At 45.6% G+C, this 252,987-nt stretch overlaps 1 protein-coding gene, 1 long non-coding RNA gene, 1 other non-coding gene and 2 pseudogenes across 4 annotated transcripts; 3 read left to right on the top strand and 2 right to left on the bottom strand.

Moving 5' to 3' along the window:
• Window positions 1-18,513: 18,513 nt before the first annotated feature.
• On the bottom strand, window positions 18,514-218,320 carry PRMT8 (protein arginine methyltransferase 8). Of its 2 annotated transcripts, XM_049772056.1 has the most exons (11): window positions 218,315-218,320; window positions 116,107-116,332; window positions 81,712-81,897; window positions 66,387-66,542; window positions 64,548-64,611; window positions 49,783-49,925; window positions 49,079-49,166; window positions 36,259-36,374; window positions 31,021-31,171; window positions 21,644-21,765; window positions 18,514-19,421 (listed from the first exon to the last, which is right to left on the bottom strand). In XM_049772056.1, exons 2-11 carry the CDS (start codon window positions 116,179-116,181, stop codon window positions 19,338-19,340), a joined length of 1,185 nt encoding a protein of 394 aa, XP_049628013.1. In that variant the 5' UTR covers window positions 116,182-116,332; window positions 218,315-218,320; the 3' UTR covers window positions 18,514-19,337. The 2 variants fall into 2 exon arrangements, with proteins under 2 accessions (XP_049628013.1, XP_049628012.1); XM_049772055.1 differs by lacking the exon at window positions 218,315-218,320 and having other exon boundaries at window positions 116,107-116,659.
• On the top strand, window positions 93,055-93,188 carry LOC126007983 (small nucleolar RNA SNORA51). Its single transcript, XR_007495440.1, has one exon. It is a non-coding gene; the product is annotated as a small nucleolar RNA SNORA51 (small nucleolar RNA).
• LOC126006680 (uncharacterized) lies at window positions 116,754-130,719 on the top strand. Its single transcript, XR_007494871.1, has 4 exons — window positions 116,754-116,800; window positions 117,937-118,027; window positions 118,947-119,093; window positions 130,588-130,719. It is a non-coding gene; the product is annotated as an uncharacterized LOC126006680 (long non-coding RNA).
• On the bottom strand, window positions 170,322-177,292 carry LOC126006942 (hsc70-interacting protein-like; annotated as a pseudogene).
• On the top strand, window positions 202,297-249,774 carry LOC126006940 (hsc70-interacting protein-like; annotated as a pseudogene).
• The last annotated feature ends 3,213 nt before the right edge of the window (window positions 249,775-252,987 follow it).

Raw genomic sequence — 252,987 nt, 5'->3', positions numbered from 1 at the left:
TCAATTTAGAGTGCCTCAGGAAGGGGCCCTTGGCAGGAGGAGGGCAGCTCTGAAGAGGGACCACACACTGCAAACTGCCAATGAAGTGCTGTTACACCTGCTGCTTTGCAGACAGCAGGCGTCAGCTTCCTACCTGGCAGTGAAGAGTCAGTGCTGGGTCTGGAATGCAAAGGGAGGCTCAGAAGGACTTGGTAATTCAGCTGCAAATTTACTCCCCAACCCCTTCTGGGGTTCACTTCCTTTCTGATGACTTCTCCAGACAACCATGCCAATGAGAGGCCATGAGCAAGATCTGACACCTCAGGGTAAGGTCACTGCGGGACACAGCATAAAGGGGGCTCAGCTCCAGTTTACTCTCCCAGATTCTAGGCATCAGCCCAGTCCACTTGTGTCAACGCCTAAGTACAGTAGATAGGGAGCTTTGCCTTGTACACAGACAACTCAGGGCATTCCTTGGCACCACACACAGTTCCCTGAACCCTACCAGGAGTGAAACCTGAACACTGAGCCAGGAGTTAGCCCTAGATACAGCCAGGTTTGATATGACCACAAAAAAACATAAAGCAAAAGGGGCCAGAGTGATAGCACAGCAGTGAGGCGTTTGGCTTGCGTGCAGTCAACCTGGGATAGACCTGGGTTTGATTCCCGGCATCCCTTATGGTCCCCCAAGCCTGCCAGGAGCGATATCTGAGATCAGAGCTAGGAGTAACCTCTGAACGTCACCAGGTATGACCCAAAACAAACAAGCAAAAACAAAAACAAAACACACACCAACCCAGTTCACCTCCCCATCCCTTGTGCTTCCAGATACCTCGCCATGGTCATAATACATGAAGGCCCCTCATCTGAGACCTCCAGAGGTACATTGCTGCAAAAATTTCCCAGCCCACAGAGACAGTGAAAAGCCAAGCAGCAGTGCTTTGAGAAGTGGGAGGACACTATTTATTTCACAGTTGGACCCAAGAGAGCACATGATCCAAAGACCAGGCCCTGAACAATAGTGAGAGCTCTGTTTTATAGAATATCTGAGGTGGGGGGAGAGGATGAGGCATTTTCAGGCAATTGGAAGAGGAAGTACCAAATTCCCAAGCATGTTGTCTTGCAAAGCAAAGTCTGGACCACCTCAAGGATAAGAGCACGTTGGGAGACATTCCCATGTTACCAAGTGTTGTGTATGTAAATATTTTAGGGGATTATTATGTTACTGACCCTAACCTGATTGGTGATTGTGTCCTACCCTAGGGTGTGACCTGGCATTCTGCCCCCACCCTAGGGTAGTACCTGATTCTGCTTCCACCATTGGTTGGTATCTGATCCCACCATTGGGTGGTACCTGATTCTGGGGGATAAAAACAAGGGTCTGTGGAAGGTGAGGGGTTTTTTGCTGGAACTGAGGCTGAGTCTTTGGACTTCAGTCTTGTCCACCGAATAAAGCTAATATTTCCACAAGCCTGACTGTCTGCGAGCTGTTTACCTGCTGTTTCACCTCAGAACCGTCGGCTATTCAGGGTGGCAGACGTGTGCTCCGAGCTGAAGGGGAAAGGCCTCATCCTCCATCCCTCCATCAGTCAACCTCTTCAGGGGCTGACTTGCAACACCAAGCTCACAAAGAGAGAACAGAACCATCTATCTTATGGACATCCCAAATGTGTCCACGGTTCTGTCCTATCACCCATCTCTGCTATGTATCTATGTCCTATTTACCCATCTCTGCCCTATCTCTGGGAAGTTCCTGTTCTCTGGGGTTATCCTGCCAAAAGTGAAATGTGGGGAGGCCTCTATTTGCCTTGTCACTGTGTCCTATTGCCTCAATGGGCCAACGTAGCAGAGTCAGAAGAACTCAACTCCAGGCCAGCCATCAGCCCACCTCCTTAGTTCCATTTCCGCTCAGTCATTAAAATGATTTTTCCAGAGATGGTCCCATCTCTGCTGTGTTGTTACTAACAAAAGGCAGCTAACAAAAGTGTTGTTACTAACAAAAGTGTCTGGAGGAGGTTGATGGCCTGGCTTACCTGCCTTATCCTCCCCTGATAAGAATGAGGCTTCTGCCATATGTGAGGAAATGAGGAAACTTTTCCTCCCAAATATTCATTTCGCTCCTCTGCAAAAAACCGAGTTAAAACAAAAACCCAAAAACAAAACTAAAATAAATTAACTCATGTGTTGATTGAAAAGTCAGGGTTAAGAAAGATAGCACAAAGATGAAGACACTGGTGTCTCATGCTGGGACACTGATTTAATCCTTGGCACCACATGCATAGATGTGAAACCCCGAAAATCTCCAGGCACAGCCTTAGAAGCCCCCAGTACCACCATATGGTCTGAATACTCCCCTATACCACAGTGCCCAAGCCACACCATAGTCTTGGTGGCTGACATTGACCCTTTGGCCTGGCCAGCTGAGGGTTGTCGGGAGTAATCTGGGTTCCCTGAATGTTGCTGAAAAATTGTCAGGGGAAGAGATTCCTATTGGGGGGTGGGTGGGGCCATACCCAGCTCTGATCAGGGCTTTCTTTCTTTTTTTTTGGCTCTGTGCAGTGCTCTGAGGACCAGATCTAATGCCAAGGATGGAACCTGTGTAGATTATGTGCAGGGCAAACACCTTCTCTGCTATCCACTCTGGGCCCCAAGGAGTAGCATATTCTTATTTTATTTTATTTTGGTTTGGGGGCCACATCCAGTGGTATTCATGGGTTACTTCCTGACTCTGCATTCAGAAATCACTCCTGGTAGGTTCAGAGGACCATGTGGGATTCAGAGGATTGAACTCAGATGTAAGGCAGATGCCTCCCCAGATGTGCTATCACTTTGGTCCCTGGGTAGGATATTCTTGGCAAGTCCCAGCCCAAGGTCATAACAGATGAGAATCCAATGCACCCAGATTCTTCAAGCCATATGTCCCCAACAGCTCCACCTTCACTGTCCCCCACTCTGTTGTAAAAAAGGGTGCTGAGGATATGTGTGGCATCATTTCCAGGCCAAGGACTCTCCCTAGAACACTTATTGGTGGTTCTGTAGCTCAAAACCTGGCCTGGTGAAAAGCTTCCCCTGAGATCAGGGGGGAAATGACATTCACGAAAATTGGTCCATGCACGGGAAGGGTGGGTATGTGATGCACAGGGGACCCGGGGACCCAGCAAGAAGGGCCAGCTTGGGGCTGTAGAAGCTCCAAGCCTGGTGTGTGTCCCTGTTCCCCTGCCACAGCCATGGTTCTCCTTGAATCACTTGCCACCCTCTGAGGAAGCTAGAAAGACAGGATGGGAAAACAGAGGCAGTCAGCAGCACACAGGACTGGTCAAGACTGCAGACAGGAGGGAAAGGCTGTATCTCAGTCCCAGGAAAAGGGGGGGTCCCTGCTTACACCTCAGCAGAGCTCTCCTGGGGCTTTGGCCAGAAATGTGCTTCCCTTTCAGATGTGCTGCCTGTTAAATAACCTGGTGGGGAAGGATAACCCCCAGGTCTCCCCACCAATGGTGAATTGGACCCAGACAACGTCAAGGTTCTCTTTGGGGTCCTTTCCAAGTGCAAAGAGAGGACCCAGTGTCTTTTCTCTTGGATCACCTCTAAGCAAAGCCTCAAACTCAGGGGTTGTTGGAGCAGGAACTGTGGGAGTTTTCGTCTTCTTTGGGGGGCATCCGATATCTTGACACAAAATCCTCAGTTTTGAGGACAAGTGAGAGTGATCTGTATATACCTCCTGGGTGGGGTGCACCTGGGGGACCCCACTTCCAACCTGATACTCTCCCCAACAGTGGGAGAAAGGTCTCAATCCTCGCCAAAAAGCAGAGGGAATTGAAGTAGGAGAGGGGATCTCTGACATGGGTTGCGGGGGTCATGGATCCCATAATGGTCTGCAAGGTTGTGTCTCTGGCTTTAGCCATTTGGATCTCAGCTGAGCTGAGAGCAAAGGGTCTGAGCAGAGAAATTCATGAATACCAACTCCCCATGTGATATCCCCTACCCAGAGCCACAGAAAGATGCTTCCAGAATAAGGTTCTGTGAAAAGCCGGGTTTTTTCCTCCCTTAGAAATGGCTTTCTGGGGCCTAAGGAACAATCTGGAAAGGCCTGGGTCCCTGCTAGCCAAGCTACTGTGACAATTTCCTCTGGGCAAGGAATGAAGGGGTGACAGCTGAAAGGGTGTGCAAATAGTACACAAGCAGATGCACTTGCTGTCCTCAAAGGTACTTACTGGGTATGAGGGTCTCTAAGCCAGTCTCCATGCCAGCAAGCCTGAGAACTTCCAGCCCCATCCTCTGCTCGGGCTCCTCCAGCTTTACCTCTCCTATTTCTGTGCTGACTTTTATAGAAAAGGCAATGGATTAAATTTTGACCAGTTTCTCAGGAAAAGGGCTTATGGGTTGGAGCTGGTTTGTTTGTGAGTCAGTGGAAGCTGGCAAGCCTGTCCTGACACTTTCCATTAAAGTCTTGGGGGTGAAACTCTCCTCCTCCACCCAGGCAGCCTCCCCTAAAGATTTTCTTCAGCCCACCTGTTTCTGCCTATGAACTTGTTGTTGATCCAACTTTTCTACCCTCCTCATATTTTTTTTCAGTCCCCATTTTTTTGTTTATAGACCATAATGCATAATGAGGGTTACTCCTGGTTTGGTACTCAGGAATCACTCCAGATAGGGTTCAAGGGGACCATATGGGATGCTGGAGATCGAACTCAGAGCAGCCACATGCAAGGCAAGTGTCCTACACACTGTATTATCTCTCTGATCCTCTTGGCATCTTTCTCTTTTTCTTTTTTCTATAAATGTGTATTGAGTGCTCCTGGGCATTTTTAGTGCTAGCCCCATTCTCTTCCCTAAGCTTCTCTTCCTAAGTTTCTGCTTTTTTTTTTCCCCCATCATTTTTAGGGGGTGAAAGAGTGAGGAGAAGCTCTATGAGGCAATGCGCAAAGCTTACTCCTGGCTTTGTGCTAAGGAATCATTCCTGGTGGTGCTCAGAGGGCCATATATAATGCTAGGGATCAAACTGGGGTCAACCTTGTACAAGGCAAATGCCTTAACCCCTGTCCCATTTCTCTGGCACCCTCGTCTGCTTTTGCAAGTTTCTGTTTAAAATCCCCTCTTGAGAGGTGAGAGTTGCTAGCAGTGCTTTTTTGTTTGGTCGGTTTTGTTTTTGATTGTGGGGCCATACCTGAAAACACTCAAGGGATACTCCTGACTCTGTACTTAGAAATTACTCCTGGCAGGCTGGGGGGACCATATGGGATGCTGGGAAATCGAACCTGGGTCAGCCATCTGCAAGGCAAATGCCCTCCCACTGTGCTATCATTTTGCCCTATAATAGCACTTTCATGGTCTGGACTGTTCTAGTCGAGTCATCAAATCCAGCTCTCTTACATTTCATTGCTCTTTTCCTAATGTTGATTTTATTTATTCATTTTCTTGGGGGGGGGCACACACAGGAAGGTGCTCCGGGGCCGCTCCTCGCTTAGGGATAACTCTGCAATGACAGGAAGAATGGAAGCCTAGGCTCTAGCGTAGGAAACCTGCAGGCCAGCCCTTAGCTCTCTCTGCCACCCTATTTTCCCAGTGCCCAAAATGGTGCCTGCTGTGCCAGAGTGGAGGCAGGATAAGGGACAGCTCCCACAGGGGTTTCATTCAAAACAGAGCAGGAGCCGTCATGCTGAAGGTGAGGTTGCACAGACACTTGATCTAGGGTCCCACTTGTGTCCAGAGAACTAGTGGCACTTGTATCCATGCTCTGCCCTCAACAGATTTAGGTGTGTTCCCTCTCTTTTCCTGTGCTCCCTTGGGTGAGCATGGGGTGTAGTAGAAGCCTATGGGTGTGGTGGGCTCCATCTGGGCCCCGAGTCCAGAGAAGAAGCCAATTCTCTGTCCTAATGCCTCCAACTCAAGACATTCCAAGGCCAGGTAACCAGCATGTGGCTGCAACTAACAGCTGGTGACACCCCAGAAAATGTGGCTGATGAGAATCTCTCTGGTAAGGGAGCTTGGTTGAAGTCATGATTGAAATTCTCAGCCACATATACACACCCCAGTTGTTCCTCAGAATAGATCCGGGACCACTAAATTCTGGCCATCAAGAGAATAGGGGCTCTGAGTATAAACACTTGATAATAGTGGCCCCTCCCAGTCCCATGAGAAAATACAGAAGATAAAGCACTTGCTTTTCAATCATCAGAGGTTGATCCCTGGCACTGCATATGGTTGGTTCTCTGAGCCCTGTCAAGAGTGAGTCCCGGGCTCCCTGTGTGTGACACCAGGCGGGGAAAATCCGCGAAAGTACACCGGCCCAGTGGGGCTCAGCTGTGAAAGACTGTGAGTGTGACCTGTCTATGTCTGTCTACTGTCCTCTTGCGTGAAACTCTTGCGAGTGGGGCAAAAAGAGCCTCCAGAAACCTCGCTCGCCCAGACGCCATTTTCAGGGAGGGACTTCAGAGCATAAAAACTGGCTAACCTTTGCAAAAGCTGGCTCCCTGTGTGTGACACCAGGCGGGGAAAATCCGCGAAAGTACACCGGCCCAGTGGGGCTCAGCTGTGAAAGACTGTGAGTGTGACCTGTCTATGTCTGTCTACTGTCCTCTTGCATGAAACTCTTGCGAGTGGGGCAAAAAGAGGCTCAGAGGAGCACAGCCGCTCCGCTTCGCTACGCGGCAGTGCACTCTTTCTAAGGAAAGAACTCCATTGCAACAAGAAGGAAAAATCACACTAAGAACGGCGCTATATCACAGAAGCAAACATTTCTCTCTGGACTGTCTTCTCTGTTGCATGCTCGGGCCTAAGATTTGACCCAGTGTGAGGCTTCATCCACGGAGGACTCCCCTCCCTTAGAGGCAAGTCAGCCCATCCAGAAAGGGAGGAGCCAGAGGAGTGTGCTGCCTACATCATATAGACAATGAATACCACCACAACACGTAGAAAAACCCACAATACAAGTGTGACAATGGGGAAACAACGCAGGCCAGCATCAGACATAGAGAATGAAGATGACAATTCTGAGGACCAGATAATGACTGAACAACTAATCAACCTCTCAGATAAAGACTTTAGACTAGCAATATGGAAGGTGCTCAACAGACTCCAAGAAACCATGGATCGAGTTGAACAGAACACTAATAAGAACCAAGAAAATATGAAGGCAGAAATGACAAAACTCCAAACTGAAATAACATGTCAACTAACAGGACTGAAAAAGTCAGTAAACGAAGTGAATGACAAAATGGATAAGCTCTGGGACAGGGTATCAGAAGCTGAGAATAGACTTGGTGCTGTGGAAGATGAGATACATAACAATTCCATACAGCAGGAGAGATTGGACAAAAAACTTAAAGCAAATGAGCAGACAATGGAAAAATTAGTCAAAGAATGGGAACAGACGAAAATAGAAGTCTATGATAAGATCAACAGAAACAACTTAAGAATCATTGGAGTCCCAGAGACCCAGGAAGAAAATTTCCAGGAAGAATCAATGGTCAAGAACATCATTAAAGAGAAACTTCCAGAGCTAAAGAATATATGTGATCAAATCCTGCATGCCCGAAGAGTACCAACCAAAAGAGACCCCAGAAAAACCACCCCAAGACACATCCTAGTCACAATGACAAATCCCACAGATAGAGACAGAATTCTGAAAACAGCAAGATCAAAAGGGGAAATCATGTTCAAGCAAGCTTCCCTGAGATTTACAGCAGACCTGTCACCAGAAACGCTCAATGCCAGAAAGCAGTGGTGGGATATTGTGACAAGACTGAATGAAATGAATGCTTCACCCAGAATACTATACCCAGCAAAACTCACTTTCCGGTTTGATGGAAGAATACATGGTTTCACAGACAAAAAACAGCTCAGAAACTTCACAGACACAAAACCAGTCTTAAGAGAAAAACTGAAAGACCTAATCTAAGACAAGACTACCCAAAAGACACACCAAATTTTGAAATAAAGATGGCGTTAAATCCCAGGACAATTCTTTCTCTCAACGTCAATGGACTAAATGCACCAGTTAAGAGACACAGAGTGGCTAAATGGATCAAAAAAACTCAATCCAACCTTCTGCTGCCTACAAGAAACGCACCTGAATAGTCAGAACAAACATAGACTCAAAATAAAAGGCTGGAGAAAAGTTATCCAAGCAAACAACACCCATAAAAAAGCTGGAGTGGCCATACTAATATCAGATAATGCAAACTTTATACTGAGGAAGGTTGTAAGGGACAAAGACGGAAATTTTATATTAATCAAGGGGTACGTAGAGCAGGAAGAATTCACTCTCCTAAACATATATGCACCGAATGAGGGGCCAGCAAAATATTTAATACAACTGTTGACAAATCTGAAAAATAATATCAACAACAACACAATAATTGTGGGGGACCTTAACACGGCTTTGTCAACACTGGGCAGGTCAACCAGACTGAAACCCAACAAGAATATACTAGACCTGAGGAGAGAAATGGAAGAAAGAGGCCTAGTGGATATATATAGGACACTCCATCCCCAGAAACCTGGATACACATTCTTCTCCAATGTACATGGGACATTCTCCAGGATAGACTACATGCTGGCACATAAAACATACCTCCATAAGATCAAGAGGATAGAAATTTTGCAGACTACCTTCGCTGACCACAAGGCTCTGAAATTATTTGTGAACTCCAAAGGGACTCAGAAGAAACACTTTAACACCTGGAAGTTAAACAGCCTCATGCTCAATAACCAGTGGGTCCGAGATGAAATCAAGGAGGAAATAAAAAGGTTCCTGGAAACAAATGACAATAAAGACACAAACTCTCAGAACTTATGGGACACAGCAAAAGCAGTACTGAGAGGAAAATTTATAGCTTTGCAAGCACACATCAGGAAGGAAGAAGGAGCTTACCTGAGTAGCTTAATGACACAGCTAATAGAACTAGAAAATGCTCAACAAAAGGACCCAAGAATAGGAAGACAGAAGGAAATAACAAAGCTGAGAGCAGAAATCAACGAAGTGGAAACTCAAAAAACAATCCGAAAGATCAACGAAAGCAGAAGTTGGTTCTTTGAAAAAATAAACAAGATTGATAGACCACTGGCAAACCTAACAAAGAAAGAGAGAGAGAGAAACTTGATAACTCGTATCAGGAATGAAAAAGGAGAGATCACTACTGATATGACAGAGATTCAAAGGGTAATCAGAAACTACTTTGAAAAACTCTACGCCACTAAAAATGAGAACCTGGAAGAAATGGATAAATTCTTGGACTCTTATAATCTTCCACAGTTGAAGGAAGAGGATGTAGCATATCTAAACACCCCCATCACCATTGATGAAATTAAAACAGTAATCAAATGTCTGCCGAAAAACAAAAGCCCAGGTCCAGATGGATTCACTAATGAATTCTATCAAACTTTCCAAGAGGAACTACTGCCAATCTTGGCAAGACTCTTTCATGAAATTGAACAAACAGAAACACTTCCAAATAGCTTTTATGAAGCCAACATCACCTTGATACCTAAACCAGACAGAGACGCTACCAAAAAAGAAAATTACAGACCAATATCACTGATGAATGCAGATGCAAAGATCCTCAACAAAATCCTGGCAAATAGGATTCAATGCCTCGTTAAGAAGATCATCCACTACGATCAAGTAGGTTTCATCCCAGGAATGCAAGGCTGGTTTAACATCCGTAAATCTATCAACATAATACACAACATCAATAACAAGAAAAATAAAAACCACATGATCATATCAATAGATGCAGAGAAAGCATTTGATAAGGTCCAACACCCATTCTTGATCAAAACTCTCAGCAAGATGGGAATGGAGGGAACCTTTCTCAATATAGTGAAGGCCATCTACCACAAGCCAGTGGCAAATATTATCCTCAATGGAGAAAAACTGAAAGCCTTCCCTCTAAATTCTGGCACAAGACAAGGCTGTCCTCTCTCACCACTCCTATTCAACATAGCACTGGAAGTACTTGCTATAGCGATTAGGCAAGAAAAGGATATCAAGGGAATCCAGATAGGAAAGGAAGAAGTCAAGCTCTCACTGTTTGCAGATGACATGATACTCTACTTAGAAAACCCTAAAGACTCTATCAAAAAGCTTCTAGAAACAATAGACTCATATAGCAAGGTGGCAGGCTACAAAATTAACACACAAAAATCAATGGCCTTTCTATATACCAATAGTAATAAGGATGAAATGGACATTAAGAAAACAACCCCATTCACAATAGTACCACACAAACTCAAATATCTTGGAATCAACTTGACTAAATATGTGAAGGACCTATACAAAGAAAACTATAAAACTCTGCTCCAAGAAATAAGAGAGGACACACGGAAATGGAAACACATACCCTGCTCATGGATTGGCAGGATTAACATCATCAAAATGTCAATACTCCCCAAGGCATTATACAGATTTAATGCCATCCCTCTAAAGATACCCATGACATTCTTCAAAGAAGTGGATCAGACACTTTTGAAATTCATTTGGAACAATAAACACCCTCGAATAGCTAAAGCAATCATTGGGAAAAAGAATATGGGAGGAATTACTTTTCCCAACTTTAAACTGTACTACAAAGCAACAGTTATCAAAACAGCATGGTATTGGAATAAGGATAGGTCCTCAGATCAGTGGAATAGGCTTGAATACTCAGAAAATGTTCCCCAGAGATACAACCATCTAATTTTTGATAAAGGAGCAGGAAATCCTAAATGGAGCAGGGAAAGCCTCTTCAACAAGTGGTGTTGGCACAATTGGATAGCCACTTGCAAAAAATTAAACTTAGACCCCCAGCTAACATCATGTACAAAGGTAAAATCCAAATGGATTAAAGACCTCGATATCAGCCCCAAAACCATAAGATATATAGAACAGCACATAGGCAAAACACCACAGGACATTACAGGCATCTTCAAGGAGGAAACTGCACTCTCCAAGCAAGTGAAAGCAGAGATTAACAGATGGGAATATATTAAGCTGAGAAGCTTCTGCACCTCAAAGGAAATAGTGCCCAGGATACAAGAGCCACCCACTGAGTGGGAGAAACTATTCACCCAATACCCATCAGATAAGGGGCTAATCTCCAAAATATACAAGGCACTGACAGAACTTTACAAGAAAAAAACATCTAACCCCATCAAAAAATGGGGAGAAGAAATGAACAGACACTTTGACAAAGAAGAAATACGCATGGCCAAAAGACACATGAAAAAATGTTCCACATCACTAATCATCAGGGAGATGCAAATCAAAACAATGATGAGATACCACCTCACACCCCAGAGAATGGCACACATCACAAAGAATGAGAATAAACAGTGTTGGCGGGGATGTGGAGAGAAAGGAACTCTTATCCACTGCTGGTGGGAATGCTGTCTAGTTCAACCTTTATGGAAAGCGATATGGAGATTCCTCCAAAAACTGGAAATCGAGCTCCCATACGATCCAGCTATACCACTCCTAGGAATATACCCTAGGAACACAAAAATACAATACAAAAACCCCTTCCTTACACCTATATTCATTGCAGCTCTATTCACCATAGCAAGACTCTGGAAACAACCAAGATGCCCTTCAACAGACGAATGGCTAAAGAAACTGTGGTACATATACACAATGGAATATTATGCAGCTGTCAGGAGAGATGAAGTCATGAAATTTTCCTATACATGGATGTACATGGAATCTATTATGCTGAGTGAAATAAGTCAGAGAGAGAGAGAAAAACGCAGAATGGTCTCACTCATCTATGGGTTTTAAGAAAAATGAAAGACACCCTTGTAATAATAATTTTCAGACACAAAAGAGAAAAGAGCTGGAAGTTCCAGCTCACCTCAGGAAGCTCACCACAAAGAGTGATGAGTTTAGTTAGAGAAATAACTACATTTTGAACTGTCCTAATATTGAGAATGTATGAGGGAAATGTAGAGCCTGTTTAGGGTACAGGCGGGGGTTGGGTGGGGAGGAGGGAGATTTGGGACTTGGGTGATGGGAATGTTGCACTGGTGATGGGTGGTGTTCCTTTTATGACTGAAACCCAAACACAATCATGTATGTAATCAAGGTGTTTAAATAAAAAAAATTATGCATTAAAAAAAAAAAGAGTGAGTCCCTTCATAAATGACCTAATCAAATCAGATGAGTGACACTCCCTGGGAAAAGCAGCCGATACAAAAATTCCAAGGTCAAGTTCACACTCAGAAGGATGGATACTCTTCTCCAGGGGACACAGGGCACCAGGCTCAACCTTCAAGATCACCACAAAGGACCAGTGAAATAGTCCAATGAATAAGGAGCACTTGCCTTGCATGCAGCTCACCCAGGTTTAATCTCATATGGTCTTACAGAGCACAGTCAGGAGAGTGCAGAGCCAGGTATCACTTCTAAGCACTGCCAAGTGTGGCCCCGCCCCCCCCCAAAAAAAAACAAGATCACAATGAAGTTCTGGAGACTAGAAATACTCTGAAAGAGCTAGAGAACACAGGTGGAGCCAGGTGACCTCCATGACAGGCTCTTAGATCTAACTGATATTGGGAGGTGCTTTAAAGGGCTCATGCCTAAGCCTCTAGCCCACTTCTGCCCCTGTATGCCTTTGACCCTGGTGCTACCCCAATTTCTGATGCTGAGGCTGTGTTTTGGGGGCTCAGCCAGTGACTGTGGCTCAGTCAAAATGCTCATTGTCGTACTGGACCTTTGAAGACTTGAAAGGACTGTGTTGCTGGCTCTGACCCTCTGGGGATGCTTCCCAAAACAGAGATGGAGTACAGGTCAGAATTTTCTGAAAGCAGCTAGCTATTACAGCTGAAAATGGCCTTGTCCTTGGAGATTTCCAAATGCCAATTTGTATTTTTTTTTATTTTATTTATTTCATTGTATTTATTTCATTTTATCGTAGTCTGTTCTTTTTGGAGGCTCCCAAATTGGGAAGAACTGGTCCAAAGCCTTAGAATAAAGGATTGCTGCTAGGTTTGGGGCCCTCCTTGGGTTCCAATCTTCATGCCACCTGGCAGCTTTGTCCGTGACCGACCTCACCTTTGGAGGAGCAGACAGCAAGGGCCCAAGGCCATAATGCTTGGCTAGTCTGGGGGTGAAAACCTTGGCCACTGTCTGTTGGCTGTAAAGATCCTTTGACTTGTGCTGTAGGCAGTGACTGAGGCCTCCTGGTCTGAGATCAGGCTCTGAACAGGGCTGGTCTGAAATATGCATGGCTCTAGAGAACATCAGGTGGAGTGATGCAGTCAGATGGACAGGACAGAGGATGGTCTCACTCATATATGGGACTTGAAGATAGACAGCAAAGGAATGGTAAAGGTTGCATGGCAACACGATGGGAAAATTGGCCCACACTATTGAACTGGAGGTGTGTGTGTGTGTGTGTGTGTGTGTGTGTGTGTGTGTGTGTGTGTGTGAGAAAAGGAGGGGTATTGGGGTCCTTACAGAGGAAGGAGGAAACACTGGTGACAGGTGTGGTGTTAGAATTATGAGCAGGAGAAACCATCATTAACAGTTTTGGCAATCAAATTGTATCAATCAATTTGTTACATGTCTGAAAAAAATAAAAGAGCACTGGGTCTCTTGGGGGGTTCCCAGATGAAAGAGGAATTGGGGTGCCCTTCCTGTGTATGGCACAGGCTTGGAGATGAAAGGAGAGAGAACAGTCTCACAGCTCCCTGAGCATCACCTGAGCCACCAGAAGGTGGACCAGGGCCAGTTTCCAGGAAGGGCCTGTTAGTGCAGGAGTGGTTGGTCAGCAAATTAGATGAACCCCACTTCTCAGCGTTGGTGTGAGAGAGAGCAGCTCCTTGCCTGGAAACACAGACTGAGCCTTAGAAGGTGGCATCACAGTGCAGGACTGGTGTTGGCTGGTTCTGCTCTGTGAGAACCTAGCTCAGAGCTGGGGAGTCCCAGCCAGCCCACAGGTATCCAGCAAAGTGTACATCGGTTGAGCTTTTAATTTTTGGTTTTTGGGCCACATCCAGCAATGCTTAGGGCTTACTCCTGCTTCTGCACTCGGGACATATGGGATGCCGGGATCAAACCAGGGTCATACAAGGCATGCAACCTTACCTATGTCCAGTCCTGATTGAACTTCTGATCACTGAGCACCTCTGACCACTCAGTTCACTAACTGCCATCTGGGACAGAGTCAGGCAGCCAGGGACCTCCGGACACAGAGCTGGGCACATGTACTGTGGTCCAGCAGCAAGTCCGGTAGCTTAGCCTGCCCCAAGACTATAGGCCAGGGGCCTGGGCTCAGCACAGGAACCTCTGCCAAGGTTCTCTGACTAACTGGGTGCTCCTGTGTGAGATTGCAGCAGACAAAGGGTGTGAGGGCCAAGATATAGTGCAGCAGGGTTGGGGAGGGGTGGTGCTTGCTTTGCACACAGCCAAAATGGGTCCAATTTCTGGCACCATATATGGTCCCCCGAGCTCCTCTAGGAGTGAACCCTGAATGCAGAGCTAGGAGTGAGCCCTGAGCATAGCTGGATGACACCCCTAACCCACATAAATAAACATAAACAAATAAACACTATGTTTAAACAAACAAACAACAACAAACAGCAACACTGTGTTTCAGAGAAGCCAAGACAGATTGGTCTTTGGGGAGGCGACTCCCCTAGCCAGCCTGAATGAGGGAGAATTACAGAGAGAGGACAGAACCCCGAGTTGTGATAGCTGGTGCTGAAACTCTCAGGAAAGGCCACACTGCTGGAGTCAGAACTGGATGCACGGCAGGGCCCTTCTCAGGCAGGAGGCAGCCACAGCCTGGGAAGGCTTCGATCCATCCTGTTCCGTAGTTAGGGTGGACAACGGGGCCACAGCAGGGTGTCAGGCATGCCTCCAGGAGAAAAGAGGACTGTGGAGATGAGGTATGGAAGACCTGGCAAAGGGGGCCACATTTTGGAAAGTACAGCAGGTGCTATCATCTCTCTAGGGACACAGATAGAAATGAAGGGACAAGAGGGGGGAATCCCAGGCACAGTCCAGGTGGTTAGCCATTTCACCTGCATTCCACTGTGTTTAGTGGGTGCAGGGACAGGAAGAGGCAGATCCGTGCCCTGAAGCTGGTGCTAGCAGCAAGGGTCCAACATACCCATGCCTATCACTGCTCACAGAGCCTGCACACTACCCCATGACTAAACCAATCCAAAAAAGATTGCCAAAAAGGTCTGAAAGATGGGACTGGGAAGAAGTTAGAGAGGAGGGGATGTTTCCCTAGAGATAAGGAAAAAGTCACGAAAACAAGCTTTTTTATAATCTCCAAAACAAACCAGATCTCACAGGCTAAATCCTCTCCACAGGCCAGGTATGCTGAGACCTCTCCATGCTGGATGACCCCAACGAGGCTCCTTGGCCACTGAGGTGGGGGAAGCTGACTGTTGTCCCTGCAGAGGTCCTACTGGCATTGGCCCCGCTGTCCTCCCCACTGACTGGCTTTTTTCCATAGTTCTGGGATAGACAGGGATGGTGAGCAAGAGCCCAAGCCCAGGAATCGGGGCTTATGGAGTAACCCCATCTTCTCATAGGCCTGGAGAGGCCCGAGATACTGTTGGGAAAACACTCTGGGGAAAGCTGAGCTGCCAACAGGCCCCACATGCCCTGGACCCCCAAAGATCTGGAATACTGCGGCTTCTGTAATGGAGGATGGTTTACGCATCACCTCTGGATGGAAGCCCCCAAGAACAAGATGGGCTTGTTGTCCAAGGAGAGGCAGAATCTGGGGCCTCCCACTTCCAATATTCTCCCTTATCCCTTTCTTTTCTGACAGCCATAGAAGGTTTGGGGTCTCTTCTTGGTTCAGCCTCTCTCTCTCTCTCTCTCCCTCCCTCTCTCCCTCTCTCTCTTTTCTCTCCTTTCTCTCCCTTTTCTTTGTTTTCTCTCTCAATTCTCTTTCCTTTTTTCCTCTCTCTCCTCTCTCTTTATCTCCTTTCTCTTTCTTTCTCCACCCCATGAGTAGGATAAAATATACACAAGGACTAGAGAGGTAGTACACAGGTAGGGCCTCTTTCTGGGTGGTGATACTTCCAGGAAGAATATTCCAGAACCCCTAGGAATGGAAGAGGCAGGGGTGGTCAAAACACAGATCTGGGCCAGGAGGCAAATTCCCACCCCAGACCCCAAAGACTGCTTCCAGAAAGTGTTGGATGGGGGGGATGCAGCCCTGCCCTGGTAGGAGAGGAGGAGAAAATGAGGCACCTCAATACCCTTCATCTCAGAGCAGGGGGGCTGGCAAGCAGTTCACCGTCCTAATTACTGTTGGAGACAGTGTTCTGTCAGAGATCAATTTTTCTGTCTTCTGTCTTTTATGCAGCCTTTCACCTAAGGCTGCCTACCTGCAGACTTTGCTGTAAGCTTTTGAGCTAACAGGAAAGGTATTTCACAGCTGAAGGAGATTTTTCTTTGAAGCCAAAGAGAAAAGTGAACACCCCAATACCAGTTCCAGATTTAGACCACTCCCTTTAGCTTCTTTCCGGAGTTAATAGCTACGCTTCAAAAACCTGCCCCTTCACAGACTGATGTTAGCTCCAGATAAGCGGGCTGCAGATCCCACTTTGGAGACATAAGGTCTCCCTCCCCTCTGAATATTTTACTGCCTTTGTTCTATAACCTTCGTGCCAAAAAGTATGATTGACATGTCCTTTTAACCTGCCCATTTCTCCTCCTCTATATAAGAGATGCTGGACCAATAAATTTTGCCTCTGATCGGATATTTCGCCTGAGGTCTTCATTACTAACCTCTCTCAGATTTTTTACAGGTGTGGTTGTTCTTTTAACCCAGCCAAATAAAGGTGCGGACGTCCAAGAGCCTCCCAGCCGTTTCCCCGCTGGCCGGGCCCCTCCGGGGGGCTTTAGGACCCCGCAAATTACTATAATTTTTTTTTGTTTTGGGGCCACACCTGGCGATACTCAAGGCTTACTCCTGGCTCTGCACTCAGGAATTACTCTTGCTGGACTCGGGGACCATATGGGATGCTGGGAGTGGTACCTGGGCCAGCTGCGTGCAAGGCAAAAAAACAGCAGTACTATTGCTCTGGCTTGCATTTTTCTCCGAGCCCAACTGTGCTCGGAGCCTACTCCTGGCTCTGCTCTCAAGGATCACTCCTGATAGTGCTTGAGATCATATTGGATGTGAGGTGCAGCATTCTGGGGTGGGGGGGGTGCTCGCTCCAGCCCATGGGATACACTTACTGCTGGGATTCAGGTCTACAGCCCACACAGAGAGTAGGGGAGTTGGCCCCCCTGGGCTTCCAGAGCATCCTGAATCAGGCAGCACGACCCCCAGGTATTCCCACTCTCTAGCTCATGCCTCTGACATCTCCTCATGATGGATGGAACTTTCTGGACCTCTCGGAATTCTGGGGCTATTGGGGCTTCTGTCTGCTTCTGCTTTTCCAAGAAGGGACTAGACTTAGCATTCAAGTGAGGGAGATTGGGGGGAGGGGGCTGGAGATTCCCTACCCTAGTGAGGAAGGGAGTGATGTTGGGAGAGGCAAATCTTTCTGCCTCTTCAGCCTCCTTCAGGATGGCCTGAAGCGGGTGGATTTGGATGGGTATGACTGATGCCGCAACTCACAGCTCCTTACATCTACTTGTCCTTTTCCACTACCTGGAAGAAAGAACTGTCCAGAGGCCAGAAGAGAGAGAGCACAGCAGTAGGGTGTTTGCCTTGCACGCAGCCAATGCAGAACAGACCCAGGTTTGATCCCTGGCATCCCATATGGTCTCCCCAAGCCTTCCAGGAGTGATTTCTGAGCACAGAGCCACGAGAGCCCTGAAAGCATCCTGGTGTGATCCCAAAACAAACAAAAACCAAAACATACTCCAACCCAGTTCACCTCCCCATTCTTGTGCCAGGAGCAATTCCTGAGCACAAAGCCAGGAGTAATCCTTGAGCGCTGCTGGACCCTGCCCCAAAGGAAAAAGAAACAAACAAACAAACAAATAAATAAATAAATAAATAAATAAAACAAGAATCTGCCGGCCCCGGGGAGATAGCACAGCGGTGTTTGCCTTGCAAGCAGCCGATCCAGGACCAAAGGTGGTTGGTTCGAATCCCGGTGTCCCATATGGTCCCCTGTGCCTGCCAGGAGCTATTTCTGAGCAGACAGCCAGAAGTAACCCCTGAGCACCGCCGGGTGTGGCCCCAAAACCAAAAAAACCAAAACAAGACAAAACAAGAATCTGCCCAGTTTCTGCCTGAGGCCTGGCACCACCTACTCAGACACCCCCAAATACCTTCTCCAGCCCCCCTACCACCGACAGAATGCCCGACCAAATTCCCCCATATCCAACCTTTGCCAACCTCCACATACCCACTGACACACCTGTGTACTCAGATCCTTCCCCTGGACCCCCTGCCAGTTCCAGGAACCGCCACCCCCAAATTCTTCCATCGTGGAAATGCTTCAGATCAAATCAACCTTCTTCTCTGTGGTCTCCTTTTTCCGGGAGAAAATCTGGCCTCCACATGGCCCAGTCCCCACAACTCTCCCATCCCCAGTTTCAGAAACAGCTCCCTGAAAATACAGGCAGCCCAGGGCTTGGCTCTCGTGTGCATTTATTGAGCACCCACGGGAGTTGCGTGGCACTATGCTCAGGGTTCAAGCCCCGGTCTTGTCGAAAGGAGCCCCGGGGCCACGCTACTGGGAAGAGGGGGGGGACATCTCATAGCTGTGTTAACATCTGGTAGAGGGTATGGGAAGGAGGGTTCGAACTAAACACAAAACGAATTCCTACTGGAAAGCAACAAAATCTCCTCCGAGGGTAAGAAGAGAGTCTACACACATGTCCGCACGCAACCCAGGAACGAACACGGACATGTGGCCCCCCCGGGGCCGTCTAAACATGCATGCACAGGCACCGCAGGCATGCGAGCGCCTCAACCGCACGGACAATCTGGCTTATGCTTATCCACAACACTATGCCTCCAGGTTCTATGAAGCAGTCTGTCCTAGGAGCCTGCAGCATGCAACACTTGGAAGATCCGGAGGTTGACAGTTAAGGGAAGGATGGGACGATGGAATACACGTGGACTTGGCCCTCTGCGAGGTGAGGAGGGCCTACATGATGCTCCCCCCCGACCCCCAATCCACCCCCAGCTGCAGCTGGAGCACTGGAGGTGGTGCTGCATCAGCAACCTTCATGAAGGACTCTCAGAGCAGAGCTGGGGGCTGCCGGATTGTGGGAGAGGAGGGTTGGTGCTCTCTGTCCAGTGGCAGGGCCCCCACAGGGAGCCCCGGGTATCCAGCAATCTTCCAGGGCAGAGTTCAGAGTCCTGAAAATGGTGATTCTCAAGGCCGCATGGCAGGTGGAGGGCAGAGTGGTCTGTGACCCCGCACACGCCATCTGCGGCATCCCACATGTGCTAACGCATCTTGTAGTCATTAGATACAGACGTTTCGCACAGCTGTCCCTTAAAATCCAAGTCTACTGTGAAGTCGAGGTCTCTCTGCAAAGCAAGAAGTGGGGGTAGGGGTGGGGAGGCGTTGTTAGTGTTCGAAAGGCAGAGGGTCTGGTCCCCTCCCTTCAGGGTGAGGGAAAAGCCCTCAAGACCCATTCTGGGGCTTCACAAACCTTCCCAACAGATGTTTTTTTTTTTTTTTATCTGCAATCTTAAGTTCTTTCTTTAGGCCAGATGGTTCATAGGTTGTCCAGGCACCTGTTAAGGCACATGTCTGGCCCAGATTCCATTCTTGGCACTGCATAGGGTTTCCTGGAATTTTCCTGGGAGTGATCCCTGAACACAGAGCCAAGAATAATCCCTGAACACAGCCAGTCATGCTCCCCCAAAGAAAAGACAAACTAAAGATGGAAACTCTCCTGGGAGAAAAACCCAGATGGGTGGTTTTGTCTCTGAGGGGAGGGGGCAACCCTTCAAGGCCACACAGGCTGCCTCATGTCTACAAAGAAAGAAGTAAGGGGTCCCCAGCCACCAGGCAGTGAAGACGTGAGAATCAGATATTTCAGGCAGGACGTCCCCCCCCCCCCCCACACACACAAAATGCCTTTCCCTAGCTCAGCTCCTGCAAAGAAGGAAAGCCCATGAAATATACTAAATTCTTTCCAGGGCACCCAGAGAAGACCCAGTGGAAGCCTCACATTTTGGGGTCTAAATGTTAAAGGTTGGGGGTGGTACGCAGTGAATCCAGTCCCAGCCCTCTGCAGGGCTTTGAATGTGTGGATATAATCCTTAGGCTCTTGGGGAGGGGGTCTCTGAAGTTTCTGGGCACTCTGTAGAGGTGCTGGGTTTTTTTTGTTTGTTTGTTTTTGGGTCACACCCAGTGGTGCTCAGGGGTTACTCCTAGCTCTATGCTCAGAAATCGCTCCTGGTAGGCTCAGGGGACCATATGGGATGCCAGACATCGAACCACCATTCATTCTGGATCAGCCACACTGCTGTACTATCACCCTAAAGCTGTATTATCTCTCTGGCCCAAGGGGCCCTGCTTTTCTTTCTTTCTTTTTTTTAATTATCTTTATTTAAACACTGTGATTACAAATATAATTGTAGTTGTATGATTACAGTCATGTAAAGAACACCCCCCTTCACCAGTGCAGGATTCCCACCACCAATTTCCCAGATCTACCTACTCCCCACCCCACCCACACCTGTACTCGAGACAGGCTTTCTTTTTCCCTCATTCATTCACATTGTTATGATAGTTTTCAATGTAGTTATTTCTCTAACTGCACTTATCATTCTATGTGGTGAGCTTCATGTCATTAGCTGCACCTACATGAGAAGATGGGGGGAAGTAAGGGTTGGGACTGAGGCAATAAAATATTGGAAATGAGCTTTGTAGGGCAGTATCAAGGTCACAATACAAGATGGATATTATGGATATATAAAATATATGCATACAATACTATCAATATGAAAACAAGGAGAAAAAATTTCCAGTGACTGTCCCAACATAAACCAGTGCTAGAACAGCCTGCCCTCCTCCCAGAGCACATTCCCATTAGTGTAGGGAGAGGTAGGGGGAAAGCCTGTTGACCCCTACAGAGCCCACCTAGACCGGCATCCAGAGAAGGCCTGAAGTCCAGGGGGGGAAAACCCTATATCTGGCAAGAGCTGGTCTCCAGAGTCAAGGAGAAAACTGGAAGCCAGATGTCTGCCCACCCTCCTCTCCATGCACCTCCCCCCTGGAGTATGGAGGGAGGGGGGAAGCCTGAGGACCACTAAGAGTCCACCTGAACCCACTTCTGGCCATCTGAGCTGGCACCCAGGGAAGGCCTGGAGTCAGGGGAAAGAGACAAGGACGGCTGGGGGCCTGCCAAGCCTCCCAGCACTCCCCAGGCTAGGGAGAAAGTCTCTGGTATGGGGCCTCCCCAGACCCTATACCTGGCAAGATCTGGTCTCCAGAATCAAAGAGGAAACTGGAAGCCAGATGTCTGGGCGCCCTGTTTTTCATTCCCCTTCTGCACATGCCCAGCAATCTTCCTCTCCTCCTTCCCAAGCGTTTGGTTTGTTGTTGTCGTTGTTGTTGTTTGGTGTTTATTTGGATGCTACACCTAACAGTATTCGGGGCTTACTCCTGACTGCACTCCAGGAATCACTCCTGGTGGTGCTTGAGGGACACTTTGGGATATCTGTTAATCAAACTCAGGTTGGCTGCAGGCAAGACAAATGCCCTCCCTGGTGTCCTATGACTTGGGCCCCAAACTTACCACATTTTTGGCATTTGGCTTCATGGAGATAGTCCCGTAGATTTCTTCCCCCCTCCGCACGGTGAGGTAATCTTCCAAGTAGAATACGGTCTGTTTCCAATGAGTGTAGGGTGCATCGGGGGCTGGGGAGACAGAGGAGCAGGAGAGGGTGAGAGAGAGAGAGAGAGAGAGAGAGAGAGAGAGAGAGAGAGAGAGAGAGAGAGAGAGAGAGAGAGAGAGAGAGAGAGAGAGGTCTCAGCATGGGTGAGGCTGGGATCCGGTAAATTTTCTCTAGGACTTGAACAGAATTGGGCACCACCTCTTCCAGACTACTTGGTGGGTCAGTGGCCTGGTCCTTGTGTGGGGTGCCAACCTGTACCCACCCACCCACAAAACCACCTATCAACCCAGAACCACCATCATCACCCCATCCACACACTCAGTCTTACATTCACCTTTTCCTGTCTTCAGGATTGCCACTCCCTCTCAGGTGTCAGGCAGGAAATAAGCCACCATGGAAAGTTCACAGTGAGGCCTACCTTGCCTCTCCCTATCAAGAGCCCCAACACAAAAGCACCTCAGAACCTTCAGAACTGTCCTGTGTGTGTCTCCTGTCCTCAGAGGAGTGAAGCCTGGTGTGCAGCAGACATTTGTAGAGTAGGCCACAATGTTTCCCCTCATGGAACAGCATTCAGACACACCACCACGTCCCTCAAGGATGCACATTCCACAAACAGCTTCTCTATCTGCTCTGAGAGAGTTGTCGGGGCCTTCCCAAGCACAATGGGGAAAATGAGGGGAGCGTATTTTATCCCATAGCCACTAGAGAATGTTACCCCCTTCATTTACCATCTAATCCCACACACCCCATCCTGGCCCATAATACAGTCTCTGGCCTCATGCAGAATCCAGCTTTCAAAACATGAGCCTTAGTAGTGGCTGAGGATATTCTGGAATATTCTTCCCTTCCGGTCTCTTATTCAGGATCCATCTCTGGTCCTCCTGTAAAGATCCTTTCAGGACCCTGAGTGAAAGTCCCTGTGGGCAAGGTAGATAGGGTGGGATACTTCCTGTCAAGGTGGAATAGTCTCTGTCTCATCAATTCTTTCTTTTCTGTGCACCCTACAAGGTGCCAGATGGGAGGATGGACCCTATCCAGCTTGTTTCCCATTGTATACTTGGGGTTCTCCCTGTATTGGTAGGCCTGGATAAATGACCTCAGCTCTAAGAGATCTTGCTTTTGTCCCACAGCTTAGATGGACCTGTGTGTAGGAGGTCATGCTAAGTAGAATTAATTGGGGTGAAAGGATAAACCCCACTCACATGTGGCCTACAGAGCAGAAAAGCAATGGAACAGACGGTAGCACATGACAGCTAGCTAGCTAGTGTAGTGGATGTTGACTACAGAACTGGGGTTACCAAGTTGGGAGAAGAGAGAAAGGAACCCACTAGAATTGACCTAAGGCTAGAGATAATAAGATCTTGAGCACTCTAGTGGTGGTGGAGAGACAATATGATTTATTATACACCACAGCATGAATAGAAACGCTCTTATAATGATGTTGCCTCAACTATAAATGATTATCATTATTGTATGTTTGTTTTTGGGTCACAACTGTCAGTGCTCAGGGGTTACTCCTGGCTCTATGCTCAGAAATTGCTCCTGGCAGGCTCAGGGGACCATATGGGATGCCAGAATTCGAACCATCAACCTTCTGCATGAAAGGCAAACGCCTTACCTCCATGCTATCTCTCCGGTCCCAACTATAAATTATTTTTAATATATTTTATATATTTTTGAGGGTGGTGAGTCACACCCAACAGGGTCAGGCTCTGTAGTCAGAGATCACTCCTGAAGGGCTCAAGTGTAGTGCCAGGGCTTGAACCGAGTCAGGCACAGGATAACTCTGTATTATCTCTCCAGCCCTTCAACTATAATTTTTCTACAACCCGTAAAGGAGACATGTTTTGACGTTTCTATCTCTACCTTGGTATTCAATGATGTTAGGGGGGGGTTGAAACCTATGTGGCTGTGGGTGAGGCATTATCGAGGAATTTGCTCTTAACCATCTTCAATTGCTCCATCATAATGTATGACTTAACCAATCTTTATTTTGCTGCTTAGGGCCAGAGCTAAGAAAGAGAAGACTTGGGGAGAATCAAAGTGACTTGAGGTGCATTCATGATTTCTTTCCAAGCTATCTTATGGAAAGATTGACACAAGGTCTTCGAGGCAACAGACTATAGTGACTGAGAATTACAGGAAGCAAATTTCTGAAGCCTCCAGGAAGATGGGGAACTGTCCCAAAGACTCACCACGAAGGAAGCTTTTTCAGGCAGAATCAGCCCAGGCAGCCTCCAAGATATTTGAACCCCCAACTCCATTTTTTATGCTAGAGAAGGCTCTCTCATTGCCCTTTCCAAGAAGTTGGCTTGATCAAATGTCAGTGCTTTGGACTGAGGTTTGAGTAAACTTCCGTGAATGCCTTGGAGAAATCAATATAACCTCAAAGCCAGAAAGAGCAAGAACAGTTGGAGCTGGTGAAAGGGGCAGAAGGAGGCTCATGTATGGGTGACCTGTGCCTCTTGGATCCTGGATTCAGAGACATGCAGTCATCCTGACCTGGGCATTCTGCTGTCTGTAGGCCAAGTTTACCTGCAAGTAGCAGTGCCTGGGCCAACTGTGTCTAAAGAAACTACTGAAAGACACTTGCTCATGGGTGCATGTGACCAGAAGCCTGTTCTTTCCCACTTCCACCTGCAGCATTTCAGATAAGTGTCACCCATTCGTAAAGAACTTCTGGTCAGGAGAAGCAGCTTCTTCCATTCCCTAATCAGGCACCTAATGCAGTCTCAATGACTTCTCCATCTTGGACATGCTGCCTTCCATCTCCAATGGTTGTGCCACTCCCCAAACACATCAGCCTTGAGATCGGAGAAAAGTAATCTTCTACACATTGATATCAAGAACAAAATTTTAAGTGCATCACACACACACACACACACACACACACACACACACACACACACACACACGTATCTCATTGTCGTGATGGATATGTCAATGATTAGGTTGAATCCAAGTTCTTCACTGGATTCAGAGAAGTGAAGTGTTTGAATTCAGTTCCCAAAGATTTGAATTAGTAAATTCTGGGGGTGAAGGAGAGGGAACTGCAGAGTTGATTGGCCAAGGGCATAAACAGTCTGAGACCAGCCTTGGGAAGTCTCAAAATGGATCCAGTCTGTGGAAAGGATATTGCAATAGGCAACAACACACCACCTTTCTTCATGCTCATTTTTCCAGTGGCCCAATAGGCCGGGAATTCCTGAAATTTCATACTTTTTAATCACTATAAATTTCTAATTATATTCATAATAAAACCTATCAATTTTGATTGGTTTTGATTTTGGGTTATTTGGGGGCTTCATCTGGCTGTGATCAGGGTTCACTCCTGGCGCTGCCCCAGGGATCACTCCTGGCAATGCTCAAGGCACATATGTGATACCAAGGGTTGAATTTGGTATTGAATCCAGTCACATACAAGATAAGCCTAAGTGTCTTACTTACTATATGTACTCTCCAGTCTGCTTACCAGCTTAAAATAAAATTAAGACACTTTTTTGACCCAAGAAAATAGTTCTGAGCCGCAGGAGAGGGACTACCAGGCAGTTTCACATACCAGGAGTGCAAGGTCATAAAAACAAGTCACTAAGATCAACTTAATGTGGAACTTACTGATGCCTCTGAACCAGGACTCAGAGCCAGACCATTTTCTATTCACTCCAGAGCAGTGGTCCTCAAACTATGGCCTTCGGGCCACATATTGTATTTGTATCTGTTTTGTTTCTTCAAAGCAAAATAAGATATATGCAGTGTGCATAAGAATTCGCTCATAAGTTTTGTTTTTACTATAGTCAGACCCTCCAATGGTCTGAGGGACAGTGAACTGGCCCCCTGTTTAAAAAGTTTGAGGACCCCTGCCCCAGAGCCTTTCCAGTCAGTCAGTATCCAACAGTTTTCCGGGGGCCATTCCCAGTTCCAGACCCACCCACCATGGCTACATTGGGGTGCAGGGCTGTGAGGAGTTGAGGGGCAGCAGAGATTAAAACTTGAAGCCCTGAGACTCCACACCCACTAGCCACATCTTCAGGCTCCCTCTGCATCAAAAAGATGCCAGGGCTATGAACAGGGCTCACTTCCAAGCTGTACAATACACTATATACTTGACATAGGGTCCCCCCAGAGTCAGCTACGGCTGCATGGAAATGGGGAATCCAGCTGGAGGTCACAGAGAGGGGTCTGCAGACAGCAAGCTGCACTCTGTGGGCTGTTCAAAATTAGATGAGACCAAGCAAGGCCTGGAAAAGTTTTTGGGAAAATAACAAGGAATCATAACATAAAAATTCTTCACAGGGTTTCTCCTAGAAGCAACAGAGAGAGGTGGACTATAATCCAAGAAATCACAAGGTATCCAAACCACCCTGGCTATGACCCCAACCCCCAAAAAAGCATAGCTTTGATTTTACACTACAGTTATGTAAGGTGCCACTGTGGAGGGAGACTCGGTGAAGCACTCTAGATAAATATATTATTGTTGTTGATTTATTTGGAGGCCACACCTGGCTGTGCTCAGGGCTTACTCCTGGTACTGGGCATAGGGATCATTTCTGTAGGGACTTGGGGGACCCTATGGAGTGCCAGGGGTCAATCTGTGGCATGGCCGGGGCCTACAAGAAGAAGCAAGGGAATTGCCCCCTTCCATAGTAAATTTTAGGGGGATATGATGTCACAATGGATGTGGTTACTTGCGTTAATTAAACCTGCTATCTACTCATAATGCATTCCCAGCTAACAATATATATAAATCCATAATATTTCACTAGCAAGGAATCGCTTGACATTCTAATAATAACTTGACCCTGATGCCGTGTTGCTATTAATGTTCCATTTAAAAGCAGTCAGCCACACATTACCGAGGTGGGTGGAGAGCTTTTAGGACGTCACTGCGTTGCTGAATCAATCATTGTAGAGTGACCATGCATGAGGTAATGGTGATAGAAGGGCATGAATTGAGCAGTTGGGACACAGGACAGGGCCTGTCCCGGGTTGGATTCCTAACATGATAAGGTCCCTCCAGGAGGTTCAGTGTTGGAAACTTCTAGCACTATGGGAATCTGCAGGGGTCCAACTTCAAGATGGCATTCTCAGCCCCTTGGATTGAACCAATGGCCAAGAATCTCTGGTAGGGCATTGAGGTTTCCTTTTATCTCAAATAAAATCAGCAAGAGATAAAGGTTAATGGGTGGTTTTCTTTACATGACTGAAACCCAAACACAATCATGTATGTAATTAAGGTGTTTAAATAAATTTAAAAAAATAGAAAAAAAAGTTGTAGATAGTTGAACTTCAGTCGTACAATATTCCAACACCCAGTGTTCATCTCTTACCACCAATGTCCCCAGTTATCCTCCTGTTCCCCCTTCCCCACTCCTGTGTTCATGAGATACTTTCCCTCCCCTCCTCCTTTTTTCCTTTTAGGCATCATAGTTTAAAATATTGTTTCTAAAGGGGTATCAGGCATATCATTTTACTTCCTTTCAATGCCTAATTCTAAGTCCAGAGTGATTATTTCCAACTACCATTGTCACACAGGGGTCACTTCTCTGTCCTAACTTCATTTCCTCCCAATTAATTCTATTGTCTTTGGTTATTATTCTCTTCCTGTGGTTTTGCTTTTTTGGATATTCTGCAAATAGGCATAGTCATTTTATGTTTACTTGAGCATTGCTTGGTAGCCCCTAGTAAAAATGTTACTGAAGCCTGGGAAATAGCCTGGAGCACATGCCTCTCATGTGGGGCCCCAGGAATCACAAGGTCTCCAAACTACCCTGGCGGTGAACCCCAAAAAAGCAGAACTTTGATTTTGTACTACAGTTATGCAAGGTGCCACCATGGAGAGTCTCAGTGAAGCACTCTAGATATATATATATATATATATATATATAATATATATATATATATATATATATATATATATATATATATATATTAGTATTGTTGTTTTATTTGGGGGCCACACCTGGCTGTGTTCAGGGCTTACTCCTGGCTCTGGGCTCAGGTATCATTTCTGGAGGGACTTGGGGAACTCTATGGGGTGCCAGGGTCAGTCTGGGGAGGGGTGACAAGAATAGAGATGGAGCCATCACCATGAAGCATGATCCAGTCCTAGCTCAGGGCTCAGGCCGCCCAGAAGTGCTGCAGGGCATCTGAAGGAAGTGAATCAGCCTTCTCTGTGGAGGGAGTCAAGCTAGGGGACAGGAAGTGGACCCCACTGTTCATCCCTGCTGTCTCTGCACTGGGCTCTCTGCTGACCTCTTAGGGAGAAGAAACCTTAGCTGACCCCTGGGGCAGGAAAGGGGGAAGCCAGGACCTGTCTGCAGAGGCTGCTGGCCTTCGAGTTCTCTTGAGGAACCCTACAAGCTTATGTTCTTCTTATCCTTCAAACTACTCTCTGGCTCTCCTGGCTGCTACAGCCCTCTGAGAGGAACCCTCTCCTGCTGTCCCTCCAGAGGCCACAGCATCAGTAAGACCCAGATCGGGGCTCTCTGACTTTTCCCAAAATGAGAGCAGGAGCTGCTGCCAGATTAATGGCGACCAGTAGGCCGTGATCTGGCCTTTGTGGGAGATCAGGTTACTGGCTCCGTTCATAAGTCAAGAGAATCAGAAGGTGTAGAATGGGACCCACAAGTACACGGAGCTAAAAACCCAACACACAGACCTTCTTTCTAATGCCATTCCCCATACATGACCAATGCATCACCATTTCCTAGCAAGCAGCACTTCAGAGAGATCAGTCAGCCACTTCCTTGAGCTCAGCACAGCTAGGAGGGCCAGGGATGCAGAGATGCTTGGGCCCCGATCCCACCTGGGGGTTCCCCTGAGAAGCAAAGATAACTGACTAGGGGTTTCCACACTTAACACTGAAATCCCATGTGGTTGTTTCCAAAAGAGGGTGTCGGTGAAGTGGGGAGGGATCTGTCAAAGACAGAGCTCACGGTCCTAAAGAAAACGTAGTAGTAGATGGTGACAGAGTTTGAAGCAACCTGGTTTTTGGTTTTGAAAGGTGTGATTTTTGTGCTTGAACTACAGTTATGTAAGATGCCACCAAGGGGTGTGTGTGTGTGTGTGTGTGTGTGTGTGTGTGTGTGTGTGTTAGAGAGGATGTGAAAGAGTGCACCGAGCTCTAGATACTATTTTTGTGGCTTCCTGGAAGCCTCCAATTATTTTCAAGTACAAAGCAAAAGGAAAGGTGTGCATAGCTCCATGTATGCTCTGCTCTGACCACTGCAGAAGGGGAAGTGGATCAGAGTAGTACAGGGTTCATGAGGCCAAGCCGGGGCCATTTGGGGGACATACCTGTCCTCCATAGTATTCCTCTTGGTGGCGTAAAATGGCCCCAGGAGAGACAAAAGCCTGCGGGTTGGGGAGTCCTGGGAAGACAGCTCTGCTTGACCCAAGAAGGAAAGAGGGGTTGTGACCAGAAGTAGGCTGGAAATTACCGTGAGGATGGGGGAACGGCATAACTGTTCCCCTACTCCCCAACTCCAGTCTGAACCCTGCACACCTCAGAATGCAGCTGTCTTTGGGGGAAACCACCATCTTTAAGTGATGAAGTGAAAAGTGGGTCCTCTGGAGAGTGGGTGTCCTGCTAGAAGGAAGAGGCCAGTGGGGCTGGACATGGGACATGGTGAAGGCACAGGCCTTGTGGGCATTTAGATCCCCAACCCCACATGGCCTCGCTCCAAAAAGGAAACCCTGTGGGGTAATCTGGGTAGCCCCTGCACTGCAGAATCTGAACAGCACTGCATGTTCCAGCCCCCACATCGAACCATAGGCAGAGACAGTAAAAATCCCTAAGAAGGGGACCGGAGAGATAGCATGGAGGTAAGGCATTTGCCTTCCATGCAGAAGAATGGTGGTTTGAATATCGGCATCCCATATGGTCCCTCGAGCCTACCAGGAGCAATTTCTGAGTGTAGAGCCAAGAGTAACCCCTGAGCACTGCTGGGTGTGATCCCCCCCAAAAAATTCCTAAGAGGGGTGACTATTCCTCCTGAGCACTGTTTAGGAGATCTAACCCCCAACATTTAGAGGAAGAGGATATAAGACAAGAGGTTGCACTGGGCACTAAGGAAGAGGTCACATGAGGGCACAGTGGGATAAGAGGGTTGAGAGAGGCCAGGGCAGAGGGCCCATGGCAGCCCAGGAGAGTGAGCAGTGGATTCCTGGGGGAAGCTCATTGAGGAGTGACCAGTGGGAGCATGGGAGGTGATAATTGCCTCTGATAGATGCCAGGACTCTAGGGGTGACTGTCCCTCATATGCCCGGGGTAGGGGGGGGAAACCTGAGCTGACAGAGGTGGGCATAGGCTGAGGGAATAGCAACAGTTCAGAGACTCTGGATCCCTTTTGCAGTTCAGCAAACCCCCAAGATCCACTCGCAATGGGGCCATGTGTGAGGGACAGTGAGGAGACAGGGTGTGAGGTGTTGTAGCCAGGACAAAGGAGGGAGTGTTAAGAATTGAGGCTGGTTGATAGAAAAATAACACACTGTCAGGTGTTTGCCTTGCACACAGCCTACTTGGGATGGACCCACATCTGATCCTTCGCATCCCAAATGGTCTCCTGAGCCAGTCAGGAGTGATTTCTGAGTGCAGAGCCGGATGTGGCCCCAAAACTAAAATAAAAAATAAAATAAAAGACTGAGGCTGGAGAAGTAAACAGAGACTCAGGTTCTGGATCTCCTACCACTAAAGTAAGGGGGGGGGATTGGGATGAAGGAAAGATTGGGCAAAATGAACAAAGAAAGGAGTGGCAGTCCGAGCGATAGTCCAGTGGATAAGAAACTTAATTAACTTGTACACTGCAACCCAGGTTCCATTCCTGGCACCTCATTTGGTCCCCTGAGTTCTTCCAGGAGTAATCACTAAGTGCAGAGCTAGGAGGAAGCCCTAAGCATTGCCAAGTGTGGCCCCTAAAAGAAAAAGAAAGGGGGCTCAGGCATTGTGGGGTTTTGCGAGAAATACCAGAGAGAGAGAGAGAGATAGACAGCGAGAGAGAGCGAGCGCACCTTTCTGCCCCCCCCCCCCATACACATTGTTGGCATGGGCGAACCAACATCTGCAGGGCTTTCCAGGGCCCTGTCCCTCTCTTCAGTCACGTGCTTGCTTAAAATTGTGAAGTTTGGGGGGCCTGGGGTTCTCTCCCAAGGTGGAAGGAGGCTCGAATCATAAACAAGTCTCTTCACTTCACCCCCTCCCCATGTCCATCTGTGTCCCTTCCTGCCACACTCCAGTTTGGTGCAGGTGTGAGGGCATCCTCCTCCCCGCTCAGCTCACCTGTAGAAAAACCCATTTTCTTGTGGCACTTGGTAAATTCGATATTGAAGTAGGTGACCAGGGCATGCACGTAGTCATTGCGCTGGATCTGCAGGCAGAAGGCAGACGTAAAGGACAGCTCCTCTGTCTTCACTGTGTAGATATCCACCTCCTGCAGCCAGAAAATAGGGTGAACTGAGCATCTCTGGAACCTCATACACTCCCCTCGCCTCCTTCCTGACTCCCAGCCCTTCTGAGCAAAGCAAGCTCTGGAGCCCCAGAGGAATGAGCGTGAGAGCTACACAGGAGACAACCCCCTCACCCAGACCACATCTTTCCAAGGGTAGCACAGTGCAACCAAGTGCATTCAGGCAGCCTGTGCCATGGACCCTGATATGTAGCATTTGGGGGGCTGGGGCACTGGAGGGGTCCACCCAGATTCTTGCTTGATTGAGTCCCTTCAGAGAGGTATGAGAGACCTGGCTTGTGTCTGGGTGGTCAGGGGCCCCAGCAAAAAGAAAAGCATACAAGATGAAACCTCAAAACACCAAGAGGCTACAAGTGGCTTCTAGGAGGAGAAGCCAAGCTTAGGACCAAACTGCAAGCCCGGATGGTGGCGGTGGTGGTGGTGGTGGCAGGGTGGGATCGAGTATTTGTAACACTCCTAAATGGTTCTCTGTTTCACAGCAAGAACAGAAAGAGGGGACAGTGGGTAAAACCTTCACCTACCTACCTTCGATCTCTGCCACCCTCATCTGGTTCCCAGAGCCCTGCCAGGAGTGATTGATTCTTGAGCACAGAACCAGGAGTAAGCCCTGAGCACTGCCAGGTATGGGCCCCAAGCAAACATAAACACCAATAAATAGATGCAAATAATAAGCTCAAATTTGGGGGGGTATTAGGCTGGACAATGGCCAAGAAGGAATGACACCCATTGGTGTCCTAGAGCTTCCCTTGGGAAGGGCTAGAGCAGCAGGCAATGCAGATGTGGGAAATGGTACTGTCGTCTGCCTGGGAGGACTCAGATAGGGTACAGGGTGAGGGGGGCTGGGTGCTGGACTTTCTGAGAAATCTAGAGGCATCCGGACAGACATTGGAAAAATATGTCCCTCTTGGGGGCAGGCAGCAGGCACCTCATTGCGGAAGATTCTGGAAGGGCCAGATCATCATCTGCATGCCCAGGATGGGGCCTGGGGAGTGCTCCTGAGACACAGAAGGAGAAATGTGGGGACCAAAGTTGCAATAGAAAGAACAGCGATATGGGGCCTGAATGATAGCACAATGGTAGGGTGTTTGTCTTGCATGGGGCCAACCTGGGACAGATCCAGGTTCAATCCCTGGCATCCCATATGGTCCCCAGAGCCTGCTAGGGCCAATTTGTGAGCACAGAGCCAGGAGTAACCTCTAAGTGCTGCCAGGTGTGGACCCAAATAAATGTTTAAAAATAAAGAAAATAAAGCTAGTGAAATGGTGCAAAGGTTAAGCACTTGGTTCAAGTCCTGGCACTGCATCTGGTCCCCTGAGTGTCTGAGTCTCATGGGTGGCTCCTGGGTTCAGAATCACACGTGGCTCCTAAATAATCTTGGGTGTGCCCCCCACAAAATGAGAGAGCAACAATAGAGGTGCTGGGTCCTTCGAGAAAGAAGTTAGACACAGTTCTGGCTAAGTGACAGAAACAGAGGGCCCCTGTTGGCTCAAGGACTGCCCTCGGCAGACCCCAAGTCTCCAGAAGGCAGAACCAGTTACCCTGATTCTCTAAAGCCCAGACCCTTTCCCTGGAGGGTTCTTTCTGCAGCAGCAGTGGTACCCCATGAACCCTGGTAAAGCCCAGGTCTGGCATCGGGTGACCCCCATAAGTCGAGGGGTGTCCTGAGAATCGGGTCCTTCTCCAGAGGCAACACCCATCCCCCCTGTCAGTGTTCTTCCACTGCTAGGTAATGTCATGGAGGGCTGTGTCAGAGCATCTGTCTGGTCCAAATAGAGCCTGAATTATAATAAAGTGTCGCCCTCCACGTTAATAGCAATGGAAATAGCAATTAAGTCTGTGAAGGAGGGCAAATGTTTTCCCAACACGCTCGGCAAGGCGGCGTGAACGAACGTGGTTGCTTAGCACATTAGCGAGAGCAGCCTGCTGACTCCTGACGGCAGAGAAAACCAGCCCAGATGCCTCGTTCTGTTCTCAGGGACACAGGGAGAGAGAGAGAGAAAGGTCACAACACTTGCTGGCTGGGAGCCGGGGAGGGTAGGCTGGCACGCAAAACAATTCTGGCACTGCTCTCTGGTTCATCCTGGATTTAGTCTGGAAGCGCTGGCCCTAGCTACATTTGGGGTTAATCAAAAGGGAGACACTTGAATTTCCTGGCAAGGAGGGGACAGAAGAAGGAGAGAGACTGGGTGAAGCCTTGGGCTGGGGGGAGACAGGCTAGGAAGGGACATTCAGAAGAGCCGGAGCTAAACCAGCAGGTCAGGGACAAAAAAGAAAAACTGAAGGTGTGCAACACACACACACACACACACAAACACACACACACACACACACACACACACACACACACACACACCTCCTTCTGGCAGAAATTTTACTTCTAGCTGAAGTCATTCCCTGCCCAACTTCCTGGTTAGTTTGCACTGCCCTGTGTGGTTTATTTCGCCCCACAGACCTCATAGTCCCTTCTGCCTCCAAAAATGGTTTGCACTGTCTGGGAGCTTATTGGAGAGGAGCATGCTCCAGGCTCTGGTTCCAGGTATGTCGCATGGGGAAAGGCTTTGGGATGGATGGGGGGGGGGGGGAGGCAGAGTGGATTACACAGACACATTGGTTTACTATCATCCATAATCACATATGGACTCATTTGAAAGCAGTGTCAGGGGCAAGGGAGATGGATTCATGGCTTCGGGTGCTGGCCTGACCAGCGCATGAGGTCACAAGTTCAAACCCTGCTGACTCTCAAATGGATCAAAATGATCCCGAATCCTGACAGCACCCACCATCTGGGATCTCTCCTGAGGAAGAAAAGCTAATAAACTGAAAAAGCAGCAACAGCAGCAGTAGCAGCAGAGAGAATGAGTCCAAGACTTGGATCCAAATCAATTGTCTCTGGCAATAGGTGACCCCTGAACCCAGGTCTAAGGGTCTCAGTGGGGTTTTCTGGCTCTGAGGCCAAGGTGATGCCATCCCTTGGGTGTCTTAAGGAAGCCAGAGACCCCTCCGTGAGAACACCCATCTTCACCCACTGGCCCCGGACCTTCGACCTCTACGTCTGTAGGTTTCAATCAGAGCTGTGTGCATTGGTTAATGGATGTTTACATAATGAATTCAGATTATTTTTTTGCTTTTACTTAAAAAAATTTAACTCTAAACCTATGAAACTTTTCAAAAATTAAAAAAAAAGTCAAGTATCAGTTTTGTGTGATTTAATATAACTAGATTAGCAGGTTTTAAGGCAAAGACCTGGCCAAAGGGCTGGAAAGATCTTACGTGAACAAAGATTCTCTGTGATTGGAGAAAGCAATCAGGGCAAGGCACTTGGACGGTTACTCCCAATGTTGGCTATTTGAACATTTAATAAAAGTGAAGGGACAGTCGGGAAGGGGACCCCTTGCTGGTAGATTTTACGGGAGCTACAAAAAGTCATCACATGTATGCAGAGACTGAAAGTCCTAAAACAAAACAAAATCAGAACATCTGGAGAGGCCATAAAGGGCTTTAAACATCAAGAAATGTTTGGAGGGAGAAAATGGATTCTGAAAATTACCTGCAGCCAGATCTGGAGCGATAGGACAGTGGGTAAGGCACTTGCCTTGTATGCAGGAGACCTGGGTTTAATCCTTGGCTCTCCATATGGTCTGAGCCCTGCCGGGAGTAATTCCTCAGTGCAGAGTCAGGAATAAGCCCTGAGCACTGGCAGGTGTGACACCCTCCCCCTCCAAATAGTCACCTTTTACCAGCTCAGGACAGAAACTGGATCCCTCCAACCCAAGGAGAGAACATTGGAATTAAAAGTCCTGTTCCTAGACATTTCCCTAGCAACCATCTCAGTTCAAGCTGATACATTTTGGAGAGAAAAAAAAAACAACCAAACAACCAAGACCACTTTGAAATCAGTTTCCAAAATAGCTCTGCACACTTCATCCTGGAATCGAACAATGACCCATTTGGCATTTGTGTTTCTTTTACTTCATAAAGATATTTTTCTGGGGCCGGGCTGTGGCGCTGGAGGTAAGGTGCCTGCCTTGCCTGCGCTAACCTAGGACGGACCGCGGTTCGATCCCCCGGTGTCCCATATGGTCCCCCAAGCCAGGAGCAACTTCTGAGCGCATAGCCAGGAGTAACCCCTGAGCGTCACAGGGTGTGGCCCAAAAACCAAAAAAAAAAAAAAAAAAAAAAGATATTTTTCTTCTCTCCTAATTCTTAAATAAAAATTATTTGCTCTATAGTCTCCTCCAGAAATTCTTTTGTTTGTTTGCTTGCTTGGAAGAGAGCACATCCAGCAAGTCTCAGGAGCTATGACTCCTACCTCTGTGCTCTGATGTTGATCCTGGTGGTGTTTAGGGGATTATGCCATACTAGGAACCAACCCAGGCCAAATGCTGCAAAGGGTGTGTTCCTACCCATTGTGCTCTCTCCCTGGAACCCTGGAAATTATTTTCTGCAACATTGGGCCAAAAGCCTGAACACAGACTTGAGGTTCTGCCAGTTGCAGGGACTGGAGCTTCTCATACACAGAGTTTGATGTCTCAGCTCCAGCATCTTACTCGAATTCAGATGTCCTGGCTCTTAACCCAGCCACAAGAAGAATGCATGAAGACTGGCCATGGTGCTTCACAGGATGGGAGAAAGACCCAGATAAAGGGTCTCAGAGTAACCCCCAGGAAATGCTAAGTTTGGGGAAGACAGACATGACCACTGCACACTGGGACGGGAGGTAATGGAGTGGTAAGGAGACCTGTACCCCCGAAAAAAGGCAGGCGTGACCTCCCTTCACCTGAGCACACTCTTTTCTTCAGCCTCCCCAATTCCCTCCCTTCTCCCCACTCTTTCCAAGCCTTTTGCATTCACTTGCTTCCCTCCTTCTCTGTGCCTCCCTTGCTGTTCCAGGAGCATCCCCACTTGCTTCTGGCTGCCCAGCTGGGGTGCCAGAGATTCTGGTCAAGGTGACCTCATCAGGCCGGACATTGTAAGGGACGATGCCACCTTATTTCTTACAGGCTTTCACTTCAGGGTGACACAGCGGGGTGCCTGGTGGGGGCTGTGCAGACCTTGATCAGGCAGGCGTTGGTCACCACCTGCTTCGGATCCACGATGTCCACCAGCGGCTCCTTCATGGCCACATCCCGGATGCAGGTCATGTCAAAGCCATAGACATTTTCCCACCCTGTGCAAATGAAATGAAATGTCAGAGCTGGAGCAGGAACCTCAGATGCCTCCCACCTTCCTGAATACCAGAGTACTCAGAACTAGAGCACTCAGCATGAGAGTACTGAGCATGAGAGTACTAGGTATAAAAATAGAGTACTAGAGCACTGAGTGCTGGAGTACTAGATACAATATCACTGAGTTAAAATATTGAGTACTAGAATACTTGGTGCTAAAGCATTGGGCACTAGAACGTTATCAAAGTACCAGGTACTAGTGTATAGAGTACTAAATCACTGAATACTAGAGTGCACAGTACTAGGTATCTGAGTAGGTAGGAGGCACCTTGTATTCCTTCTTCCTTAGCCCCCCAAATCAAAATAGGAGAAGGGTTATGTGTCTACATGAAAAGTTCCTGCAAATGCTCCATCATGTTAGCTAGCAAATACAGGAGTCCAGTGTTATGTTGATTTGGTCATTCTCAGCAGTGCTCAGAGCTTTCTTCTGGCTCTGTGCTCAGGGTTCACTCCTGATAGTGTTTAGGGGACCCAAGGGACTGCTGGAATGGAATTGGATTGACCACATGCAAGCAAATGTCTTCATTCCTGTCCCATCACAACTATCCGCTTTTTGGGAGGGAGGAGAGCTGGCATTCCAAGACCCCGAGTCTCCCCCAGGTCACATGGCAGGAATGTAGCAAGGCCAAGACTGAAACTCATGTGGCCCAATTCATGGTAAGACTCCTCTCCCTGCAGAATCATCTTCATTTCACCCTTGGAGGTTCAACCAGTCACCACCCTGAAAAGGCCCATCTCTCTCTTCTCTCTCCTCCTCTTCTCTCTCTTCCTTGGGGAGGGTCCTTGCTAAAGCCAGTCACCATCCTAAAAAGGTGTCTTTTTCTCTCTTCTCTCTCTCTGTCTCTCTCTTCTCTTTCTCTCCTCCCCAACCGCTGATCCTTCCATGCAGTGACACAGGCACAAAGTGGCTATTAGCCATGCCTTGTTCACATTTCCCCTCAGTGCTCTGACTCTCAGATTTCTAAAACACAAAACAACAGACTGGAATGATCCTTCCTATGGGAAACAGTTCAGAAGTGGGCCCCGGATCATTCATGGCTGGGCTTCAAGAGGCTTCGAGTCTCTGACCTAAGTCCAGCTTGGTGAACAAATGAAGGGGAGACAGAAGGAAGCAGATCACTGGCAAGGAAGGCCACCACTGCACCGTTGCTGACCGTGCCCCTAGCCAACCTCCCCATTCCTTTATCTAAGGGGCTCAAGGCTTCCTGTGTGATGCTCAGGAAGTCCCTACAGCCCCCCAACAGTAATTTTTGGCAAACTAATCCTGGAGATTCAATATAAGAGCCCAAGAACACGATGGTGCTCTGGCTTTATAGTTTTGGAGAAACCTGGGCACCCATGGGAGGAGTGCACTGGACCCAGGAAGCACTGCTGGGGGCTCCAGGAATGCACATGGTGATGTTTGGAGACCATGTGATGCTGGAAGTCAATGTCACACACCAAGATCCCAGGGAAGCTTGGTCACACAGCACTTCTCCCTTCATCCTCAGTGATCCAGTTGTGACAAGGACCAAGAATGCAGAGGGGCCTGAGGGGTCTTTAGTTCCTAGGCAAGCAGATGCTCCAAAGGCCTGATACTTTCTTTCATTCAGATAAATCCTACAATGCATTGGGGATATTTTTTCATCTCTTTAAAATCTTAAATTGAGGAGTTGGGTGACAGTCATGATGCCCAGGGGTAACCTGGCTCTGCACTCAGGAATTACTCCTAGTGGTGCTTGAGAGACCAAAGGTGATGCCGGGGATCAAACCTAGGGCTTCTGTGTGCAAGGCATACACCCGACCCACTCTACTATTGCTTTCGCTCCAGTGACAATTTTCTTTTTCAGAGTTAAAAAGTTGGTGATATATGGGGCCAGAGCCATGGCGCAGTGGTAGGGCATTTGCCTTGTGCATCTGACCTAGGACGGACTGCGAGTCAATCCGCCTGTGTCCCATATGGTCCCCCAAGCTAGGAGCGATTTCTGAGCACATAGCCAGGAGTAACCCCTGAGCGTCACTGGGTGTGGCCCCAAAACAAACAAACAAAAAAGTTGTTGATATTTGAGTTTCCATCATGCAATGTTCCAACTCCCAACCTTTCATCCGTGCTCATTGCCTGCCACCAATTTTCCCAGTTATCTTCCCATCATCTCACCTCCATCCCCAATACCAGCTTGCCCCTATAGCAGATAAATTCTCTCTCTCTCTCTCTCTCTCTCTCTCTCTCTCTCTCTCTCTCTCTCTCTCTCTCTCTCTCTCTACTTCCCTTTTAGGCACTGTGGTTTGCTATACTGTTACTGAAGGTAACATGCCTATTACTTTACTTCCTTAAATATGCTTTTCTTCAACATCATCAAACCAATGGTGCCTTGGGAAGTTCTCCCACCCTAAGGTGCTGAGTGGGGTGTAGTGGGAGGTGCAGGAAAACTTTGCCCTTTGCTCTTTTGACTTCTATTCCCTTCTGAGCCATCAAGACCTTCCCCGGGGATAGGGAGGGATGGAGCAGTGATATCGCCTAGAGGGTGAGAAGTGAGAACTCCAAGGTAAAGATGCCAGGAAATCACCTGAGGCTGCTGCTGACTCGCAGATGAAGCCACCTTAGGAGGAAGAAGCTGTCAGACTGCCAGGTTCAGTCAGAAATCCTTCCCCAGCGTCTCTTCTAGAACTAGACACTACTCTTGGATTATCTCCCAAGCTAGACCATATTTCTTTCCACTCTGAAAACATGACTTTGAAGAGTCCTTTGCACATCATTGATCACTGCAGGCTCTTCAGGAGAGCAAGATTTGGAAAGATGCCAAGCGCTGAGAACTGGTGAGTGAATAGAGACATGGTGGCTTATATGCACATCATGGAATATGTTCAATTACAAGAAAGATGAGATGACAGGAGTCATTGGGATGTGGAGGGCACTGGAGGGGATGGTGCTGAGACATCGATCAGAGAGAGGAAGCAGACACAGAATGATCTCTCGCATGTATAGGGCATTAAGAAACATAGGACGGGCTTAACAAATGGCCAAAGGCAACAGATCTGACCTAAGTCAGCCAAGGTGGTAGGATATTGGGGCGTAGTGGAAGGGGACCTTGGGGCACTGATGGAGAAATACTGACACCAGAGGTGGATGGGTTGTGGTGTTGGAACATAATTTAAAAATCTATTAGTGGGCTGGAGTGATAGCACAGCAGTAGGGCATTTGCCTTGTACACAGCTGACCCAGGACAGGCCTGGGACGGACTGCGAGTCGATCCGCCTGTGTCCCATATGGTCCCCTGAACCAGAAGCAATTTCTGGGCACAGAGTCAGGAGTAACCTGAGCGTCACCAGGTGTGGCCCAAAAAAACAAAAAATAAAGAAGTCTATTAGTAACGGACATGTAAATCATGGTGTCCACATCGAGATGACAACCAAAATACATTTAAAGTTAAAACTTTCCTCTACAAGTCTGCAGCAACCCCCTGTTTCTTCTCGCTAATGAACCAGCCTTAAGTAAAGATTCACTGGAAGGGCTGAACAAGTACTGGAGAGTCTAGGCAGGTGGTGACTCTGGCCTGGGATGTGGAGTTGAAAATATTACCTTCAGGCCAGTGACAGAACAGCGAGTAGGGCACTTGCCTTGCACGAGGTCAACCTGGGTTTAATCCCTGGCACCCCATATGGTCCTCCAAGTTTGCCAGGAGTGATACCCTCAGCACAAAGCCAAGAGTCAGGCCTGAGCACCATTGGGTATGGTCCATATTTGTTGTAGGACTGGAGAAACAGTGCAGCAAGTACTGCTGACTCAAGTTCCATCTCCAGCACCACATCTGATCTTCCGGAGCACTACCATGAATGATCCCTGAGCACAGAACCAAGAGTAAGGCTGAATGTAGCACAGAAATAAACAAACAACGAAAACAAAACTCAAAAAATGTCAAAACTTAGCCAGAATTGAACCTTTTAAAAATGTGACTTTATTCATGAAATTTTCCTATACATGGATGTACATGGAATCTATTATGCGGAGTGAAATAAGTCAGAGGGAGAGAGATAGACTCAGAATAGTTTCCCTCATCTATGTGTTTTAAGAAAAATAAAAGAAGGGGCCGGGCGGTGGCGCTGGAGGTAAGGTGCCTGCCTTACCTGCGCTAGCCTAGGAGACGGACCGCGGTTCGATCCCCCGGCGTCCCATATGGTCCCCCAAGCCAGGAGCGACTTCTGAGCGCATAGCCAGGAGTAACCCCTGAGCGTTACCGGGTGTGGCCCAAAAACCAAAAAAAAAAAAAAGAAAGAAAAATAAAAGAAATTTTAACAATAATTCCCAGAGACAAAAGAGAGGAGGGCTGGAAGTTCCAGCTCACTACATGAAGCTCACCACAAAGAGTGATGAATGCAGTTAGAGAAATAACTACACTGAGAACTATCATAACAATGTGAATAAATGAGGGAAGTAGAAAGCCTGTCTCAAGTACAGGAGAGGGTGGGATGGAGAGGAGGGAGATTTGGGTCATTGGTGATGGGAATGTGGCATTGGTGAAGGGGAGTGTTCTTTGCATGACTGAGACCCAACTACAATCATATTTGTAATCAAGCTGTTTAAATAAAGATATGAAAAAAATTGACTTTGTTTTTTAAATAGAGACAGTAGGCCTGGAAGACCGACACACTGGGTTAAAGAATATGCCAGGCAAGCCTATGATCCCTATGATCAAGAGGTTCATCTCCCTGGGGTCCCACATGTGCTGCGTGTAATCATGGCAGCTCTCCTGCTTCATCCTGGCAGCTTTGCCACCTACGGTCCTCAGCACTGAAAGCTATTTTCTGTCACATTATAGTTGGGTATGTTTTTTTTTTTGTTTGTTTGTTTATGTTTTTTTTTTTTTTGGTTTTTGGGCCACACCCGGTAATGCTCAGGGGTTACTCCTGGCTATGTGCTCAGAAGTTGCTCCTGGCTTGGGGGACCATATGGGACACCAGGGGATCGAACCGCAGTCCGTCCAAGACTAGCGCAGGCAAGGCAGGCACCTTACCTTTAGCGCCACCACCCGGCCCAGTTGGGTATGTTTTAGTGCTACAGAAAGGGGTAAGTTCTCACAACTGGGAAAAAACAAAGGAGTACCACAACTGGAACAAACACATAAGCAAGCTCCAGAGCTAAAGAAGTGAAAACTTCCGTGAGCCCCAAAGGCAAGTCTGAGGGAGCATGGTAGCCTAATGTGCAATCAAAAATAAATTTGACTTCGTTTTTTAAATAGAGACAGTAGGCCTGGAAGACCGACATACTGGGTTAAAGAATATGCCAGGCAAGCCTATGATCCCTATGATCAAGAGGTTCAGCTCCCTGGAGTCCCACATGTGCTGCGTGTAATCATGGCAGCTCTCCTGCTCCATCCTGGCACCTTTGCCACCTTCAGTCCACAGCTAACTCTGGGAGCACTAACACTAACTTTATGTCTGAGTACCACAGCTACATGCGAGCACTGACACTAACTATATGGGAGCACCATAGCTATAGGGGAGATCGTAACTAGCCATAGGGGAGCACCACAGTTATGTGGGAGCACAGCTAACTTGGGAAGCACCACAGCTAATTATGTGGGGGTACCACAGTTATGTATGCATGAAACCCTCAGTCATCAACAGCAGACACGACAAAGGGATTTGAGGGAGCAAATAAAATAAAAAAATATTTTAAAATAAATATTTGTATTGAAGAAGGTGATAACATTTATATAGAGTTATTGTGATTTTTTTGTAATTAAAATTTGTTCCCAAATAGTTAACCCTTGTGCTTTCAGGTGATGGCAAAAACACTAATTCATGTATTATTTCCCCAGAAGAACAATGCAACCATCAATTATTTAGGAGACAGGTCATCCAGGGTATTTAATTCATTTACTGTTTTATCTTTCTGATAATCATTAATTTCCACTAGCTCTGCTACCCCCAATGGAATGAGAACACACACACAAAGGCACATTAATATCTTGTCATAATTCTATTTTGTTTGTTGAATGAGTGGATGCTAAGGGCATTGGCCACTGGGAGATACTGTTGCCAATTTTCTGGATTTTAAAAATTGCCATCTGGGCCAGAGAGATAGTACAGGGATTAAGGCCCTTGTTTTTCCACATGACCAATCCGAGATCCCAGCACCACATATGGTCCCCCAAGCACTGTCAGGAGTGATTCGTGAGCACAGAGCCAGGAATAAAGTCAAGTGCCACCAGGTGTGGGCCAAAAACTAAAACCAAAGCCAACAGACAAATAAAAATTAACAGCTGAGAAACCTAGGGACTTTGTTTATGAAATAAAGCAAACATTTGAAAAGGACTGAACTGGAGTGTAATGAATGCAATTTAAGTACCAGCAAAGTCCAGTCCATTGGGACAGATTTGATGGGTTCTCTTGTAATCTGGTGGAAGAAAAGGCATGTTCTTTGCTGCGAATGAATTTTATTCCTCTTTCTTTACTGGTCTTTTGCAGGCAATGTAAAATAAAAATATTTTCTTACAAATCCAAGGATCCCATAAAATTCCAAACAGGATATACACCAAGCCAAACATTTCTGGAGCCCCATCTGAATCAAATGGAGGAATAGAAAAAATTAAAGTTGTGAGAAAAAAAATTATCAATAGCAGCTGGAGAAGAAAAGAACATGCAGTCCCTAGCAGCCCCTTAGAGAACATGGTTTTCCTTTTCCTGGCTGAGTGTCCAACAGCTTTCTTCCCACTCTGGCCCCAGCTTTTTGACTTTCCCCACAAAAACTAATAGAACCATCCCAAAAAGTGTCCAGAGAGAGAGACAAAGCATTTTGCACCTGCTGGGCTCTCGGGAACAAAGGCAACTCCTTGTCCAGAACAGGCTAGAGCCAGTGATTAGTGCTTTTGCTGTTGAAGAAAAATGAACCTGAGCCTTTCCCGGCAAAGGTCCTGCCCATCTGTACTCTGGCACTGGGCACTTAAGGCTACGTGACCTCTACCTACTATTCTGCTCATGGGCCAGGAAACTGGCACTCATCTCTTCAGCTCTCAGCAGGCTGCCAATCCATATATCAGATGAGATGCAGGCAGTGGGCTTGAACTAAAGAGAAAGCCAACTGGGTGTCATTGCAAGCGTGAGATTCTCTGCATCAACTCTGGAGGAGAAATCCTCTTCAGTGATTGCTCCTAGCTTGGAATTAAACTATAACCCTGTACATGCCTCTGTGGGTGAGCTTCCACGCTTTTATGCATTTCTATACTTAATTTCCCTCCCAAACAAGTATACAGCACTTGTTTATATGAGTCCTGGGCATTGTTTCTCTTTTTGTGTGTTCTTTGGGGGAGAACAAAGGTATTTGGTGGGGGGGTCACCACCACTACTTCTGGCTCTGTGCTTGGATGTCACTCCAGGCAGTGCTCGGGGGACCCTATACAGCAGGGGTCTCAAACTCACGGCCCGAGGGCCGCAAATGGCCCTTCGTACAACATTTTGTGGCCCTGCCCTAGAGGAATCTTTTTTTGTTTTGTTTTAGTTGTTTGGGTCACACCCCCCAATGTTCAAGGCTTACTACTGACTTTGCATTCAAGGATCACCCCGACTTTGCCTCCTGTGGCCCCCAGGTAAATTGAGTTTGAGACCCCTGCTATACGGGGTCTAGCTAGGGCCTGGCATGGGGTCAGCTTGATGCAAGTACCTTATCCCAGGCACTATCTCTCTAATGCTCTTTTTCATGTATTATTGTGTAGTCAGTGAACAAAAGGAGAGTTTCTTAATTTCCTTCACTCTGGTGTTTTAGGGTGGCAGGTATTTGAGAAAGGCAAGGAGGGGAGAGAGGAGAAAAGCAAGCACCTTGGGGGGGGAGGTAAAGGGGGAAAGTGAGAGAAAGGAAGACAAGAAGCTGTTTCCTTGAACAATTAATTCACTTTCTACAAGGGGCTGGCACTTCTCTCCTGCCTCACTGGAGAATTTTTCTCTTCAAGCTCACTGAGATTTGCTTACAATCGTTCCCTAGCAACCGACAACCTTTCTGCTTTACTTTTGATTCAGAACTCTCTGCTTATTTCGAGCAAATTTCTAAATGGGTTTGCTTGTTTGACTAAAACCTGAAACACCAATTAAAAAAAAAAAAGCACATCGAAATGGAAAGCTTAACAGTATTTGAAAGACATTTCAAATGTGTTTGGTTTGGGTTTTTCTTTTTTTCCCACAACATCCAAAAGCAAAAATTCCATGAGAAGAAAAACAGGGCTGCTTTTTTTTTTTCCTCCAGTTCCATTATGTTGTCTTTATCCAAGAGGCTATAAAAATGGTAGCAAGTTTGCTTCAAACTCAACTTAACAGTCTCCTGCTCTGGGTGACCTCCCGACAGGGTGGCAAGAGCTGGCTTTGTGTCGTGGGCATTGGCCTGCGGTTTCCAAAGATAAGTCAGGAGGGAGTTAAACCAAGGTGGAGGAAGTTCCCTCGAGAGAGCTGCATGCGGGGTCTGCACTCAATAAATATTTAAGTGTGGCAGAACTACCAAGGGGGGGGAAGCCAGCTTCCTGACACTGTTTAATAGAGTTCCACAGCCAGAACTACAAAAAGCAGTATTAGCAGGCACTCTAGGGCAAAACATGTCCTATTTATACATGCATTTGATCAATGTTCACTGTGGAATTGTTTTTGCAACCTACCATGAGGACACATCTGCCCCAGATTCTGAACTGCTGGAGGCTCCAGGTTTGGCAGGCAGGCCCGCTCCTCAGAGCCAAGAACAAAAAGGGGCTTAGTGGGGCTTTCAGAGATGAATTCAATCTGGGGCCTTGGAGCACCCAGAACTGTCATGTCCTCTGCTAGGCAGTAATTCCCTTCCTTCCCGGGAGCAGCGGGGTTCTCAGAAAACCATGACAGGAAGAAAGGATAGGGTTGAAGGAATCTGGTTTGGCTGCAAGCTCAGGGATTGCCACCGAGAGTAAGTTCTTGGGGGTGATTTCCAGGCACAATCACCCGACTTTTAAGTGAGATCCTATACCCTCTTACTAGGGGACACTCATCTATTTTCTCTCTCTTTCCTTTCCAAATTGTCCTATTCTAGACTAGGGTGTTGTTGCACTGTAGGTGAGGGTTCTCCCAGCCTTATACTATGAGACAGGATATCCCTCCTACTCCATCTCAGGGTACATAACCACATTCCCATACTCCCACCAATGGGGACCATTGAACCACACCTGTGACCCTAGCCAGCTGTTCTTTGGGAGTAAGGGAGAAAAGTCAAAGTAGGAGAAAGCATGTATAGACATGGGGGAAGATGCAAACCCCACCCAGACAATTCCAGGTTGGGACTGATCATCCCAACTGGAATTAAGTAGATCACCCCACTGCTGCCCTACACACACACACACACACACACACATCAATGTTGTCATGGGCTGCTATGGATAGAAATAGCATCTTCTCAGGGAATACTATGCTTTTTAGGGGGAGGTTGTTTTTTGTTTTGTTTTGTTTGTTTTGTTTTTGGTTTGGGGGCATCACCCATCGGCGCTCAGGGGTTACTCTTGGTTCTTCACTCAGAAGCCGCTCCTGGCAGATTTGGGGGGACCATATGGGATGCCAGGGATTGAACCTGGATCTGTTTCAGGGTTGACCAAGTGCAAGGCAAACACCTTTCAGAGTTATCTCTCCTGCCCCGCAACCTGCTATCTTATTGTTATCACTTACTCCTGGAAAGGCAAAAATATGACATAATCATCCACTGAGACCCAGAGGGAGATCTCACTCCTCTGTGCAGGGACATCAGAGCCCAGGGTCTGGTGACTTCCAAGAGGGGACCCTCTACCTGCAGGACCAATCCCCCTTTCCTGACAATTAGTAGGGTCAGACTCTGTAGCCGATGGGCAGAAGCAGTATGCAGAGCCTCCAACAGAAGCCCCTGGAGGCATCTCACAACCTGACTCTGAAGTGCAGGCTTCCATGTGGCCACTCAAAAAGGATGTGAACTCAGAGACACAAGCACACACGTTAGAAAGGCTTAATACAGGGGCTGGAGCCATAGCACAGCAGTAGGGCATTTGCCTTGCACGTGACCAACCCAGGACAGACCCGGGTTCGATCCCCAGCATCCCATATTGTCCCCTAAGCCTGCCAGGAGCGATTTCTGAGCACAGAGCCAGGAGTAACCCCTGAGTGCGGCCGGGTGTGCCCCCCCCCCCAAAAAAAAAAAAAAAAAAAAGAAAAAAAAAAAGCTTAATACTGACATCCCAGTAGGAACACATCAAATTAGATGCGAAATTATCGTAGCAGCCACCTGAGCTCAGCTAACCAAAGCAACAACAGAGACTCAATTAGCAACAAAAAGCTCTGCAAACCCTTCAGACAATGACAAAATGAACCTATGGTCAATGTCACAGGAAAATGACTTTGTTCACAAATTTTCTCTTAATGAAGCCTTTTTTCCCATAGTTTCATTGCCATTTAGTTGCAACAAAAAATAGTAAGTAAATTATACATACTTGCTAAAGGCCAGGCTTGGGGAGGGGTGAGAAACTGGGGACAAGGGTAAAGGGAATGTGCCACTGTGGGTAGGCTTGGTATCAGAATACTGAATGCCACTAAAAAACTGTACCATAAGCAATGGTACATCGTGTTTAAGATAAAGAAATTTATTGAAGAAACATACATGGAACCTCAAGTCCACATTTGTATCCTTATCTACACAATTAGATACTCACACAGGCACACAACAGGCACAAGAACATACATACATATACACACAAGCACAGCCACATACAAACACATACAAGAACACACAAGTACAACTAAGTGTGTATACACACAGCATGGATATATACAAACACATAAGGACCCACAATCGATAGAGCAGATATAGTAATGGATCAACTGTGGTGGTGGCACTGAGCGCCCGTGGATGGAAGTGGAGGCGGTGTCCAGGCTCCTGATTCATGCGATTGGTTGTTTGGTCTTTTGGGGGAGAAAACACTGCAAGGCCCCAGGAATTGCTAGCAGCTGGTATAGATAAGTAAGACGTCCTTGAGGCCACAAGGGCAGGTTTCACATCTGTGCCTGAGCAGACTATTGGGTCAAGAGCAGCCCTCCAACATTCGAGAGAAGCAGGAGAACAAAGGAAAAGCCACAGGGAAGAAGCGTCTTGGGTCCTGGCAGCTTGATAGACATGCCAAAGACCACAGTGCTCCTGCAGAGAGACCACAGTGCTCCTGCCATAGAGATCTCAGTGCTCCTTCATAGAGACCACAGTGGTCCTGCCATAGAGACCACAGTGTTCTGTCAGGAAAACACAGTAGACAAGAAGGTCATTAGGAAAACTGAGGGACAGAACCGAATGACCACAATCTACTGCCTAAACTTTAAAATAAAACAACTTGGGCCAGAGAAACAGTACAGCCTGTTGATGTTTGCTTGCCTTGCAGGTGGCAGACCCAGGTTCCTCACCCCATTTGGTCCCTGAGCCCCACTAGGAGTGATCCCTGAATGCAGTGCAGTGTGCCCACCCCCCAAATAAAATAAAGTAAAACAACTGCAATACCAAAGACATCTGGGGCTCACTATTAATCTTTCACAGGGACTCCCTAAGAACCCCTCAGAAAGCTATTCACGGTATCACAGAGTGTGTGTGTGTAGAGTACACTCATCTGTAAAGTAAGCCCCCGCTACCCCAACCATCATGACAAGGAAGGCTGGACATCCATGGGAAGCATCCCAGCTCTGTCAGGAGAGTCTGGGCTGTCTCTCTGGGAAGTTCCGGCCTGTGACTGACGCCGGTGCTTTCATTCCATCAACGTGTCTTGTTCTGGCCGAGGAGACACGGTGGTTCCTGACCTGACAGGAATGCACTGGGTAAGATCTCAGGGGGTCAGGCTAGTGTCCCTGAGCAAAGCTGCCTTTTTCAGTGAAGTAGAACAAAACAGCTCTTTGATGACTAGAGAACACGCAAGAGAGATTGTGTGTGGAGAGGCAGAGAGAGGTCCCTAAGAGGACAAGATTTCAGCTATCAAGCATTATAAATAGAAACTTGATTTGATTCTCTCTCTCCTCTCTCTCACCACACACACACACACACACACACACACACACACACACACACACACGTCTTTCTCCCGCATTTACTTCATGTACATAAAAGTTAAAGTATTGGGACCAGATTATGTTCCTTGCATGTGGCCAACCTGGGTTCAAGGTATGTAATATGGTCTTTCAAACCCACCAGGAATGAGTCCTGAGCACAGGGTCAGTGATAACCCCTGAGCACCACTCAGTGTGACTCAAAGCAAATGATCAATCAAACAAACAAAAAGAATCAATGTATGTATGACACATTAAGCAGTCAGAAGTTTTCAACCTGACAGGCCTTAGGAGAAATCCCACCTTTCTTATCTCTGTCATGGAAGTTTCAACAGGCTTCCAGCCATCCTGACCAGTTGTTCTCCACAAAAACTTGCCTCTGCCCTTCTCTTCATTTGTCACTCACTTTGTCTCCTACCAGGATATACCAAGATACACTTTTCTCCTCTTAGGAGACCTCTGGCCTTTGGGCTAGAGGGAAGCATGTAGAGAAAAGAATCTAGAAAAAAGTACTTCTTCAGAGGCCTGTTCACAAGTCCCAGGACTCTTCTCAGACCCACCTGCACACATGCAATGAAAAAAAAAAAATAAAACCCAGAGGAACATGGAAAAGAAAACTTACAGTGGATTTTGAAGTCCTTGTATTGTCGGTCTTCTATTGCGACCACGTACAAAGCGGCCCGGTCTGGAAACATAAGCCCTCCAGGTTTCTGTTGATGAATTGTGGGGAAATGGGTCTCGTAATCTATTCACCTGACAAAGACATCACATTTTGAACTGCACATTGAGTCACCAGACAGCCATCCCCTTGCCAGCATTTCATTCAGCAGTCTGTCTCCTTAGCCAGGGCTAGGGGTTATAGGGTGGCAATGTTCCCTTTTTCTTTGGGATCAAAGAGAATTTAAAGGACCCAGGGAAAGACAGGAGAACACCCATGAGTGGGCAAAAGGAAAGTTCAAGGTAGGTAGGGAATGGAAGACGGGATGACCTTTTAGCTTGGAGGAGCCAAGGTCAAAGTCAGAAGCAGTCATGCAAGTGCTGGGTCCTGAGTGAGCAGAATAGACTTTTGGCAACAGAGAGCTTGCTTCACTTACTAAGTAGAAGGCCAAGGTGAGACATACAAAAGATCAGGCCAAGAGAACCTGTTGAGGATTCATGGCCCATTCATTCTGTTCCCAGAAACTCTGGTTGAAAGAAGGATGGCCCGGAAGGAGTGACCTTCTAGAAGCTCATGGCCCTCTCTCATGTCTTCTATTCATCCCAGCTCTGAGGGTTTGGGCAGATCTGCTGCTACAGCAGCAAGGTAACAGCATGCAGGACACTTACCAGCCACTTGTCCCTGGCAAAGATGACTGTGTTGAGCATTGACTCATAGAACAGACAGTAACCCATCCACTCGCTGATGATGATGTCTACCTTCTCCACGGGCAACTCCACCTCCTCCACTTTACCCTTAAATATGGTGATGACTGAAAAAGAAGAACCCCCAGGCCATACTTTGCAGGGACACTGGCCAGAAACCAGGCGTCTGCAGTTCTACAGCTCAGGCATGTTCTGGATCTATTCTTCCTAAGGCGTGACACTTCATCTTTCTGTTCTGTTGTCTTGGGGAACCACATCTGGTGGCAGTCAGAGATCATTTCTGGCTCTATACTCAGATCAGAGACCCCTGTTGAAGCTCAGGGTGTTGAGGAGAAGAGTGGCTTTGTTCCTTCTCATTAAACCCCTCCAAAGATCTTTCCACTCCCTTATGGAAGGATAAATCTTTTCGTTGTGTTTTTTGATCCTTTAACATAGACAATCTTGTCATTGTAGAATCCCATTGGGCATTTGTCACTGTGAAGGTCAAAACTCTGTTGCCGCTGTTCAATAGACAAGGGGTATCAGGAAGTTGTTTCCATCTGATTTTTCCATCCAAAGGACACACACATTTGAGGGCTGAAACTCCTTTTGTACCCTGCTCTAAAAGTATAACACTAGGACTGCACTTTTTTGGAGGGGAAAGAAACCAAGACCTATTCTGAGGAGTTTCAAAAGGGAAGCTGGAGAGATAGGACAGGGAGGCACAAGAGAGTACAAGGCTTGGAACTTGCCTTGATTGCAGTTGACTTGGCCACGCTTCAATTCTCATGGCTGCATATGGCTCCTTGATCCCTGCTAGGAGAGGTCCCTCAGCATAGATCCAAAAATAAGCCCTGAGAACTGCTAGCTGTGCCCCCCAATCAAACAAACCTTCTCAAAAATAAATTTCCCATGATACTGAACTTGAGTTTCATGAAAATTTATCAGGACTGAAGACCCCTGAATGGCAAAGGGACAAAAGTTCACCTGTGCTATCGCATGTCTTCATGGTGGGTCACCCACAATGAGGTGCCCACTCACCATCTAGGAAATGGGATGATTTCTCATCTCACAGTTGATATTTAACCAGGCTGCAAACTCTCTACCTCTTTGTGAAGGAGATAGACTTTTTATGGTTGTCTCTTGGCTCTGAAATACCCACAGCTGACTATCCATTGTCAAATTGTTGTCCATTGGTGCTGATAACCCACACATGAGTATGTGGCCTTCCTGGGAACTGCTCATAAGCCCTTATCTTAAGAATCAAGAGCAGGGTCAAAGAAATAATATGGAAGTATGGTTCTTGTCTTGCATGCAGTCAGCCCCAGTTCAATCCCTGTACTACATGTAGTTCCCCTACTGCCATAAGGGGTCGCTCTAGAGCACAAAGCCAGGAATAGCACCTGATCACTGCTGAGTGTGACCCCAAAACAAAACACAGATTAAAAAATAAAAACAAACCAGCAAAATCAGCAAGGGCTGGCCTTCTGCAAAGGGCTTGGCAGGGGACGGAGGAAGCAAAGTCAAACTTCTACTTCTCTGTTGCTGCTAGGGACTCAAAGGCAGCAACTCCAAGTTAGAGCCCAGGAGGTAGCAAGGTCATCATAAATCACCAAAGCAAAAGTTTTTGAAAGTATGAAGAGGGGCCACAGTGATAGTACAGTGGTTAGGGCACTGGTCTTGGCACATGGTAAACCTGGGTTCAATCCCCCAAAACTGCATATTGTTCTCTAAGCCCACGAGGAGTGATCTTGAATGCAGTCAGGAGTGAGCCCTGAGCACTGCTGGATGTAGGGTGTAAAAATCAAAGCCACAGAGAATGCTCTACATCACCAATCATCAAGGAGATGCAAATAAAAACAACAATGAAGTACCATCTTATGCCACAGAGACTGGCACACATCACAAAGAACAAGATCAATAAGTGCTGGCGGGGACGTGGGAGAAAGGAACACTCATTCATTGCTTGTGGGAATGCTGTCTAGTCCAGACTTTATGGAAAACAATATGGAGATTCCTCAAAAAACTGGAAATTGAGCTAGCATATGATCCAGCTATACCACTCCTAGGGATATACCCTAAGAACACAAAAACACAATACAAAAATACCATCTGCACACCTATATTCATTGCAGCACATGTACAATAGCCAGAATCTAATAACCCAGATGCCTGACAACAGGTGAGTGGCTAAAGAAACTGTGATACATTAACACAGTGGAATACTATGCAGCATCAGAATAAAATGAAGTCATGAAATTTTCCTATACATGGATGGACTGAGAAACTATTATGCTGAGTGAAATAAGTCGGAAGGAGAGAGATAGACACACAATAGTCTCACTCATCTATGGGTTTTAAGAAATATAAAAGACCTTATTGTAATAATACCCAGAGACGATAGAGATGTGGGCTGAAAGGACGATATGAAGCTTACCACAAAGGCTGGAGAGCGCAGTTAGAGAAATAACTACACTAACAGCTATCATGACAATGGTAATGAGTGAGAAAAGTAGAATGCTTGTCTCGAATACAGGCAGGAGTGGGGGAGGAGGAAAATGGGAGGGGGCATTGGTGGTGGGAATGCTGCACTGGCAAAGGGGGGGTGTTCTTTTTTTATGTCCAAAATCCAACTACAAACATGTCTGTAATCATAGTGCTTACATAGAGACATTAATAATTAAATAAAGACAAAAAGACCACCCAACTTCTATCTCCTGCCAAACTAGAATCCCATCCATCTATTTCTCTTCTGCCTGTCACCTCAGCACAGAGGAGTAAATCCAGGCTTGGTTTTACTTTCTTCAACATTTAGCAACTCTTTGAATGGCCACTTCTCCTGGCAGAATTTTTGAAGATTCTTTCTGGAGCTCTCTGCCTGTATCTTGATATCTTGGCGGAGGGGAGAGGGAGATAAGGGGCTGGGGCTTGGGAGCTGGGGCTGGGGCTCTGGGAAGGGGCAATTGAATCACAGATGTGAGGGTTCAGAGCTGCTATGGGCTGCAGAACTCCACTTTAATTTATTCCAGACCCCGCATCGCTAAAACCGACAAGTCACTGTAGGGCACCGGCGCTGCGCTTTGGTTTCCCCAAGAAATGAGGGAGAGGTTTGCTCCACGCTGGTGACTAGGACCCACTGGCTCATAGAATTTTAGGATGATTAATCACTGCAGCTAGGACACTCCTGGGAGCCTCCACTCTACAGTGGAAGACTGTGTCCCCCAGGCAACTTCCAGTATGCAAATGAGGGAATCAGATTTTTGTTGTTGTTTTTGAGCAGCTAATTTTTTTTTCTTTCCTTTTTTGGCTCCAGTGGTGACAGGCAGAAATCAAGTCACTTTTGATTCATGGTCAGCTGCTTCTTGGCTGGGCGTCCTCTCCCCCCACTCCATATGTATATTATATAAATATATACTATATTAAACTGTAGTGTACTATAGTATACAATATATAATTATATAATACATGATAGAAAAGTATTAAGATATGCAACAAATTAATAAATATAAATTTAATGATATATAAATATAAAAAATATATAAAATGTTCCACAAAGCCAACGAACATAATCTCATCTGGGACCTGCCTGGTATCCAATTAGAACCAGCAGGGGACACCGCAATGTTGGAGGCTCAGTAATCTTTAGTCTCCACTGGGGTGTGACCCAGATAATACCAACACTGGAGACCCTTCCCCCCATTTCTTGCTCCTTGCTGTTTTGCTAGGGAAGATCCTGATCCCTCCTGAAATACAGGAGATAGGTACCTGAGCTGGAGATTGGGGATGCCTCCAATCTTGGTGAACCTCCCAAAAGACACCCCTATGGGCCTTGAGACTGGGAGTCATGCACTAAGCTTGCTTTCATTGCCTGGACTGGGACGCAGGCACTGGCTTCATTTCCATGGTCCCGCCCTACGTGGCAGGTTAGCCAATCGCAGGCTCCTATGCGCCTAGGGACACGCCCCTTAGTGGGTATGCCCCGGCCCCAGCCTGCCCCTCTGCCTGTTCCTTGTCTGTTTTCGCCTTCATGTTCCTGGCTCCAGCAGAGCCCTTGACTCCAAGCAGACATTCAAACATGGTGCTGAATGGATGGATGGACGCATGAATAAGCAATTTAGAATGAGAGGGTATCGGGTTAAGAAACAAAGGATCATCAAGCCTCAGTCCTTAATTAGGAGAGGTGGAAAAAAATGACTAGCGTTTGAAGAGCTGCCAGCTGAATAATGTCAAGTCTATTATCTCAGAATCCCCTGGGGGGTGGGGCAGGAAGATTGTACAGCATGTAGGGTATTTGCCTTGTATTACAGCTAACTGGGGCTAGCTCCATAGGGTTCCCAAATTCTGCCAGGAGGGATCCCGGAGAGCAGAGCCAAAAGTAAGCCCTGAGCATCACAGGATGTGCCTATTCTACACCCCCCAAAAAAGAATCCTTCTCCAGGAACCATGTACAGTTGGGCTTACTGTGTGTGCACTTGACCTAAATGAGAGAATCGGAGTCTAGAAAATCCAAAAAGTGGGGGTCAACCACCCCAAGGAGCCTGGCATAATTCCTCAACTTCCCCGCAGCTGCAGAGGCTACAGCATGGGACTTGCCTGCCCCATGACATGCTTGATTGCTGTGGACGTCAAGTCAAGCCTGTGGGTGAGTGTGTGGGTTGTGAGGGATTTGTAAGCAGAAATCAGAGAAAGTTAAGGAGGTACACTGAGGTCGTCAGATTAGTGGCACGCAGGAGTGGCGTACTTGTCATGGATGGTGGTGGCAGGGACAATCAACCTCCTTTTGTTTTGGTGAGTTGGGGGGGTCTCTAAAATGATGCTAAGAAGGCCCGAGGGAAAAGTTTCTCATAATTCCAGCCAACAGGGCTGACTATTTATTGCAGGCTGCATTCTCAAACTCCCAGAGCCAGGAACTAACCCCCCTGAGTGTGCTCAGGGACTTGGTGGTGCTTAGGAGGATAGTAAGATGCCAGGAACTGAACCGTGGTTAGTTGCATGCAAGAGAAGCATCTTAATCTTAACCCCTATTCTCTGGCCCCTCCACCACCCTTAATGTCAGCCTCTCCTAGGCAAGCGGCTTACCAAGAGCTAGAAGGGACCCCAGTGCCTTCTCTAAGGGTTCAGTGATAGATAAACCTCTCTGACAAGATTTCAGTTCTTACAGGACAGTATCAGTTTCCTCATTAATACCTTGTAGGACTTTTGAGATGGTCTACAAAACAGAAGAGGATGGGGAGTCCTGGGTGCTATTTGTAACCTGGACACAGGAAACTTCAATATGTGACACCTATGGCTCTCTTGGCAAATTCCCTCCTCACCCACAAACAGAGGCTGTGTGTCCCTATTCTGTCCCTTGCTCACAGCCCACGGGACTTTGTTCCAGCTGACACCAGTTCTGAGGGCCTGACCAGTTCCCCTAGAGTTCTAAGATCTTGCTAGCTTTGGGAGGGCAGGGGCTTCAGTTGGCCTTATCTCCTCTTCTAGTCCCGCCTGGAAGAATACCAGGACAATCCACCATTCTAAACATATTTAAATAATAATGAGATCCTAAGGATCTCTTCACCACTCCAGATTATCATAGGTCACCCCACTTCACATAGTATGGCTGATGCCTGGTAATATGTACATTGGCTGTGGGCTTGGTTGAGTGGGGAGGGACTTAGAAAGGAGTGACAGTGGGAATGCTGGGAGGGTATCAAAGGAGGCAAAGCCTTCTCCCCAAGGTTCAGAATCTTAATCCTCCTTTCCCATTTACTCACTGTCTACTGCCAAAGCTTGCCAAAGACAAGTAGCAAGAATAAACCAAGGGCGAATGGGTAGGAGTGGTCCCACACGTTCAATATTTTCTTCCTGCTCCCACACATTGGCCTTGGTGCATCTTTCAGATTCCTCTTCAAAGGTCTCTTCCCAAAAGAGTTTCCCCAGGAAATCCAGGTTGAAAGCCTGGATTGAGAGCAGCAAGGGTGGACCTGACCTTCAGTGATGCCAGGATGGCAGAGAGGCAAGGGAGAAGCATAGACCTGCTGGTTCTAGTACCGCACTTATGACTCGTTGGGGCAAGGATCTGTCCTCCCCCAGGCCTACACACATATCTTCACCTCTGTGCCACTTAGCTTTCCCATGGGTGGCTCTAAACACTGAAGGTTTATGTTCACACTTTAAGTGAAGGGAGGTATTCTACTTATGGGCTGAAACCAAACTACAAACATTCTTGTAATCATGGTGCTTGAATAAAGATTTTAAAAGCCCCCCCTTCCAAAAGTGAGACTGTCAGTTTCTGGGAGTCAGGACCACAGCATTTGGTCTAGGCCTCCAGCCTGACTCCATCTGGAAGGGTTGCCGGGAGCCTGGTTCCTATATTATTAACGGCGGCTTCATGAGCAGTTAGGAACCTAAGTGGCAATTACCAGGAGCCACAAGTCCAGGTTTATTCAGAGGCAATTATATCTGATTAATCCCATTTCTTCTTTTGACAGGGTTATTAGTCAAGTTAATAAATGAAATCATAACAACACTAACATGCATTGGCTGTGGACTGCCCAGTGAATGCTATTGTGCTTTATTTATTAATTTTTTTTTTTTTTTTACACAGACTCATGCTAGAAGCTACTTAGCACCTGCCTCTCTCTGCCGCTAGCACTGACAGATTTCTAGAGTGCAAAAACTCCCAGCAGGGCCAACTTCATGCTGTCCACAAACTTACTAGAAGCTGAAGCCAACATTCTGGCAAGCCTTTGGAAGGAAGCTTGCTCCAGCGCGTCACAGTTTACAGACGCTAACTACCCTTCCCATTCCAGAAAGGAGGAAACAGGGGAAGACAGTTTGACAAGACCTTGCCCCAACAGAAAGCGGGATCACTTGGTTGGATGGATTAACATACTCCCAGGCCCTGAACCAGAGTGAAGGTCAATCGATCTCCAAGAGATTCCACACTTGACCCAAGAGACAGGCCTCAAGTAGGTCAGAGACATATAAGAAGGGATGTCGGAAGTCTTCTCAGCTCATAGAAGAAGGTCCTCTGAGGTTTGAAGAAACTAGACAATGTGATTCTGAGTATGGATTCTAGACAGGCCCTGAGCACACACTGTCAGGATATGGCCAGGGAGAGACAAACTTACGTTTAGCTTCTATATGACACAAATTCTTCACATACTCCACCCCTCATTACCCCTGTCAACTGGAGCCAGGTGGAAAGCTACTCAAAGCCTTCCCCACCAATTCCCTGAAATCTTCTTTTGTTGGTATGACTCTCCAAGGGCCAGAGGCATAGGGCCCCAGAGAAGGTAGCTCCAACTACAGAGCAAAGCAACTGGTGCTTGAACCCCTAGGGAGTGGGAGATGCTGCCACTAGCAATGGGAGTTGCCTCCTTCCAAGTGGCCCCAAAAGAAGGAAAGAGAATGTTAGTAAAAACTGCCAATGAAGGGGGAAATGACAAAATCTAGCTCACAGGACTCTCTCTAAACAACACCTGCTTCATTTATGGAGGGTTGGGAATATGTGGCCAAGAAAAGCCAAGCTTAATGGAGCAGAGAGATAGTCCAGCATTTACTTTGCATGTGGTCAACCTCAACTCAAATTTCTGGAGCCTTCCCCCATATGATCCCCTGAGCACAGAGTCAGAAGGAAGACCTGAGCACTGCCCCAAAATATCAAGTGCAAACTATGAAGTCCAAAAGGACTCAAAATAACACTTTTTGAGTATTCAGGATACACCACTGGCCCCACCCACCAGCGGACACACTACAGACATTGCTGCTTCTTCCCACAACTCTGTCAACCATGTCTGTGAGGAAGAAAAAAAGTGATCCATTTCCTTATACCCTGTAGTTTAACTGGGGCAAAGGAGGTTTGTGTCAGTGTTCAGGGCTGATTTTCTGGCTCTGTGCTCTTGAACCACTCCTGGTGGGTTCAAGGAACCACAGCAGTGCCAGGGATGGAAACAGAGTCGAAAGATATGCATGGCAAACTGCTTAAAACCCTTGGGCTATCTCTATAGCCAACCCCCTATAGGTTTTAGTTTGAGATTTTGGTTTTTGCTTGCAACCCAATTTACTTCATCTTCTGTGCTCAGGGATCACTCCTAGAGGAGTTTTGGGAGACCAAAGGGGGTATTAGTGCATGGACACTGGGTCAGCTCAGTGGCTTACCCAATGTCCTATCTCTTCAGTCCCAACCCTCTGTCCATTTTTGTTTGTTTGATTTCTGAAATTCTAACAATTAGGTGTCCATCTCTGAGCTTCTGTGTCAACTTCATAAAACTCCTTTGTGTGCATGAGTGTGTGTGTAGAGAGAGAGAGGAGAGAGGAAGGAAGGAAGGAAGGAAGGAAGGAAGGAAGGAAGGAAGGAAGGAAGGAGGGAAGGAAGGAAGGAAGGAAAGGAAGGAAGAAAAGGTAGGAGGAAGGAAGGAAGGAAGATGGAAGGAAGAAAAGGAAATAAGGAAGAAAAGGAAGGAAGGAGAAAGAAGGAAGGAAGGAAGAAGGAAGGAAGGAAGGAAAGGAAGGAAGGAAGGAAAGAAAGAAAGGAAGAAAAGGGAGGAAGAAAAGGAAGGAAGGAAGGAAGAAGGAAGGAAGGAAGGAAAGGAAGGAGGAAAGGAAAGGAAGGAATGAAGGAAAGAAGGAAGAAGGAAGAAGGAAGAAAGGAAGGAAGGAAGGAAGAAAGGAAAGGAAGAAAGAAAGAAGGAAGGAAGGAAAGAAAGGAAAGGAAGGAAGGAAGAAAGAAAGAAAGAAAGAAAGAAAGAAAGAAAGAAAGAAAGTAAAGAAAAGAAAGAAAGAAAGAAAGAAAGAATAAGAAAGAAAGAAAGGAAAGAAAGAAAGAAAGAAAGAAAGAAAGAAAGAAAGCAAAAGAAAGAAAGAAAGAAAGAAAGAAGAAAGAAGAAAGAAAGAAAGAAAGAAAGAAAGAAAGAAAGAAAGAAAGAAAGAAAGAAAGAAAGAGAATGAAAGAAAGAAAGAAAGATAAAGAAAGAAAGAAAGAAAGAAGAGACTGCAGATCAACCCATCTGAATCATGCAATATTTGTTCTCTGTCCCTGAGCCACATCCCTGGGCCCACTGACCTTCTCTTGAGCAAAGCAGCAGTTTGTTCCTTCCCTCAGCAAAAAATGAGGCAATCATTGTGGTCCGTGCTGCACACGTGAGAAGGCCACATGTGTGGGGACACGGACCCAAGGCAGGAAGCACCTTGAAGTACTGTTCCTGCAGGCGAAGAAATGCCTTCTAAGGAGCCGGACGGAGGGGGAGAGATTGATTGATTCTAGGGGCAGGTATTTTATGTCCTGTGTGGTTATTTATGGCTCCACACCCACACGCCTGAGCCCTACACAATTGGCTGGTGCAGCGTTTTCAAAAGCATTTCCATGGAAGCCGGTATGTGCAGTCAAGTTGTCCTTTCAGGAGTACACATGACAAGGCTCAGCAAGCAGGTGGCAGCCTCGCCAGCCCCACCCATCTGTGGGCACCCCTTCAGCTTTCCTCAAAGCTTCCCAGAACCCCATGCTTCTTGCCTCCTCAGCTGTGGATCTCCTCCTCTCGGCTTGGACCTACAATGGTGACACACTGCCCAGGCAAGGGCAGGCCAGGGAGGCCACAACTGCCTGGCATAGGGATGGGGGTGTGGGTTAAAGCTTGAGCGGGGGTGAGATGAGACACTCCCCTTAGTGAAGGGTGGCCTGACAAGGGAAGGTCAAGTCCCTCCTTGGCTCAGGGGGGTTGGAGACTGAAGGGGATCAGGTGTGAGCCCCCCCCCTCACAGAAGGAGAGACACACATGCATGGGGAGATGGTTTAGCTACGAGGGGACTAATCCAATAAACACGAAGAATCATGGGCTCAGAGAACTAGGACGGGGAAGGGGGAGGCATTTGCCTTGCACCCAGGTTCGATCCCTGGAATAGCCTAGGGCAGGGGTCTTCAAACTATGGCCCATGGGCAACATATTGTATTTGTTCCTGTTTTGTTTCTTCACTTCAAAATAAGATAGATGCAGTGTGCAGAGAAATTTGTTCATAGTTTTTGTTTTTACTATAGTCTGGCCCACCAACGATCTGAGGACCACTGGCCTAGGGTATCTCCAAATCCCACCAGGAGGGATCCTGGCGCACAGAGGTAGGAATCAGTCATGAGTAAACAGAACCAGGTGTGCCCACAAAAATAGAATGCGGTGGGGCCAGAGCGATAGTACAGCGGTACAAAGTTTGCTTTGCATGCAGCAGACCCAGAAGACTCAAATTAGATCCCCAGCATCTCATAGTCTCCTGCACCAGCCAAGAGTGATTTCTGAGCACAGAGCCAGGAGTAACTCCTGAGTGCTGCCAGGTGTGGCCCCAAGACAAAAACAAATAAAAAAAAAAGGAGAGAAAGTGAAAATAGAATGAATAAAACAGGAGACCCTCTGTGTTTCTTTTACTGTAAGAAAAAAGAATTGGAAGCCACAAGATTAGAAGGGAAGGCACTATATAAACTCACATGTGACAATATACACAGAGATTTACAAGCTTCAGCTGCATGGCAAGCATGTGTGTGGATATGGGTGTTCAGATGCATACGCACATGTGTGTGCTAGTCCTTCCACTGAGCCCACCACAGTGTCCACACATCAATGAGGTCAGTACTACTGACTGCCACCTGCCCTTGCCTACTATGCACCCAGGCTGCAGGTGGAGAAACGTTAGTTCAACCATTTTTAGAACAAAAGTATGAAGACTCCAGAAGTCAGGAACTTAAGTGGCAGAATATAAGAATGTCACACACAACCTCCACCCTGCCTCAACAAGGCTAGTGAAGGCCATGCACCCTAACAACAACAACACCAAGCATCCAGAGGGTGGGGGGAAAAATCCAACCAGGGTGTCCTGCAGGCTAAGCATGCATTCTAGCTCCTGAAGCTGTTTCTCTGGACCCTTCTTTAAAGGTGACTAAAACATAAAGAAAGCAGAGGTGGTAAGGTGGGGTGAGAGTCAGAAGCAGAGCAAGGGCAGGGAGAACTCTGCAGTGCAAAGCAGAAGGGCAAACTCTGCCTCGTCCGCTTTCAGAACCAAACTGCCCTGCCTCTGATATTCAGGGCTCCTCTACTGCTTGAACCCCACTTCTGCTCTGGACTCTTTAAGTCACTGTTGGGAGGAAGCACATGGTTCCAGACCCCAAGATTCAGTTGCCAGAAAGACAGAAGACGATGAGGGATCAGAATGGAGCCCAGGGTGCCTAGACAGAGGCAGGGGTGTGTTCCAACTTCTTTGGGGGTGCCCCTTTCTGCCCAGGGTTGAGACGCAGTAACCCTGAGAACACACAGAATTCCATATCTGTTTGCACACCCCCTTAACTCCTGAGCAAATGTATTGTTCATGTTTAGAAACAAGAGCTAAGAAAGACTCAAGGTTCTGGGCCTCCTGCTCCTGACCTCAGTTTCCCCACTTGCTAAATTGGGGAACCTTGTGCCCAAGTTCAGCATTAGGAGGAGAGGCACTAGATGAAAAAGTGGTGGGCATGAAGTTGTGTTACTCTTTTTGTTTTGTTTTGGGGTCACATTCTGGCTCTGCATTCAGAAATCACTCCTGGCAGACTCAGGGAACCATATGCTGGGGATCGAACCCCGGCTGGCTGCGTGCAAGACAAATGCACACTACCCATTGTGCTGTCACTCTGGCCCCAGCTGTGTCACTCTTAAAGAAGAGTATTAGTTCCTTTTATTTTGCCATCATCAGTTTTAAGACTAGAGAAGTTCTGTCTCTGTCCTTTCTGGTTGTGTCAGTGACACAGGTGATGTCAGATAAACCCCAGAGGGAGACATCGAGAAAGGTTGTGAACTGAGCTCACGAGAGGCCACATCGGAGCCATGCGGGGAGGATCTTGCCACTGGCTGTGTAGAGGGCACCCCCACTACTTCCGGGATACGAACTCCTCCCCTTCCTCAGGGTCTAGTCCTTTGACCCGTGACTGAGAGACCCCCAGGACCCGCCCTGCATGGTCCCCAGACCCCTGCAGACCCTGCTCAAAACTGCACAAGGGGCTGAGCTTGGTCTCAGAAAACTCACACCATGGGGAAATCTGAACTCAGGACATGTCTGTGTCCACCCAGCTATAGCTACAGCAGTCACCGCCCTCCCTCTGGGCCCCCAGCCCTGTGGTACCAGTACCCCACTCCTCCTACGAGACATTTTGATTTCTGCATACCTCCTTTAACACTCTGGCTGCATGTCGTTCCCTGCCACGGCTCTGCCAGATAAGGGCTTGTTGTTGAGAAAATTAAGGCAATGAATCTGGGCCTTTCCAGACCTTTCCTCCCTTCTCATACTAAAGTGGTTCCACTGTTCCTCCCACACTGAGGAAAAGAGTGACCTTCCCCCTGAAATCGCCTGCATACATACCCTCAACAACAAAACTTACTCCAGCTCTCTCTCTCTCTCTCTCTCTCTCTCTCTCTCTCTGTGTTTCCTCTCTCCATCCATGCATCTCTCTATCTGTCTCCAGGTATCTCTTTCTATACATACATACAAACATACATACATCTGTCTGTCTGTCTCTCTCTCGCTGTCTATTTGTCTCTTTTTTACTGTGTCTGTCTGTTTCTTTCTCTCCCTCCCTCCCTCCTTCCCTCCATGGTACTACTGACTTAAACACATGGTTATGTATCTCCTTACAACAGCAATATCACACACACACACACACACACACACACACACACAAATACAAACACACACAGAAACACACACCCCTTCCTCGTCATCCCATCTAGCCTTCTGTTCCTATCACAGCAAGGAATGAAAGTTATTTTCAGTCTTCACTCCCAGGACTCTTTCATCTGCTCAAGCCATGCTTTCTGTGCGACTCTTATACAGAGAAACACAAGCCTGTCTGTGACCACTGCTGGGTACTTGTCCTCCTTGATCTCCAAGCATGCCTATAGGGATCCACTTCCACTCTGCCTGTCTCCCTGATACTCTCCCTGCCTGCCTGCCTCCGGCCATGTGTCTCTCTGCAAGCCCCTTCTCTATCTATCTTCCAGGAAAGAATGCCCAAGAGCCATAGTCTTGACCACTGTGTCCCTCCATCAATATATCACCCCTACAGGACCTCAAAGATATTTCTTTGCTTAACACTCTCAGCTATACATCCTGGGCCCCGACACTCCCCGACTCATCACTAGATTTATTCAAACTGTCTTTCTGGATGACCGATGCCTACTCAACACATGCAAAGGAGCATTTGCTTGCTTTCTCCCTCCATCATCCCCCAGATGTCTTCACCTCCAGTCTGCCACCATCCAAGTCATCCAAGGCAGAAAATTCAAGCAGAGTCTCTTTGGCTCATTGCCCAAGGGACTGTCCTTTGCCTAACTTGCCAAGTACAAACCCAAGTGGTCGATTTTCTCCCTTTCAGGGCATCCAGACTGACCCTGGCTATTGCATCTCTCCCAGCATCATCAAATGAACTCCTTTTTTTTAAATCCAACTTTAAAATTAAGAGTTTCACAGGAAAGAAAACCTGAAAAGCTACCTGCAACAACAAGGAGAAGCACAAACCATGTAACTGGGACATATGCATATAAATATGCAAAATAAAATGCAAACAATGTTTTAGATCCTTACTCAGGGGAGAGCTCTTATGAGATCTTATCGGGAAATAACTTGGAGAAAACAGATAACCAAATAAAGCCAGTTCGTTTGTAAAAATGGATGATGGATATGTCCAAGGTATAATTGTCATATAACATTGTGTTCGCTTTATGTGTACAACCTAGTGATTTGATATGCTGAACTACTATGAAATGAGCCCTACAATAAGTCTCATTAATATCTGTCACCTTAGAGCATTGCAAAATTTAAAATAACTTAAGGGGCTCCTACTTCCAAGCTTGATGACTGCAGCTAGTCCAATCCATTCTCCCTTGACGACATCTTGATTCAACCCACCCCAGGAGCTCCATCATCCACATAATTAAATAAAATCCAGTCTCACTTTTCTAGTTTACAAATTCTGACAAGCTCTGTGGCCTGGCTCAGCCTGGAACCAGGGAACTAGATCTCAACTTGAACATGGCTGAAGATACAAGAAACTCTTCTGAACAAGCACACCTGCGGTTGTGAGTGTATTCAAGTTAGTTCTTGGGGGGGGGGCAGGGGAAGGGATGAGGAATGGGACAGTTCTTGAGGCCAGAGTGAGAAGTGAAAGGGAAGGACAGAAAGCTCTGGAAGTTCAGCTGGAAGAAAGGCCCAGGCCTAAAGGGCCATTTACTGATCCACACAGCTCCAGAAGCAACAAGGACAATGAGAAACGCGGACCAGGTTACATAGAGATAAAGCTTGAATCTATGCCACTGGACAGGAGTTGGGGGAAAGGAGAAAATAAGGAGATGGAAGGGAGAGAGAGTGGAGAGAGAGAGCGAGAGAGAGAGAGAAGAGTGAGTGAGTGAGTGAGAGAGAGAGAGAGAGAGAGAGAGAGAGAGAGAGAGAGAGAGAGAAAGAGAGAGAGAGAGAGAACTCACTACTGTTTGGTAAAAATCCAAAAATGGCCTAAGACGGGAACCAAGAGGACTGGAAGCTAAGGAGGTTACCCTAGACTGGAGATCTCAGAGGCCAAGTTGGAACAAATATGCCCTTAGCTGGCATGGCAGAGTGAGATTCTTTGCCTCAACCGAGCTGCACCTCACTAAGGCCCAGTGCCTGCTGTTGATCCTCACCAATGTCAGTCTCTGCCACCCCAATAAGCTGGGGTGGGTCCCTCAAGCCCACCACCCAAGGACAGAAAGTGGGTTATGCCTTACTGTTATCCAGGTGGTTGGCCTTAATGATCTTCTCTGAGTAGTCGGAGATACTGGAGCATTCAATCTAGAAGGACAAGGAACCAAGGAGCCAGGTGTCAAAACCATAAGGAAGAAATTCCAACCTGACCAATGGGACCAATGGGGATGCAGAAGGGCGACAGCAAGAAACGCAGCCATGGCGGAATGCTGCCTGCATGAAACATGGTCACTAGGGAGAATCAGGGTGCCGCTGGCTAGATTTAAAATACAGAATAGAAAGAAATTAAAAGCCACAATTGGGGCTGCATTTGTCCCTCCCCACACCCCCATGATCCCTACCTAGTGGGAGAGGGGTTCAGTGAAGTGAGGTATCCTAGAGCCCAACTGGCTGGGTACAGCTGTTTGGATAAGGGCTATTTGAGGCCACAGAGCTGAGGGCAGGTATGAAACCCCATGACACTCCATGGCAAGATGTCAGCACAGCTGGAAGGCACTAAGTGGGAGTCCCCCACCCCACTTGGAAGCTAGTGATGAGTAACAGCCCTGCATGTCAGGGCCCAGCTGGACTGAGACCCAAGGAGAAAAGGCTGGAGGGGTGACCAGATGGTCTCAAGGCAGCTCTGGCTGGCTCAGGGAGATGAACAGGAGTGGACACTTGACCTTTGTCCTGAAGTGTGGGTTGGGGGAGAAACCCCATCCCATCCATGTAGGTCTAAGTTAAAGATCTCTTCCTAGTTCAGGTCAAATTTTTGCCATTGGAGCTTCTAGAAGGCTCCATACCTGTGCCCCCTTCTAGGGGGGAGGGCAAGGGTGTTTATGGGGTAGCCAAGGGGGCATTAGAGGCACTAGTACAAGTGCCACATAAGGCTGGAGTCCCTCCAGAAAGACTTCAGAATGACCAGTTAATGCCCCTAAAACATAGCTTGCCACTATACCCCAAAACTGCTCCTCTCCTTTGGGGATGTCCATTCCAGACCAAGTCGAAGCCAGGCTGGCATTTAGTCAGAGTTCCCCTCTTTCTTTCCATCAGAGTTCACTTCCCCTTTTCCTTCCCAGACCACCTGCAGGTCAAGCCTTAGTCACTACTCAATACACTTCTGTCTCAGTTTCTCCCCAGCCTCAAACACTAATCAGTACCAGAAAGTGGTATGGAAAGAATCTGGGCTAGACTGGGGGGTGGGGTAGAGGAGACTCTAGAATTTGGATAGGCTGCCCCAGCTATTTTCATATCTGTCAGCCTATCCCCTAAAGAAAAAAGAAAAAGAGAGAGATTTCTCTCCTAGGACTCCCATTCCAGCCACATTTGTAAACAATGACCATTTATCACACTCCAGGCTCTGGGGGAGCACTTTACACAGGTATGGAGTTCACTCACTCCTCAGTCATCATTACCACTTCACCCTGAGGGACCAGAAACTAGAACTGGGCCCATTTTACAGATGAGTAAACAAAACACAAGGCACAAACTCTGCAGTCACACAGCCTTGGAGGGGGGGGCGAGAACAGGAAGTCTACCTAGAGATCACATATGACCACTCCATCCCTCTAGATGCCAGCAGGACTTTCGCACTTACATAACGATGCCACCAGAGTGGCTTGTGGAATGTGAAAACCTTCAAAGGTCAGAGTCACCCAGATAAGGGTCTTAGAGACATGCCCACATGCCAAGGAATGAGAGGAGTAACTCTGCTCCTGAGAACCTCAAGGGATTTTTTTTTTCTCTGCTTCTCTGGGGTGTCCTAGAACATCCTCAGCAAAGAGAAGAAACAGGTTCAACCTTCTAGGAAGGGTCAGAGCGGGGCCTAGGGCAGGGTTCAATTCTGCTGAGATTCTTGTGAGGGTAAGAAGGGGCTGGCTCACCCCAAACACCTTCTTGGCTCCTGCTTTGGCAGCAAACATGGAAAGGATTCCGGTGCCACTCCCCACGTCCAGTACCACTTTGTCCTTGAACACGTGCTTGTTGTGGTACATGGAGTTCCGGTAAGTGAGGGTCCGCACCTCGTCCTTCAACATCTCCTGTTTGGAAGGAAAGCAGAGAATCAGTGTTGAGGTGTCCAGGGCCTCGAGATCCTTCATAAAGCTTCAAGATGACGCATGAACATAACACAAAATGCTGGAGGTCAGCTGAAGCAAGGACCATCTATCTACACAGAGATATGCAAGTCCAAACCTAACACTGTTCCTGAAAGACTGTGTCCTATTTGAAAAGATGAGCCAGCCCAGAACTAGGAAAGCCTTGAATCTCAAAAGATAGAGTGCAGCATGAAAGTTAATTAGACCCAAGTCAGATCTTCCCTCCATGGTGAAAGGAATATTATTAAACAGCTGAATGGTGTGTGTGTGTGTGTGTATGTGCGTGTGTGTGTGTGTGTGTGTGTGTGTGTGTGTGCGCTCTTGTGTGCACACCCTCTTTTCTGTTTTGCTTGATTTTAAGATTAGAAAACATGTCCCAGAGATTGGAGAGATAGTACCATAGATAGGATGCTTCCTTTGCATGTGATCACCCAGGTTCTATCCCCAGCATCTATGGTCCCTGCCAGAAATGATCCCATAGCAACAGAGCCAGGGGTGAGTCCTGAGCACAGTTGATTGTGACCCAAAAAATAACAACAAACAATGTTTTGTGTTAAGAGAAAAAATAGATTATACTCCTGGCTATGGTTTCAGCCCAAAAAGATGTTTGCTATATGTGCGTGGCAGTGAGGTAGGGATTTTTGGTTTCTGAAGGCAAAGCAAAGAGTTGTGAATAAAAATATCAACAGTAGGAGGGTGATTTTAGAATAACTGAAACATAATTGTTAAAAGTAAACATGTGTACAACTAAGAGCACAGGTTTTGAATGTATGGTCAAGTAGAAGCAGTTTGATTGATGGAGGGATGGGGAAATGGTTCATAGAGCTAGAGTGCGAGTTCTTGCCAAGTTGTGGATGCCAAAGTCCCTGGTTCTATCCCCAGCAGTGCCAGGAGTGAACAGCACTAAATGTGAACCAAAATGCAAATATAAAATGAATGAAACATAATTAATGTTATGATAATTAATATGTTAATTAAATATAAAATTAGTGAATGGGGGAGATAGTTCAAAGCATATGTTTTGCAAGCCTGATATCTGGAGATCTAGGTTTGACTCCCCCCAGGAGACCATACGATCTCCTGAAGGCCAGAGAAGCACAGCATCCTCAGCCCTTACATTGAACTAGTCAGATGACCAACTACTAACAAAGTAACCTCCAAGTTCCCTAAGTTATGATTAGGAAGCTTCCCCTTAGAAAAAAATACACACAACCAAGTTTTGGAAATGGACAGGTAGTACAGCAGATAAGACCCTTGCCTTGCACAAAGCAGATCCAGGTTCAATTCCTGTCACCCCATATGGTTCTCTGAGTGAGCCCTGAGCATAGAACCAGGAGTAAGCCCTGAGCACTGTTGAGTATGATCCCCCAAACAAGAAATGAACAGCAACAAACAGTTTTGGAAAATTCTTGTGTCACCACCATCATAACCGAGAAGTAGAACATCCCTATTACCCCAGAAAATCTTCCATTGCCCATTTGGCAGTGAACCCTCGCTTCAGAGAATCAATGATTACATTTCTTATCACAAGCACTTCTTTCTGTCTGTTCAAGAATGGTATGTAAATTGAATCATATAGCATGCAAACTTTTCTGTCTGGTTCCTTTGGCTTCTTTTGCTCAGCATAAGGGTTTGGAGATTCATTCACTGCATTCCAAGTACTGGTTCTGAAAATTCCTTGTCCTCTTGCTCTGCTTTCTTTTGGATGGCTTTCTTATGATCATGCCAGTGGCTTTATCCCTTTTTGGACATTTCGAGTTTTATGAACAAAGTCATGACAAACATTTCATTTATAAAATGTCTTTTTTGGAAATATATTCTTTTTTCATTTCTCTAGGGTAAATACCTAGGTTTTCTGGACTTGAAAGTGTGTTTAATTTCAACAGACATTGCCAGGTTGTTTTCCAGAATCCATGTCATTTTGTGATCCTATCAATAATGTCTAAGAGTTTAAATAGGTTCACATGACAGCAACTTAATGTATTTTTTTTCATTCTAGTCAGGTGGATATGAGCTGGCATGTTACTGTCATTTTAGCTGCATTTCTCTGATGGCAATTGAGTAGATCATTTTTATTATGTGCTTATTAGCTGTTCCTTTTTAACTTCTTCTGGGGAGGGTTTGTTCTGTTTTTTCTTTTTTCTTTTTATTTTAATAGGACCACACCAATAAAAGACCAGAACCTCGCCTAAAGAGGAGGCATATCATATTAGGAATTGAAGCCAGTGCTTCATACGTGCATAACATGTATTCTACCATGCGACTCACCTCCCAGGTACCCCCCTTTTTTGTCTTGAAACATTAGTCTTTTTTTACCTATTGAATTATAAGAATGAATACCTTCTATAAACAGGGCTAAAGAGATAGTAGAGGGGCTCTGTCTCACCTTGCTGATGGCTAACCCTAGTTTGACTTCCAGCATTGCAAATGGTTCTTGAGTACAGCTGAGTATTGTGCAAATCCTAAATTTGGGACATAATTCCTTCACTAGGTATACATATTCTAAATATCTTCTTTCGGGGCCAGAACAATAGCACAGTGGCAGGGCATTTGCCTTGCACTTGAGTGACTTGGGACAGATCTGGGTTTGATCCCTGGCATCCCATATGGTCCCCTGAGCCTGCCAGGAGTGATTTCTGAGTGCAGAGCTAGAAATAACCCCTTAGCAACACCAGGTGTGGCCCCAAAATTAAGAAAAAAATAAATATCTTCTTTCAATCTGTGATGAATTTTTGTCTTTTCATTTTTTATAAAGTTTTTATAAAAAGCTTTTATAAAGTTTTTCCCTTATTTGAAAATAAATTGGAATTTTAACATCATACCTATGCTTTGTGTATCCTGCCTGAGGTCACAACAACAAGCATTTTTTTGGCCAGAAGTTTTTAGTTGTGGCTTTTAACTTTCAGTCTATGATTCATATCTGATTATATTTTGTATATGGTTTAAGTTGCAGGGTATTTAGAGCTTACTCCTGACTGAACCCAGGAATGATTAGTGGCAGGTTCTGGTGACTATATGAGGTGTGAAGAATTGAACTCAGGTTGACTACATACAAGTGACCAATCCATTGTGCTATCTCTCCAGCACCCAGGAGTTCATATTTTCATATAAATGTAAGGTTCACACACCATTTTGAAGAACAGACTAGCATTTCTTCCATTGAATCACCTTGCTATCTTTATCCAAAGTCAATTAAATGAGCATGGGTGGGCTCTTTGCTTTGTCAAATTACAGGAAGGAAGGAAGGAAGGAAGGAAGGAAGGAAGGAAGGAAGGAAGGAAGGAAGGAAGGAAGGAAGGAAGGAAGGAAGGAGGGAGGGAGGGAGGGAGGGAGGGAGGGAGGGAGGGAGGGAGGGAGGGAGGGAGGAGGAAGGAAAGGAAGGAAGAAAGGAAGGAGGAAAAGTAGGAAGGAAGAAGGAGAGGAAGGAAGGGAGGGAGGGAGGGAGGAATCCTCTAACTTTATTCTTCTCTTACAAGTAAATTTTGTTTTTTCCTGGACCCTTTGCATTTCCATATACATTCTAGAACTAGCTCATTAAATTCATACAGAATAGCTCCTGGGAATTGAGTGGAATCTATATCTTGACTGGGGAAGATCTGATAGTTTAACAATGCTGAGTCCCTTTTTCCAAACCTGTAATTATATTTTTGTTTAGAGACAATAAACATAGATCTAATATAGCTCAGAATTCTCATCATTGATGCGATGGCACCCTTGTTTCTCTGAACCGTGAAGTGTTTTCTAGCATACTATTTTCCTTCCTATGTTTAACATAATCATTCAAGTTTATATCCTACTACTTTTAAAAACATCATTCCACCTGGTTTCAACTTGATACTATGCTGGGTTTTCAGTGCCAAGGATGTGAGAGAGCCCCCACACACATACTTGATTTTGGTCTTCTAATTTTTTTTGGTTGTTTTTGGGCCACACCCGGTAGTGCTCAGGGGTTACTCCTGGCTGTCTGCTCAGAAATAGCTCCTGGCAGGCACGGGGGGGGGAGGGGGGGGCATATGGGACACCGGAATTCGAACCAACCACCTTTGGTCCTGGATTGGCTGCTTGCAAAGCAAATGCCGCTGTGCTATCTCTCCGGGCCTGATTTTGGTCTTCTTAATTCCTCTATTCAATTTTTATCTTTTCTTAGCTTTGGGGGCCACACCAGACAGTACTCAGGAACAACTCCTAGCTAAGATCTTAAATAGCTGATGTTATTCACCAGTAAAATCATGTAGGCCCAGGGAAGACATTTTTATTATTAATTCCATTTACAACTAAAATTAATGGAGAGCTATTTTAATTTCCTATGCATTCTTATATCAGCTCTGACAGGTATTTTTTCCTGAGGAATTCATTCAACTTAATTGTCAAGTTTATGAGTATGATATTGCCATAAAATTTTCTATTCATCTACTAAATGAAGAAGTGATCTATTAAAATATCATAGCCTTCCTCCATAAGTTTTCTTTGATTCTTGTGTTTTCTCTGATTCCTTTGTGATCAGCACAGCTGGGATTTATCTTTCTATTAATCTTTTCAAAATACCATTTTTCTCTTCCTTCAATGCTTTGTTTATACTTTTTTTAATTCCTACTCTTTATTATTTCCTGACATCAAACTCACATGTTTTGTTTGTTCTTCTCACTCTAACCTTATAAGTTAGGTTCTTCTGCCATTGTGCTTACACACTTCTTTTTGTCAAATATGTATACATAAATCATAAATCAAAATCCTTCTAAGATTCCTTTAACTACATGCCCCCAATTTTGATTGATATGTTGCTTTAATTCAAGCGGAGTTCATAGACACTGTGGCTTAAGCCAACCAAACATTTATTTCTCACAGTCTGAAAATAAGAGACTAAGAGTAAGCAGATCCACCCTTTGGTGGAAGCCCTCCTCCTGGTTTGAGGTTGGCTTTCTGCCTTCTTGTATGTTCAAATGCCAGGGGGCAGAGAAAGGAAGAGAGCCCTCTTCAAAGACCACTAATCCCACTTGATTTTATTACCTCCCAGGGAACATACATCCCGACATATTAAATATTGAATCCTACTATCTCTCCTGGAGGGGTTACAGGTAGCTACATAACATTTGTATTTTCACTATCATTCAGTGTGAGGTATTTTCTCATTTTTCTTGTGATTTCCTCCCTGGCTCTGTACTGAGTGCTGCTTCATTCGCTAACACTGAAAGATTTTTCTAGGCAATTTATTGGTTTGAGTTTCTAACTTAATCTCGTTCTATAAAAAAAAAAATATCCTTTGAAATGATGTCAATCTTTGAAATGTATTTGGATCTGTTTAGGGCTCAGCATGTGATCTCTCCTAGCGATTGTTTTATGTATATATGTTTCTTTCAAAGAATGTGTGCTTTGTGTTGGAGGGCGCAATGTTCTATAAATAAATGCCAATTAGATCCCTTTGTTTGATGGCATTGTTAAGGTTTTTCACATCCTTTTGGGAATATTGCTGCATTTGTTTTATCAATGGTCAAGACTGGAGTGTCTTTTCAAAACAGATCTGTACGGGGGCTGGAGAGACAGTACAAGGGGATAAGGTGCTTGCATTGCCAGAAGCCAACACAGGTCAATCCCAACACTTTGTATGGTCTTCCAAACACAGGCAGGAATAAATTCTGAGTGCAGAACCATGAGTGAACATTGCTGGGTGAGACTCCCAAGCTAAAAATAGAGCAAGACTAAAACCAAGCCCCTATCTTTGGGGGGAGTTGCTTATTTCTCTCTCTAGTTCTATAAACCAAGTTCACACCTTTGAATTGCTCATCATACTATTAGTTTTGCTACTTGTCACCTTGGCCAAGCTGAGCTGTATGCCCTATAACTATCTGTCAGCTGCATTTCCAATCAGGGTGAGTCACAAGAGACAGACTCATCCAGGATTTGGAAAACATCCAGGGAGCAGGAACCATTTTGATGGCTCACTTATAACCAACTCATTGCTTCACCTCATTCCATATGACAGCAGCTGGGCCTGCAGCTATTCTAACTAACCCGTCAGTTATTCTGACTTCTGAGTCAGATGTGTCCTGGTGAAACATGAACCTTTGTCTTCACCCCCAAAGCAGCTCACTACCAAGATCAAAACCAACAGGGCAGACAAGCTTCACAGCCTGTCGTCGTAGGGTTCAATGGATACCCGCAGGGTCTAGCTACACCAGATCTTAACTTATTGTACATCTTCCTTCTTTTCCTAACCACCTGCCCAGTGGACATTAACCTTGACATCGGACAAAGAACACCAGCCTTTCACATGTTAAAATGTCATATTATAATAAATATTTATATTCTACAGTGTAAATTGTGTGTTTGTGTGTGCATTCTGGATCTGGTTCCATGTTTGATACCTGACAAATGCAGAATCTGGTATGGAAAGTATCTCCTGAAGGTCAACATCTATAGATGTGCTCTCTAAATTAGTTATAATTTTCTGTACTGAACTCTTACATCTGGTGAGATGTCAAGGCATTAACAACCCTCTTATTGTAGAGTATGTCACACTGGTAGTTTACAGTCTGAACCAATGAAACAACAGCACTAGGCAACTGTCATAAAGAATCAATCAAAGATAGGCTATGGTTGGTCAGGTAGATGCTACCTGAGAACATCTGAGTCAAAATCAGTAGAACGTCTTGGTTGCATGGCTAGGTTGCTATCAACCTATTATGTATGATCCAGGGGATTGAAATTCCCAGCATGAGGTCCATATCTACAACTTAAAATTTTTTGTGACTTTTTTGAAGGAAACTTTGTTTCCTGTAGGTACAGGGCCAAAATGTTGAGGGGGTGTGTGTTGGGGGCGAAGAGGATGCCAGGGAGAACTAACCACAAAGTCTAATCCTGCAAAATCTTGAATGGTGCCATTCTCACAGGACGTTTTTTGTTAAAACTACCACATCAGTTTAACTTAGAAATACAATCCGAATTTCCAATGTTAAAGTTGGGAAGAAATGGGATCCTGAAATTTGGAACAGAAGTACATCAGCAAAGTCTAATGACACTACAAGCTCTGAATTATATAGAATCTCTACCTTCTACTACTACCTGGAAGGGGAGGGGGGGTTTCTTTTCCTGAAAATTCTCCAGGAAGATAGTTCAAAGATCTGGAATACATGCACACATGCAATGCATTGTGTGGAGACCTGAGGTCTGTTCCCAACACCATATGGCTTCCTGAACACTGCTAGGGGTAGCCCTGGAGGGACCTAAGTTTTAGGCCATGCAACCAAGTTATCTAAGTATCAAATGGAGTGGCTCCTTGGGACCTTGGAGCATTGGTCAACCTACCCACCCAGGAAATCTGACTGTCATCCTTTGAAATGTTTGCATATACCACACTACTTATTCTTCTTGGGGACTATCCATATACAAGACCTAAAACTAGATTCAATTCCAAAGGTCCTCCATGATGATGAGGTACAAAATATGATCAGGTTTTGTTGCACACCAAAAGAATTGCATGGTCTTTCTTTTATTTTTTGTTTTTGTTTTTGGACCACACCTAGTATGCTCAGGGGTTACTCCTGGCTATGCACTCAGAAATCGCTCCTGGCTTGGGGACTATATGGGATGCTGGGGATCGAACCCAGGTTCATCCTGGGTCAATCACATGCAAGGCAAATGTCCTACTGCTGTGCTATCGCTCTGGCCCCCTGCATGATCTTTCTAAAGCATGCAGATTGATACCTGAGCATAGGTAAGAAAATATATTATATATATGAATATATTACATATATAGAGAGAGAGTTCAAGACTCTGGTCTCCAAACGAAAGGTTTATGAAGTTGGACCATATCAAACTGATTGACAGTCAGAGATGCTGACTTTACTGTTTCTGATGCTGTGGTCTGAATTCCTGAAGTTGTCAACAAGGTTGATTGACTTGAAACAGGAACCCAAATGAAGCCAACATTAAATGTGGTTGAGATGTAAAAGAAAAAAATTAAAGAAGAAAGGATGCAAAATCTTAGAACACATGGAATCTTTTCATCCATCTGTCACATGAAACTCATTCACCAAGGCCAGAGAAAGTTATGATTCGTTACAGATATTTTAAAAGTCTCTGATAAATTCAACAGCTGGGATGTCTAGTGATCTGATTCTTTTGAATCAGGTTTTGCTCTTGACCAAAGGCCACACTGTCCCTTTTTGTCACATATCTTGTAATTGTAACTTTGTCGATTTAATGTTACGTTTCATCCATGTCATCTAAGAAACGCGAATTGCTGAAATTAGGGGGCTTGTGTGGCTTTTATTGTTTAAGAGATATGCCCTCTAGGTAGCTAATCTGATGGGCCCACCCACTCAGGCCAATTGGGATTTGAGAAGTTTAAGGATGAGGTTATAGCTTTGCTCTTTCTATCAGACCCTGAAATCGAACCACGGGGTGGGCTGAAAGAGTTCAACCTCAAATTCCTGTTCTTCCATGGGGTTCCTGTCTTTGATCAGCCCAGATAATGAATAAGGCAAAGGTTTCTTGATACTGAGTTCAATTCAGCTCTAAATATTTCAAAAGTAAGTTCAAACCTCTCCTTGCAGGAGACCTCTGGGACTGAACACTTATGAAACCACAGACTAGCAAAAGGGCAAGGCCTTGGACACTGGCACTGCAAGATGATCTCTCCAGAGCCAGGTTCAAGATCTGGGGCTGACTGACACTGTCCAGAGGGAATAGATGCAGAACAATGGAGCTCACCTATTCTGAAATCACGATCCTTGCATTCAAATCACAGCTCCAACAGCACACCACTTTGCTCTTCTGCATCTGTTTTCTCATTCAGAAAACAGGTGCTAGTGGAGCCTCCACTGTAGGAGTGCTGCAAAGATTAAATAAATAGAGCAAAGTTTCTGATTTGACTCCTTATGACAAGCATGGCCCTTTTCTTTTTGTTTTCCTGACTGTTTGCTTTCCTCTTTTTGGTGTTCAGGGGGCGAACTCAACTGTTCTCAGATCTCACTCCTGGATTGTGCTTAAGAATCCTGCCTACAGAGGTTTAAGAGACTCTACATGTGGGCCAGTGACATACAGGCATGTACCAGACTTGTTGGACTATCACTCGGAAACTAAGTGAGACCCTTCTCATCCATAGGAGAAAAGCTGTGATTGGACAAGGAATGGAGGCAGAATATAGTTCTCAAGTTACAAAATTGGTATGGTAGGTTAGAGTATAGTACAGTGAGTAGGGAGTTTGCCTTGCACTCAGCCAACCCAGGTTTCATTTCCTCATAAACCATAAAATCTCCTGAATCCTGCCACAAGTGATCTCTAAGCATAGAGGCAGGAGTAAGCCCTAAGTACCATCAGGTGTAGCCCAAAATAAAACAAAACAAAACAGAAACAAACTTGTTGTGGTATTGCTAGGTTTTGCTCCACTTTTCCCCCTCTTTAGGGCTTCTAACCATAAGAGTTGGGCAGGTTCAAGTCAATGGCAGAAAAAATACTGTGAAGTTTCTGGGGCAAAAATCTTAGTGCAGCAGGTAGGGTGCTTGCCTTGAAGCAGACAACCTTGGTTGAATTATCAGGTTCTCATATGGTCCCCCGAGCCTGGCAGAAATAATTTCTAAGTGCAGAATTAGGAGTAACTCATGAACATTGACAGGCATGGCCCAAAAAAAAAAAAAAAAAACAAAACAAAAAATGAACAAACAAACAAACAAAAGGAATCAAAGTTCTTTCTGTATTGTGTTCCACAACTTCCTTGATGCATTTACCTGTAGTTGGGCACTTGGGTTGTTTTCATGCTGTGGCTATTGTACTAAGTAGTACAACAGTATACTACAGTAGTACTATGCAGCAATGAAAATAAGTGCACATATGCCCTTTCCAATAAATGTTTCTTTGTTTGGGAGCTAAATGCCACAAAGTGGTATTGCTGGATCTGATGGGAGTTCTATTCTTATTTTTTTGAAAACTCTCCATATTGCTTTCCATAGAAGTTGGAATATATACAGTTCTAACTAAGACAGAGGAAAACCATGAATTTCACAGTAACCTGGATAGTCCTAGAGGATATTATGCTGAGTGACGTGCAAAAAAAAAGCGAAGATACAGAATGATCACATTCATATGTGGGACTTAAAGATACACAGGAGAGTCAGTGACAAAGATCCAAAGGCAATATAATGAATGTTGAGCAGGGTGTTAGGTAACAAGGAGGCAAGGGAGACGGCTACTCTGGTGATAGGTACAGTGTCAGAATAATGTTTATGAAAACCCATTATTTGTAGCACTATAAACCAAAGGAAAAAATGGAAATTCTAGCTTTCTGGGACTTAGTCTACCCAAAGAAAGGTCTCCTCTTCTTTCTCCAAAGGGCTTTTATTTTTCCTAGAGAAAATGTTCCAAAGATGGCTCTATCCAGAAGAAACTAAATGCCACTATTTGATGAAAGCAAACCCCAGTGCCTGGCAGAGGCAGCCGTGGCATCCCAGCTTCCTTGATCATTAAAAACATGGTGGTACACTGACTCAGTATTAGGATAAAAGGCCCCAACAACAAACACACATCCTTACAACAAACCACAGCCAAGAAGGTCTCAGGAAGAGAGCTGGCCAGTAGTTCAGTAGATAGCCAGAGGGTCTTCAAGGCTCAGAGCCAACTGTCATGTCATCAGGAATTTAGAACTGATGACCAGCAGGCCACCAGCTGGACCCAACTGAGAACAAAGGCCTTAAGAAACATGCAGATGTTCGTTGGCAGCCATTCAAAATGCCATCCTCCCTTAGATGTCCAGGGCCAGAGGGGACAAAGTTGCTTCCCTGTGTGGCCGCCCTTTAGAAACAGCAGTCTCTACACCAAGCCCCTCAGGCAAGCAGAAAGACAGAGATGTCCCATCACCTCCTCCTGCACCCCTATCCTGCCAGCACCTGCTTTTGTGTCTACAAATAAATGGCATCTCCCCTGTGCAATGTCCCCTGCCACATTTCTTTCCTAAATGCTGAGTGATCGCTATTAATCATCAAGCTGGCAGAGCCTGTGCTTGGGATCATCTTGTAAGTGTTGAAAGGGGACTGCCAAGCGGCCAGCTCGGCACCGGATGGTGAGATGTGGGGCTTGTCCAGACAGAGCTGGCAAAGGTAGAGTCAAGATTTGTCTGGCACAGAAGGCAGCTCCCATGGCCTAAGAGTGAGGCATGAGCAGACATGCTGTGAAGAGCCTTGCTGCAGCCTGCGTCTTTCAAGGGCTGATGATGAAGACTGATTCAAACATGAAGGGAAGCCTCAGGGGTTGCAGAGAGCTCAGTTGGCCACTCCTCTGCTTTAGGGTCCCTGCATGCCAGCATCCAGAATGGCAAAGCAATCTGTAGTCACAGCAGTGGCAGAAGGGAATTCTGTAAGGCATTCACAAGTAATACTGAATGAAAAGATTGCTAGGATTGTTCTAGAACAAGTGAGAGAGGGAGAAATATTGCCCATCACCTGCAGATCTTTTAGTCCAAATGGATGCTCTAAGTCAACTCAGCAGTTCTAGTGATTCACATGCAAGCTTGACTTTTCCATCAATGCGCCAAGCAGAAGGAGTTCGGTGGACTATAATTTCACAACCCTTGGTGTCTGTGCCCTTCAGAATGCCTGGTCATGCTGCCCACCAGACACTACCTAAAGCTGAGATTAGCAGATCAATAAGTCAGGCCATGTCAGACCCCAAGCAGTGAGCCAAGAGTAAGCCTGAATATCACTGGTGTGCCTCCAAGGCAAAAATAAATAGTGAATTAGACAGACAGTATTCAGGGATCAATCCTTTTATGCAGTTGGCCAATTTGATGCTTGACACTACATAGCATCTCCCTCAGCCCTGCCAGAAGTAAGCCCTGAGCACAAAGCCAGGAGTAATCCCTGAGCACCATCAGTTGTGGCCCCCAAACCAGACAAACATGTAAATAAATGAATATTTAGTGGCACAGGAGAACATGTCCTAGGTCTGATGTGTAGACCAAGAGCTTGACAATTCACAGGGCAGCTCAATCAGTCAGAGGTGCTTTATGGGTAGTGAGATCTAAGGAGGAAAGCAGAGGAGAAAGACATCCATCAGGCAAGTTGGTTATTTTCCATTGAACTGGTGCAGAACAACTTATGGTGGTGGCCATTGTGGAAGGAGCACCTGGCACTGGGAAGAAACTGAGGGCTTTGAACTTGGGAGACATTGGAGTTCTCTGTGCAAATCACATCCCCAAGTGCAGGCTGGCTGGTTCCCACGGGGGTGGGTTTCACAGAGTTCCCTGGAAAGATCTACCATCTCAAAGTCCCTAGAACTGCCTGTTTTTCCAGGAGTTCTCCCTGAATCAGGTGCCCAGGACATGAGATAGACACAAGATGTGGGCAGGGGAAGGACAAAATACTTTCACCAGCTATGGAGAATGTCCTTCTCCTTCCTGACTCTTGCTGGCCTATAATGGACTGGACCCCACTTGGTGTCCCTGCACATCCTCCACATATACCCCTTGCCCCTGAGTGAGAGCTGACATAGGAAGAACCATAGTTCACCCCTCTGGAGGGAGGATTTTGGTAGTTGGAACAGATCTCCAAAACCACACAGGATCTCCACCTCCATCAAGATACCATGTGTATATTTTTTGTTAGAACACCATAATTTTCTAAGTTGTTCATGTAATACAGTTGCTTCTGCTGATAATGTTCAAACACCAATCCCATCACCAGTGTGACCTTCCCTTTCAACAGCATCTCCAATTTCCCGCACCCCACCCTAACCTATCTCCAAGCACAAGCACAAACAAATTTACTTCATTTTGTTTGTTACAACACAAAAGCAAATGGAATGATCAATACTTGGGTCAATTGGAAATCACTGTTATGTCTCTCCACGGGATTACTAAAGTCAGTGTCTAAGGATTTAAAGGGCTGTGCTTGGTGCTAGTGGAGCCTTCTGTGTTACTGTGTAGGCTCATTGTGTTTGGTAGTTTTCTGTGGAACTTTCACATCATATTTCCCATGATACTACTGGGTTGATGCTACTGTAAAATTTTGAAGTGGGGCCGGAGAGATAGCATGGAGGTAAGGCGCTTGCCTTTCATGCAGGAGGTCATCGGTTCGAATCCCGGCGCCCCATATGGTCCCCTGTGCCTGCCAGGAGCAATTTCTGAGCCTGGAGCCAGGAATAACCCCTGAGCACTGCCAGGTGTGACCCAAAAACCAAAAAAAAAAATTTTTTTGAAGTGTAGTGCAGCTTCTTGCAACCAAGGGGTCCAGGATCTATAGATCTGAAACAAATATGGTGGTTTGGCGGTTTGATAAGGTTAAGCTGGGGAACTGGGCTGTTTCTTTTGGAGGGTGGAGGGTGTGGTGCTAGGCTGCAGTGCTTTCATGAATAAAGGGGAATATGTCCCCACCCATTCTGAGAAGACCCCAGAGGTGCTGGCCTAGACAAGACCACTTGGAAAGAGTCAGGAGCCATCATTTTCTTTTGGAGCTTGGTAGAAGAGCTGGGCCATTTTTCCTGCCTGGAAGATGGCAGATATGAGAGGAGGCTTCTGAGTTTTCCTACCACCTACATATTTTGCAGGGGCACAGGGAGAAGCACATATGTGGTGCTTAGGAGCACAGTGGGGCCCCTGCCAACAATTCTCACTCAACAGAACCAGAGATTCAATACTTAGGCCTGAGAAGGCAGCACTGCTCAGGCCCTTGCAGGGCTGGGGATGATCAAGATTACTCCAGGAGCCCCAAGATCACACTCAGCAGTATTCAGGGATCTCCAGGATTGACCCAGTATTATGTTGATTGTGGAAAGCCAAACAGGGCCAGTGGAACAGGGCTTGGCTCCATGCAAAGTCTGTGCCTTAATTTCTATACTATCTAAATTATTAGGGGGATAAAGGCGTATTGGGTCATACCTGACTGTACTCAGAGCTTATTCCTGGCTCTGTACTCTACAATCACTCATAGCTAGGCTCAGGGGACCAAATGTGGTGCCAGGATTGAACCCAGACTCAGATCAATGCAAAGCAAGCACTTTAACCCTAAACTATCTCTCTGGCCCTTCAACTCTCTTTACTTGGAGAGTGGTTCTTTGGGACCTAATTCCTCTATTTGGCTCCATATGGCACTAATGAAGGACTCAATTGGCAAGGTCAAAGTGTCCAGAAACAAAAAACAATTTAGAATGAAGCCCGCAAGTCCAAAGGTCCAGGTTTCATTACTGGCTCTGCCATTAATCTTGTGACCATGATACAAAGGAACTCACAAAGATGAAGGAGGGGGGAAGACCTGCTCCTTCAGTTTTTCATACCCACCTGTACAATGAGGTCCAGCCATAGGTACCATAGTACCCATAGGGTACTCTTCTTCAAGGACTAAGTGAGCAATACCCTACAAGCCTGGAAGCTCAGCCAGTGCTTGAAGGCAGGGAGGCGGGTGGCGGGGGGAGGCTGAGGACTGCTATTATGAAGCAACGCTCTGAAGAGGGCTACTTTAGGAGGGTTTGGGAAAGCTTTGGACAACTTGGAAGGGAACATTCTGAGAGAGCTCCCTTTCCATATTCGACCCTTTCATTCTGAAATGTCTTCCTGCTGTAAGGAGATAATAGGAATCTTTTCTTCAGAAGACTCTTATGAGGATCAAATGCAATGATACAGACCATGTGCTCAGAACCAGGCCTGGCACCTAGCCAATTCTCTCTTAATGCAGTCCTTTCCTCGCATGCTGAAGGGAATGCTGGGCATGAGAAGGGGGTCGGTAAAAGCACTAGGATGCCCCCACCCCACTCCCATATAAGATCTCTCTTTCTTACATCATTTTTCCTCTGAAAGCTGCAGACAAGCATCTGGATGATCTCCTAGGAGCTAAGAGCCCACCTTACCCTGGATGTGCTCATGGGGCCACAAGGAACCCAGATGCCTCCGGTTGTCTGGAGTTTAAGGGCTTAGGAACACAAAGACGTAGTTGTACTGTTTTACCCTTCATGGCACCTTAGTCTCTGTACCCATTTCCCTGAAGCCCCTACTTCATGCATAACCCTCAAACCTCCCAGGGTCAAGCCCACCCTCCTTGGGATGGAGATAAAGCAGATTCCCCCAATCACATGACTCTCCACTTTCTAAAAATGACGTGGAGTCCATGTCCACCAGCATGAGTGGAGTTACCTCGTGAATCCCAAAGTGAGCATAGGAGTCAAAGTAGTAATCTCGCGAGGTCATCTCCTCCGGGTTCAGCAGCTTTGACAGCTTCCCCCGACCGGGGCAGCTGGGTTGGGTAGATACGTGGTGGGTGCATTGCACCGGCTTGGCAGGAACCACAGACTGAGGGGGCTGTGAGGGGGGGCTGTTGACCTGCAGGAAGACAAAGGATGGCATACAGTGGTGCTGCTTCCCCTGTCCTGCCCTCCATCCCCCGCTTCCCATCTCCATTGGGCCGCAGCAGCTGCTCCAAAGTGGTACATGGATCTGGGAAGTCAGCTAAAGGTTGGGATTTCAGGGACATTCTGCTTGCTACCAAGGAGGCAAACCAATGTGGGTTTTAGCCAGTTCCATCTCTCACTTCTGGGGCAGCTAAACCCATGCAGGCCTTTGCCCACATCCTCTCCCACACATACATACATCTGTCAGATAGTTACACCCCTTTCTTTAGCAGCAAAAGTTAAATCCCCAGTCCCAAGAGCCTACACATGAGAAGATGGAGCCCCACATACTCTGCTGAGACTTGCACCCTGTTGCATATAAACCCTTTGGATGGGCTTGGATGGTGGTGGATGGTGTTGGAGGGATGAGAGGCCTTTCTCCTCCAGCCCAGGACCACGTGTATGCAACCCCCTTCATCTGGCCGGGCTGCAGCTTCAGGATAGCTGCAGGAAGAAAACTCACAGGCAGGCTTCAGGGTATATCAGCTTTATTCATGCCCTAGCCATCACATGTGCGGCCTATAAACCTATTACGCCGGATCCCTATTCAGCCCTGCATTGTACTTGGTCCCTCAGCCATCTCCTCTCCATCCATCTTCCTTGCTCAATCTCTCCCCAAACTCCTCCTCCAAATCTCCTCATCTCTCCTCCTAGCCTTCTGGCCACAAACCTTTTGTAACCCCTCAAAGACCCAGCCCAGAAATGGGCAGGTCTTTCTTGCAGGTAAGGTAACAGGAAGAATGGGGGTGGGGCAACAGCACTCCACTTTGGTCACATCCAAGTCCTTCAACCTTAGCACCCATCACTACCCTTTCCAGCCTCAGTTTTTCCATCTCTAAGATGATAATCGCACATCTCTACCTCCCCGGAGCCCCTCCTTGGGGATTAGACTAGTTAGGGTATCTCAAGTGCTGAAAACACAGTGAGTGAGGGGGGCCCTGAGGCCTGAAGGTGCTCTGAGCTAGTACAAGGCTGGGGTAGAGGCAGGGGACATCTCTTCCCTCATAGGCAGAACCACCTGGAGGTTCTGAGCTCATGCTCCCTACTGATCTTTGGGGCATCACCATCAGCTGGATCTCAGTGGAAGTTTACTCTCTGAAATCCACCGCACAGCTACTTTCTGCATGGGCTCTGCCTAGAATTCTTCCTGGGGTCATCCTATCCCAACATCTAGCCTGACTCTGGTTCCCTCTGCAGTTCTTCCATGCACAGATGGAGCGAGGGAGGCAGACTGGTCCAACAGGCCAAGGAAGCAAGCCTGGAAAGTCGGGCCTTCAAATCCTCCAGGATCCCATGCAGGTTGCAGAGTGATTTCAACGTGGATATTAAGGGGCCAGAGAGATAGTACAGTGGGTAGGGTGCTTGCCTTGCACACAACCAACACAGGTTTCATTTCGAGCATCCCAGGCGGTCACCTAAGCATCGCCAGGAATGATTCTTGAATACAGAGCCAGGAATAAACCCTGAGCATCGTTAGGTGCCAAAAATAAGGCTGGAGCTAGAACCTAGAGGCCATATACACAGCTCTGAAAACCAGCCTAGCTCCTCGGTGGCTGACAGAGAGGTGACTTGGGGAAGGCATGTGCCATTACTCATGCTGTGACCTAAATAAGACAGACCAGAAAGAACTACAGGGTGCATGCAGTAGTGTGCATGCCCAACCTATGCACCCCTCCAGCACTGCATGTCCTGCCCCCGGATCCTCAGCATTGCAGCCAATAGGGCACTTGCCTTGCACATGGCCAACATGTATATTCAATCTCCAGCATCCTATGGAGTGATCATCAGGAGTGATCCCTAAATGCAGAGCCATGAGTGGCCCCTGAGCCTGGCCAGAAGTAGCCAGAAAACAGCTCTGCTGAGATGTTTAAATCCATTCATCGAGTTTAGAACACTGCCTGGCAGACTAGGTGGCTGTCATTGTAATAATGATGATTATGCAAGCATAAATTTCTATCTGATCTCTGCCTCAGTATTCTCAGCTGTGAACTGGGTCAGTTGGGACGTTTCCAGCCATGGAAACCGGGAGCTCCATAGACTGAGCAAGACTAAAAAAGCCTCAAGAATATTTCTCAAGAGGGAGATTTGGGACATTGGTGATGGGAATGTTGCACTGATGAAGGTGGGTGTTCTTTATATGACTGAAACCCAACTACAATCATATTTGTAATCAAGGTGTTTAAATAAAGATATTTAAAAAAAATGTTTCTCAGTTCCAAGGACTGATAGACACCAAAAAAGTTCCTCTCCATCGGGCAGAGGGCCTGCACAGCAGCCTTGGGGCCTTGGGGTCCAGACTGTGGGTAGGAGACCCAGCTGGGGTGGAGGCAGATACACAATATTCCTGGTGTATCTAGGCTACAGCCTCTGGGAAAATAAGCTGGCTGGTGAGTAGAGCAGCCTTGGACTCCAGGTTGCAGAGATCTCCCGGCTGGCTGGCAGAGGCATTCGGGTGGCCTCATTAGAATGCAGCAGGTGTGCCCATCCTCAGCTTGGGATGTTGGTCACGGTCTCCGGGAAGCTAAAAATAGACTGTGTCAATTGTACACTCCCATGCCAGCTAGAGTCACCTCTAGCGCCAGAGCGGCTCTGTGCTCTGGATTGACTGGGATCTGGACTTGATTTCAATACTCAGCTGGTCTGTACACCAGGCATGCGTCTCCTGCACCCCTAGGCTGCCATGCAACCCTGCTTCCAAGGTCTCCTGTCCCTCTGTGTCCCGATACTCTGAGACTCGTTTCCCCAAGCTTACAAAAGTGTCTCTGGGTACCATGTACTGCATTCACCAGACGAGGAGATGATAGCATGAAGGGGGAAAGGGGGAGTTCAGCTCAATAACCTCAGGCCCTGGGGACAAAGACGCAACTGAGGCCCAGTACCAGGCCCCCAAGGCTCTCTAGCCCAGACCAGACCAGACCAGCTGTCCACAAAGGAGCTTTGCCCTCTGCCCATCAGTCACTCTGGTGCCTGTCTCTGGAGTGGAAGTGGGGTGGAGACTAGCACCCACAATGTCTGATCACTCAGCTTTTGAGGATGTTGGTTTGTGTTGGAGCAACGGGGACCCTTTACATCTCCTTCTGAGCATATGTGAGTTGTCTAGGAATCCAGAATTCTGTGCAAACCAGTGCAGATGGCTGGTCACAATGAAAGGGCCTGGGAGGGCCTGAAAACATTCCTTTGATTAATCTGCTTGGTCTTGGAAAGACTGAAGAACCACGGGGAATAGAGTGATTTGAGATAGGGGATGGTAATCATGGGTTCATCTATCAAACCCAAAGCCTTGAGACCACTGTTGGCCACTCTGACTAATCTTAGGCTCTGCAGAGGTCATCTTTGAATTTGAACCAACCTGGTATCTACAAGCCCCTCTTGCTTTTTTATAAAATTATATATTGATTGACTGATTAGTTGATTGGTTTTTGAGCCACACCTAGCAGTGCTCAGGGGTTACTCCTGGCTCTGTACTCAGAAGATGCCCCAGCAGGCTGGGGGATCATATGGGATGCCGGGAATCAAACTGGGTCCCTCCTGAGTCGGCCAAATGCAAGACAAAAGTCCTACCACTATGCTATCTTTCTGGCCCCCCACTTGCTTAACAAGCTCAACTCAGTGATAACCAGTAGACTTAAGCTACTGACAGGAGCCAGGCATTGAGTGCAGGAATGGGGGCAAAGAGGGCTCAGACAGAAGCCCCATCCTGTAGGGAAAAGAGGCCCAGAGGAAGACAAGTAGGTGGGGGCCTCCCCCAGATAGTGGGTTCTGGTCATTAGAAGGAAGATGAGAGGCACCTAAGGAAATGCCTGTCTCAAGTCTAATAGGCAGGAACAGGAGACATGGAGCCTCCCAGGAAATAGGGCAGCCAGCAATGGAGGGAGAAGGGAAAGAGGCTTTGGGACGGTGGGGGGGGGGGAGATTGGGAGGCGGGAAGTGGGAGGTAGGTGTCAGGAAGCCGAGAAACCTGGCTTCAACACCAGGCATTCGAGCTCAAGCCCATTGGGTTATAAATGGCTTTTCCTGGCACCAACCCAGGCAGTAAAAATGATTTTTCCCCAAGAACAAGAGGCTTCGCTGAAGGCGCCACATCCTGCTCCGGCCTCCAAATGTCAAAAGAGCTTTTGCCAACTGAGACTTTTTTTCCTCTGCAGCAGTCTGGCCAGTGAAGGGATGCGAAGGGGAATTGGGATAGGCAGGGTGGTAATAGCAGTGGGTGCAAAGGAGGGTGAGGAACTCATTCCCTGCAGCTTAGTTCTTCCTTTGCGCTCAGACCCTCCTCACCCCCTTTCAGTCACCACATTTACCTACAAGAGCAAATTCCCTTGGTAGCCTGTGTGGTGGACACCCCTTGGCTTCTGAGCCAGCTCTTCCAGAACCTTCTAGGAGGGACCAGAACTATTTCCAGATGCCATGGAAGATGAGAAACACGCTCAACTGGATATTGGGGACTCTCCTTGCTCAAGTCTCCTTGCCCCATAGTCTCAGTTGGGGCAAGAACCTTCTCCCCATGATTGGACCAAGGAGAGAGAGAGAGAGAATAAGTGGGAAGCAGACAACTTAAGTTTAATCCCATGAACCACATGTTCTCCAAGCCCATCTGAGCACAGAGCCTAAGAGAATAAGCCTTGAGAATGGCCAGGTATGATCCAAAAGCAAAATATTAAAACAAATTAAATTAGCCTGATATAGCCTTGGTTCCAACAGCCTCAAAAGTCTCTCACCCCCCCACATTTCCTATCATCCAGACTGACTTAGGTCTTTGTTCTCTCCTGCTCGACAGCCTGGACATGGGGAGAAAGCTTTAGAAGTTGCTGGTCCTATAAGGTAGAGTTGGCTTCCTGTCCATGATGCACCAAAACTCCAGTCTTGCTCCTTTGCTAATAGTCACTCTCATGCCCCTCATGAAGGTGAGCTTCGTAGGAGTTGGGTTTGTCCTTGTCTTCAGTTAGGGAGCCCCACCTGGTGATTCTTCAGGGACCATGGAGTTCCAGGGAAAAATCTGGGTTGCCCCATGTAAAGTCTGTCCTGTTCTGAAGTAAACTGGACTCTGGAACCTATGATTGTGTCAGTCATTGTTGCCCTCTGGCATTGACCTGTTTGGACTTTGGTTCCACCCCCAGGCTGAGATGGATCTCAGGGCCTCACACATACAAGACCCCTATTGATCCCTCAGCTGATCATGTCCCTGCATCAAACACCCTACAGGTTTCTTGGACTCAAGCCCCCACTTTCCTGGATTCCCCTTTCTAACAGTCACCCCTTTCTTTCTCACTTCAGATCATGGCAGAGGTCTATGTACTGGGAGGCCTTCCAGGTCCTGTGGATAAGTCACCCACACTTGCAGGTATAGACACATGAGGGACCTCAGGAAGTGATTCCCAAAGACCAGCAGCCTGGGCATGGCTTGGGAACTTGTGAAAAAAAAAAAAAAAAAAACACAACCTAGAGCCAGAGTAACCAAGTAGGTCACTTGCCTTGATCATGGCCAGCCCAGATTCAATTCGCATCATCTCATAAGGTTCCCCTGAGTTCCACCAGGAGTGACAGAATAAGACCTGAGCACTGAACACTGATGGATGTGGCCCAAAAAGAAAAAATAAACAAACAAGACCATAGAAAAGGAGGGAGGGAGGAAAGAGAGAAAGACAAAGAAAGAAAGAAAGAAAGAAAGAAAGAAAGAAAGAAAGAAAGAAAGAAAGAAAGAAAGAAAGAAAGAAAGAAAGAAAGAAAGAAAGAAAGAAAGAAAGAAAGAAAGAAAGAAAGAAAGAAAGAAAGAAAGAAAGAAAGAAAGAAAAAGAGAAAGAAAGAAAGAAAGGAAGGAAGGAAGGAAGGAAGGAAGGAAGGAAGGAAGGAAGGAAGGAAGGAAGGAAGGAAGGAAGGAAGGAGGGAAGGAAGGAAGAAAAAGGAAGGAAGAAAGGAAGGAAGGAGAGAAGGAAGAAGGAACAAAAAGGAAGGAGGGAAGGAGGGAAGGAAGGAAGGAGGGAAGGAAGGAAAGAAGGAAGGAGGGAAGGAAGGAAGGAGGGAAGGAAGGAAAGAAGGAAGGAGGGAAGGAAGGAAGGAAGGAAGGAAGGAAGGAAGGAAGGAAGGAAGGAAGGAAGGAAGGAAGGAAGGAAGGAAGGAAGGAAGGAAGGAAGGAAGGAAGGAAGGAAGGAAGGAAGGAAGGAAGGAAAAATTGAGAAAAGTGCATCCTCGTGCCTAACCAGTCTAGCTGAGCCAGTCTCTCTGGACTTGATCCTGAAAATCTGTTCCAATACAAGGATTGGGTAGTCCAAGATATTGTGGGGCCCTGTTGTAGTAAATATTTAGTATAGAGTCCTGGCGGTGCATGGATGGATGGATGGATGATGAGGCCTTTCTCAGCCCTGCAGCCTGTGGCCCATAGCCTCTGGTGGGTCTGTAGGTATCAAGAAAACAAGGAAATTATACACAGCAGTCATAAAGTTTTAGGAGACATCCAGCTTTATTATAAGGCCTGAATCGCCATGTGCATAAAGCATGGCATAAAGCATGTGCATAAAACATGGCTTCTAAGCTAAACAGCCTCTCTGCACCCAACTTGTGTCTCTTCTCTCACTGCTCAGGCCTCTTTCTCACCACTTAGGCAACCCCTTTGTTACCAACCACAGAGCCCTCCCAGATGTGGGAGGGTCTCACTGTCCAGATAAGATAGGCAGGAAGTTGGGGGAAGGGTAACAGGGCCAAGAAGTAGTCTTTAGGGTCTAATCTCCAGGGGTCTGGGGTTTTCTATTCCTGCAAGTGCCACTATGAGCGATTTCAAAATAGAGAAATTTGAGAAGCCCTGGGCTGGAAGTGCACTTTCCATGCCACAGTCCATGAAAGAGAACCTCCTGAGATTGTGATTCTGATGTAAAGACCACAGGGCTGGTGGGGCAGAGAGGACATTTTCCCATAACTTTCTGGAAAGGTCCTTGGCCTGGCACCATAAAGGCAGAGAGGCAGAAGGAGAGGGACATGCAGAATGATTACTCTTATATAAAGAGTCTAAAGAAACTGAATAAAGGAGCCACATCTGGCCAAAGGCAGCAGACACTGCCAACTGGCTTACAGAACAGAGCTTACCGTGGTGGGAAGAAAGACTGGGGGGGAACAGGGAAAGGGTCCTGAAGGAAAGACACTTTGGTAGAAGCTGGGGTATGGGCATGTTGATGACCACAAAGTGAGGGTGATCTGGACCAGAGCAATAGCAAAGCGTTAGGGTATTTGCCTTGTATGCAGACAACCTGGGATAGACCCAGGTTTAATATCCAGCATCCCATATGGTCCCCCAAGCCTGCCAGGAGCAATTTCTGAGTGCAGAGCCAGGAGTAACCCCTGAGCACTGCGGGGTGTGGCCCAAAAACCAAAAAAAATGAAAGAAAAAAGTGAGGGTGATCAGTAACATTAATCAGAGCACCTAAGACTACAAGCAACATTTTAATAAAATTCACTAAAAATTTCTGACACCAACTTATTTATTTTTTAGGTAAAGAGAATAAATGTGACTTTTCCACCTAGCAAAGATAAATAAATAATAAATAATAAATAAATATAAGTATTTGGATACTCTCAAGATTCCGTGCCCCCCTACCCCACCTTTCTAGGAGAAAAGCCTGTCATCCCAACATATGAGTGGGCAGTGCACAGGGAATGTGCTGATACATGTCTAGCCTGCAGTCTGGAAAGAGATGGTCTTGCTGCAATTCAGTAGTATCTCCTTAAATTCCTCAGCACCCCCCCCATAGGTGCCTGAACCTGCCAGAGTCTCTGCCCCTCCACCCACCATGTATCAATGATGACACTGAATCTCTAGATGACACACAGGAAGAGGTGAGCAAAAAGCCAATAAGAAAACAATTACGATAATATCTAAGAGGTGACAGAGTTGATTTGAAAGTAAAGACTGTGGTCATGAGTTTCTCTCTAAGAGTGTGTGAGAGGGAAGAGAGAAGAGAGAAGAGAGAGGAGAGATAAAGAAAGAGAGAGAGAGAGAGAGAGAGAGAGAGAGAGAGAGAGAGAGAGATCCAATGAGGAGGGCTGTCACTCATAAGAAAACTGAATTTACTTCAAGGCACCTCAAATCTGTGGTGGAGAATTGGGGCAACTGATGCTGCTAAAATGATGGCACCTTAGTTCCCTAACATACTTCTCTAGAAAGGAAGATCTGGGGGGAAACCCATCTTCTTGGAGAGGGGAGATGCTCTGCTCTAGCACAGTTCCTCTAACTCAATCTCCCTCATCATAGCCACACCCTCAGGACCTGCTGATAATATGGTCCCCAGCAATGCAGGAGCAACCTTCCCCAAGCCTCTCCAGCCTCTGGTACTGATCTCTGAGACCACACTGGCATTCACTGCCATGTGAAGACACCATCAGATACCTGATGCAGCCTGGGGCTACTGGGGTAGAGGTGGCTAATGGGGCTACCCACAAACACCTCAGCTCTACTCAGGGTCAAAAGGGTTGGCACTGGGGTTGGATCATGGCCACTTCGAAGCTGGTCCCTCCTTGTCCTCCCTTCCTGGGATGCCCAGATGGCTCAGTGTGTGGAGCAGCTCCCTCTTCCTGAGCATGGCGTCTCTTAGGGCTCTTCTGCTGCACCCCAACTGACGTCCTTCTGTGCCGGGACTGCCCGCTATGGGGCGGAGTGCGACAGGCACCCACACACATTCCCTCTACCTCCTGCCGCAGTAACTATTGGGTCTGTTGAGCCTGACCTATTTTTTTTTAAATAAACTAGGACTGTTTTCCATCTCTTAATCACTCCCCCCACACCCCGCCCCAATCCACCACATATTAAATTCTCTTCATTATAGCCTTGGATATTTGGGTTGCAAGAAATGCCGGGTTAATTGGATGCCGGCCTCCTGCCTCTTTCTTTCCTCTTTGATGGGCTGAGCCAGCAAACTTACCCTGGGGCTCCCTCCTCTTCTTCCCTTTGCCCTCAATGAAACTGTAGTGTCCTCTAGGAAGGGGGTCACTTGCCCTATGGAAGCTGATGGATGGCACATCATGCCCACTTTCATACCCTGCACAACCCTCAACCAACTAGGTTTGAGTCAGAACAACCCTGGTAAAGTAGATCAAGGTTCTCCTCTAGCCCACTCAGGGGAAAAAAGGGGGTGTCAGGGAAGAATTAGGGAACCTACTGAGAGTCAGGGGAGGTAGCTCCTAACTTAGTCCTCTTCCCCTTTTAAGGCCACCATCTCCCTCTGGGTGCAGGGACAAGCCTTCTGCACCCACTCTGCCTCCAAGGGTCTGCTGGGGTGTCTGGAAGCTCCCTTGTGTGAGATATTGGAAAGAAACTATAAGTCATGTTCCAGGAGACCAAGGCATCATGACTTGGTCCCAGATGTTATTGTCAAATTTCCTCTGGGCTAATAGGCTGGCACCGAACACAGTGGCCTGGGCTCTTCTTGGTGCTCTGTGCAACTGTCCCTGACTCTCACTCACATTAGTGTCCACTCTGGGCTCTGTCCTGCCCCTGTCAGAGCATTGTGCCATTATGCTCATAAGGAACATGGCCACCAAGTCAGTGAGTAGTTTCTGCCACCCTCTGCCACCTTCCTTCCTTCTTTCCTTCCTTCCTTCCTTCCTTCCTTCCTTCCTTCCTTCCTTCCTTCCTCCCTCCCTTCCTCCCTCCTTCGGCCTTTCTTTAGACAAGCCATGGAAGCTGCTGCTCTCAGCGGCTAGTTGTGTTGACACAAGGATGACTGGCAAACACTCTCACATTATTGGAATTTCAACAACCTAGGAGTAAACTCTCCAGGCCAGTAAGCAGATCTTAGGGGTCACTGACTTGCCACACTCCACAGGGACACATTGATCACAGCGTCCAGGTACTTGAGCTGGGTCAAGGGTGTGTTTCATAAGCACATCAGCAAAGCACCTGCCCCCTGTGTGATTGGAGAGGGAGGAGAGGGGGTAGCAAGCTGAAACTGAACGAGGAAGCAGCAGGCTCCTGGTAATAATCCACACATAAGCCTTGGAGGGCTCAATGGCCCTTCAGGTGTCTTTGCCAAGAAGAGGCTCATCTCTGGGCATTTGGAAGAGAAGGAATTATCTGGGGACTATAGAATGTATTTGTTGAGTAGCTATCATTCCAACCAGATAGACTACAAGTAGCTTCAAGTGCAGGTTTGAGTATATTTGTGAGACTTTTATTTTTTCCCCCTCAAGAAGCTCATCACATTTGAGCAGTGCAAAACTAGATGGAGAATCAGCAGAATGGTTCAGAACCCAGGTCCAAGCCTTCCTAGCATCTCAGACCTCATCCATCACCACCAAGCAACTCTGGAGGAAAGTGAACTACAACACTAACAGGAAAGTCACAAATGGTGGGACCAGAGAAATGGCACAGGTTGTAAAGATACTTGCTTGGTACATGCAATATTCCATGCATATCCCACACTGATATAATATTCCACACCTGATGCAATATTCCGCACTGCAGAGGGTTCTCAGACAGAAGGCATTTCCCATTCCCCTGTCCGCCCAGGGAGACAAACAGGAGGGTAAGAAGAGGCAAGAAGGTAGGATACAAAATCCTTTTCCCACCTGCCAGCTGCTCCAAAACGCTAGAGCTCACTAGCCAGCTGCAAAAGAACCCCATCCTTCAGCTTAACTGCTATTTATTCAGATCTAAACAAAGCCCCCTAAATCAAAGGTCATAGTTGGAAAAGTAAAAAGAAAATTTTTCTATACATGGATGTGTATGGAATCTATTATGCTGAGTGAAATAAGTCAGAGGGAGAGAGATAAACACAGAATGGTCTCCCTCGTTTATGGGTTTTGAGAAAAATGAAAAACATTTGTGTAATGATTTTCAGAGACAAAATAGAGGAAGAATGGAGGGTCCAGCTCCCGACATGAAGCTCACCACAGAGATTGTTGGGTGCAGTCACAGAAATAATTACACTGAGAACTATCATAACAAAATGTGACTGAATGAGGGAAGTAGAAAGCCTGTCTAGAGTACAGTAGGCAGGTGTGGGGTGGGAAGGAAGGACACTTGGGATATTGGTCATGGGAATGTTGCACTGGTGAAGGATTTTATATATATATTTAAAAAATCAAAAAAAAAAGAAAAACAAGATAAGGCCTCCCAATTCTTATCACAAGCTGTGTTCTTTATACACTACTGTATAAAATGAGAAGGTACAGTAAATGCACCCCATATACGCCTCAACCCAGGTTTTTTGACTGGTCTGTATTGTGAATTGGGGGACAAAAAAAAAAAAAGAAAAGTAGGCAGGGAAACATATACCAAAGAGAAATATTATGAAAGCCTCTAAATACTTAACACCCGACTAGCACCAGGAGAAACTTCTGAGCACAGAGCCAGAAGTGAATCCTCAGAACCACTGGTGTGGGCTAAGTCCCACTCACACATAATGAAAATGGAAGAATATGTGCAATTTCGTACATCAATGTACCCAAAGCACTGTACCTTGAATGTACCTTGTTCATTTCTTTTCTTCTTCTTTTTTCTTTTTTTTGGTTTTTGTTTTTGGGTCAGACCCGGCAGCATTCAGGGGTTACTTTTGGCTCTATGCTCAGAAATCAATCCTGGCAGGCTCGGGGGACCATATGGGATGCTGGGATTTGAACCACCGTCCTTCTGCATACAAAGCAAATGCCTTAGCTCCATGTTATCTCTCCGACCCCTACTTTGTCATTTCTATAAAAATTCTCATAGAGTGCTGGAGCGATTGCATAACAGTAGGGCATTTGCTTTATATGCGGCTGACCCAGGTTCGATTCCTGACATCCCAGTTGGTCCACCGAGCTTGCCAGGGGCAATTTTTGAGTGCAGCGTGAGGAGTAGCCCCTGAGCGCTGCCAGATGTGACCCAAAAAAACAAAAAAGAAAAAAAACTCCTATGGAATGTTATAGACATGAAATAATACTTCCAAAATGTATGTGGTGGGAAAAAAGCCCTCAAATAGCCAACCCAATTCTGAGAGAATGAAGATGGGTTCTTTTTGTTCCTTGACTTTTTTGTATTATAAAACTCTAGTATTGAGTGTAGTATTGAGATAAAGGCAGACTTGCAGATCAATGGGATAGGATGAAGGCCTGGAGATAAATCCTCAGATATATGATGAGTTAATCTATAACAAAAGAGCTAGGTGAGTAAAGAGGAATAAATGGTATTGGAAAAACATATCTTCCTATGAAAAAAATTGTGGTACATACTTGCAGTAGAATACCACATACACTAGAAAAAAACATGAAGCAAGCTGTTTGCAGCAACTTGGATAAAATTATAGAAAATCATGCTGAGAAAAATAAACCAGAGGCAGAAGGACATATACAGGATAATATCACTTATCTGAGGTGCATAGAAAAACAAATTAAGGATATAGAAAACACCAATCAATAACAAACCTCACTGGTGAAGGGTTTGTTTGATGATTGAATATAATGATTGAAACCCAACTATTTTGTAACTATGATGTTTAAATGCAGAAAGTAGTTTAAAAAATAACAAACCACAGATACAAAGATACAGACCTGAGTCTAAGGGAGGTGGGAGACTGCCAGGAAGTAAGTAGGTGGTGTTAAGGGAAGTAATAGTATGCATTAATACCATAACTAGTTTAACAAATAATGGCAATGGGTGGGAAGGAAAGAATGTCAATATTGTTTGTTTATTTATGGGCAAACCCAAATAGTGTCGTAGGGTCACTCCTATCCACTCATGAATTACTCCTGGTTATGCATAGTATACTATATGGGATCCAGAGAGTAAAGCTGGGTACTATTGCTCTGGCTCTGAAAAGAAGCATTGACTAGAATGGACATAGGCATTGAAAGGGAAGATCTTTCTAATGGCAGAAGATCCTTCCAGTGGCAGGAAAAGGAGTGTTTCAAGTCTATCATTTAAACTATAATTAAATTATATGAATAGTTTAAATGAATGAAATGAAAATGAATGAATGAATGAAAAATGAATTTGCTCTCCCCATTTCACATCGTACATGAAAGTTAATTCAAGATGGATTAAGGATCTTGTTATGACACCTGAATTCATGAAATACATCATGGAAAACAAAGGTAGAACTCTTCATATTGACTTTAGATCATTTTTAATGATTCCATGCTATTGCCTATGAATACAGAAGCAAAATAAAAGTCAACTGAGACTACATCAAACTTAAAATGTTTCTGCATCATGAAAGAAATAATGGCTAGAATAAAGAAACTCCCACTGAGAGAGGAGGAAAGACATTCACTCACTACACATCTGACTAATGGCTAATATCCAAGATTTATAAAGCCCTCACAAAATTTAGCAGCTATAAAACAAACAACCCAATTAAAAAAAGTGAAGAGGAGCTGAACAAACACTTCCTCAAAGGAGACAAATGGCCAAGAGGTATATGAAAAAAAAAGTGTTCTTCATCACTTATTATTGTGGAAATGCAAGTAGAAGGAACAAGATATCACTTCACACCAGTGAGACTGGCACACATCAAAAAGATTGAAATGAATGTTGGTGGCAGAGTTGCAGGGGGAGGGAAGGGTCCCTCGTTCACTACTGGTGTTTGGCTAGGTCAGTCTTTATGGAAAACTGCATGGAGACAGCTCAAAAATTAAAAATAGAGCTTCCGGAAAAATCCAGTTAGTTCACTCCTTGCCACCTACTCCAAGAGCACAAAGACATGAATTCAAAAAGATATATTTGCACACTTATGTTTACTGCAGCACTCTTCATACTCACCAAGACCTGGGAACAATCCAAGCACATGGCAACAGATGATAGATAAAGAGACTGAGATATAGCTACCCTGGCAACACTGCTCAGCTGTGAGAGAAGATGTAATTTGGATGGATGGTACATAGGGAATCCTACTGAGAAGACTGAGTCAAAGAGTTTTAAAAAAGATAAATATCAGATCATCTCTTTCCTATGTCAAGTCTAAAGAAACATAGCATGAGATTAAACAATGGCCAAGACTAACAGACATTGGAAAGTTGGGTCTAGGGAACTCAGACGATCAAGTGCGAGATGAGAGGCTACATAGAGATTTGGTGAGAGGTGCTGGCACTCTAGTGGTAGGTACGATGTAGCAACACTAGATAACTGAAACATTCCTATGAACACTATTATGAATCACAGAGCCTAAATAAGAAAGTGAACAAAGGAAATGTGGGAGATAGCTCAAAGGGCTGAAGCACATGCCAGGCATGTTCTAGGCCCCCTGGTTGTCTGCCTAAGAACATCACCCCAGTTCTGTTAGACCCTAGTATCACATAACTGGGAGTGGCTCTGGGGACCCTCCAGCGCTACTAGAGAAATTTCCTCCATAAAAGGAAATAAAAGGATAAAAATAGCACATTATGTTATAGCTAATGAAAGGAACGCTAAAGCTGGCATATTACTACCAGCCTAATTCATTTCCAGAATGGATATTATCAGAGAGAGAAAAACCTTCCACAACGATCAAAGGATCGCTTTATCAGAAGGAGATAATGATTTCAAATGTTAATTTATGTCACGAAAGTGAAAACTGACAGGACCAATCTTTAGCAAAATGCAAATCCAAATAGAACACATCCAAATAGAACCCCCGTTGGGATGGCTAATTAAAATATTCCGTGATCAAGGCTGGAGAGATAGTACAGAAGGTGAGCAAGGCCCTTGCTTCACAAGTTTCTGATCATGATTCAATCCATAGCACCCCATAGCCCCACCCCCCACCCACACACCAAGACCTGCCAGAAGTGATCCCTAAGCACAAAGCCAGAAATAAGTTCTGAGCACAGTGGAGTGTGGCCCCCAAAGCAAATTAAATACATAAAATAAAATAGAATGCTAAGTGTTTGGCCAGGATAAAGCAGAATTGAAGCCATGAGCCCCTTGGTGGGAATGTCAAATGGTGGAAAACAATGGGAACCCTCCAAACATGGAAAATGAAATTGTCTTGATATCAGAGTAATACCACAACAGGTAGGGAGCTTGCCTTGCACACAGCTGATCGGAGTTCAGTCCCTGATACCTATATATTTTTCTGAGCCTCAGCAGGCATGATCCCTGAGCACAGAGCCAGGAGTAAGTCCTGAGTACAGCAGGGCATGGCCCAAAAACAAAACAGAAAAAAATGAGATTGTCATTGATTTTTTTTTTTGCTTTTGTTTGTTTTAGAACAACTGGCTCTGCTAAGGTCCTATTCCTAGTTCTATGTTCAGTGGTCATCTTGATAGTGCTCTGGAGATCAGAGGTGGTAAGTAGGGGTTAAACCAGGTTCTACTGTATACAAAGCAAGTGTCTTATCTGCTGTATGATTTCTCTGAGTAAAATTGGCATTTGAATCAGCAATTTTACCTTGGGTACATACTGACAAGAACTAGAAATAAGGACTGTGGGTTGGTTGTCTTGTTTGGTTTGGTTTGGGAACTATACCCAAGTGGTATTTTAGGACAACTCTTGATTCTGTGTTCAGGGAATCAATCCCATGATGTTGAGGGACCATATGTGGTCCTGGAGATGGAACTGGGGTCAGTCACATGCAAGACAAGTGTTTTAACGGCCTTACTATATAGCTTTTGCCCAAAGAGATGTGTATCCCCATGGTCAAAGCAGCATAAGATGCAGAAGCTGAGACATAGAAGCTACCTACCATGTCCTTGAAAAATAAATAAATAAAGCTAAAACAGAGAAATGATCAATACCATGAAATGATCTTTCACCTTCTTCTCCAGAGGAGGCGAATTCAGACTCAAGCTGTGACAGGGATTAGCCTTGAGGATACTCAGCTCATTACAAAAGCACAAACACTGTAGGATTGCAAGGGCCTAATATAAGTTACTTGGAGTCGTCCAAATTTGAGGGACAAAAAGGTAAGTGGCCTTGAAAGGGTGGAGAGTTTCCATTGTGATAGATGAAAGAGTCCCGGTGGTGGAGGCTGATGGTAATGTTGGCGGAATCTTATAAATGCATTTGAAACCACTCAGCTGTACAGTAAACAGAGCGGAGATGGCAACTTTCACAATAGGTGTATTGGGCCACAATGGGTTGAGGGGGTGGCATGGAAGGGAGTAGGGCGGATGTTGGGGATACTTATAGAAAGAACTGCAAGGAGCAAAAAGAAAAAGACAAGACTGATCTGGAAAACCCAAGACACACAATCCTTGAATGGAGGCCTGTGAAATCTAGCTGCTGTTTTTCCCTTCTCTCTTGTCACGACTCACACATATTCCTGTCTCAAAAGACTCAGAGACAGTTAACACAGCACACAAAGGCCTTTCCTTGTCCCCTAAAATATCTTAGTATCAATTCACTCAGTGGGTTCCTTCATCCTGAAAGGAAAAGGGAACTAGTATTCATCATAATGAAAGACCAGCTGTCAAAAGCCTGGGACTGGGAGAGAAACTTCTCTCAAATTCAATTTTAAGTTGATTCTCTCCATTCAAAGACATGTGCAGGGAGAGCAATGGGAAGCCTACTCCATTCCTACCTTAGGGGTCCCTCCACCTTCTCCCTACTTGTTAGAAACCCCAGCCCCTCTGATCCCCTGGCTCTCATCTCCATTACCCTGGACTTTACTTTGTGGCCTGGGTCCTTCTGAAGCAGTTCCTACCTAACCAGGATCTGAATGACCCCTATAGCCCCTATCTTTGTCCCAATGTCCCTTTGATAGAGTAAGCCTTCCAAGCCCTTACTGCCCTCATCTCCTTGGCCCTTACTTGATGGCTTAAGGTCTAGATGCTGCCATTTCCCCTCAGAAATGAAATGTCTCCCTTGGGAGCAGTTATCACTCTGTGTTCCTGAATTTCTGCTTCCCAGGCAAATGGTCAATGAAGACGTGCTAAAGGCAGGGATGGAGAAGCCAACAGAGAGAGTAATAGTTAGAAACTAGAATGTTTCTAGAAAATACTTCTAGAAACTAGAAGGGAATACTTAAACACAAATACAAACATCACAGGAACTGATAAGTCACATCCTGGATTGGGAAATACCTGATTACCTTATAGGGAGCTTTTGCCATTTACCTGATATAATATGTACTAAGAGCCTATAGTTTCAAAGGTCAACTACCCAATGGTGGAAATCCCCTCAACATCCTATAAAAGGAGCCTGGGAGGGCACTTGCTGTGTGACCCCAGCATGCTGGAATCTCAATAAATTTCCTTGCTTTTGCTTTACTGTTCATCTTCTTGTCTTTGTGGGATGGACCCTGGGTTTGGAGCTAACAGAATGGAAGGCTCCATTAATAAGGGGTTGGCACGATAGGAGAGCATGCTGCCAAGAAGAGAGGTAAAAAGCACAGATGGATTCAGTCCTGAGTCCACCTCTCTGGCCCATATGGCAGTTTGATACCAAACAGAACTAAGTGAATATTGCAGGTTCCACTTCAAGCTATCACTGTGTTGGTATTCCCTCAATGCAAATGCCTTGCCCTGCTCTCTCTCTATGGAAACTAGGTAATCCAGAGCACAGTGAAGTTGTGTTTTCTTTGTGAACTGATAGTCCTTAGGGATAGAGGTCAAAGTCATGGGCAAGCCCAGCCCTGCCTACCCTTCAGGCTTTGTCCACCAGGGAGCCAACCCCACTACCCTGCACACCCTTCTGTGATTCTGTGCACCATCACAACCCACCTTTTGTGCTGCCTGAGACACGTTCCTCCCTTTCTGCCTCTCCTATCTGTCCAGGTGCCCCTAGACAGCCCCAGGCTCAGATTGGATCCTTGAAAACCCTTCCCTTCTTGGCTCAGTTAAACCCCTTTGGGAAGAAATACATCAGAGCACAGCATTCTGCTAGGTGAAGGGTCTTCTCTGATCTGAGTCATTCCTTCAGATCTTTTTCATCAGAGAGGTCCTCGAAGTTTTAGGAAGTTGCACAGAAGTCCTTGACATCCCTGTCATAGTTTCTGCCCATCCAGCATTGTGGAGATCCCTCTCTAATTCTCAGAGGAGAAAAGGGGTTTTTACCAAGGCCTGACTGAGATCAAGTCTGTGATTCTGAGAAGCTGAGATGTGTGAGGAAACAGAAGGAAAAGAAAGCTCACAGCATTCTGGGGCACACACCAGCCTCTTTTTTTTTCTGCACTGCACATTCTGAAACAATGGCTGTATTTTAAACGAGGGTGGCGTGCCTGGGTGGTCATCAGACCAGAGAGACAGAACAGGGGTTTAACATAAAGCTAACTCTGGTTCAATAAAAGCACCACATCAGTTTTCTCAAGCTCTGCCAAGAGCAAGCCCTGAGTTCAGCCAGCTCTGACTCCCCCAAACCCAAACTAAGTGAACTATTTAATTTAAATAATAAAAGGGGTTTTCCCTTCTCTCTCACTGCTTTCTCCTCTCCATGCATCTCTGAATCCCACCTACAGTCTCCACAATAATCCTGGCTCCACATCTCTCAAAACTGAAGCTTCCTCCAAAGCAATGACCATTTGTACTCTTAGTGACATCCTCAGGCTCATTAGAATGCAGGGAGCAGGGGGAGCTCTCAGAAAAGGCACCACAGATGAGATGGATGGATGAGTAGATGGGTGGATGAATGGACTAACAGATGGGATAGGATGGATGGGTGAAAAGAAAGGTGAATAAACGATGGATGAATGGACAGATGGTTGGAAGGAAGAATAGATGAAGGAGCAGATAAATGTGTGGAAGAATGGGTGGAAGGGTAAATGAATGGACAGAGATAAAATGGATGGATGGATAGACAAACAGATAGATTAAAGGATGAATGAAAATGTGGGTAGATGGATGACAGATAGATGGATAGGCAGATGAATGGAAGGATGGATGGGATGGACAAATTATTGACAGCCAAATGGATGAATGGATGTAAGAACAAATGAACAAATGGATGATGGGTGGCTGAGTGGACAGATGAGAGAATGAATGTATAGGTAGATGATGGATAGATGTGTGGACAGAAGGACAGAAGGATGATGGATATCTAAGTGGATAGATGGAAGAATTAATGGATTTATGGATGATGGATAGAAGGATTAATGGTTGTATAATGAATAGATGAAAAGATGGATGGAAAGATGGAAAAATGGATGGAAAAATGAATGGATGGATGGCTGGAAAGATGGATGGATGAGTAGATGAACAAATAGATGGATCTCTGAGATCAGTCCATATAAACACAGGGTTTCCAAGCACTCAGAACCAAAGGCTCCTTCAAAGTCCCACTCCATCTCCGCACCCTCTTCCAGATGACTGGAGTCCATGGGTCACCTCAGTGTCCTTTGGATATCACTTGGACAAACCCTCTAGACATTTGGCTGGTCTGGGTCCACCCTAAAGAGACGAGTATCTAGCAATCCTAATAAAGACATACCAGCTTATAAAAATCAATGGAGCATCCTCAGGGTCTGACACATTACCACTCTCCTGGCAATTGTCCTTCACTTGATCTTTCTGGAGGAGGATTCCAACAGCACAGTTCTGTAATTCCCACTACATAGATAAAAAAATAAATAAACACAAGGCCCCAACAGAATAACAGGTTCTGGGGCACAGATCTAGAGACAAGAATAGAAGGAGCATAATCTGGAAGAAGCTCCTCCCTCTCTGTCTAGACAGAGCTGCTCTGAGAGTCTCTAGGTTATCAACAGCCACCAAGGACAGACCCTGCTGCTCTCGAGCCCCTTTGTCCCGCTTTCTGTGCCTCACATCCTCCCAGTGGGACACAAATATCTGGCCCTCTCCTGGCCAATCTACTGAAACCCATTTCTGAACACCCGGTGAGGTATAACATGATCTTGAAGCTGAGAGTTTATAGTTAGGCAGATGGTGGTGGCTCAAGGGGAAACGGGGCTGGAGATAGGGGAGGACACCCACAGGTTCCTCAGTAAGGAGCTAAGCACACCTCTGAGGGCAAGTTCCAGCACACATACAGAGGCTGTCATTTTTGTGCTCAGCTCTGCCGCCATCACTCTGTACCCCTGGTCAGACCATACCTTGACTTTCAGCTCCATCTGCCCACAGAGCAAGAACCACACCCCATATTTGGGAGCTCAGGGATCCACCATCATGCTGAAAGGCGGAGTGGATGTGACCTGGACTAGAGGAAGACTGAGCATAGGTGAAGACACCCACCAGGGTTAGCCAGGGATGGTGAAGGACAGACAGACAGCTTCTCCGAGAGGTAGACAAAGCCCTGTGCTTTGTTTTCCAACCGGAAGTCACCTCCTGTGGTTTGTGTAGTCCTGGGGATCAGAGATTGAACCCAGAGTCTCACTTACATGGAGCATGGGCTCCACCACCTCCCTGGCCCTGGGAAGCTCTGGCTTTTCAAGTGTAAGCCCTTAGAGAGTTCAGTGAATGAATCTGTGGGTGTATTTGATTCACACCTCAGGTTTTAATGCCCCGGGGAACTGAAAACCCAGGCAAAGGTAATTTGAAACACAAATTCCTACACTTGAACTTTGCAGAATGTTCCTAAAACATTCTCAGAAAACAAGGATGTTCTATTTGGTGGCTATGAGCTGATATGTCCTGATTAGGTGCTAACCTCTCTGGGGGTGACCTCAGAACATCCGAATGGAACCCTTGTGCCTGGAAACACCCTCTGTAACCAGAGGGAACCCGCAGAGCTTTTCCTCACTCATAACATGGGACTCTTACTTGGACTCCACTCACAAGACTTTCTAAGAGAGAAATAAAATATTCTGGTACTTAGAGTGCAGCCACTGTTCAAGAAACAGCATCAAGCATTTCTGCTGCTAAGAATTTTCTCATGGGAAATAGCTTGGTGCAGAGGGCATATACTGAGCATGTTCCAGGATGCAAGTTCTAATCCTGGCACCACACAGTCCCCTAAACACTAGTAGGTGGCCCTGGAGACAACGTAAAATCATAGTAAGTCTTTATCCTAAGATCTTTTTTTCTTTTTTTGGTTTTTGGTTTTTGGTTTTTGGGCCACACCTGGTGACTTTCAAGAGTTACTCCTGGCTCTGCACTCAGAAATCACTCCTGGCAGATTTGGGGGATCATATTGGATGCCGGGGAATGAACCTGAATCCATATCCGCCCAGGTCACTACATGTAAGGCAAATGTCCTACCACTGTGCTATCACTCCGGCCCTTGGCCTTAGATTCTTGATTAAATGCCAGCCCAGTTACTCAAGTATCAAATGGTTCTGGGAGCTCCTGAGCACCACATGAGGGGGTCCTCCCCCCAAAAAATAAACCAATGACTGTGAATACTGATATCCCTGGTATTGGAACAGAGAGGGTCCATAATAATTTCCTGGGGATAAGGGGAAGAAAAGCTACTGGAATGCAGTGATGAAAAGAGTTGGGAGGAAGGTTCCCTTCAGGGAAGACAGTCAAGGATAGTTTTATGAGGAAGGAGCTAAAAGAATCCCTCCTATAGCACAGTGGTAGGGCATTTGCCTTGAAAGCGCCAACCCAGTACCAATGGTGGTTCGAACCCCAGCATCTCATATGGTCCTCCATTCCTGCCAGGAGCGATTTCTGAGCAGAGAGCCAGGAGTAACCCCCGAGCGCAGTCGAGCATGGCCCAAAAACAAAAAATAAGAATCTCTCCTGTGGCCTCACTCTCCTCCCCTCTGATCAGCTAATGCTCCTGTTGATGTTTCCACTGCTGACACTCACTCAGGTAGAAACCTGGAGAAGCCAGAAAGGTGGCCTATTGCTAAAGGTTGTACACAATGATGCACATCAGGGCAGAAGGAGGTGTAGGGAAGGCCAGGGAAGTACAAAGGGGGCCTCCCCATATCTGCAGGTGTGCAGGCCCTTCTGGGAACAGGATGCGTGACTCTGTGTATACTGGGGATCTCTGGAAAGTGCCCCTATGGGTTGGCTGGTAAAGGTTCCAGAAAGGGAGGAAGCAGCTGTTCTCCAAACTGTATCTTGTAGCCTAAAAGGCCAGTGTTACCCCAATACTAATTGGGCCAAGGTGAACGAGGCTTTCTACTTCCAGAGTCAAGCTTGGCACCAGGTCCACCAAACACCAACCTCAGGAGACAAGCAGCAAATTAACTTCCTGCAGGAACAAGAGTCTATGACATGCGGAAAGACCGGAAGGAATCAGCAGAGAAGCCCCATAGCCCAGAGCCTGGCTTGGGCCCCAAATCGAATTCTTTGACCTTGACAATGACCTTGACAGAGCAGAGTCCCTTCCACTACCACCTCCTGATTTCATGCTGCCTGTTTCAAAATACAGTCCTAAATTCTTAGATCCTCAACACCCTGCCTTCTTTGTCTGGATTTGGGGTCCTGGAAATGGAACCCAAGATGTGCCAAGTCTTTTAGGCTTCTTGGAGAAAATCACACCTGATACCATTGTAATTCTTCATTATCTATAATTGGATAGAGGCAGCACTGCAAAGGCGGACGCTATGAGAACTAGACCTGCAGGGGCTGGTGCAGAATGAAAATCAATATTTTTCTGGGGCCAGCAGAGAATACAACAAGTTGGGGCACAAAACTAAGCATGCACCTGGCCTGGGCTCAATTCCTAGAACTACCTGGTGTGGCCCAGGAGGGCCCTAGCAGGGTTTGAGGAGCCCTGGATATTCCCAGCACCACAGGGCCCAAGCAGCATCCTTGCATTATTAACATAATGGCCCAGTGGGCTGGGAATTGCTGATGAGGACCCCAGAGCTCCTAAACCTTGCTTGGGAAGCTATAAAAAAAAAATCATTGCTGTTTTCTGGAAACTTTCTAAGAAGTGTGAATTTAGATGTTCTCTTTATTCTCATCCTCATTCTCATTCATCACAGAGCTTGGAGAGGGGATGATTCTGTGTGTTCCCCAGTACAAGGAGAGAAGAGGCAGGGTTAGAGCTAGAGGCAACCTACCCCAAAAAGGCCAGGCCCATGGGGCCAGAGAGCACAGTGGTAGGGCGTTTGACTCGCATTCGGCCAACCCAGGAGGGACCCGAGTTCAATTCCCGGCTTCACATATGGTCCCCTGAGCCTACCAGTCGTGATTTCTGGGTGCAGAGCCAGGAGTAACCCGAGTGCTGCCAAGTGTAGCCAAAAAAATTTTTTTTCTCAGCTGGGGGGAATAAACGAGCCTCTTACAGGCCCCCAGGGCATGCAAAGAACCCACAACTTTAAAATGGCATAAATAAGAGGACATGGCATGGCATAAAATTAGGGACCCAATGGGAGGGAGAAAGTAGGAGGACATAGAAAGGAAACAAGATCAGAAAGAGCCAGGGTCAGAATTCTGCATCATGACTCCTTCCAACATTGTCTTCTTCCTGCCCCCCCCTCTCCTTCTATCAGGCCCTTCATCTTATGCTGTGGTCCCCCATTTATAGGATTTTCACCTGTGGCCCCTTGGAATCTCCTGAGGTAGAAGGGGCTATGATAAATACTGGTTGAGGGAGGTGGCCATGGGAAGGGAAGGTGACACCAGTGAGATCCAAGAGGAAAAACTATGCTATGAAAACCATCCTTATGAAGGGTAGATTTCACACACATAGGTGAAGCCTCATCCCTCCTTTCTTCCTAGGTATCTTGACCTTGCCTGCAAGACCCCGCCCATTCCTGGGAGGGGTCTTGGAAAAGGTAGATAAGGCCTTTGACCCAGGGGATTGGGCTTCTGCCTTTTGGTCTTTGGCCAGCATGGAGGTCAAAGGGAAGATGGCTGAAAGGACTTAAGATGCAGGGCTAGCTAAGAATGGCTGTGCTTGAAAGGTTATGATATAGGCCACACACATGTGTGTGTGATGCCTGTCTGGATGAGTCTGATTCCGCCGTTCACCTAAACCTGGGACCCCCCAGCTGAATGGGGGTTGCGGAGCCACGTGGCCTGGGATGGCAGAGAAAAATCTCGCCATCCATCCATCTCCATCCATCCACCTCCATTCAGATCAATCTTTAATTATTTAATGCAACATCTGAAAACCATCCTTATGAAGGGTAGATTTCACACACATAGGGACTGGTTGGGGACCCCAGGGTGTTACCTGTCCCCTAACTCTCAGTAGCCAGGTCCAAAGAGTCAAAGGGACATAAGGGACTCATGTATCAACATAAATGTAAAATTTGTTGTATGATGGAGCCAGAAACTAACTCTGTCCCCCTAAACTATGGATCAGAAGTCAAAACTCTGAAGAGTGGTTTCCCTGGTCTCCCAAATTCACTGGGTCACATGAGAAAGTTGAAGAGAGTCGGGGAACAAGTCCAGAGAGTAAGGTATGTACCCCGAACAGTGCTGACTCTGGCTTAATTCTTGGCACTACAGAGGGTCCCCTGAGTCCTGCCAGGAATGAACCCTGGGTATGGATCAACTTCCCCTGCCAAGCAAACAAAATAGGAATGGGTGATGCCAGGGAGCAGAGGGTAGGCTGAAAAGCAAGATGGGAACTTGGTTTGCGTCATGCCAAGCCAGAAGGGCCCACAAGATACAAAACAGGGGGTAAGAGCCAGAGTGATTGCACAGCTATAGAACATTTGCCTTGCACTCGGCTGACCTGGGACAGACCCAGGTTTGATTCCCGGCATCCCATATGGTCCCTCGAGCCTGCCAGGGCAATTTCTGAGCACAGAGCCAGGAGTAACCCCTGAGCGCCATCAGGTGTGGCCCCAAAAAAACAAAAACAAAACAAATCTGGGTAGCCAGTCAGCATGTAGCTCTGGTGGCCCAGAGGGGGAGAGAAAAGCGGGGTGATTCCTCTTTAGGGTCATGGCCACATGTGACCTCACAGTAAGGTCATCTCTCTTGCTGGCCTCAGCCAAAGCTCAGTAGTCCAGCACTCAGCACTCAGCACCCAGCCCAACACCCAAAGGCACACAGGGCTCCCAGATCCTGACCTCATTGTGGGAGAGCAGCCAGGTTCAGGCATTTTTAAGAAATGACAGTACTGCCCTATGCAGCGGGGATAGGGATAGCAACAGAGCAGAAGTCCCAGCTGTATCCTCCCTTCCAATGCTGCAACCACCCCCTATCTCTGTCCATGCCTCCATCCAGACCAGAAACCAAGGCTTCCTCCCCACCCAGCTACTCTAGAGCAACTCCTTTAGAGTCTCTCCTGCTGTTTTTGAGAGGGGGGTGTGTGGGAGGGAATGATAGGGAGAGAGGGAAAGAAAGATAAGAGATGACACAGGGACACTGAACTTTCTGGAACCAGGGAGAAGTATGCATAGTTAGCCACATGAAAAACAAAACAAAACAAAACAAAACAAAAAGAACAACAAAGTACCCATGCAAACTGCTTTGTTCAGATTGTTTGCAATGTATACCTCTGTCTCTTCCTCTCTTCCTCTCTCTCTTCCTCTCTCTTCCTCTCTCTTCCTCTCTCTTTCTCTCTCTCTGTCTCTCTGTCTCTCTCTCTGTCTCTCTCTGTCTCTCTCTGTCTCTGTCTCTCTCTGTCTCTCTCTCTCTCTCTCTCTCTCTCTCTCTCTCTCAAGGTGATTGCCCTGTATGTGGTTCCACCCCTGACCAAACTTTGCTACAGGTTTGACCCCCCCTCCCAAGAACTGCTATTGGTCCCCTGATAACTTACAAGTGATCCCTGAGCACCACCAAATGTGGCCTCAAACAATCCCCCACCAAAAAAAGAAGTGTACAGAGTGAATAAACTTCAATTCCTCCCAGGTGAGAAAGAAATCACACACTCTGCCTTTCTTTTTTCTCTGGCTTTTTTGTTTGTTTGTTTGTTTGTTTTCTGGCTGTTATCCCATAAGTAGGTGAGACCCTTGTGACCGTTCCAGAAGTAGGGGTGTCCCTCATATTCTGCAGGGTTAACAAGGAGATTCAAGCTCAGATCTCACCCCAAATGTCTGCTCCCACCTCCATACCCAGCTCCCTTTTTAAGGGAGAAGGATCAAAAGGAAATATGAGGGAGAGAAAATCAGTGCAGCACCTTCCATGAGCACATAGGCCTTGATCTCTTCCATGAAGGCTCATCCATGTCCCAATGTCCCACTTGTTCCCATGCCCACATGGAAAGTCAACTCTTTCTCTCACCGCTTCCCCAGTTCCAAGGGCCATGAACCTTTGTAGTGGAGATCTCTGAGGAAGCCCTCTTGGGCTGCAGGAGTAATCCCTCAGCACAGAGCTAGGAGTTAGCCCTGAGCATTGTGATCCAAAACCCAGAAAATGAAATGAAAAAACAAAAAGTACTTAGCCAGGTATTTGCATTTTATGTCACTACTTCCAGAGTGATGTAAACCAAGGAGACAGGGATAGCTGTGGAATAAGATGATGCTTGTCTCAAAGAAGAATGTCCAACCTCTCAGGTGCAAGTATCTTAGGGAATAAAGGATGAACCAGAGCTCATGTGTGTTCTGGGGTGGGTAAGCAGGACCCAGGATATGGGACAGAGGTACAGACAGAGGGCAACTGGATGGGTCTTCCCAGAACCTTCACTTCCCCTTTGCCCAAATCTACTCATTCATTCCCAGCAGAGGAACCCCGCTTGCTTCCATCCCACAAGCACTCCTGTGTTCCCCAACTACCTTGACAGTTCCCCCACATTGTCAAAAGGCCCATTTTCTTTTCTCCCCAGCTGGCACACAAGATACCAAGGTATAAGGACTGTTTTTACAGATGCTTTCGAGTTCCACACTGCTGTGCGATCATCACTCAGAGCTGTGTTAGCAAAAATAAAATAAAATAAAATAAAATAAAATAGGGGCCAGATAGATAACATGGAGGTAAGGTGTTTGCCTTGCATGCAGAAGGATGGTGGTTCGAATCCCAGCATCCCATATGGTCCCCCGAGCCTGGCAGGACTGATTTCTGAGCATAGAGCCAGGAGGAACCCCTGGGCTCTGCCGGGTGTGACCCAAAAACCAAAAATAAAATAAAATGAGCAATGGAAGCCTGAGCTGGAGATGGCAATGCTGTATTACAGCCCCTGTGACAATCAAAAGTCCATATAGGATGCCTGAGGAAAGGGAAGCTTATGTTAATGCATGTCTTAATTCTCTGTGCTTTCTTCTCAAGGACTAAAGTTTGGGTTGTATGAGGGAGCACATATCCATGCACTCAGGGCACTTGTTCTGTTGGGTTTGGGGTCTAGGAGTTACACCAAAGATGCTCAGTGATCACTCCTAGAGAAGCTTGGGGAATTCTCTGGGGTGTTGGCAATCTATTTACTGTATGGGTCAGCTGCTGGAATGGCAAGTGCTCTACCGGCCATACTATCACTCCAGCTCATCATCAGCATTTTTGAAGCAAAATAGTGCCCCCCCCCCCCCGATTGAGTACTGCTCCTGGTTGGGCAACTCACTGTTGAGTTGATTCATTGACTTCAACTCACAGTCCCTGTCTGCAGCCCAGAGAAGCAAAGCTACTGGTTGGACAAAATAACTCATGTTCTTTGCTCAGAGCTGGAGTTCAAGTCACGGAGTCTAGCTTTGAGCCCACATGGGCCTGTGTGATAGCAAACAGGGTAAGGTGCTTGGCTTGCATGCAGCTGACCTAAGTTTGATTCCTGTCATCCCAAATGGTCCCCGAACTCTCATTCAAGAATGATCCCTGAATGTAGACCCTAGAGTAAGACCTAAACACAGCCAAGTATGGCCCCAAAACGAACAAGTGCCTGAGGTAAGTCCCCATAGGAAAGAAGAACACAGGTTAGTCCAGGGCCTCTGCCTACTTCCTTTACCCCTTCCCTTCATTCTCTGACCTTGGTGAAGAAGCTCCTCCTTGCCTTTGGTGGAGATATTCCAGCACCCACTCTCTACCAGTACAGAGGTAAAACCATGGCAAGCAGGGGTGATAATGCAGCTGGACATGTGCATGACCTGCACACATGTGAGGCCCAAGTTTCTATCCCGGCATTGCATGTCCCTCCACCAGCACCTTGGAATGGTTCTCTGGGTCCCCAGCTCCAACAGGACCCATGTCCTCAGGTCCTCACATTGGGTCACTCAGCCAAGCTGGGTCAAGTGTTGCTAGAGTGACCTTATAACAGCCTGAGCAAATACCAAAATACACATAAATACATGGGACCACTAGTATCAAACCCTAGATATACTCTTTTTTTTCTCTCTCTTTTGGATTTGGGGCCACATCTAGCAATGCTCAGGGTTTATTTCTAGCTCTGTGCCCAGGGAATTACTCCTGGTGATGGTGGGGAGCAAACCAAGTCAGCCAAAATGCAAGGCAAGCACCCTACCCGCTGTACTACCTCTTGGTCCCATGCTATGTGTTTTCTTATCTGTCCAGACAGTTCTAGGACAAAGAAGCATAAATGAGTAATGTGGGAGATGAGCAACAAAACAAAAAGTAGGAGCCAGAGCGATAACATGGCTATAGGGCATTTGCCTTGCATGTGCTGACCCAGGACAGACAGACCCTGATTCAACCCCTAGCATCCTATATGGTCCCACAAGCCTGCCAGGAGTGATTTCTGAGTGCAGAGCCAGAGCACCATTAACTGTAGCCCAAAAACCAAAATGATAGCAATAAGCAGTTATGGGACTTATATCCATGTAAGTCAGGGAGATTATACAGGATTTAGGGTGCTCTCCTGCTTGTGGCCAACCCCAGTTTTAATCCTTAGTACTGAGCCCTGTCCAGAAATGTGAGAGGTGAGCATAAAGCCAGAAGTAAGTCCTGAGCACAGTCAGGTAAGCCCTCTCCACTATTCCTCCTTCCAAAAAGGAATTTGTGATCTTAATCTAGAAACAATCCTAGTGCCCGAGAACACATGAGCAGATAAACTGTGGTACGACTACATACACAATGAAATACTATACAGCTATTAGCAAAAATGAGGTCATGAAATTTGCTTATGGATTTGGAAAGTATTGTGTTGAGTAAACTGAGTCAGAGAGAGAAAGATAGACACAGAACGATCACATTCTATGTCTCATTCTAGGCAGGGAGGGCATTTTGCCTTTTATGCAGATGATCCAGGTTCAGTCCCCAGCATCTGGTATAGTTCCCTGAGCACTACCAGGAATGATCCCTGAGCACAGAGCTAGGTGTAATTTAGGAGTATAGCCCAGTATGACCCTAAAACAATAAATGAATTTTTGCTACAAGTATTTTCTCACCCCTGACAACTCTCTTTTGAGCTGCTAAAAACCCTGGTCTAAGAGTCACCCCCATTAATTCTGGAGAGAGCTATAAAGCCAGTGGCAGCCGGGAAGGGCCCCACACACCACTCCACCCCAACTAATAACTGGATGTTATGGTTAACCCATCTGCTTGCTCTTCAAGTGACCAATCCATCTTCGGAGTGATCGTTGACCCAAGGGTCACCAATGTGTCCCTAAACTTTGAGTCACTCTGGCCTCTGATTACCAGCATATTCACTTGAGGTTACAGAGGTCACCAGCCATGTCTGAGCAGCACAGAGGTAGGTGTAGAGATGAAGTCTGCTCTGCAGAGAGCCTCAAGTGAGGAAAATATCGTCAGCTCTGGGAGCTTGTTCCCAGTTGCTGTCAATATTATTATGAACAGTTGTCATTCACTGTGTCTGGCACTGTGCTAAGAACAGGGCCTGCCCCTAAAAGTTCACCATCTAATTGGAGAAAGAGACATGCAAAAAAAAAAAAAAAAAGCCAACTGCCATTATCTCATAATAGAAAAAGTGAGAGACACTAGTTGGAACATAAAAGAGGAGGAGCACTCTCTGAGGGTGGAGGAGTGGGGACAGTGGATAAGGATAAGTGGCATTTCTGGGGAGGTTGCCTGGAGGAGGTGACCTTTGAATGGATTCACAGCTTGAAGAAGATTGGGGGTGGGTGAAGGGCACACATGGGGCAGAGAGAAGGAGGTAGTGTCTCTGTGCTTCAGAAACACCCCTGACAGGGCTGGGGGACCTTATGGTGGCAGAGATCAAACCACAGTTGGAAATGTTCAATCTTCCATCCTTTCATCCATCCATTCATTCATCCTTCTTTTTTCCTTCCCTCTTTCTTCCACTCTCCCTTCCTTCTTCCTTCTTCTCATCCTTTCTCCCTCCTTTCTTCCTTCCTTCTTCCTTCCTCTCTTCCTCCCTCACTCTACCTGTCTTTCTTTCTTTCTTTTGTATTCTTCCTTCCTTTTTTTATATTTTTCCATGAGAGAAGGACATAGTGTATGTAACAACACAGGCAGAGGGGACAGTATAACAAAGTACCCTGGAACAATGTCTGACCAGTATGGAGAACTGTATAGAGAAATAGCCAAGGGTAAGTCATCAAAGGTCTTGAGCTAATCGCTTTGGGCTCAACCCATTTGACCTGTGGCAAGGGATTCTATTGTTGGGGTTTCATTTGGCTTACAGTACTAGGGCTCAAACCCAGAGCTTCATACACATGCAAGTAAGAGCTCTACCACCGGGCCATCTCCCAGCCCACCCTGTATAGCACAGTTTTTTTTACAACAACTGTGCCAGTATACAGCAGCTCATTAAACTGCCTTAGAGGCTGAACTCCATGATGACAACCAGGACATGGGTACCTACTGCCTTACAGAGGGTGGAGAAGAGATCCAGCCTCCGGCAGAGAGAAAGAAGGCTGCAGTGGACATTGCAGAGTGGCACATTAGGAGGATTCTAATGAGAGCAGATGAACAGACAAGAGACTGGCAGGGAAGCTGAGACCACCTGAGCTATGAAACATGTCTGAGGGACCCATGAATGTACAAACAGAGCATGCACTACTGCGTCTTTCCCAAGGGCCAGGGTAATGTTTCCTCAGAGCCCCAACCCCAGATCATCAGAACAGCTCCAGAGACCCAACCAGGGAACTGAGATCAAGGTCCAAGAGAACAGGCAGAGCCAGTCTGGGCCAACTGCACCCTCAGACCCATGGAGGGCTATGGAGGGGGCTTTGCTCTTAACACAAACCAATTTAGCTTAACTTTGCCTAACAGTGAATATAATAATCTTCCTATACCACTGAAGAAAAAACCACCTTCCATCATCCTTGCCTTTCTCCACTGTCCCTTCCCTCCCCTTCACCCCACCCCTCTCTCTTCACCTCTCTTCACCTCTCTCTCCTGGCAGCTTTGAAGACATAGCTCAGAGCAAAGAGCCAGGCCACCTGGGAAGGGGAATATTGTGTGTTTTTAGGGTCTCACCAACCAGCTCAAAGTGTTCTTCTAGAAAATGGGGATGAGAAATAGATTCAAACCATCACTCCTCTCTCTCACAGGATTTCTGTGAGACTGAAATGAGATATACTCAACACCCTGTACTAGCACAATGGCTGGAAAGGATGCCACCATTTTTTTTAAAAATTTAAATTGGTATTATTTGCCACAACTGGCCAAGGGGTTGAAAGCTCTCTGGCAAGGGGGTCTAGCTGTTTTCTTACATGACTGGTTCCTCCTGCTTCTGTTTGCCAATGGCATATTGGATTAGGAGTGAGGACTGTGAAAGCATGTAGGCACACTCACCCATGTACATGCTTGCACACACATTTACTCACACACATCCACTCACACCCACTCTCACACTGTCACATGCACTCACACACGCATCCTTTCATGCATACAGTCTCACACTAAGACACTCACTCATACACAGCTCACAAACATAGTACTCTCACACATATATTTACACATGCAAAAAACACACACACACAAACACACAGAGGCATCATTGTCTTTCTCTCTCCTACCTTAAACGCAGGCAGGCAACCTCACAATAGCCCACATTTCGAAATACTGTCTTAGTCCTGGCTTATTCCAAAAAAACAACCAGTTCCTGGAGAGACACCAACTGATTGTCAGACTGCCTGCAGGCCTCCATTTGGGTACATGAGACCAAGCCTGAGTTCTTACCCTCCAGAAAGCAAGCTGCTGAGAAGAAGTCCCCCAACACCCCACCCCACCCAGACTCACTCCCTTCCACCGAGTCCCTCTGGCAGGCACCCCACTGCCTTGGAGACCAGGTTGGTCTTTTTTTCTTTTTTTCTTTTTTTGCTCGCAAGCTGCCTGTACTGCTGTTTTCATTGATGCCTTGAGCAGAGCCTGGCATGTGCAACTACTGAGAACCCTGAGCACAGAGCGGCGGGGAAGCAAGTAAAAATAGCCTGGAGCTCAGAACTCCGTGTGCACTGTTCCTTTAACCCTGCTCTGCTGAGTTTGGGGGCCACTGCTGCTGCAGAAAATCACAGGGGTTCAAACACACACACACACACACACACACTAGTGTCCCCAGGGATGGGTCACTTCAGGCCCTAGAAAAGTTTTTTTAAAGAATATGGGTATAGGGAAAAGAGATGGGGGGGGGAGGTTGGGTTGAGGGTAGGGTGTCCCTTTTCTCACTCCCAGTGCTTCAGGCACCTGGAGTCTGGAGTGGGTGCCCCCCCCACTTGAGCCAACAGTTTGGAGATGAGCAGTCTGGCTTCTGAGTTATTTTTAGAAACCTTTTCCAGGGGTGGACCGGGAGAGGTCAGGGCTTGGAGCTTTTTTAAGGCTGGCTCTCAGTACTGTCTTATACATCCTTCTAAAAGTCGGCTCAAGGGTAGGAAAGAGGGGACCACAAACAGGCTGGTTCTGCTTTAACTCGGGGAGCAGGCATTAGCTCCAGAACGACACCCCTGTTTCCCAGCCCCAGAGCCTGTTTCTTTCAAAGCAAAGAGACACTAAGCAGATGAACGAACACTGCTTGCTCAGAGAAAGAGGATTCCCCCCCCCCACCCTTTTGGAAAAGCTCAGCTGCCCACGCGGTGACTTGGGGGTTCAGCTGTCAATCAAGAGGGCTGGGGGGAGAGCTGGGGAAGGGTCTCCTCTCTGCAGGGGCAGGTAGGCAGCATTGGAGCCTGCCACAATGTCATTGCCACGCACCACACCTCCCTGCCTGCAAACCCGGTGCATCTGTCTGAGCCATATGTGTAATGCGGGGCAGCCTCACCAAGAGACACCCGGCTAATAACAGACCCCCAGGACTTTGCTCTCCTGTCTTTTCCCTGCCACTGAGTAAGGCACATGTCCCCCAGGGCATCCCCCTCCTGGACGCACTGGATAAGGTAAGGGGTGGAGGGCTGGCTGCCCATGCGGATCCCCTTGGTGACTGACTACAGGTGCCCGGAACCTGCCATCTAGTCCCCCCTCAACCCCGGTTGCAATGACCCCCAAGGGGCCAGATCGAGGCGACCGACCGGATGGGTTGGGCACCCATCCTGGGGCTCGCTCCAGATGGGTCCTGCCCGGTGGCTGCAGCCCCTTATCACTGCGGCAGGAGCGGGCTCTGTCCCTGGTGCTGAAGGCGCCAGGGCGCGCGGAACCCTCCGAGACAGCGGCTCCCACGTTCCTTCCAGGACTGCGGACCTCGGCCTGGCCTGGCTAGAGCCCGGAGCGCAGGACACCGCGGTGCCAGCCAGCCCGAGCGTCCCCTTCCTCACCAGCACCCCCAGCACCCTCTCCAGCACTCCGCCACCCTCTCCGGCATGCCTCCAGCCAGCCCTGTCCCCAACAAGCAGCACCAACCACCAGCAGGCACCGAGCAGCTGCTGGGAAGATCTGAGCGCTCCTGGTGGGGACTCACAGGGGCTGGAAGACTAAAAAAGAGCAGGCAGACCCCCAGCCTCGAAAGGACCCTTAAGGACTCCCCCCACCCCAAAAAAAACCCTCCAACACCTCCCCAGCATCAGCAGCAGGGAGCGTGCCTGGCCAAGGGTTCCGGAGACTTGGGGGAGAGGGGGAGAGGGGGAGAGGGGGAGAGGGGGAGAGGGAGAGAGAGAGAGAGAGAGAGAGAGAGAGAGAGAGAGAGAGAGACAGAGACAGAGAGACAGAGAGAGAGACAGAGAGACAGAGAGAGAGAGACAGAGAGAGACAGAGACAGAGAGACAGAGACAGAGAGACAGAGAGAGAGACAGAGAGAGACAGAGAGAGAGACAGAGAGAGACAGAGAGAGACAGAGAGAGACAGAGAGAGAGAGAGAGAGAGAGAGAGAGAGAGAGAGAGAGAGAGAGAGAGAGAGAGAGAGAGATGGCCCTGGAGAGGTCAGAGGCGAAAAGGACTCTTGGGCATGGTCGTGCAAGAGGGAGAGCGGGCATCGTGCTCACACTCAGACTCAAACACATATACACACACACACACACACACACACACACACACACACACACACACACACACACACACACACACTGGCGGCCAGGGGAAAGTTTGGCACTCGGAGAGCGCAGAGGCTGCAGCGTGGAGGAGCGGGAGACCGGACTGGGGGGGTCCAGGAGGGCTGTCCCAGAGGGGTGTCCACGGGGGTCTCTCCACACCCCCAGCCCCAATCCCCGGGCCCCGGGGCCCTCCTCACCTCGGCGTTGTCGGCCGCGTTCTCCGCCATCTTCCTCCGGAGGAGCAGGCACCGGGAGGAGTGTTTCATGCCCATAGGCGCCAGCCAGGGGTGGGTACCGGGAGGACGGAGGAGAAGGAGGGAGCCGGGGTGGCTTGGCCAAGAGAGAGAAATAGAGAGAGCAAGAAGAGGAGGCCGGGGAGGGCGGCAGCAGTCAGGCCCCGAGAGAGAAAAGCGCCCAGAGGGGCTCCCGGCTCCCGAGCACCCCGGGCTCCGGCTCCCTCTTCTCCCTGCGATCCCTCCTCTCCCTCCTCTCCCTCCTCTCCGCGTGCCGGAGCGCCCCAGCCGGTCCCGGCGTCTCCACCGCGGCTGCGGCTGCAGGGTCCGCTCGGCTGGCTCGGCCTCCTCCTCCCTGTCTCATGGGCTCCGGGTCCTCCACACGCACGCCTGCGATGGCGAGTTCTTGGGGGACACCCGCCTGGTCCCCACTCCCAGCTCCCCAACCCGACCCGCTCCTGGGCGCGCGCCGTGGAGCCTTCCCTCCCTTCAAGTGCGGCCGGCCAGAGGCCGCCTCCAACTCCTGGCAACTTGGAGAGAGCGAGCGAGAGGGGGGGGGGTGGAGAGAGAAGGAGAGAGTAGAGAGAGAGAGAGGAGAGAGCTAGAGAGAAAGAGAGAAGCCACACGCTCCCTGCGTCTATCTCCAAGGGGCTGCCGGGTGAGTGGGGGCTGGGGATTGGGGAGGCGGTGCGGGAGAGCTGGAGGTAGTTGGGCGCACACCCAGGTCCCCCCCAACTCCAGGGACCGCCCCCCCCAGCAATGAGTCCTTCCTCCCCCCCATCACCCCTGCTCAGGTGTCATAAGGGCGGCAGGGTGGTCTCCAGGCTATAGGGTGCTGCTGTTGCAACTCCACTCCAAGAGAGTGAGGGGGTCCCAGGCCTCCTCTGGGTCTCCCCCCTCCCGGGGGGTTTACTGTACCCCATGCACCCCACCGTGCACCCAATGAGAACCAGCTCTGGGCCACCACGATGACCACGCTGCCCCCCCTCTCTGGCACCCAAGCTTGCACGCTCCTCTCCAGCTTCCAGATTCCCTCCCACCCACCCACCACCCACCTCACCCCCTCCCACACATCCATGATGAACTATGGTTTGGGGAGCAGAAGTGTGGGGGTGTCCCGAGGAGGGAAGGTCCTTCATTCTTACTTCAACTCTCCTGCCAAGTATGGCACGGCTGACCCTCCGTTTCTTCTTCCCAACTGGGTGTTTGGGGATTACTGGGAGATCTGGCCTTTGGCCCAGGAGGATGGAGAAAGGGGTCAGCAGAAAGTGACCAGGACAAGAGGGGTCCAGTAGAGAGCCAGACTGCAGGAAACACACCCCCTAACCCAGCCAAGCACTGCCCCCCCTCTCATTCACACCCCACCCCTGTAGAGGGGTCCTATCCCTCCTCGCTCCTCCTCACCCCTCCCCTTTGTCACAGGCACCAGATTTTGAAGTCCCTTTTATGGCTGAGAGGAAGAGACTGCCACTGGTACCTATTAGGGTTCTGTTGAGTTTGGGCGGCAGCAGGGGTGTGAATTTGGATCCAATGTCTCCCTGCCTCCCCCTGCTTTCTCTCTGTCTTTCTGGCCATCTGTCGGGGCGGGTGGGAGCTAGAACAAAGGGAGGGGGAACCCCCACACTGTTCTCCCTCTGCAATGGTCCATTCCGAGTCTCCCAAAACACACACACACACACACACACTCCTTGCTGCACCCCAGACTCCTTCCAAGACCCTTCACCGCCGCTGCTTTTAGCTCAGTCAGGGCCAGGGAAGCAGCGAAGTGGTCTTTTGAAACGCCAGCCTTCACAGATACCAGGACTTGCAGCGGGAGAACTGAACTGAGCTGGCACTCTGCACGCATGCCCTGTGCGCTCGTCATCACCTCTGACAGCCAAGAAGCGTGAGTCTGATTGTCCTCAGCTCACCCCCTTCCCTGGACCCCCCCTCCCCTCCCAAATCCATTGAAGAAATGGGCCAGAATCTAAAAAGACCTCCATCTCCAGGTCCCAGGGGGCAAACCCAAGAAGGCAGGGCAATAAGTGGAAATGGGAAGGGAAGGGAAAAGAGAGACGGAGGATAGAGGAAGTGGGGGGAAAGTGATCAGAGACCCCACAAGAGGTTTTATATATGTTCATGTTGGGAGTGGGGGGAGGAAGGGAAGATGGAGAAGAAGTGAAAAAAATCAGCATCAATGAAGGAATGACCCATAATCTAGCTTGACCTTCGTTCTAGTTGCTTTCTCTAGTTGAGAAAGCCTCTCTTTTTTGGCCAGGCCTTGTTCTGTTCTTTCTCCCCCATATCCTAGCAGCCTGTCTGTGGTGCTGGTGGGTGACCGAGTGAATGAGGTGGACCTCAAGCATGGCCTTCGCTCTTCAGAATACTTGTTTTATAAGCAGCTTGCACAGACTGCTGGTCCCAGCCCCAAAATGGACTTTTAGGACCACCATCAAGCAGGGCCATTCCCTGCTGCTCCTTCTTTCCTCCTGTCCTTGCACTTTCCAAACCAGGACCCCAGCATGTGAAGGAGGTAGGCCTGGTCCCCAAGTCCTTTAGTCCGCTGACTGCTGTTGGAGGAGCATCTGAGAGCCTCCCTCGGGTTCCCAGTGGCACACACCCAGCCCCCCCAGCCCCCCAGCACCCCATCACTGTTTTCTGCCCGTGCAGCTTCTCCGTGACTAACCCGGGAGGAGGGGCGTGGAGACAGGCTCCCACCGAAATAGGCCGCTGCCTGTGCGTGATCATGTTGCTATGAGAACCCCAGTGGGTGTGTTTCCTCCATTCTCTGTTGAAATGTTGGCTCGGGCTTGGCTTCTCCCCAGGCACAGATTTGACTCCCCTCAGAACAGGGAGTGAAGAGGCTGCGATGGATGGAGAGAGCTGCCTGCCTGCCTTCTCCCTGGCAAGAGTCCTTGTTTCCAATTAATTCCTCCAGCCCAGAGCTAGCCCTTGGACCACCAAAGATGGGGGTAGGGGTTGGGGGTTGGGGAGGTCACAGGTTCCTTAATAAGGACCAGAGGATGTAAGCTAAGGCTTGAAAGTGGCTATATCCGTTATGGATGGCGCCATCTTGGAGCTGGAGGGGTCCCCATTCCATCCCCAATGTCATCACAAACTCACCAAAAAAAAAGAGAGAGAGAGAGAGAGACAGAGAGAGAGAAATAGAGAGACCAAATTAGACCCAGGGGCATGAGGAGTCCAATCTATGCCCATCTTTTAGGCTAAGCAAACTGCCTGTGGTAAGGAGAGGAATTCACATAGGGAGTTATAACTTTTTGGAGGGTTATTTTTTCACCAGGCCCACCATTCACGAGAATTGGTTCTGTCTTCCCAGCTCCTTTTGCATAAATCTATTAGCGAAATTTTTTTTTGGTTTTTGGGCCACACCCAGTGACTCTCAGGGGTTACTCCTGGCTATGTGCTCAGAAATTGCTCCTGACTTGGGGGACCATATGGGATGCCCGGGGATTGAACCGCAGTCCATCCTAGGCTAGTGCAGACAAGGCAGATGCTTTACCACTCCACCTCCCCGCCACCGCTCCAGCCCTATAGTAGCGGAATTTTTTTTACAAGAGTAATTAGTCGCGCCATGGCCTAGAGAGATTGCACAGCTGTAGGGTGTTTGCCTTGCACGCAGAAGATTCGGGACTAATGGTAGTTCAAATCTCAGCATCCTATATGGTCCCCCAAGCCTGCCAGGGGCAATTTCTGTGCACAGAGTCAGGATTAAACCCTGAGCACAATCAGGTGTGATCCAAAAACCGAAAAAAAAAAATTGTTTTGTGTCGCACCATAGAGAACTTCATGGGCCTTTCTGATATATTTGGATCACTCAGAGGCATGGCACTTGATAACAAAAGATGGCCACTGAGACCTTCTCAGAGTGACTTCAGTCACTTTGCATGCTTGAAAATGTGCAATGACTGGGGCTGGAAAGATAGGACATTGGAAAGGGTGTTTGCTGACCTGGGCCCTAGCCCCAGCATCCTCTAGGGTTCCCTGAACATCGCCAGGAATAATTTGTGAGTGCAAAGCCAGGAGTAACCCACTGAGCACCACTGAGTAGATACCAAAAAATCAAAAGCAAACAAATAAGAAAAATGCAATGATTTGTAGAAGAGAGATATAAATAGAAAGGATATTAAGGTTGCTGAAGGCCAACAGGGAGTCCTCGAGGGTGTAAGTTGAATGGGACCACATTCCTGCAAGATAATAATGCCACAAAGACATATTTGGTTTTGTTTCCTGTGCTTGAGGGTTAAATAAGAAGTGCTGGATATCTAATCCGGGTTGACTCTGCTGAGCAAGGCAAGTGCCCCATCAACCATACTACGCTTGCTCCAGTCTCTCCTCCTTCTTTACTTACACTAGAACTTGCAGTGGGACAGTCTGTCTTCAGTCTGTCTTCTGCCATCTTGTCATAAAGACACCATGTGTTCATTGTGCTGGGGCTTCTCCCAGCCCAGGAGCTAACTACCCCGTATGCAGTGAAACTGACTCTACACTTCACATGCACCCCTGCTGTTCTTTCCCTTGCTCTCAGAAGTAGGGACTTGTCTGCCAAGTAGACAAAACAATGGCAAATCCTGACCTTCAGAGGCTAGGCAGCTTCCATAACTAAAGCAAACATACTTGATCCTGGTGGGATGGTTCCCAGAGGAGCCCTTTCAGAAGCTTCCAGAACACCAATCTGTTGGTTCCACTGCAGAGAGCATGATTTAGTGCAGCCTGGGCACCTGCAGTTTTTCTTCTTTTTTAATTCTTTACGTGATGCTAAGTGGGCCAGATGGAACCAAGCCAAAGCTGCAGCGTTCAGATACCTGGTGAAGTCACCAGGCAGCCCCACACCTGTTCAGTTCTCCTGTTCACACATGCTCACACACACACACACACACACACACACACACATATACAGACTCCACATATACACACATGTGCATCCACACACATCATCCCACACATATGAGTATGTATACTGTCAAACATATGTATATGCATGTATATGTATATACATGGCACCCCGCATATATATACATACATCATACATGTATGTGCAAACACACTCAAAACCTTCTGCAGGCTTATTTCTCCCTAATCTGGGGGCATATTCTTTGTTTTGGTTTTGGTTTTAGTTTTTGGGTGACACCCCGCAGCGCTCAGGGGTTACTCCTGGCTCTCGGCTCAGAAATCACTCCTGGCAGGCTTGGGGGGACCATATGGGATGCTGGGATTCGAACCACCATCCTTCTGCATGCAAGGCATGCAAAGAACAGGGGCATAAGGTGGTCAACACTGGTGGTGGGAATTGCCCCAATTTGTTGTCACTAGGTACCTTAAACTTAATTGTGAATGACTTTTAATTCACATTGGTCTCAATAAAATCTATTTAAAAAGAGAAAAAGACCAGAGAGATAGCACAGCAGCATTTGCCTTGCAAGCAGCAGATCCAGGACGAATGGTGGTTTGAATCCCAGCATCCCATATGGTCCCCCAAGCCTGCTAGGAAGAATTTCTGAGCACAGATCCAGAAGTAATCCTTGAGTGATCAAAAACCAAAAAAAAAAAAAAAAAAAAAAAAAAAAAAAAAAAAAAACAGAAAAAAAGAAAGGGAAAGAAGAAAAGAAAGAAAGAAAGAAAGAAAGAAAGAAAGAAAGAAAGAAAGAAAGAAAGAAAGAAAGAAAGAAAGAAAGAAAGAAAGAAAGAAAGAAAGAAAGAAAGAAAGAAAGAAAGAAAGAAAGAAAGAAGAAAGAAAGAGAGAGAAAGGAAGGAAGGAAGGAAGGAAGGAAGGAAGGAAGGAAGGAAGGAAGAAAACAAAGAAAGGAAGGAAGGAAGAAAACAAAGGAAGAAAGGAAGGAAGGAAGGAAGGAAACAAAGGAAGGAAGGAAGAAAACAAAGGAAGGAAGGAAGGAAGGAAGGAAGGAAGGAAGGAAGGAAGAAAAAAGAAAGGAAGGAAGGAAGAAAAAAAGAAAGGGAGGAAGGAAGGAAGGAAGAAAACAAAGAAAGGAAGGAAGGAAGAAAACAAAGAAAGGAAGGAAGAAAACAAAGGAAGGAAGGAAGGAAGGAAGAAAAAAGAAAGGAAGGAAGGAAGAAAACAAAGGAAGGAAGGAAGGAAGGAAGGAAGGAAGGAAGGAAGGAAGAAAAAAGAAAGGAAGGAAGGAAGAAAAAAAGAAAGGGAGGAAGGAAGGAAGAAAACAAAGAAAGGAAGGAAGGAAGAAAACAAAGAAAGGAAGGAAGAGAAAGGAAATAAACAGAAAAAGGAAGACAGAAAACAAAGAGAAAAAAGGAAGAAAGTAAGAAAGAGAAATAATAAAGAGAAAGAAAGAAAAAGAAAACAAAAGAGGAAGAAAAAGAAGAAACAGAAAGAAAAAAGGAAGACAGAAAACAAAGAAACAAAGAGAAAAAGGAAAAAGAAAGAGAAGAAAAAGAAACAAAAAGAGAAAGAGAGAGAACGAGAGAAGAAAGGAAAGGAGGAAGGAAGAAAAGAGAAAAGTCAGGTCTCTAGCACAGAGTCTTGAGATCCAAGGGGCTCTGGGGGAAAGTGGTGCTGACTGCAGAGCTAATAGTCCAAGGCAGGAAGGTGACTCGAAAGGGGCTTGGACTGAGTCTTCTAAATATATTTTTATGATTAATTTTTATATATTATTTAAACACCTTGATTACATACATGATTGTGTTTGGGTTTCAGTCATGTAAAGAACACCACCCATCACCAGTGCAACATTCCCATCACCAATGTCCCAAATCTCCCTCCTCCTCACCCGACCCCCCCCCCCCCCCGCCTGTACTCTAAACAGGCTTTCCATTTCCCTCATACATTCTCATTATTAGGACAGTTCAAAATGTAGTTATTTCTCTAACTAAACTCATCACTCTTTGTGGTGAGCTTCCTGAGGTGAGCTGGAACTTCCAGCTTTTTTCTCTTTTGTGTCTGAAAATTATTATTGCAAGAATGTCTTTCATTTTTCTTAAAACCCATAGATGAGTGAGACCATTCTGCGTTTTTCTCTCTCTCTCTCTGACTTATTTCACTCAGCATAATAGATTCCGTGTACATCCATGTATAGGAAAATTTCATGACTTCATCTCTCCTGACAGCTGCATAATATTCCATTGTGTATATGTACCAGATTCTTTAGCCATTCATCTGTTGAAGGGCATCTTGGTTGTTTCCAGAGTCTTGCTATGGTAAATAGTGCTGCAATGAATATAGGTGTAAGGAAGGGATTTTTGTATTGTATTTTTGTGTTCCTAGGGTATATTCCTAGGAGTGGTATAGCTGGATTGTATGGGAGCTCGATTTCCAGTTTTTGGAGGAATATCCATATTGCTTTCCATAAAGGTTGAACTAGACGGCATTCCCACCAGCAGTGGATAAGAGTTCCTTTCTCTCCACATCCCCGCCAACACTGTTTATTCTCATTCTTTGTGATGTGTGCCATTCTCTGTGGTGTGAGGTGGTATCTCATTGTTGTTTTGATTTGCATCTCCCTGATGATTATTGATGTGGAGCATTTTTTCATGTGTCTTTTGGCCATTTGTATTTCTTCTTTGTCAAAGTGTCTGTTCATTTCTTCTCCCCATTTTTTGATGAAATTAGATGGTTTTTTTTTTCTTGTAAAGTTTTGTCAGTGCCTTGTATATTTTGGAGATTAGCCCCTTATCTGATGGGTATTGAGTAAATAGTTTCTCCCACTCAGTGGGTGGCTCTTGTATCCTGGGAACTATTTCCTTTGAGGTGCAGAAGCTTCTCAGCTTAATATATTCCCATCTGTTAATCTCTGCTTTCACTTGCTTGGAGAGTGCAGTTTCCTCCTTGAAGATGCCTGTAGTCTCAATGTCCTGGAGTGTTTTGCCTAAGTGGATTAAAGACCTCGATATTAGACCCAAAACCATAAGATATATAGAGTCTTCTAAATCTTTAGAGCTCCATGTCCCATCACTGAAAGCTTGGTTCTGCCACATCAATCGCTACTGCAGTGAATATGTAGAGCCTTGCAGGGTGGGCAGGGGCCTCTGAGGTTCTCCCTGATATGCCCTGGTCTCCAGAATGTGCATCTCTGGGACACTCATGAAGAGGAGACTGCACAGCAATCTAACTTCTGCTGTCTCCCCAGGTCCAGCTCCAGCCATTTTCAGCATGCCATTTTCTCAGACCTGCAGACTTTATTGTCTGGCATGTTTAAAGGGTAATTGTTGGTCTTGAGACCTGAGTTCTGAACAAAGAGGGATGCCATTTTGTAAAGGCCACATGACAGGCTGCTTCTCAGGTTCTGAGCAGGAGAGGCACCATTTTGTAAGAGCCACATGGTGTAAGCCACATGCTAGATCTTCACAAGCCTATTTCCATGGCCTTAAGTTTGATCTCTAAGCACTGCTGGATGTGAGCCCCTGTCCCCTGAAAGAAATCCTTGCCATGCAGTCTCCTCCTTCTCCTCCTAAAGAAAAAAAATCACACACAGCCAGGACTCTCATAGGTCCCACTGCAGTGAGTCTATAGCTCTTCCAAAAATCAAGCCATCAGCAGTTGACGGTCTTAGCTTCAGGACCATGTAGGAAACAAGCCTAGTCTACCCGACTGCAGCATTCTCATGCATGAAAACCATGAGTCAAAAGGTCCATGTCTGACCCAAACCCAATCATTTCTTCGACCGCCTCCCAAAGAACAATTTGCCAGGAGTGCTGTCAGAAACCACAGAGCCATTCTACATCCCCTCACTCCCATTAAAACCAAAAGGCTTCTTCTTTGCACTGATGATTAAATCAATTCATTGTGGCTGTGTGCTGCATGTGACAGTGGTTTGGTTATTCTAACACTATCTGGGAGATCATCTGCTTTGTAGTTCTGCACTAATGGCTTAATTCTTGGTGTTTTATGCCACCCAAGGAACCGAGCACTATTGTTACCTTCCAGGGCCAGGACAACTCAAAAACCAAATAAACATTTTATCATTTTTAATAGTCTGTGAAGGAATGCAAACGACTTCATGGAAAGGGGATGAAATAGCAGAGAGATTACTGTGTACCAAATTCTTCTGAAAATGCAAACATGACAGGATTGGCTGCTTTTTCTTGGTGGAGGTTGAGCATCCCACTCCTTTCCTTCTCAATTTTTAATTTTTAATTATCTTTTTTTTTCATTTTTGTCTGAATACTCCCTCCTATAAAATAATTTTTTCAGCCCCAGATGAGTGGGTCTGAAGCAGAGTAGCCACGTGAAATAAACCAAGCTAATTGTAGAAAAAAATTCATGGAGTCAGGTGGCTTTTCTCCTTGTGATCTCTCTGAACCTGCAAAAATTCTACTTACCAGTTCAAATTTAACCAGGAGGGGAAGGTCCAGTGACAGACAAAATTACCTATGCAGGTAGACTTTAACAAGTCAAAGGGGTTAGTGAAAAGCAAGAGGAAGTTGGGGAGTACCTTTCTTTTGGGAAGTTGGGGAACAACATGCTTCCTCTTGCTTCCAAGAGAAAGTTGGGGAACACCTTTGCTTTGTTTCTATAAATTATAAAGCAGAGTGTAACCTGATTATTCACCCCATTCTGTTCAAATAATTGAGAAGGGCTACAAAAGTCTTCTATTGTTCTCCTGGAGATATACAGGAACCTTCCTCAAGAAAAAAAAAAAAGATAGAAAAGTGGCTATTAATTTGTATAGGCACAGTAAAAGTTGGGGAAATAAAAAAGGAAACAGAAAACTTCTAGGAGCAAGTAAGATGATGAGAAAAAATTGTTTTTAGGGGCCGGAGAGATAGCATGGAGATAAGGCGTTTGCCTTTCATGCAGGAGGTCATTGGTTCAAATCCCGGCGCCCCATATGGTCCCCTGTGCCTGCCAGGAGCAATTTCTGAGCCTGGAGCCAGGAACAACCCCTGAGCACTGCTGGGTGTGACCCAAAAACCAAAAAAAAAAAAAAATTGTTTTTAATTCTTAGGACTCACTACTTATGAGGGCACACTTGACTGTAAAAGCATATACATCATTCTCAAAGCAATCAGTTTTTCACATATTCTTGTCTTATTCAGATCGTAAAATATTTGCATAGACTTCTCTGAACATAAACATTAGAACTTTTCTAAAGATATACTTAATTTGAAAGCAAGTCGCTCAATATCCTTACACCAAACACTGTCATTTATACAAGTCTAGAGCATCAAGTTCCTTTTCCATAAACTTCTCTAAACAAAATCATAAAAACCTTTCTGCAGATATATGGTTTGAAAATAAGTTTGCTAAAACATTCTTATAATGAGCACTGTCATAAGAGTCTGGAGTATCCAAGTTCCTTTTCCATAGTTCTCTGTGGGCAAAAACATTAGAACATTATTTTTAATATATTTTATTTAAACACCTTGATTACATACATGATTGTGTTTGGGTTTCAGTCATGTAAAGAACACCACCCATCACCAGTGCAACATTCCCATCACCAATGTCCCAAATCTCCCTCCTCCCCTCCTGACCCCCGCCTAGGCTTTCCATTTCCCTCATACATTCTCATTATTAGGACAGTTTAAAATGTAGTTATTTCTCTAACTAAACTCATCACTCTTTGTGGTGAGCTTCCTGAGGTGAGCTGTAACTTCCAGCTCTTTTCTCTTTTGTGTCTGAAAATTATTATTGCAAGAATGTCTTTCATTTTTCTTAAAACCCATAGATGAGTGAGACCATTCTGCGAAAAACATTAGAACATTATTGCAGGCATTCTTCATTTGATAATAAATGACTAACTACCGTATTTTCTGGTGCATAAGACGACCCCCCTAATTTTACAGTTAAAACATAGGGTTAGGCCTATATTCGCTGTATAAGACAGAACGTTCCTGTGCTGCAACTGTATGTACCACAGTGAGCCAATCACAGCAAGCAAAGGTTCAAAGGTTCTACTGGAATAGACTTCCTCTCTGACTCTGCCAATCTGAGCAGGCTTTTGACAGTGTAGATTTGGGTCCAGAACATTGTCTAATTTGCATGCATCAAAAGCCTGCTTGGATTGGCTGAGTCAGAGAGTCGGTCCGAGCAGCCTTGCAGTGATTGGTGCAGGATCGAGTTGGAAATTCGTTTGATGGTAATATCCAGACGGTTTTTGTTTAGTGGCATATCGAAATGTTTTTCGGGATATATGCGGCATATAAGACGACCCCCGATTTTCGGCTGACTTTTTTTTTTCTCGTTTCAAAAGTCGTCTTATACGCCGGAAAATACGGTAATATACACAATCAAGCATCAAAGCAAAAGGGAAACATTCACTAGGATAGCCGAGAACCATTAAACATCTAACAACATTATGCATTTCCCCAGAACTGTGCAAACTAGTATTAAACCGCTAAAGTTGGATACTTAATTTTCTGTTTGCAGCGGGGCATAGAACAAAACAATAGTTATAACACCTAATACAGGTAGAACACACAATAATATAGTGATCAATACAAATAGAATTAAGAGAGTGACATGGAGGAAAAGTTCATTTTGGGAGGTGACCCAGGTGCAGGAGGTTCTGAAAGCAGTTTCTCCTCAGTTGGGCTTTGACTGAGCTTGGTTTCTTCTCTTTCACCTTCTGTGGTAGGCTGCTGAGGTCACTTGGGATGGAAAAGCCTGCTGTACCTAGGCCGAAATCTGTGAGGTGGGGAACTTTCTCAGCTTTCTGCTGTTGGTCACCCTCCAATGGGGTTGTATCTTTGATTTCTACCCACCCCATCAGTGATCCCAATAAGCTGCTGCAGATTGGGGAGCCAAGGTCTTCGCACAAAGTGTCTTCAGTAGAAGAAAGACAATGGACGTTGGCATCTGGGTGCTACCCAGAGTCTTCAGCTCTCTCCCCTTCACTGCCTGCTTCTGTCCCAGCTGAGAGGGCATCTGCCACCATAAGTCACAGGTGAAGCAGCTGAGCAAGGCCAGGGGATGAAAAAGCAGAACCTATGTTGATTGGAAACTTAACAGCTACCTTTCACTGATTCCACCAAGTTCAGATACATTAGCAAGTTTTGGTCCCCTCTCTCCTTTCATAATATCAACCTTCACAGTCTCCCCATTTCCAACACTATACAGAAGATTCCTGGGATTGTTTTTTTAATAACTATCTCATGAAATAAGACATCTTCTTTGGTATCATTTCTGCTGATAAATTTTTTTTTATTTAAACACCTTGGTTACAAACATGATTGTGGTTGGGATTCAGTCATATCAGATGACACCCCCCCCCCCATCTCCAGTGTAACATTCCCATCACCAATGACCCAAATATCCCTCCTCCCCTCCCTGCCTGTACTCTAGACAGGCTTTCCACTTCCCTCATATATTCTCATTGTTAGGATAGTTCACAATGTGGTTATTTCTCTAACTAATCATCACTCTTTGTGGTGAGATTCATGAGGTCGGCTGTAACGTCCAGCCCTCCTCTCTTTTGTCTCTGAAAATTGTTGAGAAATGTCTTTCATTTTTCTTAAAACCCATAGATGAGTGAGACCATTCTCCATCTTTCTCTTTCTCTCTAACTTATTTCACTCAGCATAATAGATTCCATGTACATCCATGTATAGGAAAATTTCACGACTTCATCTGTTGACAAATTCTTAACCATTCTGGACATTGAACACTTAGCAATGCCTAGGACTTGGGTTGCCAACACTAGCTTGTTATTCTAACTCCAGGCTTGAGGGTGGAGGTATCTCTGGTAGAGCTGTTTATAGACTCTCAGTCTGCAGAGGCAATAGCCAGGTCATCATGTGTGAGAGATGGGGGTCTCTTTGGTTTAGTGTCAATAGTAAATGATAAAATTATTAGCCCTGGGAAGGCCTTTAGAGATCGAAAACTCCCTCAAGATTGGGCACCCTTCCCCTCTTGAGACATGTTTGCAGGAGAATCTCTAGGGAACCTGGCACATACAATTCAGAGTGAGAAATGCAGGTAGATGGACCAGACGCAGTGGTCCTCAAACTATGGCCCGCGGGCCACATACTGTATTTGTATCTGTTTTGTTTCTTCATTGCAAAATAAGATATATGCAGTGTGCATAAGAATTCGTTGATAAGTTTTGTTTTTACTATAGTTAGACCCTCCAATGGTCTGAGGGACAGTGAACTGGCCCCCTGTTTAAAAAGTTTGACGACCCCTGGACCTGAGCAACATGAAGCCATTCAGAAAGGGGAATATATTACACTGAAGTTCCAGTGCTTTGCACCGCCTATATAATCCAGCTTTAGGGGAAAATTATGGTGATTATCCACCAGAGGTCAGGTCACTCACCATTGTTTGGGATCTTTTTAGGTCTCTGTTGGAGCACCAGGTGTAAAATAAATCCTCATTTCTTATTTCCTCATGATCTCTCCATTGACCAATTCAATTTGGCTGGGAGGAGGAGAGTCCAATGAGAAAGTAACGTACCTATCCAGGTGAACTTTTACAAGTCAAAGTGGTTAGTGAAAAGCAAGAGGAAGTTGAGGAACTTCCACCTTTGTTTTGGATAAAGGCAGTGTGTTATCTCACACTGTCCTAAATGCCCCAAAGCTGCTAGAAATTTATGAATCAAAAGCTCAATATACATCATCTCCTATTAGCCCTAGCAGCTGCTCTGGAAAGCTAGAACACTAGTCCTTTAGCACATCTTTCAGGGAAAATGAGATATAGATTGAGGGACACTTAAGGAGTTCGGCTCCTTTCGTTACTTACCAGTCAGCGGCTTAAGAGTTAGGAGGCCCATACCTCTGTCTCTCTGTCTCTCTCTCTCTTTTGGTCTCTGTCTCTTTTTCTGACATATGGACAAAGAAACCCAAAAGATGCTATAGAACCTCGTTAGAGGTTTGAGAGTCCCCACTCCAGAAGCAAATTTTTTGGGGGGTCACACCGGCAGCTCAGGGGTCCCTCCTGGCTCTATACTCAGAAATCACTCCTGGCAGGCTTGGGGGACCATATGGGATGCCGGGATTCGAACCACTGACCTTCTGCATGCAAGGCAAATGCCTTAATTCCACACTATCTCTTCGGCCCCAGAAGCAATTTTTTTTTTTTTTTTTTGGTTTTTGGGTCACACCCAGCTGCACTCACCTGGCAGGCTCGAGGGACCATAGGGGATATAGGGGATATTGGGGATTGAACCCCGGTCTGTCCTGAGTTGGCCACATGCAAGGGCAACCCCTACCACTGTGCTATTACTCTAACCATTTTTGTTTATTTTTGGACACAACCAGAGGTGTTCAGGGTTTACTCAGGGCTCTACTTTCAAGGTCCATTTCTGAGAGGGGGTTTGAGCACTATATATGGTGCTGAGAACCAAACCCAAGTCAGCAGCACACAAAACATGCACCCTACCCTCTATCCTATTACTCTAACACCCAGAGGCTTATTTTCTCTATATAAATACAAAACTTCCTGTGCACCTCAAATTTGTGCGAGCATTTTTATCTTGGCTATATGGTTTTCTTTGCATTTTTAAGCCTATCATAAATGATATCCTTTGCTTATTTCAGGAACGGATGGCCAGATTAGGACCCAGGCCTGAAAATGCACAATGAGCAGAGGTGACCAGAGAAGTGCTGATTCCACCTAGTTCCCTTCTGGACACATTTCACTACCCCCAAAGTCTTTCTGGTTGGAAAATCACCCCCTGTGCCTTATCTCCAACCTCAGGTCAAACAAAACTATTAAAGCAAAGTCTCTGCATGAAGTAATCCTGACCAGGCTGAGGGTGCAACACAGATAGTCTGGCCATCTTGTACTTAGTATGTCCACCAAACTGCCTGCCAGAACTATTTTGAGAACAAAGACCACCGCCAGGTGGGGCATCTCTCCTGAGCCTTTCTTGCCCAGGTTTCTTAAAAGACACAATCTTTGTTTGGGGTAAAACCAACTTGTCAATGAACAGATACAAAGAACCCAGGGATGATCTTTATTTTGGGTAAAACAAGGTGAAACCTAACATACTTAGATACTAAACATTGCAATCCCAGAGAGCAGTGTCAAGAATGAGCTGGACCACATTGACAGTGCTTGGGCTTCTCCAAGGCTTGGTTAGAGATCCTTATCAGGCCAATTTCTTGATTTAAAAGATCAAGATCTTCCATTGAGGTGTACTCTGACACTGGAGAAATTTTTATTTTGATGGGAGAGGGCTCGACCATACCCAACTGTGCTGCTTGCTGGCTCTATGCTCAGGGCTCACTCCTAGGGGAGCTTATGCGATCAGGGATCAGACCAAGATTAGCCACATGCAAGGCACCAGTGCCTTACTGCCTTTTCTCTCTCCCTCGCCCCATAGAGGATTATATTTAATTTTAAAAGTGTTTCTTTACTGTAACCCCACCCCTTATTATTTCTGTGTAATCTTACCTACAAAAAAGACCTCCCATTTCTGGGAGGAGTTTTTGGTAGGTAACAAAAAGGTTTGGCCTCAGGGGCAAAGGGGGATTTGCATGGATGGAGTTGGAGAAGCTGCAGGAGGAGATGGCTGAAAGAAGCTAAGACACAGAGCAAGCTAAGGATAGCATGCGTAAATGATTATGATAGGCCACACATGTGGGCCAGGGCAAATAAAGATGTTATTTCCTGAAGAAGCCTGCCTGTGACTTTTTTACCTGCCACTCTCCCAAACTTGCGGACCCACTGGCTGGAGTGGATTGGAGCCACATGGTCCTGGACTGGAAGAGAAAGGTCTCCATTCACCATCCACCACCATCCAAGCCCATCCAAAGGACCTTCTATTATTTTATACTACAAATGGCTCCCTGATGTGAATTTGAATCCTAGACCCAAGAGGACAGCGATCATGGTGAGATTTCTGTTCTTGTGTGTGATTTTGGCTCTTTTCAGCTGCAGTGAGCCCAAAACCTTGGGCCACCACATGGGGCCATTTTCAAAGATGGCCAAGACCCCTTCTGGGAGCAGAAGGGCCAGTGAAACAGGGGAAGTGAAAACTTGGATCACTCCCATCCGAAGCCCAGGACTGAGACTTGGTTGCAAAATAACCTATTTCCAAAGACCTCAGCCTACTAAGAGACTGATGGAGGGCCTTGATTGGAAATGGACCAGGAAGAAAAAGTTTATCTAAATGGACTGATTTACTGAATCATGACCTACAGCATGAAAAATGGATTTCAACTTTGAAAACTTCGGACTGAACTCTCAGCTTGAATCATTTTGAACTCTGTACACCCAGACGCCCCTGGAGGGAAAAATGAGGCCGAAAAGTTTGTGGCAATAACAGCTGCAGTGGCAGCCGGCATCATTCTCAGCAAAAGCACAGGATTGCTCCCTCCCAGCGCAGGTCACTTTTGCTGCGGTCCTGTGGCCCTGAGGGGCAAAAAAGTGGCAGAAAGCTCCTGATCAGGCTAGAAGAGGTGGCACATGCATCTCGGGGCTGGGACCCCATGGAAGTGAAGCCACATGTAAGAAGCCCAGCACATTGGACAAATGGTTGTAGGTGAAGGAATAAAATGGGAAGCCACAGATTTTACACAAAGTCTGGACAATTGGTGTTGGTGATGGGACAATTAGGTGGTGGTATAAAAATTTTAAAAGATGGGAGAAAACAGCGTAGCCCAACTAAAAATTTGATTTAAAAACCGCCTGCATCTAACTTTGCTTCAGGTGCATCTCTTGTCATTTTCTTGCTCATTTATAGTTTTCCATAGTTAATGTTCTCAATTGAAAATTTGTTTTACTGTGTATTTTGATGTATTAGCCTGTTTTTAAAATGTATGTTCTGTATAAATAATCTTGTAATGGTGTGTAAAGTAAGGTTAATAGGAACAAGAAAGTTCCAAGAAATAGGTTAAATAGTATTAGAAGTTTAGGAACAAGAAAGTTCTGGAGTAGTTCTTGGTAGAAAGCATTAAGAAAATTTTAAGTTGCAGCTGTATGGTGGATTTTACAGAAAAGTTATGTCTTTGGAAATGACTAATATGTTAATTTTTACTTTAAACCTTGTTGTTTGGAAATACTACCCACCTTTGGATATAGGCAGAAGCCAGGAAAACAAAGGACAACTTACGCTCTTTCATTTTTATTTAAAAAAGAAAGGGGCAGATGTAACCCCACCCCTCATTCTTCCTGTGTAACCTTACCTACAAGAAAGACCTCCCATTTCTGGGAGGGGTTTTTGGTAGGTAACAAAAAGGTTTGGCCTCAGGGGCAAAGGGGGATTTGCATGGATGGAGTTGGAGGAGCTGCAGGAGGAGAGATGGCTGAAAGAAGCTAAAACGCAGAGCAAACTAAAGATAGCATGTGTAAATGGTTATGATAGGCTACACATGTGGGCCAGGGCAAATAAAGATGTTATTTCCTGAAGAAGTCTGCCTGTAAGTTTTTTACCTGCCGCTCTCCCAAACTTTCGGACCTGCTGGCTGAAGTGGATTGGAGCCATGTGGTCCTGGGCTGGAGGAGAAAGGCCTCCAGTCACCATCCACCACCATCCAAGCCCATCCAAAGGGCCTTTTATTATTTTATACTACACGTTACTTCCCTGATATAAAACTTCACCACATGAGGGTAAGATGAGCCATTTGGAATTCATTCATGTGTCCATAAGACACCACACTTCCTCCAGTTCATGCTCTCTGTTATATTTTAGGGATCCAGAATTGTATTCTATACATTACACAGCAGCTTGCTTCTTTGCCTCAATTTTTATTTCGAGGATGCTCAGTGGAAATTCTGGTTATTAGTTATTAGGTGGCTTAGTCTTTCTGTCTCAGCAAACCATACTTTTATCAACCATTGTACCACTGTTCCTGGCCATAAATATTCTCTGTACTTCCTTATAAATCAGACCTTTTGTTTCCAGGTCTCCATTGCCCCCAGAGTGATATAGTTCTCATCCGCATTGCCAGAGTCTTACCCCATCCTGATTTCCCCACCTGCACTCTCAAGAAACATCCCACCTGCCTTGTTCTTCCACCTGCCTGCACTTCCTTCGATTAGCCTTCCAGGAGGAAGAGGCACAAAATACAAAGCACAAGTCCTTCTGCAAAGGAGGACTGACACCAAGAACCTTAACAGGCAGTGGGGAAAGGGCTCAAGGGAGATGCCAAGACCTGGAGCATATTCTCGGTCGGGAAGTGCTTGGAATGGGTAAGTGCCTATCCTGTTGCAAGACGCTCTGTGGTCTGAAAAGCAATGGACATAGATATCAGCAGTGGTGCCAATTACCTGTCACTCAGGCACCATGCCCACCATGGAGACTGACTTACAAAGCCATTGTCTATCCCTATTTCTTCTGAAAACCTGAATCTGATGATAGCATGATACTGAGTGCTGAACAGAAGCCCTACCACCTAGAAATGACCCCGCTCATACCAAAAGGATCTTTTTTGCCTTTTTTGAAGCAACAGCCACTCTATTCATGCATCCTTGTTCAGATAGATAGTGGTGAGTATCCTGACCTATCAAATGAACTTGAACCTCTGGATGAAGGAGTGAACACCTGGACTGCCAGGTGTGACCCCAAGCATCCCACATCCCTGCATCTCAGTGTGCTGAGAAGAGCCAAGCCCTCATCAGCCCCCTCGTGAAGTTGGCCTAGGGTCACTACTTGAGGGTCATCCTGAGCAACCTTCCCAGACAGCCCCCAAAGAGGAACGACCCCATAACATTTGGGCCCAAGACTCTCTGAATACTTCAAACATCTAGTTGAAGATGCATTCAGGTGTGAGTGGACCCAAGGGGAGGAGGAGTATTCGACTAGAAAAAATAGGGTGGACTCTGGGCTCTTACACACCCGCAGGTGTCACTTCCTCTCTGTGACAGTGCCTTCCCAAATGTTCTTCCCAATTCCCCAATTAACGTGAGCTGGGAGTGAAATGAAGTTCATGTGTCTAAGCATGGTCCCTGGGACAAAGCATTTTGTGGATAATAGAGCCCATGAGATTGCTGCCCAACTTCTCCCCTTGAAAGAACCAAGCTTTATGCCAGAAAGCTATCAAATGCAGAACATGATGGATGAGAAGAAAGAACATGCATACAGGGCACACAGATCTGTGCCCTTGACATTCCAGCTGGGTCATTAAATACCTACGAGGCCTGAAGGAAATCACTGCACCTCTCTGGGCCCATTGATTCTTCTTTAAGGAGAAGAGATAGGCCCAAGGCAAGCTCCAAAACTTTTCTTTTTTTGGCTAGGCCATCATCTGCTAAGTGCCCATTCAGAGAACCTGCCACAATGAAAAGACACTGGAGGTGGGTGACCTGCATTTCATCTTTTTTTTTTTCTTCACAGAATTATTTATGGTACATAGTGACAATGAATGAGAGGCATTCCCACCACCAGTGTTGTCCTCCCTCCACCCCCGTTCCCAGCATGCATCTATCTCCTTCCTTTTTCCCCCCAGAGTACTAGTGTAACTGGTCCCCACTTTACAGCTTATTGTAGATTATCTATTCTGTTGTCGTTTGAGATAAAAAGGATAAGAAAAAAATGAAGAAAAAAATGGTAGCAACTACCAAAAAAAGAAAGAGAAAAAGAAAACAAATGCACCCAGTTAATAAGAAAAAATAATCACCAAATAATAATCACAGGAATGAAAAGGGAAGAGAAAAGTGTAAAAAAAGAGAGAAAGAAAATAAAGTCAAAAACTAACAAGTCAAAAAAAGAAAAAGGAGTGCTGGGGTGGCAGGGTTTGGCATTCCCTCCACTTTTTTTTTTTTTTTTTTTTTTTTTTGCTTGCATAGGCACAGTAAGCATTGGAGGAGAATGGGAATTCCCGTGGCCTAAGAGATTCGGGGCTTCTCCATCCTTGAAACATACCATCATGGAATCAACCCCTGGCTCCATAGATACTCATTACCTCATCCCAAGGACTTTTTATGCGGTGCCAGGAAACTTTCCTCTCAGTTGGGTCATCTGTATTTCAAAGCAGAGCACCAGGGGCCTTGCAAGAGGAAGGCAAAAGCCATGGCTCGCTCTCCCCCACCAGGGTGGCTGGCCATAGAAAGCTCCTGGACACTCATTTCCCCCTACCCCTAGGCTGGAGGCAAAGAAACAAACCCCAAAACCAGAAGACTGCAGCTCAAGGACCGAATATAAATTATGACTCTTCATAGTCATTGCCTATATCTTGGGCACCCAGGAGGCTGGGTTCTGTATATGAGTGCAGACAGGCTGGGAGTGACTTCCCAGTCAAGGAACTTTAGTGTGGCATCAGAGACCTTCACTTCACTTCTTTCCAAGGTGCCAGCCTCCTCTGAAAGGAACAATGCAAGCCAGCAGCTTGTCAGAGGCAACTAGCTTCTCTTCATCTCACCTTATGCAATCATCTACCTTAAATACTGGTGAACCTCTTGAAATGTCTGGAATATTTGCCGTGGTCATTATAGGACTTTAAAACTCTACAAATTTTAACTCCAAAACTGACTCACATCTTGTTGAACTTCTGAACATTATGTCATTTGTTGCTTATATTTTGCTGTTTACTTTAACTGGACTCCTTTTTTTTGTTGTTTTTTTGTTTTGTTTTGTTTTGTTTTGGGTCACACCCGGCAGTGCTCAGGGGTTACTCCTGGCTCTACGCTCAGAAATCACTCTGGCAGGCTCAGAGGACCATATGGGATGCCGGAATTCGAACCACTGTCCTTCTATCTGCATGCAAGGCAAATGCCCTACCTCCATGCTATCTCTCCAGCCCCTAACTGGACTTCTAATTCCTGCACACACATATTTATGTTGTTTTCTGATATATATTATTCAATTCATACCTATTTCATACCCTCCTTTGGCTTGACCAAGTCATGACTACAATTGACATTGGTCAATTCTAATTGCCTGGAGCAAAAGGAAAGGAATATCTAATAACTATGGCCCTTCTCTATGCATACTCTGAGCTTGATCTTGAAAAGAACGGAATAAAATCTCAAGATACTTGTGTCTTGGAAAGGATGTTTTATTAAAATGATGTACATTAAAAAAGAAACAAGATAACATGCAAGAAACATGAACCCAAGATACAGAATTTGTACCAGTCTGATCATTCTCACTATAAAATCTTCATCGGGTTGGCTCTTCAAGATGTGTTCTACCTTCAACATGCATGGATGGCTCTTGCTTCCTTGTCTTCCGGAATCATTTTTTTTTTTTATTCTTGAGAAGTCCAGTTCTCTCTTGAACATGGATTTCCACTCTTTTTTTCTTTCCTCATGCATTTTTCTAAGCAACCTTCCTTCCATTAAAAACTCTTGTTTCAAATCAAATCGACAACCCCCTAGCAACTGGCCTTGCAATGACTGTTGCAAGGATCTATGATCAAGGATCTGGAGAAGTAGAAGCAGCCAGAGAAACAGACCTGAGTCTTTATCTTTCTGACTGCGGGTGGCTCAAATACTTGTAGACAACCACTCAATAGCAGCTCTGGTTGAGTTGCCAGGAAGAGCAACAGAAAGTTTAGGTGACAGGGTAAAAGTGCTGCCTAAAGGGAATAGGGCTAAGTCAGCCTTACATGTCTTAGATGTGGCCAATCCTTGTTCTTCAATTCCCCCCCCCCAGCACTAAATGATTCCCCATCTAACAAAGAGTGGCAGTGGATAATCCAGATAACCCCAGACACACATATTTTTCCAAAAATTACTTTAAGAACATAAGCCACATGGTCTGGACCTCATTACCATCTTTCAACTTCCTGTCCCTCAGCCCTGCCACAGTGCTGGATGGATCTTTCCTGGTGCAAGGGCCGTGGGAGGGGAAGAGATGCTGGGGAACCAGAGGTTTCTAGCAAGCCACTTACATTGCCATCCCAAACTTCAGTCAGAGGGCTAAAGTGATGAGACCCCCACTCTGCCTTCCCACACCACCTAAATGTTGAACAACCCAGAAACTCTTCCCGCAGCTTAGTCTATGGCCAAACCACCCTGACCGTGCCCCACCTCGTTTGAGCTCTGAAGCTAAGCAGGATCGGGCCTGGTTAGTACTTGCATAGGAGAAACTCCAGCAACCTAGAAATGCCAAGGTTCTAGAGAGCACAGAGTAGAACAGTGGGACTCAAGCATCTAATCAGACCAGAAAAAAACCCACGATTCCTGTAATAGAAACCAGCTTACTGAGTCACTCACCACCTGATGGGGTCCGACCTTCAGAGCAGTTTTTTGAACAGAAATGTGAGTAAACAGCAGCCAGACCTGGTTGGGAAGGAAACGTTTGAGGTCCTTCAGCCCATTGTTGAGCAAAGGTCCCCAGGTTCTGCCAGTCTGGAGTAAGAAAGCATGTATTTCCTCCGAATTTTATCCTTCAGAAATACCTCCCCCCCCCCATACCATAGCCTTTCTCCCTAGCCTGGGGAGTGCTGGGAGGCTTGTCAGGCCCCCAGCCATCCTTGTCTTTTTCCCTGACTCCAGGCCTTCCCTGGGTGCCAGCTCAAGATGGCCAGAAGTGGGTTCAGGTGGACTCTTAGTGGTCCTCAGGTTCCCCCCTCCCTCCATACTACAGGGGGGAGATGCATCGGGAGGAGGGTGGGCAGACATTTGGCTTCCGATTTCCTCCTTGATTCTGGAGACCAGCTCTTGCCAGGTATAGGGTTTTTCTCCCCTGGACTTCAGTCTTTCTTTACCTGGGCACCGGTCTAGGTGGACTCTATAGGGGTTAACAGGCTTTCCCCCTATCTCTTCCTACACTAATGGGAATGCGCTCTGGGAGGAGGGCAGGCTGTTCTAGCACTGGTTTATATTGGGACAGTCACTGGAAATTTTTTCTCTTTGTCTTCATATTGATAGTATTGTGTGCATATATTCTATATATCCATAATATCCATCTTGTATTGGGACCTTGATACTGCCCTACAAAACTCAGTTCTAATATTTTACTGCCTCAGTCCCAACCCTTACTTCCCCCCATCCTCCCATGTAGATGCAGCTAATGACATGAAGCTCACCACATAGAGTTAGAGAAATAACTACACTGAAAACTATCATAACAATGTGAATGAATGAGGGAAAAAGAAAGCCTGTCTCGAGTACAGGTGTGGGTGGGGTGGGGAGTAGATAGATCTGGGAAATTGGTGGTGGGAATCCTGCACTGGTGAAGGGGGTGTTCTTTACATGACTGTAATCATACAACTACAATTATATTTGTAATTATGGTGTTTAAATAAAGATAATTAAAAAAAAGAAATAAAAGAAATAAAACCCCCACCATGTAAAAAGATTAAATAAAACCCCATCGTTTTCCCCCAGGTCACCCATTACCCTTACTCTCTGAACCAGCATCTTCACAGACTGTTTCAACTTGCCCTCTGCTCCCCGACCCAGACCCCCAAAAGCACCCAGAAACAAGGCCAATTAACCACACCATTGTCCTTTCCTCCTGAGCTGAAGAAATCAGCCAAAGAATGACAAGAGTTTGCTGAAGTCCACTGGCTCTGGAGTGGTTCCCCTCTTGAGATAGGGATAAGGAGCCTGCCATCATGGAGCTTCCAATCAGATGAGCAGATTTCTTTTTAACAAGGAAACTTTTATTTTCTATTTTCCTCAAGATATTAATTGGGGTTTTATATAGTTTCAGTTCTTTTCCTTTTTTTTTTCTTTCTATTTTTGTTGTTTTCCAATTTATTCCATTCTAGATGCTCAGTGGCTGGAGCCGCTGGGTTCCTGGTATTAAAATAATGGCAACAGAAGTAGCTGTGTCTCACCCAGGTGCCTGGCCCACTCTGAATACCCCCCTCCCAAAAGAAAAATAAAAGAGAGAGAAAAAAAGCACAAAATAAATCCAAAAGGAGGAAGAAATTCAGATCATATTTTTCTTCAAGCCTGGCGGGAACCGCAACAGGCTTTGTGTAACTGAAGTTCCAGTGGGGAGAAGCCAGGGCCTGCAAGGCCAGCCTGCCAGCCCCCTGAGGATGGCGCCCTTGCTACTGCTGCACCTAGGAGTTCCAGTCATGCTGGAGCTACTTAGGGAACAATCATTTTCCCCCACTCTGCCTGGAAGGGCCCAAGAATTGGCCGAGCAGATTGTAAAAGCTTGTAAAACCTGTCAGGTGGTGAATGCACATCCCACTAAAACACCAGGACATCGACTTCGAGGTGATAGACCAGGGCAATTATGGGAAATAGATTTTACTGAGGTAAAACCTGCCAAATATGAACTAAAATATCTCCTAGTTTTCGTAGAAGCTTACCCCACTGAAAAGAGTAACGGCAGCAGTCATGGCCAAAAAGATTTTGGAGGACATTTTTCCCCAATTCGGACTGCTCCAGGTAATAGGATCCGATAAAGGACCCACTTGCGTGACCCAGGTAAGCGAGTCACTGACTAGGATTATGGGGATAAATTGGAAACTTCATTGCGCTTACCGACCCCAGAGCTCAGGCCAGGTAGAAAGGATGAATAGAACAATCAAGGAGATCTTAACTAAATTGTCTTTGGAGACTGGCATGCGGGATTGGACAATGCTCCTCCTTTATGCTCCATTCTGGGCCAGGAATATTCCCTCCCCTTCGCTGTTGAAGCCTTACCCCCTTTTGAGATACTATATGGTGGTTCTCCACCACCTATTCTAATCACCTATTCCCTATGTCAGAGTTGAATCTCGAACCTTCCATACCTCCTTGATTTCTAGGTCAATAGCCTTGGAGGGAGTGCAGCAGCTTATCTGGAGGTCTCTAGCAGCTCTTTATCAGCCAGGGGGAAACACACAGGTTCCACATCCCTTCCAGATTGGAGATTTGGTGTTTGTATGCAGACATCAAGACACACAACCTGGATCCACCTTGGAAGGGCCCATACCTGGTGCTCCTGACAACCCCAACTGCCTTGAAGATTGATAGCATTGCCTCCTAGTTCCATGCATCGCACCTCAAGCCTGCACCGCCGCCAGAACCAAAATGGAAGCTGGACAGGACTGAAAATCCTCAAGCTATGCCTGCGTCATGTGGGTAGGACTGTGGATTCCCCTAAAAAGTTGGAATCCCCATGCCCTGCAGCAATTAACTTGGGAGGTAGTGTTTTCAGCCGGCCATGTGGTATGGTCTATAATTTGGTGGCCCACTCTTTATCCGAATCTCTGCCAGCTGATCTTAGGACAGGACACCTGGGACATAGGAGATGTAGACACAGTACCAACAAATAGGAGAAAATCATAGGATGCTTGTCTCCGACTAGACGCTGCCACTTGGGGAGATAAGAATTCTATGTCTGCCCTAAGGATGGCTTGTGGAGGACCAGAGTACCTGTATTGTAAGGCTTCGGAATGTGAAACTACAGGAGTGACATTTTTTTATATGAATCTACAGGAGTGGCATTTTTATGTCCAATAGTCTGAGACTGATTCTGATATACAATGCAGATATGGGTATCTAGGAGTAGAGACCATACAATAAGAAAAGGGGGGGAATGAAAAGGATCCCTCCCTCCACCTCCCTTAACAGCCTATAAATCCTGGAGATACTCTGACGCTTAATAACTCCTTTTGTTGACGATTAATAAGTCCTTTTGCGGACAGTTAACAAAGCATATAAAAGGCCCTCACATCTTGGTCCAAGGATCTTTGCCTTTTGTGTTGAGCCCCAGCATGTTGGAATATAACCCTTTGCGTTTCCATGAGAGTGTGGCTTGAAGTCTTCCTTAAGCTCACCATTTGTCAGTCGGACTCAACAGGCACTGTGGCCCTTGCTCCCTCTCCGCCCCCCGTGCACCAGGGGCTCTTCCATTTAAAGTTTAGGTCTTTAGGGAGAAGCTGGGAAAGGGGAAGTGAGGAAGGTCACTGCTCAGCTATGGTCTCTGGTCTGGATCTTCACTGCTGCTGCTCTCCAGAACAGAAAAATAAGCCCCAAAACGTCCCATTCCAGACTTAATGCATGGGGAAAGGAAGAGTTTCAATGTCACCCTGAGGGGTTAATTCCATGTCTGGCAGCTACTCAGAAACTAAATGTTTACTGAGGACCCCTTCAGCCTGAAGGGAAGCAGTGGGAGAGAAAAGGGAGTTTTGATACATTAGTGGTATCAGGAAAATTAAGACATGGACCCCTTCCTGAAGGAGACAGTGGACATGGACAGAGCTGGCAGAGAGACAGGGCCCTGGCTTCACAAGAGAACCTGAGGGCTATGTTGGATGCTAGGGAAACAGTAAGGGGCCACCTTTGGTCCTAGAGTGCCCTGGTGGCAGAAGAATCAAGACCACAGGATTCCTGATCATCAGGGCCCTACACCAGCTTTTGATCTTGACACAGAACACAGGAAGTGGAGGGAGGGGGCCTGTTCTGGGCCTTCCCAGAGAATGGTCATGGGAGAAACTAGAGATTACTGTGGCAACTTCTGGGCAAGCTCTGAAGTATTGAAGAGATGAGAAGGTCCCTTCTTTAGCAAGGACAGACCCACCCTCAATCACTTCTCCTCCCCTCCCAGGAGTCCAATGCCACCGGGTCCCTGAGTGGGAAGTCCCATAGAAAACAGACTTTCCAACAAGGGTTGCTATCTGGGAACCTGGTGGGGGTGGAACACATGCCCATGAAATAACCTTGGTTGCATGAGAGAGGATTGATGTGGATGCAGAGGTCAAGAGTATTTACTTCTTTCAAGAAGTCACAGAACCCTTGATGCCCAAAGGCAAATGAAAGGGCTAGACCCAGCAACATCTGATAAGGCAGTTGGCCTTTGAAAACACCATTGAAGTCTGCCAAAGGGTTTTGTGCCCCATTAGGGAGAGGGATGTTAGGGGAGAACTGAAAGTGTGTTGGATCCTTGGTTTCCTTTCTCATCAGACATATATAAGTGCCCAGGAGGCCTACACAGTCCAGAGGCAGGCTGGAAGACCAGTCCATCCCAGCAGAGAATGTAGAGCCTCACACAACCATGCATTTTTGAGGTTACCACCTGAACCTTGATAATAGAGAGAAGGTGGGGAGAGTAAATGGTGGAAGTTAGAAAGCATTCACATGTGGGTGGTCTTCTGGGACCCTGGCCCTTTGCTAGGGTTGAAGACATCAAGGCTTGCCAGTCAAAAGTAGGTGAAGCTCCACTAAGAGCCGCACCATGTAGACATAATATTTCACAGAGAGTCATAGGTCAAGTGATAGTCACGTCACCCAAGCCACCCGCACATGTGTAGCAACCTTCAGTGAGTCACAATAGCCACACGGTTGTTGGAGGGCCTGGAAGCCCCAATAAGGAGTTTACACTTTATTCTGAAGGCACAGCCCTTTTAAACGTTAATTTTTTTTAATTTGCTTGGTTTCAGTTTTGTCTTTCTAAAGCTGCAAGAAGTTTGTTCTGACCAATCCCAGCCCCCACATCCCCACACCACAACCATGGTGGAGAATGGAAAGAAATCATTGAAAAATGAAGCCAGGGAACAGAACAGGTTTACTGCTACCACTATGTAGAATTCCCTCCACACCCTCCACACCCAGTCTCTACCCCAAATGAGATGGGGCTGAGGCAGTCTCTACCCCAGATGAGATGTGCAGGGGCAGTTTAGGGAAGACCGTGCAAAGAAAGGACATTCTGAGGACAAAGAAAATAAAATCAGCTAAATGGGGCAGCAGCATGGGCTGGCTAAGTTGAGGAATGAGAAGCAGCAGCAAAACAAACATCTGGCATCTGTCTGGTAAAGCATGGCGTGTCATGGAAGGAATAGTACAATGCAGAGAACCTTTTCAAGAACATCGGCTGGAAAGCCAAGGGAACAGAGAGAGGGCTGTGATTGAAAGGCCCAGAGTCACAACCAGCAGCTTTTGGTTAGATTTTGAAATTCTACTCAAAAGATCCAGGGCTGTGTTCAGGCCACAAGCAGGTAGAAAGTTGGTAAAGAGGCAAAGATGAGAATTTTTAAAGGCGACTGTGGCTCTGCGCCCCTTACCCATCTTGGATATCACTCCCCCAAAAGGGGATTTCATCCTTTAAAGCAAAGAAACCTTTCTATTAGAGACTCCTATATCTCCTTGAGAAGCAATAGGGTGTGGGGGTAAGAAACCAAGCTGGAGGATGTGTTGGAGATTATATTGATGGCTGTTGCTTGGAAGCCGGCTAGGTTTTCCAAACAGCTCTGCTGCCAAGACCTTGGCGTTCTCCCTGCCTATTTTATTCCATTAAGCCTGTACTGAAAAGTGCTTGCTTGGGCAGCACACATACTAAAACTGTTCTGAAAAAAAACCCTTGTCAGGCCAGTAGTTCCTATGTGGCAATAGGTGAGGGTAGGTAGGCATTTTCATTACACATGCTCCCCACCACCACACACACACCCTACCAGAGAACAAGAAGAGGAGAGGGCTTAGAGCTGCAGAAATGCATTTGCCTTGATCAAAAATGAGAGATAGTTAACCCAGTGAGCAGAAGACCCCAGAACACTGTATGTCCCCCACAACAGAGATGTGACTGTCCAGCAGGAAGAAGAAAGGATTTGAGGCTTTTTCTTTTCAACAGAGACTCAGGGAAGGAAGCCTGTCAGGCTGGCAAGTGACAAAAGAATGAATCTCTAATGGTGAAAGGTGGAGCAACAGAGGCCCAGCTGCCACATCTCTCTTTTAGGAACACATGTTCCTGAGCAAAGGGGGAGGGGAGTTGTCATCAGAAATAACCCAGCACTGTGGACGTTGAAGGGAAAGACAAGGAGGTTCAGACCAACTGCTCCACGTCCTTTCGGAAAAATAAACCCTCAGTTTCTCTCTTGTCCACACCCCCAATAAGGGAGATCAGACCGAATTCAGCTTAACATGTTGACTATGGAGCTATGAACTAGATCCTTGTGTCACGCAACTAGGTGAAAGGCATAAGGAAGAGAAGCACGGTTAGTGGGTACAAAAGGTGGAGGGTGACCCCTTTTCTACCTATAATCTAATCATACCACAGAACCAAGTTCCTATGCACCCCACTCTTTTTAGGTGCAGAAAAGGTATCTGATGCATGGATGGACTAAGGAGAGTCCCCTCATTTCAAGAGACACTCAGGGAAGGCTGCCTAGCTGGCAAGTGGCAAAAGAATAAATCTCTAAGCATCTGCTCTTGCTGGACCAAAGCAAGAATCTGGGGGGAACAAGAGCATCCCTTGTGCTTTCAGAAACATGTTTTCTTAGTACTTTAGTACCCTTTACAAGTTAGCCCATAAATCCAATGGATATCCAAAGAAACCATAGGAGCTTGAGATGGGTTCGGGGATTGGTATGGAGATTCAGTGTCTTGTTCCTGTTCTTGGTTGCTAAACTGTCTGGGGTAATGGTGGGAAGTCTATCCAGAACCCATCATAAATGAGAGGATTTCTTTGGTCTGGGTTATATTTCTATGAATTTTATCAGGAGTGAATGTTCCAAAGTACCATCAAGCTGAGAGGAATTTTATAGGCTTCTGGCTCAGGGTGGCACAAGAGGTGGGGTGGGGTGGTGGTTCAGGCTCTACTGAAAAGCATCTGGGCAGAATTGACGGCACAGGGAAGGCTCCAGAGGATTATATGTTAAGCTGAATTCGGTATGGAGATGAGGGCACAGCAAAACTACACACTCTAGGGTGATCTTGCAGAAGAAGAGCTGAAGAGCAGAAAATTGCCCCAGAGCACTAGATGCCCCCCCACAACAGAGAGGTGACTTTAAGTCCAGAGGAAGAAGAGCTAATTTGTGGTGGGAACAGTAGAAGAACCAAACTTAAGAAGGCAGGTAAGGGTTTGAGTTGTCAACTAGTGGTCTTGGCTTGGGGGATTCAGCCCAAAGGATTGGGCAGAGAGTGGGAACCCCCAGCACCCTTCACCCTTATAAGGCACTTTTTCATTGGCCCCATAGCACTGCCCAATAGACAGCCCTTTTCCACCTTTGAACCTTCCCACAGTACTTTTCCATGGCTTGTCTCGGACTGGCAAGTGTTCCCAGTTGGGCAAGCAACTGGCACATTCCAAAGCTGCATCTTTAAAATATGGGTGAGGGTTAGGCCCCCAAGGGACAGGACAGCTAGCTTCTGGTCGTCCTTCATCCAGTCCAGGATGATAGAGAAGGGTAAATGTGGAGGGGGCTTCTTATTCCCAATTTTTGAATTTTGAGTTTTGTCACTCCAAACCCCTGTATCCCAAGCACAGTCTCTGATCCCATCTGCTAAGGACCTTTAAAGATCTGGAGGATGGGACATGTTCTGGAGATAAACTTTTAACTGAAACAAGTTTTCCCGAGCCCTTGCTAAAAATGATAGCTTTCATTTAAAGGCCCTGCCACCAAAACTCCCAGACTCCTCAAAGTAGCCAGCCCTGGGTTGATCCAGTGCCTTGTTTTTAGGGGGATAGAGAAGGACCTTTGCAAAGTCCAGTCCGTGACATCATTGACATTATGACATCATAGGTGTGAGTGCCAGTGACTTGCAGTGAAAAGAGCAGCAGCTTGGTCCAACCCTCCGGCTATCTCCCCACACCCCCTTAACCCGTTCATCCCAATTTAGTAATTCCAGCTCTCTGAACTAGAGTACTCTGTCAAACCTCTTGCTAGGAAATAAAATCAGTCCTCAATTATTGCCCCACTCCCAACAGTTGAGGAAAAGAAGGCTCAGAGCAGTTCAGTAACTTAACCTGATGTTACACATCTGGCAAGTGGCAGAACCCAGGTACCAAGTTCATCTCTCTTCCATCCAATCTACACCCACCCCAACCCAACCTCCTGGCTCCACTCATCAGCAGGAAAGACAGATGGGCAAGTCCATACAGTACCCTACCCTGGTTTGTCTAGTCTACACATGCACCCCTTAGAAAATGCATCAACTGGGCCGGGCGGTGGCGCTAAAGGTAAGGTGCCTGCCTTGCCTGCGCTAGCCTCGGACGGACCGCGGTTCGATTCCCCCGGCGTCCCATATGGTCCCCCAAGCCAGGAGCGACTTCTGAGCGCATAGCCAGGAGTAACCCCTGAGCGTTACCGGGTGTGGCCCAAAAACCAAAAAAAAAAAAAAAAAAAAAAAAAAAAAAAAAAAAAAATGCATCAACAGCTTCAGGCCAATTATGTGAGTCCCCAGTTCTAGCTGGCTTGGGAGAGTGGGAGAGACATCTGACCTGGTCTATGGACAATGGCCTGGCTGAGGCTTAGCATAAAAATGGTATAGACTGTGGAACAGCATAATAGTGATCTAAGTACATTTTCCCAAGAAGCAAACTTTAAGAGGAGGTGTGAGAGATTTGGGGAACAGTACATAACCCTGAACAGAATCAGCAGCAGATGTAGAAGAGGAAATGCAGAAATCACACATTGGTGGCCATAGGACCTGAAGAGCTAAAGACATAGGAGTGGCAAGTCCTGTAGGATGGTGGATTGTGTGGGGTACCTGGGAATAGTGCCCAGGCACTATTGCTTGGCCTCAAGTCATATTCCAAAGAGTTGGAAGCCAGCCTGCCATCAGGTTTTAAGGGGCCCTGATACAAGACTGGTGTTCCCTCAATTTCCAGAAATATCCTTTCAATAAATCCTCATTATTTGTGGTAACTGTAGAATTTTTCTGGGTGTGTAGGGAGAGGATGGAGGGGGACTGAGAGCAGGAGAGGAATGGGAGAGGCACCATCACACTCCAGGCAGTCCATATTTTTGTTTGCCCTCTAACCTGCCCTTCCTGTTCTTGCGGGGGTCAAGATGCAGCCGGCCTGGGCTCTATCACTCCCGCTCATTTCTGAAAAGGCAAAGGCAAGACACACCAGCACAGGCCCCTCATCACCACTACCACTAGCTTCTCCAGGAAGAAGCCACAATCCTTTTCTGCTCCCTGGCACCCTGATCTAGAAACCCTCAGCTCATAAGACATTGTCAGTGACACTGGTGGTGGTGTGGTGGTGGTGTCATGGGTGGCCCCAATAAAAAGCCACCCCACCCCTAACCCCCGTGAGGAACCAGATCTTTTTACCAGTTGCTGGTTTGAACTTAGACCATTTACATTTTTTCTTTTGGATTTGGTTTTAAAATGGCCTAGGTCTACTAGACTTCTAAAAGGCAAGCCCCAGTAGGAACTTGGGGTTTCTTGGAGAGCAGGTCAAAGGTGGGTAAGATCAGAGGACTAACCTACCCACATTCACAAAGTTTAGGTTTTAAAAATAAAAGGCCTCATTGTTCTCTGTCCCAGCCCCCTAAGAAGCTCCAGAGTAGCCCGTCCACCAGAGGTAGCAGTCTGTTCCCCCTCACACAGGCCCTCCCAGCTTCCCATGCCTCTTCCTCTGGCCTGGCTAGATTGAGCCCTCGAGCTTTGGTGCAGGCCAGCTGGAAGCTTTTGGCTATGCTCAGAGAGAAGCATTGTAACCCAGCGCCCATCTGGGAAAGAATCCAGATGACAAGCACCCACAAATCACCCCTCCCCAGAAAACAGGCTTTGGTAAAATCACAAACATTCCTATAACTGAGGAAGCTGCTCAGGTTCTCCCCCCACCCCACCCCAAATCCCCTCCACACACCCCAGAGTCAGAGAGAGGACCTAGGAGATGGGAGAGGCCCCCCATTCACCCCATTTGTTTCCCTGGGTTCTGTGCGCACACCACCTTTTCACAAATACAACAGCATCTCCTTCTTGGGGATGAAATCCCCAAGATTTCATCCCCAAGAAATCCCCAAGATTTCATCCCCAAGAAATCCCCAAGAAATCATACCCACAAAGCTTTTCTCCTAGACCCCTGAAATTCCACACACTGGAACTGAACTGAACTTTTCTTTCAAACTTTGACAGTCTGGGAGACACATAGTACGCAGAAAGGGAAGAGTGCATTTTAAAACAAATGAGGACCTGTGTTTCCTTTCACCCACTTTGCCTTCTTTACATTTCTTGGAAAATATGTGAACTTTTCAGGAGGATTCAGGGGCATAGGTGACTGGGGTGACAGATCCCTCCAAAGTGCTGAGATCAAGCAGGACCTTGTCAAACAATAGTAGCTTGTCTGACTCCAGAGTACTGAGACCATATCTTAGATATTGTATATCCCTTAGCTCTCCTCTTGCTCCCCCACCCCACCCAATATCTAATTTTTCTCTCTCCTGTACTAGAGATCAACTTATCTGCCCCTCCAAATGGAGATGGAGATTTCATGTGTATTATACAAAATGTTTAACCTGAGGAATGGTTTAGTATATTCACCAAGTGGTGCAACTATCTCCACTATCTTATTCCAAATATTGTCATCACTGCTGTCCTCCTAGACAATTCCCCAAACAGAGGAAGCTCGTGCCTTTCTCATTTTTTCTGTGTGCCCCAGGCAGAGAGCGCTTCATGGGTTTTCTGCGATGCTCTGCCCTTATTCTCAACCTTTGCAGAGTTAAGGATATGCTCTGACATTGGGGTCTAGCTTATTGGGCTGCTATGCCTCCTTCCCCTTGCCAAACTTGCATCTCTAAGATAAGTGCTCCATAATGAGACATATTCCCCAAACTGAAGATGCCCATCTTGCCGGAAAATATTTTACATTCTTGTAAAACCAATGAGAGACATGGGGAAAAAGGTTTGGGGAGCTCAGCAATGTCTTACTGCCTGGCCTCCTTTTTCTTGGCTCTGTTTTTCTATTATTAATGTTTCTGTCCTTCAACTCACACACCCAGACTGCTTCATTTCCATGGTGTGACTTTTTTAACCAAGCCTTTATAAGCTCAGTCTCCCACTCATAGTTCTGGGGATTTGGTTGAAAGAGTTGGTGGAAAGAAAGGAGAAAAATGGCCTTGGCTCTCCCCTCAAATTTAGGAACTTGTCTGCTGGCTCACCGGGAGACCTCACAGTGGCATAATCACACAATCACAAACATTAGTTCAGACTTTGCTGGGACCACCAGGGAGACAAAAGACAAAATCTCATTCATCAGCTTATCTAAGCACAGGATCTCCCCAATAAGAGTTTCCCCCAAGCAAGTTACAAAATGATCAAGAGCAGAGCTGCATTCACAATCCCAAAAGGACAGGTACTGGGTCTTGGGCATCTTCTAGAGATAAATGACCTATGCATGCCACCACCATTGCCCCACTGCTAGTAACAGCTGGCCAAAGGCTCCCCATCTCCTTATCTTCCCCCCAAATCACACCATCCACTTAGACCCCAGGTTCTGCTGATAGTTTCTCTATACTGGGTCTGAATGGCTGTCTGCCTTGGAGCCAAATGAACACTTTGGCACAACCACAGCCATGTTCCCAGCACCTCTTTTCTGAGGGGTCTTGCTAGCGATTCAAGTGTCCCCACAGGCTCAAAGGAAGCCCACACTTTCACTCAGAAAGAAGACTTTCACTTCCACTGTGCTGGGTCAGGAGAGGTCAGCCCAGGGGTGTAACTCAGCTTCAAATAAATGCTCCTTGAGGCCCTCTAGAGTACAACTTCATTCCAAACTTGGTGCCAGCTGAGGAAGGTGGGGGATGCAAGGGAAGCCTCCAAGCCATTCTGAGGACTTCTTCTGCCCCCAGTCCATTCCTCTTGCTACTGGAGAATTTGGGATCAATTGCTTCACTGGTGACCCTTGGTCTCTGGCTTTTGACCACCCTTCAAGAGTTGTATTTTTGTTTCTAGTCCCAGGAAAATGAAGCTTCTCTTAGCAAAGGTCCTTCTCTTTAAGGGCCCAAGCCCAACTCCTTTCTTCCCTCCTTCTCAGGAGTTCAATTCAGTTCTGTTTCTCTGACACAATTTAAGGGACCATTTGAAATAACAACAGCCATGGTGGGGAATGAGGAGATGCTGTGAAATGACCCCAGTGGGGACCCCACAAATGAGACAAACCCTCAACAGAAATCATACATCATATTTCTGTTATCCCACCTCCCCCCAACTTCCTGGCTATCTTACCTGATGGCCAAACCAGCCCACATCTGGGAGGGGTCTATGGAAGGTAAAGGGGTTGCCTCAGGGGCAGAGAAAATTCAGAGAGGGGATTCAGCAAGAAGCCTTAGAAAGAAGCAGGACCGTGGGATAAGATTGTAAGGCCTGTCCAGTACGTCCGTTGGGGTCTTATGGGGGCGTTGCCCCCTGGCTTGGCCTTTGGGACCAGAACTCTAATCAATGCCATCTAGAAAATGTTGTTTTGTTAAATACATGTAGTGGTTTGCAAAAAAAAAAAAAAAGAAACAGGCTTAGATGCAGGGCAGCTGCAGAGAGGCTGCTTAAAAGGTTAGCTTAGTGGCCATGTAAGATACATGCATGGTGGTTATAGCCTTGTAGTAAAGCTGACGTCTCCTGAAATCTGACTGCTGTGGGTCATTTCCTCGCCACTACCTTGAACCCACAGACCCACCAGTTGGAAGAGGTTGCAGGTGTCAAGGCACGTAGAGAAAGGCCTCACCACCCATCCACCGTCATCCACGTTCAATCAAAGACTAATGTTAATTTAATTCTACAATCTCTTCCTCGTTTTGGCTCCTGTGTACTATGAAAACAAAAACTACAATCCTTCCTCTTTCATTTCCTCCATACTTTGGGGGTTAAAATTTGCTGAATTTTTTTTTTCATACAGCTTGCTACGGCCCTCAGTGCCAAGACTTATCTAAAACAGCATAAAATTCTCTCTCTCAGTTTCTCACTCATTCCCTCATAGACAGACTCATTCAAAATCCAATTTTCTACATCATACTTTGTTCTTCCTAGCAGAAGAGAAGCAAGCTTTTAACAGAAATCCCATTCCCCTTCATTCTGTGTCTATTCCTCTCTTTAACCTCTCATGGGAAACTGTAGAAACAAACCACCCAAAACCTCAGGTTTTATCAAGACCTGATAAGAGTCCAGAAATGTGCGAAATGGAAATTAGAGTCTCCTGTGCAGTCTCTGAGAAGTCTATTTACATCATTTTTTTCACTAGTTTCTGATTTTTCTATAAAGAAAAGATTGTTTGGGCTCCAAGAGAAAACGATTCCCCATGGGCCCCATTCAAGCTTCCAAGTAATTTATCCCCCACAGGAATAAAACAAAATATAAAAACCATCAGTATAATCTTTGGCTTGGAACAAAGTTACCGTGATTCTAGCTTGTTCACTTTCCCGTGTTGGCTTTATGATAAGTCGGACAGGGTGTTTCTATACCTTGTTTAAAAAGTGCTATCCACTTGATATACCCATGAACTCCAATCTAGAATAAAGCCCATGGCTCAGTGTGCCAGTGTGTGTGTGGCTGGGGGGAGGGCAGTGTATATAGAAGATGTGTACTTCATCTGCTCAAAATGGACTATGATCCCTACTATTCCACATGAATTCTTTTCCATCCTCCACCATCTACTTTGACTCCCTAATCTTGTGTCACTGAAGAACAAAACAGAGCATGCTTGCATTTTTTTTCCTCCAAATGTCACTGACGTTTTGCCCAAAGTTATAAACTCGTAAAAATCTCAAGAAAACACTCTTCTTCCTTACAATATATTCTGGCTCTTAAGGTTCCTGCACCCCCTATCTTCCCAGTCGAATCTTGGGAGCAAATATTTTAAGAAACACTAATCCTTATGGTATTCTTTCCCAGAATGCCTTTGTCGAAGTAATTACAACCTCATTAGCCAAAGCTGGCCCAACTGCAAAGGAAACTATCAGGGCAATCTGAGGGTTGGGGCTTCTTGCTTCTCAAGAACCACTGGGCTCCTGGCTACCACTCACTTTCAGGAGAACAAAGTTAACTCCTGTGGTACTATTAAAAAAAAAAAACTTTTAGAGACAAAGTGATGCTTATTCTCTTCATAACCAGGCTGTGTCATGAGAGAGAGTTGCTTCTTTTTTCATATGAACTCTAGCCACCTGCCTAGACCCTATGAGTGAGGCATGTCCTGGATAGCTGTTAGAAGCTTTCAGATGCTTCAAATCACCACCCTTGCCACACAACCTGATTTCCCTGGAAAATGGCACACCCTGCCCAAAGACACTGCTGTGGATATGAGAATCCACCTGGAAAAGGCCAGCCAAGTCAGTTGCAGCTCCACACAGACATGACTTCTACTCTAAGAATGTCTAGATTATGGCTGTATAAATCCATGCAGGTGGTTTCACCCTTCTCAAGACAACTGGGACTGTGGGTGGGGTGAACTGAACCCTGGACAATCTCAAGTAGCCCTGAGCTTCTTTGAGGAAGCCAGAAAGGAGTTTCCAGCCTAGCAAAACATCCTTGTCTATGACAACCCCACAAAGTCCCCTCCCTCCAGAGGACCAGCCTCACTTTCTAGAGCAGAGCCAGGTGGATTCTAGGACATGGCTTTATTATCTTCAGTTTATCAAGGAGACCAGACCCCCTGGACTTTTGAAAACTGTAGTTGATAGATACAACTTTTATGTGATAGAATAGCTGTGGGCTTTGTTTGGTTCAGAGCTTTTGAGGAGGCTTCAGCTTAGATCAAGTTAACTTGATCCACTAAAATATAACCAACCAGAAGAGATGGAAGTTTGAATCTATGAGAGCCCTGTCTGTGTTTTCTGCAACACCTCTGAATTTCAGTCAATAAAAAAAAAAGTACCAACTAATTTTTGACTGAATTTCAGTCAATAAAACTTCCAGCAAAGGGCCAAATTCGGGTTGTCAAAGACTGTCTGACAGGTTCAGCTCTATCTCCTTCCCACTCTTTCTATCTGGGTGAAAAGACTTGAGACTCTGGCTGGAGGGCATTAACAGCCTTTAAGAGATGTGGAGAAGTTAAGTGACCCATACAAGTTCACACAGTCAACCCAGAGTCCAGGCCCAAACTCAAACTCAGGCCAACACGAGGCCAGATGAGGAATCTGGGCCAAAGCACTGGCTTCCTAGTTGATTTCCACACTCGCTGTTGCCCCAGCCATGAGAAGGAAAAAGAAACTTAGGGTTTCCCCTATCAGAGCTACCCACAACCTCCCACACCGCAGGCTTATTCCGTCACAGAAAGTCAGAGCTCAGAGGAGCTAGATCCACATCCACCCCCATGCCTATCCCCCACCCCTATCCAAGCTACTTCTTAACAGATGAGACCACTGAGGCCTAGAGAAGAAAAGGTGGATCCATTATTCAGAGACCAGCATGTTTAAACATGCTTAAACAGACTTAGACATCCAGAGCACGGGGAGAAAGGACAGTGCCTTATAGTACCCCCTACTGAGCAGCTAGGTCATTTCTGTTTCTCGTTTCTGCACTCATCTTGTCTGAAAGTCTCTCCACCCTGGGGTGGGCCTGTATGTGTCTCCCTTTAGATCAAGGAGTCTTAAGTATTTTCACAGTGAGAATGTACATGGACTATGAAGTGTCTCAGACACTCTCCATCACAGAGTAGAATTATTATAAACACCTTCTAACCCATGAGCTCAGTTCTCTGTGCGAAATAGAGAGAGGCAGAGAGGGCAGAAGGCAGGAGGAAGGCCACGTCAAACTCTGCTGGTCCCTTTGACATGTTGTGATCCTAATCATCCCACTCTGTCCTGCCAGCCACCCAGGTAATTTTCTTCAAAGTTCACTCTCAACATAGGCATTCCAAATCTTAGGGGAGTAAAGTTCACATGTCTTTTCCTGCTCTGTCTTCGTCTGCAAAATCAAGTCATTTAACCTAGCTCAGATGCCATGGTTAAGACCTCAGGCTTTAGTATTCAGGCCAGAGCTAGAGTCCAGCAAGGAAAGGTATTGACCCCTCTTATAGAGGAGTCCAGCCTGAATGGAATATCCAACTGCACAAATGGTCCTCTGAGTCCATCAGTGTTAATTCCAAACAGTCAGGAATCTAGTGAGTAAAGTGGTGCTTTGCTGTGGTTCCCTGAGTACTAAAAACAGCACAGAACTTGGGGTGGAAATCCTGGGCACCACTAGCAAACAAACCCCAAAGAGACCCTAATGATGATTAAGTCCAGCAGAGAGATCAGCTCCAGAATCTCAACTATTTTTTCGATATGGCCCCAAGAACAGAGTCTTGCCTGCAGAAAGCCCTGGCTAAGGCAGCTTGGAAGAGGTCTATCTAACTAGCTTCCAGGCCAATGGCTCAGGGCCTACTCTTCACTCACCCATCCCAGCTTAGGATCTCAGTCATCTTAGTTCCCTTTCTCCCCTGTTCCTCTGACCCTCACTCCCCTTTGCCCCCCCTTCTCTTCCTCCCCACATCCACTTTTTCTTTCTCCTTGTTCTCAGTAGCATTTCTAAGAAAAGAATGACTCCCAAGATAAAAAAAAAATTATACATTCTTCTTGATCCCATTATATCCAAGGCCACTCAATCTGCTTTGAATACCCACCATTGCCTCCTCTGACACTCAGTCTATCTGCAGAATAATGGGTCTAGTCGAATAGTTGTGCTTCTGCCCTCCTAAGTGCCCAACCTGCTCTTCCCTTCTACCCAAATACAGATTTGGGGGGTGAGGGGAGGTGAGAGCTACCTTTTTCTGAAAGAAACCCTAAAGAGCATTTGGTCTCATTTGATCTCTCCATTCCCTGACCTCAAAGAGTCTAGTATCAGAGAGGTGTAATACTTTCCAATAAGCAGATGAGTACATGCTTGGGAAAATTACATATCTTCTCCTCCTTTATGCTTAGAGTCAGCTACTACTGAAAACAGAACTTCTTAAGTGTGTGTGTTTGTGTGTGTGCGTGTTTTTCTCAAATGCACATAAACAAAGCTCAAATGAGACGGCACGTTGAAGAAAAGTGTGACACTTTTATTTTTAGGATTTATTTTTTGTGTGAGCCAGCCAGCTAAAGAGTAAGAAACACATTCCATCAGGAGCTGAGAAACTGGTAGAGACACTCTGTGGCTTACCACCATCAAGCTCTTTTGAACCAGAATTTAGGGCTGGGGAAACAAAAGAAACCTCTGTGCCTGTATAATTTTGTTCCCTTCCTTTATTGCTTTAAATAGGCAAGATGTGGTTTGCATTTCTTTCCCTGTTAACTCTTAGTTTTGTGTTTTTGAACAAAAATAACTTGCCATGAGTTCATATTGCTTTTGAAAGTGTGGTTGAAGGACCGCCTTCCCCATACATTCAGCTCAGGCAGAAGGTGGGGTGGCGTACTTCCCAGACTCCCAGATCCCACGTCTTCAGTACCTAAAGTCGTAGTTGCTGGATTTTCTATACTTCCATAGGAAAGCCCCAACACTGCCAGGATCAGTTTACACAATTTCTCTGCAGAGAAAGTGGACCCATTAGGCCGGGGTATGAAACTTCTGAGGCAAGGCAACTCTCTTCACAGCTTGCATCGCTTTGTACCGGTTATTCTTCCTCTAAATAATTCACTGACCTCGTCTTGCAAGACAGAGGCATTTTTTTTCTAGAGCACAATTGAACAACTCATATGGGCCTTCCTAGACACATGAATTGGCAGGGCTGAGGTGTTAAAAATCCCATGTTTTCTGCAACCCCTTGCGACAGCAACTTTCTGCTAGAGTTGGAGGAGCATCCAACTACTTACTTAGCAATGCAGAGAGAAAGCAACTATAACCTTTCTTGATAATTTAACATCTTCAGTCCAGAGAAAAGCTTCCCTCAAAGTTCCAGACAGAAGGGTCCATGGGTTTATCAACCACATCACTGTTCATCAGCCACAACTTTCAGCCTGAAGCTAGGAATTGGACATCTCAGGTCCTATGGTTTCAGCCATCAAGTTTCCCTTTCAGAATCAGAAGTGTCTGTGTTTCTATCTCCAGCCTCCCAGATGGCTCTGATTTTACCATTACTAACCCCCAAACCATGAATCCTTCTACTCATTTCAACAGATGCTCACTCTCTGGGAACTTCCCACCCCTCACCTCCCTCCAATCAGTACTAATCCCTAAATTTGTGCAGTGATTAATGTTTTCCCTGTCTTTCCCATCTGCCTACAGCTCTGTTACAAGCTTTCAGGGGAAAAGACCAGCCAGTTCTATCACACCCAGTGTGTCTTTCCAAAGCTGGCTTTTAAAAACACTCGAAGGTGTTTTTTTTTTTTTTTTTCAGTTGGACTGCTTTTTGTTGTGGTTCTTTAATGTGGATCACCAATCCTCCCTCGTTTCTCTGTGTACACTTTCCTTCTTTCTTGTTCCTATCAGCAGGAGTTCCTAGGATCTGCCCTGCCAATGCATAATGGAATATATCATGGGAAAATGTCTGATGAAATAAATGAACCCAACTCTCTCTGTCAGAAACTTGGGTTGTGTATGAGGAAACTTCTTGCTCTCATGTAGGAGAGATGCTGGGTTACAAGGAGACTTATATACAGTAAGGGCGCGCTTCTGTCCAATAGAAAGCAGGACAGTTGGTAGCTTCAGTTAATTCAGTTGGTGAGGCCAGTAGCTCTGAGGTTGAACTGGGGAGGCTGGGGGATGGGCTTTTAAAGGAGCAAGTTGGCCTAGATTCAAGAGCTCAGTTTATGTGTCCAAGAAAATAATATAACAAAAAACTTTTTTTATTATTTTAACAAATAACGCCAAAGCCTCTTGTTAGTCTTTGGCTTTCATACCCTTCCCAAAAACTTGAGCCTGGGTGCTAAGTGGCTCAACTTTTCCACAGTCCAGGTTTTCTGGAAGTAAAGCAATAACTGAAATAGGGGGAAGATAAAAGCTTATAGACATTGCCTTGAGCTATCTGCAAAAAATTAAAAGAAACCTTTGTTGGAATTCAGTTAAGGATTTGTGAATTGGACCTAGTTACTAGCTCAATAAATGACAGGGGAGGTGCTTAATGAATGTTTGCTGAAGCCTGAAAACCACCTTCCCCATAATGAAAGGTTCAGTATCCTTGGGCCACAACCTGCTAGGAAAATTTCCAGCCTAGGAGTCCTAGGACTGGAGGCATATCTTAGCGAGACTGAAATGTAAGGATTGGCCCTCCTTTCCTGGCCCTCAGTTCCAAAAAGATGCTTTTAAAAAAAGACTTTTTATACTTTGCCATTTTGAAATTAAATGAAAACCTGCCTTTCCTACCCCACTCCCACTGTCCCAGGAGAAGAGAATGGGGGTCAGTTTGGGGTCTGAAATTGAGAAACCCCAAGTTTGAGTCCTCTTACTACCTGTGACATTTTGGACAAATTACTTAACCTCTTTAACCCTCAAATTTCTTCAGTCTATAATATGGGAAAACATCAAGTACTTAATAGAGTGTCAGAGATCTAGTTAGTATTCAATAAATTCTGCTTTTTCTTATTTTTTTGGTTTTTGGGCCACACTTGGAGACACCCAGGTTACTCCTGGCTATACTCAGAAATCGTCCCTGGCTTGAGGGGTACCATATGGATTGGATGGGGAGATGGAACTGCGGTCCATCCTAGGCTAACATGGGCAAGCCTTACCGCTTGCGACACCACTCCAGACCCAATAAATGTTTCTTTTTCTTACTCCCTACACCTCATTCCGCCATTCTCTTCCTATTGGTTCTCTTTCATAGTTTCTAAAGAAAGCATTGGCCTGAAAGGCAAGGGTGCAGAGTGATCAGGAAAATGAGATCATTTGGAACAAACCAGAAGTGTTGTACAAGGATGAGTGTCCAAGCAGTGAATAGCCTGGTCCTTTGAAAAGCACAACTAGAAGCTGCTGAGAACTGGAGTCACACAGAGATTTCTAAGAAATTACAATTGTGTGGATTCCCACATTTGACCTGTCAAAGGTGGACGTGAAGCTGGTTTGAAAAATAGCCCCAAAAATGATCTCCAATGGCACCCAGATACTATTGAATAATTAGCCAAGTGGCCCCAGAAAGGTTTGAAATGGGTTCAGAGTTCAAGCCTCTGAAATTTTCATTACATTTATAGTGTAATGGAAATATAATGGAATACAATTCAAATATAATTTGAATGGAGATTATCATAGGAACATTCTTCAATGTTGCCACTGGATCCCATGCAAGAACGAAAGTTGCCTCCATAGTTCAGACAGCGATAAATATTATGCCCTCTGTCCTTTCACTAACTGCTCTAGAGGTGGAAAATGGAGGCCGAGGGAGAGCTCACATACACCAGTCAGGGTGCTCATCTTCTCCTCAATTTAGACCATCCAGGTCATTTTCAAGAGACTTTCCTCTTCAAAGGTTCTTCTGATCTTGGTCACCAATACAGGTGTGAGAGCACAGTGCAAATAAAGGCAGCTAAAGAAAGATTCCAGGAAGCACTTGTGCTTTGGTAGGGAGTTGCTGGGGGAAGACCTCAGACCATGGTGGCCTGTAGAATTCATACAGTTGTTCTCACATGCACAAGGCAAGGAAATTGGAGGCCTTGGCAGTGTCTGTTGGCTTGGACTCAAGCCAGATAAGTAGGTAAATAACATAGCTTCACTAGTCCCTAGGAGCAGGGGAGAGAGTTGAGGAGATGTGAGGAAGAATATTGGGAGATATGCTTTTTTAACTTCACCCCCAGAAGCAACAGGGAAGGGCAGCTGAGAGCTCCAGTCTAGAGCTAGGCAGGCCAAATAGTAAATGTTTGGGAGCTTTCTACAGATGCTCTTCATTTTTCTAATGAGTCAGATGAGGCTCAAATGATCTAAAGTGTTGTTCTGTTTTCTGGAAGAGTTTAGGAAGCAAGTGGGTCTCTACAAGAAGAGAAGCTGAAAGAGCGGACCCCACTCTCAGCTCACCAAGAGACATGAGCAATAAATAATAAGCACTGCTTGTGCCATTGATGCCCATGGCCACAGCCATTGGAGATTCCCAACAGCAAGGGAGGTGAAAGAAACTGAATGGCAAGGGAGGCAGTCATATTCAAGTGAAGCCTACTGAGCGCATTGGCAAATAAACCAGACACTGAGCTACTCCCCAGAGTCTTGGGAACCCCCTTTTCTAAGCTCTCCCACAGCAATTGTCCAGAGCTAACCCTGAAATCAGGGAGAAATGCTTCCCTCCACCAACTGGCCCCTAGGATTCAGGGCACTGCTCCCACCCACCCCCTCACACACACATACCCCAAAGCATGGGAAAAGCCCATCAGAGCACTCAAAACTAGATACTGGGCTTATTACTTGACAAATGCTGGGTGGCTGAGGGGGGACAGGGTGTGTCTTAAGTCATTAGGGATAGCATGGTCAAGGAAGATTGTGTTAAAGGGAGTGCAGGCACTTGGAAAAAAGCTAATATGGAAAAGTTTTGTCTGAATTTCTGGTGAGCCCAGAGGCTGAGCTCAAAATTGTAGTCCTAGTACTGTTTGTAGTTTCAGTTTTGCATCCCAAAGGATGGGCACAGGATAGAAGGTCTCATATTATGGCTGTTGTGCCATGCCTGGTTTCTTAAAGGTTGGGATACCTGCCAGCTCTAACAGTGTGCTTTTTGTCACCCATTTTGAGAATTAGATGGTCTCAATGGATTCCCAAAGCTGGCACAATGCGATTGCATTCATTTGCATGTCCTTGCTGCCTCTCTTCTGACTAACTGGATCACAGAACCATGAGGAAAATCACTGGACCCTTTGCTTTAGCTGCATCTTCTAAACAAGGGAACTGAGGCCAAGCCTGAGTATTTGGGAATTAAATGAAATGCAGTTGAGCTGGCAGCAGAGGCAAGGGCATGGGGCCTGTGTCCTTGGAAGGTTCTGATTTCTTTCCCACATGAACTCCCCATGTGGACTTGAATAACTTTTTCTTTCTTCGTTTCTGTGTTAAGTTTTATAGATCACTCCTTTCTGTAGCTATTGTTCACTGATCTCCAACAACTTTTCAACTCTATGTGGTGTGGAAATCGTCTATTGGGGGGCAGTCTTTATTTTTTTATGCAATAAGCATGAACTCAAGATCAAGGTATCTGGAGAATCCACACAAAAAGTCTGGTAACATTGAGGTTGTGCTTTACTAACCTGGCAGAAATGAGGCAAAGTTTCTAAACCTATTGGCTGAACTCCCATATCACTCCCAAGCTGTCATGATCTGTCTCTGAATCCAATGGGTCTACCAATTCTACACATTGGAGTTAGGGGAATTGGGGAGAGCCCCTAGAGAACACAGTCAAGTCTGAGGATTGAGATACCAGGTGCATCTTGTCTTAAGAGACTGTTCTCATGCCTTAAAGAGAAAAGAGGAGAACATTTTGTGTCCTAATGCTAGGGATGACCCAGATACACCTGAGGCCCTGTTTTGTGTTTATTGCCCTACATGTTTTAGAGTCAGAAATCCTCAGCTCCCCCTCTAGCTACATTACTTCATGAGGGTCAAAGTCCAAGTCAGAAATCACAGTCTTATTTTTAGAGGCCTTAGAAGATAGAGTTTATAGCTTCTGTTCTATTGTCTCTGACAACATTCTCCCTCCCTCCCTCCTTCCTGTTGTTTTCCCCCCACATCCCTATTTAATCCTGACTGGAGGGAGAAGAGATGGCGGGAATACTGCTTGTTGTCCTCCTCCCAAGATCACTTTCTAACTCTTCACTCACTCAACCTTTTTTGGGTTTGGCTTCCTATCATACATTCTTAGGCTTATCTCCCCATCATTCATGAGGTGGGTGGGGCTGTGAAGGGAAGATGGTAGGAGACTTGGGGACCACTGGGTTTACCAGATCCATCACTCACTCCAGATTTTGAATGGATGACAGTATGTCATGAGTTTCTATCCTGAAAGAGTTTACATGTGTGTAGGTGTGAGAGAGATTGTGGAAGTTTGGGTGAGGGTGAAGGACTTGTCTTAAAAGACTATATAAAACTATATATAGGGTGGATGTGTATTTTGTTTCTCTTCATCCTCACTGCACTCTGAAGTATGGGTGAGGCAACAATCTGAAGATTCCTTAGATTCTCATAGGACTGTGATCTAGAGAGAGTTCAGGAACATTGTATCCTTGAGGGTAGGCAGAGGTGCAAATATATAACTATATTTGCAATAACTAAAATGGGATCTAGAAAGACAATGGCATCAGGAGATAGCAGGTGGCTGTGGTTTGCTAAGGGATAGCCTTGGCAAGAGTGGTCCCATCTTTGGTGTTTAGGCAGATTGTGGTGGTAACAAGGTGCACCCCACCCAGACTAGCTTTAGCTTAGGAAATACAACACTGGAGGAGAAAAGTGCTGAGTCTCCCCACCTCCCATCACCAGACCCCTCAACTCCAAGTCCTTGATTCATCTCCAAGCTTACTAGTCAACACCTGGAGCACCCCTGGCCTCATGAGGGGCCTTGTAGGGGGGGGCAAAGTCAAAAGGCAGCAGGACCTAGAGAGAAGTTGTCACTGCTTGGCACCCCTCAAAGCTGGAATTAGTCATGTCTGAGGGAGTGGTTTCACTCTACTGGGGAATAAGTCACCCCTCAAATGAAAGATCTCCATTCAGTGAGAACCATCCTAGGAGGATTCTGGAATGGGAGCTCTTGGGAAGCAAGGGTGCAGCAAAGGACACCTTTTTTCCATTCGTCCACCTTGGCAGGGAGACCCTTAGGGTTTAGGGCAGGATTTCAGCATTCAGGATTTCACCTCTATGACCAACATGTTCCAGGTAACAAATAGCTCCACCATCTACCAAAAAAACTTTAGGAGATGGAAGTAGAAGAAGGAGCTCTCGCACCGCAAAATGATGGGGGCTGCAGGGTTAAGAGCTATCAGCTAAATGGGCCTGGCCTGAGCTGGTAGAGAAATATGGGTTTTCCCATTCTCCATCTCCCCAACACTACAAGCCCTCTTTTTTGGGGGGAGGGCACACCCGGTGTCTCTCTAGGGTTACCCTGGCTATGTGCTCAGAAATCGCTCCTGGCTTGGGGGGACCATATGGGACGCTGGGGGATGGAACCATGGTCTGCCCTAGGCTAGCACTTGCAAGGCAGACACCTTACCTCTAGCGCCACTGCTCCGGCCCCTATAAGCCCTCTTGAGCCAAGATTTGTCCCTTTGCTTTTTTGGAAATGACTTTTACATTTGCTAAGCAGGGAAGATTTCCACCATCTCCAGAGAGGGAGAGGGAACTCTATGATCCCAATTCGAATAGGACAAGAGACACAGGTCCAGCAACAACTCCAATGCAAGAAATAATCCAAACACAATTGGGATGGAACTGCCAGCCAGAAACTCACACTGCAATCTGCTTACCCACAAGTCAGTTGCTCTAACACGTGGAACCATGAGCCAAGATGGCAGTTTCTCCTCCAGGCGGCCTGCGTAGCCTTCATTAAATTAAACAAAGCCCACCCCCATAGGAAGGGGGAAAAGCTAGATGAGGTGGCAATGAGGAAAAACATCTTTTTAACAGGAAAACCTAAGAAATACCAATGCAAAGTCCTCTACCAACATCTCATCACCACCTAGCTCTGTGCTCCCAGATACAATTCCCCACAAGCAGCATTTCTTTATGGAACAAGCCTTTCCCTCACTACCTCCTAGACCTTTCCAAAAGGAAACTCAAGGGGTGCAGGGAAGCCCTAGAGGTCACATTCTGAGAACCAGCCTGGCGTTTTTTTCTAAGTCACAACATGAAGCAGGGTCTAGGAGTCCCTCTGAGGGAGCCTGCTTGAAGGCTGCCATGTTGCTCCTCTCAGTATTTTCTCCCAGAAGAAAAAAAAACCAACAACCCCATCTCTGTATATTTGGGTTTTTCTCCTAGTGTTTGTTCTACAGCAAAATAATTTATAAATGCCCCCCAAATATGGTTTCCCTTTAGTGACCATGCCTAACTCCTTCCTTAGGAGTTGGGCCCACTCCATCAGCTATCTTCCCTTCCCTGTTCTTCTCCAGTGGGCCGCCTAGTTTTCCTTCTGTGCTCATTCACAGCTCCTCCAAAGCAACCCAAGAGGTGAATGAGAACATGGCTGGAAATAAAAGGTTTATCAGAAAAGAGCCAGTGACCCAGGTGGTGAGCTGAGAGAGAGGAACTTAATTCCCCAAGAATTTGCCCCAATAAGGTGACTGAACATCATGGTCCCCAGAGTGAGTTGGGCAGCCTTTAGACTAGGTTTCCTGCTCATCTTCCTCCATGGCCTTCGAAAAATCCACATGCAAAACCAGTACAAAAAGCCACAGGGAATGAAACAGAAGGAGGGGATCACCTTGAGAGACTCACCCTCAAGCTCAGACCAAGCGTCCAAGGACACAAAAAGTGTGGCTAGCAGGAAAGTTCTCCAGAGTTCCAATAAGCATATCTGATATCTGATATGGATATCTGAAAGGAAAATTTATTTTGGGGCCACACCCAGCAGCACTCAGGGATTTTTCCTGGCTTTGTGCTCAGAAATTGCCTCTGGCAGGTTTGGGAGACCTTTTGGCATGCCAGGGATCAAACCTGGATGCATCCCAGGTCAGCCATATTCAAGGCCAACACTGTGCTATGGCTCCAACCCCATCTGAAAGGAAATTAACCCAAATCCTTAACTGGGTTCTAGCAAGGGATAGGACAATATATCCCCTTTGTTCATTATTGGTTCTTGTACAGCCATGGAGAATTGGACAAATGCAGCCTTCGAGACCACCCTATACCTGGATAGAAATTATAGCAAATGTGCTATTTGTAGGCCAAGGACGTGGGTGCTTTGAATAGTATGAGAAAAGTTAAGATATTGGACCAAGTGGTGACAGCAGGTAAGTTGCTTGTGGCGAACCCAGCTCCTCTTAGCACTACCAGAAGTGATACCTTAGCACAGAAACACAAGTAAGCCCTGAGGCTAGTCACCACAATCACTAAGAACCACCATCCAAAGTCATAATGTTTAAGCTAAAATTGAGAGTGAAATTGAGATGAGATTGTTACAAAAATATGGAGGGGGCAACCCCTGGCTTTAAAAGTATGGCTAGTCAAATTGGGAGGGCGAGGAAAATGCACATGATCAGATGGAACAAAGCCATGCAGATGGACAAAGAAGAAATTCAGTTTTTGTTTTTGTTTTTTTGTTTGTTTGTTTTTTCGAAAAATTGAGTGGCCAGCTTCCATGGAAAACAGTGACCAGGAAAATAATATGGTTGGATTTTGCTCTCTGGAAATAAGAATTTCAGTGTGGAAAACTGGAAGAAAGCATCAGGGCATCAGGGTGAGGGGATTTGCCATGTTAGAAGCAGCTGGGGTATTCATCTGGCCAAGAAATTAAGGTGGCTCTGGCCAGAGTGGAAGTATGTTTCAGAGGTCTTAACCTCAAGGCAATACTGGAGGTTAAGAGGCAGGGATGGGGAGCAGTAGGGCAGTTCAAGAATTTAGGTAGGACCTCTTGGTTTGGGTGTAAGCACCATAGTCAGGGCCTCTCAGTTGAAGGAGTTTTTTCTGTTTTCCATAAACCTTTCAGAGATGAGCTTTGATCATGGAGGGGTTTTGCCCAGCATCTTTGGTACCATTTTATCTTTGGAGTTTGAATCTACCAGGAGGCTCAACTGTGGTGTTCCCAGATGATGTTTCTCTGCATCGCACCAAGGTCCGTGAAGCCATGGCTTTGTCCCTGGTCCATTCATTCATTCATTTGTTCATTCATTTATTTATGTCACACATTCAAGTGACTGTCCCAGGATGGCTGCGCAATCCTCCCTCTTAAGCTTCAGAGTCCTAACTGGGGGCATGGAAAGAGAACTGAGCAAGAAGATATTTCTTGCTTTAAAAAACAAACAAACAAACAAAACAAAAAGAAACCACCTTTTTTCATCCAAACAGGCCAAAATAAAGTGGGTGGGAAGTCCCCATATATTGTCACTGAAACTATTGAACTTGGGATGAATTTGGGATTGAATTTGGGAAGATGCAAATTCATCTTCTAAACCTCAAAGAACTTGACAGTGCTTGAAAATAAGAAAGATTTCATGCTCCATCATCTTGCAATTTCAGAAAAAACAAAAACAGGTCAAACAACTGTTTTTTATTTTGTTATCACCACTGCAGAATCTCCAAACTTTTAAGGAGCCCAAGACCCCAAAGTCACATGGATCCTTAAAAAAGAAAAAGATTGACAGCCAAAACACAAAATAACAAAGTCTCTGGAAGAGAGCAAATGGACCAAAAATATTCAGGGTAAGGGCCAGAGTGGTGGCACAAGTCGTAGGGCATTTGAATTGCATGCAGCTAACCTAGGGTGGACTACTGTTCCATCTCCTGGTGTCCCAGTTGGTTCCCCAAGCCTGGAGCCATTTTTGAGCACAAAACATCACTGGGTGGGTATGACCCAAAAACCAAAAAAAAAAAAAAAAAAAAAAAGTTCAGGCACCTGGTATTGGGGCATGAACCGGACAATCTAACATCTAGCCAACTAAACACAGGAATGAGTGGGAAAGCCCCCCAAAAAAAACCAAATAAAGTCTAAAGCCAAAATAAAAGCAAAACTAACCATTAGGAGAGCAGAGCAGTAAAAGGAGTACAAAGACTGTTTCAGAACACAAAAAACTCTGAAAGCTTGAGAAATTCATCCAAGAGCCTGGACTTGGCCTGGCTAGGCAAAGAGACAGAAAATGACAGCTCAGAGCTTGCATTTGGGGACAAAGCAAGACCCGTAATGAGCTAAATCCTGTCCTGGGAGAATCTCAGGAGGGTGTAACTGGCTTGATATCTCTGTTAGCAGTTGGCCTTGCTTTCTTTCGGAATCTCTGGGGATGACAAGAGATGGCCTTTCCCCCCTGATTTCTGCACCAGTTTTACAAATGCACAACCACTGAATGCCTGGGCCCTTCAAGGAGACACAATCTTGCCAACTGTCAAGATGAGCAGAGTTGGAGTCTGAGGATTTGGTCCCCAGGACTGCCAGCACATACTTTTCACACAGGAACATAAATTCATGCCTGGTGCTGGGGTCCCCCAAGTAGCCCCAAAAACAAGTAGATGTACTCACAACCCCCTGAAACCAAAACAACAAGAACAAAGAAAGCAAAAGGAAGAGCAAAGAATCAACACAGTGAATAAGGTGCTTGATTCTTGAAGTCCAATCTGGGGCAAGGTGGGGTATGTTGTTCATATCTCATATCTTCCCACCTTGCCACTTGAGGTGGGCTGAGTTCAGAAAAGAGCCCTGATTAGTAACCCCATATCTGTCATCATTCTGTTTTGAAGGTCCTGGACACTGAGTGGCCCTTCTCCCTATTAGGAATCTGGCCAGTTGGAGACCGAGAAGGCCAAGAATTTCCTAGAAGTAGCCACCTACTTCACAAAAATGGGGTTTCTTTTTCTCAGGTTTTCAATGAGGGAGGGAAGGCCGATTTTTGGTATATCTAGATCTTCAGTAAAACTCAAGTCAGGGGCCAGAGTGATAGCACAGCGGTAGGGCATTTGACTTGCAAGCAGCCAATCCAGGACAGAGCTGGTTCAATCCCTGATGTCCCATATGGTCCCACTAGCTAGTAGCAATTTCTGAGTGCATTGCAGCACTGGGTGTGACCCAAAAACCAAAACAAAACAAAACAAATCTTGAATCAGTGAAAGATCTTCTGTCCAAAAGACCAAGGACATTGCCTGATGGGGCTCTGGCTGTAGTGAAATGTAAGATCCCCAAGTTTGGTCCTATAATGGAACAGCTCATTGTGACTGATGGCCCAGATTCATCCAGTTCTGTGCACAGATCAGCTGGCTAACAGCGAGTTGTGTTACTCAAACCAAGCATGAAGACTCCAATAGCTTGACAGGCAGGAACCAGGAATCTTCAAGGAGGGAGTCAAAGGAAGTGAGAGAAGTAGGGGAAGAAAAGGCAATGGGGCTTTTTGGAACATGATCTGTCCAGACAGGTCATGCCTGGAAGTCAAAGCTGAAGAAGGCAGAAACCAGTGCCAAGATGAGCCATTGGTGTCTCCAGAAAGGTAGCAGGAGGAAAACCAGCAAGAAAGGATTTAAAAAGAAAGACAGAAAGAAAAGAAAGACTTTGAAGGAAAACCGAGAAAAGCATGTTTTGGAGGCAAGGTCAGCTTCTGTCTCTGGATGTGAAGGAAGGATTTTGATGGGCTATTGAGCACCTCAGGAAGCTCAAATAAAGCAGAGAGTCCCCATGGTGAGAGGTTGTGGATCTGAGAAAGGGGGTACTGCACCTGTAGTTCTACTCCAGCTGACTTGAGTGATTGTGTGTATGTTTGATAATCCATGGGGGGGGGGGGTTGGGATTGTCCCTGCTCCTGCCCTCAGGCCATACAGGGCCCCCCACCTCTCTCCTCCCTGCAGAACTCACCTCTAGGCAGATTACCCTCTTGCTGCTGCTCTTGTATTTATTCAGGACCCTGTCTTTCAGTGATTAAAGGTTATTGGTCTAGTGGTAAATGAGGGGCGTGTGTTAAAGGGCCCCACCCTCTTGGAACAGTACCTCCCTAGAAGCAGGCCTGGCCCAGGCTTTGTGGTTTCTCTCTCTCATACACCCCCTCTCCAAAGGCCAGCTCTTTCCAGGGTTCCAGTCCCCAAATGAGTGATATTCTATCAACAGGGTCACAATCCTACTAAAATGACATGCAAATACTTTTGTTTCTCAAAAAAGTATTGAATTATACACGTATAGCACATTAGCTTTAGCTTGAAAAAAAATTTTTTTATATTTTGGGGCCACCTTGATAGTCCTTCTGGCATATTCCTGGTTCTGTGCCTAGGAATCACCATTGGTGGGCTCAGGGGTGTCAGGGCTCAAACCGAGGTAGACTATTATTGCAAGGCAAAGGCCTTCCCCGACCCTGTGTTATGTTCTCTAGTCCTAGAATAGCTTTTCATTGGCAATTAGGCTATTGCTTCAGTAGTATCTTTATTAAAGAGTTACATATTTCAGGGTTATGTTTTTTTTAAGAAACTAGAGATTGCTTAAGTAGTTCCCATTATATTATACTTTCTAGAAAATGAAAGTAGTCAATTTTCATCTAATGATTCATTTTACTATTCCCTAAAAATATAAAGAGCCTCTCCAAGCTATTCAGTGAGAGACAGCTGAAATAAGGAAGATCTCTTTCCTCTTAACATTCCATGGTTTTTGTTCTTTTGTTAAGGTGGGAAATTATTTGTCTCAGTAAACTGTCATTGTTCCCTTAAACATTAAAGTGAGATGATAGGTCCCGGCATGTTCCCCAAATGCTGCTTCCTGCAGTTTTGACCTGTTGCTGCTCAGATCCCAGAAAAATAGTCTCCAACCCAACAAAGCACCTTAATATTTTTTTTAAAAAAGCCAAATAGGGGCTAGAGTAATAACTCAGTGTGGGGTGTTTGCCTTGCATGCGGCTGACTGAAGACAAACCTGGGCTCAATCCCTGGAGTCCCATATGGCCCCCCAAACCAGGCACAACTTCTGAGAGCATAAAGAGGAATAATCTCTGAGCCTTACTGGATGTGGCCCAAAAAACAAAAGCAAACAAATAAAAATCAAATATACATATTTTTGACGAATAAAACACTTAAGTACTTATGTACCAGTGTGTTCATTTGAAAGCAAGGACAAAATAACATTTTATAGTCGGTCATGCTGGAATTGTTAAATTTTTAATATATATATATTTATTTTTTTTTTAATTGTTTGGAACCATGCTCAAGGCTTACTCCTGGCTCTCCCCAGGGATACCTCCTGAATATGTGAGAGACTGACCTGGAGTTGTCTGCATGCTAGGCAAGTGCTTAAACCCTTATGCTATCTCTCTAGGCCCCAGTATTCTCCTTTACCATTGATAAATGTGGTTTATTGCAAAAATAAAGGTAATAATAAAGAATTTGATGCTGAGTCCAGAAGGACAGTATTTGCATGCAGATAGCCAACAAAGGTTCAATCCTTGGCACCACCAGTTGTCAGCCATAAATCAAAAAATATCTATAAATGTCATGGGGTCAGCAAAGCAAATAGAGAGGTTAAAGAGCTATCCTTGCATGTCACAGAACACTTCTATCCTGACTCCCCCTATTGGGACCCCTGAGCACAATGAGATTTGTTAAGTTCCACCTTATTTTACCTAAAACAAAGACCACCCCTGATTCCTTCAAGTATGTTTGCTTACAACTTGGATTTACCCCAAAACAGAGATTGCCTTGTTTGTAAACCTGAGTGGGATTGGCTCAGGATAGCCTGAACTATCTGTCCTTACTCTATCCTTACTCCCCCATTGGGGGTGGTCTCTGTACTCAATAAAAAACAATTCTGGCAGGAAGCTTGCTGCAGATATGAGGTGGAAGATGCCAGACTCTTATATGTTTCACCCTCAGCCTGGCTGCCTCAGGCCAGCCCAGCCTGGAAAAGGGAGGGCTTAGTTTTGTTTTGTTTTGGTTTTTGGTTATTTTTTTTTTTCCCTTTCAAAGGCCCAAATTTGAAAGTGACTTTGTTCCTGCAGGGAACAGAAACTCTCTGGAAAGTGTTTGAAGGCTACTAATTGTCAGAACAAATGGGAGGATAATGTGGGGCCTGAGGAAAGCTAAGATAGTCTTGAGGAGTTGGAGGTGAATCTGGCACCTGAGTGGACCCTCCCCTTTGTCCCAAACAGTGACACTTTTTACTGTATAGGTAGGAAAAGGGGGACACTGGGAAGCCATTACCTTCATGCCCAAGTCACCAGGCAGCCCAGGCTTTTAGGCCTGAGTCACCACAAGTGTGAACTCTCCCACTTGATCTGGCCCATCCAACTCTGACCCCCTCTCCCTATTCTCGCCTCCTCCAACCAGGGCATCAGCGACTTTTCTTGGGGGCCCAGTGGCCTGTGGCCACAGGGTGCTTCATCTCAGAGTTTGCTAGAGGCCAAGTGTCACCAACTTACTATCCCCGTTACCCCCTTCCCTGATACTCCCTCCTTGTCCAGCTTGGACATGGAAAGATTCTTAGGACTAAGGGTGAAGGGATGTAGTGTCCCCACTGGCCAGATTGCATATTTGGGGTGAGAGTAACAGGACCAAGGTGCATCTCTACTTCCTACACCCAAAACCCTGTAGAATGCATAAAGCGGGGGTTTTGGTGTGTATGTTGGGCTGGGGGAGACTAAGAGCCCCTTTGTTTCTCAGCACTACCCTATACCCTTTTTTTAAGACTGAAAAATCCCTCCTGCCCAGATATGCCTCTCAATGTGAGAGATTGCCCTGAGCAAAGACAGGGGACCCCACGGGTGGGGCACAGGGGAAATCTTAGCCCCTAGCCACTCCAGGAGTGATTGCTGAGCACAGAACACAGAGTAAGCCCTGAGCACTGCTAGATATGACTCTAAAACAAATAAAATGTGATCATCTGTTGGAACAAGCTCTTGAAGAGAAAGGCCACAAAATTACAAATGCTGGGGCTGGAAAGATAGCACAGTGGTAGGGCATTTGCCTCGAAAGCAGCCAACCTGGGACGAACACAGATTTAATTTTTGGCATCTCAGAAGGTTCTCCGAACCTGCCAGGAGCAATTTCTGAGCACAAAGCCAGGAGCACTGCCTGGTGTGACCAAAATAAACCCTCAACCCCCGCCCCCCCAGAAAAGAGTTCACAAATGTTCCCACCAAGATCTAAGAACACCAACTGGTCTTATTGAAATGAGGAGACAGAGATCTCTGCGGGAATGGGAATGACAGTGGGAAGGCAGAGCTCCCCAAGAGGGCACAGGGTGCTAATGCTTTCTCTCCTCTATAATGCAGAGAGGCAGAATTTTGTCCTCAAGGAGCAGCTCCTGTGGAAGGTTCGACCTCTGTGCCTACCAAGACCTAAGCCTCTTCCCCTTTTCCATCCTTTTGTGTGTCAAAAAGGGACTGTCATGGTGGCCTCCAAGTGGCCCAGGATGGAGGAACCTCAGTGTGTTAGAGACTCTGTCGGATTTGGGGTACAATCTGTTTCACAGGAGGAAGGACTTGGGGTTCTTTTGCTATCAGTTCGGTAAATTAGCATTTTTGCTGGAGATAGGACAAATTAGGGTCTCTCTGTGCCTAAACTCCATGCAAGGGGTTATCGTCTGTTCCTATCACGATTCCCCATCCTACAAACACACACACACACACACACACACACACACACACACACACACACACACACACATACACACACCTACCTCACTACCACCACACTTGATTTTCTGGGGAGTTCTTTCTATCACCCAATAGCTCAGACTTTCGTCCTTGCAAGAAGTCAAAACACCAGTGCCACAGCAGAATAGTTGGAAGCCTTGTGGCTTTATGGGTTTTATGATGTAAATGTGTGTGGCTTTGAATAGCTTTTGCTCCCTAATTTCATATGGCTTAGGGTAATGTTAAAATTAGACTATCCTGGAAACAGCAGTGGGGCCAGGTGGCCTAGAAACCTTGTTAGAGAACAAGGAGAATATTGGGATCCTTTGAACTGTTTGCATGGGGATAATCTACAAAGGGCTTGTTAATCAGCAGAATCTGAGCTTTCCCCACTCTGGTGTCTCCTCTTAGCCCTCAGGGGACCCAGTAGAGTCAAAGTCAGGGGTGGGGGTATCTTTAGAATATCCCAGGGTCAATCTTCTCTTTCTTCAGTAACATTCTTAGTTCTTCCACTATCCACCAATGATTTTCAGGACTGGTTTCCTTTGTTAATGCCGGAATACTAGGGTCATAAGATACATGTATTTCATCAAGTTCTCCTGTCACCATAGCTGGTTTTCTGTCTTTTTGTTCCCTCCCCTGTTTGAAATCATATTTTATTTTTAACATATCTAGAAATAGCCACTAATTAAATGCTTATTTTAAGCGGAAGCTTTGGTTTTTCTTCATATAGCTTCATTAACACAAGAACGTAACACTTTCAGATTAGATCGTGGAGACTTTCATAAAGGTTCTATAAAAATGAAGAATATGAAAATGTGTTTATTCTCCATTTGTAGAACTTAAAATTCTAAACACAAACAGACACGTTTTCAGGAGCTCATTCAGTAGACCATGATTTTGACCCATTTATGGCCATATCTATAGCTACCGTGTCCAATATACATAATGTACAGTTTAAATCAAGTAAGGAAGACAGAAGCAACTGCTCTTGCGGTATTCACAGCACACAATGGAAATTATGAAAAAGTAAAATATCGCAACAAAAGGTACATGAGCAAGCTCAAAGTTTCTATGCTGAGAATTTTTAAAGGATTTAGAACTCATGGTCAATTTGCATACAGCCTTTTCTCATGTGGACAATAAATGAATTTGTATGTGCTAGTGAATAGCAATGGGTTAGGACCTGAACCATTTTTCTTATAATTTCAGAAATGTATTTCATAATTTTATTTCTTCCATCATTGATTCTTTAAATAAGCAGAGGCTCTTAATCCTTTGAAATTGCTTTGAGACACAAACTAAATTTTAAGAAAGCCAGAATCAAACAGTTCCTAGTAAAATGCCTGTCTTTAAGCATTTATTATTTGAAGTAAATGTATAATAGAAACCAGAGAAATAGTTAGTTGTAGGGCATTTGACTTGCACATGGCCAACCCAAAATGGACCAGGGTTCAATCCCCGGCATTCCACAAGGTCCCTGAGTCTGCCAGAAGCAATTTCTGAGTGCAGAACAAGGAGTAAGCCCTGAGCACTGCTGGGCGTGGCTCAAAAACTAAAATAAAATTATTCCATCCCCAAATACAGGTTAACAAGCAGTGGGACTGCTGCACATGACATGGACGTTAGTCCCTCCCCAGATCCTACTGCAATACTGGTAGTTCCTAAAGAGTTGCTGAAAAGAAAATTTAACACAGCACTTCAAAAGATAAATTAAAAGACCTTAGCAATCATATAGCTACTCAACATTTCTCTATTTAATTGTTTTAGTTATCCCTAGCTGCTAAGCTTTTATTTCACCAAACTGAGCACAAAAAAAAAAAAAAAAAAAAAATATATATATATATATATATATATATATATATATATATATATATATATATATATATATATATATATTGGTTTTTGGGCCACACCCGGCGGTGCTCAGGGGTTACTCCTGGCTGTCTGCTCAGAAACAGCTCCTGGCAGGCACGAGGGACCATATGGGACACTGGGGTTCGAACCAACCACCTTTGGTTCTGGATCAGCTGCTTGCAAGGCAAACACCGCTGTGCTGTCTCCCCGGGCATGCAAAAAATATTTTTTTAAATTAAAAAGATCCAAAATGATTAGAGAGAGAAATACAGAAATTATCACATTCTTTTAATAGGACTTAAAGATTTTTTTAAATTAAATTGGAAACTATTTGAAATGTATAGTTCCTAGTAGAAAAACATTATCTGAATATCTTAAAGGGCAAACCACTGTAAGCTATTACAGCTGCTTATAGGGTAGAGAGCTAAGGATTCTTTTCAAAGTGCCCCATCTTTCTTCACAAGGTCAGATATTTGTTTTTGTTTTGTTTTGTTTTGTTTTGGACCACACCCAGTGTGGTGGTTACTTAGGGGTTACTCCTGGTTCTGCACTCAGAAGTCACTCCTGACAGGTTCAGGGAACCATATGGGATGCCGGGGATGGAACCTAGGTCCTTCCCGGGTCAGCCATATGCAATGCAAAGCAATAGTCCTAACGCTGTGCTACCACTCTGCCCTTGCCCTTTTTTTTTACTTTTTTCTATTTTTTCCCCCTCTTTCCTTTTCCTTTCTTTGTTTGCTTTTGGACCATACCTAGTGATGCCCAGGGGTTACTCCTGGCTCTGAGCATAGAAATTACTCCAGTAATCTCAAGGATTCATATAGGATGCCAGGATCAACCATGTGCAAAGCAAATGCCCTATCTGCTGTGCTATCACTCAGGCCCCTGCTCTGATATTTGGAAATATCTGCTAGATTCTGTTCCATATCCTGAAAGGCCACCAGAACTTCTGAATCCTGCATGGCAGCAAGAACCTCTGGATCACTGAGAATTTCACAGAGTCCAGGCATTCCTCCATTCCAGCCATTCCTCTAGCAAAAGCACCAGGTGATCCTCCAGGAAAGTCACCTGGAAAAGAGCCATTCTGAGAGCCCCTTTGTGGTCTGGCTTCTTCCATCATGTTCCATCATGTTCCTCAAGAGCCTTCATTTTTTTGTATTATTTTTAATAGATTTATTTAAGAAAATGCATCATAGTTGACATAACTAATCACAATACATATGTTTCAGAATGACAGAAAGAGAAGTTATCAAAAAATATAAATAAAACAGAAAATCTAAAAAACAGGGGCCAGAGCAAATAGCACAGAGGTAAGGCATTTGCCTAACATGCCTGGTTTGAATCCCAGCATCTCATATGATCTCCGAGCCTGCCAGGGGTGATAACTGAATACAGAGCCAGGAGTAACCCCTTTGTGCTGCCGGTTGTGGCCCCCCCAAAAAAAGATTAAAATAAATTAAAATAAAATAAGAATTGGAAAAAGAAAAGGAGAATTTATTAGCATTAGAATTTATTAGAATTTATATTCGTGAAAATTATTGTATCACCAATGAAGTTGTCGATACAAAGCAGAAGCCTTAGCAAGCTTTTTTTTTAAGATAGTAGATTTACTAAAAAAAAGAAAAGTGTGTGTGTGTGTGTGTGTGTGTGTGTGGCAGTTGTTGTTTGCACAGGCACAGCAAAATATGGGAGAAATTGATAGGAAAACCTTTGGCCTAAAAACAGGGAGACCTCACCCCTGAAGTATTTTGGTATAAGACCAACTTTAGGCCCACTAGGTTGTCCAACCCCTTAGACACTCTCCGTGGTCCCAGTAACAATTCTTCACCATCACAGTTGTTGCTGTTGGGTTTCTGTAGTTAGAGATCCTGGTTTCTGTGCAGGTCCTATGTCAAAGGCTGCTGGTATAGTGTCTTCTGGTTTCACTTCACCATTAGGTAGCATTGCCAAGTAGCCTGCCCTAAAAGCAGACTGTTGTTGTTCCTAGGTTGTCAAGGTGTCATAAGTACCATCTTTGGAGTAAGTCAGTGCCATGGCAGAAGTGGAGCTTCCTTGTTAAGAGTTCTTATTCCTGGTGATGGTGTAAGAAACCATGTTTCTTTCCACAGATTGTGTCCAAGATTCAGAGGTGAATGGTCAATGTCTGATCAACTGAAGTCTGAGCCAAGTCACTCTGTCAGGTGTTCAAGGTATAAAATCTCAATGCAGTATAAAATTTATGTGTTCCTATCTCTATTAGATCAGAACTTGCTTGCATATGTATTCTTTTCCCTTTTTAATGTGCCTATGCAAAAAGGAACAATGCCACAAGGTATTACTGGTGCATGTGGGGCTCAAAGTATCAAGACCAACAATCCCCATCACCTTTTTCTTACATGGCCTCTCAACAAAAACTTGTCTACTAGAATTCCAAACTAAATGGATCCTGAGAATGGGGAAATTGCTGCTACATGGGAAGATATACACTCACAGTTATGCCTATTAAAGGAATGTAACTAAAGAGATATTCAAAAGAGATCTATACGTCCCCAGCTTCAACATGTGAGTTGGCTTTATGGAGTCTAGAGAAGATGGCTCCCAGCAGTCACATATCAGGGAGTATCTTCAAGCAGGGGACATCTCAGCCACGAAATCTGGTAACCTACAAAAGTTCACTGTAGAGGGAAGTGAAGGAAGAGAGGCCGCCAAAAGCAAATCAATAGCTACTGAATGTCGATTTATTCTCATGCTGAGAATCTATCTTTTCACTTTGAGGGCTGGTTGGCATCTGGCTGGGGTGGGAGAATGTTCTGCTTTGTGGGGAGTTAAGCACATGGACTATTATCCAGCAGGTCTTGGGCATTCCGTTTCCTTTTCTAGAAGCAATCTATAATTATGAGCATTATGGTATCATGGTAAACTAAGTACAGTTGAAGTCCTGGCATGGCTGTCCCATATCCCTGCTGTGGGGTTTAGTTCAGGGGGCCTGTCGGCTGGCACCCTCCCACCCCCTGCAAAGTCATTCCAGTTACCTGTTGCATGAAGGAACTGTTGTGTCCCTGGTCTCTGGGAGTCTGCCCTCAGGAGCCTTCTTAACCTTTTCTAATCTTTCTTTGATCTTTCCCTCTTCATGTTTTTGTTCACATTTTCTCCAAGGTTGTGCAATTTTCTGGGTTCTGGCTGGACTGCTTCTAGCATGGTACTAACATCATCATCATAATCCAGTTTACATGCCAGCACAAGATCATGGGCTACTTTTTCCCAATGGCCCAAAAGTCTGTGGGCTTTCCCTCTCCACTTACAAAGGTTGAGGCAAGTCAGAATTACTTTTCAATATCTCTGTCACATTATCCGAGAGCATCATCTGACTTCTATAACTTGATAAACTTGGCATAAAGAATAACCAGGTGAGGACTCAGCCTGATGGCCTCTGTGAGTAAGTTGTTGTCTTTTGCTAGTCCATCATTATTCAGAGCATCCATGGCTGCCACCTTCTTCTCATCTGCTTGATCCATCATCTCCTCAGTGATCTTTACACCTTCTATTCTCATTTCTTGAGGGGCTTCAGAATGTGGGTCAATCACACCCTCACTGTGAATTTCCAGATCACTGTCTTCTCCAGAAAATGCTTCTGCAACTGTCTTTTCTTCACCTAGTAGTCCCTGTCAACTTTTCCTTTCTTTGTATTTTCCTCTGATTTCATTTTTATTTATTTTAATCCACCCCCATGCTTTCCAGCCACTCCTACAGGAAGTGCATCTCTTCGGTGTGTGGTCCTGCTTATATACATTCTCACAAAAGCCCTAAGTTTGTTCATTTTGCGGGGGTCCATGACTCGCAGGTGGCTGGGGGGACTCCATTCAAGGCCTGGGCTTGGGAACTGAGCTTGGCATGACCCATTCGAGAGGGGCTTCTGCCACAAGCCCGAACATACTGGTAGCTGATTTTCTGCTATACAGAGTGCAAGATCCCCCCTTCCCATTTTCCTTTCATTCTCACTCCTGTCTCTCACCCAGGTATCCTTGCACTGAAAGAGCCCTAACTTCTTGGTGGATGTATGTGTGTGTCTTTAGACACAAGAAGGTTCATGGTTATGCAGCTCCCCCAACCCCATCAACTTGATACTCTATTTCAGATCTTTTGTTTGTTTGTTTGGGGGCAACATGTAGTAGCACTCGGAGGTTACTCCTAGCTCTGTGCTCAGTTATTGCCCCTGGTAGGCTTGGGGACCATAGAGATGCTGGGGTTTGAATGGGTCCATCCCAGGTCTGCTGCATGCAAGGCAAATGCCCTACCACTGTGCTATGGCTTTGGCCCTGTCTTTCAGATCTTAACCACTTCACCTATTTCTGGCTTCTGAACTGGCATCACTCTACCCACCTACCATATTGTGGCTCTTCCAATTACTAGTTGTGTGACCTTGGAAAAATTACTAACAGGGTCTGTACCTCCTATTAAATAAATAAATAATAAATAAATAAGAAAGCGAGGGCTTCCTAGAGTGGGTTGAAAGGGTTCAATGAGAACTCTGAAACTGGCTGGGCTCACAGTAAGTACTCCCCCAAAATGCTAGCAAAAAACTTCATTTCCTGGCAAGCGGCTGTGCCAATCAGAGAAGGCTTGCCTGTGTGTCCTTTTGAGATTTTCCTTGCATGTTCTGGGGACTCTATTCAGGAGAGGAATAGCTGAACCGTGGAGTGGACAGAGTCACTTAGCAAACAGCAGAGGACACTCCAGAATGGCAATCCAGGGTTCCATCTGCAGGTTCCCCACATTCTTTGCTTCCCCACATCCTGTCCAATACATGGTAGTAACTTCCTGTGAAAGGCAGTGATTGAAAGTAATGGGTGGCATTATCATGTTTTGTTCAATGGCTTTCTTTGATCACCAAAGAGGTCGAGTGTCTCCTCTGTCAACCTCCCGTGACTTCATAACCTGAGCTAATTTTCTAAAAGTAGAAGAAAAATTTTTTTCTTTTATTTTTTTGGTATTATGACAGTCCTGGGAGAGTTTAGAAATTAATCCTTTGTCATATTTTGTGGCAAATATGAAGTCTGTCAATAAACTCACTTTTTCTAGGATGTCGTGCACTGAACAGAAACTCTTTACATAATCACTTCCCTTTTTCTCCATGATGGATCAGAGAGATGGTGCAGTGGGTACGTAAGGCATGACGTGCCTGGCATTTAGTAGATAAGGGGTACAGTCCTTGACATCACATAGGTACCCTAAGCACTGCCAGAAGTGAATCCTGGTACTGAGTAAGGCCAAGAGTAAGGAGTAAGCCCTGAGCATAGGCAGATGTGGCTCAAAAGCCAAAGAAACCAAATTGATCAGATTATGTTTCCCTCCTCCTGGTCTGTGTTATTTGAGTATTTCTACAAAGAAAATTCCCAGATGATAGCTTGCTTTTTGCTCCCACAAATAGAGGGCTCCTATGAAGATTCATGAGTCAGTAGGAAAAGGACAAATAGAAGATGATGTCACTCATGTGTGGTATGTAAAGAAACAGAGCCAGGGAACAACATTCAATAAATGCAAACCCTTCGGGCCCAGAGAGATAGCACAGCGGCATTTGCCTTGCAAGCAGCCGATCCAGGACCGAAGGTGGTTGGTTAGAATCCCGGTGTCCCATATGGTCCCCCGTGCCCGCCCGGAGTTATTTCTGAGCAGACAGCCAGGAGTAACCCCTGAGCACCGCAGGGTGTGGCCCAAAAATCAAAAAACAAACAAACAAACAAAAAACCTTCAACCAAAGACAAACTTTAGTTTACCAAGGAGGTGTCGTGGAGAGCAGGAGTGAGCAGGTCTATGGGCAGTGGTGAAGGGATATTGGGAATTAGGTATTTATTTGGTATTTATAAAACTTATAAATGTGTGTACCCTTGTGAACCTGTTACCCTAATAAAAGTGATTTGCAATATCTGAATTGACGTGCAATGTTAATGTTTAATGTTTCCTTAATAAAGGTGAAGTAAAAACATTTTCTCAACTAGTATAGTGGATTAGGACTTGCCTTGCACAGAGCCTACCTGGGTTTAATTCCTGGCAATGCATATTGTCCCCCAAGCACAGCCTGGAGTGATCCTGTGGTCTCTGTACTTTGGTGTCTAGACACCAAAACAAAAACAAAGTAAGATATTCAAAATACTTTTTGCCCTTGGGGCTGGATCAATAAAGAGGGTAGGGTACTTGCCTTGCAGGGAGTGACCCAAGTTTGATCCCTAGCATCAGGTGTGATCCTCCAAGCACAGCCAGGAAAACTTCTGAAGTGCAGAACCTGGAGTAACCCCTGACTATCACCAGGTATGGTCCCCAAATAACATTTTTTTTCGGGGGCCACACTCGTTTGATGCTCAGGGGTTACTCCTGGCTAAGCGCTCAGAAATTGCCCTTGGCTTGGGGGGACCATATGGGACTCTGGGGGATCAAACTGTGGTCCTTCTTTGGCTAGCGCTTGCAAGGTAGACACCTTACCTCTAACGCCACCTTGCCCGCCAAATAACATTTTTTAATATAAAAATATCTCTTCCAGAGGGAAACTGAGTACACTGGAGGAAGGAAGTGAGCACTGGTGAAGGGATTGGTGTTAGAACTCTGGATACCTGATTTATGAATTATATTGTAACTTGGTAATTCACAGAAATTCAATAATGCAGGTACATATGTATGCATATATACAGAGATAATCTTTCCCACTGCATCTGTCTCCTTCCCTCCCTCTCACCCTACACACACAAAAATAAAAACCACAATCTTGAATCTCCTTACTATAATCATTTTACCCTCAACATATCTATCTATAATCGACTCAGAACTTCATTAAACCAATAACTCATTTGGAGTTGATCACATGGAATAGAAGATAGGACATCTGGGTTATTTTTCTATATACATTAACCCAGTTCTCTAAATACCACTGATGAATAAGCCATCCATTTGGCAGAGTCAGACAAAAAAACAAGCATGGAGCTGGGCCCCAGTTTCATTTGTCCCCTGCTAGAAAGCCTGATTATCTGACCCCATGCCAGAAGCACATTCATTACATGACAGTGGAACTTGTGGGATTCCATCAGATGGGGTCACCAGGTCCATTCTCTCCTTTTCAAAGCTGTAAGAGATGGAATTTGATGGTTTCATATACAGTTCTGAATGTTTACTATGTAATTGATTAATTCTCTCTTATTCTTGTTGGTGTTTCATTGACTGTATGGGTGTATTTGTGAAGAAGGAATATTTTCAGGGTCACTTCGTGAGGAGAGAATACTCCTTCATCTAAGTCTATAATTACAATGTGTTCATTAATCATTTTGTGTATTTGTCTGGAGAAATGGTACAGAGGGTAAAACATTTCCTTGCATGCAGCTGACCCTGGCTGGCATCACATCTGGTCCCCTGACACTAACCAGGAATGATCATTAAAAACAAAGCCAAGATAGTCCTAAGAAGGGCCAGAGTGATAGCACAGTAGTAAGGCATTTGCCTTGCATTCAGTCAACACCAGACAGACTCTGGTTCAATTCTTGGCATCCCATATGGTCCCTGGAGCCAGCCAGGATTGACTTTTGAGCACAGAGGCAGGAGTAACCCCTGAGCGCTGCTGAGTGTGACACAATAATAAAAACAAAAAAAGTTATATAAAAAGTTATAAAAAAAGATAGCCTTGAGAACTATAAGGTGTGGCTAAAAAATTTAAATATTCTTGGCTGAAGTGATAGCACAGTGGTAGGGCATTTGCCTTACATGGGGCCAACACTGGATGGATCTGGGCTTGATCCCTGGCATCTTATTTGGTCCTTTGAGCTTGCCAGGAATGATATCTGAGCTCAGAGCCAGGAGTAACTCCTGAGTGTCATTGGGTGTGACCCAGTCCAAAATAAAATAAAATACAATAAAAATAAATAAACATTCAAAAATTTTAGTACTAAATTTTCTACACAAGACTAGAGCAATAATCTTAACATTTAGGATGTTTGTCTTGCATGCAGATAATCTGAGTTCAATCCCCAGAATTTCATATGGTCCTATAAACCCACTCTGAGTGTATAGCCAAAATTAAGCCAGGTGCATCCTAAAAAGACACCGTTTTGTGTGTGGAGACACCTTTCTCAATATTTCATAATCCTTTTTATTTTACTATTTTATTTTTATTATTAAATACATTAGTGTATTATTATATTTATACTATTTTATTATATTATATGACACATGTTATATATAACAAATATTATATTTATTTTTATTATTTTATAGTATTTATTATTTGTTTTATTAGTTTTTATTTTATTTATTTTACTATTCATAATACTTTCTCTTACTATATTTTCCCTTTTTCATTTTCTGTTTACTTTCATAGTTTCAGTGGTCTGGCCTCAAGTTCACCCTGGTCTAAACACCTACAAGCTCTGTGCTCACCTGGGTGGAGGTAGGGAGTGAACGAGGGTACCTACTCTGGTTGTGGGCGAATGCCTGCAAGCATGCTCATTGGAGCAAGGCTCATGTAATCACAGTGCTCATGCATGTTCATGTGACCCCATGTGGCATGATCAGGTCAGGTCCCAAACCTGACTGGGGTCTTCACACATCTCTTAGCCTCTGTTGGATCCACCCCTGACTCTGTTCCCAAGCCACCTGGGAGATGGAACCCTGTAGGGAAACTGCTCTGAGGATTCTCCTTAAGTGGAAGCTTCAGAGACATCGCTCCAGACACAGAGAAGAACAGCACAAAGAAAGGTACCATCTTCCCATGATAAGAGGTTACTCTCAGGCTTGACTCCAGGATGTCCTTCCTTCCTCACAGAGAGTTCCAGTAAGTGAGATTACAGATCACTTTCATTGCCCACTGTGTTGCCCCTGAGACATTCCTAAACCCCAATATTTATGTTTATCTTCTCCCTGGCGCCTCACTTCCCTCTGCCTATCCTTCTACTATGTCCCTAACCCTGCCACCTTGCATGGATCCCAGTTCCTCTTGTGTAAAATCACTCCTGGAGATGTTTAAGGGACCCGCTCCAGCACTGGGGACTGAACTGGGGTTAGAAACATGCAAGGCAAGTGTCTTATTACCCACTTGCATTATTTATCTCTAACACAAGACTGTATTTTAAAATACATTAATATAAAGACTTATTCCAGAAATTCAAGGAATCTTTAAAAATCATGAAGGCCTTTAAATCATCATGCAAGCAGTAGGGTGTTTGCCTTGCTGCTCGCTAACCTATGAAGGACTGTGATTAATCCCGTGGTGTCCCATATGTTTCTACAAGCCAGGGCAATTTCTAAGCACATAGCCAAAGGTAACCCCTGAGTGGCACATGGTGTGGCCAAAAACAAACAAACAAACAAAAAACTCAGAATCAAAGCAGTTAGCTTGGAATTGACTAGAAATATAGAGGTGACAGAGAAGCTGTCAAGGACGTGAAAATTGGAACCAAGAGAGCTATCAAAAAAGAATGTTATTGTTGAATCTACTATTGAAAGCCCTGGTCATGGCACAAAATGTATGAAAATATGCCATATAAGCTTTGTGGGAATGAAGTATCTTTGGTCATCAGCCTGGGACCCATTCTTTCCCAGTCATCAGCTCTGGGTAATTTCCTCAGTCCCCAATACACCTGGAGGATGGAAGTGGACTGTTTCACACAGCATCCTCACCAGGGGTCATACTTTGGTTGTCTTGCTCACCTCCCTATTTCTGCACTGGAAACCCCACCTTCAACAGCAGAGCTGGTGGGTTCCGGGCTGCAGAGCTGAAAGGACCCCATATGGCAATTTCTGACAGCCTCAGGGATCAAACTCAAGGCTTTATGCTTGCAAGTAGATTATTTTTTATTAACTAAATCATTCCCCAAGATGACATTCTTATTGCCTCTGAAATAAAAAGTCTATTTTTCATTCTGTATATGCCAGCCTTGTAGCCAATAACTTTGCTGAGTCTCTTAATAGGCCTAGCCATTTGTGTTTGGATTTTTTTTGTTTTTTATTTTATTTGTTTGTTTTGTTTTTAGGCCACACCAGAAGTGCTCAGGGATTGTGCTTGTCTCTACAGCCATAAATTGCTCCTGGCAGGCTCAGGGGACCATATGGAATGCCAGGAATCGAACCCAGGTCTATCTCAGGTCAGATGCAAAGTAAACACCCTACCTCTGTGCTATCACTCCGGCCACTGTGTTTGGAGTCTGTTGGGTTTCCCTTATGGATTATCAGAGCATCTATTAATGACCTTCTATCCATCCCCTATCTATCCTGATTATTTATATTCTCTTTTTCATGGCATATTTTTTTTTATAAATTTTGTGCAGTGACCAGGGCTTCCAATAGTAGATTAAACAATAACATTCTTTTTTTTTTATAGCTCTCTCTTAGTCCCAATTTTCAAGTCCTTGACATCTTCTCTGTCACTCTCTATATTTCTTTCTTTTTTTTATTAATTTTTTATTTTTAATTATGAGAACAAAGATGCAAAGAAAAAGGACAAGATAAAGTTACAGTGGAAAGACAATCATCCATAAACAGAATTCTCAGTAGTCCCATTGCTGATATCTTAACTTTGAACTTTCAGCCAAAGAACACTAAGAAAAATAAAACATAACTCATGTACAATTACTTTGTCCCTCAAGTTCCCAGATTGTAGTACATAATATTTCTTAGCAGCACACAAAGAAATCTAAAGACATAAAACTTATGTAACTTAAACATTGAAGGCAAAGTACTTTTTTACATTTCCATGCATATGCATAGTAGTTTAAGTTAGCCTCAAAAGTTTAAGTGGGTTGTTTTTCTTAAGGATTAGAGTCAAAGGAGCACAGTAAAAACGGTGTTAGAGTGGCAATTATAGTTTACACAGGCCCACCAAAATATGAGGGGCATGTAAAGGAATAACCTTGGCCTAAATACAAAGAGACCCTACCCCTGAAGTTTCCTGGCATAAGACCAACTCTAGGCTCCAGGCAAACTAAGTTTGTCCAATCCAGGTCATTGTCTGTAGTGCCAATACACTTTTATTTTTCACAGTCTCTGTTGTTGGTATCATGTTTCTGTATTAAAGATCCTGGAATCTGCATATCCTATATTTCAGTTAGGATGGTGCAGAGCATCCTCTCGTTTCACCTCACAATTAAAGGGCAATGCAGAGAACCCTGTCCTGTAAGCAGGTCGTTGTTGTTGTTGTCAATTCTTCTTTGTGTTAAGGGAAGTCTCTTTTGAGCAAGTCAATGTCAGAGCCATGGTAGGGTCTTCCCTGGTAGAGGATTGCTTCCAGGTGTTGTTATAAAAAACCTTGGATGTTTCGTAGATAGCTTCCCTGGTTCAGGGGTGAATGGAGGATGCCCATTCTTCTGAGGCCTGTGCCAGGTCATTATATCAATGTTCAGGGTGTAAGGCCCCATTGCACTACAAGATTTGTGTGTTCCAATCTCTATTAGATAAGAACTTATTTGTATGTATAATATTTTCCCATTTTAATGTGCCTATGCAAACAGGAACAATGCCACGTGGCATTATCAGAGCATATGGGGGCCATAAGAACAAGTCCAGCAATCCCCATGACGTGGTTCAATCATAAGCATTAAACTGAGAGACTCTTCCACCAAAATTCCTTATTGAACAGCTCACAAAGAGAAGACAAGATAAAAAGTGGGTAGAATTGTCATGGTAAAAGAATATTTAGAAAGATTTATAACTGTTAAAGAAAATACACATAAAATATTCAAAAGACATAAGTGTCCATTTTATGTCTTTTGAAATAGTTGGGAGTTGTTAAATTCAATGCACGACTTTGGTCTGTGATTAGAACTGTGTAGTACTGATGTAAAAAAGGGTAAATATAAGGTAGTGATGGTTGGGGGTGCATTCTCTATATTTCTAGTGAATTCCTTTTATATAGAATTTATCAAAGCTAATTGCTTTGATTCTGATCTTATGATGTTTTAGGGTCCTTCATGATTTTTAAAGATTCTTTAAATTTCTGGAATAAATCTTCACATTAATGTATTTTAAAATATAGTCTTGTGGGGCTGGAGAGATAGCATGGACGTAGGGCATTTGCCTTGCATGTAGAAGAATGATGGCTTGAATCCCTGCATCACATATGATTCCCCCATGCCCACCAGGAGTAATTTATGAGCCTAGAGCCACCACCAGGTGTGACCTAAAAACCAAATATATATATAGTCTTGTGACAGAGATAATAATGCAAATGGGTAATAAGACTATTGCCTTGCATGTTTCTAGCCTCAGTTCAATCCCCAGTGCTGTAGAGGGTCCCCTAAACTTCTCCAGGAGTGATTCCTGAGCACAAGATTAAGACATGAGCATTGGCTTGTATGGGCTCCAAAAATAAGAAAAGTTACATTCTTGGGCACTCAGGAAAGTAGCTCAAGTGGGAGACCATGTGTCTCACAAATTCCAGCTCCTGAGTTCAATCTCCAGCACTTCATGGCTCCCCAAGCATCACTATATAGCTCTGGTGGCCCCTGAGCTGTGCTGTAGTTAATGCTCTTAGAATTAGTGAGTTCCTATTTATAAGGAAATTCAGGCTTTGAGAAGGAGGCCAGAAGAGAATCACTGAGTGGAAGGTATTCCTTCCCAAGAGCCTTACCTAAGCTTCCTTTTGAGCTGTTAATCCCACCTGAATGGTTAGACCTGCCCATACCTGGGATGGGTCTGCAGGTTTTGAATAAGGGAGATAAAGAGTAGTGCCTGTGGGTAGGTGAGGGAGCAGCAGGAAGGGAGACAGCCAGAGCTCGTGAGAGAAAGACCAGAGTTAGGCAGACATGGCTCAGAGGCTGCATATGGCACACAGGGCCTTGGAATAAAAGCGAGCTGACTCTGATAAAACTTTAACCAACTGCTGTGAATTTATTTCTCCACCATTATCCTGCCTCTTCAGTTCTGCTGCTGGCAGAAGGGGCTACAGGCATGGTGCCTAGGGCTGCCTCGCCCAACCTGTGGACTTTATGCTTTATATTTCATTTAATAAACAACTGAGATATCAGGATATCTGTAAAGAACAACTAGTCCTCAGCTCAGTCCCAGCTCAGCACGCAAAGCTATATAACCAAGCTGAAAAACCACCCTCAGAAGACCCCTTTTCTGCCCTGGATCACAATATCTTTGAAGCATGTGACTGCATTAATAGCCACGTGATACTTCATATTTCACAGAATTTGTTTATTGGCATCCTAATCCTAGGCACCTGTCCATAGGGCTCACCTCTAAAGCACAAAATTCACAGTGGGAAATGCAACTCGAACCCCACCACACTTAGTGAGTGAAGTTGGTAGCCCTGAAGACTCAACCAGCTAGATGACCTCTCTGAGATGGCCTTTAGAGAAGAGACATTGAGTTATTTAAAGAGCTCAGAGGAAATTCAGATGAAAAAGGAATGACATTTTATTATCTTTATCCAATCAGAAAGTAAAGAATATGTATATTATTCCTATACTATATTAATATATAACAGATTACCATATTGATTATATCAATAACATGTTATTTTATAGTATATTGCAATGTTAATTATATTAGTATTATATCAATATGTATATCACTCCTATACTATATTAATCAGACAGAGTTATCCCTTCCTGATTTTCTGGTTTTGGGGTTTTTTGGGGGTCACACCTGGTCCTGCTCAGGGGTCACTCTGGCTCAATGCTCAGAAACAGCTCCTGGAAGGCTCAGGGTACCATATGAGATGCCAGGATATGAACTACCATCCTTTTACATACAAAACAAATGCCCTACCTCCATGCTAATCTCTCCGCCCCCCCTTCCTAATTTTCTGAATCTGTGTGTATAAGATAGAGCAGAATATGGGGGAACAATTTGAGTTATTTTCTTATTTTTTTTATTCTTTTATTTGTCTTGTTTTTGTTTGTTTTTCAGGCCACACCCATTTGATACTCAGGGGTTACTTCTGGCTAAGCGCTCAGAAATTGCCCCTGGCTTGGGGAACCATATGGGACGCCGGGGGATCGAACTGCTGTCCTTCCTTGGCTAGCGCTTGCAAGGCAGACACCTTACCTCTAGCGCCACCTCGCCGGCCCCTATTCTTTTAGAAACTATTGTTCTGCTTAAATTTTCTTTATAAGATATAACTTATTCATAATTTCCAAAATTATTTGTTTCATACATTGTTGCATACATTTTTCTAGTATACACCTATACATATGGACAGAGCTCCTTGGGTATTTTTGTCTTTGTTGTTGTTTTTCTTCCATTTGGGAATCACATCAGTAGTCCTCAGGGCTTAACCTGATACTGAACTCAAGGATTGCTCCTGGGGGAGCTTCGAGGACCATTTGAGATGCTGGGATCAAAGCCAGATAGGCTACATGCAGGAAAATACCTGCTGTGCTCTCCTCTCTCCTTTCCCACTCTTGATTTTTGAATCAATTTCCTAAGCTCTCATTTCCCCTTTCAAAGTCTTTATTTTCTTCACACTTCATAATTTCTGGGTCATTTTGTTTTGGTTCAGGGTCATACCTGATGGTGCTCAGGCTTACTCTTGGCTCTGTGTTCAGGGATTACTCCTGATAGTGCTCAAAGAACCATGGGGGATTTGGGTATCAAACCCACATCAGCTGCATGAAAGACAAGTGCCCAAAATTCTCTTCTATTGCACCAGCTCCCAATATTCCTTGTCATTTGTGCTAGAGATCTGCTCAGGAATTTACTCTTGGTGGTTCTCAGAAAGACTATATGTGGCACTGGAGATGAGACTTGTGTTGGCTGCATGCAGAGCAAGTCTTATCCTTGTAATAATACCTCCATCCCCCAGGTAGGAATTTTATTTTGTTTTGGTTTTTTGGGCCACACCCGTTTGATGCTCAGGGGTTACTCCTGGCTAAGCACTCAGAAATCACCCCTGGCTTGGGGGGGACAATATGGGATGCCTGGGGATTGAACCGCAGTCCTTCCTTGGCTAGCGCTTGCAAGGCAGGCACCTTACCTCTAGCGCCACTTCGCCGGCCCCCCAGGTAGAAATTTTTAAAAGCTACCACTTTATTAGAAATTTCCATTTTCGGGGCCGGAGAGATAGCATGGAGGGTAAGGAGTTTGCCTTTCATGCAGAAGGTCATCAGTTCGAATCCCGGCGTCCCATATGGTCCCCCGAGCCTGCCAGGAGCGATTTCTGAGCGTAGAGCCAGGAGTAACCCCTGAGCGGTGCCGGGTGTCACCCAAAAACAAAAAAAAAAAAAAAAAAAAAAAAAAAAAAAAAAAGAAATTTCCATTTTCATGGCATAAAGTTCACAGAACCATCTCCCAACACCTGCCAAGACATGGTAGTGCCTCAAGGGTTCTATTATAAAATTCCTCTGACTTCAACTTCTGCCTTTTAAGAGATTTTTTTAACATCTTGAGAATATTTTTCAATTTTCTCCTTTAAATTAGCATTCCTATGGAGGAAAATGAATATTCATTTGATTCAAGTTTTTTGGTGAAGTGGTTTCTTCTTTTGTTTTGGCTTTTTTGCCTCTCTGGCTCTCTGAAAGTATTAGTGATCTTTGATTTTTTTTTTTCCATAGACATGTCTCATGACGATTCATTAATTTTTATTGATATTGCCCCGCATTCGATGGAAATTTTCCAACTGTAACTATTTGCTTCTGTTTCAGGCTTATCGAATAGCTTATGTTCTCTTGAAGGTTAAACATTTATTTAAAGCCCATGTTTTATTACAGTTAGGGCAGAGAAGGGACCACTGTGATAAGGATAGTTGAAAAGGATCACTCTGGACAAGAACTGAGTGTTGAAGGGAGGTAAAGTGATAGGCAGGATAGCCCTTCAGTAACAATATTGTAAACCATAGTGCCTAAAAGGAAAAAAGGAAGAAAGAGGGAGGAGAAAAATATCTTTCATTGAGGTAGCCAAGGAGGGGATGCAGCGGGGAGAGAAACTAGGGACATTGGTGACAGGCAATGTGCATGGTGAAAGAATGGGTTTGGAACATCGTATCACTGAAATTCAACCATGAACCACTTTGTAATTATATATCTCATGGTGATTCTATCTAAAAGAATATTAATTAGGGGCTAGAGCAATAGCGCAACAGTAGGGCATTCGCCTTGCATACGGTCCACCAGAGATGGACCCAGGTTCTATCCCAAGCATCCCATATGGTCCCCCAAGCCTGCAAGGAGCGATTTCTGAGAGCAGAACCAGGAGTAAACCCTTAGTGTTGCCAGTTGTGACCCAAAAACCAAAATAAAATAAAATAAACATCAAATGACTAAAAACTATTCATTAAAATCTTGTTCACTGGATACCTCAATTCCATTGAGCAGAGTATATTCAACTTTTTTTTTTTTTTTTTTGGTTTTTGGGCCACACCCTGTGAGGCTCAGGGGTTACTCCTGGCTTTGCGCTCAGAAGTTGCTCCTGGCTTCTTGGGGGACCATATGGGACGCCGGGGGATCGAACCGCGGTCCGTCCTAGGCTAGCGCAGGCAAGGCAGGCACCTTACCTCCAGCGCCACCGCCCGGCCCCGAACTTTTTAAACCATTCCATGGCCTGGTGATTGCCTATGAACCTTCTAGTTCTTTTCCCTGTACCTCTGACAATCTTTAGAACTACTGACTCTATGGATAAGGTACAAATCTGTTTTCAAGAGATCTTCCCTGCCCAGCCACAGTCCTCCCTACCCCTTGCCTGTTTTTCCATATTTAATCATCAGGACCTGAGACTTTCATTTCCATGCAGCCTGACTGACCTGTCTGAAAGGTCTTCTTCCTCCTCTGATCTACTTTGGGTGGGATCAGTTCTGTTATTCTACCTTGGAACCCCATTGACTCCTGTGAAAAGGAAGTGTCACTTCCCTCATTCCAGAATCTATTCCAACATCTATCTTCCCTGCCCAGCTTCCCATTTTCTCCCCAACTGTGCTCCACCCCTCTTCAGCACAGACCCAGACAGATCTCTTGGCCCTGTCCCCACTTCTCCTTCCTCTCCAGGTTCCTCTGGAGACAAAGACCCTTGAACCTCTACAGGTAGGCCACTTCTTCTGGGAGGATAGTGGTACACCTGTCGCTTCCTTGCTCTGCTTCCTTTTTCCTCCTCCATGGCTACTGGGACTGAGATAGGAAAACAAGCAAACGAACAGCAAAAGCATCATTAAAGTGTGTTTTTAAGCAGTTTTGATGTTACAAGGTGTTTTAAATAGTTTTAATTGAAAGGGTGTCTTCAGAAAGTTGCTTCAATGGATTGGAATGCAAACTTTGTAAGTAGATGGCCTAGACTTGATTTCTTTTTTTTTTTTTTTTTTTTGTTTTGTTTTTTTTTTGTTTTTTTGGGCCACACCCGTTTGACGCTCAGGGGTTACTCCTGGCTATGTGCTCAGAAATCGCCCCTGGCTTGGGGGGACCATATGGGATGCCGGGGGATCGAACCGCGGTCCTTCCTTGGCTAGCGCTTGCAAGGCAGACACCTTACCTCCAGCGCCACCTACCCGGCCCCCTAGACTTGATTTCTATCTCCTTAAATTCCCCTAAATTAAATTCCCAGGCAAAAATCTAGGGGTACAAGTGTTGAAAATGAAATAATAAAATTGAAATATATTAACCATGCTTCTGCTCGAAAGTTTTGTAGAGCACCAAAGCTTGAAATAATAAAGGGCAGAACCCAGATAGCTAAGAATGCCTTGCCTTTGTCATTTATTACACTGAGTATTGTTCTAGGTAAGCCTTGAAACATATAACATAGCTGAAGGAGCAATAAACTAAAATTCGGTGAGATGGGAGAGGATGTTTGAAATTGCTGCATTTCCTCCTAATGATTTATTGAATAATGTATGTAACACCTCAAAACTTATATTTTAAAGTGCATTTATAAGGAGCTTCATAGTGTTTTAAGCAGTTTTATAGTTTTAGTAAGTAATAGTGATTTTATAACTTTATTAGGCAATAGATGTGATTCAAATAGGAATAACCATACTATTAGCGTCTGTTTTTCCTTGCTTTTAAGGACTTTTGAGTTGATTCTTAGATGAGATAAACTCTACCATTACAAGCTGCAATTATAAGGTAAAAAGACCAGGCCTATAAAGAGAACCAGACATTAGGGGTTGCCACGTCCTCTCCCCTAGCGCTGGCCCTCCACAAGACATCTTAGAAGGTCACAAGAAGGAGAGACCTAAATAAAAAGGTCCTTGGAAGGGATGACTACATGTGTTTACCATTTAACCAATAACCTAAAACACACAGATCAGAACCCACCTGGAGACCACTTGAGGGGTCCAACCCATATCTCTGCAAACCTTCAGGAGGAGGGATGGAATAACTGACGAAGGAATCACGCCTTTTTCTGCTTGGACTATTGGATGTTTTTGAATTATAACAGTTGTGTGAACCAAGGAAATATTTGAAGTTTGAAACCTTATTTTCATATAGATTACTATAAAAGCCCTGGGTCTCTAAAACTCAGGTTCCACTCCAAAAGGAAATCTGTTGCTATGATAGGGGGCAGTGAACCCCAGATCTCTGGAGAAATAAACTTTGCATTGCTGATTGCATCTCTGAAGGTAGGTTCCTGGTCTTTATTTGAGGCAATGGGTTTTCCCCGAACCCTGGGCTTTCCCAGAACCTTGGCCACCTTGACCTGGGGTTTTTACAGACACATTTCCAACTGTGAATTTTGTGCTTCGGAGGTATATGGACAGAGTTAGGATGCCAATAAACAAGTTCTGTGAAATATGAGGAAGTCAAGTATCATATCATGCAGTCACATGCTTCAAAGATATTGTGATCCAGGGCAGAAAAGGGGGCTTCTGAGGGTGGTTTTTCAGCTTGGTTATAAAGCTTTGAGTGCTGAACTGGGACTGAGCTGAGGGCTAGTTGTTCTTCACAGAGAGATCCTAACATCTCAGTTGTTGATTAAATAAAATATAAAGCATAAAGTCCACATGTTGGGTGAGGCGGCCTTAAGCACCGTGCCTGTAGCCCCTTCTGCCAGCAGCAGAACTGAAGAGGCAGGATAAGGGCAGAGAAATAATTCACAAGCAGTCGATTAAAGTTTTATTGGAGTCAGCTCTCTTTTATTCCAAGGCCCCGTGTGCCATATGCAGCCTCTGAGCCATGTCTGCCTAACTCTGGTCTTTCTCTCAGGAATCTCTGTCTGTCTCCCTTCCTGCTGCTCCCTCACCTACCCACAGGCACTACTCTTTATCTCCCTTATTCAAAACCTGCAGACCCATCCCAGGTACGGGCAGGTCTAAACATTCAGGTGGGATTAACTTCTCAAAAGGAAGCTTAGGTAAGGCTCTTGGGAAGGAATACCTTCCACTCAGTGATTCTCTTCTGGCCTCCTTCTCAAAGCCTGAATTTCCTTATAAATAGGAACTCACTAATTCTAAGAGCATTAACTACAGCACAGCTCAGGGGCCACCAGAGCTATATAGTGATGCTTGGGGAGCCATGAAGTGCTGGAGATTGAACTCAGGAGCTGGAATTTGTGAGACACATGGTCTCCCACTTGAGCTACCTTCCTGAGTCCTCAAGAATGTAACTTTTCTTATTTTTGGAACCCATACAAGCCAATGCTCATGTCTTAATCTTGTGCTCAGGAATCACTCCTGGAGAAGTTTAGGGGACCCTCTACAGCACTGGGGATTGAACTGAGGCTAGAAACATGCAAGGCAATAGTCTTATTACCCATTTGCATTATTATCTCTGTCACAAGACTATATATATATATATATATATATATATATATATATATATATATATATATATATATATATTTGGTTTTTAGGTCACACCTGGCGGTGCTCAAGGGTTACTCCTGGCTCTAGGCTCAGAAATCACTCCTGGTGGGCATGGGGGAATCATATGGGATGCAGGGATTCAAACCATCATTCTTCTGCATCCTATCTCTCCAGCCCCACAAGACTATATTTTAAAATACATTAATGTGAAGATTTATTCCAGAAATTTAAAGGATCTTTAAAAATCATGAAGGACCCTAAAACATCATAAAATCAGAATCAAAGCAGTTAGCTTTGATAAATTCTATATAAAAGGAATTTATTAGAAATATAGAGAGTGACAGAGAAGCTGTCAGGGACTTGAAAATTGGAACCAAGAGAGCTATAAATAAAAATAAAGAATGTTATTTTTTAATCTACTATTGAAAGCCCTGGTCACTGCACAAAATTTATATAAAATATATGCTATGGAAAAAAAATATAAAGAATCAGGATAGATAGAGGAGGAATAGAAGGTCATTAATAGATGCTCTGATAATTCATGAGGGAAACCCAACAGAATCCAAACACAGTGGCTGGAGTGATAGCACAGAGGTAGGGTGTTTGCCTTGCAACTGACCTGAGACGGATCTGGGTTCAATTCCCAGCATCCCATATGGTCCCTGAGCCTGCCAGGAGCAAGTTATGAATGTAGAGACAGGTGTAATCCCTGAGCACCTGTGGTGTGGCCCAAAAACAAAAAAACAAACAAACAAAAAAATCCAAACACAAATGGCTAGGCCTATTAAGAGATACAGCAAAGTTATTGGCTACAAGGCCAGCATATACATAATAGAAAAATGGGCTTTTTATTTTTATTTTTATTTATTTTTTATTTTTTTATTTTGAATTATGAGAACAAAAGATGCAAAGAAAGAGGACAAGGTAAAGTTACAGTGGAAGGACAATCACCCATAACATAATTCTCAGAAGAAGTCCCCTTGCTGATATCTTAACTTTGAACTTTCAGCCAAAGAACGTTAAGATAAATAAAACAGAATCCATGTGCAATTACTTTGTCCCTCAAGTCCCCAGATTGTAGCACATTATAATATTTCTTAACAGCACACAAGGCAATCTAACGCCATAAAACTTACGTAACTCCTTAAACATTAGAGGCATAGTATTTTTTACATTTCCATGTACATGCATATTAGCTTAAGTTAACCTCAAGTTTTAAGTGGGTGCGTTTTAAGGATTAGAGTCAAAGGAGCACAGTATAAACGGTGTTAGAGTGGCAATTGTTGTTTGCATAGGCCCACCAAAATATGAGAGGCATGGAAAGGAATAACCTTGGCCTAAATACAAAGAGATCCTACCCCTGAAGTTTCCTGGCATAAGACCAGCTCTAGGCTTCAGGCAAGTTATCGTCCGATTCAAGACATTGTCCGTAGTGCCAACACACTTTTCACACAGTCTCTGTTGTTGGTATCATGTTTCTGTATTAAAGATTCTGGAATCTGCATATCCTACATTGAAGTCATGATGTGGAGTGTCTTCTCGTTTCACCTCATCATGAAAAGGCAATGCAGGAAGCCCTGTCCTGTAAGCAGGTTGTTGTTGTTGTTAAGTCTTCTCAGTGTTAAGGGAAGTCTCTTTTGAGCAGGACGATGTCTGAGCAGTGGTAGGGTCTTCCTGTCTGAGCAGTGGTAGGGTCTTCCGTGGTAGAGGATTGCTTCCAGGTGATGTTATAGACAAACCTCACAATTAAGGGGCAATACAGCAAGCCATGTCCAGTAAGCAGGTCATTGTTCTTGTTAAGTCTTTTCAGTGTTAAGGGAAGTCTCTTTTGAGTAGATCGATGTCAGAGCAGCTGTAGGGTCTTCCCTGGTAGAGGAATGCCTCCAGGTGATGTTATATACAACCTTGGATGTTTTGTAAATGTCTTCTGTAGATCAGGGGTGAATGGAGAATGCCCATTCTTCTGAGGCCTGTGCCAGGTCTTTATGTCAATGTTCAGGGTGTAAGGTCTCATTGCACTACAAGATTTGTATGTTCCCATCTCTATTAGATAAGAACTTATTGGTATGTATAGTATTTTCCCATTTTAGTGTGCCTAAGCAAACAAGAAATAAAGCCACATGGTGCTATCAGATATATGGGGGCATAAGAACATATCCAACAATACCCATGACTTGGTTCAAACGTAAGCATTAAACTGAGGGATTCTTTCACACCAAATTCCATATTGAGCAGTTCACAAAGAGAAGATAAAAAACATGGGGGGAGGGGATCGTCACTGTATAAGAAAATATTCAGCAAAAATTTATAGCCGTCAAAGAAAACACCCATAAAATGTTGAAAAGATATGTGTCCTTTTTTTTTTTTTTTTTTTTTTGGTTTTTGGGCCACACCCTGTGACGCTCAGGGGTTACTCCTGGCTATGCGCTCAGAAGTTGCTCCTGGCTTCTTGGGGGACCATATGGGATGCCGGGGATCGAACCGCGGTCCGTCCTAGGCTAGCGCAGGCAAGGCAGGCACCTTACCTCCAGCGCCACCGCCCGGCCCCATAAGTGTCCTTTTTATGCCTTTTAAAATAGTTGGGTGGGTGTTAACTCCAGGGCACCACTTTGGTCTGTGACTTAGGACTCTACAGTACTAAAGTTAGAAAGGGTAAATGAGGAGTAATGATGATAGGAGTTAAGGAAGTTAAAGAGAAATATGATCTTATGAAGGGGTATGCAAAAGGGCAGAGTACAAAATGGACATTCTGCATACATAAAAACATAATTAAATGATAGTGAGTACTATTAATGTTTCTTTCTATATTTTGAAAATATAGACTGGACAGAGATTACCAGTGACTTCAAGAAACTGGGAGGCCAGAAGTTCAAAGCCCCACCCAGACCCTCCCTAAGGAGCTGAATGGATAATGGGGGAAAGCCTAGGGTACCTTCAAGCTCCACCAAGGGGCCCAACTCACCGGCTTGCCCAGGCACGTGGCCCGGGGAAGCCCTGGAGATCTGGAGCAAGGCTGTAGAGGGGTACTGGGGTTACCCAAGTCCTGCACCCCCACTAGGCCTGGTTAATAGGGCCTCCAGCATGGCGGGGGCCTGCCAAACCTCCTCCTGCTAGACTCCCGACTTTTTATTTTTAGAGGCAATAAGAATGTCGTCTTGGGGACGATATTACTAAAAGTAATATCCTTGCAAACATAAACCCTTGAATTTGATCCCTGTCAGAAGTTGCCATACGGAGTCCTTTCAAATCTGCAGCCTGGAACCCACCAGCTCTGCTGTTGAAGGTGGGATTTCCAGTGCAGAAATAGGGAGGTGAGCAAGACAACCCAAGTATGACCCCTGGTGAGGATGCTGTGTGAAACAGTCCACTTCCATCCTCCAGGTGTATTGGGGACTGAGGAAATTACCCAGAGCTGATGACTGGGAAAGAATGGGTCCCAGGCTGATGACCAAAGATACTTCATTCCCACAAAGCTTATATGGCATATTTTCATACATTTTGTGCCATGACCAGGGCTTTCAATAGTAGATTCAACAATAACATTCTTTTTTGATAGCTCTCTTGGTTCCAATTTTCACGTCCTTGACAGCTTCTCTGTCACCTCTATATTTCTAGTCAATTCCTTTTATATAAAATTTATCAAAGCTAACTGCTTTGATTCTGAGTTTTTTGTTTGTTTTTGGCCACACCATGTGACACTCAGGGGTTACCTTTGGCTATGTGCTCAGAAATCCCCCTGGCTTGTGGAAGCATATGGGACACCGGGGGATTGAACCACAGACCTTTATAGATTAGAGCGCAGCAAGCAAACACCCTACTTCTTGCATGATGGTTTAAAGGCCTTCATGATTTTTTTTTTGTTTTTTGTTTTTTTGTTTTTGGGCCACACCCGGCAGTGCTCAGGGGTTACTCCTGGCTGTCTGCTCAGAAATAGCTCCTGGCAGGCACGGGGGACCATATGGGACACCAGGATTCGAACCAACCACCTTTGGTCCTGGATCAGCTGCTTGCAAGGCAAACACCGCTGTGCTATCTCTCCAGGCCTGGCCTTCATGATTTTTAAAGATTTCTTGAATGTCTGGAAAAAAACCTTCACATTAATCTATTTTAAAATATAGTCTTGTGGGTAATATAGTGCAAGTGGATAATAAGACGCTTGCCTTGCATGTTTCTAGCCTGTTTAGTCCCCATTGCTGTAGAGGATCCCCTAAACTTCTCCAGGAGTGATTTTACACAAGAGGAACTGGGATCCATGTCAGGGGGCAGGGTTAGGGACATAGCAGAAGGATAGGCAGGGGGAAGTGAGGCGCCAGGGAGAAGATAAACATAAACATTGGGGCTTAGGAATGTCTCAGGGGCAATACAGTGGGCAATGAAAGTGACCTGTAATCTCACTTACTGGAACTCTCTGTGAGGGAGGAGGAAGGTCTGGAGTCAAGCCTGAAAGTAACCACTTATCATGGGGAGATGGTACCTTTCTTTGTGCTGTCCTTCTCTGTGTCTGGAGCGATGTCTCTGAAGCTTTCACCTTAAGGAGAATCCCCAGAGCAGTTTCTCTACAGGGTTTCATCTCCGAGGTGGAACAGATGTCACAGATGGATCCAATAGAGGCTAAGAGATGTGTGAAGACCTCAGTCAGGATTGGGATCTGACCTGAACATGCCATATGGGATCATATGAACATGCATGAGCACTTCGACTAAATGAGCCTTGCTCCAATGAGCATGCTTGCAGGCATTCGCCACAACCAGAGTAGGTATCATCATTCACTCCCTACCTCCGCCCAGGTGAGCACAGAGCTTGTAGGTGTTAAGACTAGGGAGAACATGGGGCCAGACCACTGAAACAATGAAAGTAAACAGGAAATGGAAAAGAAAAATATATAGTAAAATAAATAAAAAGGATTATGAATAGTAAAATAAAAACTAATAAAATTAAAAATTAAAAATGATAAAAAATTATAAAATATATTAATATGCACCATGTATAACATATAATAATAAAATTAAATAATAAAATAATGTATATAATAAAATAAATAAAATAGTAAAATAAATAAAAAGAATTATGAAGTATTGAGCAAGGTGTCTTCACACACAAAAAGGTGTGTCTTTTTGTGATGCACCTGGCAGTGATCAGGCCTTAATTTTGGCTCTGCACTCAGGGTGGGCTCAGGGGACCATATGAAATGCTGGGGATTGATTGATCTCAGATCAGCTGCATGCAAGGCAAACACCCTAATTGTTAGATTATTGCTGTAGTCCTGTGTAGGACATTTAGTACTAAGATTTTTGAATGTTTATTTATTTATTTATTGGATTTTGGGCCACACCCAGCAGCGCTCAGGGCTTACTCCTGGCTCTGAGCTCAGAAATCATTCCTGGCAGGCTCAGAGGATCAAATGAGATGCCAGGGATTGAACCCAGGTCCATCCAGGTTGGCCGCATGGAAGGCAAATGCCCTACCACTGTTCTATCACTCAGGCCAAGAATATTTAATTGTTTTAACCACACCTGGTAGTTCTCAGGACTATCTTTTTGTTTTTGTTTTTATTATTGTGTCACACCCAGCAGCGCTCAGGGATTACTCCTGCTTCTGTGCTCAGAAGTCAATCCAGGCTGGCTCAAGGAACCATATGGGATGCCAGGAATTGAACCAGAGTCGTCTGGTGTTGGCTGAATGCAAAGCAAACGGCTTTCATGTGCTATCACTTCTGCACCTCTCAGGGCTATCTTGGTTCTGTTTTTAAGGATCACTTCTGGTTAGTGTCAGGGGACCAGATGTGGTGCCAGAAACTGTAGCAGGGTCAGCTGCCTGCAAGGAAATGTCTTACCCTCTGTACCATTTCTCCAGACAAATACAAAAATGATTAATGAACACATTGTAATTACAGACTTAGATGAAGAAGTACACTCTCCTCATGAAGTGACCCTGAAAATATTCCTTCTTCACAAATACACCCATACAGTCAATGAAACACCAACAAGAATAAGAGAATTAATCTATTATATAGTAAACATTCAGAAATGTATATGAAACCATCAAATTCCATCTCTTACAGCTTTGAAAAGGAGAGAATGGACCTGGTGACCCCATCTGATGGAATCCCACAAGTTCCACTGTCATGTAATGAATGTGCTTCTGGCATGGGGTCAGATAATCAGGCTTTCTAGCAGGGGACAAATGAAACTGGGGCCCAGCTCCATGCTTGTTTTTTTGTCTGACTCTGCCAAATGGATGGCTTATTCATCTGTGGTATTTAGAGAACTGGGTTAATGTATATAGAAAAATAACCCAGATGTCCTATCTTCTATTACACGTGATCAACTCCAAATGAGTTATTGGTTTAATGAAGTTCTGAGTCGATTATAGATAGAGATGTTGAGGGTAAAATGATTATATTAAGGAGATTCAAGATTGTGGTTTTTATTTTTGTGTGTGTAGGGTGAGAGGGAGGGAAGGAGACAGATGCGGTGGGAAAGATTATCTCTGTATATATGCATACATATGTACCTGCATTATTGAATTTCTGTGAATTACCAAGTTACAATATAATTCATAAATCAGGTATCCAGAGTTCTAACACCAATCCCTTCAACCAGTGCTCACTTCCTTCCTCCAATGTACTCAGTTTCCCTCTGGAAGAAATATTTTTATATTAAAAAATGTTATTTGGGGACCATACCTGGTGATAGTCAGGAGTTACTCCAGGTTCTGTACTTCAGAAGTTTTCCTGGCTGTGCTTGGAGGATCACACCTGATGCTAGGGATCAAACTTGGGTCACTCCATGCAAGGCAAGTACTCTACCCTCTTTATTGATCCAGCCCCAAGGGCAAAAAGTATTTTGAATATCTTACTTTGTTTTTGTTTTGGTGTCTAGACATCAAAGTACGGAGACCACAGGATCACTCTAGGCAGTGCTTGGGGGACGATATGCATTGCCAGGAATTAAACCCAGGTAGGCTCTGTGCAAGGCAAGTCCAAATCCACTATACTAGTTGAGAAAATGTTTTTACTTCATCTTTATTAAGGTAACATTAAACATTAACATTGCGCTTCAATTCAGATGTTTTGAATCACTTTTATTAGGGTAACATAGGTTCACAAGGGTACAAACATATGTAAGTTTTATAAATACCAAATTCCCAATATCCCTTCACCACTGCCCATAGGACCAGACCTGCTCACTCCTGCTCTCCACGACACCTCCTTGGTAAACTAAAGTTTGTCTTTGGTTGAAGGGTTTGTTTTTATTGAACGTTGTTCCCTGGCTCTGTTTCTTTACATACCACACATGAGTGACATCATCTTCTATTTGTCCTTTTCCTTCTGACTCATGAATCTTCATAGGAGCCCTCTATTTGTGGGAGCAAAAAGCAAGCTATCATCTGGGAATTTTCTTTGTAGAAATACTCAAATAACACAGACCAGGAGGAGGGAAATATAATCTGATCAATTTGGTTTCTTTGGTTTTTGAGCCACATCTGACTATGCTCAGGGCTTACTCCTTACTCTTGGCCTTACTCAGTACCAGGGGTCACTTCTGGCAGTGCTTAGGGTACCTATGTGATGTCAAGGACTATAACCCATATCTACTGAATGCCAAGGCATCTACTGATGCCTTACGTACCCACTGCACCATCTCTCTGATCCATCATGGAGAAAAAGGGAAGTGATTATATAAAGAGTTTCTGTTCAGTGCATGACATCCTAGAAAAGGATGAGTTTATTGACAGACTTCACATTTGCCACAAAATATGACAAAAGATTAATTTCTTTTTTTTGTTTGTTTGTTTTGTTTTGTTTTTTTTTTGGTTTTTGGGCCACACCCGTTTGACGCTCAGGGGTTACTCCTGGCTATGCGCTCAGAAATTGCCCCTGGCTTGGGGGGACCATATGGGACACCGGGCGGTCGAACCGCGGTCCATCCTATGCTAGCGCTTGCAAGGCAGACACCTTACCTCTAGCGCCACCTTCCCGGCCCCGACAAAGGATTAATTTCTAAACTCTCCTAGGACTGTCATAATACCAAAAAGATAAAAGGAAAAAATTTTTCTTCTACTTTTAGAAAATTAGCTCAGGTTATGAAGTCACAGGAGGTTGACAGAGTCTCACTCGACCTCTTTGGTGATCAAAGAAAGCCATTGAACAAAACATGATAATGCCACCCATTACTTACAATCACTGCCTTTCACAGGAAGTTACTACCATGTATTGGACAGGATGTGGGGAAGCAGAGATGAGAAACTTGCAGGCTGGAACCCCGGATTGACATTCTGGAGTGTCCCCTGCTGTTTTTGTTAAGTGACTCTCTGTCCACTCCACGGTTCAGCTATCCCTCTCCTGGGTAGAGGCCCCAGAACATGCCAGGAAAACCTCAAAAGGAAACACAGCCAAGCCCTCTCTGATTGGCACACCCACTTGCCAGGAAAATGAGAAGCTTCTTGTTAGCCTTTTGGGTGAGCACTTACTGTGAGCCCAGCCTGAAACTTTAAATCCACCCTAGGAGACCCTCATTATTCTTTATTTGTTGTTTTACAGGAGGTGCAGACACTGTTAGTAATTTTCCAAGGTCACACAACTAGTAAGTGACAGAGCCATGATATGGTAGGTGGGTAAAGTGATGCCCGTTCAGAAGCCAGAAATAGATGAAGTGGTTAAGGTCTGAAATACAGGGCCAAAGCCATAGCACAATGGTAGGGTGTTTACCTTGCAAGCAGCCGACCCGGAACAAACCCAGGTCCGTTCCTTGGCATACCATATGTTCCTCCAAGCTTGCAGGGGCGATTTCGGAGTGAAGAGCCAGGAGTAAGCCATGATTGCTGCTGGATGTGGTCCCAAAACAGACAAACAAAAGATCTGAAAGAGAGTAACATGTCGATTGGGTTGGGGGAGCTGCATAACCATAAACCTTCTTGAGTATAGAGACACACAGACATCCACCAAGAAGTTAGGGCTCTTTCAGTGCAAGGATACCTGGGTGAGAGACAGGAGTGAGAATGAAAGGAAAATGGGGAGGGGGGATCTTGCACTCTGTATAGCAGAAAATCAGCTACCAGTATGTTTGAGCTCGTGGCAGAAGCCCCTCTCGAATGGGTCATGCCAAGCCCAGTATCCTAAATCCAGGCCTTGAATGGGGTCCCTCTGCTACCTGCGAGCCCTGGACCCCAGCAAAATGAACGAACTTAGGGCTTTTGTGAGAACGTTTAAGTAGAACCTGCACACCGAGGAGATACAGTTCCTGTAGGAGTGGGTGGAGAGCATGGAGGGGGTGGTGGATTAAAATAATAAAAATGAAATCAGAGGAAAATACAAAGAAAGGAAAAGTGGACAGTGACTAGGTGAAGAAAAGACAGTTGCAGAGGCACTTTCTGGAGAAGACAGTGATCTGGAAATTCACTGTGAGAGTGTCATTGACTCAAGTTCTGCAGCCCCTCAAGAAATGGAAGAAGAAGGTATAGAGATCACTGAGGAGATGATGGATCAGGCAGATGAGAAGAAGGTGGCAGCCATGGATGCTCTGAATGATAGTGGATTAGCAACAGCTAACAACTTACATATGCCATCGGGCTGAGTCCTCACCTGGTCATTCTTTATGCCAAGTTTATCAAGTTATAGAAGTCAGATGATGCTCTCAGATAATGTGACAGAGATATTGAAAATAATCCTGACTTGCCTCAACCTTTATAAGTGGAGAGGGAAAGCCCACAGACTTTTGGGCCATTGGGAAGAAGTAGCCCGTGAACATGTTCTGGCATGTAAACTGGATTATGACGACGATACTAGTATCATGCTAAACGGAGTCCAGCCCAGAGCCCAGAAAATTGCACAACCTCAGAGAAAATGTGAACAAAAACGTGAAGAGCTAGAGATCAAAGAATATTAGAAAGGATTAAAAAGGCTCCTGAGGGCAAACTCCCAGAGACCAGGAATACAGTTCCTTCATGCAACTGGTAACTGGAATGCCTCAGGGGGAGGGGTGTTGGAGTGCTAGCCAACAGGCCCCCTGAACTAAACCCCACAGCAGGGATATGGGATAGCCAGGCCAGGCCTTCAACTGTACTTAGTTTACCATGATACCATAATGCTCATAATTTTGGATTGCTTCTAGGAAAGGAAACGGAATGCCTAAGATCTGCTGGATAATACTTCATATGCTTAACTACCCACAAAGCAGAACATTCTTCCCATCCCAGCCAGATGCCAACCGGTCCCCAAAGTGAAAAGAGAGATTCTCAGCAGCTATTGATTTGCTCTTGGCAGCCCCTCTTTCTTCACCTCTCTCTATAGTGAACTTTCGCTGGCTACCAGATTAGGTAGCTGAGATGTCCCCCGCTTGAGGATACTCCCTGATATGTGACTGCTGGGAGTCATCTTCCCTAAACTCCACAAAACCAACTCACAGGTTGAAGCTGGGTTCTGAATCTTACCCCTGTTCTGCCGATTTCAAAAGACTTAAAAAGGACATATGAATCTCTTTTGAATATCTCTTTAGTTACATTTCTGTAATAGGCATAACCGTGATTGAATATTTTCCCACATAGCAGTAATTTCCCCCATCCTCAGATCCAGTTAGTATGAAATTCTAGTAAACAAGTCTTTATTGAGAGGCCATGTAAGAAAAAGGTGATGGGGATTGTTGGTCTTGATACCTTGAGTCTCACGTGCACCAGTAACACCTTATGGCATTGTTCCTTTTTCAAAGAGACATTACAATGAGAAAAGAATCTATATGTGGGGCAGAGAGATAGCATGGAGGTAAGTTATTTGCCTTGCATGCAGAAGGTTGGTGGTTCAAATCCCGGCATCCCATAGGGTCCCCTGAGCCTGCCAGGAGCAATTTCTGAGCATAGAGCCAGGAGTAACCCCTGAGCGCTGCGAGGTCTGACCCAAAAATAAAAAAAAAAGTAATTTATATGCAAACAAGTTCTTATCTAACAGAAATAAGAATGCACGAATTTTATACTGCAGTGAGACCTTATACCCTGAATACCTGACAGAGTGACTTGGCTCAGACTTCAGTTGATTGGATATTACCATTCACCCCTGAACCTTGGACACAATCTGTGAAAAGAAACATGGTTTCTTAAACCATCACCAGGAATAAGAACTCTTAACAAGGAAGGCTCCACCACCACCATGGCACTGACTTACTCCTAAGATGGTACTTACGACACCTTGACAACCTAGGAACAAAAACAGTCTGCTTTTAGGGCAGGATGCTTGGCAATGCTACCTAATGGTGAAGTGAAACCAGAAGACGCTATACCAGCAGCCTTTGACATAGGGCCTGCACAGAAATCAGGATCTGTAACTACAGCAACCCAACAGCAACATCTGTGATGGTGAAGAATTGTTTCTGGGATCAGAGAGTGTCTAAGGGGTTGGACAACCTAGTGGGCCTGAAGTTGATCTTATGCTAAAATACTTCAGGGGTGAGGTCTCCCTGTTTTTAGGCCAAAGGTTTTTCCTACCAATTTCTCCCATATTTTGCTGTGCCTGTGCAAACAACAACTGCCACACACACACACACACACACACACACACACTTTTCTTTTTTTTAGTAAATCTACTATCTTAAAAAGAAAAGCTTACTGGGGCTAGAGAGATAGCACAGCGGCGTTTGCCTTGCAAACAGCCTCTCCAGGACCTAAGGAGGTTGGTTTGAATCCCAGCGTCCCATATGGTCCCCCTGCCTTCCAGGAGCTATTTCTGAGCAGATAGCCAGGAGTAACCCTGAGCACTGCCAGGTATGGCCCAAAAACCAAAAAGAAAAAAAGAAAAAAAAGCTTACTAAGGCTCTGCTATTGTTTCGACAACTTTGTTGGTGATATAATTTTCACGAATATAAATTCTAATGCTAATAAATTCTCCTTTTCTTTTTTTCTAATTCTTTTTTATTTTATTTATTTTTTTAAATTTTGGGGGGGGAGGGGCACACCAAGCAGCGAAAAGGGGTTACTGATATTTGTACTCAGATATCGCCCCTGGCAGGCTTGGAGATCATATGGGATGCTGGGATTCAAACTAGGCATGTTAGGCAAATGCCTTACCTCTGTGCTATTGCTCCAGCTCCTGATTTTTTTAGATTTTCTATTTGTTTATATATTTGATAACTTCTCTTTCTGTCATCCTGAAACATATGTATTGTGATCAGTTATGTCAACTATGATGCATTTTCTTTAAATTTATTTAAAAATAAAAAACAATAAAAAAATGAAGGCTCCTGAGGAACATGATAGAACTCAGAGGGAAGAAGAAGCCAGACCACAGAGGAGCTCTAAGTATGGCTCTTTACCAGGTGACTTTCCTGGAGGATCATCTGGTGCTTTTGCTAGAGGAATGGCTGGAATTGAGGAATGCCTGGACTCTGTGAAATTATCAGTGATCCAGAGGTTCTTGCAGCCATGCAGGATTCAGAAGTTCTGGTGGTCTTTTGGAATGTGGAACAGAATCTAAATATTTCCAAATATCAGAGCAGGGGCCTGAGTGATAGCACAGCAGATAGGGCATTTGCCTTGCACATGGTTGATCCTGGCATCTTATATGAATCCTTGAGATCACTGGGTAATTTCTATGCTCAGAGCCAGGAGTAACCCCTGGGCATCACTAGGTATGGTCCAAAAGCAAACAAAGAAAAAGGAAAGAGAGGGGAAAAATAGAAAAAAATAAAATAAAAGGGCAAGGGCAGAGTGGTAGCACAGCGTTAGGGCTATTGCTTTGCTTTGCATATGGCTGACCAGGGAAGGACTCAGGTTCCATCCCCGACATCCCATATGGTTCCCTGAACCTGTCAGGAGTGACTTCTGAGTGCAGAACCAGGAGTAACCCCTAAGTAACCACCACACTGGATGTGGTCCAAAACAAAACAAAACAAAAACAAATATCTGACCTTGTGAAGAAAGATGGGTCACTTTGAAAAGAATTCTTAGCTCTCTTCCCTATAAGCAGCTGTAACAGCTTACAATGGTTTGCCCTTTAAGATATTCAGATAATGTTTTTCTACTAGGAACTATACATTTCAAATAGTTTTCAATTTAAATTTTAAAAAATATTTAAGTTCAATTAAAAGAATGTGATAACCCCCAGGCCCCATCCTAGGATCAGCACAAAGACCAGAACCACCAACCACAGAAGACGGATTAAACGACACTGAGGGAACAGAACTTCTAGAACCACAAAGAAAGACTTCATCATAAGTTCCACTCCTTGTCCTGTGCAGATACTGAGATCTCTACATAAAGAGGGCTGATTGTATCACCCAGGACGGAGCAGAAGTCTTCCATACACCACAAAAGCACCACGGGGAGAGTAAATGAACCTGAAAGGAGTCTATAGTTAATCCCATGACAATATACTTCAAGGGTGGAGAATCCCTGTATCTCTTAGGCCAAGGGAATTCCTTTTTGAATGACCCCAATATTTTCTGTGTATGTGCAGGAGGGAAGAAAAAAAAAGAAAAAAGCACAAAACATTTTTTTTTAATTTATCTAGTTTTTGTCGATTTCTTTGTTTTAGTTTGGCTATTGAAGTTGTTGTCTCCATTTATATTTATTTATTTATTTTCTTCTTTTCTTTTCTTCCTTTATGTGCTCTGCCACATTTTTTATCTCAATACCATGGCTTTTTTGTGCTGCTTCTCTCTCTCTTTTTTTTTTTTTGGAGTGCTCACTGGATATTTTATTTGACACTTTTTTTTGTACTGTTGTGGTGTTTCACCTTCTTTTTCCCCTTCATCTCTTAAACCTAAGATGAGAGCCTCTAGAAGGACTCTGCCCATTTTCAGAGTATTTGAATTTTCCCCAGTTTATTACTTTTCTCTTCTTCAAACAAAACCACATAACTTGAACTATCTAGTCCCGCCTCCCAGTTAGAGGGGCAAATAAGGGAAGGTCCAAGACCAAACAGGTATAAGACCACTAAGTAGTAAGCTAGGCACAAAGGGGACCACTTATTCTAGCAGCCCCGGGGGTGAGGGAAGAGGATATGGGAGGTAGGACAGGAACAGAGGTGGAGGGAGGACAATCGGTGATGGGAATTCCCCTGATTTTATGTTAATATGTACCTAAAATATTATTGTCAATGATATGTAAGCCACTATGATTAAAATAAAAATTATATTAAAAATTAAAAATAAATAAATAAAAAAAGAATGTGATAATTTCCGTATTTTTCTCTCTAATCATTTTGGATCTTTTTAATTAAAAAGTATTTTTTGCTCAGTTTGGTGAAATAAAAGCTTAGCAGCTAGGGATAACTAAAACATTTACATAAAGAAATTTTGAGTAGGGCCCAGAGAGATAGCACAGCGGCGTTTGCCTTGCAAGCAGCCGATCCAGGACCAAAGGTGGTTGGTTCGAATCCCTTGTCCCATATGGTCCCCCGTGCCTGCCAGGAGCTATTTCTGAGCAGACAGCCAGGAGTAACTCCTGAGCACCGCCGGGTGAGGCTGAAACCCCTCCCCCCAAAAAAGGAAAGAAATTTTGAGTAGCTATATGATTGCTAAGGTATTTTAATTTATCTTTTGAAGTGCTGTGTTAAATTTTCTTCTCAGCAACGTTTTAGGAACGACCAGTATTGCAGTAGGATCTGGGGAGGGACTAACGTCCATGTCATGTGCAGCAGTCCCACTGCTTGTTAACCTGTATTTGGGGACTGAATAATTTTATTTTAGTTTTTGAGCCACACCCAGCAGTGCCCAGGGCTTACTCCTTGCTCTGCACTCAGAAATTGCTCCTGGCAGACTTGAGGACCATGTGGAATGCTGGGGATCGAACCCTGGTTCATCTCGGGTTGGCCATGTGCAAGTCAAATGCCCTATCACTATACTATTTCTCTGGCCCCCTATTATACATTACTTCTAATAATAAATGCTTAAAGACAGGCATTATACTAGGAACTGTTTGATTCTGCCTTTCTTAAAATTTAGTTTGTGTCTCAAAGCAATTTCAAAGGATTAAGAGCCTCTGCTTATTTAAAGAATCAGTGATGGGAGAAATAAAATTATGAAATACATTTCTGAAATCATAAGGAAATTGATTCAGGTCCTAACCCATTGCTATTCACTAGCACATACAAATGCATTTATTGTCCACATGAGAAAAGGCTGTATGCAAGTTGACCATGTGTTCTAAATCCTTTAAAAATTCTCAGCATAGAAACTTTGAGCTTGCCAGTGTACCTTGTGTTGCTACACTTTACTTTTTTATAATTTCTACTGTGTGCTGTGAATAACTCAAGAGCAGTTGCTTTGGCTTCCTTACTTGATTTAAACCGTATATCAGTGCTTCTCAATTATTTTCTATCATGACCCCCTAAGAAGAAGAAAACAATTTTTGCGCTCCCCCCGCATGACTATAAAAAGTATCTTTATTAAAAAATAAAAACCGTTAACCTGCAAAACAAAAATATATAAAATAACGAGCTGATTTTTTAATCAGAGATGATGTCTGAATTAATGGCTATATGAGCACGTTTTGCAATGCATAGCTTTTCGAAGCGGGGTTTGAAGCAGGACACAGCAACTCTAAGCTCCAGAGACTACAGAGACATAAACACGGGGCTTAGCTTGTTATAGCAGTGTTTGCTGAGGTCAAACGCACCCCCTTTTATGAAGCCTTGTGCCCCCCCCTCGAGGAGTGCGCCCCACTACGTGAGAAGCATTGCTGTACATTAAGTATATTGGACGTGGTAGCTATAGATATGGCCATAAATGGGTCAAAATCATGGTCTACTGAATGAGCTCCTGAAAACGTGTCTGTTTCTGTTTAGAATTTTAAGTTCCACAAATGGAGAATAAACACATTTTTATATTCTTCATTTTTATAGAACCTTTATGAAAGTATCCACGATCTAATCTGAAAGTGTTACGTTCTTGTGTTAATGAAGCTATATGAAGAAAAACCAAAGCTTCCGCTTAAAATAAACATTTAATTACTGGCTATTTCTAGATATGTTAAAAATAAAATATGATTTCAAATGGGGAGGAAAAAAAAAAAAGACAGAAAACCAGCTACGGTGACAGGAGAACTTGATGAAATACATGTATCTTATGACCCTAGTATTCAGGCATTAACAAAGGAAACCAGTCCTGAAAATCATTGGTGGACAGTGGAAGAACTAAGAATGTCACTGAAGAAAGAGAAGATTGACCCTGGGATGTCCTAAAGACACCCCCACTCCTGACTTTGACTCTACTGGGTCCCCTGAGGGCTAAGAGGAGACACCAGAGTGGGGAAAGCTCAGATTCTGCTGATTAACAAACCCTTTGTAGATTATCCCCATGCAAACAGTTCAAAGGATCCCAATATTCTCCTTGTTCTCTAACAAGGTTTCTAGGCCACCTGGCCCCACTGCTATTTCCAAGATAGTCTAATTTTAACATTACCCTAAGCCATATGAAATTAGGAAGCAAAAGCTATTCAAAGCCACACACATTTACATCATAAAACCCATAAAATCACAAGGCTTCCAACTATTCTGCTGTGGCACTGGTGTTTTGACTTCTTGCAAGGATGAAAGCCTGAGCTATTTGGGTGACAGAAAAAACTTCCCAGAAAATCAAGTGTGGTGGTAGTGGGGTGTGCGTGTGTGGGGTGGGGAATCGTGTAAGGAACAGACGATAACCCTTTTAATGGAGTCTTGTCCATACCTTTAGGCACAGAAACCTGAATTTGTCCTATCTCCAGCAAAAATGCTAATTTACCGAACTGATAGCAAAAGAACCCCAAGTCCTTCCTCCTGTGAAACAAACAGTTTGTACCCCCGAAGTCGGCAGAGTCTCTAACCCACTAGGGTTCCTCCATCCTGGGCCACTTGGAGGCCACCATGACAGTCCCTCCTTGACACACAAAAGGATGGGAAAGGGGAAGAGGCTTAGGTCTTGGTAGGCACAGAGGTCGAACCTTCCACAGGAGCTGCTCCTTGAGGACAAAATTCTGCCTCTCTGCATTATAGAGGAGAGAAAGCATTAGCACCCTGTGCCCTCTTGGGGAGCTCTGCCTTCCCACTGTCATTCCCATTCCCGCAGAGATCTCTGTCTCCTCATTTCAATAAGACCAGTTGGTGTTCTTAGATCTTGGTGTGAACATTTGTGAACTCTTTTTCTTGGCGGGGTGGGGTGGGGGTGAGGGTTTATTTTGGTCACACCTGGCAGTGCTCAAGGGTTACTCCTGGCTTTGTGCTCAGAAATTGCTCCTGGCAGGTTTGGAGAACCTTATGAGATGCCAAAAATCAAACCTGTGTCCATCCCAGGTTGGCTGCTTGCAAGGCAAACATCCTACCACTGTGCTATCTCTCCAGCCCCAGCATTTGTAAATTCTGTGGCCTTTCTCTTCAAGAGCTTGTTCCAACAGATGATCACATTTTATTTGTTTTAGAGTCATATCTAGCAGTGCTCAGGGCTTACTCTGTGTTCTGTGCTCAGCGATCACTCCTGGAGTGGCTAGTGGAATGTTATGGAGTCTTGGGAATTGAATCAGAGTTGGCCTTGTGCAAAGCGAGCACCCACCCAGCCCCAAATCTTCATTTAAAAAAAAAAATATATATATATATATATGTGTGTGTGTGTATATATATATATAATTCCTATTCTGGCTGTTTTCCCCTGTGCCCCACCTTTGGGGTCCACTGTCTTTGCTCAGGGCAATCTCTCACTTGCAGTGACAGGCATATCTGGGCAGGAGGGATTTTTCAGTCTTAGAAAAAGGGCTTAGTCTAGTGATGAAAAACAAAGGGGTTCTTAGTCTCCCCCAGCCCAACATACACACCACAAACCCCCCGCTTTATGTAATCTACAGGTTTTTTAGGTGTAGAAAGTGGAGATGCACCTTGGTCCTGTTACTCTCACCCCAAATATGCAATCTGGCCAGTGGGGACACTACATCCCTTCACAACTTAGTCCTAAGAATCTTTCCCAGGTCCAAGCTGTACAAAGAGGGAGTATCAGAGAGGGGGGGTAACGGGGATAGTAAGTTGGTGACACTTGGCCTCTAGCAAACTCTGAGATGAAGCACCCTGTGGCCACAGGCCACTGGGCCCCCAAGAAAAGTCGCTGATGCCCTGGTTGGAGGAGGCGAGAATAGGGAGAGGGGGTCAGAGTTGGATGGGCCAGATCAAGTGGGAGAGTTCACACTTGTGGTGACTCAGGCCTAAAAGCCTGGGCTGCCTGGTGACTTGGGCATGAAGGTAATGGCTTCCCAGTGTCCCCCTTTCCCTACCTATACAGTAAAAAGTGTCACTGTTTGAGACAAAAGGGGAGGATCCACTCAGGTGCCAGATTCACCTCCAACTCCTCAAGACTGTCTTAGCTTTCCCCAGGCCCCACATTATCCTCCCATTTGTTCTGACACTTAGTAGCCTTCAAACACTTTCCAGAGAGCTTCTGTTCCCTGCAGGAACAAAGTCACTTTCAAATTTGGGTCTTTGAAAGGGAAAAAAAAATAACCAAAAAACGAAACAATAACAAAACTAAGACCTACCTTTTCCAGGCTGGGCTGGCCTGAGGCAGTCAGGGACCTGGTCACTGCGCCATGATCCCTGGCTCCTGCCTCTGCATGTGAAGAGCTGAGTTGGCCTTTCATGAGGCTTTTATGCGGCAGGTGATATGAATAAGCACAAGTGTTCATGCTGGCCAGTGCATCTGCAGCCCACCTGGTTCAGCTGGTCCCCTCTTTTGGCACCAGGGAGTTTGGGCTGGGTGGGAATGTAGCCATAATTGGGTTTTGGAGCTGCCAATATGATTGTACCATGAGTCATTCAGTAAACATCAAGGTAAGTTATTTCTGGCCCATCAATGGCTGCATCTGGGCCATGGGTCAGAGGATGTAAGGCAGCTCCCTCCCTCTGGCAGGGAACCCAAAGTCTCTTGGAGTCTCTGGGAGACTCAGACTCCTCATGCCAGCCCCCAAACAGCATGGTCCCAGGGGATGGGGATGCTTTCATTAGTCCTGTTTGATTCAATTCCTAAGATATCGACTAAGATATAAGATAGCGCTAAGAATACACAGAAGCAAGGGGTTTCTTTTGTTTTGTTTGTTTCTTTTAGGGTCACTTTCTTCGGTACTGAGGGATTACTCCTGGCTCTGTGCTCAGAAATCGCTCCTGGCAGGCTCAGGGGATCATATGGGATGCCAGGATTTGAACTGTCTGTCTTGGATTGGCTGAGTGCAAGGCAAACACCCTATCACTGAGCTATCTCTCCGGACCCAGATTTTCCAGTTTTTTTGTTTTTGTTTTTGTTTTTGTTTTGTTTTTGTTTTTGTTTTTTTTTGTTTTTGGGCCACACCCGTTTGATGCTCAGGGGTTACTCCTGGCTATATACTCAGAAATCGCTCCTGTATTGGGGGACCATATGGGACACCGGGGGATCGAACCGCTGTCCATCCTATGTCAGCGCTTGCAAGGCAAACAGCTTATCTCTAAGCGCTACCCTTCCCGCCCTCCAGATTTTCCAGTTTTTAAAATGGGCTGGGGGTGGTACCCACCAGAATGTGCTCAGGGCTACTTCTGGCTCCGTGTTCTTGGTTGTGGTAGATGGTGAGTGCTGTCTCTGTGTGCTCTGTCCAGTGATGGATTTCAAACTCTCACCTATAACCCCAGAACTGGCCAGCAGGAATTGCCTGCAAAAGTCATTACAGTGTAGCTGACAGTGGGAACTTCAAGTTTGAAATAAATGAACAGTAAACAAACAAACCAACCTACTGACTTAAGAGCTCACCCCAGGCACCTATAGTTTCCACATCGAACCCTGTGATCAGGATTTTTGCCAAACAGACCTGTATCCATAGCCTGGCCTCCCCAATCTTCTCTTTCCTCAGCCAAGATGTTACAGACTTTTTTTTTTTTTTTCCCCTCACAATCTTCATGTATTCCCAGTGTGACTTTCTTCAATGATCCAGTTTCTGGGCATTTTTACAGATGAATTCCCACAACTCAAACCAGCCTGTCTTTGCCCTCAGAACTTTCCTTGGTTCCAATCAGGGATCCAAGTACAAGTGGTTCTTAGAAAGAGAACAGAGAGCAGTACGTTTTCATGTCTTTTAGCATATTCAATATAAAGTATCTTTCTTTTCTTGTGAGATGAAGATGTTGTTTTTGGTAATGTGCCAGAGCAATAGCATAAGCGGGGTAAGGCGTTTGCCTTGCACAAAGCCAATACAGTGACAGATCCCGGTTCAAATCCCGGCATTCCATAATATTCCCCCAAGCCATCAGGAGCATCTTCTGAGCACAGAGCCGGGAGTAACCCCTGCATGTTGCCAGATATGACCCCCACCCCCCCAAAAAAAAAACTTTAAAAAGGTCCTTTAAAGATGAAATAGTTTATTTTTGGACTAAATGGAAACCTTGGGTTTTTGTTTTTTTTTTTTTTTTTTTTTTTTTTTTTTTTTTTTTTTTTTTTTTCTTGTATAATCTTTTTTTATAATATTTTTTACTTAAACACCTTGGTTACAAATATGATTGTGATTGGGTTTCAGTCACCAGTGCAACATTCCCATCATCAATGTTCCAAAAATCCCTCCTCCCCACCTCACCCCCACCTGTACTCTAGACAGGCTTTCTATTTCTCTCTTGTATAATCTTTAAGTAGTGTTGTGGTTTTCTAATAGTTACTTTCATTTTTTTTATAATTTTTTATTATGAATTATGATAACAAAAGATGCAAAAGAAAGAGGATAAGGTAAAGTTACAGTGGAAGGACAATCACCCATAACATAACTATCAGAAGAAGTCCCCTTGCTGATATCTTAACTTGAATTTTCACCAAAGAAAGTTAAGATAAATAAAACAATCCATGTGCAATTACTTTTTCCCTCAAGTCCCCAGATTGTAGCACATTATATTTCTTAACAGCACACAAGGCAATCTAAAGCCATCAAACTTACGTAACTCCTTAAACATTAGAGGCATAGTGTTTTTTACATTTCCATGGTACATGTATATTAGCTTAAGTTAACCTCAAATTTTAAGTGGGTGTGTTTTAAGGATTAGAGTCAAAGGAGCACAGTAAAAACGGTGTTAGAGTGGCAATTGTTGTTTGCATCGGCCCACCAAAATATGAGAGGCATGGAAAGGAATAGCCTTGCCTAAATACAAAGAGATCCTACCCCCTGAAGTTTCCTGGCATAAGACCAGCTCTAGGCCTCAGGAAAGTTATCGTTCGCCTCCAAGACATTGTCCGTAGCGCCAACACACTTATCACACAGTCTCTGTTGTTGGTCTCATGTTTCTGTATTAAAGATTCTGGAATCTGCATGTCCTACATTGAAGTCATGATAAGGAGTGCCTTCTCGTTTTCACCTCACCATGAAAGGGGAATGCAGGAAGCCCTGTCCTATAAGCAGGTTGTTGTTGTTGTTAAGTTCTTCTCAGTGTTTAAAGGAAGTCTCTTTTGAGCAGGACGATGTCTGAGCAGTGGTAGGGTCTTCCGTGTAGAGGATTGCTTCCAGGTGATGTTATAGACAAACCTCACCATAAAGGGGCAATACAGCAAGCCCTGTCCAGTAAACAGGTCATTGTTTCTTGTTGTTTTCTCAGTGTTAAGGGATGTCTCTTTTGAGTAGATCGATGTCAGAGCAGCTGTAGGGTCGTCCCTGGTACAGGAATGCCTCCGGGTGATGTTATATACAACCTTGGATGTTTTTGTAAATGTCTTCTGTAGATCAAGGGGTAAATGGAGAATGCCCATTCTTCTGAGGCCTGTGCCAGGTCTTTATGTCAATGTTCAGGGTGTAAAGGTCTCATTGTACTACAAGATTTGTGTGTTCCCATTTCTATTAGATAAGAACTTATTGGTATGTATAGTATTTTCCCATGTCAGTGTGCCTACGCAAACAAGATATAAAGCCCACGTGGTGCTACTCAGATCTATGGGGGCATAAGAACATTTCCAACAAACCCATGACTTGGTTCAAACATAAGTATTAAACTGAGGGATTCTTTCACACCAAATTCCATATTGAGCAGTTCACAAAGAGAAGATAAAAAAAAAATGGGGGGGGATCATCACTGTATAAGAAAGTATTTAGCAAAAGTTATAGCCGTCAAAGAAAACACCCATAAAATGTTGAAAAGATATGTGTCCTTTTTTATGCCTTTTAAAATAGTTGTGTGGGTGTTAACTCTAGGGCACCACTTTGGTCTGTGAATTAGGACTCAAGAGTACTTAAGTTAGAAAGGGTAAAAAAGGAGTAATGATGATAGGAGTTAAAGAAGTTAAAGAGAAATATGAACTTATGAAGGGGTATGCAAAAGGGCCAGAGTACAAAATGGATATTCTGCATACATAAAAACATAATTCAATGATAGTGAGTACTATTAATGTTTCTTGTGACAGTACTATTAATGTTTCTTGTGCGCCGCGGGGGGCAATAGCCCCCGCGCGATTTTGAAAATGTAGACTGGACAGAGATTACCAGTGCCAGCCAAACCTCCTCCTGCCTGTCTCCCGGCTCCCAGGAAGGAGAGATCCTTCAAGAAGCTGGGAGAACAGAAGTTCAGAGCCCCACCCAGACCCTCCCTAAGGAGCCGCATGGATAGTGGGGGAAGGCCTAGGGTCCTTCAAGCTCCACCAAGGGACCCAACTCACCAGCTTGCCCAGGGGTGTGGCCCGGGGAAGCCCTGGAGATCTGGAGCAAGGCGGTAGAGGGGTGCTGGGGTTACCCAAATCCCGCACCCCCCCTAGGCCTGGCCAAGCAGGCCTCTGGCATGGCGTGGGCCTGCCAAACCTCCTCCTGCCTGACTCCCGGCTCCCAGGAAGGAGAGATCCTTCAAGAAGCTGGGAGAACAGAAGTTCAGAGCCCCACCCAGACCCTCCCTAAGGAGCCGCATGGATAGTGGGGGAAGGCCTAGGGTCCTTCAAGCTCCACCAAGGGACCCAACTCACCGGCTTGCCCAGGGGGTGTGGCCCGGGGAAGCCCTGGAGATCTGGAGCAAGGCGGCAGAGGGGTGCTGGGGTTACCCAAATCCCGCACCCCCCCTAGGCCTGGACAAGCAGGCCTCTGGCATGGCGTGGGCCTGCCAAACCTCCTCCTGCCTGACTCCCGGCTCCCAGGAAGGAGAGATCCTTCAAGAAGCTGGGAGAACAGAAGTTCAGAGCCCCACCCAGACCCTCCCTAAGGAGCCGCATGGATAGTGGGGGAAGGCCTAGGGTCCTTCAAAGCTCCACCAAGGGACCCAACTCACCGGCTTGCCCAGGGGTGTGGCCCGGGGAAGCCCTGGAGATCTGGAGCAAGGCAGCAGAGGGGTGCTGGGGTTACCCAAATCCCGCACCCCCCCTAGGCCTGGCCAAGCAGGCCTCTGGCATGGGCGTGGGCCTGCCAAACCTCCTCCTGCCTGACTCCCGGCTCCCAGGGAAGGAGAGATCCTTCAAGAAGCTGGGGAGAACAGAAGTTCAGAGCCCCACCCAGACCCTCCCTAAGGAGCCGCATGGATAGTGGGGGGGAAGGCCTAGGGTCCTTCAAGCTCCACCAAGGGACCCAACTCACCAGCTTGCCCATGGGGGTGGTGGCCCGGGGAAGCCTGGAGATCTGGAGCAAGGCGGCAGAGGGGTGCTGGGGTTACCCCAAATCCCGCACCCCCCCTAGGCCTGGCCAAGCAGGCCTCTGGCATGGCGTGGGCCTGCCAAACCTCCTCCTGCCTGACTCCCGGCTCCCAGGAAGGAGAGATCCTTCAAGAAGCTGGGAGGAACAGAAGTTCAGAGCCCCACCCAGACCCTCCCTAAGGAGCCGCATGGATAGTGGGGGAAGGCCTAGGGGTCCTTCAAGCTCCACCAAGGGACCCAACTCACCGGCTTGCCCAGGGGTGTGGCTCGGGGGAGAGCCCTGGAGATCTGGAGCAAGGCGGCAGAGGGGTGCTGGGGTTACCCAAATCCCGCACCCCCCCCTAGGCCTGGCCAAGGCAGGCCTCTGGCATGGCGTGGGGCCTGCCAAAACCTCCTCCTGCCTGACTCCCGGCTCCCAGGAAGGAGAGATCCTTCAAGAAGCTGGGAGAACAGAAGTTCAGAGCCCCACCCAGACCCGTCCCTAAGGAGCCGCATGGATAGTGGGGGAAGGCCTAGGGTCCTTCAAGCTCCACCAAGGGGACCCAACTCACCGGCTTGCCCAGGGGGTGTGGCCCGGGGAAGCCCTGGAGATCTGGAGCAAGGCAGCAGAGGGGTGCTGGGGTTACCCAAATCCCGCACCCCCCCTAGGCCTGGCCAAGCAGGCCCTCTGGCATGGCGGGGGGCCTGCCAAACCTCCTCCTGCCTGACTCCCGGCTCCCAGGAAGGAGAGATCCTTCAAGAAGCTGGGAGAACAGAAGTTCAGAGCCCCACCCAGACCCCTCCCTAAGGAGCCGCATGGATAGTGGGGGGAAGGCCTAGGGTCCTTCAAGCTCCACCAAGGGACCCAACTCACCGGCTTGGCCCAGGGGTGTGGCCCGGGGAAGCCCTGGAGATCTGGAGCAAGGCGGCAGAGGGGTGCTGGGGTTACCCAAATCCCGCACCCCCCCTAGGCCTGGCCAAGCAGGCCTCTGGCATGGCGTGGGCCTGCCAAACCTCCTCCTGCCTGACTCCCGGCTCCCAGGAAGGAGAGATCCTTCAAGAAGCTGGGAGAACAGAAGTTCAGAGCCCCACCCAGACCCTCCCTAAGGAGCCGCATGGATAGTGGGGGAAGGCCTAGGGTCCTTCAAGCTCCACCAAGGGACCCAACTCACCAGCTTGCCCAGGGGTGTGGCCCGGGGAAGCCCTGGAGATCTGGAGCAAGGCGGCAGAGGGGTGCTGGGGTTACCCAAATCCCCGCACCCCCCCTAGGCCTGGCCAAGCAGGCCTCTGGCATGGCGTTGGGCCTGCAAACCTCCTCCTGCCTGACTCCGGCTCCCAGGAAGGAGAGATCCTTCAAGAAGCTGGGAGAACAGAAGTTCAGAGCCCCACCCAGACCCTCCCTAAGGAGCCGCATGGATAGTGGGGGAAGGGCCTAGGGGTCCTTCAAGCTCCACCAAGGGACCCAACTCACCGGCTTGCCCAGGGGTGTGGCCCGGGGAAGCCCTGGAGATCTGGAGCAAGGCGGCAGAGGGGGTGCTTGGGGTTACCCAAATCCCGCACCCCCCCCTAGGCCTGGCCAAGCAGGGCCTCTGGCATGGCGTTGGGCCTGCCAAACCTCCTCCTGCCTGACTCCCCGGCTCCCAGGAAGGAGAGATCCTTCAAGAAGCTGGGAGAACAGAAGTTCAGAGCCCCACCCAGACCCTCCCTAAGGAGCCGCATGGATAGTGGGGGAAGGCCTAGGGTCCTTCAAGTTTCCACCAAGGGACCCAACTCTCCGGCTTGCCCAGGGGTGTGGGGCCCGGGGAAGGCCCTGGAGATCTGGAGCAAGGGCGGCAGAGGGGTGCTGGGGGTTACCCAAATCCCGCACCCCCCTTAGGCCTGGCCAAGGCAGGCCTCTGGCATGGCGTGGGCCTGCCAAACCTCCTCCTGCCTGACTCCCGGCTCCCAGGGAAGGAGAGATCCTTCAAGAAGCTGGGAGAACAGAAGTTCAGAGCCCCACCCAGACCCTCCCTAAGGAGCCGCATGGATAGTGGTGGGAAGCCTAGGTCCTTCAAGCTCCACCAAGGGACCCAACTCACCCGGCTTGCCCAGGGGTGTGGCCCGGGGAAGCCCCTGGAGATCTGGAGCAAGGCGGCAGAGGGGTGCTGGGGTTACCCAAATCCCGCACCCCCCCTAGGCCTGGACAAGCAGGCCTCTGGCATGGCGTGGGCCTGCCAAACCTCCTCCTGCCTGACTCCCCGAAACCTTGGGTTTTTGCACTGTTATTTTAAAAGCTGCAAATTTTCCTCCCAAGAACTTAGCCCTTATTCACAATGAGTGTTGACCTTTTACATTCCTTTGCAAGATATTCTAGAGTTCCAAAGCACTAACTCTCTAGAGAAAATATTGGCCAAAAGATCCACAATGTTGCCTATGTTACCCATATATGCTAATGGGTGGCTTCCATTTATATTGTTATTATATTTTATATATTATATTATGTTTTATATATTATGCCTTTTGGTAACAGCCATACACATTTCAAAAGAAATCCTTTTTTTAGAAGATGAGAAATCAATCCAATCCATGGCCCCTTGGTTGACTGGAGAGAAATAGATGGGTGATGTTATATTGCATTCATAGAAGCCGAGAGAATTTCTGGGTGTTACCTAATAATTTCCCCCCCTCTGGTTTGGGGACCTCAAATTGTTGCCTGTACTTTGCAGTGGCCATTGCTGCTTGAGGGAGTTGGAGGTTTCAGACAGGGCTAGTGATGGTGGATGTGGCAGGAATGAGATTTGAGGGAGAACAGAATTAGTCCAGTGGGTGCTGACCCTCGTAGTCACATAGAATGGACCAGGGGGAGCCATGATCTCACTGCACTACAGCCCCTGGACCTAATAAGCAAATTAAGTCGGTGTTCACAGATGGTGATCACACAAATGGTGAGCTGTGTTGGGTTTTCTGGTGAACTTTGTCCAACATCTACATGAATTGTGATCAGGGCCCTGTGCCTGGCCCTCAGGATCCCTGTCTGGGCCTGAGAGAAGAGGAAGCTCATCTTCCAAAGGTGTCGGCAGCAGCCTTCCTTCCTGAGGGGTGAGCTTTCAGTATTCTGCCAAGTGTTAATCTGTACCCATGTTCGGTAAATATGTTACTCGTTGGAACCAAGCTCACCCTCATAAAATAGGGTGGGTATCGAAGATACATGTGAATTGGTCAGGGCAGAAAAAAAGGCATAATAGGGAAAAATGCACAATCAGGCTTTTATCTGGCTTAGAACAATCTATCCATCTTATGAGTAAAATAGTAAAAAATCTAATTGTATGAGAAGTTGACTTAAAACCTCCAAATACACGACCAAGGAAATAAAATGGGGATCAGGGGTGCCTTGAGAATTGCTGGTTCAATCTTACGCCCCAGGGGACCCCCAAGGCAATCAATAGCACCCTAAAAATTAATGGAACCCTAAAAACCAACAAGGTGGCCGGCTATGTGAAGGTTAAGTATCTCAAAACTGACCTCCGTGCCCCCTGACTGATGCTTGGGAAAACCCTCATTTGCATCTTCCCATCCCACAAACCCTCTTCATCTTCTAGGCTTTATTTATTTTGGTTATGGGGTCATACTCAGTGGTGCTCAGATATGTTAGGCATAGAATCCAGGTCAGCTGTGTGCAAGGTAAGTGCCTTACTCTGTCTCCAACCCAAATCTTCTAGGCCTTAAAAATGAGAACCTTTTCCTTCTTGTGGGTCTGGCCCACCTTTGTCAATGAACTTCCTCAGCGCTGGAGATCACTGAAATATAAAAATCAAGGGACATCTGAGTGAATCTAACAAACCTGGAGTTGAATATTTGAGAGATTTGAGTGATTGCATCACAAAGCATCCAAAAGTTTTTTTTTTTTTCCCTTTAGTGCAAATTCCACATTGAGCTGAAATTTAGATTGTGGACAATATCTAAATGGCACAGCAGTTGCATGATTGAATTCAAATCGATGGGAAATAATTCTTGGTTTCCTATAGCATTTTTTGAGGAGTGGAGTTTGGGCCACTTCTGGCTGTGCTTAAGGGTCATTCCCTGTAAAATCCCCCATCACCCCACTTTCCATATCTCCAATCCCAGGGGAATGAGTCTGAATCAGGGTCGTGTGTGAATTAATCCAGACCAGGATGAGAGTGAAACACGTAAGAGTCTGGCATTCTTCTACTTCATATCTGCTGCAAGCTTCCTGCCAGAATTGTTTTTATTGAGTACAGAGACCACTCCCAGATAGGGGAGTAAGGACAGTGTAAGGACAGATAGCTCAGGCTATCCTGAGCCAATCCCACTCAGGTTTACAAGCAAGGCAATTTCTATTTTGGGGTAAATCCAAGTTGTAAACAAACATACTGGAAGGAACCAGGGGTGATCTCTGTTTTATGTAAAATAAGGTGGAACCTAACAATTCTCATTGTGCTCAGGGGTCCCAATAGGGGGAGTCAGGATGGAATTGTGTTCTGTGACATGCAAATACTGTCATTCTGGACCCAGCATCAAATTATTTATCATTACCTTTATTTTTGCAATAAACCACATTTATCAATGGTAAAGGAGAATACTGGGGGCTAGAGAGATAGCATAAGGGTTTAAGTACTTTTAAGTACTTTCCTAGCATGCAGACAACACCAGGTCAGTCTCCCACATATTCAGGAGTGATCCCTGAGGAGAGCCAGGAGTAAGCCTTGAGCATGGTCTCAAACAATTAAAAAAGAAAATATATTAAAAATGCAACAATTCCAGCATGGCCGTCTTCAAAATGTTATTTTGTGCTTACTTTCAATGACCACACTGGTGCATAAGTACTTCAATGTTTTATTTGTCAAAAATATGTATATTTGGGTTTTATTTGTTTGTTTTTGCTTTGGGGGCCACATCCAGTGAGGCTCAGCGGTTATTCCTCACTATGCTCTCAAATATTGCGTCTGGCTTGGGGGGACCATATGGGACTCCAGGGATTGAACCCAGGTTTGTCCTCAGTCAGCTACATGCAAGGCCCTAGCGTTGTGCTATCGCTCTGGCCCCTATTTGGGCTTTTGAAAAAAACATTAAGGTGCTTAGTTGGGTTGGAGACTATTTTTCTGGGATCTGAGCAGCAACAGGTCAAAACTGCAGGAAGCAGCATTTGGGGAACATGCCAGGACCTATCATCTCACATTAATGTTTAAGGGAACAATGACAGTTTACTGAGACAAATAATTTCCCACCTTAACAAAAGAACAAAAAAAACCATGGAATGTTAAGAGGAAAGAGATCTTCCTTATTTCAGATGTCTCTCACTGAATAGCTCGGAGAGGCTCTATATTTTTAGGGAATAGTAAAATGAATCATTAGATGAAAATTGACTACTTTCATTTTCTAGAAAGTATAATATAATGGGAACTACTTAAGCAATCTCTAGTTTTTAAAAAAAAATCCTGAAATATGTAACCCTTTAATAAAGAAACTACTGGAGCAATAGCTTAATTGCTAATGACAAAGCTATTCTAGGACTGGAGAACATAACACAGGGTCGGGGAAGGCCTTTGCCTTGCAATAATAGTCTACCTGGGTTTGAGCCCTGACACCCCTTAGCCCACCAATGGTGATTCCTAGGCACAGAACCAGAAATATGCCAGAAGGACTATCAAGGTGGCCCCAAAATATAAAAAAAAATTTTTTCAAGCTAAAGCTAATGTGGGTGTATAATTCAATATTTTTTTTGAGAAACAAAAGTTTTTGCATGTCATTTTGGTAGGGATTGTGACCCTGTTGATAGAATATCACTCATTTGGGGACGGAACCCTGGAAAGAGCTGGCCTTTGGGGGATGGGGGTGTGTGAGAGACAGGAACGACAAAGCCTGGGCCAGACCTGCTTCTAGGGAGGTACTGTTCCAAGGGGGTGGGGCCCTTTAACACCCGCCCCCATGTACCTCTAGACCAATAACCTTTAATCACTGAAAGACAGGGTCCTGAATGAATACAAGAGCAGCAGCAAGAGGGTAATCTGCCTAGAGGTGAGTTCTGCAGGGAGGAGAGAAGTGGGGGCCCTGTATGGCCTGAGGGCAGGAGCAGGGACAATCACTATCTCCCCCCCCCATGGATTATCAAACATACACACAATCACTCAAGTCAGCTGGAGTAGAACTACAGTGCAGTACCCCCCTTTCTCAGATCCACAACCTCTCACCATGGGGACTCTCTGCTTTATTTGAGCTTCCTGAGGTGCTCAATAGCCCATCAAGATCCTTCCTTCACATCCAGAGACAGAAGCTGACCTTGCCTCCAAAACATGCTTTTTCTCGTTTTCCTTCAAAGTCTTTCTTTTCTTTCTGTCTTTCTTTTTTAAATCCTTTCTTGCTGGTTTCCCTCCTGCTACCCTTCTGGAGCCACCAATGGCTCATCTTGCCACTGGTTTCTGCCTTCTTCAACTTTGACTTCCAGGCATGACCTGTCTGGACAGATCATGTTCCAAAAAGCCCCCTTGCCTTTTCTTCCCCTACTTCGCTCACTTCCTTTGACTCCCTCCTTGAAGATTCCTGGTTCCTGCCTGTCAAGCTATTGGAGTCTTCATGCTTGGTTTGAGTAACACAACTCGCTGTTAGCCAGCTGATCTGTGCACAGAACTGGATGAATCTGGGCCATCAGTCACAATGAGCTGTTCCATTATAGGACCAAACTTGGGGATCTTACATTTCACTACAGCCAGAGCCCCATCAGGCTATGTTCCTTGGTCTTTTGGACAGAAAATCTTTCACTGATTCAAGAATTTGGTTTGGTTTTTGGGTCACACCCAGTGCTGCAATGCACTCAGAAATTGCTACTAGCTAGTGGGACCATATGGGACATCAGGGATTGAACCAGCTCTGTCCTGGATTGGCTGCTTGCAAGTCAAATGCCCTACCGCTGTACTGTCACTCTGGCCCCTGACTCGAGTTTTGCTAAAGATTTAGATATACCGAAAATTGGCCTTCCCTCCTTCATTGAAAACCTGAGAAAAAGAAACCCCATTTTTGTGAGGTAGGTGGCTACTTCTAGGAAATTCTTGACCTTCTCGGTCTCCAACTGACCAGATTTCTAATAGGGAGAAGGGTCACTCAGTGTCCAGAGCCATCAGGAACAGGATGATGACAGATATGGGGATACTAATCAGGGCTCTTTTCTGAACTCAGCCCACCTCAAGTGGCAAGGTGGGAAGATATGGGACATGAACAACATACCCCACCTTCCCCCAGGAAGGACTGGAAGAATCAAGCACTTTATTCACCTTGCTGATTCTTTGCTCTTCTCTTTGCTTTCTTTCTTTTGTTGTTATTTTGGCTTCAGGGGGTGGCAAGGACATCTATTTGTGTTTTGGGCTATTTGGGGGACCCCAGCACTAGGGATCGAAACTATGTCCCTATGTGAAATGCAACTGCTGACAGTCCTGGGGGCCAACTCCCCAGACTCCAACTCTACTCATCTTGACAATTGGCAAGCTTATGTCTCCTTAAAGGGCCCAGGCATTCAGTGGTTTGTGCATTTGTGAAACTGGTGCAGGAATCAGTGGGGAAAGGCCATCTCTTGTCATCCCCAGAGATTTACACAGAAAGCCAAGCCAACTGCTAACAGAGATATCAAGTCAAGTTACACCCTCCTGAGATTCTCCAAGGACAGGATTAGCTCATTACGGTTCTAGCTTTGTCCCCCAAATGCAAGCTCTGAACTGTCATTTTCTGTCTCTTTGCCTAGCCAGGCCAAGTCCAGGCTCTTGGATGAATTTCTCAAGCTTTCAGAGTTTTTTTGTGTTCTGAAACAGCTTGCTTTTGTACTCCCTTCACAGCTCTGCTCTCCCTAATGGTTAGTTTTACTTTTATTTTGGCTTTAGACTTTATTTAGGTTTTGGGGGGGGGGCCTTTCCTCCCCCTATTCCTGTGTTTAGTTGACTAGATGATAGATTATCTGGTTTATGCCCCAACACCAGGTGCCCCAACTTTTTTTTTTTCGGTTTTGGGGCCACACCCAGTGACGATCAGGGGTTACTTCTGGCTATGCACTCAGGAAATTGCACCTGGCTTCGGAGACCAAATGGGAATGCCAGGAGATCAAACAGCAGTCCGCCCTAGGTTAGCCATGTGCAAGGAAACATCCTACCACTTGTGCCACCACTCTGGCCCCTGCCCTGAACGTTTTTTTTGGTCCATTTGCTCTCTTCCAGAGACTTTGTTATTTTGTGTTTTGGCTGTCAATCTTTTTCTTTTTTAAAGATCCATTGGGGCCGGGCGGTGGCGCTAAAGGTAAGGTGCCTGCCTTGCCTGCGCTAGCCTTGGACGGACCGAGGTTCGATCCCCCGGTGTCCCATATGGTCCCCCAAGCCAGGAGCAACTTCTGAGCACATAGCCAGGAGTAACCACTGAGCGTTACCGGGTGTGGCCCAAAAACAAAAAAAAAAGATCCATGTGACTCTGGGGTCTTGAGCTCCTTAAAATTTTGGAGATTTCTGCAGTGGTTATAGAAAAAAAAAAACACAACAATTGTTTGACCTCCGTTTTGTCCTTTCTGAAATTGCCAGCTACAAACAAGATGATGGAGCATGAAATCTTCTTTTCAAGCAATGTCAAGGTCTTTGAGGTTCACAAAATGAATTTGTAGTGGCTCGTGGTCATCCCAAGTTCAATAGTTTCAGGGACAGTACATCGGGACTTCCCACACACTCTCTTTCTGGGCCTGTTTAGATGGAAAAAGGTTTGTTTTTCTTTCTTTTTTTCCATACCTTCAGTTTGGACTCTGACTTACAAGGAAGGGTTGCCCAACTCTTCTGGGACAGTTGCTTGAGTGTGTGGCATAAATGAATGAATGACTGAATGAATGAATGAACAAATGAATGAATGAATGAATGGACCAGAGAAAAAGCCATGGCTTCTCGACCTTGGTGCGATGCAGAGACACATCATCTGGGAACACCACAGTTGAGCTTTCTGGTAGATTCAAACTCCAAAGGTAAAATGGTACCAAAGATGCTGGGCAAAACCCCTCCATGTATCAGTGATCAAAGCTCATCTCTGAAAGGCTCATGGAAAACAGAAAAAACTCCTTCAACTTAGTGGCCCTGACTATGGTGCTTAAACCCAAACCAAGAGGTCCTACCTAAATTCTTTAACTGCCCTACTGCTCCCCATCCCTGCCTCTTAACCTCCAGTATTGCCTTGAGGTTAAGACCTCTGAAACACACTTCCACTCTGGCCAGAGCCACCTTAATTTCTAGATCCCATTTTAGTTATTGCAAATCTAATTCACCTCTGCCTACCCTCAAGGATACAATGCTCCTGAACTCTCTCTAGATCACAGTCCTCTTTAAGAATCTCAGGAATCCTCAGATTGTTGCCTCACCCACACTTCAGAGTGTACTAATGGTGGAGAGAAACAAAATCCACATCAACCCTATATATAGTTTTATATAGTATTTCAAAACAAGTCCTATACCTTCACTCAAACCTCCACAATCTCTCTCACACCTACACACATGTGAACTCTTTCAGGATAGAAACTCATGACATACTGTCATCCATTCAACATCTGGAGTGAGTGATGGATCTGGTAAGCCCAGTGGTCCCTGAGTTTCCTACCATCTTCCCGTCACAGCCCCACCCACCTCATGAAATGATGGGGAGATAAGCCTAAGAATGTATGATAGGAAGCCAAACCCAAAGATGGTTGAATGAGTGAAGAGTTAGAAAGTGATCTTCGGAGAAGGACAACAAGCAGTACTCCCGCCATCTCCTCTCCCTCCAATCAGGATTAAATAGGGATGTGGGGGGAAAACAACAGGAAGGAGGGAGGGAGGGAGAATGTTGTCAGAGACAATAGAACAGAAGCTATAAACTCTATCTTCTAAGGCCTCTAAAAATAAGACTGTGATTTCTGACTTGGACTTCGACCCTCATGAAGTAATGTAGCTAGAGGGGGAGCTGAGGATTTCTGACTCTAAAACATGTAGGGCAATAAACACAAAACAGGGCCTCAGGTGTGTCTGGGTCATCCCTAGCATTAGGACACAAAATGTTCTCCTCTTTTCTCCTTAAGGCAAGAGAAGAGTCTCTTAAAGACAAGATGCACCTGGTATCTCAATCCTCAGACTTGACTGTGTTCTCTAGGGGCTCTCCCCAATTCCCCTAACTCCAATGTATGGAATTGGTAGACCCATTGGGTTTCAGAGGACAGATCATGACAGCTTGGGAGTGATATGGGAGTTCAGCCAATAGGTTTAGAAACTTTGCGTCTTTTCTGCCAGGTTAGTGAAGCACAACCTCAATGTTGCCAGATGTTTTTTGTGGATGCTCCAGACACCTTGATCTTGAGTTCATGCTTATTGCATAAAAAAAAAAAGACTGCCCCCCAATAGATGATTTCCACACCACATAGAGTTGAAAAGTTGTTGGAGATCAGTGAACAATAGCTACAGAAAGGAGTGATCTATAAAACTTAACACAGAAACGAAGAAAGAAAAAGTTATTCAAGTCCACATGGGGAGTTCATGTGGGAAAGAAATCAGAACCTTCCAAGGACACAGGCCCCATGCCCTTGTCTCTGCTGCCAGCTCAACTGCATTTCATTTAATTCCCAAATACTCAGGCTTGGCCTCAGTTCCCTTGTTTAGAAGATGCAGCTAAAGCAAAGGGTCCAGTGATTTTCCTCATGGTTCTGTGATCCAGTTAGTCAGAAGAGAGGCAGCAAGGACATGGAAAGGAATGCAATCCCATTGTGCCAGCTTTGGGAATCCATTGAGACCATCTAATTCTCAAAATGGGTGACAAAAAGCTCACTGTTTGAGCTGGCAGGTATCCCAGCCTTCAAGGAACCAGGCATGGCACAACAGCCAGAATATGCGACCTTCTATCCTGTGCCCATCCTTTGAGATACAAAACTGAAACTACAAACAGTGCTAAGACTACAACAATTTTAGAGCTCAGCCTCTGGGCTCACCAGAAATTTAGACAAAACTTTTCCATATTAACTTTTTTCCAATTGCCTGTACTCCCTTCAACACAATCTTCCTTGACCATGCTATCTTAATGACTAAGACACACCCTGTCCCCCTCAGCCACCCAGCATTTGTCAAGTAATAAGCCCAGTATCTGAGTGCTCTGATAGGCTTTTCCCATGCTTTGGGGTCTGTGTGTGTTGGGGGGGGGGGGAGCAGTGCCCTAAATCCTAGGGGCCAGTTGTGGAGGGGAAGCATCTCACTAATTTTCATGGTTAGCATCTGGACCATTGCTCTGGGGGAGCTTAGAATAGAGGGTTTCCAAGACTCTGGAAAATAGCTCAGTGTCTGGTTTATTTGCCAATATGTTCAGAGAGGCTTCACTTAAATATGACTGACTCCCTTGCCATTCAGTTTCTTCCCCCCTCCCTTGCTGTTGGGAATCTCCAATGGCTATAGCCAATGGCACAAGTAATGCTTATTATTTATTGCTCATGTCTCTTGGTGAGCTGAGAGTGGGGTCTCTGCTCTTTCAGCTTCTCCTTGTAGAGACCCACTTGCTTCCTAAAATCTTCCAGAAAACAGGACAACAGTTTAGATCATTTGATCCTCATCTGACTCATTAGAAAATTGAAGAGCATCTGTAGAAAGCTCCCAAACATTTACTATTTGGTCTACCTAGGTCTAGACTGGAGCTCTCAGCTGCACTTCCCTGTTGCTTCTGGGATGAAGTTATAAAATCAAATCTCCATTATTCCTACCCACATCTCCTCACCTCTTTTACCTGCTCCCAAGAACCAGTGAAGCTATGTTATTTACCTACTTAACTGGCTTGAGTTCAAGCCAACAGACACTGCCAAGACCTCCAATTTCCTTGCCTTGTGCATGTGAGGACAACTATATGAATTCTACAGGCCACCATGCTCTGGGGGGCTTCCCCGAGAAACTCCCTAACAAAGCACAAGTGCTTTTTGGAAGCTTTTTTTGGCTGCCTTTATTTGTACTGTGCTCTCACACCTGTATTGGTGACCAAGATCAGAAGATACCTTCGAAGAGGAAAGTCTCTTGAAAATGACCAGGATGGTCTAAATTGAGGAGAGGATGCAGCACCCTGACTGGTGTATGTGAGCTCTCCCTTGGCCTCCATTTTCCACCTCTGGAGCAGTTAGTGAAAGGGCAGAGGGCATAATATTTATCACTGTCTGAACTATGGAGGCATCTTTCGTTCTTGCATGGGATTTAGTGACAATCTTGAAGAATGTTCCTATGATGATCTCTATTCAAATGATATTTGAATTGTATTTCATTATATTTCCACTACACTATAAATGTAATAAAACTTTCACAGGCTTGAACTTTGAACCCATTCCAAACCTTTCTGGGGCCATTTGGCTAATTATTCAATATATCTGGCCAGTCTGGGTGTCATTGTAGATCATTCTTGGGGCTATTATTTTTCAAACCACCTTTAAGTCCACCTTTGACAGGTCAAATGTAGGAATCCACACAATTGTAATTTCTTAGAAATCTATGTGTGACTACAGTTCTCAGCAGCTTCTAGTTATGCTTTTCAAAAGACCAGGCTATTCACTGCTTGGACACTCATCCTTGTACAACACTTCTGGTCTGTTCCAAATGACCTCATTTTCCTGATCACTCTGCACCCTGGCCTTTCAGGCCAATGCTGTCTTTAGAGACTATGAAAGAGAACCAATAGGAAGAGAATGGCGGAATGAGGTGTAGGGAGTAAGAAAAAGAAACATTTATTGGGTCTGGAGTGGTGTCGCAAGCGGTAAGGCTTGCCCATGCTAGCCTAGGACGGACCGCAGTTCCATCCCCCCATCCAATCCATATGGTCCCCCCCCCCCAAGCCAGGGACGATTTCTGAGTATAGCCAAGAGTAACCCGGGTGTCTCCAGGTATGGCCCCAAAACCAAAAAATAAGAAAAAGCAACATTTATTGAACACTAACTAGATCTCTGACACTCTACTAAGTACTTGATGTTTCCCCCATATTATAGACTGAAGAAATTTGAGAGTTAGAGAGGTTAAGTAATTTGCCCAAAGTGTCACAGGTAGTATGAGGACTCAAACTTGGGGGCTTCTCAATTTCAGACCCCAAAACTGACCCCCCATTCTCAGCTCCTGGGACAGTGTCGGGGGTTGGGGGGGAAGCAAGTTTTCAGTTAATTTCAAAATGGCAAAGTACGAAAAGACGTTGTTTTTTTAAAGCACCTATGTGGAACTGAGGGCCAGGAAAAGAGGGCCAATTCTTTACATTTCAGTCTTACTAAGATATGCCTTCAGTCCTAGGACCCCCAGGCTCAAAATTGTTCTAGTAAGTTGTGGCCTAAGGATGCTGAGCCTTTCATTATGGGGAAAGTGATTTTCAGACTCCAGCAAACATTCATTAAGCACCTCCCCAGTCATTTATTGAGCTAGTAACTCAACAAACCTAGGTCTAATTCACAAATCCTTAACTGAGTTCCAGCAAAGATTTATTTTAATTTTTTGCAGATAGCTCAAGGCAATGTCTATAAGCTTTTATCTTCCCCCTATTTCAGTTATTGCTTTACTTCCAGAAAACCTGGACCATGGAAAACTTGAGCCACTTAGCACCCAGGCTCAAGTTTTTGGGAAGGGTATGGAAGCAAAAGACTAACAAGAGGCTTTGGCATTATTTGTTAAACAAATAAAAAAAGTTTTTTTGTTAAATTATTTTCTTGGACACATGAACTGAGCTCTTGAATCTAGGTCAACTTTTTCCTTTAAAAGCCCATCCCCCAGCCTCCCCAGTTCAACCTCAGAGCTACTGGCCTCACCAACTGAATTAACTGAAGCTACCAACTGCCCTGCTTTCTATTGGACAGAAGCATGCCCTTACTGTATATAAATCCCCTTGTAACCTAGCATCTCTCCTACATGAGAGCAAGAAGTTTCCTCATACACAACCCAAGTTTCTGACAGAGAGAGAGTTGGGTTCATTCATTTCATCAGACATTTCCCATGATATGTTCCATTATGCATTGGCAAAGCAGATCCTAGGAAGTCCTGCTGACTTCCTTGGAAAAAGGAAAAAAGAAGGAAAGTGTACACAGAGAAACGAGAGAGGGCTGATGATCCTTGAGTACAACCCACATAAAGAACCACAACAAAAACTAATTCAACTGAAAAACAACCATAGAGTGTTGAAAAGCCAGTTTTGGAAAGACACATTGGGTGTGATGGAACTGGCTGGTCTTTTCCCCTAAAAGCTTGTAACAGAACTGTAGGCAGATGGGAAAGACAGGAAAAACACTAATCACTGGAATCTTCAGCCTCTTGGGGCTAGAGACAGTATCCACCGACTTGAGCTTTCTGCCAAAGGCCTTTCCTAGAGGGAGAGAGAGAGAAGCCGTCTTTGAGGGCTGGAACAGACCAAACCTACCTAAATCTGGCATGCTGTTCAGAAGGCTTCCCTTGCATCCCCACCTTCCTCAGCTGGCACCAAGTCTGAAAAAAAATGTGGACATTGGAGGGTCTCAAGGAACATTTGAAGCTGAGTTATACCCCTGGGCTGACCTTTCCTGAGCCAGCACAGTGGACATGAAAGTCTTCTTTTTGAGTGAAAGTATGGGCTTCCTTTGAGCCTGTGGGAACACTTGAATTGCTAGCAAGACCCCTCAAAAGAGGTGCTGAGAACATGGTTGTGATTGTGTCAAAATGTTCATTTGGGGGGCCGGGCGGTGGCGCTAAAGGTAAGGTGCCTGCCTTACCTGCGCTAGCCTAGGACGGACCGCGGTTCGAATCCCCGGCATCCCATATGGTCCCCCAAGCCAGGAGCGACTTCTGAGCGCATAGCCAGGAGTAACCCCTGAGCGTCACTGGGTGTGGCCCAAAAACCAAAAAAAAAAAAAAAAAAAAAAAAATGTTCATTTGGCTGCAAGGCAGGCAGGCAGACCCAGTATAGAGAAACTATCAGCAGAACCTGGGGTATTAGTGGATGGTGTGATTTGGGGGGGAGGATGGGGGAGATGGGGAGCCTTTGGCCAGCTGTTACTAGCAGCGGGGCAGTGGTGGTGGCCTGTGCGGGCCATTTTATCTAGAAGATGCCCAAGACCCAGCACCTATCCTTTTGGGATTGTGAATGCAACTCTGCTCTTGATCATTTTGTAACTTGCTTGAGGGAAACTCTTATTGGGGAGATCCTGTGCTTAGATAAGCTGATGAATGAGATCTTGTCTTTTGTCTCCCTGGTGGTCCCAGCAAAGTCTGAACTAATGTGAGTGATTGTGTGATTATGCCACTGTGAGGTCTCCCATGACCCCAGCAGGCTAGTTCCTAAATTTGGGGAGAGAGGCAATGTTGTTTTAATATAAATTAAAGAGCCTGCCTAGTTCCGTTGGTATAGCATGAGACTCTTAATATAAATTAAAGAGTCCTAGAATTGGTGTGGGGATGATGAGACCTTTCTTGGCTTGGCTGGGCTCCCACAGCACCTATGGCCTGGTGGGTCTGAAGGTTACAAGGTGAGGGTGGAGAGATTCCCAAAGCAAGATCAAGATGCAGGAATCAGCCAGCTTTATTTCACAGTCCTAACATAACATCGACATTTTCTCACATGGCGTCTATGCTAAGCCTTTTCCTAGCAGCCACTTCTTTACTCCTTCTGGCACCCTTGGCTTTTGTCTCCCTTTCAGCTGTTTTTCCAGGCTTCCATGCTGGAAAAATGGCAAGGCTATTTTTCTCCTTTCTTTCCACCAACTCTTTCTACCAAATCTCCAGAACTATGAGTGGGAGACTGAGCTATAAATGGCTTTGGCTAGCGCAAGGATGACACGCAAATTCGTGAAGTGTTTCATATTAAAAAAAAATAAATGGCTTGGTTTAAAGAATCACACCATGGAAATGAAGCAATCAATACATATATGAGTGTGTAAGTCGAAGGCCAGAAACAATAATAATGGAAAAACAGAGCCAAGAAATTGGAGGCCAGGCAGTGAGATATTGCCGAGCTCCCCAAGCCTCTCTTTTTCTCACGCATCTCTCATTGGTTTTTACAAGAATGTATAATATTTTCCTGCAAGATGGGCACCTTGAGTTATGGAGCACTTAGAGAGATGCAAGCTTGGCAGGGGAAGGGAGGCATAGCAGTCCAATAAGCTAGACCCCCAATGTCAGAGCATATCCTTGACTCTGCAAAGGTTGAGAATAAGTGAGAACAAAGAGTCACAGAAGGCCCATGAAGCTCTCTGCTTGGGTCACACAGGAAAAATGAGAATGGCATGAGCTTGCTTTGTTGGGGGAATGGTCTAGGAGGACAGCAGTGATGACAATGTTTGGAACAAGATAGTGGAGATAGTTGCACCACTTGGTGAATATACTAAACTATTCCTCAGGTTAAACATTTTGTATAATACACATGAAATCCCCATCCCCATTTGGAGGGGCAGATAAGTTGATCTCTAGTACAGGAGAGAGAAAAATTAGATATTGGGTGGGGTAGGGGAGCAAGAGGGGAGCTAAAGGATATACAATATCTCCCATCTCCTAGGTCCTCTCTCTGGCTCTGGGGTGTGTGGAGGGGAGTTGGGGTGGGGTGGGGGGAGAACCTGGGCAGCTTCCTCAGTTATAGGAATGTTTGTGATTTTACCAAAGCCCATTTTCTGGGGAGGGGTGATTTGTGGGTGCTTGTCATCTGGATTCTTTCCCAGATGGGCGCTGGGTTACAATGCTTCTCTCTGAGCATAGCCAAAAGCTTCCAGCTGGCCTGCACCAGAGCTCTAGGGCTCAGTCTAGCCAGGCCAGAGGAAGAGGCATGGGAAGCTGGGAGGGCCTGTGTGAGGGGGAACAGACTGCTACCTCTGGTGGACGGGCTACTCTGGAGCTTTTTAGGGGGGCCAGGACAGAGAACAATGAGGCCTTTCTTTAACCTAAACTTTGTGAATGTGGGTAGGTTAGTCCTCTGATCTTACCCACCTTTGACCTGCTCTCCAGGAAACCCCAAGTTCCTACTGGGGCTTGCCTTTTAGAAGTCTAGTAGACCTAGGCCATTTTAAAACCAAACCCAAAAGAAAAAATGTAAATGGTCTAAGTTCAAACCAGCAACTGGTAAAAAGATCTGGTTCCTCACGGGGGGTTAGGGGTGGGGTGGCTTTTTATTGGGGCCACCCATGACACCACCACCAATGTCACTGACAATGTCTTACGAGTTGAGGGTTTCTAGATCAGGGTGCCAGGGAGCAGAAAAGGATTGTGTCTTCTTCCTGGAGAAGCTAGAGGTGGTGGTGATGAGGGGCCTATGCTTGTGTGTCCTGTCTTTGCGTCTTTGCCTTTTCAGAGATGAGCGGGGAGTGATAAGAGCCCAGGACAGCTGCATCTTGACCCCCGCAAGAACAGGAAGGGCAGGTTAGAGGGAAAACAAAAATATGGACTGCCTGGAGTGTGATGGTGCCTCTGCCATCCCTCTCCTGCTCTCAGTCCCCCTCAATCCTCTCCCTACACACCCAGAAAAATTCTACAGTTACCACAAATAATGAGGATTTATTGAAAGGGTATTTCTGGAAATTGAGGGAACACCAGTCTTGTATCAGGGCCCCTTAAACCCTGATGGCAGGCTGGCTTCCAACTCTTTGGAATATGACTTGAAGCCAAGCAATAGTGCCTGGGCACTGGGGTCTGGGTCCCCAGGTACCCCAAACAATCCACCATCCTACAGGACTTGCCACTCCTTTGTCTTTAGCTCTTCAGGTCCTATGGCCACCAATGTGTGATTTCTGTATTTTCCCTTCTACATCTGCTGCTGGTTCTGTTCAGTGTTCCCCAAATCTCTCACACCACCTGTTAAAGTTTGCTTCTTGGGAGAATGCACTTAGATCACTATAATGCAAGCCCCATATCTGTGCCATTTTTATGCTAAGCCTCAGCCAGGCCATTGTCCATAAACCAGGTCAGATGTCTCTCCCACTCCCCCTCCCCCCCGAAGCCAGCTAGAACTGGGGACTCACATTATTGGCCTGATAGCTGCCAATGCATTTTCTAAGGGGTTCATGTGTGGACTAGATAAACTAGGATACTGTATAGATTTGCCTGTCTGCCTTTCCTGCTGCTGAGTGGAGCCAGGAGGATGGGTTGGGGTGGGTGTTGGTTGGTTGGATGGAGGATAACTCGAGCTTGGTACCTGGGTTCTGCCACTTGCAGATGTGTAACATCAGGACAAGTTACTGAACTGCTAAGCCTTCTTTCCCTCAACTGTTGGGAGTGGGGCAATAACCGAGGACTGTTTTATTTCCCAGCAAGAGATCTGACAAAGAGTACTCGAGTTCAGAGCTGGAGTTACTAAGTCGGGATGATCAGGGTGATGGGGTGTGAGGAGGGTACCAGGAGGGTTGGACCCAGCTGTTCCTCTTTTCACTGCAAGTCATTGGCACACACACACACACACACACCTATGATGTCATAATGTCAGTGATGTCATGGACTGGGACTTTGCAAGGTCCTTCTCTATCCCCCTAAAATCAAGGCACCAGATCAACCCATGGCTGGCTACTTTGAGGAGTCTGGGGGTATTGGTGGCAGAGCCCTGAAATTGTCGAGGTCAGCCCGACCAATGGTGTGCTCAAGGAGAATTCCAAGCCACTCTCTCATACAATTGCAAAGGGTTTATTATCCACCATGCTGGTGCAATACATCCAGCATTGCTGGGCAGGCTCAACACAAACTGAGGCAGAGAGCCACAGAGAGCAGAGAGTGAGAGCCCCAGACCAAGACATGTGGGCCTTTTATAGACTTTGTTAAGCATCTACAAAATAAGTTATTAACTGTCAACAGGAGATATTAATTGTCAGAGTATCAATTGGCTCCATTAACCGTCAAACAGAAACAGAAGGGGGCCCTGACATGAAAACTGTAATTTTTAGCAAGGACTAGGGAAAATTTGTTTCAGTTGAAAGCTTATCTCCAAGACCGAGTCCCATCCTCCAGATCTTTAAAGGCCCTTAGCAGCTGGTATCAGAGACTGTGCTTGGGCTACAGGGATTTGGAGTGACAAAAACTCAAAATTCAAAAATTGGAAATAAGAAGCTGCCCCTATCTCCCCTTCTCTATCATCCTGGACAAGATGAAGGACGACCTGTCCTTGGGGGCCTAAACCTCACCCATCTTTTAAAGATGCAGCTTTGATTGTGCCAGTTGCTTACCCAACTGGGCCACACTTGCCAGTCTGAAACAAGCCATGGAAAGGTACTGTGGGAAGGTTCTAGGTGGGTGAAAGGCAGGGTACCCCCCGACATACAGATTTTTTCAGAGCTAGGGTGCTGACTCAGTGAGGACTCACTGGGTGCTTTGGCTCAGCTGGGGGTGGGGGAAAGTCATAGGGCTTGAGATGATCTCCATCCTGCTCAGACTTCTAGGGTTATTTCTAGGGTTCCAACTAGGCCAACACTGTCAATCTCACTGCTTTCAGTTACAAATGAACCACTAGCCTTTTCCTCCTGGGCCATCTTGTCTTCTTGCCCTCAAATATTTTAAAGTCCTTTGCTTGTCTGGCTGCCCATTTCAGCCACTGCAGAGGAACCATCCCCCCAAAAAACCACACATTTTAACACTTTCACGTGGTCCAAAGGTGAGAAAGGGCTGCCTATTGGTCAGTGCTATGGGGCCACTGGAAAAGTACCTTATAAGGGTGAAGGGTGCTGGGGGTTCCCCACTCTCTGCCCAATCCTTTGGGCTTTCCCACTCTCTGCCCAATACTTTGGGCTTCCCACTCTCTGCCCAATCCTTTGGGCTGAATCCCCCAAGCCAAGACCACTAGTTGACAACTCAAACCCTTACCTGCCTTCTTAAGTTTGGTTCTTCTACTGTTCCCACCACAAATTAGCTCTTCTTCCTCTGGACTTAAAGTCACCTCTCTGTTGTGGGGGGGGCATCTACTGCTCTGGGGCAATTTTCTGCTCTTCAGCTCTTCTGCAAGATTACACTAGAGTGTGTAGTTTTGCTGTGCCCTCATCACTATACCGAGTTCAGCTTAACATATAATCCTCTGGAGCCTTCCCTGTGCCGTCAATTCTGCCCATATGCTTTTCAGGAGAGCCTGAACCACCACCCCACCCCACCTCTTGTGCCACCCTGAGCCAGAAGCCTATAAATTCCTCTCAGCTTGATGGTACGTTTGGAACATTCACTCCTGATAAAATTCATAGAAATATAACCCAGACCAAAGAAATCCTCTCATTTATGATGGGTTCTGGATAGACTTCCCACCATTACCCCAGAGAGTTTAGCAACCAAGAACAGGAACGAGACACTGAATCTCTCTCCATACCAATCCCCGAACCCATCTCAAGCTCCTATGGTTTCTTTGGATATCCATTGGATTTATGGGCTAACTTGTAAAGGGTACTAAAGTACTAAGAAAACATGTTTCTGAAAGCACAAGGGATGCTCTTGCTCCCCCAGATTCTTGCTTTGGTCCAGCAAGAGCAGATGCTTAGAGATTTATTCTTTTGCCACTTGCCAGCTAGGCAGCCTTCCCTGAGTGTCTCTTGAAATGAGGGACTCTCCTTAGTCCATCCATGCATCAGATACCTTTTCTGCACCTAAAAAGAGTGGGGTGCATAGGATCTTGGTTCTGTGCTATGATTAGATTATAGGTGGAAAAGGGGTCACCCTCCACCTTTTGTACCCACTAACCGTGCTTCTCTTCCTTATGCCTTTCACCTAGTTGCGTGACACAAGGATCTAGTTCATAGCTCCATAGTCAACATGTTAAGCTGAATTCGGTCTGATCTCCCTTATTGGGGGTGTGGACAAGAGAGAAACTGAGGGTTTATTTTTCCAAAAGGACGTGGAGCAATTGGTCTGGACTTCCTTGTCCTTCCCTTCAACGTCCACAGTGCTGGGTCATTTCTGATGACAACCCCCCCCCCCTTTGCTCAGGAACATGTGTTCCTAGAAGAGAGATGTGGCAGCTTGGCCTCTGTTGCTCTACCTTCCACCATTAGAGATTCATTCTTTTGTCACTTGCCAGCCAAACAGGCTTCCTTCCCTGAGTGTCTGTTGAAAAGAAAAAGCCTCAAATCCTCTCTTCTTCCTGCTGGACAGTCACATCTCTGTTGTGGGGGACATACAGTGTTCTGGGGTCTTCTCCTGCTCAATGGGTTAACTATCTCTCATTTTTGATCAAGGCAAATGCATTTCTGCAGCTCTGAGCCCTCTCCTCTTCTTGTTCTCTGGTAGGGTGTGCGTGTTGTGGTGGGGTACATGTGTAATGAAAATGCCTACTTAACCCCACCTATTGCCACATAGGAACTACTGGCCTGACAAGGGTTTTTTTCAGAACAGTTTTAGTATGTGTGCTGCCCAAGCAAGCACTTTTCAGTACAGGTTTAATGGAATAAAATAGGCAGGGAGAACGCCAAGGTCTTGGCAGCAGAGCTGTTTGGAAAACCCAGCCGGCTTCCAAGCAACAGCCATCAATATAATCTCCACCAACACATCCTCTAGCTTGGTTTCTTACCCCCACACCCTATTGCTTCTCAAGGAGATACAGGAGTCTTTAATAGAAAGGTTTCTTTGCTTTAAAGGATGAAATCCCCTTTTAGGGGAATGACATCCAAGATGGGGTAAGGGGCGCAGAGCCACAGATTGCCTTTAAAAATTCTCATCTTTGCCTCCACGTGTGGCCTGAAAACAGCCCTGGTTCTTTTGAGAAGAATTTCAAAATCCAACCAAAAGCTGTTGGGTTGTGACTCTGGGCCTTTCCGTCACAGCTCTCTCTCTGTTCCCTTGGGCTTTCCAGCCGATGTTCTTGAAAAGGTTCTCTGCATTGTATTATTTCTTCCATGACACGCCATGCTTCACCAGACAGATGCCAGATGTTTGTTTTGCTGCTGCTTCTCATTCCTCGACTTAACCAGTCACATGCTGCAGCCCCATTTAGCTGATTTTATCTTCTTAGTCCCAAGGATGTCCTTTCTTTGCATGGCCTTCCCTAAACTGCCCCTGCACATCTCATCTGGGGTAGAGACTGCCTCAGCCCCATCTAATCTAGGGTAGAGACTGGGGTGTGGAGGGGGTGGAGGGAATTCTACATAGTGGTAGCAGCAAACCTGTTCTGTTCCCTGGCTTCATTTTTCAATGATTCCTTTCCATTCTCCACCATGGTGGGGAGGTGGGGGCTGGGATTGGTCAGAACAAACTTCTTGCACTTTAGAAAGACAAAACTAAAGCCAAGCAAATTAAAAAAAAAACTTTTAAAAGGGCTTAGGGTTTCCCCTGTGCCTTCAGAATAAAGTGTCAACTCCTTAGTGGGGCTTCCAAGGCCCTCCAGCAACCCTGTGGCTATTGTGATTCCCTGAAGGTTGCTACACATGTGAGGGTGGCTTGGGTGACGTGACTATCACTTGACCTCTCTATGACTCTCTGTGTTGTGCTCTTCCAAGTGAAATATTATGTCTACATGGTGGGGCTCTTAGCGGAGCTTCACCTACTCCTGACCGGCAAGCCTTGATTTCTTCAACTCTAGCAAAGCGCCAGGGTCCCAGAAGGGGACCCAGATGTGAATGCTTCCTAACTACCACCACTTAGTCTACCACCTTCTCTCTATTATCAAGGTTCAGGTGGTAGCCTCAAAAATGCATGGTTGGGTGAGGCTCTACATTCTCTACTTGGACGGACTGGTCTTCCAGCCTGCCTCTGGACTGTGTAGGCCTCCTGGGCACTTATATATGTCTGATGAGAAAGGAAACCAAGGATCCAACACACTTTCAGTTCTCCCCTAACATCCCTCTCCCTAATGGGGCACAAAACCCTTTGGCAGACTTCAGTGGTGTTTTCAAAGGCCAACTGCCTTATCAAGATGTTGCTGGGTCTAGCCCTTTCACTTGCCTTTGGGCATCAAGGGTTCTGTGACTTCTTGAAAGATTTTGGGTAACTCTTAATCTCTGCATCCTCATCAGTCCTTTCCCATGCAACCAAGGCTATTTCATGGGCATGTGTCACCACCCCCACCAGGTTCCCAGACAGCACCCCTTGTTGGAAAGTCTGTTTCTATGGGACTTCCCACTCAGGGACCCGTGGCATTGGACTCCAGGGAGAGGTGGAAATGTGATTGAGGGTGGGTCTGTCCATGCTAAAGAAGGGACCTTTCTCAATCTCCTCAATGCTTCAGAGCTTGCCCAGAAGTTGCCACAGTGATCTCTAGTTCCTCCCCACGACCATTCTCTGGAAAGGCCCAGAACGGGCCCCTCCCTCCACTTCCTGTGTTCTGTGGTCAAGATCGAAAGCTGGTGTAGGGGCCCTGATGATCAGGAATCCTGTGGTCTTGATTCTCCTGCCACCAGGGCATTCTAGGACCTAAGGTGGCCCCTTCATTGTTTCCCTAGCAGCCAACATGGCCCTCGGGTTCTCCTGTGCCTCCAGGGCCTTGTTTCTCTGCCAGCTCTGTCCATCTCCACTGTCTCCTCCAGGAGGGGGTCCATGTCTTTAATTTCCTGATACCACTAATGTATCAGATCTCTCTTTCCTCATCAACTGCTCCTCTACAGGCTGAAGGGGTTCTCACTAAACATTTAGTGACTAAGCAGCTGCCCAGACACGGAATTAACCCCCACCCTCAAGGTGACATTCAAACATTTCCTTTCCTTATGTATTTAAGTCTGGAATGGGACGTTTTGGGGGCTTATTTTTCTGTTCTGGAGAGCAGCAGCAGTGAAGATCCGGACCAGAGACCATAGCTGAGCAGTGACCTTCCTCACTTCCCCTAGCCCAGCTTCTCCCTAAAGACCTGAGAGACCCTCCTCTTTGTGCCCTGTCCTCCATGTTTTATTGGAACAGCCCCATGTGCACTGGGGCAGAGAGGGAGTGCGGGCCACAGTGCCTTCCTGCTGGAGAGACTTGACTGCAGCAGTAATGAGGGCGCCATCCTCAGGGGGCTGGCAGGCTGACCTTCTTGCAGGCCCTGGCTTCTCCCCCATTGGAACTTCTGTTACACACAAGACTGTTGTAGTTCCCCGCCAGGCTTGAAGAAAAACATGATCTGAATTGCTTCCTCCTTTTGGTTTTATTTTATGCTTTCTCCTATTTTTTTTGGGTGGGGGGAGGTGTTCAGAGTGGGCCAGGCACCTGGGGCACCAGCTACTTCTTTTGGCATTATTTTAATACCAGGAACCCAGTGGCTCCAGCCACTGAGTGGCTAGAATGGAATAAATTGGAAAACAACAAAAATAGCAACAAAAAAAAAAAAAAAAAAAAGGAAAAGAACTGAGACTATATAAAACCCCAGCTTAATATCTTGAGGAAAATGGAAAATAAAAAGTTTCCTTGTTAAAAAAAAAAATCTGCTCATTCTGATTGGAAGCTCCGTGATGGCAGGCTCCCTATCCCTATCTCAGAGGGGAACCACTCCAGAGCCAGTGGACTTCAGCAAACTCTTGTCATTCTTTGGCTGATTTTCTTTAGCTCAGAAGAAAAGGATGCTGGCTTGGTTAATTGGCCTTGTTTCTGGGTTCTTTTTGGGTCTGGGCCGGGGGGGAGCAGAGGGCAAGTCGGAAACTGTCTGTGAAGATGCTGGTTCAGAGGAGTGAGGGAAAAGGGGTGACCTGGGGGAAAAGGATGGGGTTTATTTAATCTTTTTACATGGTGGGGGTTTTATTTCTGAAGGATAAAGTCCAGAAGAAATACATGCTTTCTTACTTCAGACTGAGAGAATCTGGGGGACCTTTGCTCAACAGTGGGCTGAAGGACTTCAAACGTTTCTTCCAACCAGGTCTGGCTGTTGTTTAAAATACTCAAATTTCTGTTCATAAGACTGCTCTGAAGGTCGGACCCCATCAGGTCGTGAGTGACTCAGTGAGCTGGTTTCTATTACAGGAATCGTGGGTTTTTTCTGGTCTGATTAGATGCTTAAGTCCCACTGCTCTACTCTGTGCTCTCTAGAACCTTGGCATTTCTAGGTTGCTGGAGTTACTCCTATGCAAGTACTAAACCAGGCCCGACCCTGCTTAGCTTCAGAGCTCAAAACGAGGTGGAGCACAGTCAGGGTGGTTTGGCCATAGACTAAGCTGCGGGAAGAGTTTCTGGATGGTTCAACATTTAGGTGGTGTGGAAGGCAGGGTGGGGGTCTCATCACTTTAGCCCTAAGACTGAAGTTTGGGATGGCAATGCAAGTTGGCTTGCTAGAAATCTCTGGTTCCCCAGCATCTCTTCCCCCTCCCACGGCCCTTGTACCAGAAAAGATCCATCCAGCACTGTGGCAGGGCTGAGGGACAGGAAGTTGAAAGAATGGATAATGAGGTCCAAACCATGTGGCTTATGTTCTTAAAGTCATTTTTGGAAAAATAACCCCTTCATTCCCAGGTTGCAGGGGAAGGATCTTCCCTCCCTATATCCCCATAAGTATCCAACTCCCGGGAGCTGGCTCAGCTTTCTAGAGGCTGCTGCTTTTTGCTTCTCCCTCTGTGAAAATCAGCACAAGAACTGAAGGTTCCAGTTCACTGAAGCTACCTCTTTCCTGAGGGAGCCATTCCCCCTTGGGGAGCAGCAGTGGCAGGGGCAGGGGGACCCTTCTTGGTGATTCTTGTCCCACCCTGGTTCAAAAGTCCAGTGCTGCTACTGGCTCTGTATGTGTTCTTTACTTGAGATTTTTTCCCTTCATTCCAAGATCAAGCTCAGGGTCTGCGAACAGAAGTGCTATAGTTATTAGGTATTCCCTTTCCTTTTGCTCCCGGCCATTACATTGACCAATGCCAATTGTAACCATACCAATTGTGCCTGGGATTATCCAGAGCATTCACTAATGCTATGTCTGTGCAGGGTCTTCTGACCTTGTGTGTGTCTGGGGTTATCTGGATTATCCACTGCCACTCTTTGTTAGATGGGGGATCATTTAGTCCTGGGGGGAACTGAACAAGGATTGGCCACATCTAAGACATGTAAGGCTGACTTAGCCCTTTTTCCTTTAGGCAACATTTTTACCCTGTCACCTAAACTTTCTGTTGTTCTTCCTGGCAACTCAACCAGAGCTATTGTTTGGGTGGTTGTCCACAAGGATCTGAGCCACACCTGAAGTCAGAAAGATAAAGCCTTCAGGTCTGTTTCTCTGGCTTCTTCTACTTTCTCCAGATTCTTGATCATAGATCCTTGCAACAGTCATTGTAAGGTCATTTGCTAGGGGGTTGTTGATTTGATTTGAAACAAGAGTTTTAATGAAAGGAACGTTGCTTAGAATGATGCAAGAGGGAAAAAAAAAAGAGTGGAAATCCATGTTCAAGAGAGAACCTGGACTTCTCAAGAGTTAAAAATGAAATGATTCAGGAAGACAAGGAAGCAAGAGCCATCCATGCATGTTGAAGGTAGAACACATCTTGAAGAGCCAACCCAACAAAGATTTCATAGTGAGAATGATCAGACTAGTACAGATTGGGTTCATGTTTCTTGCATGTATACTGATTTTTAATGCACATCAATAATTTTAATAAAACATCCCTCCCAAACACAGCTTTTTTTACTTGAGATTTTTTTCCTCAGTTCCAATATCAAGCTCAGAGTATGCAAACAGAAGGGCTCTAGTTATTAGGCATTCCTTTCTTTTTGCTCCAGGGCCATTAGAATTGACCAATGCCAATTGTAGTCATGATTTAGTCAAACCAAAAAAGGGCCCATTGATAGAAAAAACCAGAAGTCTTAAAACCAAAAGTATGAAGAAGGTACAAGTTGGATAATTTGTTGTGGTGTACAGGAATTAGTTCAGTTAAAGTAAACAGTAAAACATCAGCAACACATGACAAAATGTTCAAAGTTCAACAAGAAGTGATTTGATTTCAGAGTTAAAGTTTTAAGTTTTTAAAAAAGTCCCATAATGGCCACGGCAAATATTCCAGACATTCCAAGTAGTTCACCAGTATAAAAGACAAGGTTGCATAAGGTGAGATGAAGAAAAGCTAGTAGCCTCTCACAAAGCTACTGTCTTGCATTGTTCCTTTCCAAGGAGGCTGGCATCTTGGAAAGAAGTGACATGAAGGTCTCAGGTGCCACACCAAAGTTCCTTGAGTGGGAGGCCCCATCTTATCTCCAGTCATATGCAGAACCCAGGCTCCTGTGTGCCCAAGATATAGGTGATGACTACGAAGAGTCATAATTTTATAATCGTCCTTGAGCTGGAGCTTTCTGGTTTTGGGGTGGGTTTGTTTGCCTCTAGCATAGGGGTGGGGGGAAATGAGTGTCCAGGAGCTTTCTCTGATTAGCCAGCCACCATGGTGGGGAGAGAGAGCCATGGCTTCTGCCTTCCTTTTGCAAGTCCCCTGGTGCTCTGCTTTGAAATGCAGATGACCACCTCCAGTGTCTTTCCCTGTGGCAGGTTCTCTGAATGGGCACTTAGCAGATGATGGCCTAGCCAAAAAAATTTTTGGACCTTGCCTTGGGCCTATTTCTTCTTAAAGAAGAATCAATGGACCCAGAGAGGTGCAGTGATTTTCTCCAGGCCTCTCTGGTATTTAATGACCCACCTGGAATGTCAAGGACACAGATCTGTGTGTCCTGTATCCATGTTCTTCCTTCTCATCCATCATGCTCGGCATCTACCTTGCTGGCATAAAGCTTGGGTTCTTTCAAGGGGGAGAAGTTGGGCCGCAGTCTCATGGGCTCTCTCTATTATCCACAAAATGCTTTGTCCCAGGGACCATGCTTAGACATATGAACTATCATTTCACTCCAGCTCATGTTAATTGAGTAATTGGGGAGAAGTGTTGGGGAGGGCCACTGTCAGAGAGGGAGTGACACTGCGGGTATGTAAGAGCCCAGAGTCCTTCCTATTTCTTCCTAGTCAAATACCTCCTTCTCCCCTTGGGCCCACTCACACCTGAACGCACCTTCAATGAGATGTTTGAAAGTGTTCAGAGAGCCTTGGGCCCTAAAGTCATAGTGTCGTTCCTCTTTGGGGGCCTGGCTGGGAAGGGGAGCTCAGGGTGGCCCTCCAGTAGTGATCTAGGCCAGCTCCATGAGGGGGCAGACAGGGGCTTGGCTCTTATCTCAGCACATTGCTATGCATGGGGTGTGGGATACTTGGGGTTGACACCTGTTAGTCCAGGTGTTCAATCCTTCATCCAGAGGTTCAAGCTCATTTGATAGGTCGGGATACTCACTACTATCTATCTGAACGAGGATGCATGAATAAATGCAGTGGCTGTTGCTTCAAAAAAGGAGGCAAAAAAGATCCTTTTGGGGTGTGCGGGGGTCATTTCTGGGTGGTAGGGCTTCTGTTCAGCACTCAGTATCATGCTATCATCAGATTCAGGTTTTCAGAAGAAATAGGGATAGACAATGGGTCTTGTAAGTCATTCTCCATATAGCATAGAGCCTGAGTGACAGACGATTGGCACCACTGCTGATATCTATGTCCATTTGCTTTTCAGACCACAGAGCGTCTTAACAACACGATAGGCACTTGCCCATTCCAAGCACTTCCCGACCGAGAATATGCTCCAGGTCTCGGCATCTCCCTTGAGCCCTTTCCCCACTGCCTGTTAGGGTTCTTGGTGTCAGTCCTCCTTTGCAGAAGGACTTGTGCTCTGTATTTTGTGCCTCTTCCTCTGGAAGGCCAATTGAGGAATGTGCAGGGCAGTGTAAGGAACAAGGCAGGTGGGGGTGTCTCAGAGTGCAGGTGGGGAAATCAGGATGGGGTAAGACTCTGGCAATGTGAATGAGAACTCTATCACTCTGGGGGGCAATGGAAACCTGAAAACAAAAGGTCTGATTTATAAGGGAGTAGGAAAATATTTATGGCCAGGAAATTAGGATAGAATAACAATTCATCTGTAGATCAGTGGTACAATGGGTTGATAACATTATGGTTTACACCCAGACAGAAAGGTTAAACCCAGCCTGATACCAAATAACCAGAATTTCCACGGAGCATCCTCGAAATAAAAATTGGGGCAAGAAGCAAGCTGCTGTGTAATGTATAGAATACAATTCTGGGTCCCTAAAATATAAACAGAAAGCATGACTGGAGGAGGGTGTGGGTGTCTTATAGACACATTAATGAATTCCAAATGTGGCTCATCTTACCCTAGACTGGTGAAGTTTTATATTGGGGAAGTAAAGGAACACTTTTTAAATTAAATATAATCCTCCATAGGCCCAGGGAGAGAGAAAAGGGGGTAAGGGCACTGGTGCCTTGCATGTGGCTGACCTTGGTCTGACCCTGATCACAGAAACTTCCCTTGGAGCATAGAGCATAGAGCTAGCAAGCAAGCACAGTTGGGTGTGGTATTTTATCAAAATAAAAATTCCTCCAGTGTCAGAGTAGACCTCAATGGAAGATCTTGATCTTTTAAATCAAGAAATTGGGCCTGATAAGGATCTCTAACCAAGCCTTGGAGAAGCCCAAGCACTGTCAATGTGGTCCAGCTCATTCTTGGACACTGCTCTCTGGGATTGCAAATGTTTAGTATCTAAGTATGTTAGGTTTCACCTTGTTTTTACCCAAAATAAAGATCATTCCCTGGGTTCTTTGTATCTGTTCATTGACCAGTTGGTTTCACCCCAAACAAAGATTGTCTTTTTAAGAAACCTGGGCAAGAAAGGCTCAGGAGAGATGCCCACCTGGGGTGGTCTTTTGTTCTCAAAATAGTTTCTGGCAGGCAGTTTGGTGGACATACTAAGTACAAGATAGCCAGACTATCTGTGTTGCAACCCTCAGCCTGGTTTACTTGGATTACTTCATGCAGAGACTCTGTTTTAATAAAGTCTTGTTGACCTGGGGTTGAAGATAAGGCACTGTGGGGGTGATTTTCCAACTAGAAAGACTTTGGGGGTAGTGAAATGTGTCCAGAAGGGAACTGGGTGGAATCAACACTTCTCTGGCAAACCTCTGCTCATTGTGCATTTTCAGGCCAGGGTCCTAATCTGGTCATCCGTTCCTGAAATAAGCAAAGAATATCATTTTTGATAGGTTTAAAAGTGCAACAAAAAACATATAGCCAAGATAAAAATTCTCATACAAATTTGAGGTGGCACAGAATTTGGTATTTGTATAGAGAAAATAAGCCTCTGGGTGTTGGAGTGATAGGATAGAAAGGGTAGGGTGCATGTTTGCGTGCCGCTGACTTGGGTTCAGTTCTCGGCACCATGTAGAGTGCCCAAAACCCCCTCTCAGGAATGGACCTTGGGGGTAGAGCCCTGAGTAAACCCTGAGCACCTCTGGTTGTGTCCAAAAATAAACAAAAATGGTCAGATCTGTAGCACAATGGTAGGGGGTTTGGCCCTGCCTGTGGCCAACTCAGGACAGACTGAGTTTCAATCCCCAACAGTCTGTATGATCCCCTGAGCCTGCCAGGAGTAACCCCTGAGTGCAGCCAGGTGTGACCCAAACCAAAAAAAAAAAAATTGCTTCTGGATTGGGGGGCTCTCAAACCTCTAACGAGGGTTCTATAGCATTTTTTGGGTTTCTTTGTCCTTATGTCAGAAAAAGAGACAAGAGACCAAAAGAGAGAGAGATAGAGAGACAGAGGTATGGGCCTCCTAACTCTTAAGCCACTGACTGGTAAGTAACCAAAGCAGCCAAACTCCTTATGTGTCCCTCAATCCATACTTGGTTTTCCCTGGAAGATGTGCTAAAGAACTAGTGTTCTATATTTTCATCTCCTGGTTCAGAATATCCACGCCAGAAGCTGACCCAGAGCAGCTGCAAGGGTTAATAGGAGATGATGTATATTGAGCTTTTGACTCATACATTTCTAGCAGCTTTGGGGGCATCAGGACAGTGTGAGATAACACACTGCCTTTTACCCAAAACAAAGGCAGAAGTTCCCCAACTTCCTTTGCTTTTCACATCAAACCACTTTGACTTGTAAAAGTTCACTTGGATAGGTACGTTACTTTCTCATTGGACTCTCCTTCTCCCAGCCAAATTGAACTGGTCAATGGAAAGATCATGAGGGAAATATGGCATGAGGTTTTATTTTACATCTGGTGCTCCAACAAGGTCCTAAGAAGATCCCAAACGATGGTGAGTGCCTGACCTCTTGGCAGATAATCACCATGATGGTGAGATATATATGGGCTGTGCCTTTCACTGGAACATCAGTGTAATATGGGTCCCCCCTTATGAATGGCTTTATGTTGCTCTTGGTCCATCTACCTGCATTTCTCACTCTGAACTAGATGTGCCAGGGCTCCCTAGAGATTCTCCCTGCAAACATGTCTCAAGAGGGGTAGGGTGCCCAATCTTGTTGGAGTTTTTGACCTAAAGGCCTTCCCAGGGCTAATAATTTTTATCATTCACTATTGGCACTAAACCAGAGAGACCACCATCTCTCAAGGATGATGATCTGGGCTATGCCTCTGCAGACAGAGTCTGGAATACAGCTCTACCAGAGAGACCTCCACATCTCAAGCCTGGAGTCAGAAGAACAAGCTGGTGTTGGCAACACCAAGTCCTGGGCACTGTCAAATGGTTCAATGTCCAGAGTGGTTATGGATTTATCAACAGAAATGACACTGAAGAAAGATGTCTCTACTCATGGGATGGCTATTAAGAAAAACAATCCCAGGAATCTTCTGTGTACTGTTGGAGATGGGGAAGACGGGGGAGATGGGGAAGAATGGGGAAGAGGTTGATATCATGAAAGGAGAGAGGGGACCAAAACCTGCTAATATATCTGGACTTGGTGGAATCAGTAAAAGGTAACTGATATGCTTCCAACCGATATGGGTTCTGCTGATTCATCCCTGGCCTGCTCAGCTGCTCCAGCCCTGTGATTTATGGTGGCAGATGCCCCGAGGGTGGGACGGAAACAGGCAGTGAAAAGGGAGAGAGCTGAAGACTTTGGGTAGCAACCCAGATGGCCAATGTCCATTGCCTTTCTTCTACTGAGGCACTTGTGCGAGGGGCCTTGGCTCCCCAATCTGCAGCAGTTTATTGGGATCACTGATGGGGTAGAAATCAAAGATACAACCCCCATTCCATTGGAGGGTGACCAATAGCAGGGAGCTGAGAAGGTCCCAGCCCCACCCAGATTCCAGCCCAGGTACAGCAGGGGTTTTCTGTCCCAAGTGACCTCAGTCTACCACGGAAGGTGAAGATGAAGAAACCAAGCCCAGTCAAAGCTCAGCTGAGGAGAAGCTGCTTTCAGAACCTCCTGCACCTGGCCAACCTCCAAATAAGAACTTTCCTCTAGGTCACTCTCTTAGTTCTATTTGTATTGATCACTATATTACTGTTTAAACTGTGGTGTTCTACCTGGAGTAGATGTCATAACTACTGTTATGTTCTATGCCCCACTGCAAACAGAAAATTATGTGTCCAACTTTAGTGGTTTAATACTAGTTTGCACAGTTTCTGGGGAACTGCGTATTGTCAGATGTGTAATGGTTGTTGGCTATCCTAGTGAATGTTTCCCTTTGCTTTGATGCTTGGTTGTGTATATTAGCAACTTATTCTCTTTTTTTTTTTTTTTTTTTTTTTGGTCTTTTGGGCCACACCCAGCGGTGCTCAGAGGTTACTCCTGGCTGTCTGCTCAGAAATAGGCTCCTGGCAGGCACAGGGGGACCATATGGGACACCAGATTCGAACAACCACTTTTAGTCCTGCATCGGCTGCTTGCAAGGCAAACACCGCTGTGCTATCTCTCTGGGCCCTTTCATTTTTTTTTTTTTTTGGTAGCAACTTATTCTCAAATGAAGTATGTCTGCAAAAATGTTTTAATGTTTTTGCCCACAGAACCTATGGAAAAGGACTTGGATACTCTAGACTCTTATGAAAGTGCTCATTATAAGAATGTTTTAGCAAACTTATTTTCAAACTATCTGCAGAAAAGTTCTTATGAGTTTGTTTAGAGAAGTTTCTGAAAAAAAGAAACTTGATGCTCTAGATTTGTGTTACAGTATTTGATGTAAGGATATTGAGCGACTTACTTCAAATGAGTTATATCTGCATAAAGGTTCTAATGTTTATGTTGAGAAGTCTGAAAAAATTTATGATTTTTTAAGGACAATATGCAAAAAAGCTGATTGCTTTGTGATGTAAATGCTTTTATAGTCAAGTGTACCCTCACCTGCGACCTCTGTTTCCCTGCCCGCAGGGTGGACTGAGGATCACGAAGTAATTCGTAGGGTCACAAGCAGGATCCGACCTAAAAAGGTGGAAAGAGGCTGAGAAAGAAATGAGCTCAAGTCAAGCTTGCTGATCAAGAGCTAAAGTTTATTAAAGCAAGACAAGCTTATATTCTACAAGCATAAAGGAAGTAGCTTTCAGTACTTTTCCATGGTATAGAAAAGTAGGGGGGTCGTGCAGGATGGACTTTCCAGTTTTACAACATACCTTATATCGCATAGATTTATAATCGCACAGACTTATATCGCACAGACATTCTTTCACAATGTGGTAGCTTAACAGGATGTGATCTTATCTTAGCAACTCGGGCGGTTTTACTGGAGCATCTTGTGACTTGTTTGGTTAACATTTCTTTTAGGTCCATGGGGTAAATGCCACAGTAGCAGCCCTGTCAAGTACACAGGCCTTTGGTTTCTCAGGCATCAGAGACTCCATTTTGCTCTCTAGCTCTAACAGCCCCCAACACTCACCGGCAATGAGTCCTAATAATTAAACAATTTTTTCTCATCATCTTACTTGCTCCTAGATGTTTTTTGTTTCCTTTTTTATTTCCCAACTTTTACTATGCCTATACAAATTAACAACCAATTTTCTAACTCTTTTTTTTCCTCGGGGGGGTGGGGGTCGGGGGTGGGGGGTGGGAGGGTCCTGCCTCTTCAGAAGAACTATAGAACAAGACTTTTGTAGCCCTTCTCAATTTTTTGAACAGAAAGAGGTGAATGGTCAGATTACACTTTGCTTTTTACCCAAAACAAAGATATTCCCCCCACTTCCTCTTACTTTTCACTTACCCCTTTGACTTGTTAAAGTCTACCTGAATAGTTAATTTTGTCTTCCCCTCCTGGTTAAATTTGAACTGGTAAATAGAATTTTTGTGAGCTCAAAAAGACCAGGAGGAGACAAGCCACCTGGCTTCAAGAAATATCAGCTTTATTCATGGCCTATCCAACACATGTGTGGTCAATCTTAACCATTTACGCATGCTATTCTTAGCTTGCCCTGCATCTTAGCCTTTCCAGCAATGTCTCCTTCTGTTCCCTCTCCATGCTGGCCAAGTCTCCAATCCCTTCGGTCAAAGGCCTTATCTAACCTTCCCAAGACCCCTCCCAGGAATGGGAAGGTCTTGCAGGTAGTTACAGGTAAATCCAGGGTGGAGTCACATTATAGGAGGAAGTATTCAGACAAAAAAATATATTTAGTGAAGGCGTTGTGAGACTTAGGTCAGTGAAGATGTATCCTATATTCATGAGGTAATGCTATAAACATAAACTCAAGACAAATCAACCCATAAATCCAATACAATATCAACCAAAAATAAGACAGGATTTTGGTAGTAGCTTAACATTCAGAAATGCGGATGAGATAATAAATTTCCTTCTATTCTTCCATTCTCATTTTGTGTGTGTGTGAAACAAAATAGTTTCTATTGAAATAAGTTTACTTAGAAAGCTGTGAGAGCAGAGAAAGAGAAGAATAAGTATTCAAGAGGGAACATGGGCTTCTCTGGAGTGAAAAGAACAAGAAGAAATAACCTGATAAAAAGAGAACATGGTAAAAAGCCAATTTTCACATTTTTGAAATGGAAGAGAATGGGTATGTTGACCCTTTCCTCAGCTACAGGAGAAGTTCTTTTGTCACACAGTGAGTGTATTTCTGATGAAGATCCAGCAAATTCAGAGAATTAGACTCTTCAGAAGACAAAATTAAACTGGGGTCTAGCTTCGTGTATGGTTTTCTATGACTTCAAAAATGAATGGCTTATTTCATCAGTGATAAAGAACTGGACTAATACATAAAGAAAAATAACCCTGTTTTCTATGTGAGAAATTCCAAGGGAATTACAGATATTTCTTGTTTTGTTTTCGGGAGCCACATTCTGTGGTGCTCACTTCTGACTCCATCCATACTTCAGTGTTCACTCCTGGCAGTTTTTGGGGGACCATCTGATATGTCAGGGATCTAGCCTAAGTCTATTTCATGCAAAACAAGTGCCCCCCATTGTATTATCTCTTCAAGTTATAGATTTAATGGAAGCATGGAAGACATATAGATGATGAGTATAAATGGGAAAAGAGAAATTGTTGGGGCTCCCTTGGGACCCTCTCCCAGGGTGCTGTCAACACTGCCTTGCCTACTCCACTGGGTCTCAATATTTCTCTATTGCCTGGGAATATTAACCTGGCTCACAAAGGTATGGCATGGCCTATATGCAAGGAGCCTCCTTCTGATTTTGCCCTGAGCTGTGCCATGCATAGGTCTGAACCATTGTATCAGAATCTATCAACATCTCTTCATTCAACATAGAGAAGATGGAGGGCTTTATTTTTTTTTTTCTTTATTTAAACACCATGGTGACAAGGTGGCTCATAATACAGTTTTTGTATTTCTAAAGTTGTTCATGATTGAGTTTCATCATACGATGTCCAACACCTTTCCCCAATGCACATTTCCTGTGACCCATGTCCATGGTTTCCCTCCCGCTCTCCCCCTCTGCCCTCTCCTTTGCCTGCCTCTGTGGCAGACATTTTTGAGAATATTAAAAAATAGTTGGAAGCCTGTTGTGTATGTAAATATTTTGGGGATTATTATGTTACTGACCCTACCCTGATCCAGTGATTGTGCCCTACCCTAGGGTGTGACCTGACATTCTTCCCAGGTGGTACCTGATTCTGCTTCCACCATTGGGTGGTATCTGATCCCACCATTGGGTGATACCTGATTCTGCTTCCATCATTGGGTGGTATCTGATCCCACCATTGAGTGGTACCTGATTCTGGGGGATAAAAATAAGGATCTGTGGAAGGCGAGGGGTGGTTGGCTGGAACTGAGGCTGAGACTTTGGACTTCAGTCTTGTCCACTGTATAAAGCTAATATTTCCACAAGCCTGACTGTCTGTGAGCTGTTTACCTGCTGTTTCACCACAGAACCGTCAGCTGGACAGGGTGGCAGACGCATGCTCTGAGTTGGAGGGGAAAGACCTCATCCTCCATCCCTCCATCAGTCAACCTCTTCAGGGACTGACTTGCAACAGAAGCCGAGTCTAAGTCCTTTAAATGGCAGTGATACTTCCTCCTCTCTTAAAACACATCACTGGATTGATGTAGACTGGATTGGAGACTTGTTTCTTGACAAAAATGACAATAGCAGGCAACCAGGAGCTCCAGAGAGCAGTGACTCACCCATACCTGCCCTTGCCACCTTCTCAGGTCTCTTCCCACAGCTTTTTTCCACCTGGATCTTCACTGAAACTCCAG

Source organism: Suncus etruscus, chromosome 4 (assembly GCF_024139225.1).
Source record: "Suncus etruscus isolate mSunEtr1 chromosome 4, mSunEtr1.pri.cur, whole genome shotgun sequence".
In the NCBI taxonomy this organism is placed as follows: domain Eukaryota; kingdom Metazoa; phylum Chordata; class Mammalia; order Eulipotyphla; family Soricidae; genus Suncus; species Suncus etruscus.
The sequence above is the reverse complement of the archived record's forward strand: the minus strand, read 5'-3'. Positions and strand labels throughout refer to the sequence as shown.

What these genes read in the sequence shown, in the direction of transcription:
- PRMT8 (XM_049772056.1), bottom strand. Translation starts at nt 116,181, where the DNA reads ATGGGCATGAAACACTCCTCCCGGTGCCTGCTCCTCCGGAGGAAGATG. An exon ending in CTCACTTTGGGATTCACGAG is followed by an intron (nt 66,543 to 81,711) that starts GTAACTCCACTC and finishes CCTTCCAAACAG; the next exon opens with GAGATGTTGAAGGACGAGGT. An exon ending in CCAACGCCTGCCTGATCAAG is followed by an intron (nt 31,172 to 36,258) that starts GTCTGCACAGCC and finishes TTCTGGCTGCAG; the next exon opens with GAGGTGGATATCTACACAGT.